The sequence below is a fragment of the Petaurus breviceps genome, unplaced genomic scaffold (assembly GCF_028583685.1).
Source record: "Petaurus breviceps papuanus isolate PSGF00001 unplaced genomic scaffold, PetGlider_PUasm1.0 229, whole genome shotgun sequence".
Lineage (NCBI taxonomy): Eukaryota > Metazoa > Chordata > Mammalia > Diprotodontia > Petauridae > Petaurus > Petaurus breviceps.
Window position 1 is genome coordinate 121,103 of NW_027185903.1, and position 288,358 is coordinate 409,460.

The 288,358-nt window shown below is 37.4% G+C and overlaps 4 protein-coding genes, 1 long non-coding RNA gene, 1 other non-coding gene and 3 pseudogenes across 20 annotated transcripts in view; 3 read left to right on the forward strand and 6 right to left on the reverse strand.

Moving 5' to 3' along the window:
• LOC138167323 (zinc finger protein 286A-like) overlaps positions 1 to 17,953 on the reverse strand; it is a 29,133-nt gene extending 11,180 nt beyond the window's left edge. Inside the window, exons 1-3 of one of the 5 annotated variants that reach the window (XM_069096021.1) lie at positions 17,714 to 17,953; positions 8,305 to 8,846; positions 7,314 to 7,399 (exon numbers count right to left, since the gene is read on the reverse strand). In XM_069096021.1, coding sequence (XP_068952122.1) covers positions 7,314 to 7,399; positions 8,305 to 8,759 — 541 coding nt within the window. In that variant the 5' untranslated portion in view covers positions 8,760 to 8,846; positions 17,714 to 17,953. The other 4 variants (XM_069096019.1, XM_069096016.1, XM_069096018.1 and 1 more) reach the window with 4 other exon arrangements.
• Positions 17,954 to 18,100: 147 nt separating this feature from the next.
• Positions 18,101 to 46,959, forward strand: LOC138167324 (zinc finger protein 286A-like; annotated as a pseudogene).
• LOC138167326 (lysosomal enzyme trafficking factor-like) lies at positions 24,945 to 31,797 on the reverse strand (annotated as a pseudogene).
• A 7,738-nt stretch (positions 46,960 to 54,697) lies between the features above and the next one.
• Positions 54,698 to 61,180, reverse strand: RPS15A (ribosomal protein S15a). 2 transcript variants are annotated; one of them, XM_069096028.1, is made up of 5 exons: positions 61,026 to 61,180; positions 58,535 to 58,672; positions 57,886 to 57,965; positions 56,023 to 56,108; positions 54,698 to 54,835 (listed from the first exon to the last, which is right to left on the reverse strand). In XM_069096028.1, exons 2-5 carry the CDS (start codon positions 58,665 to 58,667, stop codon positions 54,742 to 54,744), a joined length of 393 nt encoding a protein of 130 aa, XP_068952129.1. In that variant the 5' UTR covers positions 58,668 to 58,672; positions 61,026 to 61,180; the 3' UTR covers positions 54,698 to 54,741. The 2 variants fall into 2 exon arrangements, with proteins under 2 accessions (XP_068952129.1, XP_068952130.1); XM_069096029.1 differs by lacking the exon at positions 61,026 to 61,180 and adding an exon at positions 60,370 to 60,592.
• Positions 61,181 to 72,903: 11,723 nt separating this feature from the next.
• On the reverse strand, positions 72,904 to 101,856 carry ARL6IP1 (ARL6 interacting reticulophagy regulator 1). Of its 7 annotated transcripts, none has more exons than XR_011169865.1 (8): positions 101,685 to 101,856; positions 99,178 to 99,311; positions 98,627 to 98,746; positions 94,705 to 94,822; positions 93,745 to 93,829; positions 81,592 to 81,661; positions 75,129 to 75,179; positions 72,904 to 73,145 (listed from the first exon to the last, which is right to left on the reverse strand). XR_011169865.1 is itself a non-coding variant. In XM_069096025.1 (7 exons), exons 1-6 carry the CDS (start codon positions 101,718 to 101,720, stop codon positions 75,169 to 75,171), a joined length of 504 nt encoding a protein of 167 aa, XP_068952126.1. In that variant the 5' UTR covers positions 101,721 to 101,856; the 3' UTR covers positions 72,904 to 73,145; positions 75,129 to 75,168. The 7 variants fall into 7 exon arrangements, 5 of the variants coding, with proteins under 5 accessions (XP_068952126.1, XP_068952127.1, XP_068952124.1 ...); XR_011169866.1 differs by having other exon boundaries at positions 72,904 to 73,148; XM_069096025.1 differs by lacking the exon at positions 81,592 to 81,661.
• On the forward strand, positions 77,971 to 78,101 carry LOC138167602 (U6atac minor spliceosomal RNA). Its single transcript, XR_011169930.1, has one exon. It is a non-coding gene; the product is annotated as a U6atac minor spliceosomal RNA (small nuclear RNA).
• Positions 100,009 to 105,555, forward strand: LOC138167328 (uncharacterized). Of its 2 annotated transcripts, XR_011169868.1 has the most exons (4): positions 100,009 to 101,242; positions 102,065 to 102,173; positions 103,142 to 103,319; positions 105,424 to 105,555. It is a non-coding gene; the product is annotated as an uncharacterized lncRNA (long non-coding RNA). The 2 variants fall into 2 exon arrangements; XR_011169867.1 differs by having other exon boundaries at positions 102,065 to 103,319.
• SMG1 (SMG1 nonsense mediated mRNA decay associated PI3K related kinase) lies at positions 104,531 to 233,182 on the reverse strand. 3 transcript variants are annotated; one of them, XM_069096014.1, is made up of 64 exons: positions 232,919 to 233,181; positions 207,233 to 207,290; positions 204,083 to 204,246; positions 203,656 to 203,811; positions 199,831 to 199,967; positions 199,384 to 199,442; positions 197,974 to 198,187; positions 191,587 to 191,712; positions 191,041 to 191,113; positions 189,978 to 190,075; positions 185,902 to 186,075; positions 182,586 to 182,810; positions 182,064 to 182,165; positions 181,115 to 181,384; positions 173,686 to 173,816; positions 173,401 to 173,562; positions 172,607 to 172,725; positions 172,112 to 172,199; positions 171,912 to 172,013; positions 171,324 to 171,464; positions 170,472 to 170,671; positions 169,883 to 170,079; positions 169,561 to 169,725; positions 168,434 to 168,588; positions 162,357 to 162,499; positions 161,967 to 162,168; positions 161,129 to 161,238; positions 157,513 to 157,660; positions 156,807 to 156,966; positions 155,965 to 156,085; positions 154,377 to 154,625; positions 152,528 to 152,812; positions 152,052 to 152,196; positions 151,781 to 151,919; positions 150,569 to 150,799; positions 149,908 to 150,085; positions 145,098 to 145,259; positions 144,545 to 144,762; positions 144,091 to 144,245; positions 143,303 to 143,525; positions 142,145 to 142,391; positions 141,334 to 141,563; positions 139,508 to 139,756; positions 139,044 to 139,182; positions 138,839 to 138,948; positions 138,485 to 138,703; positions 137,559 to 137,749; positions 134,443 to 134,615; positions 134,038 to 134,317; positions 133,356 to 133,628; positions 132,280 to 132,514; positions 129,016 to 129,242; positions 123,248 to 123,398; positions 122,952 to 123,141; positions 122,260 to 122,729; positions 121,637 to 121,774; positions 120,082 to 120,234; positions 117,090 to 117,269; positions 116,492 to 116,719; positions 114,730 to 114,941; positions 114,434 to 114,540; positions 113,899 to 114,078; positions 113,695 to 113,801; positions 104,531 to 108,611 (listed from the first exon to the last, which is right to left on the reverse strand). In XM_069096014.1, exons 2-64 carry the CDS (start codon positions 207,244 to 207,246, stop codon positions 108,534 to 108,536), a joined length of 10,908 nt encoding a protein of 3,635 aa, XP_068952115.1. In that variant the 5' UTR covers positions 207,247 to 207,290; positions 232,919 to 233,181; the 3' UTR covers positions 104,531 to 108,533. The 3 variants fall into 3 exon arrangements, with proteins under 3 accessions (XP_068952115.1, XP_068952114.1, XP_068952113.1); XM_069096013.1 differs by lacking the exon at positions 207,233 to 207,290 and having other exon boundaries at positions 113,899 to 114,075; positions 232,919 to 233,182; XM_069096012.1 differs by lacking the exon at positions 207,233 to 207,290.
• LOC138167320 (heat shock protein HSP 90-beta pseudogene) lies at positions 213,411 to 216,012 on the reverse strand (annotated as a pseudogene).
• Positions 233,183 to 288,358: the final 55,176 nt, after the last annotated feature.

Sequence of the window (288,358 nt, forward strand, 5' to 3'; positions counted from 1 at the left end):
GTTTCAAGACTCTTTTTCTTGAATGAAATAGTTTGGAAATTCTTTTTTCTGGTATGAATCTGTTTATGTTTTAGAAGTTTACTCTGAGCCGTGTGACCTTGGGCAAATCACTTAACCCCAATTGCCTTCCAAAAAGCAAAATAAAAAAAAAAAATAAAAAGAAGTTTACTCTGAATCTTAAAGTCCTTTTGCCAAAAACAACACTGAAAAAGTCTCTTCTGTATGCATTAGCTGATGGATTTTCAAATGGCTTGACTGTCTAAATGACTTATTGCAAAGAGAACATTTAAAAGGTTTCTGGCCAGTATGAATATGTGACTTTCCAGCTTTGAGTGGTATGGAAACATCTTGCTGCACGTATCAAATGCACAGATTTTCTTTCTTCTCTTTGCAGTGCCATACACATGAACTGACTTTTGTTGAAAAAGAACAGTATACCCCATAACTTGGCTTCTATTACTTAGATTCCACAAATCTTTTGACTTGCTTTACATCATTCTGGTAGGTTTCATTGTGGAGCTGCTGATATTTCAAGAAGGTTATTGGATTTTTAAAGTGTCATTCACAAATACTATGTTTAAATGGTAGCTTGTGAGTTAGCTGATGTCTTTCCAGATGAACTAGTTGCCTAAAAATTTTATAACACACATGGCACTCAAATGACACTTTTGAGAAGGGTGAATAAGATAATATCTGGCTAATTTTGAGGGTGTTTCAAAATGTTTGAAGCAAATATTACAAATATATAGCCTCTTCCCAGGTAACTTGTTAGATACCACACATTATCGAACCTTTACTTCAGTGAATTCCACTGAAATTGCTTTCCTAAACTCTACAGGTTTCTGGAGTTGGGACATCAAGGAATTGAGGAAGAGGAGTGGTTAAGGAGAAAATATTGGAAGCAACAACAACAAAAACCAATTTAAATATCACAGAGTCACAATAAGGATTATACAAGACCTAGCAGCTACTACATTGAAGGACCGTAGCAATACTAAATTCCACAGAGCAAAAGAACTGGGGTGATGACCAGGGGTAACTTAGCCAGCAAAGTTCAGTATAATCAGGGTGGCTAGGTGGCACAGTGAATAGAGCACCAGCCCTGGAGTCAGGAGGACCTGAGTTCAAATCCAGCCACAGGCAATTAATATAAAACTAGCCATGTGACCTTGGGCAAGTCACTTAACCCCAATTGCCCTAACTTTCCCCCTCCAAAAACCAAAAAGAAAAATCTTAAAAAAGAAAAGTTCAGTATAATCATGAAAGGGGGGAAAAAAGAACATTTAATGAACTGACTTTCAGGTATTAGTAACAAAAACCCTAGAACTTAAGGGAAAATTCTATATATAACATCCAGGAGAAATATACAGCAAACATTAAAGACCAATTATAAGAGACTCAATGAGGTCAAATTGTTTACTTCTTATATGTGAAAATATTAGCAGTACACTATATGATTGTCATCACTATTTGGGTAGTTTTAAAGAAAAGCTTGGGCTAAGCTGAGTATAATGGGGTGATTATAAAAAAATAAAATGCTTTAGGGAGAGATAAAAAGGATCTCTCATACAAATGAGGCATAAAAGGAAAAACTGATAAGGTAAAAGTTAGTAGGGAAGAGGGCAGGTAGTGCTGGAACTTTACTCTCATCGGGAATGGGTTAAAGAGGGAACAACATATATGTCTTTAGAAGGGTATAAAAGCTTTCTCAACTCAGAAAGCAATAAAAAGGCAAGGGGAGAGGGGTGGGTTGGTAGGTTAAGGAACAGGAGGGCAAGGTAGCAAGTGGAAGTAATGCAGAGGAGTGAGAAGAGACAGCGTACATAAGGTTGAGAAGGATAGTGAAGAAAAAAATAGGAAGGAGGAAAATACATAAATGTAGTTTAGAATGTGGAAGGTATGAATTAATCCACAAAATAGAACTAGAGAGCTGGTCAAAAAAAAAAGAATTCAACAACATATTGCTTTCAGAAAACATTATAAAAATGAGAGATCAAACAGATAAAATAAAGGGCAGTAGAATTTATTATGCAAAAAAAGCAGGGATAGTATTTATGATCTCAAAGTTAAAATTAAAATAGATTTAATCAAAAGAGAAAAACAGAGAAAAGATACTATTTCAGCAATATTACTAAATATTGTTTTAGATAATTTAAAATAACTAATAAAATACCTCAGTATATGCCTGCCAAAATGGACACAAGAACCATGTGAGCATAAATATAAAACATTTTTTATATAAATAAACTGAGATCTAAATAACTAAAGTAATATTTATTGTTCATGGGTAAGTAAAGCCAGTATAATTTTTAAAACCCAATTTTACCTAATTAATCTATTCAATGTTATTCCAATTAAATTACTAAAAAAATATTTTATTGAGTTAGAAAAACCAACAAAATTCAAAAAGCAAAAGGTTAGGAACTTAAAAAAAACAGAAAAAAGATGTAAAGGAAGTTGATTCAGCTGTATCAGATCTTAAACTATATTATAAGGTAAGAGCATTGTTGAAGTATAAAATGGATTTCAATTATTTCAAATAAAAATTTTCTTATATAAATAAAACCTATGTAGCCAAGAATAGAAGGAATGCAGAAACTTGGGGGGAAATTTTCCTAGACAATCTTTCAGAGAGGATGTGATTGGGTTGGAATATTGCTGTGGTATAGGAAATGATGAGCTGGTTGACTTAGAAAAACATGGAAAGACTTGGTTTATGAAGGAAAATGCTATCTACCTTCAGAGGAACAGATGATAGGTAGAAAAAAGTGTATGTATATATATATATATATATCTCCATGTTTAATTGTAGTATTCTTTAGAGTGGGGTAAGAGGGAGAGGAAAAAAATAAAGTAAAAAGTGCATAGAGAGAACAAAAGAAAACAAACAAGGAAGCAAAGAAACCTGGGCAGCTCTGAAAACAACATGTAGTATTTATTATATAGGTTTTCTTGAAATGGAAATTGATTGTTTTATATCGACTCCTCTCTTACAGTCTGCCATGTACAAGGCAATTTTTTTTTCCTTTTCTCATTTTGTATTTAAATTTAAAATAAAATTTGCCAAAATAAAAGACTTTAATGGGAAAGAGATTCATTGTAAATTCTTAAGCTTTAGCAATATAATAAAAATGCCAGCAATATCACTTCTGGGCACATATCTCAAAGAGAGGAATGGCTAAACAAAGTGTGATATATTAATGTAATGGAATATTACTGTACTATAAATAATAATAAACAGAAGAATCAATTAATCAATCAATATATTCAGAGAAACATAAATAGGCTTATGTGAAAAGATACAGCAAAGTGAACAAAATGTGAATAGTCTATATAATAACTACAATCACATAAATGTAAACAGTAAAAGATAGTCAAATAGATTAATAATTGTAAAAACCAATCTTAATTCTGAAAAACGGATACTCTATCAGTAGATAGATAAGGCAGATTTCAGATGTAAATACTGCATATATGTCATCAGATACAATATTGGTTAGTTTTGCTTAATTATTTTTCATTGTTACAAGAAAGGGTTCTAGGGGCGGCTAGGTGGCGCAGTGAGTAAAGCGCTGGCCCGGAGTCAGGAGGACCTGAGTTCGGTTCCGGTCTCAGACACTTAACACCCACACAAAAAAGCTAGCCGTGTAACCTTGGGCAAGTTACTTAACCCCAACTGCCCTCCAAAAGAAAAAAAGAAAAAAGAAAGGGCTCTAGGAGAAAAAGAGTGTTCTGCTGAGGGAAAATGAGTAGGATGAAAACAAAAGACATCACTTTTTAATCACTAACATAGTCCTAGAAATGCTTGCTATAGTAATAGTACAAGAATGAGAAATCAAAGGAACTCAAAAAGAAATCAAAGCACAGGCAAAGAAAAGACAAGAATTATCATTTTTGCAAATTATATGATTTTCTTAGAAATTGTAGAGTCAACCAAAAAATTAAAGCAATAAATTTAGTAAAGCTGTAGGATATAAAATAAATCCACATAAATCATCAGATTCCTGTATAATTATCAATAAAACCCAATGGTATGGAAAGAGAAATTTCATTCAAAATAACTACAGGAGGTATAAAATACTTGATACTATATCTACCAAGATACACCCAGGAATAATAAGAATCCAATTATGAATTAAAATTTGCAGGGATAAAAAAAGACATAAATAATTGGAGAAATGTTAATTGCTCATGGCAGACTGAATCAATATCAGAAAATGACAACACTAAATTAATTATTCGGTAATATTCATATTTCAAAATAATCAATTTATAGGGCTAGAAAAAATAATACCATTCATCTGGAGGTACAAAAGATCAAGAAACGCAAGGGAAGTGATGAGAAAAGTGAGAAGGAAGGAAGATCAGTACCAGACCTCAAGCTATACTACAAAGCAGTAATTATCAAAACAATTTGGTACAAATTTAACATATAGGCTGAAGAGTGGAACAAATTAGGCACATGACATAGAGAAGCACATCAATATAATAGCAGAGTATTAAAAAAAAAGAACTCCAAAGAAGACCATAATTGCTGAGGTAAGGACTCACTACCTGGAAAAAAACTGCTAGGAAAACTGCAAAGCAATTTGGCAGAAACTGGATATAGACCAACATTTCACACAATATACCAAGATAAACTCCAAATAATTCATAACTTAGAAATAAAAGCTGAGCTCATAAGCAAATTTTAAAGGAATAAAGAAGAAATTACCTTTCTGATCTATAGAGGAAGAATGATTGAACAAGTGATAAAGGATCATAGACAATGAAATGGACAAATTAGATTATATAAAGTTTAAAAATTTTAGCACAAATATAATTACAGTTAAAATCAGAAGAAAAACATTTAACTGAAGGAAAATCTGTTAAGTAATCTCAAACTTCACAGAACAAATCCCTTTAATAAAAGGATTTGTACTGTAAAACTTGGACTCAGTCAAAAGGTCATACTCAAGGACCTAGAAGGCCACATGTGACTTCAAGGCCACAGGTTCTCCACCCCTGCACCTAAATAAATCAGAGAGAAAAGAAATGTTCACACAAACAAAGCCAATGCAACCAAGATTAGGAGGGAAGCAGACAACTGGCAAAGAATTTTTACCAGTGTCTCTGATAAAGGCCTAATTTCTAAAATATATAGAGAATTGAGTAAAATTTGTAAGAATACAAGTTATTCCCTAATTGACAAATGGTCAAAGGATATGAACAGGCAGTTTTCAGATGAAGAAATTAAAGCTATATATAATCATATGAAAAAATGTTCTAAATCACTATTGATTAGAGAGATGCAAATCAAAACAACTCTTAGATACCACATCACACCTATTAGATCAGCTAACATGACAAAACAGGAAAATTATAAATGCTGGAGAAGATGTGGGAAAATTGGAACACTAATGCATTGTTGGTGGAGTTGTGAACTGATCTAACCATTCTGGAGAATAATTTGGAACTATGCCCAAAGGGCTATAAAAATGTGCGTACTTTTGACCCAGCAATATCACTTCTAGGGTTGTATCCTAAAGAGAACATACAAATGGAAAAAGGACCCACATGTATAAAAATATTTACAGCAGCTCTTTTTGCAATGGCTAAGAACTGGAAATTGAGGGGACATCCATCATTTGGGGAATGGCTAAACAAGTTGTGGTATATGAATGTAATGGAATATTACTGTGCTATAAGAAATGATGAGCTGGCAGACTTCAGAAAAACCTGGAAAGACTTATATGAACTAAAGCTAAGTGAACTGAGCAGGACAAAGAGAACACTGTAGACAGTGACAGCCACATTGTGCAATGACTAACTTTGATAGACTCAGATCTTCTCATCAATGTCAGGATCTAAGATAACTCCAAAAGACTCATGATGGAAAAAGCTATCTACGGGGCAGCCAGGTAGCACAGCGAGTAAAAGCACCGTCTCCAGTGTCAGGATGACCTGGAAATTGAATCCTGGGCTCAGACACTCAGCACCACACCCAGAAATAACTGGCCGTGTAACCTTGAGCAAGTTACTTAGCCCCGATTGCTTAGGGGCAGCCAGGTGGCTCAGCGAGTAAGAGCACCTGCTACAGTGTTGGGATGACCTGGAGATCGAATCCCGGGCTCAGACACTCAGCACCACACCCAGAAATAACTGGCCGTGTAACCTTGAGCAAGTTACTTAGCCCCGATTGCTTAATAAAAAAAAAAAAGCTATCCACATCGAGAAAAAGAACTATGGAGTCTGAATGTAGATTGAAGCATAGTTTTTGCCCTTTTTTTGTTTTTTCTTTCTTGTGGTTCCTCTTATTGGTTCTAATTCTTCTTTACAACATGACTAATATGAAAATGTTTAATAATAATATATATGTAGAGATTGTATCAGATTGCATGCCATCTTGGCGAAGAGGGAGGGGAAGGAGGTGGAGAAAATTTAAAACTCAAAAGCTTATGAAACTGAATGTTGAAAACTAAAAATAAATTAGTTAATAATTTAAAAAAAGAAAGAAAGGAATGTTCATCACAGCTCTTTTCACAAAAGTGAAAAACTGCAAACTAGGTGGAAATCCACCAGTGAGGTAATGGCTAAACAAATTATAGCATATAAATGTAATAATATTATTTTGCCATAAGAAATGACAAAATGGAGTTTCAGAAGAAATTAGGAAGATGTCCATGATTTGCTATAGAGTGCAGTGAGACAAACGATTTACAAAATAATATTATAGAGAAAAAAAACACTTTGAGAGACTTTAGAATTATAATTAGTGCAATGATAAAACATTAGTACAGAGGACTGAAAATGAATTATGCACCCACCTACTACCAGAGAGGTAAAAAGACTTAAATTTCAGAATCAGACATGGGTATTTGAACATGGCCAATGTGTGAATTTTTTTATGGGATTATGCTTACTTAGAGGATTTTAAAAAATATCCTATTTGGAGCATCACTAATATTTAGAAAATACACTGTTGTACTTTAACAAATAACGAATATGAGGAATCAAAGAAAACTGTCTATACTTTAGGCAGCTAGGTAGTGTAGTTGATAAAAGTACTGGGTCTAGAGCCAGGAAGACCTGAGATCAAATTTTGGCCTCATACAATTTATTTGGGCATGTCACTTAACCTCTATTTATCTCAGTAAAAACAAGGATAATAATTGTGCCTGCTTCCCAGCACTGCTGTGATTATCAGATGAGATAATATTTGTAAGTGCTTAGCACAGTGCCTGACACATAGTAAATGCTATATAAATAATAGCTATTATTACACTGAGAATAAAGATAGTATTTTACAAAAGAGAAAGGACACCCCAACTCACCTGAAATGTGGCTACTGGGAATATAGTAGACTTTTCCTTCTCTATGTTTCCCTCTTGGAGAAGAGTAGGATCTTGAGAACTCAGAGCTAGGAAGAAAAAAGGATGGGAATGAGAACAGACGTAGCCTTTGAAAAATTCAGAGACAATGGCAATATCACTTAGAGCCCTGACTTTGTACCTGTGGTCACAGCAAGTTTCCAGGGACAGAATTTTGTTTAGGAGCCTACACACAGTTGATGTCGTAATTCTGTCTTCAATACGATTTCTTTGTCATAGAGTCCTCTATATTTAATGAGAACTCTGGATTATATAGAAAGTGGGATGAACAAATTTACCAATTTTCATACACAAAATGGCCCTCATAATAAAATGAGTATTTTGGATTGATCAGTCAGAAAATGTAGTCTGTAGGACAGGATGGGAGCTAGGAAACTAGGATCAAAACCAAGCTTACTTACTCTCTAGCTGTATGACACTGAACAAGTCAACTGATCACACTATATGTTAATTTTCTCATATGTAAAACTAGGAATAATTACATCTGCCTTATTTACCTCATAAGGGCCTTATAGGATGAAAATATATTATACAGAAAAATTATTGAGCCCATTGCTCAGTTATTGATTTATGGATGGTTGTCATAGTTCCTTGGAAGGAACTCTTGTGAGAGTTTTATAGGAAGAAAGAATATTTTTGACTGCCTCTTACATCTGTTCCCTCATAAGAACAGCCCATGAAGAATGTTCTCTTATTAAATGACCACATACTTTGCATAAAGTAAAACTATAAGACATGGACTGAGCTGGACGATGTAAGACACAGAAAGAATACTGGTATTTAAAAGGTTTTCATTCACTGTCTCCTTAGAATATATAGAACTTCCTTTCTCATCCCTACCAATTCATAGACTTTCTTTCACCTCTGATGTTTCCTTCCTTCATTATTATTTTTACAAGGAAACTTTTCTCTGGGTTTTCTATTCTTCTCATACCTTGAAGAAACTTTGCTCTTTCCCTCTATACTTCTGTAGGTCTCACCTTCATCATCAAGCATTTGGGTCAAATCTTCCACCAAATTGACCACTTCCTCAATGTTCTGTGGATGCTGTGACTTTACCCAAATCCTGATCTCACTGGGCAAGATGATGAGGAATTGTTCCAGCACCAGCAGCTCCAGGATCTGCTCCTTTGTGTGAATCTCTGGCCTCAGCCACTGGAGGCAGAGTTCCCAGAGCTGGTTCACAGCCTCATGGGGTCCAGCTTTCTCTGGGTATGGAAAACATCTGAAGCTCTGGCGAGAAGCCTCAAGGTTGAATTTCTCTCTTCTTAGAATGGTGTTCTGTCCCTTGGGGGAACCTTTTAGTAAGCTGTCTTGTTCATGTACATCCTGAATACGGGGGACCAGGGGGACGGATGTCATCTTATTAATCTCTACATCTGGTACCATAACACTGGGCTTCAGAGTTGATTTTCCAGACAGAACTCAATTCTCTTCAGATTCAGGCTAGACATCTGCATACATTCATGAGGAGTACTGTGGAAAGAAATATATCATGGATAGCAAGGGGGATCAATAATCAACATGCACTTCCATCTATGTGCTAGGTACTGTAGACAAAATATAATGAATAGAACAATCCCTATTTGCATGCCACTTATATTCTAATGGAGGAAACAAGTACATTATCTAATTATATAGAGAAAAAATATAAAGAGAATACAAAAGTAAGTTAAGTACAAGGTAGGTTTGAGGAGAGCACTAGCAGTTGGAGGGATCAGGAAAGGCTTTATGTAGAAGGCAGTTACTCAACTGCATACTGAAGGAAGATAAGGATTCTTTTTTTTTTTTTAAAGCAATCAAGGTTAAATAACTTGCTCAAGGTTATATGGTCAGTTGATTATTTTTGTGTGGGTGCCGAGTATCTGAGGCTGGAACTGATCCCAGGTCTCCCGACTCTAGGGCCGGTGCTCTTACTCACTGCGCTACCTGGCCACGCCAAGATAAGGATTCTTAAAGTTGAGATGAGAAAGGGGAATAAATTCCAAGCACTGGGGATAGATAATGCAAAGGTACAGGGATGGAAATGAATGAATTAAAAAACATTTATCAAGTGCTTACGAGGTACAAAGCATAGTGCTAAGTGTTAGAAATATAAACAGAAGAGTAAGAGGAGTAAGCTCCTCTCAAGGAGCTTACATTTTAATTGGGGAGATAACACACATGGAAGGTTTTAGCTGTAAGGACCATGGGAAGAGTCCCCTGGTCCTTAAGGTACAGTAGCAAAGCAGATAGTAAATGCCTCTTTTAAATGTCATTTGCACTGATAAAAATCCCATCAGTTTGTAATGTTGAACAATATTGTGCCAAGGATTCTGGTAGTAAGAACTTTCTTTTCTGGGTCTTCAGTAACTGTGGTTTTAGCACCTGCAAGAGCAGTTACTAGGCTGTATCACCATAGAGGTTGCTTCCCAAGATTATAGTTAAGGGCACTGGGCTAGAAACACTACTATTCCCAAGGTTCCTGTTTTCAGGATCCTGGTCTATCTCCAAATCAAGAAAGATTAGGGATATTTCAGATCATGGAAATTGAGTATATTGAAGAAGTAAGAAGTCAGACCAGAAGTTATATTTGGCCGTCTGGGACAACATACTCAGTTTCCATGATCTGCATCTGAGGGGAGATGGTGGTTAAGGTGATGATAGTCAATTGACCTCCTGGCACATGCTGCCTCCTGTCTCTCCCTTGTGGTGCCTTGCTACTTCAGATAGCTGGTTTTCTTTTTTTTTTTTTTTTGTGGGTAGCAGTTGGATGGGTTGGCTGACCCCTCTCTGCAGAAGCTGCCTCTCCAGATGATGGCCATGAGGACTGAGCTGGAAGCAAATTCAATGATCTGGAGGGTGCTGCCACTCCCAGCGCTCCTGTGCCCATTCACATGTGGGTAGCAGTTGCTGGTTCTGCTAATGAGGAAGGCAGGCTTTTCTTCAAAATGATCTGTCATCCCAAAGATGGCTCTGAGGGTGGCCTGGAAGCAGGCCTACTAGCCCGAGGGGGACTGGTCTTCCCAAAACTCTTGTGTTCAGAGTCCTAGGCTATCTCCATTAGTATGAGGGAAGATGGTGGTGCTTTTTTCCACCAGAATGAGGAAAAATGGTGGTTAAAGTGGTGGTGGTTTGACCTGACTGGCACAGGCTGTCTCCTTTCTGTCCCTCAGAGCACCCATTGCTTCAGTCAGGCAGGCCTGTTTGCTTTGTGTTGAGCTAATGGTTGACAACTGGTAGAGATGGTTAGTCCCTTCTCCATAGGAGTTGCCTCTCCAGAAGACAGTCACGAGGGCTGGGCTAGAAGCAGGACTGCTGGTCTGGGAGGTACTTCCTCTTCTAGGGCTCCTGTGCCCATCTACCCAATGGTGGCATCTGGGTATTTCTTCCCTCAATGATGGTTGTGGGTGATGGTTTGGAAGCAGGTCTGGTGGTTTGGAGGACACTGCTATTCCCAGAATTCTTTTTTTTTTCATGTTATAAAGAAGGATTGTATCGGATGGAATGAACAATGGGAAAGAGGAAACAAAACCAAACAAGAAAAAGAAAGAAAGCAGGTAGTTTGCTTCAATCTGCATTCAAACTCTGTTCTTCCTAGTTTTTTCTCTGAATGTAGACATCTCTCTCCATCTTTTGGAGTCTTTTGGAGTTGACTTATAACCCTGCATTGCTGAGAAGAGTCCAGTCTATCAAAGTCCCAAGATTCCTGTATTCAGGAATCTGGAATGTCTCCATAGGGGTCTGTCTGAGGGGAGATGATAGTCAAAGTAATGGTGTTTTGGCTTGGCTGGCACATGCTGCCTCCTGTTTCTGTTTCTGCCTGCTCCTTAGTTCAGCACCTCATCACCTCTCACATAGATTACTGTAGTAATTGTTGCTTTCAATGGGAGATGGATGTCATTCGTGAGGAACAGAGAGAAAGGCAATTTGGTGGATTATACAGAGGGAGAGAAAGTGATGTATAGTGTCATTGGAAATATTGGTTGGGGTCAAGTTATGAAGTTCTTCAAAAGTTAAACAGAGCAGTTTACATTTTATTCTAGATGCAACTGTCACTGGAGTTTATCAAGTGGGAGACTAATATAGTCAGATTTATGCTTAAGGTAATCGCTTTGGCAGCAGTATTAAAAATGACATGGAGCAGGGAGAGACTTGAAGAAGAATCCATTAGGACAGGGGTTCTCAGTCTTTTTTTTTTTTTGTATCACAGATCCTTTTGGCAGTTTGGTGAAGTCTATGGAGCCCAACTCAGAATAATGTTTTAAATGTATAACACATATAGTATTACAAAGGAAACCAATTATACTGAAATTATTATAAATTTTTAAAAAAGTTAATGAACCCCAAGTCAAAACTCCCTGAATTACAGGGATGTTGTAATAATCTAAGGTGCTGCCAAGTGTCACAGGAAAGTAGTTATGACTCGTGGCAGTAGAAATGTCAAGATTCAGCACCCGACTGGATATGTAAGATAAGTTAAACTGACAAGAAGAGACAGACTAAGCCCTGAGGTTGTGAATCTGAGAGACCATAAGAACAGTAGTGCTTTCAAAAGAAGTAAAGAGGGGCCAATAGGTGGCGCAGTGAATAGAACACCGGCCCTGGGGTCAGGAGGACCTGAGTTCAAATCCAGTCTTAGATACTTTACACTTAATAGCCATGTGACCTTGGGCAAGTCACTTAACCCCAATTCCCCTGCCCTCCCTGCTCCAAAAAGAAAAAAAAAAGGAAAAAAAGAAGGAAGTTTGGAAGAGGTAGGGTTTTTTTTTCCCCAAGCTCAAAAAGTCCCAGTGGCTCCCTATGACCTCTTTGACAAAATGCAAATTCCTTAGCTGGGCATATAAGCCCTTCACAATTTGGCCCCACTTGAATCTACCTGCCAAAACAAACCCAGGACCTATATGAACACAATTACAAAACACTTTTCACACAAATAAAGTCAGATCTAACTAACTGGAAAAACATCAACTGCTCGTGGCTGGGTCAAGCCAATATAATAAAAATGATAATTTTACCTAAATTAAATTACATATTTAGTGCCATACCAATCAATCTACCAAAAAATTACTTTATGTAGCTAGAAAAAATAGTAACAAAATTCATTTTGAAGAACAAAAGGACCAAAGTATCAAGGGAATTAATGAAAAGAAACACTAGGGAAGGTGGCCTAGACACACCAGATTTTAATCTGTATCATAAAGCAGCAGTCATCAAAACTACTTGGTACTGGCTGAGGAACAGAGCAGTGGATAAGTGAAATAGATTAGATACACGAGACACAGCAGTCAATAACTATAGTAATCTGCTGTTTGATAAACCCAAAGACCCCAGATTCTGGGATAAGAACTCACTATTTGACAAGAACTGCTGGAAAAACTGGAATATAGTATGGCAGAAACTGGGCATAGACCAACATCTAACACCATACACGTACACCAAAATTAAGTCGAAATGGGTGCATGAACTAGGTATAAAAGCTGATACTGTAAGCAATCTGGGAAAGCAAGGAATAGTTTACCTCTCAGATTTATGGAGAAGGGAAGACTTTATGATCAAACAAGAGTTAGAAAGCATTATAAAATGCAAAATGGATAATTTTGATTACGTTAAATTGAAAAGTTTCTGTACAAATAAAGACAATGTAACCAAGATTAAGAGGGAAGTGTAAAATTGGGAATTTTTAAAACCAGTGTCTCTGATAAAGGCTTCATTTCTAAAATATACAGAGAATTGAGTCAAATCTCTAAGAATACAAGTCATTCCCCAATTGATAAGTGGTCAATGGATATGAACAGGCAGTTTTCAGAGGAAGAAGTTAAAAGATATCTATAAGCATATGAAAAAAATGCTCTAAATCACTATTGATTAGAGAAATGCAAATCAAAACAACTCTGAGGTACCACATCTCACCTGTCAGATTGGCTAAGATAACAAAACAGGAAAATGATAAATGCTGAAGAGGATGTGGAAAAATTGGAACACTAATGCATTGTTGGTGGAGTTATGAACTGATTCAACCATTCTGGAGAACCATCTGGAACTATGCCCAAAGGGCTATAAATAAGTGCATACCCTTTGACCCAGAAGCTATACCACTTCTAGGGTTGTATCCCAAAGATATCATAGAAGTGGGAAGAGGCCCCATATGTACAAAAATATTTATAGCAGCTCTCTTTGTGGTGGACAAGAATAGGAAATCAAGGGGATGCGCATCAATTGGGAAATGGGTGAACAAGTTGTGGTATATGAAAGGAATAGAATACTATTGTGTTGTAAGAAATGAGGAGCAGACAGACTTCATAATAACCTGGAGAGACTTACATAAACTGATGTTGAGTGAGAAGAGTAGAACCAGGAGAAATTTGTACATAATTATAGACACGACGTATATATGACGACTAACTTTGATAGACTGGGCTCCTCTCAGCAATACAAGGTTATACTACAATTCCAAAAGACTCATGATGGAAAGAGATGTCCACATCCAGAGAAAGAACTACAGAGTTTGAATGCAGATTGAAGCAAACTACCTGCTCTCTTTCTTTTTCTTGTTTTGTTTCCTCTTTCCCATTGTTCATTCCATTGGTTATAATCATTCTTTACTACCTGACTAATTTTAATGTGAAGGTATTTGTAGATCCTATATTTGATTGCATGCTGCCATGGGGGGTGGGAAAGAGGGAAGGGAGAAAAATTGAAACTCAAGGGATTGTGGAACTGAATGTTATAAACTAAAAGTAAATAAATAAATTAATATTAAAAAAAAAAAACAATTTGGCCCCACTCTACCTTTCCATACTCATTATATATTACTCCTCTTCACTCACTTCACACTCTAAGACCAATCAGACTACTTGATGTTTCTCACAGGTGACATTCCACTTTCTATCTTCTTGACTTTGCACAGGCTACCCCCATGTCTGGAATGTATTCCCTTACCTCCTAAGCATCCCCACCATCTCTCAAAACTCAACTCAAATGCTACCTCCTACATAAGACCTTTCCTGATTCATTTCTCTGATCCAGATGCTAGTGCCTCCCCCTAGAAATTACCTTGTATTTACTTTGTATATATTTTGTATTTAATGATGCTTATGGCAACTGTAAATTCCCTGAAATCGGAGATTGTTTCATGTTTCAATTTGTTCTAGGTACTTAATAAATGGTAGCTAACTAACTGACTGATATTATATTTCACATTTTCCACTACATTTTGCTTATCTCCACACCCCTTGTGAGGTAAACAATAGGAATCTTATTATATGCATTACACAGTTGAAGAAACTAAAATTCATATAGATTACCTAACTAAAAGTTATATAGTAACAAGTAAGCAGAACCAGGACTGTAACATAGATCTCATGATTCTTAGTCTAGCGTTCTTTACACTATAGGTGTCAAACTCACCCAAGTGCTGGAAGCAGATTAAAATGTAATTGGGTAATGTTTAACAAAATACATAAAAATCTGATACAAAATAGGAATGTTAATTTGTGGCTTTGTTGTTTCTATATAAGTCTGGCACTCCTGCTTTACAATATACTATGATGTCTCTGTGTAAAAATACAACATATAGACAAAACACTAGTCCTGCATCTGACCACACTATCCTAGCTCATTGATGAAAAAAAAAAATACATACATTTTGCTTGGGCTGTAAATTCCAAAAAGACAAAAACTATGCTTGGATATGCCACAGCATATGGCATAGTGCCTTGTGCGAAAACAGGAACTCCAAAAATGTCTTTCAAATAAATGGATTTGGCAAGAGACATGCCACACACCCCCACACACACCCCTCAAAAAGGATGCTTGAATCAACTTGCAAACATCTACTAGAAAATCAAATGAACCAACACACAAAGTTCTGCTCAATAATTGTATACATGATACAGAGCATATGTTTGAAATTGCTTTTAACAATAACTAAAAACCCACTACTGGTGGAGGAGCTTGTTTCTTTTACCAGAAACAAAAAAGTTTTCATGGTTCCTAAGTAAAAAGTTCTTTGAAAAGAATGAAATCACTCTTTTGATGATCATTTTTAGGCCAGTAAATGGTATGGCAATTTTCAAATAGTGTACTGAAATCCAATTCAATTCAGTAAGAGCTTATTTTATGCCCGACAGAATCATCTGGCATGGTTAATAGAAGTGATCTTGCAATCAATCAGGAAAATACAGGTTCAAGTTCAGCTTCTGACACAAACAGGATGGGTGACCATGGGCAAATCTCCCTTAATCTTCCTTGACAGGTCCCCAGGTAACTCTCTAAGACTTTAAATTGCAGAACAGCCTGTACTGGTAGATGGGATTTATCACTGGAAGTTCCCATGACACCTGAGTTCAAATCCTTCAGACACTAGCTTTCTGAATCTGGGCACCTCACCAAATTTCTCTGAGTCTGTTTCTTCATCTATAATATGACCCTATGACCTCTGAGCCCCTTCCAGGTCTAAATCACAGGTCCAGAGCACCCCCATGTCAAGCAGTATAGATACACACAAAACCCAAGGTATATTTGAAACTTAGGAGATATTTAAAAGCGATTTAAGGTATTCTACATATCCCCTAAAGAAACCATTATTTCAGGTTAAATTCTAGACCTTAAGTTTCCAAAGAAACACGCAAGACAAAGCACACACTCTAGCTCTGAGCTAAGCAGGTCTACACTTCCATTAAATTCAACAGTCATAATAAAATCTACCCCCAAATCTGGGTGGGGAGAAAAGTCCCCCACCTTTTCCCTGCCTCTTCTCTTTTATTAGGGGATAGAGTGCTACCCTTTGGGAATCAGGAATACCTGAGCTCAAATCCTGGTTCAGACTAGCTGTGTGAACCTGGGCAAGTCACTTAACTTTTTGCCTCAGCGTCCTTATCTTTGAAATGACGGTCACACTGGGACTGTTATGGGGCCAAATGGGACATGTAAAGTGAAAGCGCCATATTTATCATTATTATCTTCTACCTTCCCTCTTCCTCCACCCCGGTCTCCCAACATGCTGGAGGAACTTCAGCTCCTCCCACGGCTGCAGCTGCTGGGGCCAACGACCCGACGGGCCTGCGGGGAACGAGACGCCTGGCTCCCCCAGACCTCACGTTCGGAATCCCTCCAACTATACCGACAGCAAAGTGTCCGCCACTTCTAAAGGTGCTGCCACAATCACGGAGACTCTGCTGCGCACGCAACATGGAGAGGCCGAGACCACAACCACGGAGACTCACTCAAAACTTCCTTTCCCAAAGTTCCCCGGGGCACACCCTCCCTCAGAATTACGGTTCCCAGAGTGCCTTGGGGCAATCTCCTTGGGACTGCCAAAGTACTACTGAGCAGAAAGCTTGGAAAAATTCCCAAGTTGAATTTTTAGTCGTCTCAGCTCTTACTTCCCACCCTTAACTAGTAATTCTATTTTACCCCGCTAAACCTTAGTTTCTTCATGACGAACTTGAACTAGATGATCTCTAAAGTCCCTTCCTGCTTTAATATGGTAATGAAAGCATTATTATCCCTGTTTTACAAAGGGAAAAAAAACTAAGGCTCAGAGAAGTGGAAACTTGCCAGTGGGTGGCACGGTTAAGTGTGGAAAGTGAGATGTAAATCCATTTCTTTTTTTCCTATTCATTCCCTCATCTATATTTTTATTTTTATATTCATTTTAGAATATTTTTTTTATTTCGCTAAATATTTTCCAATTACACGTAAACTTTTTTTGACAATTTTTTTTGTAAACAGTTTTTGTGTATTGTTGGATTCTGGTTTCTAATTCATTCTGCTGTTGTATATTTTATTTTTAAGTTCATCCCATTCACAGTTATGATTGCTAAATGTGTATCCTTCCATCCTATTCTCTTAAATGTATCCTTTTCTGTTTTATTCTGTTCCCTCTTCAAGTATCTTAGTTCTGACCATCATCTCCCTTAATCTACCCTCCTTTTATCTCATTTCCTTTTTCTTATCCCCTTCTCCTTCTGTTTCCTTGTTGGGTAAGATGAATTCCTGTGCCTGTGTATATATATTATATTCTTGAGAATAAGGTTCAAGAGTAACCGAGTTTCCCACCCCACTACCTCACCTTTTATATAAATTCTTCCTCGTATGGCCCCATTTATGTGGGATAATTTCCTCCATTCTTTCTCTCCCTTACTGCTCTCTCCCAATGCATTCCTTTTCCCCACTGTTTCCTTCTTCTGAGATCATCCCAGTATAATAGAATCACACACAGGCCTTCTGTCTAAATAAGCCTCCCTCTAAGAATCCTAGTGAAGAAAAAATTCTGAAGCCTTACATGTATCCTCTCCCCATATAAATATGCAAATTGTTAAACTTTGTTCAGTACTTTATAATTTTCCCCTCATGTTTACCTTTTTATGCATAAGTCCTGGTCTTGAATATCAGATTTTCTAGAGCTGAGTCTAGTCTTCCCATTAGGCATGCTTTTAAGTCTTCTATTTCACTAAATATCCATTTTTCCCCTTAGGATCTAGTCTAAATTCCTTCATAGCGGTGGCTGCTAAATTCCGTATGATCCTGACTAGACTCAGAAGTGATCCACTTCCGGGAAAGGGCGTGCACGGAGGATTCTGGGAACTGTAGATCCGAGACAGTCTGCACTGCCGGGACCGGGCTACGGAAGCCGGCTTGAGGATAACGCTCTCCATTACCGTAAATGTCGAATCGGAAGCGGCGTGGTTTGCTGTCGGTCTCCCTGTCAAGTCACGGGAACACACACTGCAGGTATTAGTGACCCAGGCGTCAGCACCCTTCCTCTCCCCTTTGTCCTGCGACTCCTGTCTGGGCATTTCCACTTAGCATCCCCCTGAGTGGAGCTCAGTTGTTCCACACTTGTGTGGTCTGGCTTCTTGGTGCCTTGTGGTGGGAGGGTCCCTTAACTCTCGTTTGTCCAGTGAATTGTGAGCGCGGGCCTGGGTTACGGGAGGGCGCCACAGCATTGTAGACGAACTCTGCTCTGAGTATTTTTGTCCTCACCTGATTTCCGTAGCGCCTGTCCCCTCGCTCTGCTCCAGGCTCATACACCTGATTTCCACCCGCCCCGGGACTGTCAGTGACACGCAGACATGGGGGTAACAAGACTTGGGGAAAGGGGGGCGGGGTCGTGGAGGTGCCCAGGCTCGAGCATAACTGCGTGGTCGGTGGGTAGATTTTTTTGGCGGGAGGGTGTCTGTGAATGAGGAAAAAACAAAACTCAGCCTTACTTCCAATAACCTCTTAACTCAGATATTTAAAAAATATTTTGATAACTATTTTAATATATGTCACTTTTGTCATCCTGTGTGTTTTATTTTTATGCATTTAAAAACGTTCTAAAAAGGGGTCCATGACATGCGAAAGGTTATTTAAACCTACTCTTATGGAAATTTCGTATTTCCTTCAATGGAGAATATTTTAAAATGATTATTCTGAGATGGGGTCCACAGCCCCCACCAGACTGGCAGAGGAGTCTGTCACACACACACACACACACACACACACACACACACACACACACACACACACACCCGTCTTTTCTAACTGAAATTTACCATTTTCTATAATTATGAATATTTTTTAAAATTCTGACAAATGTTCCATAGTTTTGATCACATTGCTAAAAGTGTCCATGACACACACCCACTCACAAAAGATCAAGAAGAATCATTGGCTTCCTTAAAGGAGAAATAGTAAGAAGGGGAGGTTGAAAGGATGGAAGAAAGGGGGAGAGTAAAAGGATGAACAGACTAACCCTTGCCATTCTCCCCAGCCCTCACTTGAGAACTTAAGCATACTTATTTTATACTGTCTGGCACATAAAAGCACTCAATAAATGCTTATTATATTAGTTGAGAGCCTCTTCAATACCCTGTTCTCCCATTTTGTCATCTTTATTTTCTAGGAACTCCATTTTTACTTTACAAAAACCACAAGCAGGTGTGATCTCACCTTGATCTCACCATCACCAATAATTTCCACCTCCATGAGCTAGAGCTCTGAAATTTCTCTCAAATCATAATCTTTTATCCTTCAATCTCTACCTCTGCCTTATTTTTTAAACTAATTTTTTTGTCTTCATCCTGACATCTCAAGTTTTTGTCTTCATCCTGACCCTCCCGGCCTCCCTTTCGAATCTCAAAACTCTAATTAACCAGTTCTACTTTATACTGACTCCTGTCTTCTTGTCTTGTTCCTTCACATGCCTCACCAAACACTATTCCTAGGTTACCTCCTGCCATCCACTTACTCTTGGGCTGCTGAACACTACTGCAAAAATTCATATATCTATGCCGAACCTGTGCCCTACACATTTTTGTTATCTGGTGTGAGATGGAATTTTACTGCTGCAAGGTAATTTTTTTGCTTTGTAGTGTAGAATTCCTCATGATATCTGTTCCAGACCTTTTCTCAAGCCACTGAGTTTGGGCAAATAGGTGGTGCAGTGGATAGAGTTCTGAGCCTGTATTCAGATTCATTCTCAGATTCTTACTAGCTGTGTGACCCACTTAACCTCTATTTGCCTCAGTCTCCTCAACTGTAAAGTGGGAATGATAATAATACCTACCTTTCAGGGTTGGATCAAATGAGATAATATTTGTAAAGTGCTTAGCATGGTGCCTGGCATATTGTAGGAAATATATAACTGCTATTACCTTGCTTCTCTTCTCCTAGTACCTCCCTGTACCCCTCAGCAGAGCTCCTACATAGTTCTCTCTTTTTTTTTAATTTTAGTTTTAATTTTTTTAATTTTAAATTGATTTATTTATTTCTACGTAACTCTCCTGACAAAGTTCCTCTTCATACTTTACAGAATAAGTGGAGGCTCTCTTTTGTGTGTTCCTTTCTTTCCCCAATTCTGTTCCTTAAATCCACTCAACATTTTCTCGGTTCTCTCCAGTGTCTGACAAAAATATGCCAACTCCTTTATACTTATGTCTTTATTCCTATATGTTCCCTTCTCTGGGATTTTGTTCCTTAAATCATTTTTTTTGTTTTTTCTCAAATTTTCCATCTCTCTAACTCCTTCTCTATGGCTATAAGTATATGCAAATCTTTTAAAAAGTTTCACTTGACCCCTTCATTCTCTCAATTTTCTCTCATCCCTTTCACAACAAATCTAGAAAAACCTGTGTGTACACCTTGCCTTTATTCCTTTTCCTCCAACTCACTTCTTAGTCCCTTGCGTTCTGGCTTTTCATCCCACTGCTCAAATGAAACAACTCTCGCCAAACTTATCAATGGTCTCTTAATTGCCAAGTCCTGTGACTTTTTCTTAGTGACCTCTCTGTAGTACTTAACACTACTGATGACCCCTTCCTGGATATTCTGTTTGAATATCCGTTTGATCTTTTTGATCTGTTTATCTTTGATCTGTTTGATCCTTTTCAGTCTCCTTTGAAGGATCATAACCTATGTCCCACTCCTTTGCATGAGTGTAGCCCAAATCCTCTACCCTCTTTCTTCTCTCAGTCAGTAAATATTTATTAAGCTCCTACTGATGGGGGCGGGGTGATAGGTGTTACAGGGACTCTGATGACCAGAGTCATAATTCACTGGGAAATAGCCCAAGGGGGAGCTACCTGGAGGTGTGGTTTTAGTCTTGAAACATCACTAAATCAGCTAGAGGTCAGGGCTGACTGAGAAGTGCCTAGTCTGCCACCCATCAGTGTCATGTTTGACAAGATGGATGTTGGGAACCAAGGCTAACGGAGACTCAGTATGTGTATAATTGGCTAAGGAGTTAACTTACAGATAGTGCATTGAAGGATTCATACATGCAGCCAGCCATTATGCTAAGGGGAGATAAATAGTTGATGAATTATTGCTAGGCAGAGTGCTGGCAGGGGGAAGGGGCAGAGTTAATGTTCTGAGGCTGGGGTGGGGGGCAATGTGATTTTACAGACTGATTTTACAAACTGATGTTACAAACATAGACACCCCAAGCACCCCATCACTACTATGTGACAGGCACTATCCTAAGTGTTACCTCTGTCTGTCTCTCACCTTACATCACCTCACCAACTCTCCTGAGTTCAACTGTTATCTCTAAGCAGATGACTCCTAAATCTACACACCTAGTACTGATGCCCTATGGGCATCTCAGACTTATCATGTCTAACGGGAAACATAGTCTTGTTTTCCTTAAACTCATCCCTTTTCCTAATTTCCATATTTTTGTTAAAGGTACCATCAGCCTAGGCATAACAAACCAGGTTTGTCCCTTTGGTATCATCCTCAATTCTTCCCTCTCCCTCTTCCTCCCCTAGCCAAACAATCGCCAAGTTTTGTTGATTCTGTTCCCACAACACCTCTTGCATCCTTCATCTTTCTAATCACAAAGCCACTACCCTAGTTCAGTCCTTCATTACCTTTTGCCCAGACTATTACAATGGCCTTTTAATTAGAACCTCTGTTTCTAATCTCACCCCTCCTCAATCTATTCCTAAAGTTCACGTTAGATTGTGTCACACACCTTTTCAATAAGCTTTGGTGGCTTCCTGCCTCATTTAGGATAAAAGTCAATCTCCTCTGTCACTTATATCCCTTCACAGTTTGGCTCTAACTTGTCTTTCCAGGATGATTTTCCTATACATGATACATTAGAGCCAAACTCACTATGCTGTTTCCTGTATATGATATTACACCTCTTTCCCTTTTTGTTCAGTTTGAACCTCATATCTGAAATGCTCTCCCTCCTTACTTCTGTCTCTTAGAATTCCATCTCTGCCCAATGGCCCTTCCTGACTCCCCTCCCCAGTTTTTAAGGATTTTTAAAAGAAACTTTTGTATCTATGTAATTTTGTATTTACATATCTACATATGTTGTTTCATCCCCACAAGAATGTAACTTCTTAAGAGGACTTACATTTTTGTTCTTGCACCTCTGGGGCCATCTAGGTTCCTTTCACATAGCAAGTGATTAACAAATGATTGTTACATTGGATTGAATTTTGGAATAGAATTTTTTGTAACAACTGGATTTAATGAAAGCAGGTTTTCTGGCTCAATTGCAGCTATTAGACAAGTAGACTTTTTTCTATTTTTCCTTGGTGACTTGAAATAATTGTTTCTCTTGTGGGTACATAAAGTAAATAAATAGCTCCCTTTTCTTCATTGGCCCCCATCCCACCATAGGATTGTTTACTTGGAAATGCCCAACAATCCAGGTATTTTGGTAAAGGAGAATTTATCTTTTCCCCTAATAGTATTTTATTTGATTGTTGACAAGGACATTTTTAGACATATGGATGTATAGTTTGTATTATTATTATTATAAACAAAGAATTTTTCTTTTTATATAGAACTAAGTTGGTTCATTGTAGGCTAGTGCAGTTTGTTATAATTTGGAATCATTGTTATATTCAAATATCTTTCTCAACAATATTAATAAATTAAATATTTATTGAATACCTACAATATTCATGGTATCATACCAAGTACCATGACAGGAAAGAAGAAGATACAATCTCTTGTCTTGTAGAATTTTATAGCCCAGGCAACATACTTATTTTTTAGGTTTGAGTAACATGAATGTGGTGAGAAGCATATCCAGTTTGTGTGTTTCTCTACACGTCTATGTCTTTCTAGGGGCAACAGTGTGTATATTTATTTCAGTATAAAGGTAAAGATATCCATGGAGATATTTATGTTATTCAATTTTCTTCATCTAACTAGATCATATTTATTAGACCATGCTTACGTGGTTGATATAAGGAAACTGTAGAGAACTCTAAAATTAGGTAAACCATAATGCACTGTGTAACTGTATTATTTTGAATACTTGATTCATTGTTACTCCCTACTCAGTTTATAGGTAATTTATACATTGAAAATCTCTTAGCCATCTTTTTAGGAGCTGGAAAATCGATGGTTAGACTGATGTTTCTTGATTGTGATAGTTAACTAAGTTATATTTTTGTCCACAGCATCCCTCAGGAATGTGTGTGGGTATCCAGCGTGGGTCTGAAGGGAACTGGATCCCTACTGGGGATACAGACATCAAGTCCACTGTGATGGTCCCAGATGGAGAGCTGTTGTCCATGAATAAGATAACTATCGCTCTGAGCTCCCAAATCCTGGATGTACATAAACAAGACAGGTTGCTGAGAATAAATTTCCCCAGGGAACAATTTAACATTCTAGAAAGAGAAAGGTTTAATCCAGAAGCTTCTCACCAGACCTTTAGATGTTTTTCATACCCAGAGAGAGCTGGACCTCATGAGGCTGTGAACCAACTTTGGGAACTCTGCCTTCAGTGGCTAAGGCCAGAGATTCACACAAAGGAGCAGATCCTGGAGCTGCTGGTGCTTGAACAATTCCTCACCATCTTGCCCAGTGAGATCGGAATTTGGGTGAAGTCACAACATTTAGAAAACATTGAAGAGATGGTCACCTTGGTGGAAGATTTGACCCAAATGCTTAATGAGGAAGGTAAGTTAATGAAGTATACCATAAGAGAATAAAATCTCTTTAGATTGTGAGAAATAAGAAGAGGCAACTCAGGAACAGGGTTGGAGAATCAGTAGTGAAGGAAGGACACAGTAGGGAGAAAGATCTTTGGACTGGGGGGCATGAGGAAGCAGCTACTACTCAGTTTCAATTCTGGTCTTCTCTTTCATGTTATCCAGCCTAGTCACTTCTTTATAATTTGACTCTATGCAAACAGTTGACCGCAAAATGGAAGTACTTCTTCATGGACTGTTCATTTTGGTGTACTTCCCTTAGTGACGGGGGAAATAATCAAAGTAGTAAGCCTCTTATAAACTTTCAGAGAGATGTCCTCTCAAGGTTTATAACATCCCCATCCATCAACCATTCTTGGTGCTGGGCTTAACAATATTAATTTTTATTTAAAAAAAATTTTAAGGGCTCTGTGAGGTAAGAAAGATTGATGTGGTTATCCCAGTTTTGGAGATGAGAAAATTAAGGTATGATATGCATGGTCAGCTGACTTGCTGTAACGGTTACACAAATAGATTAAGCTTTTGGATTACAGGTTGGTTGTTTTTTTTTTTTTTTTTGCAATTGGGGTTAAGTAACTTGCCCAAGGTTACATGGCCAATTTTTTTTTGTGTTCGGGTGTTAAGTATCTGAGGCCGGAACCTATCCCAAGCCACCCAAAATTACAGGTCTTTTAACTCTTATCCTGTGCTCTTTTATCTAGGCCATATTTCCTCTGTAAGAGAAGATGTAAATTTCCTATGAAGCCTATAAGATACTCAGCAAAATTCATTTCATATTCTATGAGATAGGAAAATAAATATTTCCTTGTGAAATGGGGAAGTAACCATGACAGATACCTAGAATTACACATTCCATGCAATATATAATATTAGAAACAATTTTGAAATCGGTGCATTCAAATCACAATTCTGTCATTGGAAACTTGCTATCACTGAAAAGATATCGTTCAAAGTCTAGAGCCATAGGCTGCATTACCCTTCTCTATGAATTTGTAAAGACCTGGGGGCTGATCCTATTTCCATCTTTTGTCCTCTCTAGCTTTGCATTCTCAGAATTCTGTCTATCTCCAAGATAGGAACACAGAAAGAAGAAAAGTCTGCTCTGTTTCCACCAGCCAGATTTCAGGTGAGTAGAATGTATTCTCCCTTTCAAAAAATGCCACATTTCATTCATTTTTACTAGTGCTTCTGCGTCTAACCAAGCCCTGTCCGGAGTTCTAAGGCTTATTTTATCTTTTCTCGAGAGACTGGGCCCATCCCTAGCTGATGATGGATTCATTGGGAATACACTTCACATCCTGGTGCCTTCTCTATTTAACCTGCTCTTGTCCATTTACGTTTTTATCTCAGTACTATGCTAGTCTTTCTGAGGGATATAAAAGAAATATGAAATACAGTCCTTGATATCACAAAGACTTTACATCCTTTTTAGAATAACAAGGCCAACATTTGGGAAAGTGAGGAGCAATTGAAGTATATGCCAAATATGTGCCAAAATGTGCTATGAAACACAAGACATAAGTAACTGTTAAAGGAAGAAACCTAGCTTGCTAAATTGTAAAAGTAAGGAACAGGTTTAAAAGCACTCACTGGGACTAACATTCTGTAATTTGGGTAACAAAGACTGCAGGGAAAATTAGCTAATTGCTCAGTCATACGCAAAATGGTATTCTTAGAATTATAATCTCACATCATATTCTAACCATGATATGTAAAGAAAAAAGGATTGTCCAGTAACTTCTTAATGGTTATACATCCAACAGATTTTTAAACATGTTTTCTTGATTAGCTAATTGAAGAAATTGTGTTTTAGTCCCTGGGACCACTTTCTCCCTTAAGATTCCTAAGCCATACATGGACTATGGGGATTTTCTTTTTCTCTAAAGCATTTGCTAGATCATACTAGCAACTCTGAACTTCAGACTAATGCCTCAATGCTAGCACTTAAATGCCTTCTGCTAGCAGTTTTTGATCAAAGGATGTTAGAGTTGTAGTCCAACCCTATAATTTTTTTATACAAAATTTAAATTTTATAATCATATTAGGAACTTTTTACATTTAATACTAAGGAAGTGTCCATATCTACTCATTTTTGCCAAAAGGAAAGATTTCTGAATCATTATTTCTTTGCACAATAAAACAAAATCAGGGTCCAGATGTATGTCCTCTAGAAGCTCTAGGTGGAATGACATGATCTTGCTCCCAAAGAAAATCTGAAAAACATCCTTAGTTGAAGTTAGCATGATTGCAGCACTGTATACCATTGTCTTTCTAAAAATTCATTATCATCACATTTCAAAAAAGAAAGACCTAGTCCAACCATAACTTCCTTTGTAAACTTGAGAACCCCAGTCTTGTGATTAAATTTGATACAGTACTTGCAGTTTTATAATTACTTAAGAGAAGTCTTCCTTTTATGTATCAATCAGTTGTAATCTGCTAATCTGATTAGAAGCTTTGATAAAAGTTTGGTGGTGAGTACAAATGATTGCCAAACATATAGGAATGCTACAATACCCCACAGTTTTGGGGTTACATCTCATGCAAGAATAAAGGAAGAAAAACATCTGTAAGTGTGGGATTAGAAAAAATAATTGTCCATAGCCAAAAAAGTCAGAGAAAGTAGTCACGCCTTCAAGGAATGTGTCCATGTGGTTCCTTCTTGTGGCTCTTGGATGTTGCTGAATGTGTTCCAGTGCTAATCTGTTGTAAGTTTCATTGATTTCAAAAACATAGTAAACTGCAGCTGCACTTGCTAACAGATACAGCCCCACTCCAATCCATCCCATTCTCTGGTGGAAGTTCCTCATTCTACATGCTCTTTGCCTCTAGTTGAAAACTGGAATCAAGCCAGCCTCCCAAGGAGCATTTCACCTCTTTTAGTTGTTCAAATATTTTCTTTTTGGCACAGATCTAAGACTTTAAATGTTCTCAGAGCTCCCATCCTTCCTTTTCCCATGGCAAGAGTTACAGTCAATTAGCTCAGAATACTTGGGCGTTTTGGCATTTCAGAGACGACCACAAAAGAACCTAAATCCTCTTCCAAACTGATTTCAAAAGAAAGTAATAGCCCTAGTTTCCCCAAACTTCCCCCAGTTACTACTTTTTGCTCAGACCAAACAAGGCAGGTGAACATCCCTCAGGACTAAGCACCATTCCCTCCCCCACCCGGGCACCCAAGCCACCAGGCACAAGGAGTCTCCTCACTGTCTCCCTCTCTCCTCTGTATTCCTTCTGGAGTCCGGCAGCCAATTCCAGTTAAGGGACAGAGTCACCAGTGCCTCAGAACAGCACCATGCCCAGCGGAGGGAAGGTCGTGGGGAGGCTCCTCAACTCTATCATTTTACAAATGGAGAAAATGAGGCTCAGAGATTTAGATTTGTTGGCAAAAATAACCATTATCTATGCATCTACTGAATATAAGTGCAAATTGCCTGGCTTTTAGTGGGTGACAAAAAACCATCTTCCAAATGCATATAGTTTTAGAAATTCATATAGCGGCCAAAGTGATTTTCCTAAAGCACAAATCTGACCGTATCACCTCACTGCACTTCAGTGGCTCCCTTCTGCCCTCAGAATCAAATATAAAATCCTTTGTTTAGCATTTAAAGCCCTTTACAGCTGGTCCCTTCTTACCTTTCTAGTCTTCTTGCACTTTGCTCCCCCTCCGATTAATTTTTTGATCTAGCCACATTGACTTACTGGCTATTCCTCACACAGGACACTCTTGACTTTGTTTTCATTATTTGTTTTCCATGCTTGTAGTGTTCTTATTGTCACCTCCTGGTTTCCCAGGCTTCCTTCAAGATTCAGTTGAAATCCCACTTTCTAAAGTAAACTTTTCCTATTCCCTCCTGTCGCTAGTGTCTTCCACTGAGGTTATCTTCCATCTATACTGTATATATCTTTTATGTTTTCTCTCCCCTTAGGATGTGAGCTCCTTGATGGCAGGGACCATGTTTTTACTTTCTTTTTATAACTTTTGCTTAGCACAGGGTCTAGCACAGAATGCTTAATAAATCGTTGTAGACTAGACTGATTGATTGACTGAGTGGTTTAATTATATTTGATGTTAATAAATAATCAGCTTTCACTTCTTACTGCTGATATGGGAAATCGGATTCATAAATAAACGCTAATTCTTATTTTTGTCATTGAACTTCTGTCACCAGCCTTTCTCCCCCCCCCCCATTTTTATAGTATTTCTTTTCTTCCAATTACATAAGGACAATTTTTAACCTTCACGTATTATACAATTTTGAGTTCCAAATTTTCTCTCTCCCTTCCTCCTCCCTAAGATGGTAAGCAATTTGATATAGGTTATATATGTATAATTATGTAAAACCTATTTCCCTATTAGTCATGTTGTAAAAGAAGAAACGGTTGGAAAAACAATTATAGCTTGCAAAAGAAAAAAAAAACACACACACAAAAAGAAAGTGAAAATAACATGCCTTGATCTGCATTCAGAGTCTATCAGTTCTTTTTCTGAATGTTCACCAACCTTTTTATTAGAATTGTTAATAAATAGCAAAAATGGACTTTGCCTTAAATAATAAAGTACTCAAAAATGAGGGAGGAGGAGGTACCAAAGTCCTCTACAAATTGAGTAGTATGTCTTTGAAACAGTCTAAGATCAGGGTAGCTAGGTGGCTCAGTGAACAGAGCACCGGCCCTAAGAGTCAGGAGGACCTGAGTTCAAATCCAGCCTCGGACACTTAACACAAAAACTAGCCGTGTGACTTTGGGCAAGTCACTTAACCCCAATTGCCCTCCAAAAAGCAAAAAGAAAATAAAAGAAACAGTCTAAGATCAGCTATATTAATAAAAGATTCCAACAGAGATAATTTTAGCAAAGCTTTTGATCAATTATCTCATTCTCAGGAGAAACTGAAGAGATGAATTTGATGTTAATATACTCAGATGGATTCAGAACTAGTTGTATGACCTCATTTAACATTAATAGTTCATTGTCAGTTTGGCAGGAGTGGAGCACCCCATGAGTCTCTTTTGGGCCCCAGCATGTTGAACATTTTTTATCAATGGTTTATATAATGGCATAGCTGACACACTCATTAAACCTATATGTACTACTAAATTGAGAAGGCAAATACTGGATCTAGATAGATTGCTAGGCTAGAGCACTCGACTGAATCTAATAAATGAAATTCAGTATAAACACGTGTAAAATCTTATTCTTAGGTATAAACAAATCAGCTTCGCAAATATAAGATGGGGAAGGCAAGTAGTTCTGAAAAATATTCAGTGGTTTTAGTGGACTGCAAGTTTAATGTGAGTCAGCTGTATTATGTAGCAGTCAAAAAAAGTAGATGTGTCCATAGACTACATTGAAGCTTCAGGAAATAGGGAAGTAATAATCTTTTGTAACAGGGCTCTCTCAATTGATATGACATACTAAAGTCAGATGCTAAAAACAGAGCACCTCAAAACTGTTACTTGATTATCATAACATGAAGGTTTCACAATCTCAGGTATGTAGGACTGGTATAAATTTGAGGTGCTGCATTCCATGACTTCAACATGTAGCTTATTCTTGTTTCTTTTTCTTTTAACAAACTACTACTGTTTAAAAAGTTTTTTCCATCTAAAAAATGTAATTTTATTAAATTTTATTTCCGTGTTTGCAAAAGAAAACTTTATTAAAAATAAAAGAAGAAAAAAATTTAAAAACTTAACCATGCATGTGATTGATATAACCAGATCATTGTGAAAGTATTCCTCTTAGTAGAAACTCTTTGGTTTTATGTATGGTATGGTCAGTAATTAACATAACCATAAATACTTGAAGGTTCTTTTGAGTTCTTGTGGCTATGATGGCTTTTTTTAATGAAGTTTATGTTTCCATCCTGATCCCAGTTTCCAAAAGGAGATGATATTGGAGATTTATGTGGCAGGATTATCTTGCTCTTTTTTAAAGCTTATTTGTTTAAAAAAGAATCTTTTAAAAGATAGTCCCATTGCCCCCTGCCCTTCTCAGACCTCATCTGACAAGCTCTCCAGCTTAAGAAGGAAGTAGATAATCTGAAGAATGTCCAGAGAAGTGCAACCAGGATGGTAAAGAGCCTTGATTTCTTGTCATGGGATGATTGGTCGGAGGAACTGGAAATATTTTTCCTGGAGAGGAGAAAACACCTGGGCCATGTAATAATTGCTCAAGTATTTGCAAAGAAGGGAATTAAATTTGCTCTGTTTGACTCCAGAGAGGAGAACCAAGAGCAAAGGGGACATATTGAAAAGAGGCAGATTTAGTCTTGAAGTCAGGAAAAACTCCCTAACAATTAGAGCCAACCAAGAATGGAATAGGCTGTGTTGAGAAGTGGTGGGTGTTCTCTCCCTAGAGCACTTCAAACAGAGAATGGAGGACCATTTGTTAGGTATGTTAGAGTGGGATTCCTTTCAAATATAGATTGGTTACTGAGGTTCCTTCCAACTTTGAGATTCCATGATGTGAACAGTAGTAGCATAGGATGTGCAGGCTTGGATGGGTTGGGAATCCTCAAAGCTGGAGTTACAAATTGTTGAAATCACAGAGCTATTTGAATGAAATGCATTGCTATAGTTATTCTGTCATACATACACGCACACATGCACACACGCACATGAGACCTTTCTGTTATTGTCTGTGATAGCTTGCAGATTCCTCCTAACTTCATATGTCATATGAAGAGCCCCAATTTTTGAGTTAAAAGCTCTTAGTTTGAGTCCTTACTCTGATACTTCCTATCTGTCTGATGCTAGATAAGTTATATAGTCTCTCTTAATGTTGGGCTTTCTAAGTATAGGTGTTTTGTAGACAGACAGAAATAGGGAATTGAAGAAAAAGCAAAAATTTGCTATTTGGCATATATATTTAGGAGCTAGCCTCTGTAGCATTGTGTAGTAGAAAGGAGCGCTGAATTTGAGTTGAGGACCTGGGTTCTTCCAGGCTCTGTTATTACCTGTGTAATCCTGGTCAGGTCACTTAACTATTCTGAGACAAAGTTTTTGCAACTATAAAATAAGGGAATGGACTAGATCATTTCTAAGGTTCCTTCCTTTTATTCTGTATCTTTTAAAAATTAAATCAGGGCTTAGTGGTTGATTTTTCTCAGAGGCTTCAGGTAGGTAAGGTAACTCACTTGCATATAGTTGATAGTAAAGGAAGGGTGTGAGTTTGTCCAGTTAGTAAGTTAAGCCAAAGTTCAAAAGCATTTTTTTCTGTCAGGGGTTATTGATACATACTTTAAAAAATTTGATTCCTAGGCTTTTTGAACTGGTAGAGGCTTTATGGGATCATCTAGTCCTACACTTTCATTTTATGGATGAGGAGACAGATATCGAGTCCAGAGAAGTAAAGTAATGCTGGATCACTCAGATAATTAGCAGAACTGAAACCTAGAACCCAGCTTATCTCTCTACCAGTCTCGTGCTCTTTCCATTGTACTCTCCTTTATAGGCCATAAATAAATAACATAGCACCATAGACTATAGTAATTTTTTCTTTGTTTGAAAAGGATATTAGTGAAGGGAGGAAGGTAAGGCAATTCGGGCTAAGTGACTTTCTCAAGGTCACACACACTATAAATATTTATATTTATTGTCAACAAGAATTTGTTGGGTTTTTCTAGCTAGAAGGGAGTGAACTATTAAAAATCAAAGCCAAACTAGAACCAAGATAAGAAGGTAATACTTGGAGATACTGCAGCTCTCAATGATTTATCTGAAGAAACTCTGAAAGATGAATAATAAAGTGAAGATATTGACTTTGTCTTTCACCATTTCTTTTTTTTTTTAGTTTATATTTAGTTTTCAACATTCACTAACATAAGTTTTGAATTTTCTCCCCCTTCCCTCCCTCCTAAAGACATCATGCAATCTGATATAGGCTCTACATATACATTCCTATTAAACATGCCTATTTTCACTTTAGTCATGTTGTATAGAAGAAGTATAATGAATGTGAGAAACCATGAGAAAGAAAAAAAAACAAAGAAAGAAAATAGTCCACTTCGTTCTGCATTCCAACTCCATAGTTCTTTCTCTGAATGTGGATGGGATTTTCCATCATGGGTCCTTTGGAATTGTTTTAGGTCTTTGCATTTCTGAGAAGGGTTAAGTCTATCAAAATCAGTCAACACAGACTGTGGCTGTTACTGTGTACAATGTTCTCCTGGTTCTGCTCAGCATCAGTTCATATAAGTCTTTCCAGGTTTTTCTGAAGTCCGCTGGTTTATCATTTTTTTTTGTTTTTTGCTTTTTGGAGGGAGGAAGGTAAGGCAATTGGGGCTAAGTGACTTGTTCAAGGTCACACAGGTATTTTTTTGTGTGTGTTAAGTGTCTTCAGATTTGAACTCAGGTCCTCCTGACTCCAGGGCCAGTGCTCTATTCACTGCACCACCTAGCCACTCTGGTTCATCATTTCTTATAGCACAGTAGTATTTCATTACATTCATATACTACAACTAGTTCAGCCATTCCCTAATTGATGGGCATCCCCTCAATTTCCAGTTCTTGGCTGCCACAAAAAAAACTGCTATAATTATTTTTGTACATGTGGGTCCTTTTCCCATTTTTATGATCTCTGGGATACAACCCTAGTAGTGGTGTTACTGGGTCAAAGGGGTCTTTCACCATTTCTTGGAGAAGATTTAACTAATGTAATAATTCCCATAATGAGGAGGCCAGAAAGTCTTTCAGCCAGGAAATATTTGATCTCTTTGGCACACAGAGAGATACAGTTGCCAGGAATACTGTTGTGTCTGGGGGTAGTGGGAGAAGTTGGGGCTCTTCTACAATAAAGACACTGGGGAGGCAGCTAGGTGGTGCAGTGAAGAGCACAGGCCCGGAAGTCAGAAGGACCTGAGTTCAAATGTGGCCTCAGACACTTGACACACCAGCCGTGTGACCTTGGGCAAATCACTTAAACCCAATTGTCCTACCTTCCCCCCTCCAAAAAAAGCAAAAAATAAATAAAATAAAGACATTGGGGAATGTGTTATGATCTAGAGAGAGCCAGACTTCCATTGAGGTGATCAGTGCCTGGCACGTTTGTTTTTCAGTTGTTTCAGCCATGTCTGACTCTTCAGGACTCCATTTTGGGGTTTTCTTGGCAGAGTTACTGAAGTGGTCTTTTTTTATAGATGAGGAACTGAGGCAAACAGGGTTAAGTGACCTGCCCAGGTTTACACTGCTAGTAAATATCTGAGACCAGATCCAAATTCAGAAAGATGAGTCTTCCTGACTTCAGGTCCAGCACTTGATTATCTATTGTGTGACCTAGCTGACCCCATCCTAGTGGAACTTAATAAATGTTTATTGATTTATCAGGAAAGAGGCTAGTTTCTGTTATTCTGTAATAGGTATTTTCTGACTTAATCCCTAGACTTTGGAGTGTCTTTATTCAATTTGATAACTATTTTCTTTATGCAATAGGGGAAGCATAGCACATCTCTCAGGTTTTGCTATTTACATGAAATCTTACCTTTTGTAGTGGAAATCCTTAAACATGTTGTATATATTCTCTTTGGAGGATTTATGGAAATATTTGGACAAAAATCGAATGCTGTGTCTGGTTGCAACTTGCTCTTATGTAAGGGATGTATGTATTGATGACATTTTTGCTCTCTGAAGGTTTTTGAAGTGGTCTACACCTGGTACCAGGCAACAAAGAATGGATTTATTTTTTCATTATATTTGGTGGGGTAGAAAAAAGTTGAGGTTCCTCCAGGAGAGGGCATTGGAGAATGTGGTATGTTTGGGGACAACCAAGCTTCCATTGAGATAATATGGAAAGAGATGAGGAAAAAGTTCATGGTTGATGAGAATTCCTCTTAGTAGAGAGGGCACACAGGACAGCAGAAGGGAGCATATAGGAGATTACATATTCATCATTTGTTTCAGGTGAGTTGGATAGAACAAGGATTTAAGTGGAGGCAACTGAAGGATGTATTTGCAGTGGGAATAACCAGAGTTGAGGAGGAATGTGCACAAGATAAAAAATGAGTAGAGATTCATTCTTAAGTTTAGTCATAGAGGAGCCATACTTTCTGATGTGATTCTTATATTTTGGTGGGGTGGGATGGGGATTGTTATTATTTTTGAGTCCATATTGTTCCCTGTTATGTATTAATACTGACAGAAAGGGGAAAATTTGAGGAAAGCATCTTGTTGATGGGGCAGGAATTATGGATAAGAAGTTATTTTAATACATGCATAATATATACTGGTATATACATTATATAGTATATACATTACATAGTATATACGTAGTATATAGTATATACAAAATATACATAATATATTTTTTCATTAGACTGATAATATTGGAGGTATGAATGATTTTATTGGATAATAAATAATCTTTGATATTGGAGGGTTGTACCTATGTTGTATTTAATTGGAAATTAATATTTGGAATGATATTGATGTTAGTGTTAACCGCATCCATTTTAGGGTGAGTTTAATTCGTTCTTTGGGTTTTAGTGAATATCTCATTTGAAATTCACCCTCTCTCCTTAGAAGACAAGTAATAAGGGTGGACTTGAGCAAATTAACAGCACGCTGTATATCCCAAGGGGATCCTTGAATAGCAGCAAGAATTGTGAGACTAATTATTAGAGGTAAGTTCCTGTTGTCTAACAGGATTCAGTGCTTCTGAATAAAATTTTTAAGTTCCATGAAAGCAGGAGGCATATCACATTCTTCTGTTGTACTTCCCACCTCTACCCCAAATTCTGATATAAGTGATGCATATGGTAACTACATCTAGTATGTTACAAATTATATGTTATTATTCTGCTGTTTTATCAATGTCTTATACCCTATTCTTTTCTTCAGTGCTGCCAACCTCACCCTTATGAGTAATGTAGGGAACTAGCTGGTCTTGGGCAAACAGAAATGTGTTTGTGTTTCAGGAATCAGTGACTTTCAAGGATGTTGTTCCAGACTTCACTTGGGAAGAACTGGTGCAGCTGGACCCTGTTGAACAGGACTTATACAGAGATGTGTCGCTGGAGAACTGTAGGAACTTAGTTTTTCTTGGTAAGTTTATCCTTTATGACTTAGAATCACTGATTTTTAAAGTATTTATTTCAAAAGTATTTTAAACAAAGTTTATTTTTTAGCATAGAAGCAAGAGTGATCCTTTTGTATTGTAGAAATGAAGATGGGGCATTTTCTTTCCCCAATTAGTAACCTGGATACTGTTCTTTTCCATTCCTTTGCCCTTTTGTGTCCAGATTTTCTGCCAAGAATACAGTGTAATATTTCCACAGGTGGGAGACTTGTATTCTCCTCAGCCCTGTGGTCCATTCTCCGATATTTTATGGGGATATAATACTGAGTACCCTTGAAGTCCTTTAAATTGTGGCTATTTAGCATATTCCCTTCTCTCTTAATACATAGAGTCTTGGGGGCGGCTAGGTGGCACAGCGAATAAGAGCGTCGGCCCCGGAGTCGGGAGGACCCGGGATCGGTTCTGGCCTCATATACTTAACACCCACACAAAAAAACTGGCTGTGTAACCTTAGGCAAATTACTTAACCCCAAATGCTTTAAAAAAAAACACACATGGAGTCTTGAATTGTATTTTGGAATGATTTTTCTACCACACAAATATCCATTTCACTTTTCTTTTCCATGAACAGGGCTTTCAGCTTCCAAACCAGATGTGATCTTCCGGTTGGAACGGGGGAAGTACCATGGATGCTAGAAAGTGAAGCTTCAAGAGGTACTTGTCTGTTTGGGTAAATGAAAAACTAGCAGATAGGAATTTATTACAAGCAACAGCTCATTTTGTCAGTCAGGGAGAAAACACGTTGGAAATGTTGATCCAAGAAACTTTTAAAAATTTTAGGACCTGTTGACAAGGGCTGAGAGAATCTTAAGATTCCTCATCTAGAAAATGGTGATTATAATAATATTTTTGCTACCTATTTCACAGGGTTGTTTTGAGAAAAGTATATTGGTTGGGGCAGCTAAGTGGCACAGTGAATAGAGCACCAGCCCTGGAGTCAGGAGGACCTGAGTTCAAATCTCGCCTCAAACACTTGACACTTACTAGCTATGTGAGCTTGGGCAAGCCACTTAACCCCAATTACCCTGCCTTCTTCCCTCCAAAAAAAAAAGTATATTGTTAACCTTAAAACAGCTACTGAAATATGAACTATTTCATCATAGGCATTTTTCCCCTCATTTTGATAGTCCACTACCACTGCAACAGCTTCTACCACAGGGGACATTTATGTTTTGAAACTTCTTTCAGATTCAGACATCAGTCCTGAAGCCAAGACCTCATTTGAAAAGTGGAAAATATCTGTGGAAGGATCACCTCAGGGAGCAATAATGGAAAGACCCAGAAAATATAATTCTTGTAACTTCAAACCGACAGAAGCCTTTCATTGTTATGGGAAATTAGTGAGGCAGCAAAGCCACCATGAGCATTTGAAGCAAGAAGCTGTTTGAGAAAATTTCCAGTAATGAGACAGGCTCTGAGAATAATGAATTTGGGAGAAGTTTCAACCTGAGACCAATCCTAAGTATAGAACACACTCCTATAATAAAAAACATCTGTAAATATGATACCTATAGAAAGAACTTCAAAGATAAATTAGGGCTAATTAAGTGTCAAAGAACCTTCACAGGAAAGAAACCTTAATTTTCATTATGACCATCATTCTGGAGAGAATCCCTGTACATGTAATAAATGTAGGAAAACTTTTACCAAGTGGGTAAACATTGCTGAACATCAGAGAAGTCATTCTGAAGAGAGTCCAGTTCATTATAAATGTAATAAAGTTTTTACTAAGAGGTCAGACCTTACTCAACATCAGCAAACTCATTTTAAAAAGAAACCCTTTAAATGTAGTGAATGTGGAAAAGCCTTCAGGCGGATTTCACAACTTAATATTCATTATGCCTGTCATTCTGGAGAGAGACCCTTTACATGTAATTAATGTGGGAAAGCTTTCATAAGGTGGGCAAATCTTACTGACCATCAGAGAATTCATTCTGGAGAGAAACCTTATAAACGTAATGAATGTGGGAAAGGCTTTTTACCAAGCAGTCAAACCTTACTCAGCATCAGCATACTTGCATTGGATTGAAACCATTTAAGTGTAATGAATGTGGAAAAGAATACCACTACCTTTCACAACTTAATCTTCATCAAAGAATTCATTCTGGAGAGAAGCCCTATAAATGTAATGAACATGAAAAAGCCTTTACTAAGTGGGCAAACTTAAATCAGCATCAGAAAATTCACTCTGGAGAGAAACCATACAAATGGAATGAATGTCAAAAAGCCTTTGCCAAACAGGCAAACCTGACTCAACATCATAGAATTCATTCTGGAGAAAAACCCTATAAATGTAATGACTATGGCAAAGCATTCACCCAGAGGGCACATGTTACTGAACATCAAAGAATTCATATTGGAAAGAAACATTATTGAAAATATCAATGAGGGGGCGGCTAGGTGGCATAGTGAATAGAGCACTGGCCCTGGAATCAGGAAGACCTGAGTTCAAATCCTGCCTCAGACACTTAACACAAAAAAAATGCTAGCCCTTGGGGCAGCCAGGTAGCACAACGAGTAAGAGCACCGGCTCCAGTGTCAGGATGACCTGGGGATCAAATCTGGGCTCAGATACTTAGCACCACACCCAGAAATAACTGGCCGTGTAACCTTGAGCAAGTTACTTAACCCCGATTGCTTTAAAAAAAAAAAAACACTAGCCCTGTTACCTTGGGCAAGTCACTTAACCCCAATTGCCCTACCTTCCTCCCTCCAAAAAGCAAAAAGAAAAATCTAAAAAAAGAAAATATCAATGGTCAGAAATGTTTCAATCTGAGAGCATATCTTAGTATAGAAGAAAGTGCAATGAAGAGAAACCTTGTAAATGCAATGACTCGTGATTTTTATTCAAATTTTCATCCTTTTAAGAATCATGGATTAACAAACTCTACAGTTTGCACTGTATTCTTAGTTCTGTTGTTGTAAGGGTTATGGGATTTAAAGATCTTCCATGCCCCATTGGACTTGCTGACGTAGCAGGAAGGGGCGGAGCAAGAGAAAGCGGAAACCAAGCTAGAGTTCCTGCGGTGGCTAGCAGTGACAGCGACAGCAGCAGCAGCAGCAGTGGCGGCGACAGTGGCACCGCGAAGCCCTTTTTGAGTCAGCCAGAATTTCTGCTAAGGACTCCTGCTGAGGACTGCCAGGGGCCGGAGCTGCTGGGAGCACGCTTCCGGGACGCTGGGTGGTTGCTGTGAGTGGGGAGAGGAGGACCTTTGCCTGAGGTAGCCTGTTCTGTTTTAAAGGCTTGAGAATGTGGGTGCTTTCTACTTTATCTACCTGTGCCAATGTCATAACTACTCTGATGGCTTTCACCTTCTGGTTTTGGGACTCAGTCTTTTGGTATCTTAATAGATTTTCTAGCTTATTCCCCCATATGGCAAGCATGATGTATTTTGTGATGGATAATTATATCAGCATATCTGTAATCTCCATAGGCATTGTGAATATGGCATTGCTGATACATTTGGCGACCAGGATGGGATCACAAAATGTCAGGCCTCTATTTGGAAGCAGTGGGGCTTTAGAGGGAGAAATGGCTATTCCAGGATGGGAGGATTTGCCTTATTCCTCTCTAGCCAGAGAATGGGCTAAAAGCACAGGGCCCTGTGAAAACTGGGAACCAAGGCTAAAAGAGGGAGAACCTGGAGATTTGGAAAGATGTTTGAAAGCAATACCCATAGAACCAGGCAAAGAACTGGCAGGAGTGTGCAGGAGAGGCTGGGTGCTGCTAACAAGTTATCGCCTTATGTGTAAAAGTAGGGATAAGCTGCTGAAGGAAAGAGCTCGGATGGCTAGGGAGTCAGCTGGTTTGCCTGAGGATTCTTCTGTGTCACAGCACTCAGAAGACCAAACTGGAGGGACTCATGTGGTCCAGGAGCAAGCTACTGTTCATGTAGCTAAAAGGAAGCAAAAAACTAGCAGAACGAATGTGCATGCAGCTTTTGTACAGGCTGGGCAGAGTTGCCCTGACAGCTTCCAGGAGAATGTGTGTGAGGAGGATGGAGCAAGGTTAGATGAGGAGTCTTCTAATGTAGAAGCACTCCCCATACGAAGAAGAAAACAGGAGAACCACTGAGGCAAAACAGAGTCCAGGGAGATAATTGAGAATTTCACTCAACAGGAGATCACTGATATATTTAGTAGATTTACCCAAAAAATGGGGGAGTCTTTAGTGTCTTGGATAGTAAGAATCACTGATGAAGGCGCCGGAGGAATAACACTGGACAGTGAGGACTGCTTAAAATTCATAAGTATCAGTCAGAATCCTTTTGTACACCAAGCTTTTAGGGATCACCATATGCAAGGAAGTAACAACAAAACTAATCTGCTATCTTTAGCTGCAGAAGGATGCAAAAAGCAATATCCTACTGAATCTATGTGGCCTAGGGGAGACAGACCCTGGTACTCACTTAGAGACTGTATGAGAAAGCTAAAGGAGGAGGTAATGAAAACTGCTATCCTGATTGGAGATGCAAATGCATATTATGATACCCCCCCTAGGAGTTCCTCATAGAAATATCATAGTGAAGACGGCTCCTCTTGCATATAAGCACCTAATTCTGACTCTATTAATTGGAGAAATAGGGCACCCTCTTTCAGAGGTGCTGGATAAGATTTCACAATTAAGCAATTTAGGGGAATGGGAAAAAGACAAATGGCCTCCATAGAGAAGAGTAAACAGCCAGAGGATTCAGAGACAAAATAGACAGACAAGAAGGGAACTATTTACTGGTCTATTAAGAGCAGGGGTGGACTTTAGAAGAATAGATGGTATTCCAACTGAAGAGCTGCATAAGCTGTACCAAGAAAAGGTACTTAGCATTAGAATGAACAGGGAAGCAGGAACCACCCCTGCAGGTATTTCTGAATCTGAATCTTTGTATCCAAGTTTGCCCCACCTTCAGGGGGAATAGGAGATAGGCCAAGCCCCAGCCCAGATAAAAGAAATATGCAGAAGAGATTGCAGACCCCATATTGGTTTAACAATATATTGGAAGAATGGATCAACTACTGTGACTAGGGCACTGATTGATACTGGGGCTGAGGCCACACTTATCTATGGAAACCCTGATAAGTTTAAACATGGAACTCCTATTACCATCACAGGTCTAGGAGGCACTGAAATATCAGCCAGACAAGTTAAAATAACAATGAAAATTGGGCAGTTACCTAAGAAAGAATATACTGTGGTTGTTGTATCCATTCCTGAATACATCATTGGAATAGATGTATTGAGAGGCATGACTCTGAATTTACCTGAAGGGAGATACCAATTTGCTGTGAGGAAGATAGGAATTAATACAGTTTTAGTGGGAAAACTAAAAATGGACCCAATCACTTTACCTGAACCTTCTGAAGTAATTACTTTAAAACAGTATCATGTGCCAGGTGGGCAAAATGAAATTACCACTACTATAAAGGAATATGTTGAAGCAGGAGTGTTAGTCCCTACAACCACAAGATGGAATAATCCTGTCTGGCCAGTAAGAAAATCAGATGGGACATGGAGAATGACTGTGGATTATAGACAGTTGAATAAGGTGAATCCTTCTTTGTATGCTGCTGTTCTAGATACCATCACCTTAATAGAAAGGATCCAGACATATGATGGGACTTGATATGCAGTTATTGACTTGGCAAATGCCTTCTTTACCATCCCAATAGACCCTAAACAATGGGACCACTTTGCTTTCACTTGGCAGGGTAGACAATATACTTTCACCCGCTTGCCACAAGGGTACATACATAGCCCCACTATTTGTCACAGGATTGTGGCTGAACAGTTGGATGAATTAAAGCTACCTGGTATACAGCTTACCCACTACATTGATGATATCATGATACAGGGAAAAGATGCGAAAGAAGTGGAAAGGAGTTTGACCCTTCTAATTGAGCATATGAAAAGTAAAGGGTGGGAAATTAACCCTGCAAAGGTTCAAGGACCAGCTCAAAATGTGAAATTTTGGGGTATACAATGGAACAAGGGGCTATGGGAGATTCTTCCTCAAGCCCGACAAAAGATTCAGGATTTTCCTACCCCTACCAATAAGAAGGAGGCCCAAAAGTTCATAGGATTGTTTGGATACTGAGGCACCACATTCCACATTTGGGACAGATTTTAAAATCTTTATATAGAGTCACACGGAAGAAATATGAATTCGATTGGGGACTTGAGCAGAGTAAAGCTTTTGAAGAAGCCAAGGCTGCCATGCAATTGGACCTAGATTTGTGGCCCATGCAAAATGGTCCAGTGGAATTGCAAGTGACTGTACAAGATGATTATGCAAACTGGAGCTTATGGCAAAAACAACAAAGTCAAAATGTACCTTTGGGATTTTGGTGTAGGAAACTCCCTTCATATAAACTCCAGTATACACCTTTTGAAAAGCAGTTGTTAGCTGCATATTGGGCTTTGGTGGAGACTGAACTGACTCTGGGCCATGAAGTGATATTAAGACCTGGAATCCCAATTATGACCTGGGTAATGAGTACCCCAGCTTCTCACAGAATTGGACATGCCCAAGAGGCTAGTATAATCAAATGGAAGTGGTATATTCAAAATAGAGTGAAAACAGGCAAAAATGGAGTCTCTGCTCTACATGAATCTGTAGCAAACATAGAAATTGAGAGGAATGACACACCCCCTGAGCCAAAGCAACAGTTGGTACAGTCCACTGTAAAATGGAATGAGGGATATGATGTATTACTGAGGAACAAAAGAGACATGCATGGTTTACTGATGGGACAGCAAAATATTTGGGGCAAAAAAGACATTGGAAAGCAGTGGCCTATAACCCATGTACTAGAAGGACTTTGGAAAGTACTGGGATAGGTGCAAGTAGCCAATATGCTGAACTTATGGCAGTATATCAAGCCATCAAAATAGAACAAGGAGGACAGTGTCATATATTCACTGATTCATGGGCGGTAGCTAATGGGTTGGCTACATGGATGCCCATGTGGAAAAATGAAAATTGGGAAATTCATGGCAAACAAGTCTGGGGCAAAGAATTATGGGAAGATATCTGGTACATGTCTTTGGTCACTGACTTGTCAGTTTTTCATGTAGATGCTCACATGGCCCCCACCACACCAGAACGTGAGTACAATGCTCATGCTGATCGACTGGCAAAGATTGCTACTGAACATATTATCCCTACTTTGACAACAACTGATGATCCGGTATTAGCAAAATGGGTCCACCAAACAGCAGGCCATTTGGGGGTCCAGGCCACACACCAGTGGGCACAAGATCGAGGTATTAGTATCTCTTATTCACTGTTAAAACAGATAGCAGAAGAATGTCATATATGTCAATTGGAAAAGGAGCGAACTGTTCCTCGGGTAGTAACTGGAGAGATAGCAAGAGGAAAAGTCCCAGCCGAAATCTGGCAAATAGATTATATTGGTCCACTACCACTGGATAAAGGATGCAGATTTATATGTACTTGTGTTGACACCTATTCAGGTGTACTAGTAGCTTGTCCTTATAAGAATGCAACCCAGAAAAACACTTGTAAAACTCTAGATCTCATAAGTCTATATTATGGAACCCCAATGCAGATTCAAAGTGACAGTGGGTCACATTTCAAAGGCAATGAATTGAAGAAGTATTGTATACTAAACAATATAGAATGGATATATCATATTCCATATTATCCAGAAGCATCTGGGTTAATTGAAAGAATGAATGGATTACTGAAAGAACAGTTGAGGAAGTTAAGTTCCAATAATTCATATCAATATTGGAAGGATAATTTGTTCATGGCTTTGTATAATTTGAATAATAGACCATTGGGAGGAAGTACACCTCTAGCCAGAATGATGACCCCCAATCTGCAAATTAGAAAACAACAAACACATAAGATCCCAAATATTGAGTATTGGACCTTGAGGCCAGATGTCCCAGCACCGTACCCAGGACCACCTGGTTTGGTGGGGTATGATTTACATTGTTTAAAGGACTTTTGGTTGGACAGAAAAGAAATAAGAAAAATCTCCCCTGGGATATGCATAAGAATCCCTAAAAATCACTTTGGACAGATTTTACCCAAATCAGGATTAGCAGCTCAAGGAATACATGTATTGGCTGGAGTAATAGATTCTAATTATCAAGGAGAAATTGTTGTAACATTCCAGAATTTAGGTGAAGGGCCCATACAGATTCACAAAAATGATAGGATAGTTCAAGTGATTATCATTCCTTGTAAAACAATACCACTTGTAAAAACTGACCCTCCTTCCAAAATAACTGTCACAGGAACTGAAGGATTTGGTTCTACTGATAGAATAAAATCAGGAGCTAAAGTATGGGTAAAACGGAAGCCAGATGATGTTCCAAAGGCTGCAGAGATTATAGCACATGGGAGGGATAACACTGTAACTATTGTTTATTCTGGAGAAGATGATTACAAAATTGTACCCTTAACTCATTTATTCTACCATGAGTGAGGCTACAATAGTCTGGTTATTGTCTCTTTGCTTCTTCTTGATTTTTTGTCTGTTCACCTTGTTTGCTAGATTTGTTTCCGCAGGCTTGGTACCCTCCACCTGTAGATCCCTGATAGCTTAAGCTGGATGTCACCCCCTGTCTGCAACTGTGATGTGTCACCCTTGGACCTGGCATCAAGCATATTAAGAACTGACCTCTCAAATGGGACCCCTTAGGACAGGGACAGCTCTACATCTGATTTCAGCAGCAGGTAGCCATGGAAGAAAAGACCTTCACCCCTTACCACAAGATTTTGGGGCCCCATTTGTTCAGGGTGGGGGGAATGATGGGAAGCTTGTGCTCAAGCCCCACCCTAAAATATGGTTTTCTGTGTTTATTGTGTGCTATTCTTGTTATATTGTTGTGAAATTTTGTTGACACCAGTTATTCCTACTGTATTTTTGCCAAGTAAGGGAAATGAAAAATCTTGGGGCCGAATATAAGGGTTATGGGATTTAAAGATCTTCCATGCCCCATTGGACTTGCTGACGTAGCAGGAAGGGGTGGAGCAAGAGAAAGCAGAAACCAAGCTAGAGTTCCTGCGGTGGCTAGCAGTGGCGGCGACAGCAGCAGCAGTGGCAGCGCGAAGCCCTTTTTGAGTCAGCCAGAATTTCTGCTAAGGACTCCTGCTGAGGACTGCCAGGGGCTGGAGCTGTTGGGAGCGCACTTCTGGGACACTGGGTGGTGGCTGTGAGTGGGGAGAGGAGGACCTTTGCCTGAGGTAGCCTGTTCTGTTTTAAAGGCTTGAGAATGTGGGTGCTTTCTACTTTATCTACCTGTGCCAATATCATAACTACTCTGATGGCTTTCACCTTCTGTTTTTGGGACTCAGTCTTTTGGTATCTTAATAGATTTTCTAGCTTATTCCCCCATATGGCAAGCATGATGTATTTTGTGATGGATAATTATATCAGCATATCTGTAATTTCCATAGGCATTGTGAATATGGCATTGCTGATACAGTTGTCTAGGGGCAAGTAAAATGAACTTCATTACAGAACCAAAGAGTTAGCCGCTACTTTAAAGGCTACCCAGTTCTGTCTATGCAGCCAGGGAGCCCTTCTACAGCATCCCTAACAAGTGGGTTTTCCATCTTCTTCATGAAAACCACTAGAGTGAATTCACTGTCTCCCGAGGTAGCCCATTCCACTCTTTGTTAGCCCTCCTTGATTTTTTTATGTCCACCAAGTTTAAACCTGGCACTCTACAGTGTCCACCCATTTCTCTCGGTTCTGCCAGATGAGACTAAGCAAAACAACTCGAATTCCTCATCTATACAATAACCTGTTAGTATTAGAAAGACAGCTGTGTTCCTTCTGTGTCTTAATTTCCCCCGACTTTATGTTCTTCGTATCTTAACCAGTTCTCATCTGGATATTTTTCAATCTTTTCTTTTTTTTGAAGGGGGAAGGCAGAGCAATTGGGATTAAGTGACTTGCCCAAGGTCACACAGCTAGTAACTGTGTCATGTGTCTGAGGCCGGATTTGAACTCAGGTCCTCTTGACTCCAGGGCCTGTGCTCTATTCACTGAGCCCCCTATTCTCCAGTCTTCTTACCTCCTCACTCACCCTCTAGTAGAATGTTTCCTTATACTCTAAAATGTCATCTAAATATGACTTGACCAAGATAAAATATAATGGAACTATTACTTTCCTTGTTCTGAATACTTTGCATCTCTTAATGCAACCCTGAGTAGAACTATGAGTAGCAAGAGCTACCACATTATTTTGATCTAGTGGAATCAGCTCAGTGTAGAATATGTAGAAAGCTTGTAAAGTAGAACACAACAGTGAACAGAAAGACAAGGTGTCCATGTCATGGCCTCTCATTTGTCAGTGAAGAGTTTTGTCTACTTCTTGGCATTGTCTGTTTCAGGGGAAGCTGTCTTTTGAGTGATTTGCAATTTGAATGGTCTAATGGGTAAGCTCTGGAGAGATGGCTTGGCCGCACTGGAAAGTGTGGACCTAGTTATCAATATCTATAATTTTGACAGTAGTGGAAGCAGTTAACAATACCTGATGAAGCCTTTTCCATTTAAGCTCCTTTGTGCAAGTGTTTCTTCTGACAATCCCAGTATCTTGGTTTCAAATAGTAGAGTGGGCCCCTAGGTGGGACCTGAGTTCAGGCAACTGAGAACTGGAACAAAATCTGGAAAACTTCCCACAAAACAGTTACTGTAGAATGCACTGGAGCAGAGTCTGTAGAAACTGGATAAAGCCAAAGCTAGAGCCTCCTTGGTCTGCTTGTAACTATTTCCTAGGGAGACAGTTTGATTCTTAAGAGGTAGATTAGAATATAGTAAGAACAGTTTGGAGCATATTCTACTGGGGAAAAAAGTTGTTCCATAATTTGGCCAGTTAAAATTTCAGTCTAATTAGTCCTTTCCACTTCTCTTGAATTCTGGGGATAGGGAGAATAGGATCAGTGACATATAAGAAGAAAAGGTAATATACACAGTCCTTTATCTGGGGAGTTCACAGATGACGTCTTAGAAGAGATAGGAAATAGATAAAACCAATTTGAAGCTTAACTTACACATTAAAACAAAAAGATAACTAGTTAGTAGCAAAAAAAAAATTGTCAACTGTTTAAGTATAGGAAAAGAATTCACATTTATATTGTGTTTTTAGGTAAATAAAGCCCCTCATATACATTATCTCAAACCTCAGCAATCCTGGAAGGTACTACTGCTATTATCGCCATTTTGTAGTTGAAGAAATTCGCCTTGAACATAATAGGTACTTAATAAGCATTTAATAAGCACCTGCTGTATACTAGCCATGGTACTGGTGTTGGGGATACAGAGACAAAAATGAAAAAGCATTGCCCTCAAGAACTCAGTCTCTGGGGAAAACAACAATTTATAATAATTTATAATTACCACACTTGTAAAAACAACTTTGAAGCTATTAGAACTATGCACGTTTCCAGATGACGATGATGCTATCCGTTACATGCTATCCGTTACAGAGAGGTGTTTAGAATACAAAATAAGGCATATCTTTGCATATAGCAGAATTTGTTTTGCATGCTTGACTATGTATATTTGTTATAAGAATTTTTTTTTCTTTTCCTCCAGTGAATGGAGAGTAGAAAATAGATTTCTATTAATTTTTAAAAATAGAAGAAAATTGGAACTGTGTGGTGCTTCAGGTGTGAAATGTTGCATGTACTTTCAAATGAGGCCATTGTATTAGTTAACTTTTTATTTTGTTACAAAAGATTTTCATGATTGTGGGGAAGTTTGAGAGGGGAAGGTAACTTGTAAATGTTGGAAATGTAAAAATAAAACACATCAATAAAAGCTTTTTAAAAAAGAAAAAAAAAACAAAGATCTTGGAGGAAATTGGGGTGATGGTGAGGTTTAGAGTGCAACTATTCCAGTGGTATGCTAGTAAATACTTGACTAGCACTCTGGAAAAAAAAAATGTATGCATGACACATCTTTAAGTTTAATCAACTTTATTAATATTTTCTCCATGACTTTCTTAAGTCTACACAATCAACAAAACAATAAATCAAGACCTGATTTGTAGGAGGCAGCTAGGTGGTACAGTGAATAAAGCACTGGCCCTGGAGTCAGGAGGACCTGAGTTCAAATTTGGCCTCAAACACTTAACACTAGCCATGTGACCTTGGGCAAGTCACATCACCCCAAATGCCCTGCCTTCCCCCCTCCAAAAAGCAAAAGAAAAAAAAGACCTGGATTTGTAGTGTTTCCAAAGTATAAATGTTGACACTGTTCAAGCTGCCTCCAGCCCAGCTCTGTATTGCTCCCATGAGTGGTTGAAGTTGAGTAGAAAGTGGAGTCATGGTAATTGAGGAATCAAATGAACTTTGGAGGCCTGACTTTTTCAAGGGTCATTAATGTAGATGTTGAATGTAAGTTGCTTACAAATAGGGATTTTAGAAATTCTTTGTATTGGTATCTTTTGCACTTAACAATATGCACATAATGCCCATCGACTGATTAAAGTCACCAAAGACAAGTGGCAGTGGGGGTGGATAAGGCAGTAGACTAGATATAAAAGGCTAATTATATTCAAACTAATACATGACCCCAACAGTTATCTAAATGGGGTGATACAGAGGAATGGAGAACCTCAAATGAAGAGAAGTTGCTGAGTGATAGTGGCAGTGTTTTCATGTGTCCTGAAGAGGTTCTGACTTATGCCCTCCAACATCCTTTCTAGCTTAAAATATATGAGCCTAAAACATGTATGCTTACAAATATTCATCAATTAGAATTTCATTCTATTGCCGCATCCAAGTGAAAGGATCACATCTTTATAGGTTATATTTTTCTTATTATTTTGACATCTGCTTATCCTTTTTTTCTCTTTCCACAAGGTCTGATTTCAGTAAGGAGCAGATTATTCTTTTTCAGACCTGTTAATTAATACCAGGTGCTCATCTAACTTGGAAAAACAAATTTCTAGGCAAAGTGTGTTTGGTGTAGGGAAAACCATTTTTGTAAAGTCTTTGGTTTCAAATCCTTGAGGATTTCACACCCCTCCCCCTAAATTCCAATTCTTACCCAGTGAGGAGCCAATAGTGACATAATAGGTGACAACTGAAGTCAGGTATCCAACTGTGTAAGATGAGAATTGAGCTGTCAGGAAACCTGGGTTCTAAGCCCACCTCAGCAATTAAGCTAGTTGATTGATCTTAGCCAAGTCTCTAACTCAGTTTGCCAAAAGTTGAGGCGACTAACATTACTAGGTCTGGAGTCAGGAAGATCCAAATTCAAATCTAAACCAGGATAAATCACTTAACCTGTTTCCTCATCTGTAAAATAGGGATATCTGCTTCAGAAGTTGTGAGGACCAAAGGAAAAAATGTAACACACTTAGTAAAATACTTGGTACATAGTAAGCATTATCTATATAAATGTTAGCTATTAATGCTAACTTAAAACACAATGCTTGTAAGGCATCATGTCGGTCTGGGCTTCTATTACCCTCAACGATTGTTCTGCTTTCATAAAACTGATTATCTTCATTTTCAGCTCTCTCCCCATGTTTTTCTGTATCCAATGTGCTCCATCAGTCCTGTTACTCACGTGAATCTCTTCCCCTACACCAAAATTTATCTTCCTGTGTACCATATATCTCAGGTGTCACAATTCTGATGACAAGAACTTTATCCATATTAGTACAACATCTAGCACAGCATCTTCTCCAAAGTATTCACTTAATAAATTTGAAGGCCCTTAAGGAAGCCAGATGGTAAAAAAAAGAATCTGACAGGGGCCCTTAACAGTATTCTACCCAAACATTACAACCCTGCCCAAGGAAATTATCGATGAGCCCATTCCTCCCCAAGCCAGGAAGACCATTCTTTTCTTGTACAACATACTATTACAATCCACATGAGTGATCATTTCCTAGGGTCTATCCATATCAGAAATCCTTCAGAAAAGGAACTCTAAGAGGTAAAGAACACACTTATCTCTATGGCAAGAGCTCTATGCAAAAAGAGGGTCCACATCCCTTAACTGCTAAATTATACAATTCTCTACCACAAATTTTTCATAGGAGATATGAAGCTCCAAACACTAGAAGCCAGGCTCCTCTTCTGTGCCTGTAGCCCTTTCAGCCCATGTGGAGAAGGGGATGGATGACAGTCTTAGTGTTCTTTAATAGAGGTGTTGACATTCACTTACTAGTGGGCAAAGGGGCTGAGCCCCATATCCTTACAATCTTTGCTGCAGCTGCTTGACGGGAATTCCCATTTGCCTGGCTATGCTTCCTAAGGACCACTAGATTCATCTCAGATACTCCTATTCCTCTCCCTTTCTGCTAACCCTATAGGAAACTTTTATGTGTGTGTCCCCTATTTGGATGTGAGCTACTGCAGAGTGGATACTGTCTCACTTGGCACCCCATGGGGTTTAAACCTAGCACCCACTTAAATACTTTTCCAAAGCTAAATAGTGCATAAAAATGACTAGGCAATGCCAACTTATCAAAGGTAGCCATATTCAGTTAAAACAAGAGTCAGTGATTAAGATGTGGAATTGAAAGTGACCTTAGTCATTACAACCCAATTCCCTTAGCAGTACCTGGCACAGAGGAAGCAATGTAAAAAAAAAAAATGCTTCTATTTTACAGATGAGGAAATAAAAGGCTGGAGAGGTAAAGTGACTTGCAGTCAGTAGAGCTGGGTTTACAGCACTCATTCTCTAACACCAATGCTATTTCAACAAAAATAAGTTGTCAAGTTTTGTGAAATTTTTTTTCCTGAAAATTCAAATCAGTGAGGTTTGAGACACAATTCCCCATTTCTATTTCCCTAATGCCTCTAAATGAAGAAACCCCAATTATACAAAGAACAGATAATTAAATTCTACCCATCATCCCACTTGATTCATCTTGCGAGGGAAATCTCTCAGCCTTATGTGATGACTTCTTACTCCTTCCCATAAATACACTTAATGAAGAAATATTATTCCACATTTCAGCAGCTCAGGCTGCTGTTCCTGGCCAAACTGATCTTGGCAGGTGCACTCAGTGCTGGGCCAGACACACCACTCCATCTTCAGCAGGTGAAGGCTTAGAACCTTCACTGGAGCATTGCTATCATCATGTGAGGTAAATACAACAGAATACTCCACATTTTATAATGGGGCGGGTCCCAGGAAGGTAACATCACAAGTTTCTAGGCCTATTTTTCTGAATATCCAAAGTAAATGAACCCACAAAGTACCAAATTTCAGGAATAACCCCCTAAAGACTACAGATACTTTGGAATCTTCCAATGTATGTGTGTGTGGGAAGGGGGGCAGGGAAGCAGGACCAGCAAAAAGAAATGCTGAATGAAAAATCTATTGCCAAACATTAAATGTCTTTTCCAGAAATTATTCCTTTCTACAATGCCCCACTCTTAAGATTCATCGTACTATCCCCTATCCCCACCTAGTGGTTGTTATGGCCAAGAGGACAGTCAAAAGTCTTCCCCAAGTTTCACCAAACATCTAAGTAACACTGTATACTGGGTTTGTACCCCAAGAGATAATAAAAAGGACCTTTATGTAAAAAATATTTTTGGCAGCTCTTTTCTGGTAGTAAAGAATTAGTAGTTGAGGAGAAGCCTATCAATTGGGGAATGGCTAAACAAGTTGTGGTATGTGATTATGATGAAACACCTGCACTATAAGAAATGAACAGGATGCTCTCAGAAAAACCTGGAAAGACTTGCATGAACTGATGCAAAGTGAAATGTACTGGGTACAAGTAATAGCAATATTTTTAAGATGTTCAGCTGTAAACGACTTAGCTATTGTCAGGAATACACAATCCAAGACAACTGAAGGATTTATGGAAAATGCTATCTATCCCTAGAGAAAGAACTAAATGGTGCCTGAATAGAAGTTAAAGCATACTTTTTTTTAACTTTATTTTTCTTGAGGTTGTTTTTGTCTGTTTTCTTTCACAACATACTATTATGGATGTTTTACATAACTATACATGTATAACCTTAAAAAAACACTGTAACCAGAAAAAGAAATTAAACATACAAATAACACTGAGATCAGAGTTCAGGTGGATCTACCCAAGGATACTTCTACTTTAGAAAATTATTTTAACTGCTTCCCTGTAAATATAATTAATAGCTGGGCCCTTTGCTACTAACTACTCCTGGACCATGTCCTTATTGGTTCCCTCTCACTTTGAACTTTTATTCAGTGAGGATTTGTCAAACACTATGCCTTAACAGCACACACATTCTCCATCATTTATAATAGCGAACCTAGTTTCTAAGTAAGTTTACCGATCTCTCATTCTACTTCTCAAACTTTTCTCAGCATTATCAATCTTCATTACTTTTAGTTACAGAAGAAATAACTTGTCACAAGTAAATTCAACTACCAGCACCTTTGGATGCTATCTCCTCTAGGACTTGGCTCCAGCATCTCCTGTCTATAATCTCTACTATTCCAATTATTTTTTTCCATCAGCCCAAAAACATGCTCAGATTTCCTAAAACCAAAGAAACCTCCCCTTAGAGAATATAGCTAGTATTCCATCTCCCCAGTATTTCTAAAATGTTCTCTTAAGTTGATGCATACCTCTTTTTTTTTTTAAGCAATTGGGGTTAAGTAACTTGCTCAAGGTTACATAGCCAGGTGTTTCTGGGTGGGTGCTAAGTGTCTGAGCATGGATTTGATCCCCAGGTCGTCCCGACACTTACTCACTGTGCTACCTGGCAGCCCCATGCATACCTCATCTTGAATAACCCATAATCTCATCCCAACTCCTTGCAATCTATTTGCCTTCTCTTCTGCCCGATTAATTGTTGCCTGTGGCCTTCAGCTTGCACTCTACTCCATCATCTCTGAGCACCAGGTGACCATGTCCCACGCTGGCTTCAGGGATCATTCCTAATTCTGAACATCCCAGCAAACTGGTTTCTGAGAATTTAAGGACATTTTCCAAAGCAGGCCACGTGTGCTCCTCTAGGTCCTCAAGTATGGTCCTTTGAAGTCAAAGGGCTGCACTTGAGAACCTCAAGGTCACAGGTGGGAACACACCACTGGTGTGGCAATAGCATTTTCTCCAATGGCTTCAAACACACGACCTCTTCAGATAAAATCTCAAATCTACATCCATGTGCTTTCAGAACATCACTTGTATGTTCCACTAGTACTTCAAATCAGCAGATTTAAAATTAAATGTATCTCTCCAAATCTGCTTGTCCAACCTCATAAAGAGGACATCTGGTACAATGCTGGTCTTATAATTCAAATTTCACTTATGTAACCACAGGCAAGCCACATTTCCACTCATATAAAACAGAGGCAATGTCTACAGAACCTACTGTCTACCTTACAAGTTTGTCCTGAGGCTCAAATAAAACAAAATGTTTTTTTTTTTAAAAGCAATTGAGGTTAAGTAACTTGCTCAAGGTTACACGGCCAGTTATTTCTGGGTGTGATGCTAAGTATCTGAGCCCGGATTTGATCCCCATGTCATCCTGACACTGGAGCAGGTGCTCTTACTTGCTGAGCCACCTTGCTGTCCCTTAAAATAAAATGTTTTACAAACTTTTAGAATGCTATCATTTTTCTTATTGTCTGATACCAATTTGCAACAATAGGTAATCTTGTTCTTTTTCCTTCTCACTCCTTATGGCAAGATTCCTAAGACCGGTCTATCCCATCGTTTCCTATCTACAAACTTATTTTCATAACCACTGTGACAATACAAGCCCTCATTACCAATTTCCTAAGTTAAGTCTTTCATACTAGAACAACCTTCCTTACACATCTGGTTATATCAGTTTACATTGTCTCCTTCCTCAAATTACTTATTTTACTTGGACAAGTTGTATCATCCTTGCCCAACTTAAGCTTCTTAGGAGTATGAACAATTTCATTTTTGTCAAAGCACCTAAATAATGCCTTATATTTCACAAGAATGTAATGAGTTGAATGACTCAATGTAATAAAAAATGGCTCCAAAGTACCTATTATTCCTAAACAATTGGACAAAGCAAAACTTATACCTAAATCCACCCATCATCCCCTAAAACAGTTCAGAGAACTATCTTCTTAGCAATGAATATTCCTATACCGATTCTCACCTTACTTCCCTGTCTCACTCTCCCTTCCTCTATATAAAATCACTGAGAAGTCTTACCTTCAAACTGTCTCTTTTCAACCCATACCCAATCTTCCTGTACAGGCCTCATCTCCCCTCAAATGAACAGTCAATTTTCCTAAGGTATAGGTCTGACCACATCATCGCCCTCCTTGTTCAAAAATCTTTGATGGTTCCTATTGCCTTTAAAATCTCAACTGGTATCAGTGCATGCATACAAAGACTTTGCAATATAACCCTAAGCCTCCTTCCTATTACTCGATTTAACATGCCTTGTATTCCAACCAAACCGAACTAGTTGTTTACATATTTGCTCAGTTCTACACTCCCCCTCCCCCAATAAGTATCCTAACTACTTTTAAGGCTTAGTTTTGGTGTAAAAATCTCCCTGAATTTTATTTGTGCCCTCTCCTACTCCCAACTATGTCCAGGACATATTACAGTGCCTTGTACAACAGATTCTTCAGTCCTGTTTAAATTGAATCTTTTCTGCCTGGTATTCAAGGCTCAACTATTTGGCACTATTCACACCTCTCTAGGTGTCTCTCCAATAATCCCACAACCAAACTGGCTTTCTGTCCCTCTTCCAAAGTCCCTTCCTTCATGCCTTTCCAAAATTTAGAATTTCCACTATTTCAGAGATAAAGGGAACTAAGAGTTCAGTTGTAGAACTGGCCAACAAAATGCCTCCTCTTCTTCACATCAAATGCCCCAAGAACAGGTTTTAATGGCAGTTCAACTCTAGTTAAGTCTTATGTTATACAATGCTACAACCAACCAAGAAATATTTTCTTTTCTCAAGATGAGAAGCCCTTGGTAAGAACATTTCACACCCCTTTGAAACCCTTCACCTGCCAATTTACACAAATCACTCTCCTGTCTAGATGGTTAACAAGCTCTTAAAACCCTAACCTCTTTTCGCTTAAATCCCAAAGCATTTTAAGTCATTACAAACCACAAGTTACATAGCTCCTTACTCTCATCTCATCTTTCAGTATCTTGAAAGTTCATTTTCAACTAAGTGAATGTGAATTTAGTTTTATGAGAAATAAAATCAAGCAGCTTAAAAAAAAGAATTCTCCACTGAAATTTCTATTGGGATCCTTCCTGGGATTTGGGGATAACAAATTCTCAAGGGAAAACATTCCAGGAATATTTAAAACTTAATCATACCTAAAAACCTGGCTAAAAATCAAACAATCCTGAACCAGAAGCAAACTCTACATCGAATCACATGGCAAACTAAAATGCCATGAACCAGAGTCTGCAAAGACAGTTCCTTGGGTGTCTTCCAGTAAAACTTTGAAGGCTTCAAAGCTAAATGGAGGTGAGCTGAATAAGGGAAGACTGCTGCATTACCTGAGACAGACTCGAAAATAGAGTCCTAACTCAACTCATATACCCAAATAGTAGGCAATGGGCTATTATTAAATAGCAATATTAAAACAAAACACAAGGTTGAGGGTCTTCTTTCCATGCCTCAGTGGAGAGGTCTGTTGTACAAGTAAGACTTTTGTTCTGACACTGGTTAGACCAATGCTCAAGCATCTCAACACAAATCCTGTTTTATAATCCAACAGTGAGACAACACTTGACCCAAAAGATCAGAATGAATTTGGTAAACATTCAGCACTTAGCACCATATACCATGAGTACCAAATACATGAGCATCTGTATAATGCCATTAAAACCTTTTTCAAGGTTCAAAACCACTAACTGGAAGCACCACAGTCCATTGGAGCATTTTATTTGTATGTATGTTTTACATCCTTAGAAAAAGAATCCCAGGATTTTTCCTCCTGTATGTTTTCGTCTTGCTTCCTCATGGTCCATGATGCCAGCTGAGGTTGTAAGCACAATAAACCTATTAAAGAGTTAAAAACAAAGAGAAAAGATTTTTCTAGGTATAAGAATAAGCCTTAACAATATGGTCCACTGCAAAGACATTAACACAAACCTCCACCTTAAGCATGGAATTAAACTTGCCTATACTTAGGATTCAGATGCTCTGGTTTGTCTGATCTTTTAAATTTATAAAATTTCCACTGGGCTAATGGCAGCAGAGAACTGTTTCCAAAACCAACTGTGTAATAGCTCAGGGCTGTAAAGTTTAACCTCAGGCATAAAGACCTCAAAGATTAAAAAAAAAAAAATTCCCCTCACCTCCCCACAACAGTTACAGTTACTTTTCTATTGACTGAGAAAATACATGATAAAAAAGCTACTATGAACTCAAAATTTTAAATGAACTGTTACTTTAATCACAACAGTATTTACATTACAAACCCATGAAATAAGTCATTCATACATGTGATTATTAAATCCACAAAAAGATTTATCAGTTCATTTATAAATGGCCAATAGGACACAAATCGAAAAACATGATTCTAGGATTTAAACATTCCCTGCCTATATGTAACAATGTTCATGATATCCTCAAACTAATAAATGCAAAGTACTCTAGTTTCCATGATTTAACAGTTTTTCTAAACTGTTTCACAGAACACTGATGGCTGTTAAACAACAGTTGGGGGAAGTTCAATGAATAAAATTTAATAGCTAATTATTTCCCCCAGAGCAATAATATTTAAGTGTCAAAAATCAATTATGTATACCATTTTTCCAATGAAGAGAGACCTAATTTCCTCTCCTCACTTTAAAACTTCTGACTTCTCATTTTATCCTGGTAGTAATACAGATAATTCCAATTTCCCCTAAACCATAATCTATGGGATTTTTCTATAGTTTTAATTAAAAGTACTCCTTGGTCAAATTAGTTAGGGAAAAAGCCAAGATGCCAACTTTCTGTTCTCAGGGCAGAAAAATGACTGACCTTATATGCATATGTCCTGAGGTATAATTGCAAAAAGCCATTCATTTCATTTTCTTTCATATCCAATACCTTTCAAAGATTCAAAAAGATAGTTTTGACACTATATTATAAAATCATCACCCAGAGTCTAACCAAAGAAAATAAATCTAAAGTAAATGTTTGTGAAAGTACACAATCACTTCAACCACAACTTTATATTGCACAAATTAGATGCTTACCCAAACTGACGGGATGGTAGCAGATTATTCTGCCATTTTTCCAGATCTTTCAATTGAACATCAAATCTGGGGCTGATTACACCACACTGTAAAAAATATTTTTCAAAAAAAATTTTTTAAACAGAACTGCCTTCCAAGTATTTACAATAACCTTTAGATAATGCCTGTTTAAGCATATCAGTTATCAAAGCAACACATCTGATGACTGCTTAATATGCTTAAAATAGTCACTGTGCTAGATGTATTGACCCTGTAAAGCTCCTGGTCCTCTCCAAGAGCTTACAATCTACCTAGAGGAACACAAAGTTAAATAAGCAACAAGACAAAAACAGTAGATGTCACAAAGTACATGATCAGTTGCCAAATAGGTGGAAGGCATTAAAAGTGATAGTTCAGCAGCTGGAATGGTCTGACAAGACCCTTTATGAAAAAGGAACAAAGAGAATCTGAATGGTCAGGAAGGGAAAGGAATGGAATGAGGGTTAGGGAGGAGAAAAGAGCTGAGTAAAAGACAAACTTGAGGGAATTTTGATTTGTGAGCACATGGAGAATGGAGATAATGCTGAAAAAGCAGGTTCAGGTTAGGCAGAGTTAAGGACCTTAAATAGGCATAAAGTTTTCTGCACAAAAGAAATGCATGTGGGAAAACTAAACTACGCAGATCTTGAAGCTGCTCCAACACACTAAAAAGAACACAAATAACTGCCCTTTATGTTTATAAAATTATTTAAACCCCTCCAACAAAATAGCTGGGTTTCTATAAAGATTCACAGCCTAAGTCAATCTTTCAATGTATGTAATTGGCTAATTTCATATTTATTGAAAACCGTCAAGATCCAGCCACCACATAAACCGGTCAGTTTGCAGAGAACATCCTGTGAATGTATATTAAGTGCCTCCTTTTCAGTTTCTCTGGAAATAAAAACCTTTTTCAGACTCATTCTCTCTTTGATAGGTAGGTTGAATACAAAATACCTTTTCCTTTAGAGTAATGGATTAAGGTAATAATGAAACTTAACTCTTGACTAGATATAATTACTTATGGCCTGTGACCTGTGTAAGGAAATTTCTTCCTATGTAACTCGATACCAATCACTGGGAAGAGATCCCCTCAGTCCTTGAGGGTTGTGGATAAAGGAATTTAGTAGCAATTTGGTCTAGAATGTTGCATCAATGAATTGTTCCTGGCAGATTTGTATTTAAAGTATAGAGTTCAATATTAATATTCTAACATATTTTTCTTCTGGAATCTCTGTATGTTCATATATAAACTATGAACTACAACATAAGTCTCAACATCCCTGAGCATCAGTTTCCTAATCTATGAAATGAAGGGGTTGGACTAGATGGCCTCTAAGGCCCCTGCCAGCTCTGTCTCTAGGATGACCAAGGGGAGCAATTAAGATTTACTTGGCTATTAAAGTACTTTAAGATCCTAATTTTTGGGGGCGGCTAGGTGGCAAAGTGAATAGAGCACCGGCCCTGGAGTCAGGAGGACCTGAGTTTAAATCTGACCTCAGACACTTAACAATCACTAGCCATGTGACCTTGGACAAGTCACTTAACCTCAACTGCCCTCTAAAAAGAAAAAAAATCCTAATTTTTTTCAGTCACTATAAATATAGATATTTACAACTAATAATGTTTAGCTGACCAATAAGTTAATGTTTTAAGTGACAACTTTGGTTTTAACAACTGATCTTTTCCAGAATCACATCTCCCAAATCACTAAAATTCAGACCTACTGGTCCATTTTTCACCTTTTTTTAAACCCCTCAAACTCTGATTAAAGATTACAATTATCAATGTATGCAAAAAGTCCACAGAGATCTTAATAGTATATAGCAGTCTATAAACCCCTACCTTGTTTAATCGGCCGGTGAGATTCACAACAATTTTTCCTGCTCTGTGATCATCAATGATCTCAAATTCGCCAATGTAACCTAAATGGTACAAAATAGTCTGTTATGCAATGAACAGAAAGTTTGCAACTTTTGAGTCTTAGGCATACAGATCTCCAGTATTCCAAGCAAAAACATTCTCTATTTTGTAATAAAACTAGTATTTCTAATGTACCCTTTAACAAAACTTACCTGTGGAACTTAGAACACTAAACAAAATACTCAATTCACTAATATACCAATCTTCAAAAGCAGTAATATATAAATGATAAATTAGTTTAATTCCCATGATAAATTAATTTCCACAGTGTGACCAAGGAAAGAGAATAGTCCAACTGCTACCTCATTTTACACTGGAAGAAATTGGAGGCCACAGAACTCCTAAAGTACACAGCAAATGAAAGCTACTCATTCTTATTATATGTAGAAGGCTCATCAGAGTAATTATAAATATAAAAACCACTTCACAATAGTATAAATGCTGCCACTACAAAAATATAACTTTCCTCAAAGTCCAAAGTCTACCACCAAGCATCACAAAGTACTTATCTCTTCCACCTTGTCTCTTAAACTTCTTTAAAACAGAACACAGCAGAAAGAATCCTACTTACCATGCTTCATCATCACAGTTAAGAACCGGACAATTACTTTAGAGCACGGCCTAATGAGAACCTGGCGTTTTCCTCGCTTTTCTGCATTGTTGATGCTTTTGAGAGCATCTGCCAGGACATTCATGCGCACCATGGTGGCTATTAAGGAGAGAAAAGACAGCTCTGTTAGTACTGCCACCATCAGCTGAGCAAGAATGATTTTCAACTATTGTTCCCCACTGGCAAAATCAAGAAGTCAAGGATCCAAACAAGCCTCCAAAGAAGCAAGAGCATAAACATCATTAATAAGGCATAGGAACAAACAATTCAGGTTCAATATTAGGGCCAGGGATTGGACCTGTGGTTTATTTAGTATAAGAAACTTCCAGGTAAGGAAAACTCCTATTAATGCAAGTTCTCTGCAATTTAACAATTTTAAAGGAGTGAATGAGACCAGGGAGGTTAAATTACTTGCCTAGGGTCATACAGCTAATATCAGAAATAGGGCTAAAATCCCAGTATTTTCCCAAAAAAGGCAGGTTTTCCGACCACACTACCTATATTACCTATCATAAAGTCAATTGCTTAAAAGAACATTTTAGACCAGATCTAAACTTAAAAGCCAGAAAAACTCCCTCATTCCCACAGCCTGGGCCCTTTGATAAGGTACTGGGCCACAGACAAAAATTAAAGTCTCTGCCAACAAGAAGCTTACATTCCATAATGGGAAAAAAAACACATACACATGGCAACTAAACACAAAATACACACAAAACAAATACCAAGTAACAGGGGCCTAACAGTTTAAGATAATCAGGCCATAAGTGGCACTTGAGCTCAAGCTCTTTAGTCAAGCATGGGTTCTAAGAGACCTGAGCAAACATATCAATGTTAAAATGTTGAGCAAAGGGCGGCCAGGTGGCTCAGCGAGTAAGAGCACCGGTTCCAGTTTTGGGACGACCTGGAGATCGGAATCCCGGGCTCAGACACTCAGCACCACACCCAGAAATAACTGGACGGGTAACCTTGAGCAAGTTACTTAACCCCAATTGCTTAAAAAAAAAAATGTTGAGCAAAAAAGTAGTTTGACTGGACAATTTGATGGGTGGAGACTAATGTACGCCAACCCTCTAACGTTATGCCCAAAACAAATTAGAGGTGTTTTAAAAGCCAAGAATTTGTAGCTTATCTTACAGGCAATATAAGGCCACAGAGGTTTGTGAAATGAGCTGGGACAAATCTGGCCTCAGACACTTGACACCCTTACTAGCCCTTTTTTACTTTGGGCAAGTTACTTAACTCCAATTGCCCCCTAAACAAAAGAAACAAACAAAAAAGAAAAGAGCTGGGAGCAGAGTGGAGAATGAAAGAGGTACCTGGAGACCAATTAGGAGGCTACGGCAAACGACTTTTTGAACTTTTCCAAGGCAGGCTGGACAAGACTCGAGTCAGGGAATAAGGGCGAAGCAGAAGTTAGAGCCAAAAAGGTTTCCCTGAGACTGCAAACCAGCAACTCGGCACTAGCAGTTTCAGCTCTGCAAACCTTTGTCACCCTCCTTACTCAAAGTCCTCATTACCACTAATACCAAACAAACTCCGGTTTGCCATTGAGAGCTCTCCATGACCCGGCGCGTAGTTTTTTCAGACTTCTCACAAAGTTCGTCCCTCTGTGCGGTCTGGCCGGCTCTGGAGCCCACATACATGCCTAGAATACACTCCTCCTCCCTCATCTCGCCTCCTAAAACCCCGGGCTTTCCTTCTTTCAAACTTCATCCCCAAAGCACTTTGCACAGCAGACTTCTGCCAGTGGCCCCTCCCCCAAAATAAAGCTACCTCGCACCCAAACCAGGGCGTACCTCCTATGGGCCGGTTTGGGCACGTGGGGGCTTCCCCGCTAAAAAGTGCAGCCGGAGCGACAGAGCACTCAGCACCAGGCCCCCTAGGGCGCTTGGGCAAAGGTCGCTGGCTATCGGACTCTCAAGACCCTAGGTGGGAGTTCGCGATTCCCGGCCCCTGGGCCTCCCCGGCCAAGGCTCTCTTCCAGGCCACACTGAGCCCCCGCACTCCTACAACATCACGCCGAAAGACTCGTGCTCGGACACCAAAAGGGCGACGAAAGCGCCCCAGGCACGACCTCGGAGGAGCTCCTCCGCTCCCACGTGCGCTGACGGCTGGCCGGGGCCCAAGTCGAGGGGGCTCATGCCCGCCCAATCGCACGCCCGCTGCCCCGAAGGCCAGAGTCCCGGCTTAGCGCGCCGTCCCGCTCCGTCCCCAGGCCCGTGGAGGGAAGCGGCCGGACCCGCCTGAGCAGAGAAGGGAGGCGGCGGCACCCCCCGCCCCGTTCTCCTGTGTCCCTGGGATCCCCAGCCGTGAACCAAACCGCAGCCAGACTGGGGGCCTCTGACAGGGCAGAGTCTGAGGCGCCGGCAGAGCCCAGGAGCGCGCGTCCTGCCCAAAGGATGTAGCCGATGTCCAGTGGATGCGGACGGAGAACGAATCGAAGCATACTCACCAGCGCTGCAAGATGGCGGAAAGAGGACGGGATGGGTGAGCGCGGAGAGATATGGGAAGCGCGCGAAATCTCGCGACGCTTTAGAGGAGCGCCGAACAGGATGGGGCGTGCCTGCCTGCTCTGGGACTAGAGCAAAACAGCGCCGATGACATCGAACCGAGACCGAGTGGAGGCGGGACTGAGGAGGGCTTCCTGGGGGCGGGGGCTGGGTGGCTCAGTTTTCTATGCACTCTATACTGGCTGAGGCTTTAAAACTCTCCTCAAAGAATTGAAATAGTTAGAAGTTGTCTGCTTGTTTTTCATGATTGATTGCAACGAAAACATTGATAAACAAACTGTGCCCACTTAATGTGCAAGAAAACCACAAACGGCACCGAAAGAAAAGAAATAAGAAAACTCCCATCGAGAGAGAATAAGGACCTTCACCCGTCAATCAGCCTCTCTCCAGGTTACTTAGACACACTCACTAGATCATTCCGGGGTTACTCGTTTTAAAATCGTAGGTGTATTTCGTACAATAAGGACCTTCCAGTTAAATCAGAAAGAACATATGTGTATACATTCAGATTAAAATGTTCCTTTCCTAGTACCCACCCCCATCCCCGCCCCCGAAAGTGCTTTCTTTCTCTCAGAGGTCTATGGCTGGATCGCCCAGTACAGAAAGAGAAGTAATGTAGAATTCTGTAGTGATGTAGGGTAGGACAAGGCTGTAAAGACCTTTAAAATGACAGAGGAGTGTGATAATAAATAAACACACGCACATACACATATATGTATGTGCATATGTATGCACACACACACATACGATTGTTGATTTCTATTAGGATAGAAACTCCTAAAGTCTAGGGGTTGTTATTTGTATCACCAGAGACTGGTATACAGTAGGTGTTCAACAAATGTTTGTTGACTTGATTGATTTACAAAGGGTTGGTTATTTAAAATATAGTAATATGATTTACAAAAAATACTGATTCACAGTCAAATTTTCAGACACACATCCATAACAGCAATTTAAGTATAACTATAAAACGAAAACTAAATAATAGGACTTAAAATGTGCCTCTAAAGTTTGCAAAGCACTTCACATGTTATGTCATTTGATCCCAAGTCCATTACCAGAGAAGTCTAAATTTCTACTTTTTCTTTAATGGTGTGTTTACAGTACCTTATTGTAAAATTTGGGTTAAGTATTTGGTCGTGGGCTCTGTGTCATCTTCAGCTTCCACAAAACTCCCCCAAAATTCCCATTTAATTTCTTATGCCAACCCCATATAGACTGAAACCTCAATGGAGAAAGTTACAATGTCGAAGAAAGAACTGTATTTGTTATATACATATACCCCGTATATGTATACATTTTCTGAAATGTATTCAGTGGAACTAATTAGGCTTTACAAAATTTTAAAAGAGCACTAAAATTAAACTAAGGGAAAAAATACAGAAACACCTGGGTTTCCTGTGTTTTCTCATTTTCAGTTCTTGCTCTACCACTTTCAGAGACCAGAGGCTCTCAATTCCTCAGGGGATCAAATATAATGTCCTCTGGCTGCTAAACCCCTCAGAAACATGATTCCTTCCTGCCTTTTCCAATCTCCCAACTTTTTACTTCCCAAGACATCGTCCATGATCCAGTTAGACAGAACTACTCGCTGTCCTCACAATATGTACTCCATCTCTCATCTCCCTACTTTTGCACTAGCAAAATCCCCATGCCTGGGATATTCTTCCTCCTTACGTCCAATTCCTAGCCTCCCTGGCTTTCTTTAAGACTCTGGTCAAATTTTACTTCCTAAAGGAGGCCTTCCCACCCCCGGGCAGTTGGGGTTAAGCGACTTGCCCAGTCTCTTAAATGTCTGAGGTCAATAAATGTCTGAGGTCACATTTGAACTGTCTTCCTGATTCCAGGCCCAGTACTCTGTTCACTTTACCACCTAGCTGTACCAGGAAGCCTTTTTTAGCACCACCATTGATGGGGTGCTTGGGGTGTCTATGTTTGTAACATCAATTTGTAACATCAGTTTGTAAAATCACATCCCCCCGCCCCAGCCTCAGAGCATTAACTCTGCCCCTTCCCCCTGCCAGCACTCTGCCCAGCAGCAATTCATGAACTGTTTATCTTCCCCTAGTATAATGGCCAGCTGCACCTATGAGTCCTTCAATGCACTATCTGTAAATTAACTCCTTAGCCAATTATACCCATACTGAGTCTCCCTTAGCCTTGGTTCCCAACATCCATCTTGTCAAACATGACACTGATGGGTGGCAGACTAGGCATTTCTCAGTCAGCCCTGACCTCTAGCTGACTTAGTGAAGTTTCAAGCCTAAAACCACACCTCCAGGTAGCCCTGCCTCAGGCTATTTCTCAGTGAATTATGGGCAATATGGCTTCTAAATTGATATTAAAACGGAATGCTCCTTTAAGCACTGACTACTCCTTAACTCCTCCCTAATCCCACCCTTACTCACCTAGTTAGCATAATTGGCATCTGATTTATATTGTAACTCTTTATAAACTATACCTATGACTTCTTTAAGTTTGCAGGTTCCCTAAGAACCCCTGACCTGTAAAGCATAACAATAAACTTTTACAACCCTGACTTCAAAGATTGTTTGGGCCTAGTGAATTCATTCCAGACTGCCGGGCAATCAATGACTCTTGTCATTGATTGGAGCCCCTGTGACATCTATCACCCCCCCCCCCACCATGACCCCAACTCTTTACAAGTACCCTCCCTGTGAGTTTTCATACTAAGACTGGAAAGGTAAGATAGGCCTTGAAATGACAGAGGATATTGTAACAGATCTCAAAGATAATAAGGAGCCACTAAGGCTAGTGAGTAGGGGAATAACATGATCAGACTTGGTCTAGAGATGATCCAGGATGCAATGGGAGACCCTGGCCCCTGTAGGTGTAAGGGTTATGGGATTTAAAGATCTCCCATGCCCCATGGACGTGCTGACATAGCAGAGCAAGAGAAAGTGAAAAGCCGAGCTAACGGTCCTGCGGTTGGCAGTTGGCAGCGGTTGCCTTTTTTTTTTTTTTTTGGAGTTAGGACCCTTGCTGAGGACTGCCAGGGGCCGGAGCTGCTGGGAGCGCGCTTCCAAGACACTGGGTGGTTGCTGTGAGTGGGGAGAGGAGGACCTTTGCCTGAGGTAGCCTGTTCTGTTTTAAAGGCTTGAAAATGTGGGTGCTTTCTACTTTATCTACCTGTGCCAATGTCATAACTACTCTGATGGCTTTCACTTTCTGGTTTTGGGACTCAGTCTTTTGGTATCTTAATAAATTTTCTAGTTTATTTCCCCAAATGGCAAACCTGATGTATTTTGTGATGGATAATTATATCAGCATATTTGTAATCTCTATAGGCATTGTGAATATGGCATTGCTGATACATTAGGCGAAGGACTTTTCAGGTTCTCACTTTGAGTAATACCCATTCAGTGAATAGGCCTCTTTAAGAAGTTAGTCAAGGGATGGCTCTTTAATCAAAAAAAAAAAAAAATCAAACCGAGAAGGGAAAGCCTGCCAGGTTCCTGGCCAAGAATGTTACTACCGTATTTACTGGTATTCATGCTCATTCAGTGCTAGGAAGGCAGGGGCCTATTGTCCAATCTGCCAGCTGCACAGTGAGTTGGGTTTAAGGCTTGATAGGTGGAGCCTCCTATTCTGGATGCAGCGAATAGGCCTGTTCAGCTACAGTACAGAATTGCTTGAAGGATAACAGATAGTAACAACCAAAGCCTGAATATTAAGGGTTTCAAATGCCAGGAGAGTTTGGATTTTATTTTAAAGACAAGGGGCATGGGGTGGCTAGGGGCAGTGAATAGAACTCTGGCCCTGGAGTCAGGAGGACCTGAGTTCAAATCCGACCCCAGAGACTTAACACAAACCTAGCCATGTGACCTTAGGCAAGTCACTTAACCCCAATTGCCCTACCTTCCCCCCTCCAAAAAGAAAAATCTAAAAAAACAAAACAAAACAAAAAAATAGATAAGGGGCAGCCCCTGCAACATCTCAAGCAATACCATTGTCAGAACTTCAGTTTAGGAATACCAATTCAGACAGAGAAGGAGAATGAATTGAAATAGGGAGAGATGGGAGGCAAAGAGATCAATGAGGAATTAATTAATGCCTCTCAAGCCTCCAAAATGTTTTAATTGTTTTATATCTAGTAGATATACTCTATGAATTTGAACAGATCCTTTCAGACTTAGTTAGTTTAGTCCTATTTAGTCACTAATTTTAGAAAACCAATGGAAACCAAGGCTCAATGCATAGGCTAAAAAGAATTCTGTTAACTACAGTATTTTCTGAAACCTTTCTCTTTTCACTACAGTTAAGGGAAGAAGAAAAGGACACAAATTTGCTCCAAGGAAGTTGGAAGTAAAAAACATCAGTTGATTGAGTCATCTCTCAATTATTCAGAAGCTAAAGTGTTCTATGTCTAAGGGCTAGGACAGTTCCACTTCTCATTAACATTGACAGTAGGAGAGGCTAGGGAAAGGACAAACCAATTGATTTTGTTGTTTCTGAGAAAATACAAGCTTTTGTTAATAATCACATCTTTGTAGTCACACAACTGAGACTTTTCTTAAAATAGAAGATCAGGCAAGAGACACCTAGGTGATTCATTGGTTAACTCACTGGATATGGCACCAGGAAGACGGGAGTTCAAATGTGAGCTCAGATACATACTGGTTGGCCTGGGCAAGTCACTTAACTTTTACGTGACTCAATTTCCTTAACTTCAAAAATAAGGACAATGTTATAAGCATCAAATTAGATATTTGTACCTGTAGGCACTTAATGAAAGTTTGTTTCCTTCCTCCTATTCATGCATTAAAATTTGACAAGACTGACAGATTTGAATAGATGACTGTTAAAAAATCAGTCAAGTATTGACATTAAATGAGTATAAAAAAATATCATAGATGTTCTGCATATAGTTCAAGCAAAAGGATTCCTCATTGTTAGAAAGGTTCTCCAAATATTACCAAGTGGAGATGCTTTTATGCTAATTGCTATAGAAAAGGAAATGAGGGGAAAGTCTTTAGTGAATTGGATAGGTCCTTAGTAAGAACTTTGGGGAAGGGGTGGCTACATGGTGCAGTGAATAGAGCACAGGCCCTGGAGTCAGGAGGACCTGAGTTCAAATCCGGTCTTAGACACTTAACACACACACATAAAAAAAAAAAATCTAGCCATGTGACCTTGGGCAAGTCACTTAACCCCAATTGCCTTCCAAAAATAAAAAAAAAAAGAAATTTGGGGAGACAAACATTGCACAGAATGAGAGTGCATGGAGAGGTTGGAACTTACATTGAATTTCACATCACATTGATGAAATATCAAAAGATCTACTGAAGTACCAAAATTCAGATACTTGGTAGTAATAATGAGAACATGCTAATTTATGAATCAAATATTATAGTACTAGAAAGTTTTTTTGGGGGGGAAAGCAAAATGCTATTGTATCCATTTAAGTTGGGTGATCAGATTATCATAGCTTGTTAAGGAAGTTGCTCAGTCTTTACACATAGAAATATCAAAACAATGGCTTTATGTCATATTTCCAAGTATTACTTTTCTTTACTTAGAGCTGATGTAAGTACCACAGAATGGAAATGTGACCTATGACTCTCACAGAGAATGGAAACAACCTTGAATCAATATAATTAGCAAAAGAAGCTCCAGCTATCCTATGGGCCCTCCCTGGCACTATCCCTTCTTTGTTCTGTTTCTATATGATGCCTGACCTGGCCTGGGGTTGGTGCTTTGGCTGGTGCCCCCGGGGATGCCTGGGCTCTTGTGAGAAAACTCCCTTAAACAACCCAGTTAATCTAGTTTACCCTAATAAAACCTATTAATAACCAAGTTGGCATGAGCTCCTCTTTCTTTGGTATCTCAGTATTCTGTAAGAGGGTATGCCACCCTGCAAATGGTATAATTAGGATAGGATAGTCTGCCCTCTTACATCTGGCATAGTCAGCAAGATATCAGAGAAAAAGGCTTGAGGAATGAGGCTTCTGTAGGGCCACTGTCTCAGTTACCAGTCTTTTTTTTTTTTTCTGTGCCCATGTTTGTGTTTCTCTCAGAGTCTATAATTGTGTGCATGAAGCTTAGAAGGAAAAACTGCTGGCAACTCTGTATGTGTGTCTTGTTAACTAATGTGAATCTCTATAAGTTTTCAGAAAGATTATTTTCCTTTCCTTTCACATTTCTGAATTGTGGCCATGTTCTAGAGTGTAGGAGGACAAGTAAGAAAAAAAAACAGGAGAGGGAATCTTTTCCCCTCAGATCTATATTGTGGTTTGAATGTTAAAATAAAGATTAGCACATAATTGGGTTAATATTCTTTATAATTTGTTTAAGGGAATTAAGAGTTTTTCCCACAGGGGCGCCTAGGTGGCACAGTGAATAGAGCACCGGCCCTGGAGTCAGGAAGACCCGAGTTCAAATCTGGCCTCAGACACTTAATATAAAAAACTAGCCATATGACCTTGGGCAAGTCACTTAGCCCCAGCTGCCCTCCAAAAAGCAAATAAAACAAAAAAAAGAGTTTTCCCACCCCCCAGAATGGCATATTTATTGTTTTACAAGAGAAAAAGGTCATCTCATTGATTACATAGAAGTGAGTTTGGGGGTGGTGCCAGTGAAGTTTCAAAGGAAAAAAAATTCAGACCTGTAAATACAGAAACAATTGAAAGGTAATTGAGCTTGACTGGAGTATCTAATTAGAAACTAAGGGAGTCTTACAAACTGAAGTTATATACTGGTCAATTTAAAAACAACTTTTTAGATTGGTGTGTGTGTGTCTTGAAATTAGAAATTTTGGCTGTAAATTATATGACTCCTACCCGTTTTTTAATAGATTATGTTCAATTTGAATTTTAAGAACTGTCTTGCTTCTTCCCTACAAAAAAAGAAACTTATTTAAGGGAACAAGAGGTACAAGCCCCTACCCTCCAGAGAATTCCCAAATGGATGAACTGGAATAGCTTGGGAAAAATCCTGCCAGTCAGGTCTACTACTGAATGATAAGACTTGGTCAGGGCCAGGAAAATTATGGGAAAAAATTGTAATTACCTTGTGAGGAAAAGATACAATGAAAAGACCTTGTAGAATCCCTTTTATCTGTAAACTGAAACCATCTGTTTGGGCAAGATCATCAGCCCTGGGGAAAGAGTTTGTTATGGGTTACAGAGTTCCTAATATGACTAAATAATGACTTACTGAGAATTTACTGGTGTGTTTATAACATAGAAGTGATTTCTAATGATTCATCCTTACACAAAAATAAATCTAAACTTAAGGAGAAGAAGAAAAAACAAAAACAAATGAAGGATGCTAAGTGAAATATCTCATGTGTGTGAATCCTGGTAAACCTTTATTGCTTATTGTAACTCCATGAGAGCAAATATATTTGTCTCTAGCCCTAAGCTGTGATTAGTGAAACTTGCCATTTGAGGTAAAAGTTCTTTTTGTAACTGATTTTTTTTTTAAAGCAATTGGGGTTAAGTAACTTGTTCAAGGTTACATGGCCAGTTATTTCTGGGTGTGGTGCTAAGTATCAGAGCCTGGATTCGATCCCAGGTCATCCTGACTCTGGGGCAGGTGCTCTTACTCACTGAGCCATCTGGCCACCCCTAAGCAATTGGGGTTAAGTAACTTGCTTAAGGTTACAGGGTCAGGTGTTTCTGGGTGGGTGCTAAGTGTCTGAGCCCAGATTCGATCCCAGGTCATCCCAACACTAGGGTCGGCGCTCTAACTCACTGTGCTAGTAACTGATATTTTTTGAGTCTTAAGTTCAGTTACAGTTGTCTGATGGATCATCGATTCAATAATTCATCATTCAAGAGAAATGCCACAAACTACTCACAGGGAATGTGATCCTGAAATGTTACAGGTAGAGAGGAGTCTGTACCTGGGAGAAAACCAAGAGGATAACCTTGGCATAGCCAAAGGTAAGATCCTTTTGGCTTAGTTTCCCCAATTTGTTCCTCTCTTTTAAACAGCAATGTTTCCCACCTGGTTATTCCTGAGTCAGTTGGGAATTAATTACTTAAGTATATCCATGCATCTTATCCAAGTCTCTTGTTACCATTGGAGTAAAGTCAGACTACTGTAAGAAAATGCATTTGTGTAACCATTGACACTAGAGGTGAAAAGCCTCTGATTTCAAAGAGTGTTGTTACCTCTGTTTTCTTATATAGGATTAGATCCTCAATAGCATATGATCTTCCTAAAGGAATGGAATTCATCAGAATGGAAAATTTTGAGAAAGCAACAAGATGAAACAATACTGTATGTCAAATAGAAATTATTCTATCAAGGGCATGTAAAGACTTACATTCTCTTAAATTACAAGTGAACTGTGTGTCTAATTTGATGTTCTCTTTAAAATTCTATTGTTAATAAAATCAGAAATGTAAGGTTTGAGCTTTTCACCACATGAACTAGTTATTGAAGAAGTAAAATTTGAGGGGCTATGCCAATTTCTCTTGAGTAAAAGATTTTAGCAGGAACATATGAGGAGTCTCTACAAGTAACTTGGAACCAGAAAAGCAAATCTACTGAAGAGGTACTCTGAAGACGAAGTATTTAAGTCTTTACATGCCCTTGATAAAAAAATTGGGATATATTAATGCATGTTGGTGGAGTTGTGAACTGATCCATCCATTCTGGAGACCAATTTGGATCTATACCCAAATGGCTATAAAAGAGTATATACCCTTTGATCCAGTAGTACCATTCCCAAATCTATATCCCCAAGAAATTTTTTAAAAGGGAGAAGTGGAAGGACCTATTTGTACAAAAATATTTATAGCAGCTCTTTTTGTGGTGGCAAAGAATTGGAAATTGAGGGGATGCCCATCAATTTGGGAATGGCTGAACAAATTATGGTATATGATTATAATGGAATATTGCTGTGCTATAAGAAATGATGAGCAGGTAAATTTCAGAAAAACCTGGAAAGACTTACATGAACTGATGCAAAGTGAAGTGAATAGAACCAAGAGAACATTGTACACAGTAACAGCAATATTGTATGAAGATCAACTGTGAATGACAACTATTCTCAGCAATACAATGATCCAAGACAATTCCAAAGGACTCATGATGAAAAATACTATCTAGCTCCAGGGAAAGAAGTCTGAATGCAGATAGAAGCAAACATACTATTTTTCACTTTCTATATTTTTTGTGAGGTCTTTTTTTCCCCTTTGGGTCTGTGTCTTCTTTCACAACATGACTAATATGATAATACGTTTTGCATGATTCAACATGTATAAGCCATATCAAATTACTTCTGGTCTCAGAGAGAGGGGAGGTGAGGAAGGGAAAAAATTTGAAACTCAAAATTTTTTTTAAATGAATGCTAAATATTGTCTTTACATGCAATTGGGGGAAAATAAACTATTATTTAAAAAAAAAAAGAAATTCAACTGACCCATATGTAATGGTAATGGTAATTTTAAGATCTTCCTGGCCACTTAATAAGCCTAAGGGAATTTGAAGACCTTTCCTGATTTGAAGATCTTCCCTGCCCCCTAACAGGCCAAATGTAATCACATAGAGCCTGTGGTGGAAGGAGTTTGCTGAAGGGTAGAGCAGAGCCCACAGGAAGCTGGGAGTCAGAGCAGCTAGAAGATAGGAGAGAGAGGATGCACCCAGGGAGACAGCTAGGCTTGTGAGTGTTTGCCCCATGCTGTGACAGTTAGGCTTGTGAGTTTGTGGGAAGGCTAAAGGATGGTGTGCCTCACTGTTGTATTGTGGTATATTAACTTCTGTGTTTTATGATGGATTCGGTTTCTTGGTGTTGGGATTTGGTTTTCTGGTGTCTGAATAAATGTTTTGCTTCTGTCTTATGTATGGAGAAGCTGTTATATTTTGTGATTGAGAACTATGCCGGCATATTTACAGTCACCATCAGTGCTGTGGATATTGTGTTGGCACTACACCATACTGAGTTAAGTACATAAATTCAGTTCTCCTGCTAATTGCCAAATGCCATTGATTCTTGCTTTACCTCCCTAGGGGGTAGATGGAAGAAAATTGTAACAATTGTGGTAATTTTCTTATTGGTCATGTTGTTTCCCAATGTAAATCACTGGTAGGCACCTCTGCTTTCTCCATGTTACTGACACCACTTGTGCACTGCTTAGGACACTTTGTGGAAGGTATTATTGGAGAACCTATATGAGCATGTCACAAGGAGTAGAGCGTAAATGACTAGGCCAGAAAGGGAATGTGACCTATGACTCTCACAGAGAATAGAATTGACTTTGAGTAAATGTAAACAGAAAAAGAAGCTCCAACTATGCCATGGGCCATCCCTGGCACTATACCTTCTTTGTCCTGTTTCTATATAATACCTGACCTGGCCTGGGGTTGGTGCTTTAGATGTTACTTTGTCCTGGTGCCACCCAGGATGACTGGACTGATGAGAAAACCCCTTAAACAACCCAGTCAACCAAGTTAACCCTAATAAAACTTAATAATGACCAAGTTGGTATGAGTTCCTCTTTGGTATCTCAGTATTCTCTCAAAGGGTATACCACCCTATAACTGGAAGAATTAGGACAGGATAGTTTGCCCCCTTACAGATGGTTCACATACAATGTCAACAGACATTTACCAAGCCCTTAATATACGCTAGGAATAGAAATACAAGCAAAAAGAAAGGCAATCCCTACCCTCAAGGAGCTTATATTCTAATGGGGGAAGACAACACATAAAAGGGAGCTGAAAAGTGTGGGTGGTGTGTGATACAATGGGTATGATGATATCCAGAGTGCAGCCTAGAAAGGAATGTTAACAAGATAAATCATAGGCCTGAAAGCAACTTCCAAAATTTCCAGAGGCACATATACTTAGAACATTTTAGATAGAATTATGGAAAAACTCTCCTATTTTTAAGGCATATTCAAAGACATTCCATAGTTTCCTTTGATAACATGTCATGGTCGGGATGATCTATATCAGATTCTCTTCCATTACAACTGCATTTATTCATGCAACTGTATTTATTCATACATTTATTCATGTAACTGTGGAGGTACCCAACAAACCTTTGTCTTGGGTCTAGTTCTCTTCTCTTTATTTGGGCTCAATGACATCACTATGCAATATTACTTCCAGAGCTATAAATTCAGCCTGAGTCTCTCTCCTGAGCTCTATCCTGTACTGTATCACCAACGGCCTATCAAACATGTTAAACTGAACGTCCAGCCAACGTCTCAAACTCAATAAATCCAAAAGAGAACCATTCTTCTCATTCCACCAAATTCACTAAATGTCCATATTTCTGTCAAGTGCACCACCATCTTTCTAGTTTCATAACCTTGGTATTATCTTTTCACTGACTCCCAAAACGACTTTTGTGTTCATTTTGTTCACATTCCTTATATAATTACATATGTGCATGTTATTTCCCGTTGGGACATAAGCTCTTTGAAGGTAAGAACACATACTTTTGTCTTTGTAGCCCTAGCACTTAGCATAGTGCCCGGCACATAGTACAAATTCAATAAATGGCTTGTTCATTCAGTGACAACTCTGTGCAAAGCATTATGATAGGCACTATGAAATGAATGAACGCTTGCTTTGTGTCAAGCATTGGGGATATGAATATAAAAACTGAAACCATCCCTGATCTCGAGGACCCCACACTCTAAATAGGGGAGATAACACATAAAAGAAAGTTCAGCTGTTGAGTGGGTCAAAAAACCTGTTAGTTGGAGAGATGACCAAGGACCAGGTTAGGATGTATAAGCGGGGCACTTGGTAGGGCCTGGGTTCCTCAATCTAACATCCTTTATCTTGGTCTCTTATCAAAAGCTCATTACACCAAAAACCATCACAAATAATAGCAAATGATGAGTAAATCCATTTATTCAAATGTAACCTAAGTCCCCAAACCCTTTGGCATGGGGCTCTCTCCTCACTGGTGGAGAGCAGTGTTCTGCGGGCGCCTGTGTGAGGGATGATACCAAATTGTTGAGAGTAGGAAAAAGGAAGGCTTCAGTTTCTTGTTCCAGCTGAAGTTTTAGTTGTTTCTGGTACTTCTGTATTCCAGCTTCAGGAGAGAAGACGGAAGAGGCCAACCCCATTTGAGGCTGCTGAAGGAAAAGACTCTGGTAATGATGTGGTTTGGGACTGGGGGGAGCCCAAAATGTTAGTGTACAGGGTGGCTTCTGCTTAGAGCGAATTTGTGCACTCAAACCTTCTTCTAGTCAAATGACAAGGTTTATTGTAACGCCAAGAGAAGAAGCAAGCAGGCTTCCTAGTGAAATTGCAATTTAATGGGGGTGAGACTAATGCTCTGAAAGGACAGTGAAAAGATCTGGATGGGATTAAGGAGTGGTAAGTAGTCTGGGGTGGTCCAGGTACAAGAGTGAAAGGAGTATTAAGTGGTCTGGGGTTGAAGAGGTTAGGGGCAGAGATTGGGGTGGGGGGGTAAGAGAGGAGGGTGCTAAAGCAGAGTCATCTAAAATGAATTTGTACACTCAAGCTGCTTTTCAGTCAAGAGACAGTTAAAATAAATGCCCATAGGAGTGAGCAAAGTTCCTTTTTGGGAAACTTTCACCCTAATGTGGGTGAATCTAGAATTTAAGGAGCATGGGAAAAGAATGACATGATACTAATTAGGTAATCTAAGAGTCCAGGTGTCTTTGGGAGCTATGGATGGGAAAATATAGGGCAGACCTGCACAACTCACCAGTAGGTAGATACCCAAATTAAAATGGGCTAAATTTCTTTGGGCTGCAGATAGGTTAAGATTAGAGACAGACTGATGATGGCTGGTTGCCACGGGTCAAATGATAAACAGGGGAGAATGCATGGTGGCAATCCTACATTTTTGAGGGCCCCCAAAATCCTTTGGCCTGCTGCAAGTGGCCCTCGGGCCAAATGTTGTGCAGGCCTGGTGTAGAGAGTATATTAGACATTCAGAGAGTTGTCAGAGGCCCATGGACCTTGGGGATCTGGTGGGAGGAAGAGTCCTTGGGCCTGCCAGGAGAAAAATTCTTGGGCCAGGCACTCCTCTTTCTGCTCTGATGGGAATTACAGAGTCAGGTCTGCAACAAGGGAAAATTTTTTCACAGGACAGGGGTCTACTGAGAAATTGGAAGGCTTCCAGAGATATGATCTTGGGCTGTCTCTCCCCCCCCCCCCCCCAAGCATCCCATCAGAGTGGGCTGGGTACAATAGTGAAAGGAATATTAAGTAGTCTGGGGCCAGGTGCAGCAGGGACAGAACTGTCAAGTAAGCTAATTAAGTGATCTACGTGGGCTGGGGTGGGCCAGTTGTCTTGGGTGGAGGTGCCAGTGATCTGGGCTGCTGAAATGTATGGGGAAATTCAGAGACTGGGTTGCTCTCAAAGGTATGGTCTTTTCCTTTTAGGAGTCCAGGTCCCACCACACCATCATATGACATGAGAGTTGCTGGTAGTCTCCATCATGTCCCTGTCCCCAGCTTGCTATATAAGACTTCAAGGAGCTTCTCTTAGGGTAAGAATTAGATCTCTCTCTTGGTTGAGCTGATTTACACCCCTCACAGATGGAGAACTCCTTCACTCTGTATTATCTGGTATATATTCTTCTAGATATACTAACTCTAAATTCTATTTTGCTTTGATTTGGATAAATGTAGGTGTGTTCATTGTGAAAGTGGTAGTCAGTGGGAAAGGAGTCAAGTCTTGGATATAAGTCTTGGTTGGGATCCTCCTTATCCCCAAAATGAAAGTGATCATAAGTTACATTGAATCTGGAAACCATATCCTCTAGACTAATAATATTTAAAGGAGTAGATAAATAGTCCTAGCCTAATACCTCTTCTTTCTCTAAGGAGAACAGAGTGGCCCCCACTGGCTCCAACCTCTTGCTTTCCCTCTGGGCAGGAAATAAAGACTCCCTTGGAGAAGGGGAGGGGAAGAGGCTAGAGAGGTCTATTTTACCTCCTTTTGAGCCACAAAATGAAATCTCCATGTTACATCTGTGTTTGTGTGTGTGTGTGTGTGAGAACACAGACCTCACCAAACAAGCAAAACAGCAACTAGAAATTAGAGAAGTTATACAGATTAGAATAAACAAAAAACATACCCAAGTGAATGAGCTCTTCTGATGGGAGCAAGATAAGATCTCAGCTCAAACCTAGAGAGAAACACATATCTCAACCAAAGGGGAATTCTTCAAAATCTCTAGCTGGAAATCAAGGATGTGTTGAGTAGCATATCTACAGCTTCCAAAGTACTCCTTGGAGCGGCTAGGTGGCAAAGGGAGTAGAGCCCTGGAGTCAAGAGGACCTGAGTTCAAATCCGACCTCAGGCACTTAATACTTAGCAGCCCTGTGACCTTGGCCAAGTCAGTTAACCCCATTGCCCTGCCTTTCCCCCTCCAAAAAAAAAAAGCAAAAAAAAAAAACCCAAACACCCCCAAATCCCCACAAGCTACCATCCTATGTCCTTGCCCCTTGTACAGCTAATTGGGCACACCCCCTTGGGTCAATTAATTTCTTTAGTTCAGGGTCTTGCACTGCGGCAGTTGCCCCTGTAGACTGGAAGGTAAAGCAAACTTCCCCTCAGTTTACTCTAATCCAGTCATTCTAGAAGGACACCATTAACATCTTGCCGCCCTTGTATCTCTCCTCTTTCTACTTTGGGAATACTACTAATAAGTCAATTAAATCAGAGAATACTAATTAAATCAGTTTTCTTTGGAAATGCTAATCAAATTAACTTTGCCAGTTGGGTCTCATAAAAATTTATTGCCTTGTGTCTCCACTAAGAGTTTCTGTGATTTTAAGCTTTAGGATGTCTAGTCCCAAAGTTCCCTTCCCTGTCTACCACTCATGAACCTACACAGTTCTTCACTCTGAAGTTTCTCTATCAGACCATAACTTCTGTCTTTCTAGTTCTGCCTTGTACCTCATGATTCCTTGACTTATTATCAGTGTTTTGTCATAACCTCCAGTCATTGCACTGACCTCCTTGCTAACTCCTAACTCTCTGGGCCTTCCAAACTTCCCCATTTTTGTGAAGCGTATCAACATTCTTCCATTTACTCTGGAGGTCAAATTTGAACTCAGGTCCTCCTGACTCCAGGGCCAGTGCTCTATTCACTGTGCCTAGCCTACCCAGCAAGTATTATCTTAAAATAAGCTAGGAGCTTTCCCAATAAGATCAGAGGTGAAATAAGGATGCTCATTATCACCACTCTTATTCAGTATTGTATTAGAAAAGCAATAAGAGAAGAAAAAGAAATTGAAGGCTTTAGAATAAGCAACAAGGAAACAAAACTATCACTCCTTGTAGACAATATTATGGTATACTGAGAGAATGCTAGAGATTTAACTAAAAAACTAGTTGAAACAATGAACAACTTCAGAAAAGTTGCAGGATATAAACTTAATCCATATAAAATTCAACAGGAAGAGATAGAAAGAGAATTTCCATTTAAAATAACTGCAGACACTATAAAATACTTGATAGTCTACCAGTCAAGACAAACCCAGGAACTAAATGAACACAATTATAAAGTACTTTTCATACAAATAAAATGAGATCTAAACAATTGGAAAAATATTAATTGTTCATGGGTAGACTGAGCCAATATAGTAAAAATTACAATTCCATTTAAATTAATTTACTTATTCATTGCCATACCAATCAAACTACCAAAAATTATCTTGTAGAGCTAGAAAAAAAGGTCAAGAATACCAAGGAATCAATGAAAAAAAGTGAAGGAAGGTGGCTTAGCTATATCAGAATTCAAACTGTAAAACAAAGTGGTAATCATCAAAACAATCTACTCTGTTAAGAAACAGAATGATAGGGATGGCTAGGTGGTGCAGTGAGTAGAGTGCTGGCCCTGGAGCCAGGAGGACCTGAGTTGGGATCCAGCCTCAGACACTTAACACACATACACACACACACACACACACACACACACACACACACACAAATTAGCCATGTGACCTTGGGCAAGTTACTTCACCCCAATTGCCCTACAAAAAAAAAAAAAAGGAAAAAAAAAGAAACAGTGATAGATCAATGGAATAGATTAGGTACACAACACACAGTAGTAAATGACCATCGTACTCTAGTGTTTGATAAACCCCCAAATCCAAAATTTGGCAAACTGTCGGGAAAACTGGAAAGTAGTTTGCCAAAAACTAGGTATAGCTTAACATTTCACACCATATAAGGTCAAAATGGGTACATGTTTAGACATAAAGGGTGATATCATAAGCAAATTAAGGATACATGGAAAATTTTTACCTCTCAGATTCATGGGTAAGGGAAGAACTTATTACCAAACAAAAGAGAGACAGAGAGAAATAGAGAGTTTTAAGGGATGTATGATGGATAATTTTGATTATATTAAATTAAAAAGGTTTTGCCTAAACAAAACCAATCCAGGCAAGACTAGAAGAGGAAAAATTTTTTACGGCAGATTTCTCCCTTAAAGGCCTCATTTCTCATATATACAGAGAATGGAATCACATTCATAAAAATAAGCACCATTTCCCAATTGATAGTCAAAGGACATAAACAGGTAGTTTTCAGAAGAAATCAAAGCTTTCTATAAATCACTACAGATAGAGACATGCAAACTAAAACAACTCTGAGGTAACCACTGCACACCTATCAGACTGGCTAATATGACAGAAAGGAAAATGATAAATGCTGAAGGGGATGTGGAAAAAGAGGGACACTAATGCACTGTTGGTGGAGTTGTGAACTGATCCAACCATTCTGGAGAACAATTTGGAGCTATGCCTAAACTGCTATAAAACTTTGCATACTCTTTGACCAAGCAGTGCTGTTGCTGTTATTTGTCCTTAGTTCTTGAAGAGCGCTACGACATCAGGAAGGTGATGCCATGACTTGCAAGTGAATTAGATTTAAGTGAGGCAGGTCTGTGCAAAGACACCAGCTTCACTATCTCCACAGCCATGAGAGAAAGTTAGCACTCCCCTTGATCAAGATGGAAGAGGTTCTAGTGATTTTTACAACACATATAGGGTTAAGGCATTGCCACCTACTCTATCAATGAGGAGAACCAGATCAGTGTACACAGTACACACATCGCATACAGGAATACTGTAATGATGATTAATTGTGAAAGACTTGGCTACTCTGATCAATACAATGACTCAAGCCAATTCTCAGACTTATGATGAAAAATTCTGTCTACCTCCAGAGAAATATGTGATGAAGTCTGAATGCAGATTGCAGGATCATTTTTCCCTTTATTTTTCTTGCAACATGGTTAATATGAAAATGTTTTGCATGATTTCATATGTAAAACTGATATCACATTTCTTTTTCTTTTTTTTTTTTTTTGCCTTTTGGAGGGCAATTGAAGTAACTTGCCCAAGGTTACACGGCTAGTTTTTTTCTATGGGTGTTGTGTCTGAGGACAGAACCAAACTCGGGTCCTCCTGACTCCGGGGCCAGCGCTTACTCACTGTGCCACCTAGCCTCCCCCGATATCACATTTCTTGCCTTCACAATGGGTAAGGGCGAAAATTTTGAACTGAAATTAAAAAAAATTAATTCAGAATTTTTTTGGAACAAAATGACCACCCACTTCTGCAAAGGAGTGGGGCCTTCATTTTTATTTTGCGATTGTTCTTCCCATTTACATGGTTGTAGTCATTGTGTAGGTTTTTTTTTTTTTTACTTTTTGGAGGGCAATTGGGGTTAAGTGACTTGTCCAAGGTCATATGGCTAGTTTTTGTGGTAAGTGTCTGAGGCCGGATTTGAACTCAGGTCTTCCTGACTCCAGGACCTATGCTCTATTTACTGGGCCACCTAGCCGCCCCTGTAGTTTTTCTTGATTCTGCTTAATTCACTCTGCATCACTTCATCTAAATCTTCTCTGTATTCATATTATTTCTTACAAAACAGTAGATAGGATAGGTAGGTGGTGCAGTGGGGACGACTTACCTTCCTGAATTCCTGGCTTTCAGACACTTACTAGCTGTGTGACCCCTGGCAAGTCACTTAACCCTGTTTGCCTGAGTTCCCCATCTGTAAAATGAGCTGAAGAAAGAATCAGCAAACCACTTCAGTATATTTGTCAAGAAAACCCCAAATGGGGTCACAAAGAGTTGGACATGATAGAACAATATTCCATTACATTGATGTGACACAATGTTTTGCCATTCCTCTCAATGGATATCTATTATTTTCATTTCTTTACTATTGCAAAAAGTGCTTACATTTTAATATATATTATATATGTATATGCATACACATATGTATATATGTTTGAATATACATACATACACACATATATGGTGGTTTTCTTGCCAATAACCTCTTTGGGCTATATGTCTAGTAATGGAATCTTTGGGTTAAAAAGGGTATGATGAACATTTTAGTCACTTTATATGCATAACCCCAAATTGCTTTCCAAAAATGGTTGCACTGATTCAGAGCTTTACCAAAAATCCGGGAGCATGCCTCTCTTCCTACAACCCCTCCAATATTGTCTACTCTCATCTTCTTCTGTCTTTGCCAGGTCACTGGTTGTGAAGTGAAACCTCAGGGTTGTTTTAATTTTTATTTCTTATATTACTAGTGATTGGAAGCATTTTTTCCTGGTAATTCATAATTCACCATTCTTTTGAGAAGTTTGTTCATATCCTTTGACCACTTTATGTTGAGGAATTGATGTGAAGCAATTTGTCTTGCCATTTTTGAGAGTTGTTCCTACCTACTGGAGAATGATTATCAAGAGACATTTAGGATATTGCCTTTAATTTGCATTTCTCTATTAGTGATTTGTAGCATTATTCTTAGTGCTTGATTTTATTTGACCATTTATCTGGCCATTTATTAGGCAACTGCTTGCTGGTGGTTCAATAGCTTGAATTCAAGACCAGTTCAAATTTGGCCTCAGATACTTAATAGCTATGTGACCCTGGGCAGGTCATTCAAACTGCTTCAGTTTCATCAGTTGGAAAATGGGACCTACCATCATAGGTTTGTTGTGAAGATCAAATGAAATGGTGATGGGGGAAGCACAGTGCCCAACACATAGTAGGCATTATATAAATGCTTATTCTCCTCCTCATCCCCCTTCCCTATCAACTGAGGAATGGCTTATTCTTATAAATTTGAATCAATTCCTTAAATACTAGTCATTGAATAAACATTTATTAAGTGCCGACTGTGCCAGGTACTGTAAGTGCTGGGGATATGAATACAAATAAAAGCACAAACAGTTCACTGCCTGCAAAGAGTTTATAATCTAAAGGGGTAAGTTGGGTGGTGGGGAGAGAATGAACTTGACATAGGGTCTCAGAAATGAGACCTTAATCAGAGAAACTGGCTGTAAATATTTTTCCTCACTTGTTTCCTTTCTAATCTTAGTTGTATTGGTTTTGTTTGTACAAAAACTTAATATATAATCAAAATTGTTTTATCTTTTGTGATCCTCTCCATTCCTTATTTGTTCATGAAGCCTTCCTCTCTCCAGAGATCTGAAAGATGATTTGTTCTTTGCTTCTTTAATTTATGATGTGACTATGTTATCCGTTTGGAGCTTACCTGGATATATTGTGGGAATTGTTGCCTTTGTGTGGATTTCATGCCATTCAGCTTGACCATCCCTTTTCTCCCTGATTTCATCTTCTCCTTATCCACTGGCTCCTTTTCTGCTGCCTTCATTACAGATCTCCCCTATTCTTGAAACTAACTTGCAGTCATTCAAGCTAACTTTTTCACAAACTGAGAAAAAAACCTGATTCTTTTTGCTTCCACCTTATGTAAGTGTATGTCACTCACTACTCAATTTCTTGCAAACTGGTTTCTCTGTGCCCACCAGTTGAAACTGCTTTCTCCAAGGTCACTAATGATAAATTTCTCAGATATCATCCTTTTTGATCTGATACTTCTGACACTTGATTATTCCTTCTTGAATATTTTCCCCTCCATAGGTTTCTGTGACACTGCTTTGTGTCTTGGTTTCTTCTTTTGAAGAATCATCAATCACTGTCTTATCCCATTACTTCTGTATAGCCCAGGACTTTATATTTGGCTCTCTTTCTCTATGTTGTGGATCTCATCAGCTCCCATGGTTTCACTCATCTTTCTATGCAGATGAATAGCCCTCATCTCTTCCTGAGCTCTAGGTCTGTAATCACCAGTCTGCTAGATATCTTCCCCATGAATGTCCCATAAGCACTTATAATCAACTTGTCCAAATAGAATTGAACCCATCCCTTCTAATGTCCCTTTTTCTGCACAGGGTACCACCATCATTCTTCTAATTCAGAGGTTCCCAAATTTATTTGGCTTACTCCTCCCTTAAAAAATTACTCAGCATCCTCTTGGAAGTCTATTTTAACGATGTAAAAGAAAATGTGCTTCATTTAAAAAAATGCATCTTAAATTGAATAATTTATTGAAAATTTGGGTTTTTTCCTGCAGAGAAATCTTATGACACAATATTGTGTCATGTAACTTTTTAACAGTGTACTGGAAACAAGTCATTACATGCACATATTCCTGCCAATGCATGCTGGACTTTCAGACAATGCATGACTGCTCACCTGTCAACACTTGCTTCTTAAGACCTGTTAGTGGACTTGATCATCCATTGGTTATAACCTGTGTGTTTATCTGGAAAATAATGTAATCACTGACTTTTAACTGTTACACAACAGATGAAATAGTTTTTCAAAATTTTCTTCCCTTATTTTTATTCAATGCCCTCCAGTTGCACCTGAGGCTACTACCAGTCCCCTGAATCATTCCAGCGCCACCCCAGGGGTGGTATCATTGGCCACTTTGGGAACTTCTCTGCTCCATTCTCTACAGTTGTCTTGCCTTTTTTTTTTTTTTTTTTTTTGAGGCAATCAGGGTTAAGCGACTTGCCCAGGGTCACCCAGCTAGTATCTGAGGCTAGATTTGATCTCAGGTCCTCCTGACTCAAAGGTCAGTGCTCTATCCACTGTACCACCTAGCTGCTCCCATTCTCTACAGCTGTCAAAGGGTATTCCCAACACTCAAGTTAACCACGGTCAAGATCCCCACTTCACCCTGGCCACCTATAGTTGTCCTGATCCATATCTGGTCAATGAACTCAGATGGCTCAGGGGAAAAAGTGAGGTTGGTAACTTTGCACAGCCCTCCCTCACTTAAATATAACTCACTTGCATGCCATGGCATCACCTCGCTGATGTCATGGTCCTTTTTGAGAACAAAGGACAAACAGCAACCTCTTTGAGTGGAAAAGGAGCTGCCCACTAGGGACCAAACTTCCAGTTGGGTGAGACTTGCTTCTTTTCTTCTCTGCCCAAAGGGAATGCAAATTTTAATCTGAAACTTTATTCTTGCTTTCACCTTTTTCTCTTAAACACCAGCCTTAACCCCAAATCACTCTGGTCTGGGACCAAGCCCTACTTTGTCATTACTTGGGCCCTGACAGGCTCATAATAAATATAAATAACAACTGTTTCTGTTTTCCCCAGAAATTCTGAGGGTCTTCCCTTCCCAGATAGAATTGTCTTTAAAAGAGGTCATTCTTTGCCTCATTTTTATCACTGAATGGACACTGCCTCAAATAGGTCCTCCATTACATCTGAGGCTATGTTCAGTTGTCTTCACCCCTATCTGGTTACTGGACTCAGCTCCAGGGGAGAAAGTGAAGCTGCTGACTTTGCAGAGCCCTCCCTCACTTAAATCCAATTCACTTGCATCACCTCTCTCATACCATGGTCCTCTTCAGGAACAAAGAATAGCAGCAGCAACAAAATACAAACTCCTCAGTTTGGCATTTACAGCCTAGTGCCAGAAATAAGCGCCTACATTCCCAGGCTTATTTCACAATTACTCCCCTTTCACACTTATGTTCCAATCAAATTGACCCACTTGGCCCAAACTAACACTGTTCATTGAGGAACATGTCATGGGGACTACCTTAAAACCCAGAACGCTCTTTGCTCTACAAAGTGGCTTGTATAAGGTCTAAGACAGACCCTTTAAGTAAGTACCTGTAATGTTGTGAATTTGATGTAACTCATCCACACATATGATTTAAATTTGATTATATAATTTTCTTGGTTGAGCTTTAAAAATATGCTAAAATGTAAGTGAAGAGTTTAATTTTTTTATTCTTTCCTATCCCTCTTTATTCTCTCCCCATCTCTTCCTACACAAAACACAGTAGAAGGAATAATACAGGATTAAAACAGCAGAGGTCATCAGTACAACACACAAAACCAGCTATGAAGACAGGCTTATTTACAAGAAGAAATAAATGCAATATTTTCTAGGTGGGCTGTGTATCAGACAACAATCATAAAACTATTCATGCTACATGGGCTCCTTGGCTACAGTAGTATTCTGAAAACAAAGGTTTACTGTTAGAACATAAATTATCACAGCCCAGTTTTATAATTTCAGTGCAATTAAATTCACAAAACTACATCATAGTTAATAAGATTTTAAATATTGTTTCTCAACATTCCTTGACATTGTTCACAGAGGGCAGGGTGTTGGTGGAAAAGAAGTGCTTGCAAACTTATTCAAATTCAAAACTACCTCAATTTCTGGCTATAAAGCTGAATAGAATTTGAATACCTGGCAAATTCAAAACAAAAACAGGGGCAGACTTTCTAGTATACCAATAGCCCTTTTGTTCTCTATGGAATGGTCAAAGGACACAGGCAATCACTTGTTTTTATACTAAACCTATGGTGATAACAGTATCTTTTATCTATTAACCTGAGCCATAGTATAGGTCTGAGAATTTAAAATACTATCTCATGAGACCTACTATTTATTAGAGTAGGGCTTGACTAATTTAAGGCTAAGTTTTACTGTTTGGCTTTAGAGCAAGGAAAGCAACTCTACTCATTGGTTCCCCCCAGAGTAGGGATTTAGATAACTTTAACAGTGGGACTCAGTTTATGAGTTACTATAAGGAAGCTTCTCAACAATTTACTAAAAAGAAGTTACCCTTTCTTAAGTCACAAGAGTAACTGACAACAGTGTGCCAGATTGCTACTTGGCAGAAATTATCCAATTTCTGCACACTGCCAAGGTGTTCCATAGGGTCAAAACATTAACCAATCTATCTTGTCAGTAATTCTGTGGGCATCTCCATGATAATGAATAGGAATGGAAAATTAGTGCTAATTGGTCTCTTTGTCAGAAGTGACAAAATTGGTCATTATATCTATGGAGTAAGATGTGAAATCTACTTTCTATACCCACAGACCACCACTACTTCTCTAGGAAGAAAAATTTATCCTGAGATTTTCCACTCTTAAGATGGACTATATTACTCAAGTTACTATAAACATTCTAAAGGATTAAAGTGAATTACTATACTACTAAACTATTACACTACAAGCTTGTTTTAGTTCCCTAAAAATGCCAGTTGAGTTAACCTTGGGTAATGAAATAAGAGCAAGTCCAGAGGGGGTGATTTCACAGACTAATTATCAGTATTAATCAGTGAAGACACGTTCTGTTGAACTTTATGCAAAGACACTATGCATAGAGCCTTTCAACTGGAAAGTCTCAAATTCTTATCAAGAACCAATCAGAAGTTATATGAGAAAGTACAAATGTGCTTCTGTAACATTTTAGTACACATACTTTGTAGAAACTGCTCCCAAGGACACTATGTCACATTTATGATACTGAGCAATAGAGATGCATCATTCATTTTTCTTCTCCTTTTGTTTGAGAAGCTTGTTTATCTCCCTTTTGGCCATTCCAATGTACTTTGAAATGATTCCATGCTGGTTTAGTCCAGGAAGTAGCAGTAAGAAAGTTACTAAAAGCAAAAAGAAATTAAGTTAAGGAACATGTATCAAATAATGTCCTTCATATTATGGTTATATATACTTGTTTTATCTCCCTCCTAGTAGTTACAAACGTCCTAAAGGAAAAGAACCAAGTTCATATTTTTATCTCTGAAAGTACCTTGCACATAGTAGGTATTAAATAGTAGGTACATTTTTCTTTTAAACTTTTTCCTTTTATTTTTTTTCAAATGCTTTATTAACTTTTGGTTTACATCATTAATTTCTGCAAGATTTTGAGTTACAATTTTTCTCTCCGCTTTTCCCCTACCCACCTCCCCAAAATAGCAGTCCCACAGGATATCCACTCCTCCAATCTGCTCTCTCCCATACCCCTTTCAACTTTTCCAGTAGGGCATGGTGGATCTCTATGCCCCAGTGCCTGTATATCTTATTTCCCAATTACATGTAAAATAGTATTAATATATATCTATATATATATTTTCTTAAACATTTGATTTTAAAACTTTGCATTCTAGATTTACTTCCTTCATCCCGTCACTCACCCTTACTGGGAAGATAAGCAATTCAGTATAGGTTGTACATATGTAGCTATGTAAAACATTACCATAGTAGATATATTGTATAAGACTGACTATATTCCCTCCCTCTTATCCCACCTCCCACTTGTTCTGTTCTCTACTTTGATCCTGTCTTTTCAAAAGTGGCTGCTTCCACCTTCCCTCCCCCTAGCTGGCTCTCCCTTCCATCATCCCCTTCCCCCCTGCTCTCTTGTAGAGTGAGCTACCCTATTTAGTGTGTATTTCATTCCCTCCCTGAGCCAAATTCAATGAGAATAAGGTTGACCCATTCCCTTTTGCCTTCCTGTTCTTCCCCTCCATTGTAACCATTTTCCCTTGCCTCTTCTATATGAGATAGTTTACCCTATTCTGTCTCTCCCCATCTCCTCTCATTATATTCCTCTCTCACCTCTTGATTTCACCTTTTAAGTATCATCCCTTCCTATTAAATTGGTCCTGTGCCCTCTATGTATACCTGTAAACATACATACATACACATTCACATATGTATTCATACGCCTATATACCCTCCAATATAGACATATGTATATGCATACATATATTTCTATTCCCTTCAACTATTTTCATACCGAGAAAAGTTTCATCAGTCATAATTGTTTTTCCATGTAGGAATGTTAATAGTTCAACTTTGATAAGTTCCTTATATTTTCTTTTCCCTGTTTACCTTCTCTTGCTTCTTCTATCTGAATGTCAAATTTTCTATTCAACTCTGGTTTTTGTCAAGAATACTTATAAGTCCTCTATTCCACTGAATGACCATATTTTCCCCTGAAACATGATACTCGGTTTTGCTGGGTAGTTGATTCTTCGTTTTAATCCCAGCTCCTTTGACCTCCAGAATATCATATTCTAAGCCCTTCGATCCCTCAGTGTAGAAGCTGCCAGATCCTGTGTTATCCTGATTATGTTTCCACAATATTCAAATTATTTCTTCCTGGCTGCTTGTAATATTCTCTCCTTGATCTGGTAATTCCGGAATCTGGCTATAATATTCCTAGGAGTTTTCTTTTTGGGATCTTTCTCAGGAGGTGATCGGTGGATTCTTTCAACCTCTCTTTTGCCCTCTGGTTCTAAGACATCAGGGCAGTTTTCCTTGAGGAGTTCTTGGAGGATGATTTCTAGGTTCTTACTTTGGTCATGGCTTTCAGGTAGTCCAATAATTTAAAAATTATCTCTCCTGGATCTATTTTCCAGGTCAGTGATTTTTCCCATGATATTTCACATTGCCTTCTATTCTTTCACTTGTTTGGATCTGTTTAACAGCATCCTGATTTCTCATAAAGTCACTAGCTTCCATTTGCTCCCATCTAATTCTGAAGCAATGATTCTCCTCATTGAGCTTTTGAGATTCTTTTTCCATCTGGCAAATTTGGCTGTTTAAGGCATTCTTCTCCTCATTGGCTTTTTGAGCCTCTTTTGCCATTTGAGTTAGTCTTTTTTTTTTTTTTAAAGCAATCGGGGTAAGTAACTTGCTCAAGGTTACACAGCCAGTTATTTCTGGGTGTGGTGCTAAGTATCTGAGCCCGGATTTGACCCCCAGGTCATCCCGACACTGGAGCCGGTGCTCTTACTTGCTGTGCTACCTGGCCGCCCCTAAGTTAGTCTATTTTTTAAGGTGTTATTTTTCCTCAGTCAGGCTGTTGACTCTCATTTCATAATTTTCTTGCATTGTTCTCATTTCTCTTACCAATTTTTCCTCCACTTCTCTTATCTGCTTCTTAAGGTCCTCTATGGCCTGTAATCAGCTGATATTTTTCTTTGAAGCTTTTGGTGTAGGAGTTCTGACTTCACTGTTTTCCTCCTGTTCCATGCTTTGATCCTTTTTGTCACCAGAATAGGTGTCTAAAGTCCTTTGCCTGTTCATGTCACCACTCAATCACTTGACTGTGGCTTTTTGCCACAGTAGGACTCTGCCACCAGACAGGGGAGCTTCGTCCCAAATGTTGGGGTTTTCTTAGCTGCCAAAGGTATTAGTTGGGTGCCCTCTCTGAAGCCTCCACACTCTCTGGCAAGCTGGTCATATACCCCAGGACCTCCACCTTAGACTGCAATCCAGCTCCAAGCAGGTTAAAGCAAGAGCGATTACCCCTCAGACTTGTAGGCTAGTCTCCCTACACTCTGCAGGCCAGGAGCTGAAGCTGCCATGTGGTGGCTGATGCATGGCAGCCTGCCTCAGAGGCTTCTTGCCCTGGGGGCAAAGGCCGACCACACTCCCGACTACTGGAGCCCAAAGTCCACATTGCACTGACCTCTCACTTTGTCCTTGGCATCTACCGTGTTTCCCCGATAATAAGCCCTCCCCCGAAAATAAGCCCTATTGAGATTGCTACCTGCGCTACATTACGGTACCCTCTGTATGCACCCCCCCCGCCCCATGAAACGCACGCCGCGCTCTCAGTTGCATCCAATCAGAGCTGCAGCAGTGAGCCTGTTCTTCCCCAGTGATTTGCTTATTGAATAAAGGTACATTTTTTGGTTCACATTTACCTGTTTATTAAAATTGCTGTCAATGTTCATTAAAATAAGCCCTCCCCTGAAAATAAGCCCTCTGGTGTTTTTCTATCAAAAAAAAAAAAATTTAATAAGACAGTGTCTTATTATCGGGGAAACATGGTATGTATTGATAATTCTGGGAACCGCCACAGCTGCTAGTGATCTGAAGTCCCTCCAGCCAGCTGCTGGTCAGGCCCGCCCTGGGGCTAAAACCTACAGTTCTTGGAGTGGGGGGTTGGCTCCCAGAGTGCTGTGCTGGCCCATTCCTACCGGCCTTCTGGGCTGTCCTCAGTGGGAGGCTCTCTGTGTCATTTTGTGGGTTCTGTAGCTCCCAAGTTTGTTCAGAGTCCCCTTTTACATGAATTGGGGGAGGTGGAAGCCGGAGCCCCGAGGAAGTGCTGTTTCTACTCCACCCCCTAATTTTTTCCTTTAAAAAACTGATTTTCCTTGAGTAAAACAAATGACCCTTTTAACAAACATAAACAGTCAGTCAAGCAAAACAAATTCCTATACTGGTTGTGTCCAAAAAATATAGGTCTCATTTTGCATGCATCCTGAGTCTGTTACCTATGTCAAAATGCTAACAACTGAGTTGGACTCTAAATGGTTCCACTTTCCACCTATAGTTAACTAATTCAACTTATTGTCCTTTACTCGAGTCCCATTCATCTGCCCTATCAATTCTAACAACTTAACCAAACCCCAAACCCGGACTAACTTCCATCATTTACCTCCTCCACTTCTACTCATGCTGCTGATCAACTGGAAGAAATTACACAACTAATTTGACGAGGTTCACTATGAATTTATACTAATCTCAACTGTGACCTCAAAGCAACAAGACAATCTTTTTCGCTTCTTCCTAAAGGATTCTTTAAGCCACTCCTCACAAAGGCTGTTTAAAGCCATTTTCTTTCCTTAAATTTCCCACACATCATCACCTCCTCTCTAACTCTCATCCAAGGATCTTGCCTCACTTTCCTGGGAAAAAAATGACCTCATTTTAAGCATCTCTTTTCTACATCTCAAAACCCTAATTCACTTCTGTTATATCTGTCTCTGAATAGGGACTCTTCTTAAAGTCAACCTCATCTACATGTATCTTGACCTCACCATTTCCTCATCTTCTCCAGCAGTTTGCCTCCATAAATCACCCTCCTTTACAATGTTCAATTTCTTTATTCCTCCTCTGATCCCTCTGAGCATGCCCAAGTCTCCTCCATCCTGAATAAACCCTCCATAGATCCTACCACTCAAGCTATTATCCTCTCCTGTTACATGAACTCATTGAAAAAGCTGTTTACATTAACTGCCTCCTCCTTATTTACTTCTCTTCTCTTTGCAATCTGACTTCTAACCTCATATGTCAACAGAAACTGTTTTCCCAAAGTTACCAGCATTTGACACTGTTGACCATCCCTTCCTTTTAGATACATTTTCCTCTTCTGAGTTTTTATGGGATTGTCCTCACTTTGTTCTTTTCCTACTTTTCTCACCATACCTTTTTCTGGTTTATCATACATATCACAACTCCTAAATGAGATTCTACAAGGCTCTGTCCTGGGCCCTCTTTGTCCTCTTGCTATAGTCCATCAACTAAGTGAATTCACAAATTCCCATGGCTTTAATACAGCTGACTCTCCCAAACTTCCCTACTTCTGTCAAGAAGTACATCTCCCTTCATATCACTCAGGTTTCCCAGCCTCAGCATCATCTTTCATTCTGCACAGTCACTCACCCTCTATAGCCAATCAGGTGTCAATTCCTGTTTCTATTTCCACACACTCTCTGTCTTTTCACAATCTCTCTCAAACAATCCATTATTTATGCTCACACTACCACTACTTTGGTTCAGGCCCTTATTACCTCTTACCAGAACTTCTGTAACTGACTCCTAATTGGTCTCCCTGCTCCAAGTTTCTCTCCTATCCAAACTAATGTCTATAGAGGTACCAAAGTGACTTTCCTGAATTGTAGGTCTGACTGTGTTACTCCTCTACTAAACTCCATTTTCCAAATACTACCTCCAGGATCAAATATTACAAAATCATCCATTTAAAGCTCTTTACAACCTGACCCCTTTCTACCTTTCCAGTCTTTTTGTGACATTACTCCCCTGCACTTCAGACATTCTGGCCTCTTGCTGTTCTGCATACATGTTGTTCTATCTCCCACTTCCATGCCTTGGAATTGGCTGTCCTCTATGCCTAGAATGATATTCCTCTTCACCTCCATGTCTTAAGAATTCTGTTTTCTGGAGAGAATTCTGGGAAGATAGTGGAGTAGGTCAGAAAATTCCAAGCTCTCAAGATTTTTCCCCACAAAAGAGATAAAATAACACCTTAGAATGAACAAAGTGCAGATAAAAATAGAATAGGGGCACAATAGGGGTTTTCCTGAGACAATTGGAGAAGATCCAAAGAATAATCCCAGGAAGAGGGTTGATCCCTGTGAAGAGTAAACACCTCCAGGCCAGGGCCCTATTAACAACAAGCAGCAAGCCTTGGAATTAGCTGACTTGAGAGGTTGCTTGGCCCCAGTCAGAGGAACTTTTACCCCAGGGATAATGAAGGGAGTTGGGTGTTTGACCCCAGGAAGACTGAGGGAACTTCTGCTGACCAGGAACACCAGACCCAGCTGTGCTGTGGAGAGAGGTTGGGGCAAGAAGAAATCAGCATACATCCATTCAGTGAGTGCAGAAGCAGTGGGGCAGGAATGCCCCTGGCTGTGGGCACTTACAGGAGGCTGGAGGTTAGACTTTGGTTCCAGGACAGAGGGGAGAATGAGATCTGGGGCAAGAGGCACTATCTCCCACAACCAGGGCTAGAGGTGATTACAAAAATTAAGCTATTGCTACAAAAAAATGCACAGGCAAAGGAGGAAGAATTCAAACACAGAAAGTTATTGTGCGAATAGAGATGACTGGGGTTCATTTTTTTTGGCCTTTTGGAGGGTAATTTGGGTTAAGTAACTTGCCCAAGGTTATACAGCTAGTTTTATTGTGTTAAGTGTCTGAGGCCAGAACCGAACTCAGGTTCTCCCGACTCCAGGGACAGCGCTTTACACACTGTGCACTGAGCCACCCTGGGGTTCATTTTCAGAGGAGGATAGTAAAGCAAAGAAATCCTCTTCTCCCTCAAACAGTAATATCAAATGGTCACCTGCCCCAAAAAGAATTCATAGAAGAACTTTAAAAAGACTTTAAAAATCAAATTAGAGATGGAGGGAAAACAAAAACAAAAAACCAATCCAAAAAAAAGCAAGATTAAGAAAAGAAAGTCAACCAATTAGAAAAGTAGATCCAGAATCGTAAGAAAATGACACCTTGAGAATTAGAATTGGGCAAGGTGAAGCCAGTGAAGTTATAAGAGATAAAGAAATAATTAAACAAATTATTTTAAAATAATTAAAAAAATATATCTTCATATTTTAAGAATGAAAAAATAGAAGAGAAAGTGAAACATCTTATAAGAAAAACAACTGATCTGGAGAACAGATCAAGAAGAGGAAACATGAGAATAATCAGACTATCTGAAAGTTATGATCAAAAAAAGAATCATCTTGATACAATTAATACAAGAAATAAAAGAAAATTGTTCTGAAGCATTAGAAGGGGGAAGTAGAAATAGAAAAAAATCTACTGAAAACCACTTGAAAGAGATCCTATGAGGAAAATTCTTAAGAATATTAAATTCTGAAACCCCCAGCTTAAGGATAAAAAACTACAAGTAAAATATTAAAAGCAACAAAAAAATATCAATTTATATAGTACCACAATTAGAATCATACAAGACCTAGCAGTGAAGACACTAAAGGATTGCAGGTCTTGGAACACTATATTGAAAAGCTAAAGAACTGCAGCTCTGGCCAAAAATACCATACCCATGCAAAGTTAAGCATAATCCTGAATGAAAAAAAAAATGGACATTTGATCAACTGTCAGAATTTCAAGACTTTTGTTAAAAAAAAAAAACAATCCACCTTGAACCTAATAGAAGTTTTGACATAGAAAGAGCCAAGAGAAACATAAGGTACATAGTAAATACTGACTACAAGGGATAAAGATAGACCATTTAATTTTTTTGCTTTTTTGGAGGGCAACTGGGGTTAAGTGACTTGCCCAAGGTCACATGGCTAGTAAGTGTGTTAAGTGTCTGAGGCCAGATTTGAACTCATGTCCTCCTGATTCCAGGGCCGGTGCTCTATTCACTGTACCACCTAGCCGCCTGCCCATTTACTCTTTATATATGTAAAATGTATATACTGTGTTTCCCCGATAATAAGACCTATCCTGAAAATAAGCCCTCCCCTTACTGTGTAAGATTCCTCTAAAATAAGCCCTCCCCCGAAAATAAGCCCTATTGAGATTGCTACGGTAGTGAAGGTGATCCCCTGCGCTACACGCTACATTACGGTACCCTCTGTATGCATCGTCCCCCCCCCCACCCCCGTGAAACGCACGCCGCACTCCGAGCTGCATCCAATCAGAGCTGTAGCAGTGAGCGCGTCATCCTGTTCTTCCCCAGTGATTTGCTTATTGAATAAAGGTACATTTTTTGGTTCACATTTACCTGTTTATTAAAATTGCTGTCAATGTTCATTAAAATAAGCCCTCCCCTGAAAATAAGCCCTCTGGTGTTTTTCGGTCCAAAAAAATAATAAGACAGTGTCTTATTATCGGGGAAACATGGTATGTCTAAGATTGTCATTAGTAATTCAGGAGTTCATAAGAAATACTGGGGTAGACCTGAGTATGATATGAAGTAAAACCATTTAGGAATAGCTAAAAAGAGTAATTATTTTATACAAATGAAGTGCCAGAGGAAGAATAGATACAGAAGAATTAGATGGGGGAGGAGGGCTGGTAGTTCTGGTAATCTACTTTCATTGGGGATGGGTTTATATAGCTAGAGGAGCATAAAAGTCTTCTAAATTCAGAAGAAATAAAGTAGTAAGGGTATAGGGAGCGGGGAGAGGACAAGGTAGGGATCTGTAGAAAGGAGAGTGAAGTAATAGGTTAAGGGCAAGGTAGTGGGTACAAGAAAAGTAGAGGAGTCAGGAGGGATAGGAAATAAGAGATACACACAAACATAAAAACAAAGATCAATTTATTAGGGAGAGTCTATATGTAGGTATAGATGTGTGTATATATATGCATATACATATTTACAGATCTATCCACACTTAATTGTGGCGGGGAAAAAATAAAGAGTGAACAGCAGAGAACAAAAAAAAACTTACAAAGAAAAGAAGGACAGCTATCAACATAATGTGTAGTATTTATCATACAGGTTTTCTTGCAATGGAAATTTATTGTGACATACTCTGAATCCTCTTATATTTTGCTACGCACATAATATGCTTTTAGTTTTTCCTATTCTTTATATTTAAGTTCCAATATTTAAGTAAAAAAAAAAAACACTTAATACATCAAAAAAAAAAAAAGGGGGGGGGGCCCAGCTAAGTGACAGAGTGAATATGGCACTGGTCCTGGAGTCAGGAGGACCTGAGTTCAAATCTGACCTCAGACACCTGACACTTACTAGCTGTGTGACCTTGGCAAGTTACTTAACCCCAACTGCCTTGCCTTCCCCCCTGAAAAAAAAATTCCATTTCTTTCCTTCAGAACTCTGCTCCAGTGTTCTGCATGAAACATTCTGATCCCCCTAGTTATTAGTGTCTGTGAGGAAAAAAAAAATCACCTTTGTATTTATTTATATGCAATTATTTATGTGCATATTTTTCTCCCTCCTTGTAGAATATTAGCTCCTTGAGGCCAGGGATTTTTTCATCTGTCTTTGCTATCCCCAGTACAATCGCATATCCCTTTGGTTCAGTCTCTAAAAAGGCTTACCAATAAGGTAGGTGAGGAAAAGATTGTGGACTTGCTGTCCAATCCAAGCAACTGCAGCAAGGGAAATGATCATGGTCATGAAGTACTAAAAAATAAAAATGAAAAAGAATGCCCTGTTTACAGAAGTAGGATACTTAAAACACTTAAGCGCTTTAGGATTTTGTTATTACCACAAAGCAAATACAAATTATCTATGTTTAAATGTTCTATTTTCAATCTTTACTCAGATCTTCTAATGTAAACCAAATCACTGCTGATCCCTTCCACACTGTGACTTATCCCCATCACATTTTCACTATATTGCAGATCAGCCTAAGAAATTAAATGGGAATTTTTGGGGAGTTTCGTGGAAGCTACAGATCACACGCAAAGGCCATTACTCAACACAGAAAATGTTTAGAAAATCAGAAATGCATAAAATATATGTATATTTTATATATATAAAATATAGTATTGTATAGTATCAACCCAAATTTTATAAGATACTATAAACACCCTATAAGAAAAAAGCAAAAAATTCAGACTTCTCTTGTCAAAAATTTTTTACATAAATTTTATAGATTTTCCTGATCTTGGGGGCACTGTGTTCCTAACCCCCATGATGTGGAAAGGACAATTATATTAGTTTGGAAGTTAACCACTGATACCCAAAAGACTCTTCCAATAATTATATTATGTAACAGTGAAGCACTATATGAGGTATTTATTCTAAACACAGTACAGGTATTTTACTTTTCTTTCAGCAAAGAGAAAAAAAAAAGGAACAAAAACATTCTTATCTACAAGAGGAAACATTACTCCAAAAGTAAACAACCACATTCTGATAATGTAACTTTGTCACCTGCATGGCCTAATAAGCATTACTAACAAAAAAACCCCATACCTCACTCTCTACCAATATTATGCTCCTTTGAAGTCAGGTTAGAAGACACACTAGACAAATATGTCAAAAACAAGTACCATTTTAGGTTTTTCTTCCTTCAGCGTGAAGAGGCGTCTCCACCAGCCAACAGTTCTGCGCCGTGTCTTCACTAGATTGCTGCAGATTTCATGGAATCTTTGCTGTTGCTCAGTAGTCCTAGTGAAATAACAACACCCAGCCACCCCACTTTTACTGTGAGCAAATTTCTTTTTTATACAGAACAAGAAGTCATATATGCAATTTTGTCATCTTACATTTTATGACTCTTTCTACTAAAGCAAAATTTGGCAAAGAACTACAACAAAGCAAAATATTTTATCCTATACATGTAGGTCTCATACAATTATGTGGCTCCAGAAACATTATTTGTAAACTTCATTAATTCAAAGAGCCATCTAACTACTGTATGGTCTATAGGGTTTAATATAATTCATTACTATATGAGAAGGTCTTGAAGACTCACAGGCTGCCCATTGAAGAGGGGTATGTGGCTTACCAGCCTCAGTCTAATTTCCCATGGAAGGAAGAAAGGGTCACAAAAGGTTACAAAGTACAAAAAGGTCTATATTCAATGTAATGTCACCTTTAAAATAAACTTACCATCTTTATTTCTGCATTTTAAGCTTTCATGGAACCCTAAAGTTTATTGACATTCCTAAAGCCTAGACCAGACCGTGTTACACATCTACCCCACATCTTCAATGATTCCCTACTGCCTCTTGGATAAAATACAGAACTTCAGTGCCCTCCACAATCTGGCTCCTACTATCTTTTTTCCAACATTCTAGTACTCCCTTTTTCAAGCCATCTATTTTATTTAAACTGGTTTGTTAAGCTGCTTCCTATAAATAACAATCCATCACTCAGAAATGTACTCCTGCCTTACCTATGCCTCACAGAAACCCTAACTTCCTTCAAAGCACTGCTTTGACATGAGGCCTTTGTCTTGTCTCCAACAAATCAAGAATCTCTTATTTTAATCCTGAGTAGGTCATTTAAGATCACCAAGTATACTGTTGTGGATGTTTCCAGTCTGGAGTAGCACAGTACTTTACATATGCCATGTTAAATAAACATTAATTTTGACAACTCTGGATTTTAATACAAAAGTTATTTTTCAGCACCAGTATCATAATGACATATTTACCCACCCAAGTCACATTCATCTTCTACCAAATTTTTACTTAAGACCAAGGTTTTTATTTAGAGAAAAATCTTTATAGATTTAGTAATCAAATTTTAGGAATAAATGGTAGCTATAAAATTTGTCCACTCTAATTTTATTTCATCACTGTTTTTTTTAAAGCAATTGGGGTCAAGTAACTTGCTCAAGGTTACACAGCCAGTTATTTCTGGGTGTGGTGCTAAGTATCTGAGCCCAGATTTGATCCCCAGGTCATCCCTACACTGGGGCTGGCTCTCTTACTCACTGTGCTACCTGGCCGCCCCTTATTTCATCACTTTTATAACAAAATGTAAGTGTATTTCAATGTAGTAAAAATAAGTGCCAAAGGAATACAAAATGGCTTGTATCTTTTTTACCAACAATAAAATACTAAAGTTTATATACACAGACCTTGAGACTGGAGAGGGGGGGAGAAGGGAAGAGAAGACCTTCTACAACATCCTTTTAACTCTACTCACTAGCTTATTAGAGGACATAAAATGAAAAACAGTGGGAAAAAACATTTACCAGAAAACAAATTTAGAATGAAAATACCCTTATTTATAGATTCAATCTGAACAAGTCATTTCACTGCTCAAAAAAAAGTCTGAATTTCTCTGCTGTCTCTAGGACAAAATATAAAGTTTGGCATTTAATGCCCTTCACACTTTGGCTCCAGCTTATCTCTTTCATGCTTATTAAACATCTTTATCATCATTAGTTTATAAAGCACTTTTAAGGTCTGCAAAGTACTTTACAAATTACTCTATTTGATCCTTGAAACAACCCAGTGATTAGTATACCCACTGTACAGATGAGGAAACTTGAGGTCCTAACTCATGTGTCTGAGCCAATTGGCTTGTATTTTTGGGTTATATAAAATAACTTTTTTTCTTTAGGTTATATAATAAAAAAAAAAGTCCGCGTAGTGCATGCTCAGGGACATTTATATAAAACTTCTATGCCAGTCACTCTGGAAAGTAATTTGAAAGTATGCTGAAAAAGTTGAACTGTGCATGCTCTTAGGACCATAGATACCACTGTTAGAGACCAAAGAGACCACTAGAAGAAGAAAAGGACCCATAAATAGAAAAATATTTATAGGAGCTCATTTTGGGGCGGCAAAGAACTAGAAACAATACCCATAACTGCAAGTGGAGACCAGCTGGAGAATGGTTTAACAAATTATAATCTATAAATGTAATGGAATGATTAAGGGGACAATTCAAAAGGATGATCTGTACGAACTGATGCTGAGTGAAGTAAGTAGAACCAAGAGAATAATTTGTACAGAAAACAACAACAATGTAAAGACAAACAACCTTAAAAGCCTGCAATGAACAAGCACGAGGCAAAAGCCCTAAGGGTGCAACACGCTACCACCTCCTGACGGAGAGGCGAGAGATTCAGGTCTATGAGATATCCTTTTTTTCAGACATGGCCAATGCAGGGGCAGGTTTTGCTTTTTCTTGAGGAAAGAAGAAAAAGAGTAAATGTAGTGATAATGGGAATTTGAAGACCTTCCCTTTGAAAATATACTCTGCCCCCTAATAGGCTGAAGGTAATGACATGGACCCTGTGGGGGGAGGGAAGTGGACAGGCTTGTGGGAAGGCTAAAGGAGGCTGTGGCTCTCTGTGCCGTTGTCACTATGATGGAATCAGCTTACTGGTTTTGAGGTTCGGTTTTCTGCTGTCTGAATGTTTTGCTTCTGTCTTCTCTGTGGAGAGTCTGCTATATTCTGTGAGCACCATGCGGGCATATTTATAGTGACCGTGGGTGCTGTGAATATTGCATTGGCACCACAATAGGTACAAAGAAAAAAATGGATTTGTTCACTGAAAATGGAAAAAAAAAATGCTAAGAAGGCCATGTGACCTTGGGCAAGTCACTTAACCCCAATTGCCCTTCAAAAAGTAAAAAAAAAAAAATGCTAAGAAGGAAAATCTGAAACACAAACTGAGTTTATACTGAATCATTATATTGAAAACCTCATCTCATTTTTGGCATGCTAATTAATTTGTTATGGATTTGATTAGAAACTTACATGAAGGTTTTAAAAAAAACTTTTATAGGGAATGAAAGAATAAGACCCAAAGACTTTCAATGGGTATAGCCACATTTTCACTCGTCAAGACTATATATTATTATAGACTATTTTCAATAGACAAAGATAGAAACACAGATCTGGAATATAGCTACCATCTAGCCCAAACTATGAAAAGAAATCCAGAAAAGGAATTGAAGTTACACAGTTATAGTTAGTAACAGAGCTGGTTCTTGAATCCAGGTTCCTTGACCCCTGGTTTGAAGCTCATTCTACTCACTACAGTAGTAGTACAGTAACAACTGCTGTTCTTATCAAGAGCATTTATTTATAAAATTTTATGGTTCAGATTTTTTGGTGAAAAATTAGCATGTTTTTTTTACAATTTGTTTTCAGACATACCTTAAGAAATATATAGTAACTTCACTTCCTACCAGGTTTTAAAAAAAGGAACACATTCACAACAAACAATTTATTTTCAGTGGAGATTACACTTCTTTCAAGGACTAATTCAGTCAGTTTTGAGTAACTCCTTAATATCTTTAATTTAGTTGTATTTCTCAAAAGCAATTCTCTCCACCAGCCAGAAGTGTCTTTCCCTCTATAAGATACTTAACCATTTTTAAGATGAATATTAAACTTTGAATCCTGGACACATAAGCTAGCAATTAAATTAGGTATCCTAATATGACATCCTAATGTAACACCAAACTCCTCCTCCTTGGGTTACTAAAGTATTACTTAACTTACCATTTATTGGAGCCAAATATTCTAGGAGCAAGAATGGGTACAAGGTAGTCAGCCAGACACAAAAACATAACGAAACAGGAAACACCAGAAAGAACAGATGGATCTAAGTAGTAGATCAGTCTATTAAAGAAAAAAGAAAACAAGATTTAAATATCAGATTACTACACAGTTTATCCCATAAAATCAATAAAAGCAACAAAACTATTAAAAGCACTCAATGGAAGCAAAGCACTGACCTAGATGAAGGAATAGATACAAAGTTGTGACAAGGCAAGCATGATTCTAATACTTCAAAGGACTTAAAAAAGTCTAGTAGATGAGTTTAGTTCCAATACTGTTCTAATATACATTACATGATAAATGCAATAGAGCATTATAAAGCAAAGTTTACATAAATAATGAAATTTGAGAAAGCTGACCTAAGAAAATACATTCTTTACAGATTATACATTACAAAGGATTTAGGGCACTGCATCAAATGAGAGGCTTAAATAAAGGTGCAAGGAAATACTAATGGCAAATTTAAAACAGAAACCTCAAAGCTCACTTACAGGAATACCAAAGAAACAACACCCATGACTGCAGGTGGAAACCAGGCTCTTTCCCATCGAAGGATTTTGTCAGCTATTAGCATCACTTCTCCCCATCCTTGTAACTGTTCTTCCAGGCTGGCAGTTTCTGCAGCCTGCATACAAGAAATACTTAAAATAGTCACTACAATATTCTTAATGGTAGTGTTGGCTATCTGAAAGGTAAATTCTTTTATGGTGTTACAATGTTCAAAAGATATCTATTCTCAGCTGAAACTAGTCAATAATTCTAATTTTTAAAAAAGTCACAGGGGTCACCCAAAGGTCAGTGATAGAAAGACCCCCATATATACCAAAATATTTATAGCAGAACTTTTTTGAAGAAGCATAGAGCTGGAAATACATTCTATTTCAATCAGCTGGAACTGACTAAACAAAACAAGCTGTGGCACATCAATGTGATGAAATAATACTGTGCCCAAAGAAATGATGAAAATGATGTAAATGAAGAAAAAACATGAGAAGATTTATGAACTAAAAGTAAAGGAAGTAAAATAGCATCATGTAAACAATGACTACAACAATGTTCAGGAGAAAAACAAGAAGAAAACAATGAAAACTAACAGTTGTGAAATCATAATGACCAAGCTTAGACCCAAAGACAGAAGACACCTGGGGTGTGGTACATTGCATATGATGTCAGACATTTTTGATGTACCGATTAGTTTTGTTTAACTGTTTTTTCTTCTTCGTTGTAAGAGATGACCCTCTAGGGGGAAGATGGGAAAGGGATAAAGTGAGAAATGTAGATGATATGAAGATAAGAGACATCAAAAAATTAATGAAGGCATTAGGTTTAAAGGTTAAATTTTTATTAATTCTTTGTTCAGGTCTCAGTAGTTTCTAAAACAAAAATCACTATTTTAGTAAACCTATAAATTAGTGTAATAAAAGGGATTTACATCTTTCTTGTACTAAGGGGGTTTCTTAACATTTCTTTCAATTTTTTTTCTTTTTTTGGAGGGGCAATTGGGGTTAAGTGACTTGCCCAAGGTCACACGGCCACCTTTGTGTTAAGTGTCTGGGGCTGGATTTGAACTCAGGTCCTCCTGACTCCAGGGCCAGTGCTCTATTCACTGTGCCACCTAGCTGCCCCATTTCTTTCAATTTTCAAATCAACTTTCTTTTAACAAGAAACCATTTTTAACATCACTTGAAATAGAGATATATTGCATTAATATATAAAACAGATGAAGCCTGATTTCATCAAATTGGGATGTTTCATCTCCAACTCAACACAACTTCCCCTTGTAGTTTATGGAAGAACGAGAAACCTATAAAATGAAACTCTTGAATAAGCAAAATATAGCAGAACTAGCATGACTCAAATGAATAAAGCTAAAAATGGCTTGCAGTCTGAAAACTAATGTGAAACCCAGTTGTTTCTAAAAATCACCTAGAATTAATCAGATGAGAAATACTCTAGCATTCCCTTATCTTAAAACATGCAAGTCACTGTACTTTGTGAGATTAATTTTCCTCACCTGCAAAATGCAGGGGTGGAGGGGGGGGGTACATCAGATGCTCTCTGAGCTCCCTTCCAACTCTAAATCTTAAAACTGCTATCTTCCTAGAATTCTACTGCATTACCTCACGAGATTACTATGTCAACCTCAAACGATTTCTATCTCCACATTTTTCAATGAAATAAATTGACCTTCCAGGGCATACAGAGAAAAGAATACCCAGGTTTTCCAAGCAATCTGAGCCTGTCAATGAGTCGCTCTGGAAATGAGTTTTCTCATTTCTAAAAGGGCATTGAAGACCCTTTTCCAGCTCTGAGAGCCCGTGATTGCCTTACACCAAAATCCCAGTCAAATTGCAAGCATTCCAAAAATCAGACGTAATCTATGACCAGTACATTCCAGCCTCCTCCCCGCCCAACCTCCGCTCCCCCAATTTTCTGCAGCAAGAAGCCCTCACTATACATTGGAAAACTGAGGAAATTCAATTTCTGCTCAACCTAGCAGTTTTCCCAGAAAGGGGGCGGGGGCGAAAAGGCCTGACCAAGCTCCAGCGCCGCAGGGTTGGTTTCGATTTACTTCCTCATATTGCTCACATCCTTCCATCAATTTCCCTTCCATCTCTCCTTCCCGACCCCTGCCTTCTTCTAAAGATTAATCCAAGGCCTTCGGGCCGCTCCTCTCCTCTCCCAGCCCCAGCCCCAGCCCCAGCCCCAGCCCCAGCCCCAGCCCCAGCCCCAGCCCCAGCCCCAGCCCCAGCCCCAGCCCCAGCCCCACTCAGGAAGTGAAGAGCGAATGATTAGCCAAACGCCTCAAGGCCCAACCAACCGTACTCAACATTTTTTTTTGGGGGGGGGGGGGGTCGGAAGGAGGATGAAGATCCTCCACTGGCCCACAAGCCTCGACCTGGGGTGACCAGGCTACGAGCCTGACCGCGGCACTTAGCTACCCCAGCAAAAGGAAGGCCAGAAGCCTGTCTCTGCTATGGGCTTCCGGGCCACTCACCAGCAGGTTGCTGCTACGATTGTCCCCCTCAGCCATGGTCACCGTAACAACTCCCAGGATAACCGGCCACGGCCTCCAGATCCCTATATAAAAGATAAGAATACTTCCCAAACAGCCCTCAGCTGGATCCTTAACAAATACGGCTTTGCTTCCCAGGCCTTTTTATAGGCCGGCTCCCTTTCCCGACAGGCCTTGCGAGCCTGTCTTTTTATTGGTGGAATTCAGCAGAAGCTGAGGTATATACCAGCCAACCACGAGCCGGTGCATGTTTTCAAACCGAGGCTTAGAAAAATGTAAAGAAAGTCCTGGGTTGAGGGGCGGGATGACGAACGAGTTGGCCAATCATCTCGTGGATCCGTTCTGTCCTTTCCACTTCACAGGTTCGGAAGCGGTTCAACTGTTACAGGTAGGGAAGGGATTCGAGCGTGCGCGCATGCTTGCGGAGCCAAACGCCGGCGCAGATTTTTCTCTTCCCCATCAGTCGTCTAGGTAAAATGACGAGGCGACCAACCTGCTACGGGCTCTTTTGCCAGCAGAAGGGAGCTTTCCGATTATATTTTATTCCTATTTTGCAAAACGCCACGAATGAAAATAGAGTTGCCGTACGTTAGGGAGAGGAGGGACTGGTGTTTGATTTTTATGTGGCTGGGGCAGCTGAGTGAGGAGGACCTGAGTTCCAATGCGACCTCAGATAACTATCTCCGTGATCCTGGGCAAGTCACTTTACCTTCATTACCTCCAAAAAGTTTTTTATATACACATTTAAGCAAGCTTTTGCGAGCGTTTCCTGTGGTTTGGGTCTGCCTGATAATACACCTGGCGACTGGAGCAACACCTTCTCTCTCCCCCCAAGCATCCTGGGGTCTGGTGCCAAAGACTTGCTATGTGACTGAGCAGGTTGCTTTTACCAGCCTCCAGCAGTTCCAAAGGCCTAATCAGATAAGAGATCTAAAAGCACTTGAGTGTAGTATGGAATTACGCAGACAAGGCCACGTATTTCTCACCTGTGTAGTGCCTTAGAGTTTAAACTATCATGGACATTTGGATTTAGCATTGGGAAATAAAACAGCTAAATCATGAACTTTTGTAGAAGGGAAAGTAAAACTTTCCCAGAAATGTGCAGTTATGTTTTACATCAGATTCCCCCAGAGACTGTACTGTTGCTTTACTTCTGAAAACAAGATTAGTCATATACAGTATAGTGATTGTAGATCATTCCAGGTAGTAGTGTTCAATGTTAAACATTTAAGAGGTCTTTTATTCTGTGAAGGGTAAGGAGAGGAAAAGTTTAGATGACAAATATCTTTTTTTTTGAGGGATAGGAAGAACTCAAGACTGATTGGCAGGTTGTTGGGGAGTACTGAAGTTGAATAGATAAGGTGGAATACTCTCAACTAAAGATAAGCTCCTCAAAAAAAGAATAATTGATGTGAAAATACTTTTTCTCTCTCTCACAGAATGGCAGGAATATATTTTTACTGTGAAAATACTGCCCTAAGGAAGATGCTTTAGGCCAGGTGGTAAATACCTAAGGGAAGACAATACAGAATGAGAGACAGAACTGTTAGGTGCTACATGGAGTATGATCCATATTGTAGAGCCTTCCTGTGCATATTCACAGCCTAAGTTACATAGGTAAGGTTGTCTGAGTTTTCCACTAAGTTTTCCCTACCTGTACTACTGAAGCTTCCTATTAGCATAGTTTTGGGATTTTTTTTTTAAGGGGGGGAAATAACCCTATGGAATTAACAGATTGTTAATAATGTTCAAATTGTAAACAGAAAAAAAAATGGATTAGATCTTTAGTAAATTCTCTAAATGTTTTACTTAAAATATATGCTTCACACTATAGATTCTTTCCCCACACCCTTTTTCGGCTTTTATAGTATTAAACAGATGTGAGGTTGTATTCGTTTTTTACTTTGAAAATTGCCACATCACAATAGGACAAACATACCTACTAGCAGAGTTTGCAAATTAAGCTGATAAGCTATCCACCCAACTTTTGGGTAAATTTATAATAATCTTGTTTTTGGAACTAGTATGGTTGGATTTAAAAAAACAAAACAAAACAACTCTCAAAATGAAGAAATTCAATTGGAGCCATGAAACCACAACTTCCCTATATGATTTTTAAGGTTTTTCAGTTTTGTAACCTACTGAACTTCTTTTGAAGTGGTAATTCCTTTATCCAATTTGATAAGCATGTACCTTGAAACATTTTAAAAATTAGGAAAACTTGGTTGGGGATATCAAACAATTGCACATATTATAGAGCTTTTAGGAAGGTAAAACTTTTATATTTAGTATTAGGGCTAGAAAGTATTTTTAGTAGTCTTTGACCAATAAATTCAGAATTTAACATTAGCCCAGTTGAATTTAAATCTTTATTTCTTGAAAAAGGTATTTTATACAATCTTTGCCATGTTGATGCAATGTATGCACAAAGTTTGCTTGTAATATTTTTTTTTCAAAAGATGCATTATTAACATTTTGAGGAAGCTGGTGTGATACATTCACGAAATTATATCCATTGGGGAGGCAATACGACCTTTGTACAGAATAGCCACTTCCTTTTATACAGTTCTATTAAGAAAAAGGAAGATTCATTTAAAATTATTTGCCCTCACAATAATGGTAAATGGAGAAATTATTCATGTCACATATTCTGATTACCATTACAAGTGGTAGAGAAAGGTGTTTCACACCAGGAAAAAGTAATGACAAGGGGTATAAATTGTTGAGTTGAACAAAACATTTGAGGTTTGAATGTTGTAAAAATATGCTTCTATTTAAATCAGCTTGTTTTTTAAAAAATAAAAACAAAGCATCTTTCCACAACTCTATTTCTGAGCAACATGCAATTCTTTACTATTTACCACTTTTGAAAATACATCTAACAACTGTATTACATTTTTACATTATTAGTACAACAGTTTTTCCTTAATAAACCCACACAATTGAGTATGAAAAACCAATTGATCTACAGTCTGCTTGTTTTACAATCCACCCTTTCAAATGAGAGATTCTCTTGGCCAGGGCCAAGTGTTCTGCACTTTTTGTTAATGAAGTTGAAATGCTGCTATTCCCAATACAGGTATAAGGAGCAGGAAAAGCGCAACAAAACCCACACAACTTCATAATATGGTAAATTTCTTTTCCATCTTCTCTTGAAAAAAAAATTTACCTTATCTAGATAAGCTACCATTTTTTTTTCTAACTAGAAACATCAAAGCATAAACCACATTCTTTCACTGAATGTTAACTATATTCTACCTCTAAACCAAAGGAAAATAAAATATCCTAATTCAATTTTATTTATAATGTGTAAGCCAAGTGAGAAATGGAAGGTCACTGATTTTAATATTCCTCTAATTTCACATAAAAACATTTAAGGGTGATAATAGTAAATAATTTGTCATTTTCTTTTGAATGAGCAGTTCAATTAGGCTTAAAGAAATTGGCTGAATTGTAGTTTACATCCCCAAAGGAGGAAGGATTGCCAAGAGGAGCACAGAAAAGGAACCAGCTCCTTTTGTCAGGGTGCTACTCAAATAAGCAACCTTCAAAAGGAATTACAAAAATGCCGAGGAGAATGGAAGGGGGAAGACTTTTCAGGATTAAAGTACTGCTTATAACTTAAGAAGGGACTTGGATTGCACTTATACTCTAATATTTGGCTGTATTCGCACTGCCCTGATCAGAAATTTTAAATGGCTCTTTCCTTAAAATTTTACAGATTAGACCAACCAAACACCGGAGAAAACCCCTACAACACGGGAAAACCATTTAGAGTGTAACAAGAAGGTGGAGAGATAGGGTTAATTGGAGTGCTAGATGACTTCATTTATCTTAAACTCCAGCCTTAAACAATCTTCAGCATCTGAAACCTAATAAAGAATTTAAGACTTGGGTTGTGATAGTGGATCAGTAGTTCTACCTAAGTTCTCAGTCCCTACACAGAAAGGAAAACTATGCATGAAGACCGTAAGATCAAATCTAGAGACTCTTAATACTGTAATCCAAATAACCTAACCATCAAGAAAGCTGCATAAGAACTGGTCATGAACACAATGGGACAAGCACATTAAATAGACCAGTGAAATTGCTACAGGTATTTCACAAACTAGTATACCTCCAGAGCTTTTTCAGGCAAACATTTCTCAAAACAAAACAGAAAACAAGGATGGCCAGGCAATTCCAATGACTTAGACAACGTTCATAACACTGACGATAATTGAGCCTTGAGAGAAAAGAAAAATAGCTGCTTGGAGGTTGTCAACCAGAATCATTAAAAAAAAATCCAAACCACCTTGTTTTCCATAGCTATTTTGTCTATTTCTAAATATAATTATGATTTCATAGCTGCTTCATCTTTACATTTTTTTATGAACAAGAAACCTACAGCCCTATCTGATCTGCTATACCACCAGTACGTCTTTAACCGATGCATGTCTTGAAGATACTGGTGAATATTCTTAGAGTAATCTAAAATTGCAAGGCCATTTATAATTTAAATTCCATGAGGAAATCAAACTACTATGCAGTAAATGTCAATATACATTTGGAGTTACAATTTAACGTTTCTGAAAACAAAATATTTGTTTTGATGGTATTATCCCAAACATTAAAGGGACCATTTTGTCAAAGGTATGTGGGTAATTTACTAGATGTATACGGGTGCTTTCATAGTAACGTCGTTTCACTGTATTATCTGGGAAAAAGTGCCAAGGCACCTGTGAGGTTTGATACCTCTTGGAATTTTCTGTTAACCTTCCTTACTAAAGAGGAAGCCATTTCTGAATACTACACATAGGGGCTGATTTGGGCTTGTATGCTTAAAAAAAAAACAGGGATGATTTTTCATTCTGATAACATAAAGAAAAAAGCAGCTTCATTTTTGGATACTAGGAGGTACATGTGAGATGAAATAAATTCTCACAGCTTCTAGAAAACAGCAGCATGCAAAATGCATTATGGCATTATTATTCCAGCTTAAGTTGTTTTATTAAAATAAGGTTCACTATAAACAAAGTAAAAAATTGTGATAGGATCTTTTGTTAGGCACAAGGATATTCAAATGCCATCTTTCTTGCAATACATGGCAAGGTGTTAAGAGGGCATCTATAATGAAATGGATTATCTCATGGGAATCAAATCAGAGTAATGAAAAAAATCAGAAAATACAAAAAGCTATTAAGTATATGGAATTAAGTATATGGCAGATGAATTCTGTCCAAAAATTTATCAAGAGTTTGAAAACTGTACTGGAATCAGGTTTTAATCCTGTTTTGCTTTTTTTTAACACGTGATTTGAAAATTCCTATTCTGGCCAGGATTCTGGTTTACTGAATAAGACTTCAGTATTAAAATGCAATGCTAAATTTAAGGAAACCATCATGAATTCACTGTCATGTATTACTGAATAGTAAACTATCGAAGTCATGCTATAAAGTAAAATACTTCACACATAACTTTAATAATTAAACTGAACAAAATGTTGGTTGTTCCTCTTACTAATGTTATATGAAAAAGTCCTAATATACCACATGAACTAAAGAATTTTAATTCTGCAAATTAAAAGTATCAAATGAGGAAACCAAATTAAAAAAAAACATCACTCTACCTCCACCAGAACATCACTTTACTGTTTATCTGTCATCAACAATGTAAAACTCTACTAGATATTCTATCCTGGTTTTTAAAAAGGTAAAAGATTACATTGGATTGGCTACTCTTTTATGAAAGAAACTACAACAATCAAGGTAGAATGAGTTTTGTGGGAAAATTCTGAATGACTCCCCCCTGACACCCCCATATACTTACTCTGCAACAGCAGAGAGAAGTGTACATTAAATCAAATGCCTATTAGGTTAATTACTTTTAAATGCACAGTGACAATTTGGGAAACTGTACATGATAGAATCACAGAAATGACTTAAATAAACCAGAATTACATTTTGTATGTGATCATTCAACCTTTAAGTAATCCTTGAATTTTCAATGTTTTCAGTGCTTTTGGAGAAATTTCCATCTATCAAAAAGAATCTAGGTTAAACAGTACTGAGACTGAAGTACGTGAAATACAAGGATTGAAATAAAAGTTTATTTGAAATATGGCTAATCTACTAGACTAGGCAAAAGGGGAAGAAGTAGGATGGGCAAGGGAGAAGGGGAGGGGTAGGGAAAGGAGGAGCAGGGAAAAGGCAGGGGAAGGGGGAAACCCAGACTTTTTCTTCATTTCAGAAGTTCTTCCATTGCAGTGTATCTGTTATACAGCTCTCTGCTTTCAGTCAGATATTTCTGAAGTTCATATTGTGTAGCCTTTTTTTTTTTTTTTTAAACTTACTGGTCAACCCAACCAGTACTGCTGCCACACAACAAGTGTAACACAAGAATCTGAATGCATCAAATCTTCCTTTGCTGTGATTTCTTCATGGCCCCAGTTTTCTGTTTCTCTTTGAACGGGCTTTGGTATTTCCTGGATTGTACACACAGGGTCAGGTGGAATGGAGTTCCAAATCACTCTGCACTCTGTAGCATTCGGATTTCTTTCTGCAGCTAACCTCCTGACACGTTTGCAGCTGTAGCAGAAAGACAATCGTGGTGTTCAGGCGGTGAACTTTCACCCTTGACCCTGGGGTTGCAGACCATTGTGTTTAGTGTATCCCTGAGTGCAGCTATCTTGCAGGATTCACTTCCTAGTGCACCGAGATTTCCTAGGTTTCCTCAGATTAAGCCCCAGTATGCATCACCACCGACTGTGGTGTGGCTATGGATGCCTGAGGCCGAGTTGATTCTGGTAGATGTCTGACCTCACTTAACCAGACTGATCTGCAGTCTTCCCATTCATACCCAGGCTGTCCAACCTTCATACAGCTGAGCCAAGTTATCTAGATTAGTTGCTTCCTTAATCACATAGTCAACCTGTAAAACAAGCAAAGCAAAAAAAGTTTAAAACTGTAACAATTTTTTAAAAAGGTAAACTGGTTTGGGAATAGAGATGAAAAGTTGATTGTGATTCTCAAATGAGGCAGCAGTTTAGATGACTTAGCTAAAACTTGCAAGAGCAACTAATATATTTAAAAATTATAAGGCAAACTTCTTAGGGAGAGTGAATTTCTAAGAGGAATCCTCACACTATGCAACACAGGCTTACAATCTTGAATATTTGTTGTTAAAGGTGGGCTTTTTGGAGTCAGAACCTAGGTTCTAATCCACAAGTCTGCAATTTACTACCTGTATAGTATTGTTAAGTACCTATTCTGTAGAGCAAGATCTTTGAGGGTCTTCTAATTTTAAACTTATGATCTTATGAATACAAAGCAAATAGGGTAAGGTTCACATATGAACAATGTGGAAAAAGTATAAAAAGTTTTCTTATTATAATGTCTAAACTTAAAAGAAACCCACTTACTCACATTACAACTAGTAGACAGGTATGTAGGTGGAAACATCTTTCTGTTTGACAAGTTGGAGATAAAACAGGCACCTCAATGTCTTAGGCAATGTGTAAAGCACAGTTTAAGACACTGGGAAGCTTATGATAATAGATAGAGATCCCTTGATTCTGAAAACATTCATTACCCTTCAAAGATTTTAAGAATTCTGCCTTTTCGAACCAAGGAACACACCCCCAATTTCTAATTTTTAAGCCTAGACATATAATAAGTATAATATGTAAGTGATAAAGAGTCTTTGTTCAGCATGACTCCCAGTACATTTTCTTTTTTTTTTTAAAGTTTTTTTTTAAAGCATTTATCTTTTTTTTTTTTTTTTTTTTTTTTTTTTTTTTTTTTTAAAAGCAATCGGGGTTAAGTAACTTGCTCAAGGTTACACGGCCAGTTATTTCTGGGTGTGGTGCTGAGTGTCTGAGCCCGGGATTTGATCTCCAGGTCGTCCCAACACTGGAGCCAGTGCTCTTACTCGCTGAGCTACCTGGCCGCCCCCCCAGTACATTTTCAAAAAGCATTTATCAATCATTTACTATCTATCAGGCACTATGTTAAATGCCTATTGATTAAAGGTGCTGTGGATTCAAAGACAGGCTGGGAGTGGGGGTGGGTAGAAGAGGAAGGGAGAGAAGATGATGGACCAGGAAAGGAATTCATAGAAGGTGGGCTTCTAGTTGAGACCTCAGGGAAGCCAGGAGGTGAAGGTGAGGAGAAAGGCACATTCCAGGCATGAGGGACAGCCAGGGAAAGTAGTATGGAGTCAGGAAATGAAGAGTACTGTTTAAGGATCAGCAGGGAGGTAAGTGCTGCTGGATCAGAGTATGTGGAGAAGTAAATTATAAGACAAATGGAAAGGTAGGAATCAGCTCTATTATGAAGGGCTTTAAAAACTAAGGATTGATTTTGTTTGATACTGGAGGTAACGGAGGCTAGTGGAATTTACTGAGTAGCAGAGTGACACAGTTAGATCTGTGTTTTAGGAAGATCACTTTGGCAGATGAGTGAAAGATGGACTATGTTAGGGAAGGGCTTCAGGTAGGAAGATCAATAATGCTAGTGTATTAAGTTGAGGCATAATGCCTCTATTTCAGGGAGGAGAGGGTAAGAATTTCTAGAAATGAATAATGTAAAATTTATCTTTGACATAATGAACACTGTCAATAGTTTCTCCCTTACTCTCCATTAAAAAAAAAATTTTTTTTGGTCTTTTTTTTTGGGGAGGGCAATTGGGGTTAAGTGACTTGCCCACGGTAACACAGCTAGTTTTTGTGGTGTATCTGAAGTGGGATCCGAACCCAGGTCCTCCTGACTCCAAAGCCAGTGCTCCATTCACTGTGCCACCTAGCCGCCCCCTGCATTTTTATTAAAAACTGGAATCCTAACATGCTGTATTTATAATTTTAATAAGCAGAATCCTATAATGCTTTGTGATGAGCATTTCAAGATAACTATTCTTGGACTATGGGTCCTACAAGCAACAAGATGGTTGACTAGACATATTCTCTGATCCCTACAACTCTCAAAAACTGAAACCATGCTTCAAAGATAAAGCAATTTCAGCTGTCTCTATGATCTAGGACAACCAGAATACAAAGGAACGGTTAAAAAAAAAGGACAAAATCATTCCCTAACTGATAAATGGTCAAAAGATATAAACAGGCAGTTTTCAGGGAAAGAAATTAAAGATATCTATAGTCATATGAAAATGTGCTAAAATTACTACTGATTAGAGAAATGCAAATCAAAACAACTCTTAGGACTACATCACACCTGTCAGACTGGCTAACATGACAAAACAGGAAAATGATAAAAACTGGAGAAGATGTGGGAAAACTGGAACATTAATCTATTGTTGGTGGAGCTGTGAACCAATACAACCATTCTGGAGAGCAATTTGGAACTATGACCAAAGGGTTATAAAAATGTGCATATCCTTTGACCCAGCAATATCACTTTTAGAGCTGTATCCCAAAGAGATTATACAAATGAGAAAAGAACCCTCATGTGCAAAAATATTTACAGCAGCTTTTTGTGTGGTGGTAAAGAACTTGAAATTGAGGGGATGTCTATCAGTTGGGGAATGGCTGAACAAGTTGTGGTATATGAATGTAATGGAATACTATTGCATCATAAGAAATGAGGAGCAAGTGGAATTCAGAAAAACCTGTAAAGGCTTATATGAACTGATGCTGAGTGAAAGGAGCAAAACCAGGAGAACACTGTACATAGTTACAGCCACACTGTATGACAACTCACTTTGATAAACTTGGCTCTTCTCAGCAATGCAAGGTTCTAAGACAATTCCAAAAGATTCATGATGGAAAATGCTATCCACATTCAGAGAAAGAATTACAGAGTCTGAATGCCGATCAAAGCATACTATTTGCTCTTTTTTTTCTTGTGTTTCATTCCATTGGTTATAATTATTCTTTGCAATATGACTAATGTGAAAATATGTTTCATGTGAATGTATATGTAGAATTTATTATCAGACTGCATGCCATCTTGGGGAAGGGGAGAAAAATTTGGAACTCAAAAGCTTGTGGAACTGAATGTTGCAAACTAAAAATAAATAAGTTTAAAAAACATTTTTTCTCTGAAGACTGATTTATCCACACCCAATAAATGCTGATATATGTAGAAAAAAAAAAAGACAAAACCCAGGAACTGATAATCACTGACCTTGAGGTCACTTGGTACCCCTCCCCCACTTCTCATGCTAGTGGCAGTGAGGTTGTGCTAGCCAATGAAAGGACATGACATGAGCTTACATCAAAACCCACTCCTACACCCCATTCCCTCCACCCCTTTTCGGTGATGTAGGGATCCTGGCTCTGGAGGTTTGTTTGGAACTCCTGACAACCAGCCTGGCTATAAACCTTCAGAAACAAAAACTCACTGGGGCTGTGATCCAGAAGCAACAACGTTGCAAAGCTCTGAATTACCTGTAGCAGGGAAAGCAGGCTCTGAACTGAGAGTGCTAGGACAAAAAAGTGAGAGAAAGTGAGACAGGTTACGGCTATGCTGGAGGGGCTGGGGTTGGGGGTGCTGTGCAGCACTCCACCAAGTCTGATGGCAAGAGTACACAGCTGGGGGTTAGTTCTGACCACCCAAAAGTCAGGACACAGACCTAATTTGTTACCTTTGAATTGCCCAGTGTGGGAAGAAACCAAGATGCTTTGAGACCCATCCCCTAAGGAAACCACAATGTGGAGTCAGGAAGTGAGTCATAAGGAAAATGGGTTGGGGAAGAGAAGACCAAGTATCAAAGATTTTCAGGATGAAGAAAGTTAAAAGACCTTGAACACAACAGATACATCAACAGGAAAAAAGTAACGAAAGAAGTATGACCTCCAGATCCAGTAAATAAATTCAAAATAACCATGCTTGAGGCAAAGAATTAGAGCTCAAAGGTACTTCAGAGATTATCTCCAACCCCCTCATTTTACAAATGAGGAAAATGAGCCCCCAAATTGAGCTTCATTAAATGACGACTTCAGGTACAGAAATAGTAGCAGAGCCAGAATTCAACCCTAAAGCTTCCCTCCAAATCCAGCACTCTTTTCATTACACTATACTGTTGTCTCCCTACTACCTGGCCAAGGACTTTAAATAATAACTAATCCTTTAAGAATACTGTTCTAGGATCCTACATATAGAGCCGGAAGTAAACCTCAGAGTATCTTGTCCATTCGTTTTATAGATGATTATCCTGAGGCCCCAAGGAGGTGAGATGACTTGCCCTAAGTCACATCATATAGTAAAATAAGAGGCAGAATTAGAATCCAGGTCTGCTGACTGAAAAAAATCACTGTTCTTTCTTTAGCGTCATGCTGCCTCTATGTAAAGGTATGTTCATGATGTTTGAAGAACTGTTGATTTAAGAATAAAAATTAATCTGAGAAAAATAAGTATACAGAATGTCACAAGTTTGTGGCAAGCTGGCATAGCATAATATATAATAATCCTATTCGGCAACCTACTGTGCAACATATAATCACAGGGCCACTGGGTTCAGCTTCTAACCCCACATATTGCTACTTTTAAAAGACCAACAAAGAAAGATTATTGACGAAACACTTCACAGGTATAACAACATGTGATCTGCTAGCGATATGAATTTCTGTGTAGTGGGATTAGGTAGCAAGTGAAATGGATACCACTGCCACAAAGTATCAATCAATTCACTCTAGGTATTCAAGAAAGTCCTCTTAGAAATTAAAAAAAAGGGGGGGGGGAAGGGGGGAAAGAGAGCAACAAAGTCTCCTAAAATAAAGTTACCAACCAACAGCTGAACAGTAGAGATGACAAAGTGGGAAGGTACTCAAAGGAGATGTCCCAATTTTGCCTTTTTCATTGTGTGGCAAGGCAGTTAAACATCATATTAATTTAGAACATTAACCTAAAGTGTCAACTGCTTTTAGACCTTTGATACGAGTTCTGTGACTTAAATAGGTGCTCGATAAATACTTCTTCGACCGGAGACACAAAACTCTATTTTTTTCAGCAATATAATAATTATTAGTTCCACATTTCTGCTTATTTTTAAGAGCTACCTGTTCAGCAACAGACATCCTTCTGTTAGGATCAACATCTCGGCCTTCTAACTTGGCTTTGACCCTCTTCCACACACTCACTGCATATGAGTTTCTTTCTTGCACAGCTAAAAAAAGAAATGAAATTGCAAATATTCAAACCACCATTTTTAAAATATAGAGAATTAAAGTACACCAAAAGACAACTTTATTATAACTAATTACCTTTTCCAGTTTTAGGATCTCTGACTGCCTTTTTAGGACTACAAGCAACACTCTTGCCTGTTCCTGGGACTGTGCTCGGTGGAGTATCTGCTGATGTAGCAAGATTTTTCTGAATTGCCTTTCTTGCATTCTGTGACATAACTTCAGGCTGAGTCTTCTGGCCAGTATTGCTTCGTACTGCTATAAAGATGAGAATTGATACTATTATTTAAATAGAAGGAACACAAATCTTCAGCTGATGTAAACGAAGAAATTTGGCCTCAATGTCCTTCCACTCCTTATTATTAATACAATTTTATTCTAAACTTTAAAAAGTTTATTTGGCATGAATTATTTTTATATTTAATTGACTATTTTGAAAACTGGTTTGGCTGCGTGTTTTGGAAGGATTGCTTTTCCTATAACTAAACAGGAGTATCACATATACCATGCAAACTTGCCACATTATCTAAAAAACATTTATATGAGTTATTAATTTAAAATATCTGATTTCAGCCTTTTCCTCCCCCCTTTTCCACCAACCACAAAGGAATACCTGCAGCAAAAGTTGGCTGATAGGTAGCAGATGATGTTGGACTTGAACATTCATTTGTTGCATCTGTGACTAGGGGTGATGCAAAACTTACTAGATTATTGTAGATGCTGAAAGATAAAAATACACTTTCATAAAATCTATTTTTAGAGCAGAATTATATATGGAAAATTAAAAAATTATTTAGAAGATATTCTGATGCAGTAAAAATGCTTTAATTTGAATTTAAAGAGGACCAGATAAATTATTTAAGGTTTTCTTATAGTTTAACTTTGATCAGTGACTGAGAAACCACTCACCTCTGACTTTGTGTTTTCAGATCTTTCAAGGTGGGAGTTATTTCTTGCAGCATTTCAATATGCTCCTGACTTCGAACTTGACCCATAGCCTGTACTAATGTAAACAACACTGTCTGAATGTTGTCTTGCCATGACTTGTATTCCCCTAAGAACTGCCTGACACTGTTTTCATAAGGAATATCATCACCATCCGCCAGTGCAGCTTCTTCATCCTGGAATAAAAACATTAAGAAATATTTCTATTTTGCTATTAGAGAATCTTTTTCTTATATGTCAATAAAAAGTAATGGATTTCTTAAAGTTTTATTTTTAGGTAAAAAAAAAAAAAGTTAATCTAGGCAGTAACCTTTACAATCCAGGAGGTGACTTGAAAGTTATTTCTTTCAGAGAACAAAAAAAATTTACTTAAAAATACAAAACAAAATGCAATAATTTAGTGATAAAAGCTGCATTCAAGTGCAGCTAGCTAGCACAGGGGAATAAGTATTGGGCCTGGAGTGAGGAAGACTCATCTTGAGTTCAAATCTAGCTTCACATACTTACTAGCTGTGGGATCCTGGGCAAGTCACTTAACCCTGTTTACCTGAGTTTCCTCATTTGTAGAATGAGTTCGATAAAGAAATGGCAAACTAGGGGCAGCTAGGTGGCGCAGTGAATAGATCACCAGTTCTGGAGTCAGGAGGACCTGAGTTCAAATCCAGCCTCAGACACTTAACACAAAAAACTTAGCCGTGTGACCTTGTACAAGTCACTTAACCCCAATTGCCCTCCCAAGAGCAAAAAAAAAACCAACAACAAAGGAAGAAAGAAAGAAAAAGAAATGGCAAACTACCCTAGTATATTTTAGTGTTTTTGCTAAGAAAACCTCAAACTGCGTCATGACCAATCAGACAACTGGACAACAAATACCATTCAATTTCCACTGGCAATCTGACACACTTTTTCTAATATCCTAAATAACATTCTTTTTAAAAAAATTTTCAGTTCCAAACTCTCCCTCTTTCCAGCCCTTCCTCCTCCACCGCTGAGAAGACAAGCAATATGATACCCATTATGTGTATGAAGTCACGCAAAACATATTTCCATGTTGCCCCTTCCCTACCCCATGTCCCACCTAAAAAAAAAAGGCAAGAAAAAAAAACAAAGTGAAAAAAACTTCGATCTGCACTCAACAGTTCATCTGTTCTCTTTCTAAATGTGGATAATGTCCTAAATGAAAAAATAAATGTTTCTAAATTAATCTTCTCCAAATGTTTCCAGTTCTATCTCTGTCATTAGCTGTGTGACCTAGGTTATAAATGGGGAAATCATAACTTTTCTGGGATTTGATTTTCCTCATTTTACTAGAGCAGTGGTCAACAAATTATGGCCCCTGCGCCCAAAGGTCTGGGCCCAAATCCAAAAATCCATTTGAAAAATGCTGGTTATGGGGGGGGGAAGGGGAGGTACCCTTAAGGACAGGTGTTTCTTACACCTGGCAGGCAGTCAATAAACAGGTGATGAATGGAAGAGTTAAACTAGATCATCTTTAAGCTTTCCAACCCCATTAGTGAGCTAGAATCTGTTCCATGGTACTTACTTTCTTAGTATTATAGTATTCTTCCATACCACAAAAGGAGGAAAAAATACTGAGCCTTAAAGTCTTCAAAAATAGTGAATTTAACATTTCATACAAAAAGAAATATTTCTGCAATGAAGTTTATTTAAAATAAGGAACAGGTTTTGTTTTAAAACCCCAAAACTCCAATGTCTTCAGTCTTACCTTGGCCATTGCTTTTAGTAGATGCTTGACATCTCCAAGTTGCCTGTTGTGACCAGTGAGAACTGTCTTAATGTTATCAACCAAATTCTGAATTGTTTCACAGACAGTTTCTATCTGTTGCTCTTTCTCTGTCTGAACTACCCTTTGAGTAGACATGTCCTGACTTAGTTGTTTGTGTGCTGACAAAAGCCACTCAGAGCTGCCAATAGCATGTTCAAGATTAGTACCCTAAAAAAAAAATTCTTTTAAGAATCAATTGAAATAAAAATGTCATTGATCATCATAATTAAAATATAATTTTAACAACTCTCTAATTGCACTATGTTGGTTATACTGTCCAAATGCTACCACAGATTATGACTATGTAATTACACACTAAAAGAGTGCCTAAATTTCAGCACAGTACCTGTTACTTACTGTCAGGCTTTGTAATATTCAAATTTACCACTTGGTGTATCAAAAAAATAAATCTATGTAAAGGAATACATAATTTATAACAGGTCTAATTGGAAACAGTAAAACTTGTGGCTCCAACAATTAGTCAATTAACTTGGGAAAACAGGTTTTATAGAGTTCATTTTGCCTTTCTTAGACTTACCACTCTTTGTAGTAAACGAAGCTCTAACTCAGAAACCGAACTGTTAAACTGTGATGCAAATGAACACATTTGCTGACAGCGTTTGATAAGTTCAAATAATGAAGCATCCAGGTTTAAGGCTTCTGCAGTTCTAGTTCGTAAACTTTCAAAATGAATAATATTACTGCAGAGGAAAGTTACCTATGAAGAAAAAAAAAGGCAATATGACTAAATATAAATAAATTAAGATTCAAAATTAAAGTCTGAATCACCTTGCAAAAAGTTAAGAGTTCAATTTCACCTTTTAAAAGAATCTCACTTCTAAAGGAGAAAGACCACAGAAATATTTAGCTGTGTAGGTAGAAGCTACTGAGAGAAGTATGGGCAACTAGGTGGCACAGTGGCTAGAGAGAGCACCAGGCCTGGAGTTAGGATGACCTAAATTAAAATCTGGTCCTACACACTTACTAGCTGTGGGATTCTGGGCAAGTCACTTAGCCCTGACTGCCTCAGTTTCTTCATCTGTAAAAAGAGCTGGAAAAGAAAATGGCTAACCACTCTAGTATCTTTGCCAAGAAAACCCCAAATGGGGTCATAAAAAGTTGGACACCACTGAAAACAACTGAACAAAACTGAGAAAACGATTCTGGTCAATAACCAGCAGCTCATCTTTAATTTCTTTAAGATTCGCACTAAACAGGAAAATTTAGAATTGGTGATCATTTCAAATAAGCTCAAAGGAGTTAAAAACTTTATGCTGGCAGGTTTTTGTAAAATTTTTAGTGGCTGTAAATAATCTTTTGAAATGAAAGGTCATTTCTTAGAGCAAAAATTCACAAAATCATAGAGTTAGGGGTAGAAAGGGTCCCTAAAGATCATCTAGTCCAGACCCCTTGTTTTATAATTGAGCACACTGAGGCCAGAGAGAGGAAGCACACTGTTTCAAGGTGATCTGAATTCTGATCTTCCAATAGCATAATGTTCTATTTCCATTTTTAATGCTCTAATACTTTTGCCTAGCCTTGTCTTCTTCAATTCATAGTCCACCACTATGACCTTACTGGTTCAAATGCTAGCTGGGGCAGTTTGGTTCATGAAAAATCCCTCTCAGAGGAGACTGGATTTTAAAGCCAATTAGGGAAGAGATAAAGTCTAACAAAGAATACCAAGGGATGGCTAGGTGGCACAATGAATAGAACACCAGCCATGGAGTCAGGAGGACCTGAGTTCAAATCTGACCTCAAGACACTTAATACTTACTGTGTGACTTTAGGCAAATCACTTAACCCCAACTGCCCTGCCCTCCCCTTCTAAAAAGGAAAAGTAAATTAAAAAAAAAAATACACACACACACACACACACACACACACACACACACACATATATCAAGAGGAACATTGAGATAAGAGGTGGATTTGACCTTCCTGATTTAAAATTGTATTATATATAGCCATAACCATCAAAATTACCTGGTACTATTTAAATATAAGAGAGAAAAAGAGAAAGAGAGAAAACAGAAACCATGTTTGAGAGTAAAAATATACACACAATGGAAAACAATAGATTCTAGAAATTGAACCAAAAAAAACTATATGTAATAGAGAACAATTTCACGCACCACTCTTTTTCTATTCTACTTTGTATATGGAAATGCTAATTTTATTTGGTGTTTAAGTTCAAAACAATTTTTTAATAATAAAAATAAATAATAAAATAAAACTTAAAAAAGAAGAAACCTACAAAGATAAGCATTTGATAATCCTACAGTAAATAAAAACTGGGGAAAAGGATTTATTTCAGGTATATTGATGAAATACTGGATTAGATATGGTAGACAAAAATTTAAAATGAATCAAATACCAAAAAAAGAACCTGAAATAAAATGAGAAGGAAATGGAACCTATCTCACCTGTGAGAGATATTTTCATCTACTGAAAAAATTCAAACAAATTATAGTAGGAAATAAGACAGCTTTAATTACATAAAATAAAACATTCTGTACTTGCAAAATATATGAACAAAACCCTTAAGTACTACCCTCACTCATACAACACCGAAAAAGACTGATAAGAAAATGTCAAATTAAAGATGGTAGGGATTTCAGACAAAAATGAACACTTGTTAGAGGTTAATTTTTGATGAACAATTTGGCAAGACACTGCAAGTTATTTTTAAAAATCATAGCCTTTGACTAAGTAATTCTACTACTAGAAATAGACCCTTCATTTATAAAGGAGAAAAAAGTTCTCTGATCAAAGCTGTTTGATAGCAACTTAAATATCTAACAGAGAATGGACAAATTGTGGCATATTCATTTAAGCCTACTAATGAAAGTAAGATTGTTAAATATGAAAAGTATAAGGAAATATGGAATGATCTGTGAAATAAAGCAAAGAAAGCAGACAGTAAACATCTTAAGACATTCTCCATTTTTATCCCGTACATATTTATACACAGGTGTGTGGGTGGGTCTCCTCAGTAAGTTGTAAGGTCCCTGAGAGCAGGGACTGGGGGCTTTGTTTTTCTGGTCTTTCTCTGCATCCTAGAGCTTAGTAGACTGCCTGGCACAAAACCAGTGCTTAATTAATGCTTGATGACTGGGGTGTTGTCATTATAGTATGATACAAATAAAATGGCTCTATTAGAGAAAAAGAATACCCCCAATATTGAAAAATTTTTGCATTTACTTACTAAATATGCATTATATTTGTGATTACTGGCTGTAACATGAGAAATAATTAATTATTTATGTCCCTAACTCTAATAAGAACCTTAGGAGAGGAATGGTTATAATCCACTGACTCAGCAGGATGGGGACTTCAACTTTTAAGTTTTGATGGTGTATTCCTACAACTTAAATGTTTACTACCTCCATGTGCAGATGATTGGGGGAGACAGGAACATAACAGAGACAGGGCAGAATGTGGCAATAACCCAAAATGATTTTTGCACTACATATCAAATATGAAGCTTTACAAATATCACAGTGGAATACAGACAAAATTCAACATACTTGACTTGCTCTTTGGCTTTCTTTAAGTACAAGATTCCTTCTTTCAGCAATTGTTGCTTCGAAATCTTGCAAGACTGGGGCCAATGCAGGATTGGCCCCACCTGCCCATTTCAGACGCTGTTCAATACTTGCTTCAAGTGCTGCTAGTTTCTCCTGGAAATTAATAAAAAAAAAAAGTGGCTTCTTTTAAAAAAAATACCATACAACTATGCAATCCCAATAGTGCCAATACCGGCCACCATACAGAACATACAAAACAAGATTTATCAATAAACATTTATTAAAGGGGGTGGCTAGATGGCACAGTGAATAGAGCACTGGCCCTGGAGTCAGGAGGACCTGAGTTAAAATCTGGCCTCAGACACTTAACATAAAAACTAGCTGTGTGACCTTGGGCAAGTCACTTAACCCCAACTGTCCTCCAAAAAGCAAAAAACAAACAAACAAAGTCTAGATTGGGAGTACCAACCAGTCTGTGAACTCTGATACACTCTCCACAATATTTCTGATAATTGTAGGGTTTTTTAAAGTATTCCTATGTATTTTATTTTATGTATTTAAAAATATTTTTCTGAAAAAGGGTCTATAGACTTTGCCAAACTGCCAAAGGGACACGTGGCACAAAAGAGGTTAAGAACCCCTAGGAAGGTAGTATGAGTATGAGAAACTTACAGGCAAAGATTACTGTAATACATAAGTAACATAACTAGATATATACATAAGAATTATGATTCTGATAGGAAAACAAATGGTAGATTAGAGGAAGGAGGAAAAGAACATAATCAAGCAGACTTGATAAGAGAATCCTGCCAATAGTCTAAGTGGGTGTAATGAGCCCTCATTACCCTAGAATAGTAGTGGCAATGCGAAAAGATGCAAGAGATATTGTAAAGAAAAATCAAAAGGCTATGGTGATTAATTAGATATGAGAAGTAAGGGAGAGGAAGAATAAAAGATAACCTTATATAGCTGCAAACATGTAAAAACTGAGGAAAGATGGTATTACTAAAAGAAACAGAGAAGGAAGCAGTATAGTTATTGCATCAGCTCAGAAGACAGTATTTATTCACTCTTAAATGTAGCATTAAAATTCCTACTTAAAAATATCGAGTTAATCACTCTCAATTTCCTTATCTATAAAACTCAGGAAGAAATAAGTGCCCAAACCTCAAGTAGAATTTAAAAACATACCACACAAAACAAATGCTTAGAACTCAAAGAAAATTTCATTAAAAACAAATTTATTCTATCAATTTCACACTTTGCAATGTACACGAAGTCTTTCGGATCACAAGGATTCCACTTAAAGGTAGCAGTTTATAGATTTCCCCCAAAACATGAAATAAACAATCTGATACTCTCCTATGCTCAAAATTTACATATGAAGATAGTTCAACAATACAATGTAAAAATATAATTATCTGTTATACTTAGTTGGTAAATGGAATATACTTGCTGATATACTTCAACACAGAGCATTTACTCATTTAATCATGGGTGAAATCACTATGCTTAGATAACCTGAAGAAAAAATATGAAGATTGGCACAACATACCTGCACTGCTGCAATTGAAGTTTCAATCTGACTCAGGGTATGGAGTTTCTTTTTCATACTGGTTAAAATAGCAGAACGAGGTGGAGGTGTAACTGACATGGCCTGTGGTCTACTAATAAGGAGATCTTCATGCTGCCACTATTTCAGGGAAGGAAAAAAAGGAATTTAAAATTAACTGGCAATCCTTGTAAAAATTGTTTTAAACAATATTCATGGGGGCATAAGAATGTATGCTATACTGGGTGAAACGATTCAATATATCTTAGATGCACAAATCCCTAAAGATGCTAACTAAGGATAAGGCAAAATCCTTGACAGGTTTTGAGTCTATGAGGCTCAAAACACAGCACTGACAATGTCTGGATGGCTAAACTAAAACTTCAAAACAAGTGAGCCATCTTATTAGCCAAAAGTGAACACTGAAAATATATAACCTATAATAGGACTTAATGAAACAAATTATAAGATTCATAATACTTCCTTTTGAACTGTTAGCTTAAGTTTTGTGCCATTTATTTTGGGAATATAAGTCCAAATTGCCAGAAGGAAAGATGGGCAGAAGGAAATGATAAATTCTTCTGAAGTACTGTTCATGTGAATCTTTAAAATCTAATGTGATTTACCTGAAACATGGCAATATGCAGTTGTACTCTCTGGAGGCTTGTCTTACAAGATGAAATACTGGTTTCCAGCCTTCGAACTAAGTCATGTTTCTTCCAAGCAGTGTCATATGAACTGGCCAGTACTGTTGCCCTGTTCATGACCAGCTGAGAAAACTTTCCAATTTGGATGTTATGTTCCACTGCTTTCTTACACAAATCGTCAACTGAAACTTTGCTTTCAGCACCAAAGTCTTTTGCTTCTACTTGAGCAATTATATCTACACCTAAAGCACTGATGAAACTGCAAAGGGTAAGCCCCAAGGCCTGGTTTGGGAGTCCAATTAATAACTGTCTCACAAAGTCTGCTGTAAATGCCTTTATTGGCTTTGCCATTTGGTCTTCACTAAAACAAGAGTTTCTAAAAAGTGTTTTCACATTGACAATCTGTACAGGTCCATTTACAGTAGTCTGGTCTTCAAGTGAACTTGACCCTAAAAAAGAAAAATATTCCACTCAATTTAAGAAAGTTGGATGTCTAGGAAAAAACAATAAAAAAAAAAAAAAAGATGGCCGGTCAAAAAAAAATTTCACATAACCCCCCCCCCCAAACTAACCCCAAAACCAAATCAAACCCACATAATACCTACAACAGAAAGGGTTTATTTAGGACACAACCAAGTTCAACAATTATTTTACAAACATGAAATATTTACCTGACAATGTTTTTGAAAAAGTACCACAGAGTCTGAAGAATTCTTTAATTGTCTGTAATCGTTTTAAAAAGAAAATTTCTTCTAGGACTTGGCGGTGATTATCGTCATCAAAAAAATTAACTTGCGTACTCCTGGCTTCCCTTATAATGTCAATCTTACGCCAAGCTACAGGTATTTCCATCTTATTTAACTGTCAATTAAAAAAATGTATATATTTCATTCCACTTTCCCTGCACATTCATTCACTCAAATGTTTGTTGCATATATCTTATTCCAAAAATAAACTTAACACTTACCTTTTCAATTAATAAGCCAAAAGCAGTTTCAACTTGGGCAAACATTCCATCAAAAGCAACTAAAAGCATTTGACCAGCTGACATTTTGGGGGTTTCATCAACTGAACCATTTCTTGGTTGAATCAATTCACCATACTGAGCATGAAGAATCCTGATGAAAAGGGAAATTAAAACAGCTCAAGGACCTTTACTGTAATATTCACTCTTGCCAAAGCAGAAACTGATAACATGCCATCAAAGGACTTATTTCACCTACACCTACACCAACAGTTAGAGAAGAAATCATACAATCGGACTATAAGCACACACAGGATAGAATGTAAGCTCCTTAAAAGCAGAGACTGTTTCATCTTTGTGTCTATCTCCTCAATCCCTAGAACAGTTACTGGCACATATTAGGTGCTTACTAAATGGTTCCTCGATAATGAAATTTTAGGATACAAAAAATACGCTTGATTCTGCTATCTCACTAAGTGACTTGGCTGATAAAATAGGAGGGGAGAATGGCTGTTGGCAATGCCAACTGCCTTGAATTTTACAAAAGCAAAGTCTGAAGGGACCTTCAAAGATAACTAGTTCAGCCTGTACCTAAATAAACAGTCTAATTATTAGTCATCTTGCTTTCATGGGAAAACTGTTAGTGAGAAGGAATCTACTTCTTCCAGATTACCTTTTCTGTAGTAAGTATGGCTATTTGTTTCCCAGGTGATTGCTAATTACTGATTAGAAACATCATTTTTTTAGGGGCAGATAGATGACACAGTGAATACAGCACCGGCCCTGGAGTCAGGAGGCCCTGAGTTCCAATCTGACCTCAGATACTAACACTTACTAGCCTTGTGACCTTGGGCAAGCCACTTAACCCCAGTTGCCCTGCCTTCCCCGCCAAAAAAAAAAAAAAAAGAAACATCATTTGTACAGAAAGCAAAGCTAATGAGGTAAATGGTAAATACCATTTTAAAAGAATCCGAATCTATAAAAAGCCTATTTTATGCTCTAAAATTCCTAATTGAGGAGTTGTAAACTGCTGTAATCAATGTATTCCAGAATGATTTACAGAGAGATTTATATTTACTGAGATTTCATGTTCAAGGCACATGAAAAAAACCACCCAAACAATAGCAGTAAATGATACATGTCAGTAAATTGTCAACATTAAAACAAAACAATTTTACCACTTAATATGGTACATGTATATGGGGTTACTTTGGAAGAGTGCTGAGGGGGGAAAAATGAAGGAGAGGGTACCTGTTTAAAAATTAACTATTGCTCTAATCAGTGAATGTTTTTCATACATGCTATTTGGTTGGGGGACATCTGTTGGAGGTCCTGAAGTTCAATTTTACCCTAAATTTACCAGTGTATCCTTGTCCAAGAGACAAGTACCAGATTTAATAAGCATGAATTTGAGGGCACACTTTGCCTTCAAATTTTTTCTTTTTCCAGCTAAAAACTACTGGGAAAAGATGCAATTTATTTTGTTTTTTTGATATTAAGTTGTTAGGGCAGGGAGGCCTAAAGTTTTCTTTAAGATGAGTAGAAAAGAAATAATATTCTTTTGCTCTGGTAATTCAAGCAAGATACAAAGCAATCAATGCTGGCATCAGAGGATTACTATGAATCCTAGAACAGGAACTGTGCAAGAGATCTAGAATCTCAAAAGGAATAATGAAAAAAGCAATATGAATTAAGAAGAAACTATACTACAAAGCAGTAAACTATTTGGTACTGGTTTAAAAAACTGAAAATTAGATCAGTGGAACTGACTGGACAGGAAAAGAATCAGAAGCAAATTCGATAACCAAATGTTTAATAAACTCAAGAACATAAATTACCTGGTGAAAGAAATATCTGTCACAAGAATTGGAAAGCAATCTGGAAGAAATATAGTTAACATCTTATGCCATGTGTGACAGAAAGATAAATAAATATGGATGTGTGACTTGAATATCAAAGGTCAAAACATAAAAAAAAAAAAATGGTATCCAGCACTTTTTAAGGTTTTTTTATTCTTCCTCCCCACTCTCCATCCCCTCATCCACATACATAAGACCCAAGTCTGGGCCAAGATAGCTGCTTGAATGGAAGGGAAGCCTGAAGGACAGACTCCTAGAATTGGCAGGAACACAAATAGCCTACAAGGTTCTGTGTCTGGAGGCAACAAGGGCAGAGAGCTTCCTCAAAAAAGCATTAAGGTGTGTATGAATACATATGTGAGTGTGTGTATATATGTGCACAGGTATACATAGACAGAGGGCACAGGACCAATTGAATAGAAAGGGATGATACTTAAAAGGTGAAATTGAGAGGAGAGGAATATAATGAGAAGAGATGGGGTGAGACAGAATGGGGTAAATTATCTCATATAGAAGAGGCAAGGGAAATCTGTTACAATGGAGGGGAAGAACAGGAAGGCAAAAGGGAATGGGTCAACCTTACTCTCATTGAATTTGGCTTATGGAGGGAATGAGATACACACTAAATAGGGTATATCTCACCCTCCAGGAGAGTAGTGGGGAAGGGGATGAGAAGGGGAATGATGAAGGGAAGGGAAGGTTAAGGGGGAGGGAAGTTAGAAGCACATGCTTTTGAAAAGGGACAGGATCAAAGCAGAGAATAGAACAAGTGGGGGGCGGGATAGGATGGAAGGAAATATAGTCAGTTTTTCACAATATATCCACTATAGAAAAATGTTTTGTATAGTTACATGTGTACAATATTGAATTGCCTATCTTCCCAGTAAGGGTGGGTGACTAGGAAGGAAGGGAAAGAATCTGGAATTCAAAGTTTTAAAATCAGATGCTTAAAAAAAAAAAGGGGGTGGTCAAGTAGCATAGTGAGTAAGAGCACCGGCCCCAGAGTTGGGATGACCTGGTATAGACTCCAGGCTCAGATATAAGTAGCACCCACCCAGAAATAACTGGCCATGTAACCTTGAGCAAGTTACTTAACCCCAACTGCTAAAAAAAAAAATATATATATATACACACACACACACACACAAATATATATATACACACACACACACACACACACACACAAATATACATATATATGTATATATTTTTTTACATGCAACTGGGAAATAAGACATACAGGCACTGGGGCACAGAGATCCACCTTGCCCTACTGGAAAGTTGGAGGGGGAAGGGAATATACAGTGGGATTGCTGTTTTGGGGTGGTAGGTAGGGGAAAGATGGGGAGAAAATTTGTAACTCAAAATCTTGTGGAAATGAATGATGTAAACTAAAAATAAACATACAATTTAATTAAAAAAAAAAAAGCCCCAGGGGGAGAAGGAAGTTCCAGAGTGGAAACTCTGGAGGTGCCAGGCAATGGCAGTGGCCATGTTAAGATCAAGATTCCCTGGAATCAGGCACTCCAAAGTCCCACATACTGAGATGTAAGAGAAGGACTAAAAGATGCAGCACTCTGAAACTTAAAAATCTGGGTGGCTGAACTCCACACCCAAAAAAGCACAGTAAGCGGCAAAGTCTGCTCCTGGCACAAAGCCCTAATTTAGGAACTAAAACTGGAAACATGGGTAAGTCAAAGAAAACATTCACCAGTGTAAAAAATCATGGCAAATCTAGAGGTCCATAAAATTCAGTCCAGGAAGAGATATGAACTCTACAATTGCAGGCAGAGGCTCAAGGGGGGTGAGAGGATGGGGGAGAAGGACTTTATACAATGACTATATGAATACCTAGAAGACATGAAGCAAGATCAAGAAATCATAAATGAAAACTGCATAGATCAATTAGAACTAGAGGGCAAAGTAGAGCAAAGAAAAAAAAAGTTCCAGGAATAAATATCATAGCCCAAATCCAGAATTCACATCAAAAGAAAAAAACAAACACAAACAAAAAAACACTGTAAACATTAAGCACCACAAATACTAAGGGACTAAAATCAGAAAGATATAAGACATGAGTTTCTAGTACAATAAGAGGAGATACTGGAATTATATTCCAAAAGGTAACAGACAGGCATTTACAAAAAAAAAATTCAATTTATCAAGCTGAGTATAATTATACGGGGAAAAAAAAGGGGTGGGGAGTGGGGAGAAGAGGGACTTTTAATAGAATATAGAACTTTCAAGTATTTCAGATGAAAAGACCAGAGTTGAGCAAGAACTCTGAAATACAAACATAAGAGCAATTTGGAAGAGGATGCATGATAATGTTCAATTCAAAAAAGGGAGAAGAAACAAGTGTCCCTTTGGAACTCCAGTATCTTCAAAGGATATTGAGGGAAATAAGAACTGGTTTTGTTTTGAGGATTTTAAGCTTGCTATTCAATTGTTATGACAAAGATTGACCTCAGAGATGAGAAAACTCACCCTCCCCTTCTTTTTTGCAGAGATGGCAGAATTATGGGCATGAAACATTTGCATATGTTGTCAAACTTGAGTGCTGTATTGGGCTTTACACTTGAGAGCATTTAATCCCCGTTCCCACCTTTTTTATTCTTTGTTAATGTGACAATGAATAGCTCCTTAAATAGGGAAATGAGAATGGACATATTTGGAAATGAAAGTGATATATAAAAGATAGAAAAAAAGAGACAATTTACTAGATGGTACTTAATACTTGTTGACTGAGAGTGTGCTTTTCTTCCTTTCTTTCAGTTTTTAACTCTCTAACAAAGCCCAGTTTTATTGGTCACCTGATGGCAGGTATAAAACTTGTAGTCACCATGCCCAGAAATGAATGAGTTAGCCTCTTAGTCTTGAAAATCCCACACCATTCACGGATGTATACACACAATTTTTTATGTCATGTGTATGTGTAATAAAAACATGCTAATGAATACATACATAAAAACCTGTAAATGGTCCTTTTCAAAGATACAGAAATATTCAAGGTCATTAAAAATTAAAACTAGTATATCTGAGTTGAGATGAGAAAAAAATGAATTAATGAGAGCAAGTGATACTTAGCTGTGGCATCTCATTCAAATTTCAAAGTTAAAGCAAATCTCTCATATATTAATTTTTACTTATTCTGATCAATCATACAACAGTTGATCCTGCATTTGGTTTTGTATGTTCTTAAATCTCTATATAAAGGAATACACAATACATTTATTATAAACAGTAGGACTGTTAGAGGAATATAAATTTTTAAGATCTTCCCTGCCCCTAGGTTAAATGCTCCTGGAGCCTGTGGTGGGAGGCTGGCTTTTCAAGAGATACTTTGTGATTTGGCAGTGGGTCAAGAGGGTTGTTACATTCTCTGACCCAGGAGAAGGCTATATAATCCCTGATGTGAGACTTTGTTTCGGGGCTCACTTTGAGAAGTGTTGTGTGACTTGACCAGACAAGACTCTGGCCAGCTGTAGTCCAGCCCCCGGCTTCCCTCTCTGGTAACTGTGATTTGGTATGGATGTAATGGTTGGATAATTGGAGACCTACCTGTCTGCTCGAAATGTTTCTGTCTGTATACTCTGAAGTTCGGGGTGCTGACCTTTTCCCCCTGAACTAGGTAAATGATACGTTTGATTGATTAAAGCAAGATTGTTAACCCATTTTGAGTTGCTTTCCTTTACAAAAGCAGATCTAAGAAACTGTGTTGGCAGCCACCCTGGGGATGCTGGGGTGCTTGCTGCTACAAGGACCTATACATATATATATATATATAAAATTGAAACCTTCCAGCTAACTTCTATACTTACGAATCATTAATGAAAGATAAAAGAAACATTCTTTTTCTATCCTTTTCTCTCAAGCACTCAAGAGAAGGAAGTATTGGAGAGTCTCATTTACCTTGCAACATCTATATAATGAGCATGTGTTTCTTCTTCTAATCCCATCGCTGCATTTCTTAAATAGGCTTGAAGAGACTCAACTAATGTCTGTAAAGGAACTCCATCAGTTGTTTGTTCAATAAGAGCGTCCAGTTCATGAAGCATACTTTCTAATGTATATTCTCCTTTCATTAAACATCTAAGTGCTTCTGGAAATATTATTTGCCGAAAGTTGGAGTTTAATTCCTATGAACATACAACAGACTTCATTTAGTAATACTTCTGCATTATTTCAAGTTACATTCTACTAACTCAGCACTTTCCAAAATGGAGACTAAGACACACATACCAGGGAGTACATAATCAACCAAATGAAGGATAGGAAAATGGGTCGTGGACCACACTCTTCAGAATAGATTATCTCTAACTCAACAATCCTAAAACTCCCCCTTCACTCATTCTAGTTGAACATTCCCCACTCTACACTGACTGTTGGCCTCCCATGGCTGCTGCATGGGCAAAATTCTATCTTCCACTTGGAGCACCCCCACACTCAGACCTTCAGATCATCTGACAGCTCAGGGGGGAGAAAGTAACTAGGAATCTTCCTCTCAATCCCTTTTCATTTTTTTAGGGTGAAAGAGTGAAGAAGCCAGGCTGAGTAGGCACAAAGAGGTTAGGATCTACAATGAAGATCTCATTACATTATGTCTCCTTTCAAACCCACCCCTCTTTATAACTTCCGCTATTCCTAATGAAAATTCCACTAATTTCCCACACCCTCAACTTCCTTGTTATCCTGACTCTACACACAAATAAAATTATCTCTTCCAAGTTGCCAATGATCTCTTAATTGCAAAGTTTCTTTTCTCAGTCTTCATCCTTTTAGATATTTCTTTGGAATGTGAAATTAATGAGCACCCTCTCCTGGATACTCTCTAAAAGCACTGTTAAGTATGTCACCTATTAAAACTCTCTTAGGGGCGGCTAGGTGGCACAGTGAGTAAAGCGCCGGCCCTGGAGTCAGGAGGACTCGAGTTCGGTTCTGGCCTCAGATACTTAACACCCACACAAAAAACTAGCTGTGTGACCTTGGGCAAGTTACTTAACCCCAATTGCCCTCCAAAAGCAAAACCCAAAAAACCAAAAAACAAAAAACCTCTTAAAAACTCACTTAAAAAAAAAAAACTTGGAAAAAGAACCTTTTTAACTTGTTACAAAAAAAAAAACCTGATTAGTTTGCAAAAACTTGGGGTGGCTGGGTGGCACAGTGAGTAGAGTGCCGGCCCTGGAATCAGGAGAACCTGAGTTTGGATCTGGCCTCAGACACTTAACACACACATTCAAAAAAACCTAGCCATGTGACCTTGGGCAAGTTACTTAACCCCAATTGCCCTCCAAAATTAAAAAAAAAAAATTAAATTAGTTAAAAAGTTTGCAAACATTTGATCTGACATCAGGGAAGATAGAAATATAACAGCTGAATTTCAAAAAAAAGTTTTGCATAATGGGTAGATGGGATTGAAAAATGAGTATGATTTAATAAGCCCTGTCAATGATGTACTTCTTACATTTGGAGCTATGTATCTTTGTGAGGTGTCTATTTTAGCACTGACAACCAATAAAATCCAAGTACAGAAATAAACTGAACTTAAAACGAGATCTTTCAATTGCTGGACCCCAAAATGTTAAACTAAGGTTTTTTAAAAATAAAGAAGCATATTCAATTACAATCCTCTTATTAAAACATTAATATTTTCAAAATTTATATCATCTTTATTTCATAATTTTAAAATGTCTGTGTGTAAAATTTGTGAATAAGCAGGTATACACATATTGAGGGGGTATATTAAAAAACTTCTAACTGACTGGGGTGTTATGATGAAACAGGCTCAGGAACCACTATATTAGCTATTCAGAGAATGAAGGAGAAACTAGTTTTTTTTTTAAAGCAATCGGGGTTAAGTAACTTGCTCAAGGTTACACGGCCAGTTATTTCTGGGTGTGGTGCTGAGTATCTGAGCTCGGATTTGATTCAGGTCATCCCGACACTGGAGCCAGTGCTCTTACTCACTGAGCCACCTGGCCACCCCTAAGCAATTGGGGTTAAGTAACTTGCTCAAGGTTACACAGCCAGGTGTTTCTGGGTAGGTGCTAAGTGTCTGAGCCTGGGATTCGATCTCCAGGTTGTCCCAACACTGGAGCCGGTGCTCTTACTCGCTATGCTACCTGGCCGCCCCAGAGAAACTAGTTTTCTACAATAATGCAGCAATAATTACTAATAGGGAAATAACTCATAGTGCTTGGTTTCAAATTTAAGATAAAAAATTTAAAACACTATCCTTCTAAATCCTACTGTCAAAATGCAATGGTTACAAAATTTTTAGTTGAATTTTTATCAAAAATGGATGTCCAAACAGGGATTCTTTCTTTTTTTTTGCCTTTTTGGAGGGCAATTGGGGTTAAGTAACTTGCGCAAGGTTACACGGCTAGTGTTTTTATGTTAAGTGTCTGAGGCCAAATCTGAACTCAGGTCCTCCTGACTCCAGGGCCAGCACTTTACTCACTGTGCCACCTAGCCGCACGCCCTTTTTTCAAACAGGGATTCTTACATTGCTTTTCTGGATGATTTTAATAGATGAAATGAGACAATACATATAAATAGCTTTACAAACTTTAAAGTGACTATATAAACCTGAACTAAGAAATATGTTCAATATTTAAAGTATAAGTTTATATGACTTAAGGTAAAAAAAAATGTCTCTCAATATACACACATACATGGAATTAAAATTTACATGAGAAGACAAAATTTTAACTGATGTATTAAAATCCTCATTCTCACTGTAGTTCAGATAGCCACAGCTATGGTACACTGGAAAAAATACTGAATTTAGATAAGAAAGCTGGGTTCTGGGCTTAGCTCTCATACATTCTTTTATAAGGATAATAATTGTACCTCTTTCCCATAGGTGTGTGTGTGTGTGTGTGTGTGAAAAAGAGAAACATGTTTTATTTTCTAAGGCACTATTATAAACTACAGCTATATTAATGATAAACAATATTACATTAATGATTGTAATAATTATCCCTTATAAAAGGTTCATTTGACAGCATAGTTGAAAAAATTTTTTTTAAAGATGCTGGCTTGCCAATAATATGAATGGCAAATATGCTTTTGTTTAGGAAACGGACCATCTTACAAGAATTCAAAACAAAAAAACCCCATAAATTCATGAAAAGAAAGCAGATGAAGTTGATGTAAAATAAAGACATTTTTCACCTGAAGTGAAGTATATACGCCATTAGCTAAGTGAACTGCCTCAGATGCTTCCATTGGATTAGGAATATCTAAGTCCTGTGGGACCAGATGGCACTGCTTCAATAATTGAACAAGACATGTAACATTTCCACTCATACTACACAGTTCCTCTAAGAACCAGGCTCCATCCCGTGAAGTGAGATCAACAAGTTGTTCTCCAGCACTAGATGCAGCACCTTCCATCATTAGATTACGCCTAAATGAAATATTTATATAATGAGAAAAAATGTACATCGACCTTACAAATTAATTATCAATATTAGATACAAAAATCAGTTATTTGAAGCATTATATGAAGAAACCATATTTAGAATAGACAATCTAATTATTCAAATTCAGTCTGGGGCAGCTTATATAGATATAAAATTTCCACCACCAGTTTTTTGACAAATTATTCCAGATCTAAAAATCCTAAAAAATGTTCAACTTTCAGGAAATCAAAAGGAAACCATTAAAAAGGCAACACAACAGCACAGGTCCTTCTTCAGGCTTCCAATTTAGGATTAATGATCAATGAGTCTCTATAAGGATTTAAGAACTTGTATAAAGGCTCAGAGAGCGCATAAGTCCAGTTATCTACTGCACCACTGTGAAAGAGTGAAAAGCTATGGTAGCCACTGGCTTCACCCTTATAAATTTCCTCCTGGTGATCTAGAATGATTAGCAGAGCCCATATCCACAGCAGTGCAGGTGAAATGGTAGCTAAGATACTGTAGGAGTACTCCCAAGGCATATTCTAATTGCTGCCCACATTAAAACATGAGCTAAGAGTGTTTCAGACCTTTTTCTGGTAATATTACTGAAACTATCAGGCACTACATCGAAATTAGTAGGCACAAAACCAATGTGGTACCAATGTGTCAAGCACTGACATGAGCATCAATTAATTTCTGTTCATAAAGCATAAAAATTATTAAATAACTATATTGTGCAAAAAACATTGTGAATAAAAAGATGAAGAATGAGTTCCTGCTGCTTTGGAGTTTACAATCTAATAGTTAACACAGAGCATGGTCCCATAAACACATCTAACTTACCTTGTAAGCGTGCAAAGGGCAGAAATAATAACACTAGCTAGGCTCAAAGACCCTTCTTCTCCATTTTCATGTAGAAAAACTTTAATACAACGTTCAATTTCTTTCAACTGTTCTTCGCAAACTGGCACAGTAACTGCTTCTTGCTTCAATCTCTCCACTTGTCTGATAAGTCGGCTATTTATATCTGCAGCATAACGCTGGAGAGTCATTTCTGTGGCAGTTATGAATTGGCATACTGTTGGAGGAGGTTGGGGAGCATACTGCATTTCATACCTGTAAAAAAAAAAAATCACAAGACACATTATCTAAATCTGTAGTGTAACTGTATTACTCAAGAAAAGAATTAGGGGAGGCTAGGTGGTGCAGTGAATAAATAGAGCACCGGGCCTGGAGTCAGTAGGACTTGAGTTCAAATCTGGCCTCAGACACTTGACACACTTACTAGCCATGTGACTTTGGGCAAGTCACTTAACCCCAATTGCCCTCTTCCCACCCCCAAAAAAGCAAAGCACTATTCACTATTTTTAGTAAAAAAAAAAATTAAAATACATGAACAATAAAAGCACAAGTGACTTAAAATTTTCCATGTCAACCTCCTATAGTTTTTGATTAACTGATTTTTTTTTTTACTAAGAATATGTACAAAAACACCCAAGAGTTTTTCCTGTTGCCTGTAACTTACTTTCTGTATAATTCCTGACAGCGCTCAATTGTTGTGTTACAGATAAGTTCTTCCATCCAAGTCTTCCACTGTTCAATTCGGTGTTTCTGAAATATTGCTTTTGGGTATTGAAGAGCTACAGTTGCATAGTGATGCAGCTGCTCAAGACATCCTCTTAATACCGAACGCCTCTGCTGCAGAAGAGCACCAACCTCTCCCTCCAGCTGTTCACACTGGCTGATCAAATGAGCCTGCCCAGCATTCTGAAGAAAAGCTGTTGCTGGTACATAGCTTGGAGGACCTATAAAACAAAATGCAAAACATAACGTAATGGTAGTAGCAACTTTTGAAATAGAATAATGCAACCATCAAGGAAAATGTATGGCTGCCATTCAACAATGTCTACATGTTACAATTATAGCATACCAAGGTCCATTTGTGTGCTAATCTCCTGAAGAAGACTTGCAAGTTGTGTTGCTTCTAAATTATTAAATGCAGCCTGGTAATGCGTTATCCACTGTTCAAATTCATTCAATTTCACCTGGATTGCTTCCTGAACAGCTCTTTGCTGAGTCTGCAGTTGTGTATGTTCAGAATACCTGAATTAAAGAAATCAAAGAAAAAATACTTCTCTAAGTTAATGTTAGATAAATAATAGTCAATTGCTGAAAAGATGACATTTAAAAAACTTTGTTATTTGTGCTTAAGTTGCTTTAATCATTTATAATGAGATCAGTGTTAAACACAAGATCAAAAACAAGAGATGGAAGGGATCTGAGATTTTCTAGTATGATGTTCTTCTATTTATAAGAGATTCTCAACTTTTTGGTCTGAAGGCCTTTCTTAAAAATTGAAGAATTATTAGAATGTCTATCAACTTATTGGCATTGTTTTTATACATTTTTGAAAATCTCTTTAATGTCTATCTTAAGAGAAATCAGCTGGATCCTCCAATCTGCTTCTGCATTCAATCTGCTGCAACGTGTTGTTTTAGTAGAAGCAAAGATGATAATGCAGCCTCGAATAGTAGTTATTATCCTTCTTCTCAAAGAGGACCAAAATGACATCACTATGATAGAGTCAGGTTTCAATGTGCCTGACTGTGGCTGCTCAGTCCAGTATGAGCTCAGAATGCTCTACCACAGGCTGGGTACAAATAGTCCATGTGAACTTTTGGGGTGGGTTTTCTAAATCTGTGCATCCTGTACTTCCTTTAAGCTGTCTCAATTCTGCTTTGTTCATAGAGTACAGCACTTTCTCTGATGTGGGCACTCTATGCTGAGCAGTCCAGTGTCTCCCATGTCACACAATCAATTCCAAAGTTCTTGAGAGTGTCCTTGTATTGCTTCTTCTGACCACCATGTGAATGCTTGCCCTGTGTGAGTTCTCCATAAAATAGTCTTTTTGGATCGAGTATATGTTTGACATTCAAACAACATGGCCAGCCCATTGGAGTTGTGCTGTCTGAAGCAGAGTGTGAATACTTGGCAGGTTAGTTCAAGTAAGGACCTCAGAGCTCAGTGTTTGGTACCCTATCTTGCCAGGTGGTCTTCAGAACCTTCCGAAGACAATTCAAATGGAACTGATTCAGTTTCCTGGCATGGCGCTGGCAGACTGTCCAGGTTTCACAGGCATACAACAATGAGGTCAGCATCACAGCTCTGTAGACCTTCAGTCTGGTAGTCAGTCTAATACCTCTTCTCTCCCACACTTTACTTCAGAGCCTCTCAAACACTGAGCTAGCTCTGGCAAAGTACGCATCAACCTCATTATCAATGTGTACATCCGTGGAAAGCACACTACCAAGGTAAGTGAATTTATCCATAACATTTAAAACTTCTCCATTTGTTGTAACCAACAGTTCCAAGTATGCATGGTGTGGTGGTGGCTGAAAGAGCACCTGTGTTTTCTTGGTCTGAATTGTTAGGCCAAAATTAGCACAAACAGCAGAGAACTGATCCATACTTTGTTGCATCTCAGCTTCAGAGTCTGCATTAAGTGCACAATCATCTGCAAACAGAAAATCATGCACCAACACTCCCTCCACTTTGGTCTTGGCTTGTAGCCCTTTACAAGTTGAAGAATTTACCATCAGTGCTGTTAGTCATCATTGAAGGCATCTGACAACATCATTCTAAAATGCATGGGAGCAAGCACGTAGCCGTGTTTCACTCCATTGGTGACTGGGAAGGCATGAGAGCACTGCATATTACCTAGAACCTGGGCAAGCATGCCACCATGAAACTGATGTATAATGTTGATAAACTTCTCCGGGCAACCAAATTTTGACATAATTTTCCATAAGCTTTTTTTTTTTTGGTGGGGGAAGGCAGGGCAATTGGGGTTAAGTGACTTGCCCAAGGACACATGGCTAGTTTTGTGTTAAGTATCTGAGGATGGATTTGAACTCAGGTACTCCTGACTCTAGGGCTGGTGCTCTATTCACTGTGCCACCCAGTCACCCCTCCACAAGCTCTCTCTTTTTTTTTTTTGGAGGGCGATTGGGGTTAAGTAACTTGCCCAAGGTTACATGGCTAGTTTTTTTGTGCGGGTGTTATGTGTCTGAGGCCGGAACCGAACTCGGGTCCTCCTGACTCCAGGCCGGCGTTTTACTCACTGTGCCACCTAGCCGCCCCCCACAAGCTCTTATGACTTCAAAGGCCTTGGTCAGATCTACAAATTTTGTGTACAGACTTCTAATCTGCTCCTGACATTTCTCCAGTAGTTGCTGGGCAACAAATACCATATCAACTGTTCCTCAGCTCCTTCTGAAGTCACAATAGCTTTCAGGTTGGTGATCAACTTCCAGGTGAAGGATCAGCCTATTAAGGAGGACTCTTGTCGAGTCTTGCCAGCAATGACCAAGAGAGTGACCCCCCTCTGATTGTCACAGGACAATCTATTTCCTTTACATTTATAAAGATGGACAATGGAGGTATCCTTGAACTCCTGGGGGATAACCTCCTCTTGCAATATAGATAACCTGGAAAATTTCAGTCAGTTTTTGTATGAGGAATGGATCCCATACCTTGTAAATCTCAGCTGGAATACAATCAGCATCAGGTGCTTTGCCATATGAAAGGAGCCTAATGGCATTCAAAACCCCTTCTTCAATTGAAAAAGGGAGTATTTTAATAGGTGAATAATGTTTTAGTATTATTAAAGTAGTCTTGACTTCATGGACCCCATGAAAGAGTCTCAGGGACCCCCAGTTATCTAGACCAACTTCCTCATTTTATAATTAAGGAAACCATAGGCCACATAAGTCAAGTCATTTGAAGTACCAAGTAGGAGAGTAGGGATTTTAACCCAAGTTCTCTGGCAGTGATTCTAGTACTCTTTCTTCTATATCAAATATGAAAAAAACCCTCATATGTTCATAGATGATGAATTTAGAGCTGAAAGGAACACTTGGGGCTATCTAGCTCAATTCTTTCATTTTACAGATGAGAAAACTGAGGGTTAGAAAAATGATCTTGCCCAAGGTCACATGGGTATTAAAAAGTACACACTTATAAACAAATTCAACAATTCTTTGATACCTGTGCTGTAGAGTGTGAGAAGGATGATCAGCTCCTTCAGTTCCTTCCAGGAATTCAATCTCCTCAAGAAGTTTGCCTTGTAATTTTTCAACATCTGTCAGCTGTTCTTGCAAGTTCAGATATTCTTCTAAACTGCTGTCTAGCTTGGGAAGCACAACCAGCATTTCATCCCTATTCTTAAACCAGTTTACCTATAAAAAAATTATTGTTATTAGGAAGTTTTCTTACAGTTCATTTTCTCAGACAGTTTTAGCATCATTAACTCAATAATACAAAAAGCAAATTATACTATTAGACAGTAGAAGAAAAGTGACACGTAAATAATCAAACAAACGAAGGTAAATACAATGCATGGCCCTTGACAAAAATATTGGGAGTTTTTTTTTTTTTTAAAAGGGACATGATGAAAATTAAGACTTGATTCACTAGCATAGTGCTTTTAGAAGGAAAAGTAATATTTCCTAAGATCGATCCCAAATGAACAAAATTGTGTCTACTGAACCTTTAGAAGAACAGCTATATTTAAGTAGTAGTGGTGGTTCAAGTCACTGACACACTTTTTTTTTTTTATTTTAAGCAATTGGGGTTAAGTAACTTGCTCAAGGTTACACGGCCAGTTATTATTATTTCTAGGTGTGGTGCTGAGTATCTGAGCCCGGATTTGATCCAGGTCATCCTGACATTGGAGCCGGTGCTCTTACTCGCTGAGCCACCTGGCCGCCCCTAAGCAATTGGGGTTAAGTAACTTGCTCAAGGTTACACGGCCAGCTGTTTCTGGGTGGGTGCTAAGTGTCTGAGCCTGGGATTCGATCTCCAGGTCTTCTCAACACTGGAGCCGGTGCTCTTACTCGCTGTGCTACCTGGCCGCCCCCACTGACACACTTTTAACTATTCAAACAGAATACATTATCATGTTTTTATTTCACCTTAATTTCAGCTACTCTGGAAGAGAAAAGGCTTCGTGTAATGTCTCTCTCCATCTCTCTTTTACTTTGTTTGTTTTCAGCTTGCTGGCCACCACCACCATAGACAGCTCCAGCAAATCCTGCTTCTCCCCCAGCTGTCCAGTCCACCAGAGGATCATACACAAATGCTTCCAGTAATGTAAGCAAAGTCTCTCTTCCACGTCGCATGATGTGCAGAACCTGTTAAATAAATAATTTTATATTAGTTTTGTGGTTACTTTCTTTACAAAAAGAAAATCTTGTTTTGCAGGCAAGAATAACAGATACATTTCCTTACTTTGTTAAAGTGCACCCAAAAAAGAGTGAAAAGCATACCTGCTCACAAGAAAGCCTGAAAACTCCTTCTACTCCTGTCACACCCAGGGCTGTTTCAATGTTGTGTGTCATGCGGAAAGGTACCTTTTCAGGAACTCTAAGGCTTTTACCTAAACAACAAGATATTTTTGTTCTTATTTTAGACCTCCCTACTCACTTCAGGTGAAGTCATTTTATAAACATACAAAAATAAATTCTATTTTACCTTTTTCAAAGCAAACATTATAATCTATGTGAACAACTTCTCCTGTAGTCATGTCTATAAGAACATTATCCAGATGTCTATCTCCAAGGCCAATTATGTATCCGACCATAGACATGACTGCGGTAGATCTTGCATAGGACTTAAAAATAAAAAAAAGATTTTATATATCAGTAGAAATTACTTTTCAAACATGAAAATAATGCTTTAAAACCAGTATCAATGCTTTTAAAACTACAACACCTCACTCTCTCATAGATGGTCCATCTACCTAACTAGTTTACTTTTCTTCCTATTTCTAATTCTTTTTGGTGTGCTCCACACCACCTCCCCCCCCAACCCTCTGAGTCTCACTTAAAACTACTTGATGTTTCTTCTTTATAACCCTAGTTAAGTTCTACAATTAGGGCTATAAACATTATGCATTAACTATTAAAGCCCTAAGCTTCAATTTAAACAAACCATACCTGTGTAACTCTCCACCATTCATCAGGGGTAGTACAAGACGACCAGAGCTCCTTAGCCAGAAGATTTGGTGGTGTCGCCTCCATTAGCTCTTCTAACACAGCCTTCATCACGTTAAGAGGCCAATCACGACGAGAGACATCAAGACTAAGCCCAACTGCTTTTAAGGCAGGTCCAATTTTACTGTAATAAAGTTCACTTGGCCGGGGCACTATTCCAGGATTTTGAGGAGTTTGATAAGAATCTTGAGCCTATGAAAAAAACAAACAAACAAAAAAAACCAAACCAACCCCCAAAACCAAAATTGCACTTTTATTTCCAACAGAAGCCTGAACAGCTATTACTGTCAGACAGAACTGATAATCTGTTAGCTTTGCTGAAATGCTTTTTTCTCCTTTCTTTTAAGTCTTTAAGCAAGGGCTCTCTAGGTATGAGATTGGAAATATGATGTAAAAATGAAAAGCATTAATTATTTTTTAAAAAAAGAACTCTAAAACTTTAAAAATATCAGCTAGTATTATCAGTGAGCTTTAACCGACCTTTTACAACACTTTTTAAAACTAAGAACTTGAAGGGGAAACAGAAACGGCTTTTAGAACCAGAAGTTTAAACTAAAGAATTGTTAAAAACAAAAATACAAAACCCCAATTATAAAAATGTTAATAAAACTGTTTGCCTGTCCAAGTCCTCCTAGATTAGTTTTTGATGTGCCAAATAGTTTAACTCATCTTCCTTACGGCCCTATGTCCCCTTTACTTTCAGTTTTAATTCAAAATGAGTGTCAGGATTCTTTCTATTTGCCTCTTTTACTTAAAAAACAAAAAACAAAAATCTTGACCATAATTTCATATTCTTTTCTGTCAAGGTTTTCTGAACAAATCAAACTTGTGAATTTAATTTAATAGAAAACATGGATAGGGATTGGGAACTCCCAAGTGAGGAAGCTCCTTCTACCCATGCAGATTGGATATTCTGTGATTTATAATTCTAGACTGTTGCCTAGAGCAGAGGTGTCAAACACTTGGCTGACCACACTCCCAAGTGCAGTTGAACCAGATTAAAATATAATTAAGAAATATTTAACAAACTAACAATTCAATATATAATATCAAATCTGAAAATTAAGTCAATATGTAGCCTACAGGGATAATGTACAGATTAGTAGTCCCCTTTTCTATTTGAGACTGACACCACTGGCCTTAGAGCACTGAGAGAAAAGTGACTTGCCTAGGTCCACACAGTTAACTATGTGTCAGAGATGGGTTTGAGGGGCGGCTAGGTAGTGCAGTGATTAGGGCACCGGCCCTGGAGTCAGGAGGACCTGAGTTCAAATCCAGCCTCAGACACCTAACACAAAAACTAGCCATGTGACTTTGGACAAGTCACTTAGACCCAACTGCCCTACCTTGCCCCCTCCAAAAAGCAAAAAAAAAGAAATGGGTTTGAAATGAGATCTTCCCGGCAGCATGGAGTGGTGAACACCAATACATAAATATCTTTGTATTCCTTTTTACATTTTTAACATCACATCATCAAAGACTCAATATTACTTATATAGTACCTGGGCTCAATTTTTTTTTTAAGTTTAACCAAAAATCACATTTCCATTAAAAATACCTTTATTCTTTCTAATATATTCTCACATCCTACCAACTGGTATATTCCCAGTACTTAAACATTTGTTAAGTTACTGAACTAGAAAAAAGTATGATCTTAAAAAGAATGTCATTAGCATTTTCATATATCTATATATTACACATTTATATCTATCTGTGTGTATTTCAATAGAAAGATAGATGTAAATATGTAAAACAATAAAAGTACCTACCTTTTGTGCTTGTAAGGCAGCTTCTCGCTGTTGCCATCTTTTATAAAGACCAAACAATGGTGTGGCTCCATCCACCCACTGGATGAGACCTGACCTGGTTCCTAGTGGTGTCACAGAATAATGTCTAGCGTGGAAACGAGGTGTCTCTTGACGATTAATTGTAGCAAACATAGTATTCACTATAGACAAGAATTGCATAATTCTCTCATCTAGGTGCAAATCTTCCAGTCCTACAATTAAAAATAAAACACAGAAAATTCAGATGATCTGGCTAAATAAAAAGGGAGATACTGGGTTGCTCTGGGGAAGCAAATGTTTTCAACAGATAATCCTATGTATCTTTATTAATTCTTAGCAACAGAGACAGAGGCATAGTTATACTAAGAATGGCTTTTTTGGAAAATTCTACTTGCAGCACCAGGAATGAAGTGATGAAAAATAACTAAATTATTAACCATGCTCTAAAATTTCTATTTCTACAACCTTTTAGGGAAAGAACCCAAGTAATGACAGTATCTTAATTTCCTGGGGCCAAAGGGTACAACCCTTACTACTTCCTTCTGACACCAGTCAGTCCTAGCTAATAATGAATGCTCTAAATTTCTAAGGATAAATTATAAGTTATTACAAGTTATATAAAAAGAAACTAATAATAGTAGAACACCACATTTGATGTTTATTTTAAAAGATACATTTTTTTTAGCCAACAGGTTTGAAGCACTAGCTTTAAATGTGAAGGGATTTGTTCTCTATTAAAAAAAAATGCTTATTTTTCAAATGGGGAGGGGGGAGTAAGGATTTAAAATCTTACCTTTGAAAAGGTAAGGGTAGTTCTTCCCATCTGAACCTAGAAAGAGAAGTTTCTTTGGTTTGGTTTTAGTAGGCAAGATTGTGATGGTACCACCAACACTGTGAATTGTTACTGTATCTCTGGCAGACACTTCTCCAGGAAGGGCAATTTCAGTGTTAGTCATGGCAGCCAACCAAGGACTAATTTCTTCAAGACGTAAGATGTAACTAGCACGTTTTTGTGCTCTCTGCTGTAAACTTAGCATCACCTATATTTAAAGTAAAAAAAATCAACAACAAAAATTCCTAAAGTTCAATATATTAGTATAGTGCTTACTTCTTCACATTTATTTTGGTATACAAGCTTCAATTCTAAGAGGAAAAGAAATATTATTAAATGGCATTAAAAAAAACCCTTAATAACTGTAAGGGAAAAAGAAGTAGCCAATGGTAGGGTTCAAAAATCTATTTCACACAATTAATTTGTAATGCTGCTACTTCTGAAAACATATCTGACAAATATATGGGGAAAATGGCAGATAAATATTAAAACATTTTATTTTAATATTTAATCTCTCCTAATTTAGTCATTCTGAATTATTTCCACAATTTATAAAAGTAATTTAAAAGTCCAATCAATATCAGTTTTATTTACTATGCTAATAAAGTGCTATCAGGTTGTTTGCCTTTTTGTTATTATAAACATTAAATACATTCACTAAAAAAAGTAAGTAAATTATACAAAGGATCAAACACTCTCCTCCTTTTGTTTTTTCCTCTGTAACAGAAGAGAAGATGACTAGTATTTGGTAAAAGTCAGAGAATGCTGAGCTTGGGCACTTTACATTTAACAACCAATTTAGAGTGTTACTTGCTCACCACCTTTGGATTATGTCACAATGGACCAGTAAGCAGCAGAGGGCAAACACTTAATAATAATTTATGTTGTAGGTGCTAACATCAAAGGAAACTTTAGTTTTGTCAAAACAAAATAAATAAACCCACAACAATCTATAACGGACAGTCTTACACAGCTTTTGCTAAAAAAGCTCTCTCCTATGGAGAGAGAGCCAAGGAAATTTGGGAAAAAAAAAACAAAACCAAAAAACCCAAAACATCCATCAACTTTAAAGAAAAATTTCTTTTTTGTACTTTCTTGCAGGTAGTCTTACGGCAGTACCTCTTTAAAAGGGATCCAGCTGCTTCCTGGCTTTGCGGGATTTGATGGATTCTTTAATTTTTCCAGGGCATTTTCAATTGCATCACCATAGTTGTCCTGAAACCATTTTTCATGAGGTGTTTCTGCAGGAGCTGCTGTGATGCTCCGTACATGCTCCAAAGCAAATACAATGGGTTTCATCAAAGCAGTGTGCTTCTCACGCATGATAGCTATTTTTTCCTCTCTAATAAAAAAGGAAATTTTATTTTTGCCACTTTGAAGTATGTGATGTAATTATTTACACACACAAAATTTCTAGATTTATGAATCACAAATAGGAGACAACTATAAATAACTAGCAATGAAACTTGTCAATGTAGACTGATGACACCACTGCCTTTCAATTAGTTTATCTTTTTTTTTTGAAGCCTACCTCCCTAGATCTGTCAGCTTCTTCATTCAGAGCTGTCTCCCTGCCTATGATAACTGCCTTCAAATTTATTTTTTGGACTAAACTACCTTGAAAAAACTACATTTCAAATAAAATACTATATGTTAATATGGAAAGATTATATACAAAAATATTTTGTGTATTTATTTAAATAAATTTTATATACACAGAACTTACTATTAAATAACACCTGATGCTATAGAACTACTGAAAAATGAAACTAATACTGTCAAGTGATAAGAGTTCTACTTAAATGTTACCATATAGAAAATAAACTAAATTGCAATATGGAAAGTAGATGTTGAAGCAAAAGTAGAAGAATATCCATTTGTTCTGAAATTTTCCTGATCAATCATACTTGCGTAAGGTGTTGTTGTTCTGAACTCTCTTCACTTCATCCTCTAGTTGCTGAATCCGTCTCAAGACATACATGTGTTGTTGCAGCAGAACTCCTAACCAAAGCTCATCCCAAAGAACGGTGACTCTGCGAAGTTCTGCTACTAGCATTTGGACCTATACAAACATCACAATGTATTTATTTTTAGAGTATGTACAGCATAATTGTTAAAAGTCTGATTTTTATTTTAAATTACACCATTCCAAATTAGTAATTCCACAATATCAAGAAGAATGAACACTATGTAATTTTAAAAATTAATCTTGAAATTCAAATTTCAAATAGTTTAACAAAATATATAGTAAATTATGTATTGTTTTTTCCCTCCAGTATGATTTCCAGAATACTATTAAAGGTATATTTTAGTCCTGAGTAAAATATACTTCAATTTGAAAATAAAAACAAAATCCTTTACCTGTAACACCATTGTTGGGTTTGCAGAAGATAGCTTATCTACAATTTTGCTGTAGCAATCTTGCATCATAGCTTGGTCTTCATTTAAACCATTCTTGGGCTCATCTTTATTACTATCTTGGGACGCTGGGGGACTTCCTCCCTCACAATCAGCACCTAATAATTCTTCACCTTGAATATTGCCCAGTAAGGTAGGAATTGCAGAAGGAAGTTTGTTGCCTAGAATGAAGACAAAACATAGATTATAAAAATATCTCTTCCATGTGCATATAATATTAAATAAAACGGAGAAAAAGAACCATTAAACGAAACCATTAAATACATGATTCAAGCTAACTCATTCCAAGTCAACTTCTTTTCTTCGTATTTATCTAGAATTTAAAAATTAATGTACCACAAACACTAGAATGATCTGTAGCAAAAGTCAAGAAAAGAAAAATAAAAAATGGCATTAAAGATGACTCTAATAAGTCACAGACTACATAACGGAATGTTCACACAACACAAAATTGTTGTAAATTCACTCAAAGGGAAAGTATTCTAATATTCCATACCTGAAGACTGGGATTCAGTACTAAGTGAAATAGTACCCACTATTGCAGGATACAATATGAGGTGAGGGGAGTCTTGAGCTACTCGACAGAGTAGGTTACAAATACTTTGGCGAACATATACTTCAGGGTGGTTTAAACGGGAGAAAAGTTGTGGAATAATACCTTTGGAAAAAGAGGAAGAAAGAAAGTCTGAATAAATCTTTTAAACTGCATTAAATCCGGGTGGCTAGGTGGCGCAGTGAATAGAGCACCGGCCCTGGAGTCAGGAGGACCTGAGTTCAAATCCAGCCTCAGACCCTTAACACTTACTAGCTGTGTGACCTTGGGCAAGTCACTTAACCCCAACTTCCCTGCCTTTCCCCCTCCAAAGAGCAACTCCCCTCCCCCCAAAAAAAACCCCTGCATTAAATCCATACTTTTTTTTTTTTCAGGAAGGGAGGGGAGAGGAAAAAAGAACCTGAAATATCCAACCCATCAGAACTATCTGCAAAACAGTTTTCCGGGAGGTAACATAGTACAAAAAAGAGAAAGCTGAATTTGGAGTCATAGTTCAAATCCCAGCATTGCCACCTGACCTGGGGCAAGTTACTACACCTCCAAATCTGCATCCATAAAATGAAAGCTTTTGACTTAGTAGATATCATGTACTAACCACCCTCCTAGCTCCAGTTCTGTGATCTCCCTTCTTACAGTGAAATGTCCTTAGCAACTGTGAGATTTTAAAAAATCTTATCCCTCAACCTGCCCCCCCCCCCAATCCTAGGTGTAAAGATCCTTCAAAGTCCTCAAAGTCTGGGAAAAAGAGCATATGGGCTTTAATTATTCTCAACTTTATGGGAATTACTTACCCATAACCATAGCTAAATCCTCTCAGTGAATTTACATATTAAGTAGACCAAGAAAAACAACCATTTCATATCATTCAAATATTTTAATCCAGGGGATGCTCATCAGTTTGGGAATAGCTAAACAAGTTGTGGTATGTAAGTGTGATAGAGAACCATTATGCTATTAGATACAGGGGTGACTTCAGAAAAAAAATATTCCAAGACTTGGATAAACTGCCAAGCGAAGTGAGAAGAATCAGAAGATCACTGTACACAGTAACAGTAACGTTGTAATCATGACCAACTGTGAGACACTCGGCCACCTCTGATCCATACAATGATTCAAAACAATTCCAAAGATCTCATGACGAAAAAATGCTATCCACCTCCAGAGAGAGAACTGACAACCTCTGAGTGCAAACTGAAATATAATTTTCTTTTTTTGGCAGTATGGCTAATATGGAAATATGTTTTGCATGATTTCACATATATAATTGATATACTGTTTGCCTTTTCAGTAGGTGGGAGGGAGAGAATCTGGAACTCAACATGTAAAAAGAAAAGAAAGCTAAAAAAAAAAATAGTAAAATTTAAGAAAAAAACATTTTTTAAGGCAAAAAAAGGAGGGAAGCAACTTGGAGGTAAACTCACTCCCCCCAAGATTTTAATCAAATAACTACATAAATTAGTCAGTTCTACACTGAAGCATACAGAAAATTTCACATTAGTGAATACATAATTGGAACAGTGAGTCAATAGGAGACAAGAACAGTTTTTAGAAGTTTTTAACTTCTGAGTAATACTTCTATGACAACTTCTTATTGGACATTTATAAGAATTGTGTCAGGAAAGAGGAAACTTGCTTTTCCCTTTAATGAAGTAGTTGATAAAGCTGCCCTTGGAGTTAGGAAGTATAAGTTCAAGTTCTCCCTGTGACATAAACTTGCTGTGTAACTGAAGACAAGTCACTTAAACTCTCAGTGACCCTCAGGTGCCAAAACTTTTAACTGCTTGCAGTTACTGATCTGCACTGGTAAAGTGGGTTGCCTGTAAGAAAACAGGCAATTTTCTGTACTGATGAAATCACAGGTTTCTATTTAAAAAAAATTTAAAGGGTCAGGTAAGAACTTAATGTAACCTATTTTTTTTAAAAAGGCCTATTTTTCAAATCAAAATCTTAGCCATGAAAAATTGTCACTATGGCAAATATAATTTATTGCAAAACTAAGCCAACATTTCTACAGGAAAAGGTTCAAACCAATGTCTGCCAAACTTCAATAAAAACATTTTGCTCATGTATGTGCTCAAAAATTACCAGTACTATTATACTAACAATTGTGTACATTCTAAAACTGGCAAAAAAGGTAGGAATAAAAAAGATCAAGATAAAAACAAAGTATTTGGTTCTGGATCAATACAGAGCTACTGGATTCTGCTGAGTAGGTGAATGAGATGGTTACGTGAGCACTTTTGGAAAATCGCTGTTACCTGTCCAGTAGATGGATTAGAGAAGGAAGAAACTTGAGGCAGGGAGAATAATTAGGAAACTATTCTAATAATCCAGGCAACAGGTAATAACGTCATAAGAGTGGTGGTTGTGAGAGTGAAGTGAGAAAGGCACTTATTTGAGAGAAGCTGTGGAGGTAGAAATGTAAGATTTAACAACTGACTGAATATGTGAGGTTTGGGAGAGTAAAGGGTCAAAGATGATAGCATCTAAATGTGACCAAGGGTGAGCCAAAGATCCTGCAAAGAGCCTGCAAGGCTCTGTGTCCAGAGGCAGCAAAAGAGCTTCCAAGAAAGCCCCAAGTTGGTCAAAATACCAGGGTGGTATACTGACCTAGGAAGGCAAAAGGAACAACAGTGATAAGGGTGGCACTTTAAGACCAGGATAGCCCAACTATGTGGAGATTCTTAACACTAAAAAGGGCCCTAAAGATCCAGTTCTTTGAACTTGGGGGAAATGGAAAACAGTGCAAGAACACAGATGAACTAGGGTAAAAACAAGCAGGGCTGAACACCACACACCAAAACACAGCAGGGGTGGAGCCTAGTGCCTGCACAAAGTCTGAATTCAACAATCAAAAGTGGAGAAATGAGTAAACTGAAGAAAGACACCAAACATAATAGTGGACTCCCTAAAATCTAAAGTAGGACAAACAGAAATCAATGACTCTACAAAACAGCAAGAAATATTAGAACATAATCAAAAGACCTGATAGGAGAAAATGTAAGATACTGCTTATTAAAAAAAATCAAGGAGAGATAATTTAAGAATCACTGGACTCCTTGAAAACCATGATAAAAAAATAATAAATGAAAACTTCCCAATCTATTAGAACCAGAGGGCAGCACCACCAGAAAGAAACCCCTAAAAAGAAAAATCACAGGAATAAATATAAAAAATAAATCCATAAATCCAGAGCTCTTATATCAAAGAAAAAATACTGCAAGCTTCCAGAAGGAAGCTGTTCAAGAACTAAGGTACCACAGTCAGGATCACATAAGACCTGGCAATTTTAATTATAAACAAGAGATCTTGGAACACAATATTCCAAAAGGCAAGAAATTGAAATCTATAACCAAGAATAATTTGCTTGGTAAGTCAAATATCATTCTACAGGGAAAAAATGGATCTTTAAAGGTATAGAGGAATTTGCAACATTTCTGATGAAAAAAATCAGAGCTGAGCAAGAACTCTGAAATACAAACACAAGAACAATTGAAATGGGTTATATGATGACGTAGTATAGAAGAGACAGGAAGGTTAGCAATAAAAATGCGCCTCCCCTCCAAAAATTAAGAGGGCTTTTGAAGCATTTTTTGAAATATACAGAAGAAAACAAGCATAGAAAAACAGGACAATTCTAAAGTAAAATGTGGAATTTATTCTTTTACAAAGTAAGTAGACTGAAATGAAGATTCATTGTCTCATATACAATCCTTTATGTCCTGCTTGTGTGTGTGGAAATGTTCATTTTTTAAAATTTAGAATTTAAAGTTATATTAAAAAAAGGCCTGTGATACATATGGCAAGCTAACACATCTACCTATCCTATGCAACTCACTCTGTCCAACCCAAATGAAAAGAAGAGAGGTAGAATCTACACCCTCCTGAGGTGTCTGCTCTAGTAATGAAGTATTGTGGTGGGTAAAGGAGTTGTTCTACAGGTTCTACTGTGGGTGTCCTGAGACTAGTTTGGTTATAATTGTCCCAACGGACAGAGAAGGTGGGATTTTTCGACCCTTCAATATGGTTCATCATATACTCAGGCCATGGGACTGCTCTCCACTCTGGAAACCACTGGTTTAGACAACGCAATCTCTGCCAACAGGGAGTTTATAGTCATTGGGGGCTTCACTTTAAATCACTCATGCTTTATCATACCTACTTGTGATTCTGATCAGAGAAGCAGGCCACCTGTATATCTGATTAAAGAATCTGAGTCTGGGGAAGGAGGAAGGTGTTAAAGTGATTTTGCCCATGGCAACACAGCTGGTACCTGTGAAGCAGGATTAGAACATGGGCCTTTCCTGTCTCCAAATAGTACTTTGTTCATTACATCATGTAGTCTGTTAGTAAATAGACATTATTTATAGTATAAAAGATGGTGTAGGATGAGGTGTAATGTAGACTCCCATGTTTAAACATAATTAGGTTTTCACTCTGTTGTTGTCGTTCAGTTATTTTTCATTTTGTCCAACTCTTTGTGACTCCATTTAGGGTTTTCTTGGCAAAGATAATGGAGTAGTTTGTCATTCCCATTTCCAACTCATTTTACAAATGAGGAAACTGAAGCAAGCAGGGTGACTTGCCCAGGGTCACATAGCTAGTAAGTGTCTGAAGTCAGATTTAAACCCAGGAAGATGAGTTTTCCTGACTCCAGCTCCTTCACTCTATCTACTGTACCACCTAGCTGACCTTAGTTTTCCTAAATCCACTGAAAGTATTGGTTTTTACAAAGCTTCATTTCACATGTTACCTCTCCATGGAGCAGTGGGTGTTGTTTCCAAGCCATGTTCCAGATACTGTCTAAGTTCTCCAGCATGCTTAACAAGCAGTCTCAATAACCTTAATGTTGCCATTACAATGACATCATCAGTACTCTGTTCAGACCTATTACTTAAATGCAATCTGGGATCATCTTCATCTAGAGGAATCTAAAAATCAACAAAATGGGAGAGGGGAAAGAGAGAGTTAAAAAGAAAAATTTATACAGCTATCCCTTCCACATGGCGGGGCGGGGGGCGGGGGAGAGGGGGAGGAGTGGTTAGCAGCATAGTGCCCCAGTGATCTGGAAAATCAACACAAAAATTTCTGGCCCTCTCTTAGTAGCAGAGAAGTCTGAATTGTTCCAGTATTAAAAGATAAAATATATCGATATTACAGAAAAATTATATATACATACACACATTATGCATGTCTGAGTTTCTAAAATTTTCCTGTATTGTCTGCTGGCCTTCGTGTCTATAGCCTCTGTAAAACTCCCTCAAAATCCCCATTTAACTTTTTATGCCAACTCGCAATTATTGAAAGTGCTATAGGAAAAGTTGTGATGTGGAAGGGATAACTGAAATACTCTTGCTATACACTAGCAAAGCAACTTTGACAAATTTGTAAAAGGCATTATTTATACTTCATACCTGTCCAGCATTGAGTTTAAGGAAAGTAAAATATGCACTACAGGACAGTTTGTAGAGGCTAAAGATTCTATCTACAACTTTTCGCCACACTTTAATTAGTCCCTCTGTTGCATTTTCATCGAGATCTGAAAGCCATGGGCAGCTTGCCAATAACTGGCGCCAAATGACATCAACCATATCATCTTCTTCATTGTCTTCACTCTCAGTTATCTGAAGTGTTATATCTTCATCCTGAATGAAAATTAGGGGAAAAAAACCTATTTTCAACTCAAAAAGTGAAAATTAAATGTCTTTAAAATATACATGTATATTTATGCAGAGACATAAACAATACACAAAAATATTTTAAGTCAGGAAACCTAGTTTCTGATTCTCTTGTTAATACTTTTGTGCTACATACAATTGGGTAAGGTACATAAATTCTCTGTGCCCCAACTGTTGTAGATACCAAGTGACTACATCATGGGATTGTTATTGTATAGAAATCACTTGATAAACTTTAATGTTTTTTTTATCTTTGAGCAAGTGTTTGTGTGTGTCTGACTGTATGCACATGTGCATTTTTATTTGTGTGAAAGACTGTAATGGGAATTTGAAGATCTTCCCTGCCCCTTAATAGCCCTAGGGGAGAATGTGAAGACCTCCCCTGCTTTGAAAGTAAACTCTGCCCCCTAATAGGCTGAATGGAGTCACATGGAGCCTATGGTGGAAAGAGTTTGCTAGCGAGACAGTGGGAGAGAGAGGATGCTCAGGCAAGGAGATAGAGAGAGATATGTTTCAATAGGTACATGTATACTCTAAAACTAACTTTGTTGTTCAGTCACTTCCAAGTCTCCATGACCCCATTTGGGGTTATACTGGAGTGATTTGCCATTTCTTTCTCCAGTTCATTTTACAGATGAGGAAACTGAGAGAAAGAGGGTTAAGCGACTTGCCCAGGGTCACATGAAACTAACTTAAATTCAACCTTAATGAATATAACCTTGAGCCAACAATACTTTTAGATTTCTCAGATGCTGTGTGCAGCCTCTTAAAACAAGCAGTATCATGTTCTCAGTCAAAATCAAAAGTTCTCAGTCAAAATATCAATTATATAATTCCAAACAGTGTTTTATTAAGAGCAGTATGCAACATGTTTCCTTAAAAGGAAATGATGCAACAATAACACTCCAGTTGTATTAGAAGTGACACTTAAAACTTTTTTTTACTTGCCTGAATTCCAGCTGGCCTGCATACAGCCTGACCAAGAATACCATATATTTTTTCTCTATCTTCATCAGCTATGTTTTCTGGAAGTAGATTCTGTACCTCAGACTTCTCTCTGGGTAGTAGACGGACACCTTCTCCTTGACTGTAAAAATTAATACATCATTATTCCACCTACCCCAAATTTAATAATGATAACACTCAAATCTCTATCTTGGAATATACTTTAACAAATTCAATAAATTTCATTTGAATTAAATATCTGATGTGTACATACCTGGCATTATCAACCACTTTTCTGCCCCATCTGTATGCCCAACTAGCCAGTGCTGCCCAAGATTTGGCAACTTCTGGTGCTTGGACTGAAGAGAGGTGATACAACTGCCCCAATATGAAGTCAGGCTCTCCAACTCCAATATTTACTATCAAGATTGAGAAAAAACAGCAAATGTTAAATATAGTATCTGTCAGATATATTAAAACAATGTGGTTTTGGATAAGTAGAATATAGTAAAGCTCTGTAAAACAAAAGCAGAATGAATTCTACATAGAAGCACTTTAATACAAAAGTTCCTATTTGTTAGCAACACAAAGCAATATAAATCACTAATTACAATCTTAAAATACTTATTTACTAGTATTAGTAGTCACAAGAATTTTTAAAAATCTGAAATCATAACAGTGTAACAGTTAATATTAAAAAAATTAAACTCATTTTAAGCAAAAACTTTAAAAATTAAAAAGGAATGATACCTGTAGATTCACTCTCAATCCGGGGATATTCCTCTTCTATTGCATTGACAGATGGTAGTGCAATCAATGTATGTATGTTTTTAGACAAAGTAGAAAGACCTGTGAAATTCTGTTGCTGTTGGGCTCTGTATACCTGTTTCAATTGCCCTGAAATTTCTTTCCATTCTGCTTGGATCCATTTAGCTAGGGTCAGAATTGATTTAGCTACTGCATATTCAGCTTTGGCAGACTTGCAAAAGGCTATGGCACAAGAACTCAACATTTCCATCGCATGTGTTGACTGACCTGAGTAAGACAACAAACTATAATTTAAAAGAATCCTTTTAAAGTGAATACTCACATCTGTTTTGGGGTGAAAACACTAGATACCAGAATGGTAATGATCACTAGATGACAAAAAGAAGAGAGGGGGAAAGCAGTCAAGTTTTTCAACTTAATTTTACAAACATCACAAATTATTCTACTATTGGTGTAAAACATCACATTCTAAGGTAGACTACTACCATACCACAAATTATGTTCACTAACACAGCCAACGAAGCAGGTTGCTCTTAGAAAATAAGAGTCATGGGGTGGCTAGGTGGCGCAGTGAATAGAGCACTGGCCCTGGAGTCAGGAGGACCTGAATTCAAATCCAACCTCAGACACTTAACACTTACTAGCCGTGTGACCTTGGGCAAGTCACTTAACCCCAATTGCCCTGCCTTCCCCCTCAAAAAGGGCAAAAAACAAAGAAAAGAGTCATTAGGGAAAATATTGCCTATCCTTAAAATTCTTAAGATTTCTTAAAAAATGAAACAGATCCTAATAAAAACATTTTATCTTAGAAAAAAATAGACAAAACACCAACTTGCTTCTTTTCAGCCAATAGTTTTATATTCTGGCTAAAAGCAATCTGAAGCAAGTTTTCCACCTTCAGAATACTACCTTCTTCCTCTATCCCATTCCCCAAAATTATGTGTTAAATTTAAGAACTATAAATATACATTGATAGTAAAATGAAGCAAATAAGGATAAAAAAGGAATCACGCAGTGCTAAGAAGTCAAATCTTTGAGAAAGATCTTTGAAGGGGGCACAAGATTTCAGTATAATTACTAGTCATATGTAAGACTGATTTCTAGTATTTTCACAGGATATTGCATTTCATGGTTCCAGTGACCCACAGTCCTGATAAATTAATTTATAACTTCCTTGTTATAAAGAAACAGTAAAATATGTATGCTCAGTGACAAATCATGGGTCAGAGAAACATTTCTATTCCATATAGTAAAAAAGACTAGAAAAACTAAAAACGTTAACTGAGATAAGATAAATTACCACTACGTTAAATGGATCATCAGAATACAATTTTTACAGGGATAGGGGCTGACCTTATTTCACTGATACAGGAAACTTTCAGAAGAGGAAACTCTTTCTACCAATGCAGTTTGATACCTTCTCTATAACCTACAGTCTCAGAAGGTTGCCTGGAGTAGTGGTGCCAAACCCAAATAGAAATGGATCCCTGGGGTCTACATATTGGCTTAGAAAACTACAAATTAACATTATCCAAGTTGTATTTATTTTGTTAAATATTTACTGTTAAGTAAATATTATATTTTACTCATCAGTTTTCTGTTCTGACCCACAGCACTAAGAGGTTAAAGAACTTGGCCATAGTCACAAAAGCCAGTATGTAGAAGAGGTGGGCTTTGACCTCCACTTCTTGAATCTAAGTCCTGGTCTCAGTCCACTCTATGATGAAGCCAGATTTTAGAGCTCTTACAAGCTCTAGATCAGGCTAAACATTTAACCCAATTTTTTCTATTAGTTTAAAATTAAGTCTATTAATATAAACATTATACTAACCTGCTGTATATAAAAGTTTGGTTTTTTCTATATCAAGCTCAGGTCCCCATTTTTCATCTACCTGGCCTTGTGTTGACAACTTTTTAAAATACTGGACTAAATCTTGGGCAGTAGTGGTTTTTCCCAATTGGACTTCACTACACTGTGCAAGCAATCTTGTGGCCAGTGCTACATTTCCCCGTTTTCTGGCAAATTTTGCTGCTGTTAGACCCAGTTCCATAAGGTGACTTCTAATTGGAACAGTTTGTTCTGGAAATAGAAAAACAAACATTTGTTAATGTTGAACAGTATGACATCCATCCAGGCACAGGGTCAAGTTGCATCCACTTATGTTATGATAACATCTGAGGCTCTGCCAACAAAAACCCTCACATGGAAAAGTATCACACTGGTCTAAACACAGCACACTTTTGCTACTTCCTCTCCTACTCCTTTACTACTCTTCCTCTCCTTTTTGACTTATACAAAAATCTGATTTTTAGAATAGTCATGTTTTAAAAGCATACCCTGGAAATGCACAGAATTTCAGTATAATTTGGTCATATGTGTAAAAGTGTCATCCTTCTTTAACAGGTGGTTAAACAGTTCGTAGCTAAAAAACCAGAAAACAAACAAACCCCTCCCCCCTACCTTTTGAATATAACGGATGGAAATGAAAATAGAAAATGATATTCGCAACACTTATACAGGTTGCATAATGATTTCCTCACACTCTTACAGGGCAGCATTGTTTCACAAGCATTGTTACAGTCCTATGACTTGGCCATGCCAACACAAGTATTAGAGCTGGGATTTAAGTTTTTTGACTCAGTATCCAATACTCTTTCCTTTATAGATTGTGTAAAAGGAAAAAAAACCACAATAAAACTCATTTGTATTTCAAGAAATATGAAAATAAACTTTGCACAATAAACATATGATTACTGGACATACTTATTTTCTAATGTATAGCCAGCCATGTGTTTATTTTTCTTTGAAAGAAATTTCATTTTAGTAATCAATTTGCAGTAGGATCAATATGGCAACTGTTGAATATCTGGTTCAAAGGTAGGCTATGAGACAGAAGGCTGGGAGTGGAGGGAAGGTAAATGAATAGGTAAAATTTTTTATTCTCTTTTTGCTTTTCTTCCTGGGGCCTATTTATTTTCATTCATTGATCTTGAGAGAAAATTGTTCAAGATGGGAATATACACAGAGTGAGAGAAAAAGAATAAGTTTCCAGGGAGTCCATTTGTGTTAAAAGTCCATAGTTATTATCAGTTATCAATGTTTGTAATCTAAACCTAAATTTCTTATATTCTGCCTATATTTGAGTACTCCTAAATGGATACTTCAATGGTTAATTCATTAATATTCAACTATATTGCAATATCAATAAAAAAGTACTGGCTTTTAACTCTGGAAATGGGATTTTCATAACTATTTAAAGGCAAAAATAACTTTAAAAGCACTTTTCTTCACCATAGACAGGTATTATCTATAAACAGTTCTATAAAAATACATGCTGTTCCAAAGAAGTTATTAACAAGGTCTATGAATACTAATTCTGCATTCATTTAAGTATTTATTTTGAAAGTAGTATGCATACCTTTAATTTTTTCAAGTAACTGACTCTGATACACAGTATATCTCAGTGCATGCATCCACGGTCTTACATCATGTTGCTTACATGAACGTAAAGCTTCACTAAAAAGTGGGATTAAACAGTCCTGCAAAAAAAATTACATAAACTAGAATATCATAAAAAGTTGTTAAAAGTTGACTATTTTGGGGTAATGAGCTCAGGTAGTCAGAGAATGACACAACTGACTAAATATAATTAATCCTGGCAGTGATCTCAAATGAATGCTAAGGATCCATTAATAAGGTCAATAAGCAAATTCTCATTATACAAGGAGTTTCAGTCTATTTTTTGGTGTGTTCACTATTACATTTAAGTCTCTTCTCATACTCATCATTCTTGAGTTAACTCAAGCCTGAATGCTTTTAATGTGCATGTGTTTCAAAAAAAAAAATCAGTGTTTTAAATTAAAAGCCCAAAGTCATACTCATTAATTCTGGTCAATGCTGAGAATATAAGCATTTATTTACCTATCATAAAGGACACAAAACAACTATCAAAATCTTTTTAAAAAGGCAATTAAACAAAAAACTGATTTACTTCCCACTTACTCTCCATTTGTGAGCATGGCCAGTTGAAACTTAACAGGGATAACTGATACTGATAATTTCTCAACCAAAATGAAACTAGATACAAAAAAGACAGACTTAATGGGCATAAGATATTAAGTGAAAAATTCAGGCACTATTAATGATATAAAAAGGTGAGAATTATTTCTATTTTCTCTATAAGGAATTGATTAGAAAACTAGTCTAACCATGAATATTACTTCATAAAAGTTTCATAGACTGATACACATAGAAATATACCTCTGTTGAAAGCCTGTTTGACACAGTATTCTCCAGAGCAGATGAACAATATAGTTGGAGAGTGCTTAAAACTGGCAAAGACTGTGAAACAGTTAGAGTAGAGAGTCTCAGGGGTCCAATAGCTATTCGTGATGTTTGCTTCAAATATTTTACAACATTTCTGAAAAAAAAAAGTTTGATATTAATTAACCATAACTTATCAATCTGTGATTCAAAGTTAAATTATTTAAAAGTATGACACAGAAAAAAAGTATGACACTGTACTATATTGATTTCTTAATAAGATGGGACAAACATTTTTCAATCATAAAATGACACTGAAATGGCATAATTTGTGCTTTTTAATTATTTTAACCTTTTGCTCCTTTGAAACCACAATTCATCTGGTCATTAGCATTCCTTTTTTTTTTCTTTTTGCGGGAGGGGCAATTGGGGTTAAGTGACTTGCCCAAGGTCACACGGCTAGTTTTTGTGTTAAGTGTCTGAGGCCGGATTTGAACTCAGGTCCTCCGGACTCCAGGGCTGGTGCTCTATTCACTGCACCACCTAGCCATCCCGATTACCATTCCTATACACGAATTATACATAGACAAAGCAAGGCCAATGTAATTTATAATGAGAATATTCCTAACCCATTTTAGGAGCAACAAAGTCCTACCAACTAAATGATAAATTCAAATATATCTAAAATGTTTCTTAAACTTACTCAGTTATAGATTGCCACTTCTGTTCCTGTTCTATATGATTCACAGCAGTTGCCAAACAAACAGAACTTCTTAACAACTGAACTTCAATGGATTTCTGAAGTTCCCTTGGATCTGGACTTAACATGTTAGGAAGGAGTTTTTTCATATCTATAAAAATGAAATGCATCTCATAAAAAATGGTATTTCCTACTTTTTACATCCTAATGTCAATGGATTTAGACAAGTTAAAAGAATACCCACCACAGCTACTGATAAATGCAATTTTCTTTTGTATCTTAGGAAAATATTATTAATGCTGCTTCATTGTTATTAGAAAATAAAAAATTCTCAGTCCAACAACTGAAATGTATTCTTGAGGACTAAGAAATCAGTCATTGTACTACAATACTATGAATACTTCCCAGAAATACTGACTGAAATTTTTTTATAAGTCAAAGATATGTGCAAATGAAAAAAACTTTATCTGAGGCATATCTAGACTTTGTGCCCAAATACTATGTAAATAGGGATGTCTTGGTCTTACCCACTGTGTATAGTAAAGTGAAACAGATTATACAAAACTGTTTTAAGTTATACTATAAACAAAATAAGAATCCAAGGTTTTAAAAATCTTTTTACAAAGATGTTTCCTTTGAATAAATAAAATGGTAATACTGCATTAAAATTTTTAAACAAAGTTTAAATTTAAAAAATATCACCTCCACCCCTTAAAATTAGACTAATTCTTTCACCAGTAGAAGGAGCTCCAAGTGAGAAACTCTACAAAACAGGCTCTGCAGCTTAGCTCTTTCCATCATTTACACTGGGCAATGCTTTGATCTAATATATTTGCATTTGTTGTCTATAATATCCATATTATCTAAATCTCTACCTCTGTAATGATATCTACATATAAATATCTGTATATCTGTAATACCTATATTATCTAAATCTATCTTGAATGTCAGACTCTTACTAGAGCTATTTTATATAAAGATGTTTTACTGGTCAACCACTTCCCTTTCTATGCCAGCTGCATTAATTTTATTTATGTAAAATTCTTTTAATTTCACATAATCAAAAGTGTTATCCATTCATCTGTACTTTAATTATGAATTTATCCCATAGCCATAGCTATCATGTTTAGGTTATGGATTCATTTTGAGTATTGCAGTATATATTGTAAGATGCTGGCATAAACCTAACCTTTTGCAAGACTGCTTTCCAATGTTCCCAGCGATTCTTGTGTAAAGTTCTTTCCTACATAATAGTTTTCCTAGGTAATGTCTTTGAGATATTTATCTATGCTGGATTGAGCTCAATTATTGCTGATTTTTTCTTGTTAAGCCTGTTCCATAGATCACAGTTTCTACTTTTCAACCATTATCAAGTGGTTTTTATGGTTATTTTATAATGTAGTATGAATTCTTTAAATCCTAATTCTCCTTTATCCTTTCTTTGAAAAACTGTTTCCCCCTTGATAATCTAGATTTTTAAAAATTCTATCTAGCTCTGAATTATGATTAGGATAGCACTAAATCTGAAAATGAATTTTTGTAGCATTACCATTTTTATTCTATTGTTATATCCCAGACACAAGCTCTGGATATCCCCTCAATTAAGTTGCTTGTTCTTTTTGTTTTTTTTTTAAAGGGAACTTTATATCAGTAAGTATGTGTGCTTTGGTGGACTGAGTCCCAGATATAGCATGTACTGTGAATGGGATGTGCCCTTCTATTATTCCTTTCTAGGTTTTGCTATATTACTATAGAGAAATGTTATTTATTTTGTAACCTGTTAATAGCTATTATTTCAAGGAAGGTCATAAGCATTTTATTAAGTACCTACAATGTGCTAGGCACTGTGCTAAGTACTTTACAAATATTATCTCATTTGATCCTCACAACAACTGCAGGAGGTATGTACTATTATTTATTATCCTCATTTTATAGTTGAGGTAACTGAGGTAGAAAGAGTCTAAATGCCTTATCCAGGGTCACACAGCTATTAAGTATATGAGGTCAGATCTGAACTCTCTTCTTCCTTATTCCAGCCCTCTGCGCATTGCTCCAACCTGCCTAATTTTGTGCTGCCATGCTGCAAAGGGCACTGAGTTTTTATTTCATCTGAAAACTGAGAAAAAGCTTTCCTGGCTCCAGACTCAATGCCCTACCCATTGAGCCACCTAGCTAGTTTCAATTAGAATCTATGTTGATTCCAAAGGATTTCTGAAGTAAACCCATTAGACTCTCTTCTACTGCTACTGCTGATAGCATTTCTAGACTTATGTCGGCTAGGAGCAGCCAGGGGCACAGAAGAAAGAGTGCCAGGCTTGGAGTCCAGAAGAACTTAATTCAAAACCTGCTTCACACATTTACTAACTGTGTGATCCTGAGCAAGAGATTTAACCTATGTTTGCTCTCTAGCTGCTATCATCATCATCATCATATAACATGGGAAAGGAGGAATTTTTGCTTTACCTTTTCATTTATTAGGAAAATGTCTAGTACTGTCCTTTATACTAGCTTTTGGTTTTAGTTTTAAAAATCATATCAAAAAAAGGAATGTCCATAAAAATATGAAAGAATGTTTCAAATAATTCATACCAAGAGAAATACAAATCTGCATTAAATACAAAACAACTCTGAGATTTCACCTTTCATCTAGAAAAATGGCAAAGGTAGAGCTAAAAAAAGATTAATGCATTGCCAGTGAATTGTGAATCGGTACAACCATTGTAGAAAGAAATTTGGAATCATGTAGAGAAAGTGACTAGACTGCCTATATCCAGAAATTCCATTGCTAGGTATAAACCTTAAGGAGATAAATGTTAAAGAGAAAAGCCCCATACATACCAAAATATTTATAGTCGCGCTTTTTGTAGTAGCAAAGAACTGGAAACAAAGGAGATTCCTATCAATTGGGGAAAAGCTAAACAAGTTGTGGTACATGAATGTAATGAAGTATCACTAAAATGTAAGAAATGATGATCATGGATTATGGATACAGAGAAGCACAGGAAGACTTATAAAAGCTCATACCAAGTGAAACAAGCAGAACCATGAAAACAATACACAGCAACACCACAATGAAAAGAACAATTGAAACTGAATTGAAACTGAACGCTGTGACATTAAATGGCCAAACTTGGCCTTAAAGAAGAATTATGAGAAATTATATCTCTTTCCCTTCTTTGGAAGGTGGGGAGGTTATGGATGTGGAACACTACAATGTCAGACTTTTTGAAATGCTGGTTAGTTTTATACAACTATTTTAATCCAGTCACTTATTTATTTTTTATTTTATAAAGGTTAGCTTTCTGGAAGGGGATGAGAAAGAGATATACTAGGAAATGTAGGTGATATAAATATCAATAAAAATGTATTTTTAAAAAGTCAGACATTTTACAAAAGTCAACAGTACTTTTAAAAATATAAATCTATATGATATTTAATTTTACAAGTATCTACATTTGACTAAATCCAATTTAAATACAGCAATTGCTTAAAAACTAGTACTGACTCAAATGTTTGGACATATCCAGTTATGGCCTAATTCCTGCATTTATGAACATATAATCACTCAAATAATGAATTTACAGATGTGCAGTCTATAAAAATAATTTTACTTACATACCTATTTTTTCTTTTGATCCTCCAGTAAGCAGGTTAATGTTTTCTCCCGGTAATAATTCTAACTGTTCAGTACATTCAATAAATTCTCCGGACTCAAAGCTGCTTAGTGATCTGTAATTAAATTATTAGCTATTTTCAAAATGTTGTAATGTATCCTTATTCACAATTTGCTGGGGGAGACATTTTTATGAATATGACGACCTTATTCCAATCAAAAGAAAGGATCTAAAAATAGATTATATTTGTAGATAATTACAACAGCCCATCCTTCATATGCATTCCTTCGGTACATCAAACTGATTAACTTATGGACAAATAACAACTCCCAGAAAAGGAACTCTTTTAAACTCCCAGACTGCCATGGACTTACTTCTTTAGTAAGGAAAAGATACCTAGAGTCTCATAAACAAATATTGTAAACAGTTTTCAGAAGTGATTAAAAAGTTGTTTTTTAGGCACAAAACAGCCTGTAAGTTTACTCAAGGAAATGAAATTTACACTCTAAATCTCCTTATTTGTTTTTATGGTTATAATTTCCAAGCTGAATATTATTGATAATGTGTTCTTGTTATTAGTATTTGCTACTGTTACTGTTTTGTTCCCTTGCTCTCCATTCTCCTCTTTACTTCCTTCTCATCTCCTTAACAAAAAAGTACTTAATTAAAACCAAAAATAAAAACAACCATATTTTTGTAATATTCTGTTCAAAGGAATTTGTTAAGATTGTTGAAAATAGCATTATTTACAAAGATGCATTATTTTAAAACAAAATCAGGTTATCACACCCTTTAGGTACTGTGCTAAACTTCATAATTAATTAAAGGAAAAAAAAATCTTACTTTATATAGTTGAAGTCAGCTTTTAAATTGAGGGAAGTACTACTTGTGCTTTTTTTCAAGTCATGGACAGCATTCTGCCATTCTTGTACAGCAGTCCAATCAGCAATTGAGATATAGCACTCACAGGCTTTATTACCCAAGTAATTTATAACCTCAGGGGAAGAATCACTTGGTTTAGCCAGGACAGTTTTTCTAGCTTCACCTATAAATTATATAAATTAGAAAAAAAATTAAGCTCAGGATAATTCTAAAGCTCAGACTAAATATTTCAAAGCATTAATAAAAATAATTTGAAAGTCAAATTTATATATCTCTTCAACAGTCATAGAATAAAATAAATGTTTGAAGCCAAATTTAATCTTATAAATACAATAAACCGATGTAACTTACCATTCAGAGAATGCTTTGGACTGGCATTATTACTATTTGAGTTGGCCAGCTTCAAGACAGATTTATCAAATCCAGTGATGCTGCAATCTACACCAGTCATGGCACATAAGTGCTCTTGGTATTCAATAGTTGCCTTTTCAAACCTTAAATACAAATTTAAACAGTTTTTATGCAGTACCAGTATTCCAGTGAAGAATATCTATAACTATTTATATTATTATCTTCCCAGTAGCTTGCCTATGAGACACTTAATATTTCTGGAATTAAACAAATTCATGATCATAAAATCATAGATTTTAGAACTAGAATGGACTTCAGAGGCCATTAATTCAGCTACTTCAGTCTACAGATGAGGAAACTGAGACCCACGGTCAACTTAATCAAGCTAAATTTTTTGCACAATGATGTTTTTATAAAGCAAGATCTGGTGTTTACTCTCTACATAAAATCAAGTTAATTTTGCTCTCTGCGTATGCCCCCTAGTACCACACAAACATCTTGAAAAAGTGTACATCGGTGGTATCAAACTCAAATAGAAGGAGATCTCTGTGGGTAAACCATTGATTTAGAAAGTCATATACATAAACATTATCTATGTTGTACTACTGTGTTTTTTATTTATTTCTTAAATAGTTAAGCATTTCCCAATCTCATTTTAATCTGCTTTGGGCTGCTTTGCTTTTTGTCTGTGATTTTGACATTGATGATGTATATCATTATTCACAATGGAAACAAAAATAGGTACAAAACAATTCCTACTACTAGGCAAAACTCATGCTGTATTCATAGATGGTAGATCAGTACTCTCACCTTCACATATTGGAAGTGAAAAGAACATTTGAAAATCTAAGACACTCTCACGACACCTATATATAAAATGTAGACTAACCTAAGGTAAAGTCTAATACCAAACTATCCCCGGAATTAAGTGACTTGCCCAAGGTCACATGGCTAGTAAGTGTTAAGTGTCTGAGGCTGGATTTGAATTCAGGTCCTCCTGACTCCAGGGCTGGTGCTCTATGCACTATGTCACCTAGCTGCCCCCAGCTCTCTCTTTAAAAAGGTCCTTCCTGCACTTGCTGTAGTAGCAAAGAACCAGAAACAAAATAGGTGCCCATAAAATGCAAAAAGGGTAAAAACTATAATACGCAAATAATTGATTATTGTGCCAGAAATGGTGAATAAGAAGAATTTGAAGAAATATGGGAAAATATAACTGATAAAGGGTGAAATAAACAGAACCAAGAAAACAATATACACAATGACTATAACAAAATAAAACTGAACATTGTGCAATTCTAATGACTAAGCATATATACTCAAGGAAGAGTTAGGAGGATTAAGGTCAAAGAATCATGCACAAGTTGTCAGGCATGACTGATGGGTTTGGTGTTGACAAATTTTCCCTCTAATTTTTCAAGTTTTATAAGGGACAACTTGGTGGGAAAGTATAAAAAAACTATGTATTTGGAAATGAAGGATCATAGGTTCCAGAGGTAATTAAGCTCAACTCTTCATATTACAAACAAGGAAACAAACACAGAAAATGACTGGGTCCTAAAGTGACAGAACTAATCAGTGTCTGAGGTGAAAACTGAATCTCATTTTCTTGACTCTAATTTAGATCCAGTGCCCTATTTACTACAATCGATACAAATATGACTAAGAAAGTCTATGTTTTTGCTAGTGCCAAAGCAAAAGACCTTTAAAAATCAGGGTAATTTAAACAAGAATGAGAAACGAAACTCCAAAACACAAAATAACCAAGTCTCAGTTCATATCTCAATATCCAAGTTATTACTAGCAGGTAAGAATAAGAAGCAGGGAATGACAAAAAAAAAAATAACATTTCTATCATCTTATAAAAAAAAACAAGAACAAAACATATTTTTACAAGCAGTGGTGCATAGCTCCAAGAAAAAACAAGGTAAGAACATATTTCTGAATATGATAATGATATAGTAATATGAATGTTAAATTTGACAAAACATTATTTTCCACAAGTTGCCATCACATTCCAGGTAAAATAAGTGGTTTTCTCTTATACTTCAGACCCAAAACATGTACATTTTAGAAAGCTTTCTATATTTGAGGGAAAATTATGGATTCTATTCAGATCAATATAGTTGCAAGAAACCATAAGAATAAAAAGATTACAAAAATTTAAAAACACCTAAAATGTCTTAATTTTGTCTTTTGAAACATAGAAAACAACAGATTTTGATTTAGAAGATCCCTTTATTTCTCCTTATAGCATATCCTCTGAACCTAACTAGAGACCTTGCCCATAACAGGCACTGGATAAGTACTTAGTGAAGAAAATGAATGTACTGCCCAGCTCCTTCCTAGGTGTAGCAAAAGTCATCTTGTTTCTTTGACCTTCCCCTTCCTTTTCTGTAAAATGGTTTTATCAATAAAGCCTGAGATCATACACTTCACAGCAGGAGGTAATGGGTGAAAGCCTTTGATCAATTCTGGAGTATAATTCAAGTGCAAGGTATTATTGTATTTGTTATAGATTTCTTTTTTTTTTTTTAATTTTTTTTCAAATGCTTTATTAACTTCTGATTTACATCATTCATTTCCATCAGATTTTGAATTACAAATTTTCTTCCCATTTTCCCCCTACCCACTGCCCCAAAATAGCAGTCCCACAGAATATCCCCTCCTCCAATCTGCTCTCTCCCATATCTTCTCCCATATCCCCTTACACTTTTCCAGTAGGGCATGGTGGATCTCTATGCCCCAGTCCTGTATATCTTATTTCCCAATTACATGTAAAATAGTATTAATAATAGTATATATATATGTATATTTGAATATTTGATTTTGAAACTTTGAATTCCAGATTCATTCCCTTCCTCCCTTGTCGCCCCCCCTTACTGAGAAGATAAGCAGTTCAGTACAGGTTGTACATGTGTAGCTAATGCAAAACAATAACATAGTAGATACATTGTAAAAGACTGACTATATTTCCCTCCCTCCTATCCCACCTCCCACTTGTTCTATTCTCTACTTTGATCCTGTCCCTTTTCAAAAGTGGGTGCTTTCAACTTCCCTACCCCCCAGCCTGCCTTCCCTCTCATCCCCTTCGCCCCTACTCTCCTGTAGGGTGTTACCCTATTTAATGTGTATTTCATTCCGTCCTCAAGCCAAATTCAATGGGAATAAGGTTGACCCATTCCCTTTTGCCTTCCTATTCTTCCCCTCTATTGTAACCATTTTCCATTGCCTCTTCTATATGAGATAGTTTACCCCATTCTGTCTCTCTCCATCTCCTCTCATTATATTCCTCTCTCACCTCTTAATTTCACCACCTGTAAACATATATACACACATTCACATGTATTCATATGCCCATATATCCTCATATATAGACATATATATATATATATATATTTCTATTCCCTTCAACTACTGAGAAAAGTTTCATCAGTTACAATTATCGTTTTTCCATGTAGGAATGTTAATAGTTCAACTTTGATAAGTTCCTGTGATTTCTTTTCCCTGTTTACCTTCTCATGCTTCTCTTGCTTCTTGTATCTGAATGTCAAATTTTCTATTCAACTCTGGTTTTTTCAGCAAGAATGCTTGAAAGTCCTCTATTCCACTGAATGACCATATTTTCCCCTGAAACATGATACTCAGTTTTGCTGGGTAGGTTACTCTTATCCCAGCTCCTTTGACCTCAGGAATATCATATTCCATGCCTTTCAATTCCTCGGCTTAGAAGCTGCCAGTATAGATTTCTTCTTAACCATAGGAAGGAGGATAATTTCTATAACTACTATTTGAGATGTCTTTGAGTTCTTTAACCAAAGAATCATTCTGACAACCTATGCAAGCAGTCTCCTTAAATTTGGGAGTCTCATTAACAGAAGGTGTGTTCACACCTGAACCCTTCTCAGAAAGCTGGATCCATTAGCAGAGACTTCCAGAATCCCAGATTCCTTGAATAGCTGGAAGGCACAGTGGACACTATGCTGGACCAGGGATGGAGGATGGGTGGGTTGGACCAGGAATACCGAAGCACAAATTCTGCTTCTAGCACTGGTGAGACAGATGGGTGACCCCTGGGAAAATCCCATAACCTTTCTGGGATGGTTTCCTCATCTGTAAAATGAAGGTGTTAGAATTGATGGCTTTAAAAAATCCTTTCCAGTTTTAGATCTATAAGGAATCTAAGTAGGACTTTCTTTTCTTTTCTTTTTTTTTTTTTAGTTCTAGCCATAAGCAGGCATTTGTGGGCAGCTAAATAATACAGTGGATAGAGTACCAGGTCTGGAGTCAGAAAGATTTATCTTCCTGAATTCAAATCTGGTCCCAGATACTTCCTAGTCGTGTGACCCTGGGCAAGTCCCTTCATCCGGTTTGCCTCAGTTTCTTTATCTGTAAAATGAGCTGGAGGAGGAAATGGCAAATCATTACAGTATCTCTGCCAAGAAACTCCAAATGGGGTCACGAAGAATTAGACATGACTAAACAACAATTTAGTAAATGCTATTTCCCAAGCACTTGTTAGGTTTTTTAGATATCCTGAGCCCCTCCTCAAAAGGAGCTTACATTCTATTGGGAAGAAACAACATGTACATATTTGTGCATCTGTTTTTACTAGACCAATGATTTCATCAGCATAGGGAGTTCCCAATGAAGATCAACACCTTGTTTAAAACTTTCATTTTACAGGGGTGTTCAGAATACTAAGTTAAGTGACTTGCTCAGGGTCTTTCTGACTCCAAGAACAGCTTGTTAGCCACTCTACTGCATTACCTCTTCCAATATCTATACAAAGTCGTCACACTAAGGACTAAAAGGCCAAGAAAGGTCTCATGTAGAAGGCAGTACTTGAAATGAGCTATGGAATAAAGTGGGTATCCTAAGAGGAAGAGATAAGGGGAAGAGCATTACAGGCAAAAGAGAGAGCCTGGGAAAAGGCACAGAAAAGGGAGATAGCAGATGAATTGTTTTAAGCGAAGGACAGCAAAGCCAGCTTGGCTGAATCATGGTAATTTTCTTTAAGCTTTAATCTGAACACATCACTATTCTCCTTACTCAATAAAATCAGGCAGCTACCTCTTTCCACCAGGATAAAACAGCTTTTACAACCTACTTTTCTAGGCTGACTGGCCATTCCTCCTTGGGTACACTGTAGGATCCAGTCCAATCAGCCTTCTCCTGCTTACCACATGCATCACACTCTGGCCTCTATACTTTTGTACTGGCAGCTCTCCAAATCAGCAACAACTTCCTTCTCACCTCAATCCTAAATTTCTCTCCAAAGCCTCTTGTGATTCTTTTAACTCCTAGTGCTCTCATCCAGTCTTTTATTTACCCTGTGTATTCTTAGATACGAACTCGTTTCTCCACTAAAGTATCTGTGCTGAGTTAGGATTCTTTCATCATGTGATTTGTGTCTCTACTTCCTAACACAAAGAAGGCACCTAAACACTTTTTGATCAATGGATTTACCACAGAAGAAGTGAAGGGTAGCAGAGGGTACCAGTAAAAGTTGAATGGAGTCAGGCTGTGAATGGCTTCAAAAGCCAAGCAGAGAAATTTTGTATTTGATTCTATAGGTATCAGCCCTTTGGAGCAAGACTTAGGAAAATCACTGTGGTGAGAGTGGAGGATGGATTAAAAAGGGATAGCTTTAGGCAGTCTGTCTTCTAATGGCATTAGGGGACATCCAAGCTCCAGTTACTGTCAGACATGCAGAACGGCACTAAAGAAACAATAGTGATTCAAAGGTCTAAGCAATCCTCTCAGAACCCACTCAGAGAAGGAAATGAGAGTTGAGGCACATTTTACCAGAGAAGAACCCAGATGTCAAAACTCAAGACCCTGCTAATTTTGGTCACTAGAATGGAAAAATTCATCCAGTTCTTCCCTCTTTTTTTCTCATATTCATGGAGAATAATCCAAAAATCATACCCTCATAAGCCACATGTACAATTTATGTAAAAGTATAATGTGGCACCATTTTCAGTGTGTCAAAATGAAAATAGGTTGCTTTTAGCTAGATCATAAAGTTTAAATGCAAGTTAACCAAATCATTCATCTTTCTCTCCCTCTCTTACCTTCCTTCTGCCTGTTGTGCCACTGAGTTGATCCAGACAAGATTCTTTCCAACAACTGAAGAAGACCACACAGCTAATCCTTGTATAGCTTCAGGGCAATGGAGCTCACACAGTGCTTCTACCACCATCATAATTGTTACTTCCAATTCATTTCCCTAGAAACAATATTCATAAGAATTAAAGTTTATACTACTATAACACATTAATCAGTTTACTTAAAATAGAACACCCATTTCAAAATAATTCAATATTCATGAAGATACATAATGCATTAAGAAATTTTGTTAAGATTTCAAAATTATATAAAATATGTGTAACTGTTAGTAAGATTCGATATTTTTTAAAGTTGGTTAAATTGAATTGAATTTTAAGGCAATTATAAAAAATTATCAAATGGCTGATTAGATAAGAGACAGAAAAGTTTAGTACATATAACATGGGAAGCTATTTAGGATCTAAAAGCTCTATAAAACAAACAACTGTTGTGAAATTAAAAAGAACAAGCATGATCCTAAGGAAATTTAAGAAGACACTCCCACTCCACTTCTTTGCAGAAGTAGGAGGTACACAGGTACATTGTATATATTTTCAGATTTTTTCAATTGAAAATTGATTGATTTTATTGACTTTTTTTTTCTTCTTCCCCCTTTTAACTTTTTTTTTTCCTTAAAAATACTCTTTGCTATATGGTATAGCCATCTGCAGGGGAGAGAAAGGATACTGGGAGAAACTATGATGATGTAAAAGACAAAAGATGTGAATAAAAAGTTAGTTTAAAAAAGAAATAAATATTATGGATTCTTGGGAATGCTAAGATTATTTTATACTGAACTCATAGAAGTCTTATAGGTAATATGGATTTTGAATATGCTGCTGATAAACTTAAAAACAATACACAATTAAGGGAACATTTAAGGTGCCTTGTTTAAAAAAAACTCTGTAAACATCTTTCAGAAATCTTTTTCTTAAAAATAAGATTTAATATTCACAAGAAGAATGCCTAGCTCTAAAAACTAATGGAAAGGAGTTTTTTGTATTTCACTATAGTAAAACAAATCACATGTATCAAAGAACTAATCCTGGGTATTCAAATAAGAGCCAAGTAATTAATTATAGAAAGTCTTTACCTGAGATATATTATTGGCCTTCATTTCAGTAAGCAAATCGAAGCCATGTCTTACAGTCACAGCAGGCTGACCTGCCAACAGTCCAACTCTCATGATGGAAAGTCTAATCCGAGTTAGCCAGTCTTGACAAGTTTGGCGATTTGTATAGAAAAACGTTCTAATGACCTTCAGAATAAAAAGTAAAAGGCCTAAGTTTATTAAAATTAAAAATTAATTTAAATCTCATACACTCCAAATGAAGTATCTTTTATTTCATATAAATGTTAAGTGATCTATATGCTGCCATATAAATTATCATATATCAATAATCTCAGACACTAACCTTTGGAGGTGAAGTAAGTGCATTAGCACATCCTTCATATGCATTATACATTAGTTTTTCCAGATTTTCTAAGTATTGAAGAAGAAGAACAAGTCTAAGTTGGTTGCTGCTATGTCCTTCATCACTGTCTGCAGTTGTCCATTGGCTAACATCTTGATCAGGATTTAATGTGTGGGCCGCAAGACTTCTAATGATTCCTATAAGCATTTGACAACATTCCAAATAAATAAATTTAATTTTTATTATAAGAACAAATGTCACAGAAATCCAAAAATAGTGACATCAAGCAAGTAGTGAATACTACATGTACAGCATTATAATGAATCCTTCATTACAAAATTAGAACATTTAAACAGATATACTCAGAATAATTTCTCACTGTTTCAGGCTGACATTTAATCTATTAAAGCACACAATATAATTTCTTTTAAATTGTCTGGTAATTTGATTACAACTATACCTATACTTTAATAACAAAGTATTATATTTATCTTTATTTCATTATCTATAACAATAATTTTGTAATACGGCAAAAAAGCACTAGTATAATAAAATTATATTTAAAAAATTCATAAACTTTTAAAATCACCTTCAATTGTCTGGAATGTATCTTGTGCTCTCCCTAGGGGGGTTCTTAACTTAGAAAGAACAGTGAACTGGGCTGCTTCCCAAATAGCCCACTGCCAAAGAACAGCATCTGTCTTTAGAAGGTTTCGTGGAATAGTTGATTGGTCACGCTTATCTAACCTCTGGCAACTGTAGAACAATCTCTCTAACCAATTGTCCTTCCTGAAAAATAGAGTTTTTATGCTTAATTCAATATACATTTAACACCTGCTATTCATATATTATGCCAGCCTCTGTGCAAAGAAACTAGGGGTATAATGAAAACAGTCCCTACCCTAAAGACCTTTCATTTATTGGATGCTTAAATTATTACAGTAAATGACTCCTATCTTCCACCATTCTTTTTTTTTTTTTTGGCTTTTTGGAGCAGGGGAAGGTAGAGCAATTGGGGCTAAGTGACTTGCCCAATGTCATATGGCTAGTTTTTTGTGTTAAGTGTCTGAGGCTGGACATGAACTCAGATCCTCATTACTCCAGGGCTGGTGCTCTATTCACTGCTCCACCTAGCCGCCCCCTTCTACCATTCTTACCTCACCAGAACAGAACTTCTAAAACACTAGGGTTAGAACAATTAAGCACTTTTCTAGGAAGTAACACCTTTCTAGCACTGTTTTTAGATAAATGCATTCTTAGGTCTCTGGTTATACTACATCTGAATAGTTCCTCTGGTTGCTACTGATTAATGCAAGTATAAAAGAATGCAATTTTGTTCCCCTACTATATATTCCCTCTTTAAAACTGGGGTTGGGGTAAAAATAGTTAAGTATAGTGTACAGTCCTTTTCCCAGGTTTGTCAGTAAATAAAATTTCTTACCCAGTTCTATGAGAATTCCCATACAAAATAAAACTAATGACATCAGAGAAATCTTGTGGATGGAACGTATTACTTGGGGCTTTGCTCATGTGACTTCTTATAGCTAAAGAAATTTCTTGTATTTCTGTGTGGTTGCTATTGCTGTAGGAGAAAAAAATGTGCTACATTAAATAACAGTTAATTAATAATCTTAATTTATTTCTAAATTTCAAAGAATAAATGAAAAAAATGCTTCAAAAATATAAAACTTAAAAAAAGATCTAAGATAAGATCGAAAATTCTAAATGGATGCTAAAATTAATCTTACATTTAACAAACCCTATGTGAAAATTTTTATTTGCAGAACTATTCAATAGTTCATAAAATCTTCTACAGATGATAATTTTTCTAACTGGATCAACTATCTTTCTCATCACTGAGCAGACTAAGCAAAGTGCTCAATACGTAACACAGAACTATATTCAGAGGATTTCCACCCTTTTCTATAAAACTGTAAGATGCTGAAGTGAAAATATCGTGGGAATTTTCAATGGAGTTTATTTTATGGCCTCAAAAAATGCTCTTACATTTATTTCAAAATCTTTTTACCTCAGGACGACATCCAAAGGAATAGATTTCAACAGCTTTCCAAAGGCTTGTCGAATACGAGTTCCACTGTGGACTAGCTGGACACGACATACATCAACACACCTACATTTTTTAAAAGGAAAATATGAAATTGCCACTTGTGCAATTTTGTAGTGGTGGGAATAAGGGAGCAAAATTATGTATTTTTAAAAAATACATACCTTTGTAAAAGGTCATCAGGCAAGGAAGATGATAGGGCATGTAGGCTACTACATGCTTGAAGACAGATATTCACATCTTCAAGAAGGGCTATAATAATATAAAAAGGATACTTTATAGACAATTTTAAGACTATTTTATATCACATTTTCTGGATTCTTTGGTGAAAGACCAATCTAGTATAATTCAGAAGACTACTGTATATGTAAGTCACTGCTTTAATGGAAAACAGACTTTTAAAAGACAAACATATTAAGTTAAACCAACTTAAATGTTTCTTAAGGGATTATCTACAAAAATATTTTAGTGAAAAAACCTAAGGAACAGGAGCACTATGAATAAACAAAATTTAAATGTAATTTAAAAATCTTTATATGCAAGAATCTCCAAGTGAGAGAATAAAAGATAAAAATACAGATGTGTTCAGTTATCTTTACTGATTTCTATTGTCAGGGATGCTCAATTCTGTGAAGTTTGAGTAGAAGTAAAAATCTTACTGTTTGCTAGAAGTCCTTTGCAAAACTTATGGAAAGATGGAAGTGAGAATAAAGGTGCATATGTTTCAGACTTTTTCATTAGAACAGCAACTTCCAAAGCCCAAGTCATTAGCAGTTTCCTAAAACAAATTTATACATAGCAAATATAAAAACAAATGTACACACACACAATTATTTCTACATTAGATTTATTGCTAAAAAGTGACTTTCATTGTTTCAAATATTTCAACTATTTGTAAAGTGATGTTCATCAGAAAAGAAATAATTTTGCCTTAATGGTTAAAAATTTCTTAGAAAGTCTCAAAAAATTAGGGTTGGATTTTAGCCAAAGATAACTAAAGTCTCCATGTACATATGTTCTCGAATCAGATTCTTCACAGAATTCTTTTGAAAGGGATCAATAACAACAAATGCTTCAAATTAAGGGAAGGGAATAAGCATTTATTATGTGCTGGGCCCCTGTGGTAAGTGCTTTACCAATATTATCTCATTTAAATCCTTCCAACAATCCTGAAAGTTAGGTGCTATAATTAACCTCCCCACCTCCACCCCATTTTACAGTTGAGGAAACTGAGGCAGATGTTAATGCCTAGAGTCACAGTGTCTGAAGCCACATTTGGATGTAGGTCTTCCTGATTCTTGGTCAAGCACACTATCCACTGTATGAAGCTAACCTGAATATACCCAATATTTGAAAAATGTGAGCTACTCTAATGTATTATTTGAATTCTAAGATGGTAGTCAAAGAATAAATTCACTAACAAAGCCATAACATAAATATTTTGCCAAGTTACCTGGTATCTTGATTAAGGTTATCTTTCTTTAGTAATATTCCCAAGAGGTTTAGTATGATTGAGAAATGCTTCTTTGTGGCTGTTGTTACAGTACTAATTACTGCTCCATCAAATAATGATGGTGACGAAGAGCTAAGACTACTAGATATAAAGTGATCATGCCTGAGAAAAATACAAAAGTTTGAATTACTTAAAAAAAATCTTTATGAAGTTAGTAATAACCATATCACATCAGCATCAATTTTTAAAAATCTGGTAAATTTATTTTCAAAGCGATAGTCTTACCTGGTACAATGGGAATACAAGGTGTAGAGAACTGCATACTGAATAGCAGGGAAATGGACAGCTAGGTCACCATGCACAATCATTAGATTCTTACTCAGTAGTGCAAAGACCGTTGGAGATAGCGCCCACATCTAAGCAAACACACACAAAAAATATACTGGGTTGCTATTGTCTGAGTAAATCCTTAGAAACCATTTATGTACAAATGAAAACATATTGATAACACTAAAAATAAATACATTTACCAAGTTAAACATGTAATTCAGAAATCCCAAGGAATAGAGGGATCTACCCTTTTATGTTCTATAAATGGCACTATACTCTTAACTATAAGTGGTAAGGTATGTGGCTGTATTATTTCTCTGTATTTCTTTTTTATCAGCATATTATTTACTCAATTGTATGCCTTAGTTATTTTTTTTAAAGCTATTCCATATACCACATTTCTTTATAATTTCTATATTGAGATAGCCTCAATGGTTAAGATTTTGAAGTCTCTTAGGTCACAGGTGACAAATACGTGGCTTGCAGTGCCACTGGAACCAAATTAAAAGTAACTGGGAAATGTTAAAATAAAAATACAATAAAATAGTTAGAATCACATTTTAAACTAAAGTCAATAAAAAGCCCACAGGGATCTTAATGTAAAGATTAGTGGTCACTGTTTCTATATCAGTTTGACACCACTAGTCCAAACTAAGAGAATCCTGCTGTCAAACAGAACAAAAGAGACAGTGTAGTATGGTGGCAGGCACATTAGCTTAGAAGACATAGGCCCAGATTCTAGTTCTGATGCTTACTATCTGTGTGACCTTTGGCTAGTAATTTAACTTACTTGGGCCTCAGTTTCTTTTTCTCTAAAATGAGGGGTATGGAATAAATGACCTTAAGGTGATCCTTTCTAGGCTAGATCTATGATTCTATGACCCTATGGAATGGTGGTAAAGAAGTAAACAGGATAATTTGGTCATGAATATAATAGGAAGGAGTCAAACACAAGCACTCAAGTCCCAGTCCAAATCATTGCTACTTCTTTTCTCAAACAGAAACTCTCATAACTAAGGCATTGCTAAGGTTTACAACACCAAGGCAAGATGTGTGTCTTTAGAAAAAAAGATATAAGAAACATAAAACCCACGAGGATTTACACCTTCTAACTCTACTTTTTAATAATACATTGTTTAGGGGTATAATTAAAACTTTATAAAGAAATGTCTTGAACTTCTTTGATACTTCAATGAATTCATTATCTCTGCCACCAAGGAGAAGCTACATATAGGTTGCTGAACCCAGATCTACAACTAGCTGACCCACTAGTGTTCTCTGCCATCCACCATTCCTCCTGAGATTTCTCATTTCTCTCCTTATTCTATGCTAATTAATAACCAGTTATTTAGGAGAAAACTATCCAGAGATACCTCATCATCCTCAAACCCACCCCACTCTAAGCCGGGGCACCTCCTCCACTGTTGCCCATTTAAAATTCTCTTTCCACAGTACACAAACTCTTCTTCAAAACAAGATGTCTTCCTCATATTACTTTTATCTCTTAGCTCTCACAATGATACTGAACTCCCCCGCTAAAGACCTTGCATCCTTGCTATTCTTTTCATCACTGGATGGACCTTCTCTCATACCTATAAAACAACTGTCCTGGAGGAGTTGGAAAACTCACTTCCAGGTTCCCCCATTATGTTCTTTACTTAGCAGCCTTTTCTCCTTTTAAGTTTGCTTAATCAAAATTTTCTACCCCAATACAAATGATGTTGGCTGCAGTACACCAAACCCCAGGTTAGTCTCCCTCCTTTCTAAAGGAACATAGCAACGGGCTCATCATTGTCTTCTCCTCCCAAACTCTTAACTCATACTAGGGGATTTTAATATCCACAAAGATGATTCCTCTAACTCCATAAATTCCCAATTCCTCAGTCTTTTTAAACTTCAAGACCCACTGCTTCGTTATACTTGAACACAGACTAGATCTCATCAAAACCCACAAGTAATTACCCATTCCTTACCCACTTTCTTAATTAGAAATTCTGCCCTTATCTGACCATAAGTTCCTATCATTCCACCTCTTCCCAACTCATTTTTCTCCCTCAAGACCTCTAATCCCTCCAAACATTGGTACTTTTAGAAGTTTCCCTTTCCTCCCTCTTCAATCTCAAGCCAATAGTTAGTCATTTCAATCTTCATTGTTTTTTGCTCTCTAATCCTCATTCCTTGCTGTTTCAGTCATCTCTTTAAAAAAAGGTCAACCCTGGATTACTCTTATCTTTTCCTCCTTACATACTAATGAACACAAAAGAGGAAATCTCACAACCTGAGTTACCAATTCATATTATCTAACCTCCACTGGGTTCTCATTGCAACAAAAGAGTCCCTTGATTCCACTCTGTGATCATATCTCATTCCCCACAGAAGCTACTCTAAAATTTCTCTTATCTCTTCAAGCCTCCTACACCTTTCATTATTTCGAAGCGAGGAGTTCCCTTGGTACTTCATGAGAAAATTGAGGCCATTATGGGGTGGCTGGGTGGCGCAGTGAATAGAGCACTAGCCCTTGAGTCAGGAGGACCTGAATTCAAATCCGGCCTCAGATACTTAACACAAAAAACTAGCGGTGTGACACTGGGCAAGTCAGCCCCAATTGCCCTACCTTCCCCTGCTCCAAAAAGTCACACATAAAAAAAAAAAAAAAAAGAAAATCAAGGCAATTAAGTTCACTCTTCTTCCATTCTCTTCACAACAAAACTCCTTGACAGCATTTTCTTCCACTCATTCCTCTTTTCCTTCAGTCTTAGTCCTTTTGGTTGCTAAGGACAACCCATATTTATGTATACTGGATCCCATCTCTTCATGCCTTCCCTCTAGAAGCCTTCCCTCAATGTTCCTCCTTGTCCCCCAAAATATTTTATCTCTTCTTATCTATTCTTTTCCTACCCTACTGCTTTCAAATGTTGTCCCCCCATGTTTAGAAAACCTTTAAAAGTCACCACCATCCTTCTCATCTCCCAGGCTGGTAACCACAGCACTATCTTTGACTCTTTCTTCACCCTAACCTTTCACATCCAATCTTGCCTTTTCTACCTCCACACTATCTCTTGCATCAATCCCTTTCTCTCCACTCAAACAGCATTTTAGTTCAGGCTCTCATCAAATTTCACCTAGATTATCACAACAGCTTCCTAGCAGTTCTCCCTGCCTCATGTCTCTTACCACAAATGCCAATGTGATTTTCTGAAAGTACAGATCTAATTATGTATCTCTCTTTCGTCAACTCCAATGTCTTCCTACTGCCCCTAATAAAAACTAAATTCCTCTGCTTGGCTTTTAAAGTACTAAAAAAGCTAAGAATGATTTTTTTTTTTGCTTTTTGGAGGGGGGAAGGCAGGGTAATTGGGGTTAAGTGACTTGCCCAAGGCCACACGGCTAATAAGTATTAAGTGTCTGAGACCGAATTTGAAATCAGATCCTCCTGACTCCAGCGCCGGTGCTCTTTTCACTGTGCCATCTTGCCGCCCCTCACTAAGAATGATTTTTAAAGCATAAATAAAATATGCATGATTACAAAGGAAACCAATTATATCAAAATATATACAGTTACCAAAATATTTAAGTTTAAACACTACAGATTAAAAACTCCTTTCCTATACATAATTCCCTCCATTACTTTGTATTTATTTTAATAAACTAATATACATGTACACGTCTACCCTGTCAGAATATGAACTTCTTGTATCCCCAGAACTAGCACAGGGCTTGGGAAATAATAAATGCTTGTTGACTGACTAATATAGGACCAGCTTATATCTTTTTTTTCCTCTAGAGCTTTTCGTAATGACACATTTTCTGGGTGGTATCTTTTATATTTTTAGCACACAGGTCATTAGAGGCTATCTACCATACATTATTCCACTGCCTCTGGGGTCTCCTACAAAGTTGATTCGTTAGAAAGAGCAAGTGAGAAATGATTTTGTTATATACTATTGCCAAGAGAAAAGGGATGGGCTTTTAGTTTTAGGGGGATTTTTAAAGGCACTATATAATTTCTCAAAGGCAATCTAGCCTACCCTCTTTTTAAACTCTGGGCCCAGGTCAGGTCATTGTCTAGTAACTTGCTATCCAAAATACATGTACTGATGGACTAATTCAATGGAAGTTCATCCAAAAGGACAACTGACATTTTTCATTAACAAAAGGTATCTATTACATGGACTGTAGAATCTAACAAAAGAGTAGGTATATACCTTAATTACAGTGCTCACAATTAGCACATCCTCAAACAAGAATATCTGATGGTCCTCACTATCAAGTTATTAGGATTACCTCTTCTTTTTGGCCACTGTACTAATTTCTTCCATGATAGTTGCACACAGATTTCCCTGGTTTTCACTTTCCTTGATATTATCTGAAGACTGCTGAACATTTTTAGAGGAGTACTCTATTAAATTCAAAAGTTTCTGTATAAGCAATAAAACAGTGGAACTTTGTATTCTTTGCACCTTCCACAAACTCTGTGATTGTGATCATGTATTATACTTCAAAAACATTATTTGTTAAAGTTTGCCTGTTGCCTTCCCATATTTGTACTACTCTTGATGTGCGTACAGATAGATGCATAAATTTTTACAAAGACAAATATTACTGATATTTGGGTCAGTAATATTCTCTTAAGTCTTTTTTAGTCATAATAATGTCAGGAATCTGCAATTGTGAAGTGTCTTTACTACTTTGAGTTATTTTGAGAATACCTCAATGCACTCAAAACTGTGTCACTTGTAAGGTTCAGATTTTTCCCATGTATCCTTGGTTTGCAATTGCTATCTTCATTTTATTTCCATTTTTACTTCCTCATATACAAGGAATAGAGACTGAAACATTAGGGTCCAATATAATGGTACTTTGGTGATCAATGAAGATAGTTTGGAAGCAACTGCTTGGTCCTTTTGCCTTCTCACTGTAGTAGAGCTTTATATTGGTAAAACTTCCACAGGAAATCATGATAGTCCAGTTCAATGTTTGTTTCTTTTTTCCATTCCCATTTTTCAAGATTAATAATTTGCTTGAACAGGTGAGGTGGGATCTAGTATAATGATACATTGTATAATCTCATCTTTATATTTTTTTCTAATCTGGTGTTAGCACAAGGGTCAAAAATCAACAAATTCATGGTCTGAGTGCATATAAACAATTCATTCAGAAAATCCTATGTACTAAACCAAGTTCTATATCATTAATATAAGCTAATTTCATATTTTGAGATGGTGTTCAGTGTTCCCCTTTTCTAGTACTTCAGAATAACTTCCATGAATAAAGTATTCACAATACAGAGATATCAAGCCCTTGGTCTTTACTTTCTCTTAAAGAGAAGAGAATAAGCATTTATAAAGGGCCTACCATGTCTCAGGTACAATTTACTTAAATAAAACCTAAACACCTAAAAGTGTTTTATAAATGTTATCCCGTTTGATTCTCACAACAAACCTGGGAGGCAAATGCTGTTACTATGCTCATTTTTAGCTGCAGAAAAGTAAGTGAATGCAGTTAGTATTTGAGGTTGTATTTGAAATCAGGTTTTCCTGACTCCAGGTACAGCAATCTATCCAGTACACTACCCAACTGCCTTTAAAATAATACACCTGGGGTCACACAAGTACTCAATCAATAATCAGTAAACATTTATTAAGTGACTACTATGGCACTTTGCTAAGCACTGGGAATACAAAAAGAGGCAAAAGACAAGTCTATGCCCTCAAGGAGCTTACAATTTATTAAATATTAAGTGGCAAGTTAGGTTTAGAATATAGGTCTTCAAATTGCAAATCCAGTCCTTCCATTATACTGTGCAGTCTAGCTCACAAGTGTACTGAAGTCATTGACTTTAATTGAAGGCTCTTACTGAGATAGCAGAAGAAGTCTTTTTTGGTGTTTTTGATTTTCTGCAACGGAAGTTGGCATAGAAGCTATTTTCACAAACCTCCATTTAAATATTGGTACTCTTAAATCTTGAGATTTTTGGCCAGTGACCAACAAATTTGCATGTTATTGGAAGCATATAGCTTTATTAGCTTTATATAGCTCATATTATATTTTTATTAGCTTTATATAGCTCATATTATAATTATTCTCACCACATATTAAACTAGAAGGCATAAAGAACTAAACAGAAGGAAGACTTACAAGTATTTCTAAAGATGCAAATAAAGGAAGGGGTGGAGTTGGTTTCACCATGAGTCCAAAGGCAGCAAGAAGTAACACCTCACTTTGCAAATGTTCATTTTAAGTATAGGCAAAAAAATCTACCATAAACTATCAACATCTAAAAAACTTAAGTTTTCCTAAAAGGATATAATTTTTCCTACCAGTGAAAGAATAGATACCTGACTACTGATGGAAGAAAATAAAAACATTAAAAAAAGACTTCATACTTAAACTGTTTTAAAGTTTAAAAAATAAAAAAATTTAAGAACATATTTAGATATTCAGTGAGGATGAATCAGAGATAAGAAATTAACTTCCTGAATAAGTGGAATATTTGGAAGACATTCATCTAAAATATATGCCATGTTAAAAAAAATAAATAGAAATAGAAAAATCGAAAAGACATTTTCCATTGTTTTGTTGTTCAGTTGCTTCAATCATGTTCAACTCTCCATGACCACATTTGGGTTTTTTTTTGGCAGAGATACTAGGGTAGTTTGCCATTTCCTTCTCTAGTTCATTTTACAGATGAGGAAACTAACAGGGTTAAGTGATTTGCCCAGGGTCACACAGCTAGTAAGTATCTGCGGCAAAATTTGAAGTTGGGAAGGTGAGTCTTCCTAACTTCAGGCCTGTCATTCTATCTATTGTACCATGTAGCTGCCTCCCAAATTTGCTGCTGTTCAGTTGAGTCTGATTCTTCGTGATCCCATGGACCATCACAGGCCAATACTGTTCATGGGATTTTCTTGGCAAAGATACTGGAGTGGTTTGGCTTTCCTTCTCCAGTGTATGCCTTAGCATACAGAGGCTAAGTGACTTGGCCAAGGTCATACAGCTAGTGTGTGAGGCTGGATTTGAACTCAGGTCTTCTTGATTCCAGGCCCACTGCACTATCCACTGAGTCACCTAGCTGTCTCTGACATTTTTTTAAAGAGCAAACTGAAATACCCCTATAATATCCATAACAATGGCAAATGTTGTCTTATTTTGTGCATACTCATTTAACTGCCATTAAAAATATATTTCTAATAAAAGCGAGATAGATGTACTACTCAGCAACAATTAGAAAGTATATTTATGCCAATCTGACTCTTTGAAAGGTACATTTAGACTTCCCCTGAATAGTAACTTTGGAGTCACAATGATGTGACTCTAGCCACACATAGCTGATATTTTAGAAATAAGTAGGAAGGATGAACCAAAAAAAGTACTAAAGACTTACCCCAATCAGTGAGTTTTTGGCATTTCCAATTGTGGTTAATGCACTGAGGTCAAATATAACTACAAATTTTGCATTGTCTACATTGAATACATGGTTCTTAAAAGCATCATGTTGGATTTCAGAACAGGCTTCAGGAAGTTGTAGGTTATGCAGGAGATTGTTCAGTGCACAGGTCATTTCTCCCAAAATTAACCTGTAGGCAGTCTCCAAAACAGGAATATTCTTCAGGCTGAGTACAGCTTGATATACCGCATGAGCTACAGCAACAACCTTGAAAATTTAAGAAAACATCTCAAAAAAAAGGGTAATTTTTCTATTTCAGCTCATTTCTGACATTTCCAAGCTCCAAGTGTTCAGTATATGCTTTGAAAGCTGTCAAGGATCATATAAATGTAAGGTATTAAATAATTAATTTGAAGAATTACAATAAATTTTCTAAAAACACTGTAAGTAAAGCAAATTTCTAAAGAAAAATGCTTGTAAGGAGCATTTCCTATGTTTATTTTTGTAGGGTTTTTTGTTTTATTTGGGTATATTAAGAAGTTAGAAAACTAAAAATTGATTTCTTAGAAAAACAAGTCCTATTCACAAATTTCATTTTACGACTATAAAACTACAAATCTCAAATGCATGTATAGAGCCCAACAAAAAGTTTTAACAACTGGCTTAAATCTTTGATGATGATGAAATGATAGACATTTAAAATTTTAAGTTAAATTTTTAAAAGTTTGCCTGCCACACGAAAATCTAGTTTCCTTCAATCTATACCAGTGTTGTTCTATAATAGTCAACAAATATTTATTCAAAGAATTCTTTCAGTCCTAAAATTCAGAGAACAAGTATTAATCAGATCATTTAACAGGCATTTATGTCCTCTATGATATAAGGTAAAAATGTTTACAGATCCCCCTTTCCTTACCAATCAGCTCCGTATGTACTTATTACTCACCTCTTTTTCTTTATGATAACGCAGAAGTAGTAGCTTAGATGCTGGTATAAACAGTTTTTCCACGAATGATGATGGTAATTTTGTATTTATCTGTTCGACAATCTAAAAGCATAAGATAACAATGTTTGTCTCATCTATATTTTTAAAATCCCAAATTTCATGAACTAAATTTAAAACTTTGCATGCCATTTTAATCTAAAATAACCTTAAAAAAGATTAACCTACTGAACTCTGTAAACAAAAACTTTGGAGATTGATTTGTAAGGAAAGCTTTGATACTGTAAATAACTTTAAAATATTTGAGAACTTCTAGCAATAAAATGAAGGAAAATACTGTGTTGGAAAAAGCGCATTATACTATGAAAATACATGAAAAATTCCCTTAATATAAAGAATGCCTAAAAGTAAATTTTGAACTAATGCCCTTTGGGAGTTTCCAACCTACCATTTTTAATTCAAAGGGCCAAATAAACCATAAATCAATAAATTAAAAGGCAACAAAAACTAGAATGAAGTACTTACCAATGTGAGCAAATTCAAGACTGAGATGATATAATCTGTACCACAAGTCTGGCAATTTTCCAGCTGATCTAATCCATATGTGATGACCATGTCACAATGTATAGTCATGCTAGGGTCTAGGCTACCAAGCAAAACACCAACACACTCATTGGCAGCTGTCAAAACTGCTTCAGAAAAAAATACTTGGTTCGCTGCTGTAACACATCTCATTACTCTGTAGAGTACCTACAAATGGGGAGAAATAATTAGCTTTTAAAAAAATTATGTGTTGTTATTTTAAAAAATCATTTTTTTTTAGGATGACAGGATCAGCGATCTAGAAGTAGAAAGAACTTCCAACCCAATCATCATATAGTCAGGAAACTGAGGTCTCCCAAGTGACTTGTCAAAGTCAGTGTCAGATTGCCAAAATAGTGTCAGATCCAGATCCTCTGACTCTAAAGTCAGTGTTTTTCCCACTGTCCTTGTCTGAATTTATTTACAAATGATAAGATAACAGTATAAATAATGGTGTTCAATAAGCTAACACACTAAAATGGTCTTAAGTCAGAAAATTCTAGATTTAACTTAAGAATTGGATTTCATTGTAATACATATTTATTGTTGTAAATAAAGTTAATAAAAATAAGATTTTTTTGGAGAGGGGAAGGCAGGGCAATTGGGATTAAGTGACTTGCCCAAGGTCACATGGCTAGTAAGTGTTAAGTGTCTGAAAGTGGATTTGAACTCAGGTCCTCCTGACTCCAGGGCTGGTGCTCTATTCATTGTGCCACCTAGCTGTCCCAAAAAAGAGATTTTTAAAAAAGGATGACTACCTAAGCATGATGAATATCAAAATAACAATGACTGCTCTTGCAGTAATGCTCTGTTTTCTGTTTCAAACTGTGGACTGTTAACACAAACGATGAGAACAGTGTGGAAGCACAATAACCTAGCACAGATTTACTCTGTGTCCAATACAAGTGAACTTTTAACAAACTTTACTTTTCTTTGGCTGAGAAGATTTGAGTCAAATTCATTCGGCAGGACCTGGCATGTTGGTATTCTGGGGTCTCCAGAGCAACCCTAACCCTCTTTCTGGTAACCTCTTCATTTTTATGGTGGGGAAACTCTGTGGGACCTGGGTGAAAGAGGAATGTGTGGAAGTGTAGCAGCAGCTGCTTTTGGAGCTCTGGACCCACGGGGGATCCAGCAGCTGACACAAAACCCCAGAAGTCTGGTACAGTATACCCACCCCCACCAGAAGCCTTGACAGGGAGTTAGAAAGTCAAGTGTTTGACTGGGAAGATGAATTAACAGCATAAAAAAAAAGTCAGACTATTGAATCTTACTTTGGTGACAATGAAGATCAAAACATACAACCAGAAGAAGACAACACAGTCAAAACTCCTACATCAAAAGTCTCCAAGAAAAATATGAATTGGTCACAGGTCAGGGAAGAGCTCAAAAAAGATTTTGAAAACCAAGTTAGAGAAGTAGAGGAAAAATTGGGAAGAGAAATGAGAGTGATGCAAGAAAGCCATGAAAAACCAGTCAACAGCTTGTTAAAGGAGACCTCCCAAAAATACTGAAGAAAATAACACCCTAAAAACCAGACTAACCCTAATGGCAAAAGAGGTCCAAAAAGCCAACAAGGAGAAGAATGCCTTAAAAAGTAGAATTGGCCAAATGGAAAAGGAGGTCCAAAAGCTCACTGAAGAAAATAAACTGCGGACTGTCACCTTTCAAAAGTTAAGAAAAAATTTTGACCAATACTAAGTAATAGGTGCCAGGATGAGTATATTTTATAACATTTTAAATAACTTTTCAAGTAGGATAATTTTTACTTATATGCTAAATTTCCAATGAATACAAGTCACGGAAAAGAATGTAGACTAATGCTGGAATATAATAATCTATAACAAAATTATTATTATTTTTTGGAGGGAGGTTGGGCAATTGGGTTTAGTGACTTGCCCAAGGTCACATGGCTAGCATGTCAAGTGTCTGAGGCCAGATTTGAACTCAGGTCCTCCTGACTCCAAGGACGGTGCTCTATTCACTGCACCACCTAGCTGCCCCAACAAAATTCTTTAACCACTGGTCATCATAAGAAAGCAATTAAAAAAAGCCTAAATAGGAATAAAAATGCTTTTTACTAAAAGTCTAAATTAAAATCTGTGAGAGTTACATAACTGCAAATTTGTTAATCAGATTGTTTACTTTGTTTTAGTGAACTGTTCAGCTGCCCACATATCTGCTTTTGTTGTTGTTCATCCTTCCTTTTTGAGGAGTATCAACGACATCATGGGGTTTGTGAATTGGATTTAAGTGAGGCAGAGCTGCACAAAGCTGTCACCTTCTCTTCCAGTCATCGTGGCAAGTCCAGTGGCAAGACAGAAACCAAAATGATGGGCAATGGTCCATGATGCCATGGATGACCTTGGTGCCCTCAATGTCTGACCAAGCTCTACACTCTACAATGCCTGCTTCCATCACCTTCATGGCTGCTGGAACAAACTGTTCTTATCTACCCATTCCAACAGGGGAAGTCTTCATCTGCTTGGGGAAGTCATCCCTTAACTCACAGGCTGGTTTGAGGCCTGTCCAATATCGTCAATTTGATTTAGCCCATCTACTGAGATGGTTTTATGGTGGTGCGGCTTCTGCGTATGCCACAGTTTCTTGGAGCTTTTAAAGAATAATCACAGTTCTAACAAAGACTAGAGCAATGACACAAGAATATGAAACATAGAGGTTTGGTTTACACATCAATGTGCTCATCTCATTTATCTGACTAAGAACACTACCTAACCCATTCTTGTCATTAAATAAAGATGATCTATACAGAAAGATCTGATTTATCTAGCATCATAGCTGTTAGCATCATTAAAATAGCTGTTTCTGTCCTAAAGATTTATATCCTTTTAACCATTTATAATACAACTCATTCTAAAATTTCCTGCCTTTCTAAACAGAGGATATAATCTTAACTTTGTTATTATTAACATGTAATTATACTATGCCCTCAAAGTGATACTCTCAATGGCGCTGAGATAAGAGCTGTTTTGTCTCTATAATATAAAAATGGGCTCTAACTTGCTATACTTAATAGGTTCTTCTATATTTTTATAGTTTTTATGTCTGTCCCTTGGTTGTCAGCATATCTACCTCTAGAAGCAATCCTTTCCTCCTTCTAATCATTTGACTATGAAACTGAGAAAACAGACAATAAAGTTTTTTATAAGAGTTAAAATTAAAAGTTACTAGGGCTTAAAGAACTGAGAGGTTCTCTTTTTTAATGATACATAAAGGGTACTTCATAAAAAAAACTTACATCTGTAACATATGCTTCAGTAATTGGAGGTCCTCTGATTGGGCTGAAGCGCTCCCCAATACTTCTTACCACAGTACTGAATACCCGAAGAAGTGCTGCTAATTTTGGTAATGATACTGATGGAGGAGGAATATCTTCATCTACTGACTCACCAGAGGCTACATGGCTGAGGTCCTACATGGGATACAGAACATTCATTTATGAAGACATATAAGTAAACAAGTTCCATTTAGGAAAAAACAGATTAAAAAAATTCTAGTCTCAAAAGCAAATATTTGGTACAGACAACAACAAAAAAAATGGAATAGAGGAATGGATCTCTTCTTTCATATTAATGTTAATTAAATCCAGCTGATAAAGGAAATAATTTCTACTCTAGCAATGCAGTAGAAGGATCACTGTATTTGGAACGAAGAACATTTCTTTGAATCTAAGTTCTACCACTTACTCACTTAGCAACTTTAGCCAAGAAACTTCAATTCTCTATGCCTCAGTTTCCTTATCTACAAAATGTTAAGACAGAATAGTTACATATAAGGTCTCTTATAATTCAAAAGGTTTCTGATTTACTTATTCAACAAATACTTTCTGTTACTTCCTATACACCATTTTGCTGAATAAATTCCTGTCCTTAAGGAATCTACAAATGGGGATAGAGAGAACACTCAAAAATTAGGTAATATATTAAGTTAAATTACAATATAACACAAGAAATTTTATACCACCCTGTACTGGGTAAGTGATATGGATAATAGATACTATAAATTTGAAGCAGAAAATTTTTCACTAGATTAAAGTAATCTGGAAAGGGAACACAAAAGTAAGTTTTAAAGAAAATTGAAGGCTTTTAATCTTGGGAAATAATGTTGAGGAGACTACATTCAGATGCGAGAAATGTCTTCAGTAAAGGCTATGAGGTTAGAATGTGTATGTTTTTTATAGAACTGCAAACAGACCAACCTACTGTGAGCTGAAAGTTATGTTAGAGGTATAGTGGGAAATGAGATGAAAATAAAAACTGGTTATGGTAACTTTGTGAAAAATCTTGACTTCCAAGGTAAAAAGTAAATTTTATCCTGTGGGTACTTAAATCCCTGTTACATACTAGGCAATATGCTACACAATGAGGACATAAGTATAAAAAATTTAACTATCCCTACCTGAAAAAAGCTGACATTCTAAGGAGAAAGACAAATACAAAGATGGAGATGTACAGTATAATAAAATGCAAATATAAACAAAGTTGTTAAATACCAGGTGGTCTAAAAAGGAGGGTACTAGCAGTTGTGGGAGGAGGTGGAGGAAGAAAGGTTTCAGGCAAATGATACTTGATGTTAATGTTAATATTAAATGATGCTTGCATGCTGAAGAGAAGGTCTCCATCAGGAAGAGGCAATGAGAATTAATTCTAGGCAGGGGAGATTGTCAGTCTAAAGTCATGGAAACTGGTATCATGAAGATAGTATGTTATGTAAGAAGCTGAGGGGGTAAATATGGCTGGATCACAGAATGTGGAAGGGAGATTATATAGATAATTTGGGTCCAGTTTTTTAGTACTTTAAAAGCTAAGCAGAGGAATTTGATTTACACTAGGGACAGTAGGAAGTCATTGGAGTTGACTGAGTAGGAGAGGCACATGATTAGATCTGTACTTCAAGAAAATCACATTGGCATTTGTAGGGAAGAGCACGAGGCAGGGAAAACTACTACGAAGTTGTTGTGATAATCTAGGTGAGATTTGATGAGAGCCTGAACTAAAATAAAATGGTGGAGTGGAAAGAAAGGGATTGACACAAGAGATGCTGTGGAGGTAGAAAAGGCAAGACTGGATGTGAAAGGTAGAGGAGAAAGAAGAGTCAAGGATACTGCTATGGTTACCAGCCCGGGAGATGGGAAAGGATGGTGGTGACTTCAACAGAAATATGGAAGAGGGGATGGTGGGATAGGAGGGGGGATAGAAATCTGGGAAATGACAACAATGAATTCAGTTTTGGACATACTGAGTTCAATGTGCTTCCATAATATCCAGTTTGAAATGACTGATAAGCAATTGGTGATGTGGGGCTAGATACATAGATCTATGAGTCATCTGCATAGAGGTGACTGATAAATCCAAGGGAGCCGATGAGTTTACCAAAGGAGAGAGTGTAGGGGGAGGAGAAAAGAGAAGAGAACCTCAGACACAACACTGCAGTACACCCACATTTAGGGGACATGATACAGATGATGAGCCAGCAATGGAGATTGAGAAGTGATCATACTGAAAGGTATCCAAGGGGAGATGTCATGAAAACCCAGAGGAGAAAACATTTAGGAGGAAGAGAGTAGTCAGCTATGTCAAATACAGCAGGTGGGAGGGAGAATAATTATGCCTGGAAAATGACCATTAAGATTTGGCAATTAGGGGCAGCTCAGTGGCACAGTGAATAGAGCACTGGCCCTGAAGTCAGGAGGACCTGAGTTCAAATGCAGCCTCAGACATTTGATACACTTACTAGCTATGTAACCTTGGGCAAGTCACTTAATCCCAATTGCCTTGCCTTCCCCCTCAAAAAAAAAAAAAAAAAGATTTGGCAATTGAGAGAGGCACAAAGCCAAGATGGCAGAAAGAAGGCAGGAAGTTGTCTGAGTTCTCTCCAGTTTCCCTCGGAAACAAGAAATGAAGCCTCAAAATGGATTTTGGAGTGAAAGACAGAGTGAAACAATTTTCCAGCTTAAGATAACTTAGAAGGACACAGGAAAGGTCTGTCTCACTTGGGTAAAAGGAGAGCACAGCCCAGTGCAGAGCTCAGCAGGCCAGCTATGAGGCTTCTAGCCCTGGTGCATTAATTAAATTGCCAGTACCAGAACCCCGGCACAACAGGGCCACCCCAGCACAGTGTGCAAGCTGCCAATACCTGAGCTCTTGCGTGAAAAGCCAGTAACCAGGACCCTGGCTCCCAGTGCAAGAAGCTTGGGACAGTAACCCCTATGCAGAGTTCAACTTCAAAAAATGAGCAAAACAACCAAAAGAACCCTGACCATGGAAAGTGACAGGGAAAATAAAAAAACAAACTCAGAAGAGGACAACAATGTCAACATGTTTATAGGTAAAGCCTCAAAGGGGAATGTGAACTGGCCTCAAGCTCAAAGTGTCCTCTCAGAAGAGTTTAAAAAGGTTATTAAAAATCAAGGAAGAGAGGTAGGAGAAACATTGGGAAAAGAAATGAGTTATGCAGGAGAATTATGAAAAAAGTCAACAGCTTGGAAAAGGAAGTACAAAAATTCACTGAAATAAACAGCTCCTTAAAAAACAGAATTGGTCAAATGGAAAAAAAAACCCACTGAAGAAAGCAAATCCTTAAAAAGTAGAACTGGCTAAATGGCAAAGAAAATACAAAACTAACTGAAGAAAATAATTCCTTAAAAATTAGAACTGGGAAAGTAGAAGCTGACTCTATGAGACATCAAGAATCAGTAAACAAAATCAAAAGAATAAAAATATAGAAGAAAATGTAAAGTACCTCATTGGAAAAACTTCTGACCTAGAAAACAGACACAGGAAAGATGACAAAGTGATCAAAAATGAGCCTGGATAGCATCTTTCAAGAAAGTATCAATGAAAACTGTCCTGATATCCTAGAACCAGAGGGTAAAATAATCCCTGAAAGGATTCATGGATCATCTCCTGAAAGAATTCCCAATGTGAAAACTCCAAGGAATATCTGTAGTCAAATTTCAGAACTATGCAACAGACCTCTAGAGAAACCTGAATGAGGAGAGAAAGGAATATACCTTTTCCCCCAGCAGTACACAAAAAAATGACCATGTATTAGGGCATAAAAACGTCACAATCAAATGCAGAAAGATACAAATATGCATCTGTTTTAGATCATGATGCAATAAAATTACATATAATAAAGAGCTTTAGTCTATCTTTAGATAGACTAAAAATTGGAAACTAAAACAGCAAATCACAGAGACAATCAGTGATATCATCAAAGAGAATGACAAAACTTATGGGATACAGCTTTATTTCTTAATTTTTAAAAAATTTCTGCTGAAATAAAAAAAAAATTTCCTGTTCACATGCTTACCTCAGCATAAGCCTCCATATCCTCCAGAAACTGACCAAGAAGAGTGGTAGAAAATGCAAGATCGGCTACCCAAAATGGCTCTAGACTCTGTAACCATCCTAGGGAAAGTATAAGACGACAAAGAGTGACGAGAGTGATCAAAGAAAATATATTTTACTTGATTTTGACCAACCCTACTTTTTAAATGGACCACCCCATCAAAAGTATTTAATTTCATTTTAGATTAAAGTAAAACATAAATCATTTAAAATACCATATTATATGGCAGAAAAGTATACATAAAATCAAACTTCCAAAATTTAACATGTAAATTTTTTTTTTGTAAATATAGTATTACTTCAAAATGAACAAATTCATTGTATCTATTACTTTGGTCCCTGTTTTAGTTCTGCCACTAATCTGACAAGTGAACTTAGAAAAATGTCTCAAAGAAAATAAAACTGAAATTGACTATAAACTGAGACTTAATTCAGCTATCTACTTATTTTACAGGTTTCTTTGAAGAATCAAATAAAGTAAGAAGTGAAAATGCTAAATAAAGACAGAGGCTTAGTGAATGTAAATAAAATCAACAAATAGTATTTACCCACTAATGTAATCAAAATCAACAAATAGTATTTACTCACCAATGTAATCAAGTTTTGAATGTTCATGGGTTTTTTTTTTAAGCACTTGCCTATTCTTTAATCTATTCTAATTTCTTGATAGAAGTATTCTTGGTAACCAACTAATTACAACTGACTGGGTTCTTCCTCCAACTTCTGAAATTTATTAAGTTACCAATTGTCATCTACTTCAAAGGAGTATCACTATTGATGTTAAGTCAAAAAATGAGATCATTACAGAAAAAAAACCTTAAGAATTGATGTTACTTTCCTTTGAAAAAGTTACTGATTCCCTATAATGATCTCAATATTCCTACAAAATAGATAGAATACTATTATTTATATTCAAGAAAATCAAGTACTTCCATAGAGCACATATTTAATATTTAATCTTTGTAGACTAAATCTAATCTTTATAGACTAAAAAAACTCTAAAATTTGTAGACTAAAATACTTACCAGACACCTGCTGAGTCAGAGAAGGCTTCTGAGTATGATCTATGTGCCATCCAACTAATATATCAACCGTATCCTTGAGGGAGAGAAAAGGGTTTTAATCAATCTCATGTTTCTGTGGACTTATTTTTTCCCCTATTTTCAACATACTTCAAAGCAAAAGACCATCTATTGCACCTACTCTTTCTTGCCATTACAAAAAACTATAAAGAACCAAGAGGGAAAATTGTTTTTTACAATCTATCAGTGAGACAATTTGGGGTGATAGGAAAGCAAAGCAAACTGGACTTGCAATTTCCTATATGTAGGGAATTCCCTAATATAAAAATCCTCTCCTGCAATGTTGATCTGCCACAAGAAGGTAAATGATTTTACTGAGATCACACAATTAGCACACATCAGAGGCAGTATTTTAATTCAGGTTGTCTTGACTCTAAGTCCAGATCTATATGCTCTGTCACACTACCTATCAATGAGGTGACGTCTTTTGAAAGAACAATCCACAGACCACTCATGGCCCTTTGAGAAAAGAAGAACCCACAAACTCACCCTAAAATTTGTGCTGAAAATATGAGGGTAACATCGAGCCACTAAAAGTATGCACTTCACACATTTGCAGAGTAATTCTGGTGTATCCACATTTTCTAGAATGGACTGTAGGCTAGTCATTACAAGCTTAAAAATAAAAAAAACAACAAAGTATAAGTTCCTAACATAACAGAAAGAAAAAGATTAGAAATGGTATTTAACTAGTTAACTGTGTAACAAAATTAGTCACTATACATAGACCAGATTCCATGACGGTCCTCTTAAATGAACTATATTCTGAAAATACCTTTCCCCTAAAGGATTAAAATGAAAGAAAAAAGAATCCAACATAATCTTTGGAATCCATCAGTAATATCCTAATATAGTACCTTGACTACTGTGGCTTAGGAAGATGTACTAAATAAAGAAAAGCCCATATTTGACAATACATTGTACACAATACATTTTTACTCAATGACATTTTACACAATGACTACTTATTAGTCAAACATATCTGAGGGACATAAGCAGTTTCCTTTAAGTTTAAAAACACATCATAGTCCTCCCCCCCCCATATCTGTCATATTTTGCTTTAAGTGATTCAGAGTATTTAAGAACTTACAGAAGGTTAAAAAAACTGCCCCATAATCACCACTTCATTTCAGAAGAATTTAGCAATAGTTCAACACCTTGGCCTTAAAAATAATCCATAATTCTTTTTCCAAAAGTCATTCAGGAAAAAGTTCATTTAAAATATTTGTATATAGAAATAAAACAAAACTATCATACATTCACTGCTCTAATTACTTCGTATCACTTGATTATTCTAGGTACCGTGTTTCCCCGATAATAAGACCTATCCCGAAAATAAGCCCTCCCCTTACTGTATAAGATTCCTCTAAAATAAGCCCTATTGAGATTGCTACTGTAGTGAAGGTGATCCCCTGCCCTTGGGTGAAACGCACGCGGCGCTCCGAGCTGCATCCAATCAGAGCTGCAGCAGTGAGCGCGTCATCCTGTTCTTCCCCAGTGATTTGCTTATCGAATAAAGGTACATTTTTTTGTTCACATTTACCTGTTTATTAAAATTGCTGTCAATGTTCATTAAAATAAGCCCTCCCCTGAAAATAAGCCCTCTGGTGTTTTTCTGTCCAAAAAAATTAATAAGACAGTGTCTTATTATCGGGGAAACACGGTATTTTATTCCAACTACCTAAAAAAAAGGGTATGCCATCCCTCATTAAATGATATAATGTTCAACTTTCACATACCCTGATGAATTTCCCATTCCAAGTAAGTCAACAAAATTTAAACATAAGTACAAGGCAGTGTGCTAAATGTGAGTAATACAAAAAAGGAGATGAAATAGACACTCCTCTCAAGAAGCTTACAATCTAAATAGAGGTAGGGGAGAAGAATTATACATACAACTAAGAAACAAGAGAGTGTGACAAACATAAAGGGAAAGTTCAGGTTAAGTTCTATAACAACTTTAGGGAAAGACTGGAGGATGGGGAGGAAGAGGACAACTGGAGAAGAGAGAATGGCAAGAGTAGATTTGTGGATAAGGTGGCACTCAAGGTAGATTCTGAAAGAAAAAACAACTGGACTAGGGTAGGGAGATTAACTCCACACATAGAAGACAGGATGAAAAAAGACATAGGATTTGAAAAGTAATAGTTTGGCTTGATAGTACCCAAAAGGAACTAGGATCTCCAAAAGGAGGTAAGAATGGAAAATTAGAAAAAGAACCATATTATATCATGGGATTTGAATGCCAAGATCAAAAGTTATCACAGAATCTTGGAGTTGGAAGGGACTACAGAGGCCATCTAATGTAACCCATACCTGAACTCTGGAACAATCTGACAAATAATTTGTCTAACATTTGTTAATGTTAAATGCCCCAGGCAGGCCATTATAAAAATAGATAGCTCTGACAGGAAGTTCTTTCATTACACTAAGACTAAATTCGCTTCTCTGTAACCTCCACCCAATGCCACTGGCTCTGTCCTTTAGGACCAGGTAGAACCAGTCTATTCTTTCTTCCTCCTGAGATCTCCTCAAGTATTTAAGACATTTACCACATCCTCTATCAGTCTTCTCTCCACTAGGTTAAATAATGGCATACTTTCAAGATGCCTCACTATTCTGACTGACTTCTTCTGGACATTATCCAGATTAATACCCTCAAGTGTCAGCAAGAGAGAGCCTATGACTCTTACTTAGGACAGGAGTAACATCACTAAGATTCCTCTGTAAGTTTTATGAAAGGAGCTTTTTATGAAAGCTCCTCTGGAGAGGAGTTATAGCCCCTCCACAGCAAGACACCATGTAGAAAGCTATTATTATGTCCAGGTACAAGATAATAAAGCCTGAATTAGAGTGGTTGAGAATTAGGATGGAAGAGAAATTCTCAATGCAGAACTCAGCAGGTTTGGTAAGTGACTGGCTACAGAAGATGAGAGAAAGATGAGACAAAGAGTTGATAAATGCCTAACATAAGATGCAAAAAATTTGAAAATGTTTAACTGTTTACTTATATAAATGAAAATGTCATCTGTATTCTTAAAACTGACATCATTATTAAGGTAGTTAAAAAAAAAAGGTTGGGACTGAGTTGTTGGGGTGATCCTTTTTGTGTTTTGGAGAGGGGAAGGCAAGGTAACTGGGGTTAAGTGACTTGCCCAAGGTCACAGCTAGTAAGTGTGTGAAGTCTCTGAGGCTGGATTTGAACTCAGGTCCTCCTGACTCCAGGACTGGTGCTCTATTCATTGTGCCACCTAGCTGCCACTAGAGTGATTCTAAAAAACAAAATTGGGTAGAAAAATGGTAAAAGAGCAATTATATTATAAAAATGGGGCATGAAAGGAAGAATACAGAGAAAGCAGGTTGGGGTAGAGGGCTGGTAATGAGGGAATCTTACTTTCATCTGGATTGAAGAGGTGTAGAAGCCTTCTAAACATGCAGAGAGTGAGAAAACTGGGGTACAGGATTGGGGATAGACTTTTGGAGGGGTGGGTGGGATGAAGAGGGATTGTAGGGGGGAGAAGATAATGTAACAGGGATAAGGTAAAAAGAGAGGCTGAGAAAGAAAAAAGTGAGTAAAAGTAAGATCGAGGGAAATTTACAAATGTAATTAAAAGTTTGAATGGGATGTTTACAGCAGTTCTCCTTGTGGTGGCAAAGAACTCAAAGTTGCAGGGATACCCATCAACTGGGGAATGACTGAACAGGATGTGGTAAATGGTTGTGATAGACGACTACTGTGCTATAAAAAATGATGAACTATAAAAAACTAGTAAGGCATAGAAAGACTTACATGAAATAGTGAAGAACAAAATGAGCAGAACCAAAAGACCAGTGTATACAGTGACAACAACACTGTATTAAAATGACTCTGAGTGAATAAGTCATTTTGAATATTATAAATATGCAAATTAAATGATATATGAAGATAGATGCTCTCTGTATCCAGAGAAAGAACTGATAAATACATGTACAGCACAATTTTACACACACACACACACACACACACACACACACACACCCTTCCTTTGTGTATGATGGTAGCCATCTCTAGGGTGAGGAGGGGAGGGGAGGAAAGAAAAAAAGACAACTTTGTTATATGTTTAGAAGGAATACCAAGTTGTACATGGTGGATATGTAGTTTCATGTGTATCTTTTTTTTTATTGTACTATGTTATGTAAATGCTTGTTTCATTCCATTAATTAAAATTAAAAGAAAATGTTTACTGTCACCTATTTCTAAAGCAGTACTTATCACTTGGACAAGGCTGAACTGATAAATGTAAGATGAACAAATTTTAAGAGACTAGCAACAATAAAAGACTCAATTAATGACTGCAATAATTAACTTTCTGACTTCAAAACAGACATTTCCATCTGCAGTCCATATACTCCCTCAAAAACTTTCATATCAAGTTTAATAGTAAAAATTCCTTGGTTTAACGTTGGCAATTTACTAATGTTATCTATCACTGTTTTGAGGGTGATTTTTTTTCATGTTGGTGTCTTGAATATAAAGAAGCACTCTTTAACTTTATAGTGAATTTAAGTTGTAAAGTTGTATAATATAAACATATGTATATATTAACATATATTCATATATATTAATATGTTGACTATAAGTTGTATAAAAATGAAAGCTAAACTGCTGAATAGTTTGTACTTATTCCAAAAAATGTCAGAGGAGCCCAAATTTTCTCATGGCCTGAAAGACATATGAGACTAATAATTACAGCATTAGACTAGTTCCCCAGTCAGGAACCTTGGAGTTAAATAAGATTTCACTGGTACTTAAAAAAAAATCCAACTATAAATTACTTAACTTCATTATTCTTACTATGGATGTCCTGCTTCACATCTTTCTATTCCAGTTGTAAAGAACACCTAAGAAACCAAAAACTAACTTAAACTGGAAAATGAGCCACATGTGAACAAACTGGAGATATTTCGCCTGGAGTATACTGAAAAGGGAGGGGTTTGGTGGTCCACATGAGAGTTAACAGAAAGAATACATTTTGGCTCAATTTAAAAGGTTTTATTGTCATTGTTGTTGCTTGCTGTTCAGTTGTTTCAGTAGAGTCCAACTCTTTGTGACCCCATTTGGGGTTTTCCTGGCAAAGATACTGGAGTAGTTTGCCATTTCCTTTTTCAGCTCATTTTACAGATGAGGGAACTGGGGCAAAAAGTGATTTGCCAGGGTTACACAGCTAGTAAGTGTCTAAGGTCATATTTGAACTCTGGAAGATTAAGTCTTCCTGACTCTAGGCCTGGTACTCCATCCACTATACCACCTAGCTGCCCTTAAATTTAAGAGGAAACTTCCTAACAATCAGGACTTTTCCAAAAGTATAACGGATTGCCCAAGAGAGTCTTCAAAGAAGGGACCACTTTTTGAAGATAGTCTACAAAAACATTCCTCTTCTGGTACCAGTCAGACTATATGACTACAGGTTTTATACTCCATGATTCTGAGAATTATTTTCAAGTAATCAAGAGGTAGTGGAAAGATCTTCAAGAAAATGCTAACTATCAGTGATGCTGTAGAGAGGATTTCTTTTCATACATAGGATGGACTAGATAGGCTGAGGTCTATTCCAACTCTTGAGATTCTATGATTTCACAGTTATATGAACCTTGACGAAGACTATCACAGCACAGTTTTGCAATACAGAAGCCAGGTGAAAGGGGCTGAGGTGTGGCAAGGAAATGAGGAAGGTAAGAGTAGATTTACTCCTTCTAAAAGCTTGGCAATGAAGGAGAAAAGTCATAAGATGACAGTTTGAAAGTGCAACAGACACATCTTTTAACAAAAGGCAAGATAGGAGCATAAAGGACACAGCAAAGAAAAGACTGAAGGTATATGAAATATGGAATGGATGCAAGTTCCTGAAAAATGTGATATTTGGAAGGCGTAAAGTCCTAGAGGAGTTGGGAAGGCATGGGATAGAAAGTATAGGTAGAGATGTTATCTTTGACAAAGAGAAAATCAATCTTTCTCTAGACTGAAGAGAAGGAAGAGTTTGAGTAAAAACATTGATTTCTAAGAGAAAACCTGAGAAAGTTACAGAATGAACCTTTTTAAGAGCCGGAAGGAATCTCAGAGGTCACCTAGTCCAACCTGTGCCAGAACAAGAACCCCTTTATAATCTAACAATTAATCTTTCAATTAATTTCAAATTAATTTTCAATTAGTTTCAATCTAACAATTAGTCTTTTCTTGAAGACATAAAATAAGGGAGAACCTCCTAAGGTATCATATTCCAATATGAATAGCTCCAATTGTTAGGTCATTTTGCCTTTTGGGTCAGATGGCCTCAAGAAGTTGGGGGCTTAAGAAAATAAGCAGTTTTCAGTCATTGTGGAGAGTGTGACACAAGCATAAGATATTAATTTTAGAATTGCCATATGGTAACGACAGCCTAGTTGAAATGTTTATTTGGCTCCTCAGGAATGAGAGGATGAAAGGTAGGAAGGAGTTACCCTAAGCTGAGGTTAAGAGCTAGCAATATGAAGCAGTTCAAGTGTGGATAATAAAATATTATGGAAATGGGTGACCACAAATTGAACAAGAAAGGAAATGAGATCAGAGCAAGGTCTTAAACAATGGCATAGGAGTCAAATTCAAAAACAAAAAGCAAGAGAAAAACAAAAGTACTGATTCCATATAAATGTTGCTTTCAATACCAAGTATGATAGCTGATATATTTAAGTGACACATTATTGAACACTATTCTAAATTTTTTTTCATCTTTCCTTCCAAATATGTGTTTAAGTACAATTTTCATTCAAGTACCATTCATTTAATAAGTATTTATTCTACCTAACATATAATGCATTGATATAGAAAGATAATTTTTAAAATTTACTTTTCAGTCTTACCTGCATTACAGATGAAAAAGCCTTCTTTTCTCCTACAGTCTCTAGTGCTTTGTAGGTGGCACATAAGTAAAGAAGTTTAACTTCATCTTTTGCAGATGAGCTAAATTTACTAAAAATCCATTTGAAGATTTTCTCAGCCTCATAGCTTAGGGAAGCACAAAGAAGGCCAAGAGAGTAAGCTCCCTCCTGTCTCAATTCTTGAAGTAATTTGCTACTGTAATGATACCAAAAGAAAAAGTTAGCTTCCATTTTGAAAAGTAATGACATTTTACAAACTGAATGGTCTTTGGAAAAAGAAAATTTTAAACAAAAGCAATCAAAGGGTTGAAATCTAATCAATTTTAAAGGCAGTCATACTATATTTCCTCTACGACAAAGCACTGAATATTTCACTTTCCTCTATTTTTTGAAACTGACAAAGAATAAAATTAATGCTAGTCTTAGACTGACTTCAAGCTTCAAATTCCATCTTCAAATAGAAATGAGCTATAAAAGTCATCTAAACCAGAAAGCCTGCCAAATATATACAGATTTCCATGTGTATATATCTATAGCTATGTGGCAGAACATGCTAGAAAACAAAATTACACAAAATGTTAAACAATAAGTGAAAAAGTGGCTAAACAGTAAAGTTTAATTGAAGGGTAAGAGCACTGATTTAATGAACTTGCTATTAATGAAGTAAGAGGAGCATAAAAAGCATTGGACTGTAGTCAGGAGACCAAAATTTTAGTCCCACCTCTACCACTAACTTGATGTGTCACTTCACCATTCTGGGTCTCAGTTTGTTCATCTGTTAAAGGAGGTAAACTGTATTAGATTACCCTCTAAAGGTCCCTTGGAGCTCTAACATTCTATTATTATTATGATCTCATGAGCTAGAGTATAAAGCAAAAATCCATTACGGGTCATTCTATAAGGAAAAAATTTAAGGGCAGAGGTTTTAAGAGTTAGTGGTCCACTGTGACTGTCTGACACTTTTTGTTAAAAAATCTGTTGAATTGCTGGAGCTACGGGTGCACCAATAGGTAAATGATGATGAATCACAATGATGAATGCTCTCACCACTTTTGGAGAAACCGGGTAAATTGACATCTAGCTTAAGGAAGGAGGATTAAATTAAAAGAACCTAGCAACATTATCACTCTGAGTAAATTTTCTGAATTTTTTCCCTGAGTATATACCTAGTAGGGATATCACTGACCTGATGGCTTCTTTCACTCTAGGTTAAGAGTTATAAATTAAGAAACACCTAGTTCTTGCCCTCCCCTCAATTTTTCAATGAAAATATCACATACTAGTATTTGCTCTAAACAATCTATTTTAACAAGTATTTATTTATGTAACATGTAAAAGTAATAGAGATAACATTGTTTCGATTAAAGTAACTTCCATTTTATTCCACCTTACCTCTCATTAAGCACATCATGTATAGCTGCCAAGATATTATCTAGCTGCTTAACTAGTACCTGAAAAAGGAATAAAATACAGAAAAATTTCATATTTCTATTACTTCGAGAGCTCTTGAGTAGCATCTGTTGAAATTGACCCAAGAAAATGCATTAAAAAAAGAAAATACATACAATTAAAATAATTCACCTTTGTATAGACTTATCCACCCTATCATAGACACTATATATATATACACACATATGTTCCTGCCCCAGTACTAGCATTGCATAGTCAAAGTGCTGCATCAAACAGATCAAATGAATCAGAAATTATCACTGATATTTCCAAGAGGAAATTCCTTCTTCTATCCTCTCCACCTACTCCCACTTTAAAAAAAAAAGATTTAATTATACAAATAAAGATCTTATTTCCATATCTTGCTGAAAAAGAAATGAACAGACTGACCAGCTTATTTTCTGGTTGCTGAATGAATTCTTTCAATTGCTTTACAGTAGCCAGTCTTCGGTCTCTGTCATCTTCCCGGGTAATCCTCCGAAGAAGATTTGACAGTCGAGACTCATCAGAGTAAGACAATGATCGCTCTATAAATATAAAATTGCATTTTCCATAAGATGATATAGCAACATCAACTTTAGCCCAACATGTTATTTCAAATGACAAAGAAAAGAAGTTGTGAGCCCACAATTCCTTTTAGAAAACCTTTCTAAGAGAAAGGTTTGTTAAGTTTTTGTCAGTTTTTTCCTAAACTATCCAATCTTTCAACAGACAGATGAAACAAGTACCAGGGATAATGGGCAAAGCTTAATATTCTGGTAGCTAAGGGGATGTTTCTTTATATATTTCTCATCTCAGTACAATTATTGTTCGATACTGGGAGCACTATTTTCACCAATAATTGTTATCCCTTAGCCAAATAACTCCCGAATCCCTGTTTTTCTACCTATTTTTAATAACCATTAAAAAATGAATCATGTTAATAGCTGAAAGAAAAATGGAGAAAACCTCAAACCATATTCCTTCATTTTTTAAAGATAATATTTAGCACACACACTGATAATATAACAATGCACTTAAAAACATACACACTGATATTTTATACCAGAGACCCACTTCAGTTCCTCCAGCAAAATAAAGAATTCAATTTTATCTATAGTAAAACATAATTAGGCAATAGATGCTATTTAGTAATATGGAGAAATTAGAAGATTTAATTTCTCTCTAGGGCCTAAATAGAAAGGCTGATAGAGATGACTTAAATCCCTGATGCCTCTTAGGGAAGAACTTTCCTTATTTAAAAAATGAACTTAAAATTCCCTTTTGGATCTAAAATTCTATGGTTCTAAGTTTACCCCCCCAAAACAAAAAACATCTTGTGATTTCAAATCAAAGGGAAAATAAAATCAGCTTAGTTACATTACACTAGACCAGGGATTCTCAAAGGCTGTAAATGTAGCAGATTTTGCTTTTTGGAGGGCAACTGGGGTTAAGTGACTTGCCCAAGGTCACACAGCTAGGGGTGCGTGTCTGTGTCTGTGTGTGTGTGTGTGTGTGTGTGTGTGTGTGTGTGTGTGTGTGTGTGTGTGTGAAATGTCTGAGGTCAGATCCGAACCCAGGTCCTCCTGACTCCAGGGCCGGTGCTCTAATCACTGCACCTCCTAGCTACCCCATTGTAGTGGATTTCTATAAGTTTTAAAATGTATGGAAGTAAACTATCATTCTTAAAGTTGTGAGGTGGCACAAGTCTCTCAGTTCTCTCCAGAATTCCTTGTGGTAAATAAAATGCTGTGATCAAAAAAAGTTTGGGTAATAGATCAATATGCCATTTTAACAAAACTGAAAAGAAACATTATTTACACGAACAAAAAAGTTAGCATATTCCAGAAGAATAAACTACATGTTGTAAAAAATCTGGACTTTATATTCAGTTCTGTGACTGTTAAGAGATTGAGAAGGAGTCTGTAAACTCCAGTTTGCCTGCTATAAGCTTAAGATAAAATAGTGCATTGTAAATTCATCCATTAAACAAACATGGCAAGCAATAAAGTTTACTTCAGAAGTACAGGATGAGTCTCAACTGAAGAGAAAATAAGATTGAATTTCTGAACTTTATCACATAAGTAACAGGGAGCCCACTACTCCCCTAAATAAACTCTCTACTGCAGTCAAACTCTATTCCATTCCCAGGAAGAACTGGGTTCAAACCCCATGTCTGAAGCCTTATAGGCAAGAAAACTTCTCTGAGCCTTAAGGTTCTTCATCTATAAAATGGGAATATTAACTACTCTACCTTCCTTGTAGATTTGACAACAAGAAAACAATAAAACACTCTACTAACTTTTAAGAGTACTATATAAATTGATAATAATGGCAATGTTAGTAATGATAAGAATAATGATGAAAGTAATAATTATAATAATTCCTAACTCTAAGATCTTACTCCTACTACCTGGAATGCCCTTATTTCTCTCCACCTATCCAAATTCCACTTTCCTTCAAGATCCAACTCAAATTTTGCCTTCCTCTATGACTTGTAGACTATTCCAGCCCATAGTAATTTCTTCCTCTCCTGATATGACTTTGATAATTTCACAAATGGTGCTTGACCTTAATTAGTATGAAGATTTTTTTTAAATAAAAAAAAAATACCATGAATATCACCATATTATAGGCACAGAATGACAGTCTTGTATTTTATTAGTCAAAACATCATCTATACAACAAGAAATAGTAACAGACTTACAATACAATGTATTCAGTCAATAGAAAACACCTATTGTACTGAGTCATTTAAGGAAATGGCTGCTTTGCAGATTTCAGGGATTAGAAATTTGACTGAAATCAACTTAATCAATTAGCTTCAGACTTTGATCTAATTTCATTTCCTACTTGTTTTGATATTTGAATTTCAATGCAGTAAGTGTGGAAAACTCACCTTCACAAAAATAAGACAATCATCTAGTACTTTGTAACTATATAAAATAATCCTATTTAACTGAAAATGGCCCTATGGTCCATAGATCACCAGGTACTTTTTAAGTGAAAATTAGTTTTTAAAGAAATGCTACATGAACATTCAATTCAATTAAGTTAAATAGTGATAAAACTGATGATGCTTTGTTCATGTGTATTTACATTTTCCCTTTCACTAATTCTAGACCCCCTCTTTTCCTAGGAGTCCAGTAAGGAGGACTCATCCACACCAGAGCTATCAAATTCAACAGAAACTGTCAACTAAACTTTATCTGCAGATCCCTGTAGTTGCATATTGACTTAGAAAAACACATGCTAACATTATCTATGTCCTATTGAATTTTTATTTCACTGACTATTTCCCAATTACATTGGTTCAGCCACACTTGGTTTGCTGCCTGTGTTTGACACCTCTCTCTGGTCCACACCATTCTTTCAGCAATTAATTATAAATTACCTCATAACATGGCTTATATACAGGTTTTTAAAATTTTTTACATATTTGTTAAACCATATATCCCTGAGTTAAGAAAAAAAAATACTTTAGAACAGGAATTAAGTCTATATTGCTTCGTAAAGTTTTTTAAAATTTGATTTGACAATACTCAAAAGATTATTTAAAAAACATTCACATTTTCTAAACTTAATATGTTAATAATATTACAAGTACTCCCTCTCAAATAATGTTATTACTCTTGTTAAAAACTAATTGTTGTCATGTTTGTCCTTTGTTCTCGAAGAGGACCATGACATCAGGGAATGATGACATGACTAGCAGTTGACTTGGATTGGAGTAAGGGAGGGCTGTGCAAGGTCACCAACCCCACTTTCTCCTCCAGAGCCATGTGGGTCCATTGGCCTGCTAATTGGAGATGGTCCAGGATGTAATGGGAGACCTTGGACCTTTTAGGCTAAGGTCTTTTCAGGTTCTCACTCTGAGTGAGGTAATAATGCCCATTCAGTGAAGAGGCCTTTTAAAGAAGTGAGTCAAGGCCCCTTTAATCAAAATTAAAAAAAAAAAATCTAATTGGGAGATGAAGACTCTCAGGGTTGCTGGCCAAAAGAGAAACAGTTACTATTTACTATTTTATTTATTTTTTTGGTGAATAGTGAATAATAAAACACTAATTATTTTAAGGCAGAAATGACTTTAGTAGTTGTATACTAATGCATAAGGAAAATGTCACTGTCACTTTTCATGTTTTTTACTCTTTTGACTATATGACAAATCAGTAACTAAAAGAAGGAAAATAGTTCTGCACACCATATTTTTATTTTCCAAGTGTTCAGGACTCTTACCCTGTGATTTCCTCATGTCTTTTGTGGCTAAAGCACGATTTCCATGCTGAATACTGGTGAAATCAGGGTTGGTCACATTGTTAACTCTCAGCTCTTGCCCCAACGACTTCCGACCATAAGTATTTTCCCCAGATCCTCCATTGACATTGTAGCCACCTATAAGTAGTGAATATACGTTTACTTCATCAAGTAACTCAATGTGAACTCACAATACTCCTTTCTAACCATAGTTAAGAAATGTATATACCGGGGTGGCCAGGTGTCTCAGTGAGTAAGAGCGCCAGCCCCAGAGTCGGGATGACCTGGGATTGAATCCGGGTTCTGATACTTAGCACCACACCCAGAAATAACTGGCCGTGTAACCTTGAGCAAGCTACTTAACCCCAATTGCTAAAAAAAAAAAAAAAAAAAAAAGAAATGTATATACCTTTTTCGTCATTCTGTATGTCAGTATGGACTCTGATATCATCGTGCCTTTGACGAGACACCACAGCTGAATTTGAAGGTTGTAGTCCATACGAGGCAGAACTGCCCCGATCTCTGGATGAAGAATATTTTAAATTATCTGGGTCAGCTGATGCACTATCAGTTCTGTTAAGAAAACACACACATACATAAACGTACACAGTTAAAAAAGTTTCGTCTAGTAATGTAACAGCCAAGCAGACTTAATAATTAAAAAGGTTTAAGGTTAAGATCTCCAGGTTAAGATTTGAATCCTCTAAGTGCCAACTGTGTTATTATTAGTAGTAGGCACTCAAAGTTAGCTCTTAATAAAAATGTCACTCACTTGATCTCTATTTGAGATATTGCACCATCTATTTTAAAAATCCACTAGAAATTTGAATGTGACTCCCAGAAGTCTTTTGACCTGTCTTTTTATATATGGAATGATTTATTATTTTTCCCAATTAGAAAATATTGGGAAGAACTAAAAGAAATATTCTGAATCTTCCAAATCATAAATTTAGAAACTGGCAACAAAGAAGCCACAAGAGGAAGGTGCTATCATCACTTTAATTCCTAAAGAACTATAATACCTTCAGGGAAAGGTATTTCCAAGTTACTTGAATTCATGTCACATCAATTAAACTACATAAGAGTTAAGTTGAAAGGTCATATGCTATAAAATAAGAGAGAATGCATAGAACACTAGCATTTGGGAAAAGTAGTTCACAAAGCAAATGTGTAAAATTCTATAGTATATTTATATAGTATAATACTCAAATGATATATAGAGAAAATCAAGAAAAAAAGGTTTTAGTAAGGAAAAAATTAAATTATAGTTGCTACCTTTGAGTCAAGAATCTTTTTTAATTCTTAACCTTATTAAAAACCTTTTTAGAAGTGAAATTGACACTCAGACCCTAGTAAACAACTGTAATTAAAACAGCTTAAATATAATAGTCAATGTAAAAAAATCAGATAGTTTAAGAATATAACTCAATGTGTTTATATATATGCATAACACAAATATAACATAACTACTAATAACCTCAAACTTTCTTTTCTAAAGGTATAAAAAGAAAAATCTGAATTTTGTTTACTTGCTACTGCTAAAATATCTTCTTCAAATCATTATGACTAAATTTGTTATTGGGAGGAATGAAAATTCTACTTCAACTTATTCTTTAGCCTTAAGGGGAAATCTATCTATCTATATATTTACATATATTATTCATTTTAATTACCCTTCAAGAAGGGGGGAAAATACTAAACCTGAAATCTGGACAAATTCTATCATCATATTCCACTTTGTTCCTAAAAGGCTATTATTTTATCCCTATGAAATGTTAAACATCTTAAATATGATGTCTGCCAACAGGTTCAGTCAAACTTTGATGATAAAAAATTGGCCGAGTCTAATCAGGACTAAAAGCCCCTCACATAAATCAAAAGCCCAATAATCTAAAATTCATTAACCATAATGACTAAGATATAAGCAAGACTGTACTCTAAACTTTCACAAACTTTTTTCTTCCTCTTTCAGATATTGGATAATTGGATAATTGTCAATAAGCTTCAAATATAAATCATAATACCTCCAAATTGTCACAGAAAAATAAGAGTTAAGAAACTGCCTTTACTTGACTTCTAACAATTGACACTGTGAGGTTAATTTGCCAAATATGTCATAAAGCAATGCTAATTTAAATACTTCTGTTATGTCATTATAATACTTCTCTTAAGTCACTAAATGGAACATGAGGGCACTGAAAAACTTACCATAAAAACTTACAGTATGACTGAAAATAACATTTTATTTGAAACTGTACTCATAGTAATAAACCATGTTCCACCAATCATTCCTTTCTGAATGGGTATAAAATTAGGTAACTCAGCTAATAAAATATTTGTTGAATATTTAAGTGCCTTCAAGGAAACTTAATTTGAAGATGTTTTCATTTCCTGGTGCTTAATTACTTTTATAAGTTAAGAACATATTTTTATTGACAAGAAGGTATTGTGGAAAGAGCACTAGGCTAGGAGCAATGAGATTTCATTATAGTTCAGGTTTAGCATGACTGATAACCACAAATATGAGCTTGGGCAAGTCAGCTACCCCTGGGCTGCTTTAGTTTACTCATCTATAAAACTCAGCAGGTTGCAGCAAATTATGTTTAAAGTCTATAACTTTACAACTATGTATAACTTATATACTGAAATATTTCTCATGTACTATGGAAGTATGTTCACAAAGGGAAATCTCAAAACCACCTAAAGAATCAACTCAAACTCAGTTAAAGTATAAACACATACACACATTTTTATATGTACACATAAATTAATCAATATTCATGCAACTAATTTTGTCATCCATTTTAATTTTTTGCTCACTTTTAACCCTATTTCTGATAGGAATTTTGGATCATTGGTCAGTTATTAGAACTATAAGAAAAACAAAGAAATACTTTACTACAAGTTCCTAGCTACTTAAGAAATGTAAGCTTAATAATTCCATATGCAATGAATATTGAGAATTTCAGAATGAGGGCCTTCAGAAATACAACATTAAAAAAAATACTGCTCACAAGATTAAAGATAAGGACTTGGGTTATTAGTGTACTCTAGTCTACCAAAGAGAAAAAAATGGTGATCTAATTACCGAGTTAGCATTTATACAAAACTCTTTTAAGAGTTTTTCTTCTAATATCTAAACTGCCCCCTTTTTTATTTTAGGGAAAATTAACTGGATTAGCTATGCTACCAAGAAAAGCTTCCCCAATCAAAGGGAAACAAAAAAAAATAATTAGGTGATAATAAGGTGATCACCAGGCCTAAACAGAATATACAGCTGCAGACTCAAAGCGATAGTGCCAAAGTGTTAATGAGAGTCCAAAAGACAGAACAAGCTAAAATCTGCTAGAATGAGCATCCCTCATTTCATTGGGAAAAGAAAGTCAGTTGGTAGAGGCCACTGAGCCTAGAAGGGATCCAGAAATATGTCAGGTCCTTTAATTACTTTAAAAACAGTATGGAGGGGAGTTAGAAAGGTTTGAGTGTCCCCCTAAAAAATCAAACAAATTAAAGCTTGATGTACATGCCACAGTGAGAGGTAAGTTTCTAAATCTCATACCTCAAAAATCGCATACTGTAAAATATGGAGCCTTTGTGATGTTTTGCATCAAGTCAATCTGTAAGACAGTAGTTACAATATTAGTGAAGATAGTGGGTTAAAAACATTTGTTGCTCAAAAAATTAATGTACATATGCAGCAAATAAGGCTTTGGGATTAATTGGTTTTGGCTTAATATTAAACCTGTGGGGACTAACATGCTGTGAAGCAGAAACAACAGAAAACACCAAAAAACCTGATTATATAAAAATTAAGAAAACATAAAAGTCAACTATAACATACATTAAATGGAAATACAGTAATACCTCATTTTAGATAGACAATATATAAATGAGACTAGATAAAGCTGGAATGTGATTAATTTTTAATAACCTAAAACCTTAGACCCAAGGATGTTTTAGGCAATATCTAATAACGGTGCTATTATATAGTTTAGCTGTTAAATTATCATAAATGCTAAAGGACAAAGGGAGCAAGTAAATAAGTCCCATGAAGGACTGTTCTTCATTTCTATTAATACATCTCCCATCATCTAGCACAGTGCTTTATTTGGAATATGAACTTAATACATTCTTGTTGAAATGAGTGTAACTAATTTCTCGAAGTTAATGAGTGGAAAGACAGGAGATTTTTCCAGAGAATAAATTCCTATGCTTTAGAATAAAGAGAGAGAACTAGAGATCAAAGATTTAGTAATGTCCCAAAAGAGCTCTGCAGCATTCTCAAAATACTTAATGCTGCCAATGGGACATGAGGTTAATTACTAGCTCAATGAAAGTTTTTAGTTTAGCCTTTAGGAGAGATTTTCCCCCCATGAGAACACATTTCTTTCTTTTTTTTTTTTTTTTTGGCTTTTTGGAGGGGAGAAGGTAGGGCAATTGGGGTTAAGTGAGTTGCCCAAGGTCACACTGCTAGTTTTGTGTTAAGTGTCTGAGGCCACATTTAGGGCCAGTGCTCTATTCACTTTGCCACCTAGCCACCCCTAACACATTTCTTAAATGGACATCAACCGGAAAATAAAATTTTCTTTACAAAGAATTCTTATTGGAATACAGATATTAATCTACAAATGAAGAACTTAAATAGTCTGTTAAAAAGGGAGGTTCAGAATATATAAAAATATAAAAGGGCTTCTGGTGTAATTTAACTCTTTAGTTAATGGAAAATAACAAAATTCAATTCAGTGTAACAAAACTCAAACTCCACCATGCTAAGAACTCAAATCTAAGTTTAGATCAGTCCTGTAACACAAAAAATACTAAAAGAAAGGCAGCATGGTATAGTGGATAGAGAGCCCTACTACTTGGCAAATAAGAGGAGTTTCAAAATGCTTGTTCAAAGAACTACATATGGTATAACAACAACAAGCTGGACTTAAATAATCAGGAAGATCTGAATTCAACTCCCACCTTTACCACTTACAAACTCTGTGACCCTTAGAGGCAAATAATTTAAGCCTTTTTATCCTTATTTTCCCTGTTTATAAGACAGGGATAATAAAAGTAGTTACCTCACAAGAGGCAGGGGAGGAGATTACATGCATAAGGCACTTACGTGAACTACATAAATGCCAGCTATTATTATCATATTGTTATTAGAATATGCCATATAAATGTCAGCTATTATTATTAGAATGAATGATTAAATACTACTGTACAACTTGATAAAAGCTTTTCTGTAATCCTTTTTCCACACCCTCATAATGACAATAGGTTTCCAGATCCATCCATGCTTTTTTAGAAATAACACATTTGTAAGATACCCAGACCTCTGGCTGCACAATTAAGAACTCTGGTTAAAGTCAATCAAACAAACATTTATAAGTACATACTATGAGCCACGTACTGAATAAGGCTCTGGGGATATAAAGACAAAAGGGAAACCATGAAGTTTTACAATCTGGCCAGTGCATATATGATGGACATTTTTAGGTATATAAAAAATAGATGCAATGGCAGGGTAGGAGGCGGGGAAAGAGGAGGGGAGTACCAGCAGCTGGAGGGAACAGAAAGGTTTCATGTTGAAAATGGAATTTGAGCTTTGCCTTAATGGAAATCAAGGCATCTGAGAGGCAGAGGTGAGCATGTGATTAAATGGTGTGGCACAGTGGATCAAGCAGAGAATGATTTGGAAGTCCTGAGTTCAAAGCCCACCTCTGACAATTAGTTGTGTGACCACCACAAGTCCCTTAACCTCTCTGTGAGTCGTTTCAGTAATAAAAAAATAAATAATAAAAAAAAATAATAAAAAAAAAGTCAATGCCTGAGGGTACCTTTTCTCTGAGCCTCCTCTCTTTCATGAATCAGCCACACAAATACAAATTCTGAGAATTAGAAGGGATTTCAATGACCATTTAGGGCAAATTATACACAAAAGGAATCCCCATTATAACTATTCCACAAATTGTCATCCAGCCTCTGCTAACAAGCCTTCAAGGAGGGCGAAACTATTTCCTTGGCATCAAGCCTAAATTCTCCTCTTTGCAACTTTTACCTGGTTCAGTCCTCTAAGGACAAGTACAGATCTAATCACTCCTTCATGCAACAGTCCAGTTCCTTCTGGACATTATCTGACTTAATATCCTTCTTAAACTGTAGAGTCTAGAATAGAAACAAAACTTAAAGTCTGAAGAGGTAAGAGTACAATAGAATTATTATCTTTTTTTCTGGAAGTTATACCCCTCTTAATGCAACCCAATTTGGAACTATGCCCAGAAAATTACCAAACATTTCATATCCTCTGACCCAATTACTACTACAATTACCAACTACTACTACAATGACTACAACTAGGCCTACACCCCAAAGTAATCAAGGAAAAAGGAAAAGGATACACATACACACACACACACACAATATTTATAGCAGTTCTTTTCAAGATAGCCAAAAATTGGAAACAAAGGAGATGGTTCTACTGGACAATGGCTAAACAAAATATGACTGTAATGAATTATTTTTGTGCCCAAAGAAATTATGAGATAGAAAATTTCAGAGGAAACTGGAATCATTAGAAACTGACACAGAGTAAAGTGAGTATTAATGAGAACAATTTAGACAATTAGACAATATAGTAGAAAAAACACCTCTGGAAGACTAGAATCCTGATCAACACAATGATGTACCACAAGTTCAAAGAATGAAGATGAAACACTCTCCATTTCCCTCCTAACGGAGAGGTGAAACTATAATGCATAAACAAACATAATTTTTTTGACATGCCAATGTGTGAATTTGTTTTGACAGACTATGTAGGTATTGAGGGGTTGGGAATTTTTTGTGTGTATTTTTAAAATTTGCTCAATCAGATATCTTTTGTTGGATCCTAAGGTGGGGATTAGAAAATCTAGAGAGGTCCCACTGAGGACGGAGGGAAGAAGGAAGACAAAGACAGAGGCAGACAGACACTAGATATAGATTATAAAGGGTTTTAAGTGCCAAGGTAAGGAATTTTTACTTTACTCTAGAAGCAATAGGAACCCACTGAAAGTATCTGAGTGAGAGATTGACATTGTCAGGCTAGTTTGTTAGGAAACTTCTTTTGGCAGCTGTGTAAAGGGTAGATTATCTGAGGGAGAAGAGACTAGAAACTAAGAGTCCAAATAGGAAGATGTTGCAATGGTACAGATGATCATGACAAGGATCTGAAGTAGGATGCTGGCCATATGAGTGGCAAAAAAGATATGTGAGATGTTGCAGATAACTAAAATCTTAGAAGGACAAGACATAGCAACTATATTTATTATAATCGCTATGGTTTTTTTAAAAAGGGAGGGGAGAGAAAATAAAAGTCTACCTACCAAAATAAAATAACTGCATTAGCTTTTTTCCCCCTGCAATATCCTTCAGTGAGTTTCCAACTGCTCTGAATTCCTAAATATTCATAGTTTTGTGCCACACAGTTTACTAGTTAATTACAGGCTATTTTGTATTGTTCAGTTTTTTATCATGTGTGTTAAAGTGCCTCTGACATTAGATTTTATGCTCCTTGACAAGAGATGTTAAACTTCTGTATCTTCCCATAACATCTAATACTGTCTTTGTACCTCCTGCACTAACATAGGGCCTGGCACATAGTTGGGGCTTAATGCTAATTGACTAGAAGCTCTGAGACATGGATGTGCAATAAAAACTGCATGAGTTACAATTATTAAAAACAAAATCATAAAAGATAACTCAATGAGTAATTTAATTAAAACCTAAAAATGTAACAGCCAAAATTTTGCACGGTATCTTAGATTCAGCTTCCATTACATAATTCTGCACATATTCTTGTGAACATAGGGAAGAAAACCTAAAACATAGACTACACACTCACTAGTATGTCGAACTCATACTGACTTTTAATTAACTTTAATGCCAATTTATTTAAAGTTTATTTAAAGTAAAGCAGGTCAAGATAGGTGAATAATATTAAGCTATTAAAAGGAAATGATTTTTGCTACATAAAATTCAAGTTTTTGCATAAACAAAATCAATTAAGACAGAATTATAAGAGAAGTATTAAAATATTTGCATCAAACACTGCCAATAAAAGTCTGCTAAGGAATCAACACAAATATATACTACCAAGAGCTATTTTCTGATGGTATGAACAAGGTGTTAAAAAGAAATGCAACCAGTCAATAAACATTTATTAAGCACCTGCTATGTGCCACGTACTGTGCGAAACACTGGGAATACAAAAAGAGGCAAACAACAGTTCCTATCCTCAAGGAGCTCAAAATCTAATGGGGGAGACAAGCAAATAAATATATATGAATAAGCTATACACAGGTTAAATAGGAAATAATTAAAACAAGGAAAGCATTAGAATTAAGGGGGATTGGGAAAAACTTTCTGTAAAAGATGAGATTTTAGTTGGAACTTAAAGGAAGCCAGGGAAGCCAGGAGGCAGAGGAGAGCATTCCAGGCATGGGGGACAGCCAGAGAAAATACCAGGAGCATTTGGAAAGATGGAGTATTTTGTTTCTGAAATAGTAGGAAGGCCAGTGTCACCGAATAAGGTTTAAGAGGACAGGAAAGGAAAATGGTAGCATAGTTTATGAGGGGCTCTGATCATCAAATGGAGGATTTTTGTTTTTGATACTGGAAGGGACAGGGAGTTTATTGAATAGGGGTAATGCATGGTCAGACCTGAGCTTTAGGAAAATCACTTTGGTGACTGAATGGCTGGTGGATTACAGAAGAAACTGGAGGCAAGCAGACTCACCAAGCAGGGTATTGCAGTAAGTAGTTCAAGTGTGAGTTGATAGGAGTCTACACCAAGGGGTAGTGGTGAGAAAAAAAGAGAAAATGGGGCACATTTGAGAGATGTTGCAAAGGTGAACTGACAGGCCTTGAGGGGTACAAGACAGTGAGGAGTAGAGTATGACACCTAGGTTGTCTGAGCCTCAGGGACTGGGAGGATGATGTTGTCCTCTACAGTAATAGGGAAAGGGGGAAGAGCGGAGAAGGAAAGGAAAATAATTAGTTTAGTTTTGGACACAGTAAGTTTAAGATGTTTACTGGATCTCCAGTTCTAGATGTCTAAAAGGAACTGGAGATGCAAGGTTAGAGGTTAGCAAAAAGGTTAGGGTAGAAAAGGAAGATCAGAGAATCAATAGCATAGAGATGGTAATTAAATCCAAAGGAACTGACCAGATGACCAAGTTAAATAGTACTGAGGCAAAAAAAGACCCAGTACAGAATCCAGTGCATCACCTACAGTTAGAGAGAATGACCTAGATGAGGATCCAGCAAAGAAGACTGGGAAGGAACCATCTGATAAAGCTGAAAAACCAGGAATAAATGGTATCCCAAAAGTCTAGAGAGATGGGTATCAAGAAGAGAGTGAACAACAGTGTCAAAGGATGCAGACAGGTCAAGAACGAGGACCAAGAAAAGTCTACTGGATTTGGCAATGAAGAAATTATTGGTAATTTTGTTTTTTGAGTGTTTTTTTGGAGGGGGGAAGGCAGGGTAATTGGGGTTAAGTGACTTGCCCAAGGTCACACAGCTAGAAAGTATTAAGTGTCTGAGGCCGGATTTTAACTCAGGACCTCCTCACTCCCGGGCCGGTGCTCTATTCACTGTGCTACCTAACTGTCCCCAATTATTGGTAATTTTGGAAAGAGAAGTTTCTGTGAGGTTAGAAGCCCAATTGTGAGAAGTGAGTGAGAGGAAAGAAAAGCAGAAGCAACTGTTGCAGATGGCAAACTATTTTTTTTTTCCGTGTAAAAACTGCATTCTCTTTTATTCTGCATACTTTAATTTCAGAACAAAATAAACATTAACAGCCCACAATACACAACATCCTACTCCCCAAGATCAGGAGAGGTGGAACAGGGACCCTGGTAAGCCCTGCCCTAATACACTGGAAAACAGGAGGGAAAAAAAAAAACCACTAGACATTGGCAGATGGGAGCCAGGCAAGGACAGGGCCTCTAACTGCTGCTGTTGGAAAAGACAGGGAACTATACAGAAGGTGGGGGTCTGATGCAGAGCTTCCTCTAGTCCACCTCCTCCATTCAGGATGCATCTTCATCTCCTTCAAGGGGAGGGATTTCATCAGGAACAGCAGCACTGGGTTCTTCTGCTGTCACCTCATCCTCATCAATGCCAAGACCTAGCTTAATCATGCGGTAAATTCGATTTGAGTGAGTCTGGGGATCTTCAAGGGAGAAACCCGAAGACAGCAGAGCTGTCTCAAAAAGCAGCACTACCAGGTCTTTCACAGCCTTATCGTTCTTGTCAGCCTCAGCCTTCTGCCTGAGGGTCTCCACAATGGGGTGATCTGGGTTTATTTCCAGGTGCTTCTTGGCCATCATGTAACCCATTGTGGAGTTCTCTCTCAATGCCTGGGCCTTCATGATGCGTTCCATGTTGGCTGTCCAGCCATATGTGCTAGTCACAATGCAACAGGGTGAAGACACCAGCCGATTGGAGATTGTCACTTTCTCAACCTTCTTATCCAGAATTTCCTTCATTAGCTTGCACAAGTTCTCAAACTTTGCCTTGCTCTCCTCCATTTTTTTCTTCTCTTCTTCATCCTCTGGAAGTTCTAACCCTTCCTTAGTAACGGAGACAAGGGTCTTCCCATCAAATTCCTTTAGCTGCTGCACACAGTGCTCATCAATGGGTTCTGTCATGTATACCACTTCAAAACCACGTTTCCGCACCCGTTCCACAAAAGCAGAGTTGGCCACTTGTTCTTTGCTCTCACCAGTGATATAGTAGATGCATTTCTGGGTTTCCTTCATTCTAGATACATATTCAGACAAGGAAGTCATCTCATCTCCTGACTGAGATGTGTGATAACGTAACAGTTCAGATAGACGGCGCCTGTTGGTTGAGTCCTCATGGATTCCAAGCTTCGGATTTTTCGAAAAGGCCTCATAGAACTTTTTGTAGTTTTCTTTGTCTTCTGCCAGTTCAGAGAAGAGCTCTAGACACTTCTTGACAATGTTCTTACGTATGACCTTCAAGATATTACTCTGCTGCAGCATCTCTCTGGAAATGTTGAGGGGCAGATCCTCAGAATCTACCACACCTCGGATAAAATTAAGATACTCAGGAATTAGCTCATCACAACTGTCCATGATGAACACACGCCGTACATACAGCTTAATGCTGTTCTTCTTCTTCTTGTTTTCAAAGAGATCAAAAGGAGCCCGGCGGGGGATGAAGAGCAGAGCTCTGAATTCCAGCTGACCTTCCACAGAGAAATGCTTTACTGCCAAATGATCTTCCCAATCATTGGTGAGGCTCTTATAAAACTCGCCATATTCCTCTTGGCTGATGTCATCAGGGTTATGTGTCCAGATGGGTTTAGTCTTGTTCAGCTCTTCCTGATCAATGTATTTCTCCTTGATCTTCTTGGTTTTCTTCTTCTTGTCCTTGCCTTCATCTTCTTCATCAGATCCTACATCTTCAATCTTGGGTTTCTCCTCATCTTTGGCTGGTTCTTCCTCTTCTTTCTCTTTGTCTTCCTCTGTCTCATCATCACTGATTTCCTTCTCTCGTTCTTTCTCCAGATAAAGTGTGATGGGATAGCCAATGAATTGAGAGTGCTTCTTCACAACCTCCTTGACCCTCCTCTCTTCCAGATACTCTGTCTGGTCTTCTTTCAGATGTAAGATCACCTTGGTGCCCCTACCAGTAGGCTCACCATGGTCAGCACGGACTGTGAAAGAGCCACCAGCAGAAGACTCCCAGGCATACTGTTCATCATCATTGTGCTTGGTGATGACAACTACTTTCTCTGCCACCAAGTAAGCAGAATAGAAACCCACACCAAACTGACCAATCATGGAGATGTCTGCTCCAGCCTGCAAAGCCTCCATGAAAGCCTTGGTGCCAGACTTGGCAATGGTCCCCAAGTTATTGATCAAATCAGCTTTTGTCATGCCAATGCCAGTATCCACCAAAGTCAGAGTACGCTCCTGAGGGTTGGGGATGATGTCAATCTTTAGCTCTTTACCACTGTCCAATTTGGAAGGATCTGTCAAACTCTCATAAAGGATCTTGTCCAGGGCATCAGAGGCATTGGAAATGATCTCTCGAAGGAAGATTTCCTTATTAGAATAGAAGGTGTTAATGATCAAGGACATAAGCTGGGCAATCTCTGCCTGGAAGGCAAAGGTCTCCACCTCCTCCTCTCCATGCTGTACTTCCTCAGGCATCTTGAGTGGTTGCGGATAAGAAGGCCGGTTGAGGGAAGTGCGGAGTCCAGCGGCACCGAAGACAGGGTACCGTGAGGAGCTTGGCACAAGAGAGGATGGCAAACTATTAATGACCAAACAAAAATATGTTCCAACTAGCCTTTGCCTGCAAGGGACACATATCAAGTTTCTTCACTAACTCTTAGATTTTACCTCATACCATTCAAATTAGCAAAAGTGTTACAAAAAGGAGGAATAGTTCATAGAGGAGGAATTATAAGAAGTTAGGCACACTAATGCACTTTTGGGGGAATTTTGAAGTAGTGCAATCATTTTGTATATCAATTTGGAATTACACAAGAAAAGTGATTAACCTGTTCACATCCTTTGACCCAGAAATCCTTCTGAATGGTATATAATATACCCCAAGGAGATCAAAGAAAGAAATAAAATATTCAGAGTAATTTTTTAAGGTGGTAACAAGAAATTTTGGAAATGGTTGGGGAGAAAAGCATGGAGTATGAATGAAATGGAATGTTATGATTGTAGAGTAAGAAATAAGTAGGATGTGGGGGCAGCTAGGTGGTGCAGTGAATACAGTACCAGCCCTGGAGTCAGGAGGACCTGAGTTCAAATCTAATCACAGACACTTGACACTTACTAGCTTTGTGTAGCAAGTCACTTAACCCCAATTGCCTGGCCTTCCTCCCTCCAAAAAAAAAAAAAAAAGAAAAGAAAAAAGAGAAAGAAATAAGTAGGAGGAACTCAGAGAAACATGGGAAGATTTATATAAACTAATGTAGAATGAAATAAAACCCCCCCAAAAAATACAGAATAAAGACAACAAGATAAATTGGAAAATTGCTAAATGAAAAGTAGTGTTCTGAGTAACTGAAAAATCAATGGAAATCTGATATAGAACACATCATAAAATTTATTTCCTTACAAGGGCCATAATACTTTGTTAGATTTTGTTAATGAATCAAATGTTTCTGCCTAATTATTTTTTCTTTGTAATGGTGGGGGGAGGGGGTCAATGAAGAGGCAGAGTTTAAATGACTGATGTTAACTAGCATCAATAATTTTTTAAAAGTAAATAAATATGTTCTATTTTTCACTCTTACCATATTTAGCAATTTTAAATAAAAAATTGAACATTTTAAAATAATCTGTTACATTTCAAAAGTAATCTGTTTTCCAATGTAACCAGAGATTTTTAGTATCTCACCTTCAGTAGACAGGCATAAAATTAAGCTAGACCTGAAAGAAAATTAATCTAGCCACACTGCACAAAGAAACAAAATGTTACACCTACCACCTCCCCTCTCCCCCTTTCAAGAGTAACAGATAAACTGTTACCTATGTTTATAAATCCTGACCTTTTGACACAATTAAAATTTTGCTCAGAATTAATAACTGAAAAATAGTCACATTAATGAGTAATATCTTCCTCCCACCCAAGCTTCCCATATAGATCTTGGTAGCAAATTTTATGCAGCAAAGTAGCATGGGATCTGTATTTGCCCCTGTTTACATTTTAAATAATGACTTGGATATAGCATATTATCCAATGCTTATAATGCTTATAAAATCTATTAAATACACAAAGACTAAAAGGATAGCTGAAACTATCAATGAAAGTCAGGATCCAAAAAGATCTTGATGGAATATTGGTGTGAATTCAATAAGAAATGTAAAACTTTAGCATTAGCACTAAAGTTTCAAAAATCAACTTTACAAATTTAAGAGGATAACAGTTCTCCTGAAAAATATCTGGGGTTTCAATGGACTGCACATTGAGGACAGTCACAGAATTTCAGAATCAGATTTGCACTTTATGAATATCAAAAATTGACAACTGGGGGTAGACGGATTGGAAGGGAGAGACTAGAAGCAGGAAGAGCAATTAAGAAGCAATGATAAAAACAGAAAACAAAAAATAAAACAGGCAAGGGGCTACATGAGAGTCTAAATTAGGATGGTGGTCATGTGAGTGAAGAAAAAGGTAGAAGGGAACAGATGCATTACACATTATATCAAGGAAGAATCAGCAAGATTGGGCACCTGATTTGATATGAGGGAATGATTATGAGACTACAAATTTGACTGTAAGCATAGTCCTTGATAGAAATATGGGATTAGAAAGAAGGGAAAGTTTGAGAGAAAAGTTGAATTCTATTCTGGGCATGTTAAGTTTAGGATGCTTACAGAACACCCATTCAGTTAAAGATGTCCAATAGGAAGTTGTTGACATGGGAGTGGCATTCAGGGGAGATGGGAATGATGGATAAACCCAAGAGAGCTAGTGAGATTACAAAAAGGGTTCAGGAAAAAGCCTTGGGCTATACCCTACATAGGTGATGGAGCAATAATGACGTTCCCACAAAGGACACTGAGAAAAGGACAACCAGGTAGGAAGAGAATTAGGAGAGAACAGTATGTCTATGAAGAAAGGATGGTCAATTAATCAACACGTACTTACTATATGCCAGGTATTGTTAGAAGCAAGAGTGTGATATGTTGCTGAAAGGTTCAGAAAGATAAGAACTTAGAAAAGGCTCTAAGTCACTTCCTTCAAGTAGGTCAAGTGTGACCTCCTCTTAGAAGCCTTCCCTTCACCCCAAGTGAAAATGATTTCTGTGAACTCTAACTTCTCAGAGTACTGGTTCTGGACCTTTGTTTGGCATTTGCTTATCACTTTGCTTTATCGGTTATTTGCATATATAGCAATTCACCCTTTAGACAGGTAATCATGTAAAGTGCTTCCTTAGTATTATTCACCAGATTACGTATCTTGGGAGGAAAGGAATCTCAGTTTTCAAAGGTCTTCTATTACAACCTCCTCATTTTACACAAGGAAACTGAAGTCCAGGGAGGATAAGTGATTTGTCCAGTGTCAAACAGGGAGCAGCAAGAGACAGAATTTGAAACCAGGTCATTAGACTCCAGAACCAGTGCTCTTTCCATGGAGCCATACTATTTGCTTGAGAAAGAATACTAAAGTCTGAAGGCAGAACACAGCAGTTTAACAGGGAAGAAAATGAAGATAAGTCTAAGTTTTTTCCAGGTTAGTTTTGGGGGAAAGGAGGGGAAGGACGTGTGGGCATGTTTGTAAAGGGTAGGGAAGGAGTACGCAGAGAAGGACAACCTAAAATTTATAAGGGGTAAAGTGAAGAGTTAATCAAAAAAAGCAAGTTCCCAAGAGGGCAGAAAGGGATGGGATCAAAGGCATAAAGAGAATAGTTGGTATTTTCAAGGCTGATGCCTAATATCTTTCTTCATAGTGTAAATTTTGAGAATAGTAACTGATATTTATAAAATCTGGTGGATAATATATTAACCCAAGACATAAAAAAAAAAATATATATATATATATATGCCCTTATAGATTTTGAATATTACTCACTCAAATGGTCACTTCTGGAACCTATGGAAAATAAAAAATTTTCCTTGGTTATTTTTAACACAGACAAGCTCAACAAGTCTTGAAAGAGACACTGATTTAGCTCCTATTACAATTTCTTATCTCTCATCCTCCCACCCCCTTTCTCAGCAGGTCCTGGAAACATTCTAGAAGCATCCTATCCAGCCTGGGAAATGTCCAAGGCTGAAACCTCCCAGGTTGAATAAGGAGGACAAATTCTGAAATGTTCCAAAGAAACTGACCTCCAGACTTTCAGGAAAATCTGCAAATGTCGAGCTGAGGGAAATATCACTAAAAGCAATTAAATGCTAAAGAAATTCTAAATAAAAGTCTTCTTTAAAAAGCATACACCATGACTAGGAAAAGGTATGCTATTCAGTATTAAGAATAATATTTTAGGATCTGTTGAGTTTTCTGCTTCTATTTTATACCTTTCTACAAAAATCATTTAATAGCACTGTAGAAAATGTATATATTTTTTCTAAATAGGAAAATACATTTGCCAAATAACTCACAGTTTGTCATATTTCTGAGATGTTTTAATAGTTGAAAGTACATGAAAAGGTAAACCCTACAAGTCAACTGATGACAAAGGCAGTATACAATATCCGATACAAATCCTACACATATATAAAGAAAAATGAGTCAAATTTATGAAAATATGCAATCTAGAATAGCAATGTTATATATTGTCAGCAAATGACCAAACCACTAAAAATCTTAAACCTAGCCAAAGATTATTGGCACTAAAAGCATAATATTCTAGCAATATTAATACATATACATTCTATAATTTATACATCTTAGCAGCTATGCTGAAGGAAATATGCAAAAAATGTTTACTTTCATATTCTATAATGGTGGAGCAAATATAATCCATAACCAAAAATAAAATACAGTAAAATCTATCTATCATTCCCCTCAGAGAAATGTTTTTTTTTTGACAGGTGACCTTTAAATAAGTTTTTCCTGGCAAGAAAATTCAGCCTTCTTGGCAAGTAATTTTTTTTTTTAAAGGAACTATTGCCTATAAAATTACCTGGAAAACAAAACAAAAAAAGAAAACAAAGTCTACTACTCTAGAGAAGATAATCAATAGGAGGAAACTATTCAGACAGTGTTTTAACATTGGTTAGAGCTTTATTACTTTAGTCTAATTATAGGTTTAAAAATTAAGAGGACCATTGTCTGATATAGCCTGATAAAGCCATGCTAGCAGACCAACCTCATTTCTTTTGACAGGTTAACCAAGTTTATAATTTTTTTTTGCTCAAGAAAAGTGATGGTCTGATTTCTGGCAATACTATCAGTGTATTATAGTACAATGTACTATAATAAACAAAAAGGTACTGAGCAATTTGATCAGATCTAATGTTAAAGAGATCTATGGTACATAACATATAGAAACAAATAGAAGAATGCTATGGATATAGTCTACCTAGATTTTGGCAAACTTTTGATAAAGTATCTCTTAGTATGTTTGTTAAGAAGATGCAAAGCTGGTCCCTGTGAAGAGTAAACACCTCCACACTAGGTTCCAATTCAACAGCAAGCAGTTAGCCTCTCAACAAGCAGCAAGCCCTAGGGACTAGGTGGTTTGACAGACTGGCTCTGTCCCAGTCACTAGAACTTTTATAACTGGGACAGTGAGGGAGCTGGGCATGCCACACCCAGCTATGCTTCGAAGAGCAGCCTACTTGGTGAGTGCAGAAGCAGTGGGGCAGAAAGTCCCTGGCTATGGGCACTTAAAGGAGGCAGGAGGTTTGGCTCTGGTTTCAGACTAGAGAGAAAAACTGAAGATCTTGGGGCAAGAGGCACCATTTCCCATACCCCAGGGCTAGAGGTAACTATAAATAATTAAGCTATTACCACAAAAAGTGCACAGGCAAAGGAGAAAGAATCCAACCATAGAAACATATTATGGGAATAGAGATGATCAGGATTCATCTTCAGAGGAGGATACTGAAGTCTTTATAGAAATCACCAAAGAGTAATGTCAAATGGACACCTGAACAAAAAGAATTCATAGAAGTTCTTAAAAAAAAAAAAGATTTCAAAAATCAAATGACAGAGATGGAGGAAAAACCAAAAAAGAAAATTTCAAGAATAATGCAAGAAAAACAAGAAGGGTATAAAAGGTAAGTCAACCAACTAGAAAAGGAGATCCAGAATCTTAAGGAAGAAAATGACACCTTGAAAATCATAATTGGGCAAAGTGAAGCCAGTAAAATTATAAGAGATCAAGACATGATTAAACAAAATATAAATAATGAAGAAATAGAAGAGAAAGTGAAACATCTTACAAGAAAAACAACAGATTTGGAGAATAGATCAAGAGAAAATATTGTCCTGAAGCACTAGAACAAGGGGGTAAAGTAGAAATAAAAAAAATCCATCCATCACCACTTAAAAGAGATCCTATGAGGAAAACTCATAGGAATATCATAGCCAAATTCTGAAAACCCCAGCTCAAGGTAAAAATATTAAAAGGATCAAGATTAAAACAATTTGTGATGGTGCCACAATCAGAAATACACAAGACCTAGCAGCAGAGACATTAAAGGACCGCAGGTCTTGGAACACAATATACTGAAGAGCAAAAGAACTGGGGCTCTGGCCAAAAATATCATTCCCTGCAAAGTTAAATATTATCTTGAATGAAAAAAGAAATGGATATTTCATAAACTCACCATTTAGGAACAGCTTAAAAGAGAAATTATCTGAGGTGCAAAAGGAAGAATTGATACAGAGGAATTAGATGGGGGAGGAAGGCTGGTAGTTCTGGTAACCTACTTTCATCAGGAATGGGTTTAAGAAGGAACAATACATACATATTTAGAAGAGTTTAACAGTCTTCTAAATTCAGAAGAAATAAAACAGCAGGGACATAGGGAGGGGGGGAGAGGACAAGGGAGGCATCTTTAGAGGGAAGGGTGAGGGAATAGGTAAAATAGGGGGATAGAAGGGTGTTTAGATTTAGGGAAATGGGAGGATAAGGGAGGGATCCTTGGAGGGTGGAATAGACAAGTTATAGGAGGGCAAGGTATTGGGTAGAAGTAAAGTAGAGGAGGCAGGAGGGATAGGAAACAAGAGATATAATCATACATAAAAAACAAAGATTAGGAGTAGAATAGGTTTGGGAAAGTATATGTCTATATATGTATATATCTATAGCTATAGAGAAACATATCTAAACTTTATTGTAGCCTTCTAGGGAGAGGGGAAAAAAGAACAAAGTAAAAAAGTATACAGCAGAGAACAAAAGAAAACTCACAAAGAAGCAAAAAAAAAAAAGATGGAAAGCTATAGACTACATTATAATACAAAATTCAGAGAATTTAGAACTTGGTTCGATGGTTGGACTCAAAATTGAGTGGCTGTTAATGGTAAGGATATTCAGTGTCAATGTGGGGGTCAACAGGGGAGTACCTCAGGATTTTATGCTTAGCATTTTGCTATTTAACCCTTTTATCAATGACTTGGATAAAGTAATGATGATAAGCTCATCAAATGTCCAGATGATACAAAGTTCAGGGAGAGACTTAACAAGATAATAGAATCAGGAAACTAATAAGATCTTGACTGGCAAAGAACACTGGGAAGAATTTAATAAAATGAAATTCAAATAGGGACAAAGTCTTATACCTGGATACCCTGCCTAAAAATCAACTTCAAAAGAATAAGGCAAGGATAGATAGCAGTTGTTCTAAAAAACAAAACTCTGGAAGTTTTTGTGGACTAAATGCTCCACAGTAGCTTCCTTGGGTCAATAATATGATGTCATATCCAAAACAGCTAAAGTGATCTTAGGCTGCATTAGAAAAGGCACAGCTTCTAGGAACAAAGAAGTAATAATCCCACCATACTCCATTCTCATCTGGAGTACTATATTCAATTCTGGGTACCAAGGTTAAGAAGGGCACTGATGAAGGGCCTCAGTTCACAATTCTGTGATCAATTCAAATATGCTTATTTTATAACAAGGTCCATATAATTGTTCATCTTACACTATTAGTAATAACATACCAAGTTATGAACTGAATATATTAATACAAGCAGGTCTTATAAAATTTCTTTAAAGTTATTATTTAAATTAATTTGTATAGTGCTTTAAGGTTTGTAAAATGCTTTTCACATATTATGTAATTTGATTTTGAGAACAATCCTTTTAGATAGGTTCTATGAAGTAAAGTGACTAGCCCAGCAAATCAGGAGTAGGACTTGAGCTCAGGTATTTCAGATTCCAATAAAAAAGGCTAAGAATCTCTTGCTCTAAAAAAAATCTCACGTTTATTTCATTTCCATGTTTACATATGCAAAGAAAGATACAAATTTTATTAATTTATAATTGCTTCATTAATATTAACCTGACTATATAAATAATATTGTTTGAATTTATACTGTAATGGTGATAACATTTTTACCCAGGAAGAAGGTATCAACTTTATTCAATTGAGGAAACCCTCTTATTCTATAAAGAAAGCAAGGATAAGACAAAGGGATCAACTCGTGTATATTTAGATGTAATCTACTTTTACATATAAATTAAAGATCTCAATTTACTATTTAGAAAATCAGCGAGACTCAATCCTAATAACAAGGTGTTTTGCTGAATTTTGTTTGCCAGAGGAACTAAGATGAGACTCTGGAAACTAAAATTTATTAAAAAAAAAAAAAAGTAAGTATGCAAAACCTTGGGACTAGGGTATAATGACTTAAGAAGATGAACATTAAGAAGTCGACCATTTCGGGAAATTAAGATATAAAAAAATGGGATGGCACCTAGAAGGAAATATTTTATATTTTATGCCAATGAAATGGTAGGTTCATTATTTATTCATAACACACATGTGATTTTAAGATCTTGGGATACTATGCAAAAGTTAAACTTCTAAAAGGAAAATTCCTGATAAAATCATCAAAATTTCTTTCTTGACAATAGTTTTTTTTAATCAAATGCTTTATTAACTTCTAGTTTACATCATTCATTTCTGCAAGATTGAGTTACAAATTTTCTCCCCATTTTCCCCCTACCCACTACCCCAAAATATCCCCTCCTCCAATCTGCTCTCTCCCATACCCCCCTCCAACTTTTCCAGTAGGGCACGGTGGATCTCTATGTCCCCGTGCCTGTATGTCTTATTTCCCAGTTATATGTAAAATAATATTAATAATAGTATATATGTGTATATGTACATATATATTTGATTTTAAAACTTTGAATTCCAGATTCATTCCCTTCCTCCCTTGTCACCCACCCTTACTGGGAAGATAAGCAATTCAGTATAGGATGTACATGTGTAGCTATGCAAAACATTTCCATAGTGGATATATTGCAAAAGACTGACTATATTTCCCTCCCTCCTATCCCACCTCCCACTTGTTCTATTCTCTACTTTGATCCTGTCCCTTTTCAAAAGTGGGTGCTTCCAGCTTCCCTCCTCCCAGCCTGCCCTCCCTTCCATCATCCCCCCTCTCATCCCCTTCCCCCCTACTCTCCTGTAGGATGAGATACCCTATTTAGTGTGTATGTCATTCCCTCCTGAGCCAAATTCAATGAGAATAAGGTTGACCCATTTTCTTTGGCCTCCCTGTTCTTCCCCTCCATCGTAAACATTTTCCCTTGCCTCTTCTATATGGGATAGTTTACCCCATTCTGTATCTCCCCATCTCCTCTCATTATATTCCTCTTACCTCTTAATTTCACCTTTTAAGTATGATCCCTTCCTATTAAATTGGTCCTGTGCCCTCTATCTATGTACACCTGTACACATATATATACATTCACATTTGTATTCATAGCCCATATATCTTCCTATATAGATATATATGTATGCATGTGTATACACACACACACACACACACACACACACACACACACACACACACTTCTATTCCCTTCAACTATTCTCACAGTGACAAAAGTTTCCTAAGTTACAATTATTATTTTTCCATGTAGGAATGTAAACAGTTCAACTTTGATAAGTTCCTTATGATTTCTTTTCCCTGTTTATCTTCTCATGCTTCTCTTGCTTCTTGTATCTGAATGTCAAATTTTCTATTCAACTCTGGTTTTTTCATCAAGAATGCTTGAAAGCCCTCTATTCCACTGAATGACCATATTTTCCCCTGAAACATGATACTCAGTTTTGCTTGGTAGGTGATTCTTGGTTTTAATCCCAGCTCCTTTGACCTCTGGAATATCATATTCCAAGCCCTTCAATCCCTCAGTGTAGAAGCTGCCAGATCCTGTGTTATCCTGAATATTGAATATCTACAATATTCAAATTATTTCCTCCTGGCTGCTTGTAATATTTTCTCCGTGATCTGGGAATTCTGGAACCTGACTATAATATTCCTAGGAGTTTTCTTTTTGGGATCTTTTTCAGGATCAGGAGGTGATTGGTAGACTTTTTCAACCTCTATTTTGCTTTCTGGTTCTAAAACATCAGGGCAATTTTCCTTGAGAATTTCTTGAAAGATGATTTCTAGGTTCTTTTTTTGATCATGGCTTTCAGGTAGTCCAAGAATTTTAAAATGATCTCTCCTGGATCTATTTTCCAGGTCAGTGGTTTTCCCAATAAGATATTTCACATTGCCTTCTATTCTTTCACTTGTTTGGATCTGTTTAACAGCATCCTGATTTCTCATAAAGTCATTAGCTTCTATTTGCTCCAATCTAATTCTGAAGGAATGATTCTCCTCAGTGAGCTTTTGAGATTCTTTTTCCATCTGGCAAATTTGGCTTTTTAAGGCATTCTTCTCCTCAATGCCTTTTTGAGCCTCTTTTGCCATTTGAGTTAGTCTATTTTTTAAGACGTTATTTTCTTCAGTCAGGTTGTTGACTCTCATTTCATAATTTTCTTGCATCGTTCTCATTTTTCTTCCCAATTTTTCCTCCACTTCTCTTATTTGATTTTCAAAATTCTTCTTAAGGTCTTCTATGGCCTGTAACCAGTTCGTATTTTTCTTAGAAGCTTTTGGTGCAGGAGTTCTGACTTCACTGTCTACCTCCTGTTCCGTGGGACAAAAAAAGTCCCAAAAACAGGAGTGTAAAGTTGGGTTGTTTTGTTTGCTTTGCATCATTTGCCTGCTCATGTTGCCACTCAATTAAGTGACTTTTGGACTTTTTGCCACAGTAAGACTCTACTACCAGACAGGGGAGCTTCATACCAAACACTGGGGTTTTCTCAGATGCTGAAGGTTGGGTGCCCTCTCTGAAGCCTCCACACACTCTGGCAAGCTGGTCACATACCCCAGGACCTCCACCCTAGACTGCAATCCAGATCCAAGCAGGTTAAAGCAAGAGCGATGACTCCTCAGACTGGTTGCTTGGCCCCCTACAATCTGCAGGCCAGGAGCTGAAGCTGCCAAGTGTCTGCTGATGCATGGCTGCTGTGCCTCAGTGGCTTCTCAACCCAGGGGCAGAGGCTGACCACACTCCCAACTATTGGACCCCAAAGTCCACACTGCACTGACCTCTCACTGTGTGCTTAGCATCTATGCGTTGATAATTCTGGAAACTGCCACAACTGCTGGTGATCTGAAGTCCCTCCAACCAGTGGGTGGTCAGGCCCTCCTGAGGCTAAAACCTCAGGCTAGGGTTGTTCTCAGTGGGAGGTTAGCTTCTCTGTTTCATTTTGTGGGTTCTGTATCTCCAAAGTTTCTTCAGGCACCTTTTATGTGAGTTGGAGTAGGTGGCAGCCAGAGCCCCGAGGAAGTCCTGTTTCTACTCCACCATCTTGACTCCGCCCCACTCTTGACAATATAGTTGAAAAGGAAGCAATAAAATATTTTTGAGGCTATCTTCATTTGGGGAAAATTAAGTTTAGCCAAGATCACCATCAGCTGGGTAGATCTTCCCCACCCCAAGTCTTTCAACATCAATCTCTAAGATAGAATTTCCCCAAATAATATGGCCACAAAGCTATTATACTGATGAAATTTATAAATTCTAATGGCAAGGAGATGGGCATCCTATAATAGCTCTAAGAAAAACAAGAAAAATGGAAAAATTTAGGGGCAAAAGAGATAGAGAATATTAAGTCCATTTTCATACTGAACATTGGTTTATAATTAATACTTTTATATAAAATTCTACATTGCATATTTTAGAGGAAAAAACTCATTTATATAAAATTTCAGTATGTAACAGCAATTTACAATGTATCATCATTGGTAAAATGAAGGGGCAACTCTAGGGTCCTTTCCAGTTTTACATTTCTGCTCCTATGACTACTTTTCAACAATCAACTGTTTCTATAGCTCTTAGGGGATATTCATAGCCCCCAAGTTTCTCTTAAAACACTTTTAACTACAGTAACACTGTCTTATAAAAACCTGCTCCTTTCTACTATGAACAGAAACAAACTAGCAGAACCCCTTTAGTACTAGTATGAACATCAAACTCATTTCACTCTAAATCAACAAATGGGGTTAGGTTTCAGAAAGCAAGAACTTAAGGGGGAAAAGCAGTTATGATCCTAACAGTCAAAAATTTTTTTTCCATGGGGTTTTCAATCTAACTCAACATGAATTAGCAATGTAGTGTTATATGGAGGGGGGGGGGAGGAGGAAAGGAGGATAGAATCCTGGCACTACATTGCATGGACAGGAATGTTGCATTAGGAACCAATTAGTCAAAAAGTATGCATTTACTATGTGCCAGCCCTGTGCCAAGTGCTGGGGTTAAAAGGAAAGGTAATTTCCCTGCTCTTAAGGAGCTCACATTCTAATGAGGGAAACAACATGCAAAAAAGTGCACACACAAGATAGATACAGTATAAATGGAAGGTAATCTCAGAGGGAACCAAGAAGTGAAATAAAACAGTGGTCAGGAACAAACCAACTGACAAAGAACCACTTTACAAAACTTTTGTAAAGCATGTTCTGCTGATCCTGATGACTTAGAACAAGTCACTTCACTTCCTAACCAGGTAACCTCATTCTTCAAGAGTAAAATGACAGACTAAATCCTATGAGGTTCTATCAATTTTGAGTGATGCATTGAGCATGCTTGAAACTAATCACCACGAATAAATTGAAAAATCAGTTAGATGATGTTCAAAAGGGGCAACTGAAGAGGAATTCAACTTAAAAGGAGAAAAACTGTACTAAGATAATATTAGCTAGAATTAATATAGGGCTTTACAATTCACAAAACAGTCATCTCATTTGATCCTTACAACAATCCTGTCAGGTAGATTATCCCTATTTTATAGATTAATTAATTGAGACTCATAGAGATGAAGTAACTCTCCAGGGTCACCCAGATACTAAGTGTCTGGAGGGAAGATTTGAACTCTGGTTTTCTTAATTCTAGGGCCAATATTCTATCCACTGTTCCACATTACATGGGACGGAACATGACTTGCTTTGTAAACATTAAGATTCAGGGGTCAGCAAAGATCCCTAAATTAGCAATGCTATGCCATGGGCAAAAAAGAAAACATAATACTAGGCTGAATAGTATGTGAGAACTATATGAGTGACGTTTCTCCTTAACTCAGTATTAGGATGTTTTAAGAGAATCCTAACAGAAGCATTAACACAATTATGAAAAACCTACAAACTATCTAAATGAAAGCAAGGAAAAAAATTCAAGACTTATGAAGTAGCTTTTAAAGAAAAGTCAGAACGTTCATCTAATATAGAAAGAAACTGGGGATGAGCCAACAGTCTACAACTCTATCAAAGTATATCACATAAAAATGACAGTGATTTGTGTTGCCACTGATGTGATCACAAAAAAAAAAAACCTAACTGGTATTGGAGGGATTTATTTTTAATTAGAAAGGAATTCTTTAAATTAAGAGTCTTGCGAGACACTAATATATAAAAAGAATTTGTGGGTTTACCTTCTCTGAGGATTAATATCCTTATCCAAGAGAGTTTTTATATTCCATACAATATATTTATAATACTGAGGTATATGCAATAAATAGCTGCTAATCCCAACCTAGATAAAAACTGCAAATGGAATAATCTCCTCTAAAATGATCATGCACCTCATTGTCAAAAAATGTAGGAATGACTTTTCCTCTGTTCATTGTTTCCAATTTATTTGTATACAGTTTGTTTGTACATGGTTGTTTGTATATCGTCTCCCCTATTAGACTGTGAGCTCCTAGAGGCATGGCTTGTCTTTGGCCTTTGTTTCTGACATACCATAGGCACTTAATAAATGTTTACTGACTATGAATTGAAAGCTCCAACAGGTTAAGTGCTGGCACAACTAGATTCCTTTAAAACAAAAATTAGCAGGTCTCCAGATTTAAAAGTGAAATATTTCTTTTAAACAAATGATGAAAGTGTTCAAGTCTGTGCCTCCAAATAAAAACCAATGAAATTCGAACTCAACAGTTTTAACATAAACTGACTTCAAATACAATTTAAAAACATTTCAATTTAACAAACATCTATTAAAGATCTCAGGTAAGGCACAGTGGATAAAAAGACAAAAGGAAGTAAACAAAATAATCATTTGCCCTCAAAGAGCTTTTATTTTTGCCTTGAAGAATAAAATCAAGTTACATAAAGTAATTTTAAGAGTGTCAGAGTCTAATAACTGGGGGTTATCAGAAATGGCCTTTAGGAGATGTCACTTGATCATCAGATTTCTACCCTAACTGGTAGAGAATTTGTATAGGCTTTCTCCCAGAGCAGAGGTGTGCAAAGGGAAGGGGAAGGAAGGGGGTAAGGCTGAAAGAGGGGGTGGGGGAGGGAGAGAGTTTGAACCCTGATGTCAGATAATCATTTTGATGTGACTTGTTCACTATCTCTACCAATTGGGCCAGGTATATTACCTTGATAAAAGGATACTACTACTGGTCCTAGCATCAAGACAATGAGAAGGTCTAATTCTGGTATCCAAATTAAGTTCTGGGAAAGCTAATCCTGACCCCAGAATTCTAATATAAACACCAACACTAATTCAGACTGAACCTGAAAACCATTTAACTTATGGGGACAACCCTTCTTAAAAGTTTATTAGAATTTCTATGAATAAGAACAAAGAAAATAAAGCAAGGCCATGCTTGATGATAACGTGCTTCCCATGGAGATTAGTTTACAATGCAGCATGACAGTAGGTCTGCTCAGCCACAAGGAACATTTCCTGTCAATATGGATGAAGTACCTCATGTCCATGAACTGACTTCATAGTACCGCACCACAGACTAACTGGCAAACAGGAACCGATCAGAATTACTTTTTCAAAAGCCTGAGCCAAGGAAAGTGCAACAGGATGTTACTACCAGAAAAGAAATCAGAAGAAAAGACAAAGGACAGAAAAATCAAATTCATCCTGAGGTTCACAAGAGCAACAAGGAATCTTGCACCCAAAGAAGCTTCACAGGCATAAATAGTAAGCTTCATTTAAACTGGAATGAAGTTCAAATTCCATTCAGCTAACCAGATTCTGCCATTACTTCTGAAAAAGATTTGCTGTCTCACAATAACTGTTTTAAATAGCACATGAACACTCACAAAGGTACTTGTGTTTTATTTTTAAAGAACACCTTGGCAACCCTGTAAGTAAAAAAAAAACTAGTTTGAACTGTATAGATATCTACAAAGGTATTAAGGGTAAATCAATTTATGTTCTGCTTCCTGACAGTATAACAGTTTATGTGATACTGTAGAATGTCAAGATTATCTAGACATAAAAGAGCATGTTTCTGTATCTTAAAGAAAAACTTACATTAAGGTTAAATTTTACATTCAGAAAAATAAAGCACTATCTGCCAAAGATGCCACATGAACACTGATGTGCTACGTCAAATTTCATAACTATATAAAATGATATTGCTTCATACCTGCCAGAATTAATCATGTGACTTCAACATGTGGCTGCAACTCCTAGGCTCCTCCATTTACTTAGAGCTCCAAACTATGGATCTATTTTCTTTTAAAAAAGCTCTAGGACCACTTGTTAAAAAAATACTTTGATGGCTAAAACGAGGCTGAGCTCCCCTATGGTACATGGTACATTCAAATAGCAAGAGACTTCCAAATTAAGGTCCATCTACTGCCCAACTTAAAAATACAGTTAAAAAAAATTCAAATAGCCACCATTTTAATGAGATCTAAAACCAAAAGAAAAAAGTCAATGCCAATTACTTTAAATATCTGAAGACTTCTATGGCAATCATCTAACAAACCAAAGGATTTAAGATAGACCTATGGATTTCAAATGAGTAATTATTAAAAATGTATAAATATCCTTCATATCTCAGTCCTTTAAAAACTGTTTTTAATAGTTATTAAGTAAAATCTTAGGCAAATGTGAATTATGAAATAGGAAAAAATGTACTGCTATATTATCCCAAAGATAATTTCAAGGTGGTGTTTTTAAAAAATCTTTTAGCAAAAACTTAACTTACATTTTATTAAGTTTCCAAACAATACTAAAATTAAATGCAGCCTTTTTCCAAGCTGAAAAACATCTACATGGTATGTATACACTTACATTTGTTTTTGCCAGTTCCTGGAAAACCATGCTAGTTTGTTTTCCTTTAGTGTATTAACATGCAGCACATAAAAAAATCCACTAAATTCCCTATCTAGACAACTTTGGTACATATAGATTTACCTTAGTGACCCCGAGTCCCTCCCTCTATGCTTGGTCTTAAACTGCAATCATTCCACTATCTATTAGAAAAACTTCTTTAGGCCTTCAAAATTGTAGGACTGTTAGATGCCAAAAAGTTACTCACAACTGCCTATGATTCAAATGACATAGGGACCACACTTATGGCTTAAACGTTTTCTTCTAAAATACACTGGCTACACCCTAACGTCTTAAGGTGACAAGACAGTCTCACTTGCACCAGCATAGGGAAAGATTCCTTCAATTTTAAGCCTCCCTGGGTCAGGTCCTCCAGGTGTGCAGGCAGGCGAGGTGGGCCTTCACTCAGAACCAACTGCCCCAGCAGCAGGAGCCCTCGCAGGTCAGAGAGCAGGGGGACTTTAAAGGACCCCCGAGCACCCAGCCCTGGGGGAAAAAGGGGGGGGGGGGATCCAAGCCCGGCTCCAGAGAGATCCGATTCAGGCCTCTGGAGGATGATTTCTGGGACCCACTTTGTCAAAGGAAATCCTAACCCCATTTCCCAGATAAAGGTACCTGGTTCACAAGGTCTTCTCACCCCCGGGGGCAGGGACCTGGCGGTGCCCCCAGATGTCATCCTCCCCCAGCCCCAATGACTCAGGCGTTCCTCCCTCACCCCCAACTTCCAGCCCCATCACCCGCATCTGACTCTGCCCACCCTCTGCCTGGGGCCCAAGGCCCAGCGCCCAGGGCCGCGCCTTCCTCTCGGGCCCGGGCTCAGCCCGTCACCTCCGAGCCCCAGGCAGAGGAGGCTGCGCTTAGGCCTCACCTCCCTCTGGCCTGCTCTGGGCCCGGACGGCCCTGGAGGGGCCCCCGGAGGCTGTAGAAGCCGCGCCCCGACCCCTGAGGAGGAAGGGAGCGGGGTGGAGTGGCCTAGGCCGCGCCTTCCAGCCCCGAGGCTGCCCGGCTCCTGCTGCCCGCCGCCGGCAGGGACCCGGGGAGGGAGCGAGCCCGGCCGCCTGTAGGCCTCAGACCCGGGGCCCGGTGGGAAGAGGCGAGCCCGGGCTAGCCACCCACCTGGGTTGCCAGTCATTCCAGCTCCGTGGATACTTGGTGCCGCCGCCGCCGCTGCTCAGCCGAGACCCCGGGGCTCTGCGGCTCATTACCTTCCCCGACACGACATGGCCAAGCGCCGCCGCCCGAATCTAGAGTCTCTCGAAGCAGCCGCCCACCCGGCAGCCGACCCAGCGCCCCGGCCTCAGCACGGAGAGGGCGAGGGGAAGCAGCAGGAGCAGGAGGCGGAGGCCGAGGGCGAGAGAGGGGGGGAGCAGGGCGGCCGTTCCGGGTTCCGCTGGAGCCCGCAGCGTAGGAGGCAGGCTCTGGGCGAGGAGGCGGAGGCGGAGGCGGTGTCTTCCAGAGCCTTGCGCGCTGAGGACTGGGGGAAGGAGGAGAGGAAGGAGGAGAAAAAAGAGGAGGCGGCTCACACAGCGCGACCCACAGCCACAGCTTCCCCGCCTCCCGCGCCGCTCGGGCTCCGCCCGCCGCCCCGCCGCACGGCATGCTGGGAGGGCGGCGCTGGCGCCGGGGCTGTGGAGAGGGGAGGGGAGTAGAGCTGGGCGGAGGGAGGAGCCCGACGTGCGCGGCCTCCCTCGTGAATGGGGGACCGAGGGGTGCTGGGGTCGCAGCCGCAGATCTCGGGGTTCCCACGCTCCCATCTCCTGCCCCCCACCTCGGGTTCCTGCTGCGCCCGCCCCAGCTCTGGGCAATCCCTGCCCCCTCACCCCACCCCGCTATACCCGCCCGCAGGGAATCATGGGAGAGGGGATTCCCTTCCCCCCCCTCCCCTTCCACCTCCATCTCCCCCGCCCCCCACTCACACACTCTGCACTAGCATACCTGAGCTTATCGTAGGCTAAGCTGCACCAAGAGGGGATAGCCAGTCACACGTGCAGTCCCTCCCTTGTCCTCTAAAGCAAATCCCAGACACTGAGAGGATGAAGGGGGCTGCTGTTACCTCCTTTAGTGCCTCTGTTCGGGACCATTGAGATGCTCTCACTGGAGCCAATCATCTGCCCCGACTGGAAGCGAGGGAAGCAGGGTATTACTGTTTAAAAAAGAGTGAAGAGCTACCTTCCCTTACCACCCACCTAGTACCCTTCATCTGCCCCACCCACCTCCTGTGACCCCGATAGATAGGAGAACCGCTTCGCTCATTCTCTGCCATTTAATGAAGGCTCAGGCATCCCCTCAGTTCTTTTCGAGTTTGTCAGACCTAATTCTAGTGTTTTTGTGAACCGTATGCTCAAAATGTTGTGTTCCTCCCATTTCCACCAGAGAATCTTAGATCTGAATTTTAGCTCTTCCACTTATCTCAGTGACCTTGAGCAAGACACTTAACTTTTCTGGGCTTCGGTTTCCTCATTAGTAAAATAAGGAGGTCGGACAAAATGATCTCTTAAAAGTTCCTGGCAGCTTTAAATCTTATGACTGCAGACGGGGATCGTGTTTCATTCCCTTTGTAAAGCTCCCATCTTCCTCTGACAACAATGGTAGTGTTGCTAGATCCTGCAACTATTCCTTTAATCTTAAATCCCTGGAGATGGCAATATCCCTTTTTATTACTTGCATCTATGGGACACTCAGATTTTGTTTACTTTTGTGAATAAATGTCATGTTTCATGATGCATTTATTAATTTTGACTACCCAAACTCCTATATGTGGTCATCAGAATATCACCGCAGTGACTAGATTCAGCTGGCTCTGGAGATTTGGAATCCCAAGTCAAAATCCCAGGATTACTTTATCCTTTTTAGTTATAAAACAGAGAAGAAAGAATTGGCAGCAGCAATGTCTAGCTGTCCTAATGTAGCATATTCTCCATTTCCTTTTGCACTTTCTGCATGTAGACCAGAATATGATGAGTAATTAGCCCTCAAATAAGCCCCAGTCAGAGACCGAGAACTGAAAGGGACCATCTATCTACTTCAACCCAATCAGTGTCGAAGCATCCTAATCATGGAGCCATACATGGAGCTAGAAGAGGTCTTCAAGCCATCTGATTTTACGCATGAAGAAATTGAGGTCCAGGAAGGGTTATATGATTTGCCTAAGGTCACATGTATAAGCAAGTGTCAAAGGTAAGATCTGAAGCCAACTCCCTCTGACTCTAGAACCAGCACTTTCCACTATAGAGGTTAAGTGATTTGTCCGAGGTTATACATTAAGTGGCAGTATTCAGCAAGAAATTTCATTTAGGAATTTTGGAGGGTATTGCCTACCTACAAAGTTGTGGTATTTTATGAAGTTTCTTTTCGGGTCTTTTCAAACACTGTAAATAGTCATAGTTGAATTTGCAGAGCTTTTGAGCAGGATGAGTCCGTAGATCTCTTAGAAAAGGGACAAACAACATCGAATATTGTCAGTATTCTTCGAAGACCTACTATAGGTACACGTCAATGTGAGGAAACTTTCTTCATTCCATCCTGCTTTTGTCTTTATTTATTGTGGATAGAAACAAATTCTCCAGTCTTTTCCTTGTTTGAATCTGAAATTTTATCCCAGATTTACTTTATTAGCAATCCATAACTGGGAAATGTTGTTGTTTTTTAAGAAAATTAGATTTCCTTGTAAAAATCCTACATCAAGTGAGAGTGATTTTAAAACACCCCTCTAAGGGGGTAGAAAGGTGGTGGATAGCTGGCGAAGTGAATAGAGCACGGACCCTGAAGTCTGAAGGACCTGAGTTCAAATATGACCTCAGACACTTAACACTGACTAGCCATGTGACCTTGGGCAAGTCACTTAACCCCAATTGCCCTGCCTTCCCCCTCCAAAAACCAAAAAACACCCAAAACAAACAAAGCAAAAAAAAACATACCCCTAATATAAATTTCACGTGTCTTTGAGGTATTCTAACAGATATGAAAGCTGCCAATCTTTCCCAGCAAGGAAACTCCTTGGGCAGTCCAGACTCCTTCAATAAAGGTTATTTTTATAGCAAATTTCAAAATCTTTTAAAGAGGAATTTGGCCCAGAAATTTTTGTGACACATTTTAAATCTCCGTTTAGGATGCCACAGATTGAGTCTTAGTAGGGATTTCTATGAAATAGGGTACATGGTGTGTTGCCAGAGAAACATGACCAGAGAAACCACAGAAAAGAAAAGCACAAAAAACTTAATTTTTAGCTTGTCATTTCTTACAATGAAGGTAGAAGCTGGAGGGGGGAAATAAAAGGAGAAAGAAAGATTTGTTTTTTTTTTTAATTTATTACTTATTTTTAAGACTTAAAAAAAACTGAGTTCCAAATTCTCTCCCTCCCAACTCTTCCCTGCCCTCTAAGAATGCAAGAAATATGATATCAATTATACATGTACAATTATGAAAATATTTCCATATTTCAAAATAAAAAGCAAAAAAATAAACTAAAGAGAAAACTACTTCAATTTGCACTTAGGGTTCAGTTCTTTCTCTGGAGGTTAGATAGCATTTTTCATCATGAGTCCTTTGGAATTATTTTGAATTACTCTACCGATCAGAGTAGCTAAAGCTTTCATAGTTGATAATCATTATAACATTATTGTTATTGTGTATAATGATCTACTACTGCTCACTTTGTTCTGTATCAGTTCATATAGGTCTTTCCTTGTTTTTCCAAAACTTTCCCCTCATTATTTCTTTTTTTTATAATTTATGTTAGTTTTCAATGTTCACTTTTATAAGATTTTGAGTTCTAGATTTTCCACCTGACTTCACTCCCCCCTCCTAAAGATGGCAGGCAATGTGATATAGGCTATACACATACAATCATATTAAACATATTTCCATGTTAGTCATGTTGCAAAAGAAGAATCAGAAGAAAATGGAAAAACTACAAGAAAGAAAAAAAAGAGAAAACAGTGTGCTTCAATCTGCATCCAGGCTCGATAGTTCTTTCTCTGGATATAGATAGCATTTTCCATCATGATTCTTTTGGAATTGTCTTAGATCATTGCATTGCTGAGAAGAGTTTAACCTACCAAAGCTGGTTATCAAATAGTGTTGCTGCTACTGTAATGTTCCCCTGATTCTGCTCACTTCATTCAGCATCAGAGTTCATGTAAATCCAGGTTTTTCTGAAATCCTGCTGCTCATCATTTCTTATGGAACAATACTATTCCATTACATTCATATACCACAACTTGTTCAGCCATTCCCCAATTGATGAGCATCCTCTCAATTTCCAGTTCTTTGCCACCACAAAAAGAGCTACTATAAATATTTTTGTACATGTGGGTCCTTTTGCCATTTTAATGATCTCTTTGGGATACAGCTCTAGAAGTGGTATTGCTGGGTCACAGGGTATGCACAGTTTTTTAGCCCTTTGGGCATAGTTACAAATTGCTTTCCAGAATGGTTGGATCAGTTCACAACTCCACTAACAATGCATTAGTGTTCCAATTTTCTCACATCTTTTCCAACATTTATCATTTCCCTGTTTTTTCATGTTAGCCAATCTGATAGGTATGATGTGGTGCCTCAGAGTTGTTTTAATTTGCATTGCTCTAATCAATAGTGATTTAGAGCACTTTTTTCATTTGACTATGGATAACTTTAATTTCTTTTTCTGAAAACTGCCTGTTCATACCCTTTGACCATTTATCAATTGGGAAATGACTTGTATTCTTATAAATTTGATTCGGTTCTCTATATATTTTAGAAATGAGTTCTATATCAGAGACATTGGCTGTAAAAATTGTTTCCCAGCTTTCTGCTTCCCTTCTAGTCTTGGTTCCATTGGCTGTATTGGTGTAAAACCTTTTCAATTTAATGTAAACAAAATTATTCATTTTGCATTTTATAATGTTCTCTATCTCTTGTTTGGTCATAAATTCTTCTGTTCTCCATAGATCTGACAGGTATCCCTCATTATTTATTATATCACAATCGTACTCCGTTACACTCACATACCATAACTTGTTTGACCATTCTCCAATTAATTGATGGACATCCCCTCAATTTCCATTCCTTTGTTACCACCTAAAGAACTATTATAAATATTTTTGTATATTGAAGTCCTTTTCCCTATCCTTTTATCTTTTTTTGGGATACAGACTGATTTATTAGTAGTATTGCTCTGTCAAAGTTTTATAAACCTTTGGGCATAGTTCCAAATTATTTTCTAAAATGGTTGGACCAATTCACAACTCCATTAACAGCTCATTTGTGTACTTATTTCCCCTCATCTCTTCCAACATTTGTAATTTCTGATAGGTGTGAGGAGGAATCTCAAAGTTGTTTTAATGTTTTAATTTGCCTTTTTCTAATCAATAGTAATTTAGAGCATTTTTCATATAACTATAGATAGCTTTGATTTCTTCTTCTGAAAATTGCTTGTTCATGTCCTTTGACAATTTATCAATTGGAGAATGGCTCTTATTTTTATAAATTTGACTCAGTTCCCTATGTATTTGAGAAAAGAGGGCTTTACCAGAGAAACTTGTTATAAAATTTATTTTGATATTACTTCACTATCTATGGCATGGTTTCTTAAACTTTTTCCATCCCAGACCCCTTTTTGGTTTTGGCAGCTTTTGTTGGCATTGTATGTCCTCAGGGCATGTGCAGTGCAAAGTGTGCAAGCTTTGTGTTCAGAACCAAGGTTACAGTTAAGTTGCATGATGCAATACCTGCAAGAGCTGCCAGAAACACCTCAGTTTCATTACACGTTTGATTTTGAATTAATTTTTGGTCATTGCATGTTCAGAAACCTTTTACTGTTGCCAATTTTTTCAAGACCACATATGGAGTTGCAACCCACAGTTTAAGATGCACTGATCTATGTACTTTTTTTTAGCAAAATGTAGTTTTCCTATTATCTCTTTTACCTAATTAAGGTCTATTTTTGCTTTTGCTTTGTCTAAGATTATGATTGCTAATACTGTCTTTTTTTTTTAAACTTCAGCTGAAGCATAATAGATTCTGCTCGATATCCTTACTTTAACTCTGTGTGTGTCTTCCTGCTTCAAATGTGTCTTTTGAAGACAGCACATTATGGGTAGCCACCCAGCTAAATTCTCCCAACATTTTCCTCCAAACAATTTCAAAATTACACCTCAAATCGAATTTTGGAGTGACCAAGCCAACAAAAAGTTAGTGTGAGATATTTTTCTAGCCTAAGAAAACTTAAGAGGTAGGCAGAAGAGATCTATAACACCAAATATAGGTCTGTTGGGAATCTGTTCTTTCTGGCTGCTTGAAGAATTTTCTCTTTGACCTGGGAGCTCTGGAATCTGTCTATAATATTCCTGGGAGTTTTCATTGTAGGACCTCTTTCATGAGGTGATTGATGACTTCTTTTGATTTTTATTTTATCTTTTGGATCTAATATATTGAGATAGATTTCCTTTATATTTTCTTGAAATATGATATCTAGACTCTTTTTTGGATTTTGGCTTTCAGGTAGTACAATAATTCTTAAATTATTTCTCCCAAATCTATTTTCTAAGTCAGTTGGTTTTCCAATGAGATATTTCACATTTTATTCTACTTTTGATTTTGTTTTATTCTTTCTTGATGTCTCATGGAACCATTAGTTTCCACTTGTCTAATTCTAATTTTTTTTTTTGCTTTTTGGAGGGCAATTGGGATTAAGTGACTTGCCCAAGGTCACATGGCTAGTTTTTGTGTTAAGTGTCTGAGGCTGGATCCGAGCCCAGGTCCTCCCGACTCCAGGGCTGGTGCTCTATTCATTGCTCCACTTAGCCACTCCCTGATTCTAATTTTTAAGGAATTATTTTCTTCTGTAAGATTTTGTATCACTTTTTTCAATTTAATCTATTCTGCTTTTTAAGGAATGCTTTTCTTCAGTAGATTTCTGAGGCTCTTTTTTTTTTTTTTTTACCTTTGGGCCAATTCTGTTTTTTTTTTAGGAGTTATTTTCTTCAGTATTTTTGTGCCTTTTTTTTTTTTTACCAAGCTGTTAAATTTCTTTTCATAATTTTCTTGCATTTTTATCATTTCTTTTCCCAATTTTTCCTATACCACCCTATTTCTTCAAGTCTTCAAGGAATTCTTGTTGGGCTTATGTCCAATTAGCATTTTTCTCTGAGGTTTTGGTTGTAGGTGTTTTCACATTGTTGTCCTCTTCTGAGTTTGTGTCTTGGTCTTCCCTATTATTGTAGTAATTTTCAAGGCTCAAATTTCTTTCTTGTTGTTTGCTCATTTTTCCAGTCTATTTCTTAACTGAACTTTATGTTAAAGCTGGGCTCTGCTCACTTGAGGTAGAGGGGCACCACCCCAAGCTTTAGACTTTTTCATGTTTCTGTTTTCAGAGCTAGTTCTGGAGTTCTACAGGTTTTTAGTATTTCCAAGGTGGTATTTCATAAAAAATGCTTGAAAGTCCTCTATTCCACTGAATGACCATATTTTCCCTTGAAACATGATATTCAGTTTTGCTGGGTAGGTGATTCTTGGTTTTAATCCCAGCTCCTTTGCCCTCCAGAATATCATATTCCAAGCCCTTCAATCCCTCAGTGTAGAAGCTGCCAGATCCTCTGTTATCCTGATTGTGTTTCCACAACATTCAAATTGTTTCTTCCTGGCTTCTTGTAATATTCTCTCCTTGATCTGGGAATTTTGGAACCTGACTATAATATTCCTAGGAGTCTTCTTTTTGGTATCTTTTTCAGGAGGTGATTGGAGGATTCTTTCAACCTCTATTTTGCCCTCTGGTTCTAAGACATCAGGGCAGTTTTCCTTGAGAATTTCTTGGAGGATGATTCTAGGTTCTTTCTTTGGTCATGGCTTTCAGGTAGTCCAATAATTTTTAAATTATCTCTCCTGGATCTATTTTCCAGGTCAATGGGTTTTCCCATGAGATATTTCACATTGCCTTCTATTCTTTCATTTGTTTTGATCTATTTAACAGCATCTTGATTTCTTATGAAGTCATTAGCTTCCATTTGCTCTAATCTAATTCTGAAGGAATGATTCTCCTCATTGAGCTTTTGAGATTCTTTTACCATCTGGCAAATTTGGCTTTTTAAGGCATTCTTCTCCTCAATGTCTTTTTGAGCCTCTTTTGCCATTTGAATTAGTCTATTTTTAAGGTGTTATTTTCCTCAGTCAGGATGTTGACTCTCATTTTGCAATTTTCTTGCATTGTTCTCATTTCTCTTCCCAATTTTTTCTCCACTTCTCTTATCTGCTTCTTAAGGTCTTCTGTGGCCTGTAACCAGCTTATATTTTCCTTTGAAGCTTTTGGTGCAGGAGTTCTGGCTTTGTTGTCTTCCTGCCATTCCATGCTTTGATCCTTTTTGTCCCCCAAATAGGAGTCTAATGTTGGATTCTTCTGTTTGCTTTGCTTCCTTTGCCTGGTCATTTTGCCACTCAATTACTTGACTTTTGGGCTTTTTGCCACAGTAGGACTCTGCTACCAGACAGTGGAGCTTCGTACCAAATGCTGGGATTTTCTCAACTGCCAGAGGTATTAGTTGGGTACCCTCTCTGAAGCCTCCACATGCTCTGGCAAGCTGGTCACACACCCCAGGACCTCCACCCTAGACTGCAATCCAGATCCAAGCAGGTTAAAGCAAGAGTGATTACCCCTCAGACTGGTCGCTTGGTCCCCCTACAGTCTGTAGGCCAGGAGCTGAAGCTGCCATGTGGCAGAGGCTTCTCGCCCTGGGGGCAAAAGCTGATGCACTCCCACCTACTGGGTCCCAAAGTCCACACTGCACTGACTTCTCACTTTGTCCTTAGCATTATGTGTTCATAATTCTGGATTGCCACAGCTGCTGGTGATCTGGAGTCTCTCCAGCCAGCTGCTGGTCAGGCCCGCCCTGGGGCTAAAACCTCTGGGGTACAGCTGGGCTCTGCTCCCAAAGCTCTGCACTGGCCGATTCCTGCCACCCTGCCAGGCTGTCCTCAGTGGGAGGTTAGCTTCTCTGTGTCATTTTGTGGGTTCTGTAGCTCCAAAGTTTGTTCAGAGTCCCCTTTTACATGGATTGGAGATGGTGAGAGCCAGCCTGGAGGTCCTGTTAAAAAAAGAAAGAAAATGTCAGCAAAATCAATCAATATGTTGAAAAATCCTATGTCCTATATAGTCTTCTACACTGTGGACTTTTGCCTCTGCAAAGGAACAGAAGAGAGTGTGTTTTCATATCTCTTCTTTGGAGCTAAGCCTGTTCTTTATGATTTTATAACATTTTGTTTAAATTGTTGGTCTTTCTATCACTGTGCATATGAAGAACCATATGAAGCAAAACCAGGAAAATATTTTATGTCTTCCTGGTTTGGCTTATTTCACTTACTTACAATTCTTTGCTACCACAAAAAGTACTGCAATAATTATTTCAGTGTATATGGGACTTTTTTTTAATCATTGCCCTCTTTGGCACAATGATATATTCCTAATGTAGGGATCTCAAGGTCAAAGAGCATAGACATTTTAGTCACTTTCTTAGCATAATTCCAAATTGCTTTCCCTACTGGTTTCACCTTTTTACAACTTCATTAACACTATATTAGTATGCCCTTTCAACATTTATTATTCCCAACTTTTGCCATATTTACCAATTTCTGTGTGTATGTAGTGAAATCTCAGGTTTGCTTTGCTTTCCACATTTCTATTAGTGATTTGTAGTATTCATTGGTTAATTTGTTAGTAGTTTACAATTCTTATTTTTGAGAACTATTTGTTCATATTCTTTGACCAGTCATTCCATCGCTAATATTAAGTTTGAATCACTCACACTATCTGCCTTCTCCATTTTTATTCCTGAGTCACTATTAACTGCTGGAGGAGGTCACAAAACTTGTGGACTGAGAAAATTTATGTCCTCTGACCTCAGTTGGACTCTCACCACTCCGATCTTTTTGTTTACTTCTGACTGAGTCTCTATTATATTTCCTGTAACTGATATTCTAAACCATCTATTCACTTTTTAATCCTCTAACTCTACCTATCCTGCTTCCCTCTTAGTAGATGATTTTGCTTCTTACTTCACTGAGAAGATGGAATCTATTTGTTCTGAGTTCCTTCATTGATCTTCCTCTCCATTATCAACAAACCTTTTCATTTTCACTCATCCTCTCCTTCTTTGCTCTAGTCTCGGGGTGAGACAGTCCTTCTTCTTGCCCCCATAACCTCTTGATGTGTTCCTCCTCAACTCCTTTGGTAGCTTGACAATTGTTCTTTCTCTTTCTTCTCTTTAATTATTCACTTCACCCCCCCAAGCTATCATCCTATATCATTCTTCTCTTTTACAATTAAATTCCTAGAAAGAGTAATTTACACTTGCTAGTAGGTTCACTCATCAGCTTTTTCTCCTCAAGCATCTCAAGATGCAAGAATTTCATTTTGGATGCCAGCACCCTACTGAAACACTCCCTATTTCCTATCTTCCCTATTACCATAGTGGCCAATACTGTCCTCCAAACTCATCAGGCTCTCAACTTAGAGTCATCTTGGATTCCTCATTCTCTCACCTCTGGTATCATTTTAATTTTACCTTTGTAATGTCTCTCAAATATGCCCCCTTCTCTCCTCTGACACTGCCACTACTCTGGTACAGGCCCTTATCAACTCCACCTGAACTATTGCAATAACCTGCTGGACTATTATAGCCTGCTTCAAGACTCTCCCCATTCCAATTCATCCTCCTTTTAGCCATTAAAGTGATTTTCCTAAAGTTCAGGTCCGATCATGTCACTCACCCACACCTCCTTTCCCCAACTCAATAAACTCCAATGTTCACTTATTTTGCCTCCAGGATCAAACACAAAATTATTTGTCTGGCATTTAAAACTCTTCATAACTTGGCCACCTCCTACCTTTCCAGTCGTCTCATACCTTATTCTCCTCCACCTAATCCTTTGATCCTGGGACATTGGTTTCCTTGTTGTTCCTTGAACAAGATACTTCCCCTCTCAGCTCTGGGCTTTTTCTTTGATTGTCCCCCATGCCTGGAATACTCTCTTTCCTCATTTCCATTTACTGGCTTCCCTGGCTTCCTTTAAATACCAACTAAAATCCCATCTTCTACAGGAAGCCTTTCTTAAACCCCTCTTAATTCTAATGATTCCCCTCTCAATTATTTTTTTATTTATCCTGTGTATAACTTGTTTGCACATCTTTGTTTGCTTGTTATTCTCCCTCCTAGAGCTAAGTCTATCTCAGTTGATCTTCGCACAATGTTGTTGTTACTGTGTACAATGTTTTCTTGGTTCTGTTCATTCCACTCAGCATCAAATCATGTAAATCTTTCCAGGTTTTTCTGAAATCTGCCTGCTCATCATTTTTTATAGCACAATAGTATTCCATGACATTCAAACACCACAACTTGCTCAGTCATTATCCAGTTGATGGGCATCCTCTCAATTTGCAATTTTTCACTACCACAAAAAGAACTGCTATAAATATTTTTGTACATGTGGGTCCTATTCCCTTTTTTATAATCTCTTTGGATATAGACCTAGAAATGGTATTACTGAATCAAAGGGTATGCACTGTTTGATTTCCCTTTCAGCAGAGTTCCAAATTGCTCTCTAGAATGGTTGGATCAATTCACAACTCCACCAACAATACATTAGTGTCCTGATTTCCCATATCCTATCCAACATTTATCATTTTCCTTTTCTGTCATATTAGCCTAACTAACAGGTGTGGTGGTTCCTCAGAGTTGTTTTAATTTTCATTTCTTTAATCAATAGTGATTTAGAGCATTTTAAAATATGATTATAGATAGCTTTAATTTCTTCCTCTGAAAACTGACTGTTCCTATTCCTTGACCATTTACCAGTTGGGGAATGATTTGTATTCTTATAAATTTGACTCAGTTCTCTTTATATTTCAGAAATTAGGCCTTTATCAGAAATGCTTGTTATGAAAATTGTTTCCTATCTTTCTTATTTCCTTCTAATTTTTGTTGTGTTAGTTTTGTTTGTATAAAACCTTTTTAATTTAATGTAATCAAAATTATCCATTCTACATTTCATAATGTTCTCTCTCTCTTGTTTGGTCACAAATTCTTCCCTGCTCCATAGGTCTGGCAGGTAAACTATTCCTTGTTCTCCTAATTTGTTTATGGTATCACCCTTTATGGCGAAATCATGTACCCATTTTGACCGTATCTTGGTGTAGGGCATGAGAATATAGGTCTACGCCTAGTTTCTGCCATACTATTTTCCAGTTTTCCTGGCAGTTTTTGTCAGATACTGAGTTCTTATCCCAGAAGCTGGAGTTTTGGGGTTTATCAGACATTTACTATTTTGTCTTCTCCATCTAATCTATTCTACTGATCCACCACTCGTTTCTTAGCCAGTATCACATAGTTTTGATGATTGCTACTTCATAATATAGTTTTATATCTGGTACAGCTAGACCACCTTCCTTTGAATTTTTTTTTCAGTAATTCCCTTGATATTCTTGACCTTTTGTTCTCCCAGATGAATCTTGATATTATTTTTCAAGCTCTATAAAATAATTTTTGGTTGTTTGATTGGTAGGGCACTGAATAATTAAATTAATTTAGGTAGAATTGCCATTTTTATTATATTAGCTCAGTCTACCCATGAGCAATTGATATTTTCCTAATTGTTTAGATCTGACTTTATTTGTGTGAAAAGTGTTTTGTAATTGTGTTCATATTGTTCCTGGGTTTATCTTGGCAGATAGACTCCCAAATATTTTATATTGTCTACAGTTATTTAGAATGGAATTCCTTTTTCTGTCTCTTCTTGCTGAGTTTTGTTGGTAATAAATAGAAATGCTGATGATTTATGTGGGTTTATTTTATATCCTGCAACACTGCTAAAGTTGTTAATTGCTTCAACTAGTTTTTTGGTGGATTCTCTAGGATTCTCTAAGTATACCATCATATCATCTGCAAAGAAAAATGATTTTGTTTCCTCATTGTCTATTCTAAGTCCTTCAATTTATTTTTCCTCTCTTATTGCTAAAGCTAATATTTCTAGTAGAGTATTGAATAATAATGGTGATAATGGACATACTTGTTTCACCCCCAATTTTATTGGGAAGGTTTCTAGCTTATCTCCATTACAGATAATGCTTGCTGATGGTTTTAGATAGATACTGCTTATCATTTGAAGGAAAACTCCATTTATTCCTATACTCTCCAGTGTTTTTTAATAGGACCGGGTGCTATATTTTGTAAAAATCTTTTCTGCATCTATTGAGATAATCATATGATTTCTATTAGTTTTCTTATTGATGTGGCTAATTATGCTAATTTTCCCAATATTGAACTAGTCCTGCATTCCTTATATAAATCCCACCTGGTCATAATGTATTATCCTAGTGATAAATTGTTATAATATCTTCGCTAGTATTTTATTTAAAAATTTTCCATCAATATTCATTAGGGAAATTGGTCTATAATTTTCTTTCTCTGTTTTGGCTTTTCCTGCTTTATGTATCAGTACCATATTTGTTCATAAAAGGAATTTTATGGAGCTCCTTCACCTATTTTTCTAAATAGTTTAAATAGTATTGCAAGTAACTATTCTTTAAATGTTTTGGTTGAATTCACTTGTAAATCCATCTGCCCTGGAGATTTTTTTCTAAGGGATTTTATTGATGGCTTGTTCAATTTCTTTTTCTAAACTAGGGCTAAGCATTTTATTTCCTCTTCTGTTAATCTGGACAATTTATATTTTTGTAAAATATTAATCCATTTCACTTAGATTATCATATTTATTGGCATACATCAGTTGGGCAAAATAGATCCAAATTATTGTTTTGATTTCCTCTTCATTGACTGGTTAATTCACCCTTTTAATTTTTAATGTTGGTTTTCTTTTTTTTCTTTTTAACCAAAGCTCTTTCTATTTTATTCATTTTTTCATAAAACCAGCTCTTGGTTTTATTAGCTCAATAGTTTTCTTAATTTCAATCTTATTAATTTCTCCTTTGATCTTTAGAATTTCTAATTTGGTATTTAATTGGGTATTTTTAATTTGTTCTTTTTCTAATTTTCTTAATTGCATGTCTGATTCATTGATCTGCTTTTTTTTTCTATTTTATTCATGTAAGCATTGAGAGATATAAAACTTCCTCTTAGAATTGCTTTCACTGCATCTCATTATTATTAGACTATAAAGTACTTGAGGGTAATGATCATGCTTTGTATGTATCTTCCCTAGCCCAGTTCTCTTCATATAGCCTTTACATTTGGAAGAGAACTTAAGAGTTCATAGGATCATGGATGGAGAGCAGGAATAAATTTTAGAAGTCATCTCATTCAACACCTTCATTCTACGGATGAGGAAACTAAAACCCAGAAAGGATAATTAATTTATCCAAGGTCACAGGTAATAAATAGCAAATATGGGACATGAACCTAGGCCCTTTGGCTCTAAACCCAGGACTTTCCCTCCCTATGTTACTCAACCTCTCCACTATATCTCTTCCTTTAGGGAAGGACTCATCATTTTATAGGTCACTCAACTGCAGATGGCATAGTTAGTATTTGAACCCAAGGTTTAATATATGTTTACTATTATTGCTGCCACCATCAGTTCCCACTAATTGTTACCAAACAGAAAATAAGGTACAGAACTGATCATTTTCTTTTTTTTTTTTTTAAAGCAATTGGGGTTAAATAACTTGCTCAAGGTTACACGGCCAGTTATTATTTCTGGGTGTGGTGCTGAGTATCTGAGCCCGGATTTGATCCAGGTCATCCCGACACTGGAGCCGGTGCTCTTACTCGCTGAGCCACCTGGCCGCCCCTAAGCAATTGGGGTTAAGTAACTTGCTCAAGGTTACACGGCCAGGTGTTTCTGGGTGGGTGCTAAGTGTCTGAGCCTGGGATTCGATCTCCAGGTCTTCTCAACACTGGAGCCGGTGCTCTTACTCGCTGTGCTACCTGGCCTCCCCGGAACTGATCATTTTCCCTGGCAGGAAGAAGTAGAAAGATGTCTGAGACATAGAATGTTGTCTGCCTGGTAGCTTACCATGATAGTAGTAGGCCCATTTTAGAAGGCAATGAGTCATAGAAAGAGAATCACAGAATTCAAGAGCTGAAAGCGAGACATTAATGATAATAATGACTTATGTTTATATGACACTTAAAGATTCACAATATGTTACATGAAAATTAAGATTCATAAGATCTCAGAGAGGCAGAAGTGATCTTATAATGATCCCTTCTCTCCACTCACATGCCTACCACACTTATTTAGATTTTCGTCACCTCTCACCTGGACTACTATAATAGATTGATCTTCCAGTGACTCCTCACTTCAATTCTTCCTCCATGATGTTGTGAAAAGAATCCTCCTAAGACACAAATAGGACCATGTAACTAACCTGCTAAAAGTTTTCAGATTTTCCTTATTGCATTTTATTGCTATTCAATTGTTTTCAATCATGTCTGACTCTATGTGACCCCATTTGGGATTTTATTGAGAAAGATACTAGAGTGGTTTGCCATTTCTTTCTCCAGATCATTTTACAGATGAGGAAACTGAGGCAAACAGGATTAAGTTACCTGCACAGCTAGTTAGATAGCTAGAAAGTGTCTGAGGTGAGATTTGAATTCAAGTCTTCCTGACTTTAGGTCTGGCACTCTATCCATTGTACCACCTATCTTATTGCCTTTATGATAAACTAAAAGTTTAGCCTGGCATTTATGGCCCTCCACAACATGAAGCCTTTTTTCCTTTCCAGCCTTAATTCATTCTATTTCCCTGTGTATACACTACATTTCAGTCTACCAGCTGTTTCTCAAACTCAACACTCCATCTCCCACCTTTATGCATTTATGTGAGCCATCTGCCATGGTTACAATGCAGTCTCTCATTATCTCTGCCTTTTAGAATCTTTGTCTTCCTTCAAGTCATGGCTCACCTCTACAAAGCCTTCCTTGTTTCCTCTAGCTATTATTGTTTTCTCTTCTAAATTTACTTTGATTTATAGTCAGGAGTGTGCTGGTAAATGTTCAATAATGGGCGCTCTAGAAAAAAAAAAGTATGCCAGACACACTTTTAAGTTTCATCTGCATTGTTAACATATTCTCCATCCTTTTCTTAATCTAGACAATGAACAAAATAATAAACCAGGATCTGATTTGTGTTGTTGTTCGACTCCTGAGGTATAAATGCTCACATTGAAAATTTAACAATAAACTCTGTTGAGCCTTTTAAAGCTGATTAATGCACACTCCTGATTGTACTAATTTGCCTATGAGTTATATGCTCCCTGGTAGACTACAGGGGATACTCTTTTGAATCACAGAATCATATAATTTGAAATTGGAAGGGGCCTCAGTGGCCACCTAGTCCAACACATAAACCAAAGGAATCCCCACTATAATGTATCTGAGAAATGACCATTCAGCCTCTGTTTGAAGACCTCTAAGGGTCAGGGAACTCAATCCCTCTCAAGGAAGCCCATTCTGCTTTTGGACAGTTCTCAGTGTTACAAGTCTGATCCCTCTTATGTAAGATAGATAGCCCTGCAGAATACTAAGTTTTTCCCACTTACCACATTCAGACTTTCCGATTACCATTATCATTCAGCAACCTCTCCCCCTCTGAGGTTCATTTAATCCATTTTTAATCACCAATTAAGATTCTTGCAACTGTTATCTATTCGATTTCCAGTATATTCTCTTTCCTTTCCCAATGAGTTGAGTGCCAGGACCTTAAGGTTTATGAAATGTTCAGGGAGGACTAAATCTTTCAGTGTGAGGGCTTGCTGAGCCCTTTTCAGGACTGCTCATCTACCTTTGGCATCTACCTAATTTGCTGAACTCTTATATGTGCCTCCAAGAAGCTGTAGGAGGCATAGTGGTCACATCTTGGTAAACCATCTTGGCAGATATGCTAAACCATGTTGAAGGTAATTGACAGACCTCAAACCTATCTGTGAGCTAGGGGGATGTCTACCTCAAGCATGTGATGACTTCCCTGGCAGAATAGAAGAATGAGAACAATTTGTTCCAATGACCACAAAGATACCTGAAGCAGGCACTATATAGTGCTTAGACTTTGGTCAGACACTGAAGGCAGTGAGGTCATCCACTGCATCCTGTGCCATCATCAGTCTTCTTGACTTTATTTTTGCCACTGGACTTTGATGATTCTTAAAGAGAGAGTGAGGCTACAACTTTGTGCAGCTCTACCTCACTTAAATTCAATTCATTTACAAGTTAAGACTTCACCAAGTGATGTCATTGTCCCCGTTTGAAAACAAAGGATAAAAACAACAGTCTGGAACTCAATCTTTCTCTGCATCCCAACTCCTGCCTTGATGCCAGGGAACTTCAACATAAATATTGATACTCCCTCAAATACCCCAACTTCCTTGTTCTTCAATATACTAAATTCCTATGATCTACTCTTCCTTTCCAACTCAGATTTATTTATTCAAGAAGAGTTTTGTTTTGGAGCTGGTTTACTAAGTGGAACTAAAGAATGATGATTGATGTGCAAGGGAGATTGGCATAGTGGATCGGGTACTGGACTTGGATTTATGAAGAACTGAGTTCTTGTCTCAGATACTTTCTAGCAGTGTGTAATTCACTTAACCTTGTTTGTACCTCAGGGTACAAACTTCTTTAAAATGTGAGGGTTGGACTAGATGAGTTCTAGGTTTCCTTCTAGCCATAAATCTATGTCAATCTGGAAGAAAAACTCTAGTAGGGAGTGATAAGACTGTCCTGGACCTAGTTAACATTTTTGTCAGTGACTTGGATGAAGGCTTATTAAAAGTGGAAAACATGGTTAAGACTTGAATGACAGAATTGCGATTCAGTGTAATCTCAGGCCAGAATAGATGAGTTGTAATTAAGATGAAATTCAATAGGGTTTAATGTAAGTTTTACACTTAGATTATAGGTTGGAAAAGATGTTGTTAGAAAGTCATTTGTGTGAAAAAAAAAATGAAGTCTAGGAATCCTAGGGGACTATAAAGTTAGTAGGAATTAGCAGCATGATGTTTCAGACAAAACAGCTAATTAGATCCTAGGTTACATTCACAGAAAAGTGCCCAAAACGAAGGAGATGATGTACTATTTTATGCTGCTCTCCTTAGACCACATTTGGAGAACTGTATCCAATGCTTAGCATTGCATTTTATATCTTATTTTATTTTATTTTTTGCTTTTTGGAGGAGGGAAGGCAGGGCAATTGGGATTAAGTGACTTGCCCAAGGTCACACAGTTAGTAAGTGTCAAGTGTCTGAGTCTGGATTTGAACTCAGGTCCTCCTGACTCCAGGGCCAGTGCTCTATTCACTGAACCACCTAGCCACCCCTGCATTTTATTTCTAAAATAATTTTATTGATTTTTTTTAATAACGCCTACATTTATCAATGTGTCCCACCCTCCTCTCCCAGTTATCCCTTATATAATGGAATAAGGGGGGAAATGTTCAATAAAATAAACCAAAAATATTGAAAAAGTCTGATACTATATGCAATGGTCTATATCTGTAGGTTTTATCTCTAGAAAAAGGGGAGTGGTACTTTCTCATATCTCTTCTCCTAGGCTAGGTTTGGTGATCATAATTTCACAGCATTCAGTTTCAATTTTACTGTTATCATTGTTCTTTCCATTTACATTGTATTTTCTGTATATATATTTTTTGCTGATTCTGTTTATTTCATTAATTTCTCACTTTATATGTCTTTTCCTGTTTCTCTGTATTCATCATATTCATTATTTCTTTTTTATTATTAAATTTATTTTTAATTTACGGAATAAAACAAGCATTTTCATAACATAGTACAATAAAAATGATTGAACACAAAACAGCAAATCTATTATGCACAATTTGCTATTCCTTTCAAATATGCAGCAAAATCATCATGTAAATTTCTTCTTTTTCTCCTCCTCCACCCTAGAGATGGCTACCATTAGACACAAATAGGCATATATGTAAAATTATTCTATACATACTTCTATTTATCAGTTCTTTCTCTGGATGCAGATAGCATCTTTCTTTGTATGTCCTTTATGGTTAATTTGGGTAATTTAATAGTCAAAATAGTTCATTTGTTTAGCTGTTCTTAAAACAATATTGCTGTAACTGTATACAATGTTCTCTTGGTTCTGCTCATTTTGTTCTTCATTACTTTGTATAAATCTTTCCGTGTTTTTCTAAAATCATTGAGCACATTTCTTGTAGCACAGTAGTATTCCATTGCAATCATATAATAATTAAAAGTGTAATATTATAAATGTAACTCACATTTCTTACAGTACAATAATATTCCATTACATTAATGTACTACAGTTTATTTAACTATTCTCTAATATGTGGGTATCTACTTTGTTTCTAATTTTTTTCTACTACAAAAAGTGCTACTGTATATATTTTAGTGTGTACATATGGAGTCTTTTGTTTTATCATTGTGGAACATGTGGTCTAAGTAAGGAGACATTCCAGAGGATTCTTCACAGTGAACTCTCTGAGTTAAAGGTATTTTTAGAGATATAGTAGTCTCTATTTTTTTAAAAAAAAAGCAATTGGGGTTAAGTAAGTTGCTCAAGGTTACACGGCCAGTTATTTTGTGTGGGTGCCAAGTATCTGAGGCCAGAACCAATCCTGGGTCTCTCGACACCGGGGCCACCACTCTTACTCACTGAGCCACCTGGCCGCCCCTGTTTTAGTCTCTTTCTTAGAAGAATTCCAAATGGTTTTCTAGAATGGTTGGACAAATTCACAGCTTCACGAATAGCACATTAATATGTTGCTGGAGACAGGGAATATGAGGAAGACTTTTTATAGTTTGTACAGTTGGAATGACATGACAAAGGTATTCTCTATTGGTTTTAGGTATAATGGTAATCATTATCTGAATCTGACCAAGAGAACTGTCAGGGAGCAAAGGACAGCACCAGAAGAACTCCCTTTCTCTCTTATCCTTACAAGTCCACATGACTCATCCAGGGATGGCCTGAACAAAAGGAACCATACTAATTATTATTATTATTTTTAAAGCAATCGGGGTTAAGTAACTTGCTCAAGGTTACACGGCCAGTTATTTCTGGGTGTGGTGCTGAGTATCTGAGCCCAGATTTGATCCCCAGGTCATCCTGACACTGGAGCCGGTGCTCTTACTTGCTGAGCCACCTGGCCACCCCTAAGCAATTGGGGTTAAATAACTTGCTCAAGGTTACACGGCCAGGTGTTTCTGGGTGGGTGCTAAGTGTCTGAGCCCTGGATTCGATCTCCAGGTCTTCTCAACACTGGAGCCGGTGCTCTTACTCGCTGTGCTACCTGGCCGCCCCTGGAACTATACTAATTAAATAAATTCAAGCCTCAGTCCAGTGATGCCTGAAGAGTCTCCTATAGATAACCATTGAGTAGGGTCTTTATAGGGCTTCTCTCCTACTGTTTGATTGTGAGTTTGTCTCTATTCAATAAAAGCTCTTTTTGCTACCATATTACATTTTGCTCTGTCCCAGTAGGAATTCACAACTGGAACCTAGGCCTTCTGAAGGTAAAAACCTTATTTTAGAAGGCAAACTGAGAAGCTGAGCATGTGCAAAACAGGGCAACTTAGATGATGAGAGGACTGGTTAAATGAGTTAGAATGTTTAGCCTAGACAAGACTTTAAAGGATATATAGGGGATAGGGAATATGGCACTTATATTCTAAATCCATTTTACAAGCATTTTATTAAATGCCTTCTATCTATGGAATACTGTCCTAGGCATGAAGGAATATACAAAGTTGAGATAATACATGGTCCTTAAAGTCTAACAAAAAGTTTATATGAAAGGAGAATTAAACTTTTTCTATTTGCTCCTAGAGGGTAGAACTAGAACCAATGATTGGTAGTTATAAGAAGGACAATTTAAACTCTCTCTCTCTCTCTCTCTCTCTGTGGGTCTCTTTTTCTGTCTCTGAACCAATAGGTTGGGCTGTTCTGGGAAATAGTGAATTTACTGTCACTGGAGGTCTTCAAAACAGAGGCTGAAAATTCAAACTTTGGGCAGGAGTTGGACTAGATTGAAGTTAATTTGAAAAAAAAATTTCAAATGCCTATGAGGTATAAGATGCTGGGGTTACAAAGATAAAAAGAAACAGATCTTGCCCTCAAAGAACTTAAAGAGAATACAGCTTCTAGAGAGGCAAATAAATACAAAGATGAAAAAGTGAAACAAAATAATTTCAATCAGGATACAATATTAACAACTGGGAAGTTCAGAAGGCTGCATGCAGGAGATGGCATCCAAGCTGTTCTTTCAGTGAAGTGAAGGATTCTAAGAGGTCTAAGTAAGGAAGGAGAGCATTTCAGACATGGGGGACCACCTGTATAAATTCACAGAAATGGGAGATGGGAACAGAAAAATTTGACTGGAAGAGAGGTTACATTAAAAGAAGGAATCAGAAATAGACCTAGAAAGGTAGGTGGGAGCCTGACTGTGGAGGGCTCTAAGTGCCAGGTAGAATATTTTGTATTTTATCCTAGAGGCAACAGGGAGCTACTGGGAAATTTTTGAGTAGAAGAGTGACTAGGGTCTTGCATTAGTAGTATGGATCATTAGTATAATATAGGAATTAGGAAATTTGTACAACACTTTAACCAGAAAGACAGGGTGAACAAAAGAACTTCTCTAAGTTCTGGCTATAATGGCTTAATTGTTTGTACTCAGCTAGCTGTATTACCAACATCTGCACAGCTATAATATGCTTGTTACAATTCTGATATCTGATGCTGTTTCGTTTAGGCTAATATTATAGGAAATAAAATGGGCAGCTAGGTGGCACAACAGATAGAATATTGGTCCTGGAGTCAGGAAGACCTGTGTTCAAATATGGCCTTGACACTTGCTGTGTGACCTTGGGCAAGTCATTTAATCCTGTTTGCCCTATTTCTTCATCTGTAAAATGAGTAATAGAAGAAATCGGCAAATCACTCCAGTATTTTTGCCAAGAAAACCCCAGATGAGGACATGAAGAGTCAAACATGACTGAAGAATAACAAACAGGAAATACATGCATGGATAGAGTCAGCTAGCTCTATTCCATTATCTTTCCTTTCACAATAATAGTAATAACAATAATAACTCACATTTACATAGAACTTTATGGTTTGCAAAGTGTTTTCCTCACAACTCTTGGAGGCAAGTACAAATGTTATGCTTATTATTACCATTAAACAGATGAGGAAATTGAAGTCCAGTGAGGTTGTGAGGGGATAGAACCAGGCCTAGAAGTCAGGTTTTCCAACCCTAAGTTCCACGATGATTAATTGTTTATTACAGGATTTGCTTCATGTAAGGCATTTTGAGAGAACATTAGAGGTTACCACTTCTCTGGCCCCAGACATCCAGATCAGCAGTGAATACGATAAATAGACCTGTCCCCTGAGTAAGCAGCAGACCAATAAAAGATGTAGAAATAGTTCTCAGGTCACCCTCAAACAAGCTTCCCAAATTGCTCATTTGGTGTAATACAAATAGTCATTTTAATTGGATATTGTCATAAGATCAATGTTTCATGCTATGAAAATAATCTGGGTGGCTTTACCTGGGCTTTTACAAGCAGCAGGAGACCATTATCCAGTGACAACCTCCTATCCTACTAATATTATGGCCTCAATGCACAAATAAAATCAAGGAGAATGTATGTGCCAATGTTGATGGTTACCTTGGATTACCAGGAAAAGGCAGTATTTAAATATCTTTTCAGAAACCCTTCAAGAATGGTTAGTGTTCCCAGGTTTCCAATATTAATTCTTTGGATTATTTTGCTTTGTTTGCTTCCTGTATAGTATTTATTTGTCATAGAAATATTTGAAACCTGGGGAAAAGTTTAGTTTATAAGACAAAATTTCCATTGCCATTCAGAAAAGTGTCTTTGCAATAAAGGAATGGGACATCATAGAAAGGTGGTAAGAAAAACTAAACTGGGGAGTAAGGACATCTGACTGGGAGAGAGGGCTGGATTTAGAGTCAGGATGCCTATGTTTGAGCCCTGGCTCTGCTTACTATCTTTGTGATAGTAAAGGGAAGTGGGGAGGTTACTTAATCTCTCTGGGCCTCAGTTTACTCTCATCTGTAAAATGGGAGTGGGAGATGTGTGGACTAGTTGCCTTAAAGGTCCCTTCCAGCACTATAATGTAAGATCTTACTTCTGGTTTGGCCACTAGTGACTTCTATAAACTTTGTCTTCATATCTTTTGTTCTGTTTTCTCATTGGAAAAGATTTCAAAGATATTTTAGTTCAATCCTTGCCTGATGCTACAAGTCCTTTTTTAAAAAATAGTATTTTTCCTAATTACATGTAAAGACAAATTTTAAAATTCATTTGCCATTTTCTGAGGAATCTCATTGTTAAGAAGCTTAGGAGATAACTTCCAGGATGCCTTCCTACTGTAATATCTATGATTCTGCAAGCGGCTTTAGGCATGATTTATATAAGCCTAGTTCAACTTTTGAAATTATTCAGCCATTCATTATTCACTTAAATGTTAAACGAAAAATTTAACAATTCAGTTAAACAAATTTAAGTGAAAAAGCTCAATTTATGAACCCACTGTACAATCCTGGTCCTTAAGATTATACAGTTATCACTTCCACATCATAACTTTCCCCATCAAGGTTTCTATATATCGCAAGTCAGTATAAGAAATTAAGTGGGAATTTGTGAAAGTTTTGAAGAAGCTGCAAATGAACTATGAAGGCCAGCAGATGACACAGAGCCTATGACCAAATATTTAACCCACATTTTACAACAAGGTGCTGTAAACACCCCATAAAAGAAAAAGAAAAAATCAGACATCTTCTCTGGTATGAAAGGAGGGTAAAAAAATTTTTATTTGAATTTTTCAGATCATGGGGGCTCCCCTAATCCCTGTGATATGGAAGGGATAATTGTATTCTATTGATAGATATGACAAAGGGCATGGTGTAATAGAAGAATTTGGAGTCAAAGGACCTGTTTTTCAAATCCTAGCCTTGTCAATTATCATCTGACATCTGATATTTTGTACCTCTCTCTGCCTCAGTTTTAAAATCTGTAACATAAAGGGTTTGGGCTAATCTTATTTCCTATGACATAAGTATAATACAAGACAGGGTATGATAGAAACAAATGAAAGACACAAAGCAGGTAAAGAACATTTTCTGCTGGGGAGGTCAGGGGAGGTCGAACAGAAACCTAGAAGGCAGGGATGAGTGGAGAACATATTCTAGATAGGGAAGAGCTCTTGTGAATAGATGAAGGCAACATAATAAAAAAGGATGTGCAGAGAATAATGTAAAATAAACCCGAAAAGGTAGGTTGAAACCAGATTGTGCAGGGTCTTAATGACAGGCTAATAAGTCTATGTTTTTTCCTAGCAGGAGTAGGAGCTACTAAAGGCTTTTGTGCAAGGGAATGACAAGGCCCAACATGTTCAGACCTCAACATTAGGAAGATTATTTGAGCAGATATGTGAAGGACAGATTAGAAAAAGGAGAACTGGAAGCAGGGAGATGAGCTAGGAAGCCATGACAATAGTCCAAATGAAAAGTGATGAGGACCCGAAATGGAGGGGTAGAAGTGTGAGGAAAGATATAGATGTGAGAGATTTTATAGAAGCAGAAGCGAGAGCAATGGGGAATGGATTGCCTATGGAGAGTAGGAGAAGGGGAAGGTGGAAAGCCAACTCTGAGGTTTGAGCTTGTGAAGACATCAACAGAAAGAGGTGACCTGGAAAGAAGGGGGGGGGAGGGGAAGATGATGAGTTCAGTTTTGGACATACTGAGTTTGAGATACCAATGGGATATCCAAGGGAAGACGTCTAGCAGAGTTCAAGGGAGAAACAAGGGCTGAATATATAAGTTTGAGGCATATACACAGAGATGACCATTGAACCCATATAAGTGGATAAAATCTCTAGGGAAGAAAATATAGAGAAAAGAAAATATATAATAGAGCCTTTGGGATTACCTTACTTTGGGGGCCAGGGGTAGGATAATGAATATCTGGTTCAGGCAATGAAGGTGGGAAGGGACATGACGGGTTCAGGGAAATCTAGTTTCTAGTGAGCACCAGAAGATGGAAAGCTTTCCCATATGGTCCATATTTGGACCTCCAGAGACCATGCCTCACTCTCTGAGGGAGTTGATCCACTTGTCTTAGATTTCAACCCTTAGGCAGAGCTGTTCCAATTAGTGGGTAAGTACAAAATTACCTAATCCACTCTATTTGCCAGTCTTAGATCATGCCTCCTCACATTCCATCCAGGAAACCCTGTCCCATCATATCACTTCTCCCCTCTTTGCTTCCACATCTTGTTTTGAGAACTGTAATCAAATCAATTGATAGGTTGATTAGAGAAAGCATTTATTAAATGCTTACCATGCACCAGGTGCTGAGGTTTCCAACCAACAAACAAGATAGTCTCTACCCTTAAGGATATTACATTCTAATGTGAGAAGACTATAGAAAACAGGGAGCTAGAAAAAATAGGGGAGGAGAGGAGGGAAAACTGAAAAGGAGAGAAGTCCAGAGAATCCAGTTAGTAATGGGGACATTCCTGAAATAGTGGTCTGAGCAGGAGGTCATCAGTCAGGAAAATACCTAAAGGAGGTGTTTTCTCCAAAATGGGAAGGAAGTTGGCAAAAGGATGAAGTCCAGAGTTCAGCTGGGTAGAGTATGAAGACCGACTGCCCTATATTTCCATTCACAATCCCATAACAGTCCAGATCAAAACTTCTTTCCTTAGCTACTGATATCCTGTATGTTTTGGCTTTTTCTACTATAAAGGGAGACCCTTTAGGAAGAGTAGCATCTCTTTTTTTTTAATTAAAAATTTTTTTAAAGTTTTTTTTTTTTTGCTTTTTGGTAGGGCAATTGGGGTTAAGTGACTTGCCCAAGGTCACATGGCTAGTTTTTGTGTTAAGTGTCTGAAGCTGAATTTGAACTCAAGTCCTCCTGACTCCAGGGCCAGTGCTCTATTAACTGCACCACCTAGCTGCCCCCTAGTATCTCATTTCTAAGATGCTGGCACATTGGATGGAAGATTGTTCGTGAGTCTTGAGTTTGAGTCCTACTTCTGACACTATCTGTTTCAACAATTGTTTTTTTCCCCGGTTTCAATTCTTTAAGCTTTAGTATGAAATAATATAATAAAAGTCATTTTGCAAACCCTAAAGGTCTATATAAATGCTAGCTACTACTATTGCAGGGTGTAGAGTGTATTTGGAGAAGACTAGTATCTCTGGCGCAAGGACTGCTGAGCCTTTTTCAGATGTTTCACATCTTTAGGGTCCACTTGATCCACCCATCTCTCACCTGTGGCTCCAAGGAGATGTAGCATGAACAATGGCCACATCCTAATAAACCATTTAGGCAGATGGGCTAAATCAGGTTGAGGGTAACCAAAAGGTCTCAAAGCTTTCAGTGAATTCGGGGGGTTGTCTACCCCAAGCATGTGAAGACTTCCCCCAGCTGATGAAAACAATATGTTCCAATGGCTATGAAGACAGCTGAAGTAAGCACTATGGAGCATTTAGAGTTTTGTCAAACATCGAAGACACCAAGGTCATCCACTGCATCCTGGGCCATTGCCAGTCATCTCAACTTTGTCTTGCCACTGGATTTTAATGACTCTGGAAGACAGAGTGAGACCAATGAATTCACACAACTCTGCCTCACTTAAATACAATTAATTCATGAATCAAGAGATCACCCACATGATTTTACCATTTTTACCTGTCTCTAAGTCCTGTGGTTATAGGCAAGTGATGAAGTAGCAAATGTGGTTACAGTGGGAGCTGTAGTCACAACCCTGCACACAGACAGTCCAAAGGGTAATCTTCTCATTGGACTGAAGCAACACTGAGATTCAGCACCCATTCCTCTGGGTGTCTGAACAGCCTTTTTTAAGGACCACAGTGCTCACCTCCTGGCATGAGGAAGGGGCTAGAAAAGGTACTCTAAAAATTGTCTGCTTCACCTAAACCTGGCCTGCTTACTGCTGCGGGTGGGGTTCTCACTCTGTATCAAAACATAAAAAATTACAAAAATTTTGCAAAAATTATTCCATTTACTATCATTATGTAGAATGTACACACACTTATGGATAACACAAAATCCAGTAGACCTGAAAGATGAATAGCTCTTGTTGTGAGAGAACTCAGCAGGTATTACATACAAATAGAAGCTCTGAGTAAAACAAGGCTGGCAAATGAAGGCCAGTTTACCGAAGTGGGAGCTGGATACATGTCTTTCTGGAATGGTTGCAGTGAAGGGGAGTGCAATGAAGCTGGTGTATGTTTTGCAATCAAAACTAATCTCGTCAACAAACAAAAAAGGAGTGAACTATAGGCTCATGACAATGTGATTGCCACTTGCAGGAAAGTGCCATGCCACCTTCAACTGTGCCTATATTCCCACCATAATGAACCTTGATGAGGTCAAAGAAAAACTTTATGAAGATCTGGAGACCCTCATCATCAGTGTGCTGAATGAGAACACGTTTATAATTTTGGGTGACTTTAATGCTAGAGTAGACACAGAGTACCAGACATGGCAGGGAGTCCTTGAGAGGAATGGAGTCAGAAACAGCAACAGCAATGGTCACATACTACTGAAGATTTGTGTATCTCATGATCTTCTCATCACCAACTCTGTCTTTTATTTACCTAATAATAATAATAAAACTTCACAGATGTACCCTCATAGCAAACTGAAATTTAGTAGACTAAATCATTATAAGAAAAAAAGAAAGACAAGATGTGAGAGTGATGAAGGTAATGTGTGGTGCAGAGTGCCAGACTGATCATAGACTTAGTCTCTATAAACTAAATATTCACATTCAACAAAACTGGTGGCCCTAAGACAAGATGCTTACCTGAAGACACATTAGAGGTCTTCCTTAAGCTGGAACAGTTTGTTGCTCATTTATAGGGAAAGCTGAGCCAACACATGGTTGGCAACAATGGACCAGAAAAGGAGAGGACAACTTTCAGAGATCTGGTGTGCAGCACTGCATTTACTCATCTGGGCCAGAACACTCATAAACATCAAAACTGGTTTGACAAAAATGATGGGAAAATTTAGAAACCACTAAATAAACTCACCAGCAGGAAAGTTCATCCATCTTTAAGAAGACAGAGTTTAATTTCATCAAAAGTAAAGTGCAAGAGGAGCTTAAAAGATGTAGGATTCTTGGCTTAGTAAGAAGGCAGATGAAATTCAGTTTTATGTTGATAGTAACAATCCAAAGTGCTTTTATGTTGCTTTGAAGGCTATTTATGGGCCAAAAACCAATGGTGCATCACAACTAATCAGTGCTCAGTGATAAGGGCATGATCCTGTAGAAATGGGTTGAACACTTCCATAGTGTTCCATTATCAATCAGTGTTGAAGCCATTGACCTCAGGTTGAAGTCAAGCTCTCTCTAGCCAAACTTCCAATTGAAGAAGAGGTTTTGAGTGCCATTAAACTCCTCTTTCGTGGCAAAGCACTTGATACTGATTCTATTCTAGCTGAAATTTACAACGGGGTGTCCATTGCTCATACAAAAGCTGACTGAAATTTTCCAGGTTATATAGCAAGAGGAGGTTATCCCCCAGAAGTTCAAGGATGCCTCCATTGTCCATCTCTATAAAGGTAAAGGAAATAAGATTGTCCTGGGGCAATCACAGGGGGTTTCTCTCTTAGTCATTGCAGGAAAGATTTTTGCCAGAGTCATCCTTAATAGGCTGATCCTTCACCTGGAAGATGGTCATCTATTTGAGAGGCAGTGTGGCTTCAGAGGAGACCAAGGAACAGTCCATATAGTGTTTGCTGCCTGACAACTCCAGGAAAAATGCCAGGAGCAGAAGAGAGTTCTATACACAGTGTTTGTCATTCTGACCACAGTTGTGAGGGCTTGTGGAAAATCACTGGAGAAGTTCATCAGTATTATACATCAGTTTCATGACAGCATGCTTGCCTGGGTTCTGGATAATAGATGATGCTCTTGTGCTTTCCCAGTTACTGATAGAGTGAAGCAGGGCTGTGTGCTTGGTCCTATGCTCTTCAATATAATGTTTCTGGCAATGTTGTCACATGCCTTCAATGAGGATGAAAACAGCACCAGGTACCCTACTGCTGATAAATTATTTAACCTGAAAAGGCTACTAGCCAAGACTGAAGTGGAGGGAGAGTTGATACATGATTTTTTGTTTGTAGATGATTGTACACTCAATGTAGCCTTTAAGGCTGAGATGCAACAAAGTGTAGATCAGTTCTCTGCTGCTTGTGCTAATTTTGGCCTAACCAATAACACAAAGAAAACAGAGGTTCTCCACCAGCCAGCACCACACTATCCATACATAGGACCATTGGTTAGAGTAAATGAAGAAATATTGAATGCTATGGATATGTTCATTTACTCTGGCCATCCACATTCATTTACTTTCCAGGACAATCCACATAGATGATGTGTTAATGCATGCATTGCCAGAACTAGCTCGGTGTTTGGGAGGCTCCAAAGGAAAGTGTGAGACAAAAAAGGTTTTAGACTGCCTACCAGACTGAAGGTCTGCAGAGTCATTGTGCTGACCTCATTGTTGTATGTCTATGAAACCTGGTGTACTAGCAACATTCCAGGAACTGAATCACTTCCATTTGAATTGTCTTAGAAAGATTCTTAAGATCATTTGGCAAGATAAAGTGCTGGACATAGAGATCCTTTCTTGAGCTAAACTGTCAAGCATTCAAACTCTCTTGCAGAGAGTGCAACTCCAATGGGCTGGCCATGTTGTCCAAATGCCAAATGTACATTTGCCTAAAAGACTGTTTTATGGAGAACTCACACAAGGCAAGTGGTCTATTGTGGTTCAGAAGAAACAATATAAGGACATTCTCAAAGTCTCTCTGAAGACCTTTGGAATCAATTGTGAGACATGGGAGACACTGGCAAAGGACTGCCTAGCATTGGCATGCCCACATCAAAGAAGACGCTGTGCTCTAGGAATGAGACAGAATTGTACTAGCTCCAAAGACATGTGAGATGCATAAATTTAGAGACATCTCTGCTCCAAGTGTTCTTGGGGACTCTACATGCCCCAGTTGTGGCAGAGCCTTTGGAGCTCTTATTGGTCTGGTCAGCAGACGTCAGAAACGCTGGACCTCGACTCCAACATAGTAACGTCACTTTGGTCCTCTTCAAGAGTGAAGGACAGCAACTAACCAGTTATTATTGTATTTGAATACTCAGTGTCCAGCACAAGTTCTAGTGCATAGACAGTGTTTCATAACTGTTTCTCATTCAGGAAGAAAACAAGTATTTATTAAGTACCTACTATATCCCAGGAACTATACTAAGTATTAACAAATGATCATCTCATTTGATCCTTACAACAATTCTAGGAGGTGAGTGCTATTATTGACCCCATTTTACGGTTGAGAAACTGAGGCAGACAGCAGTTAAATGTCTTGCCCAAGGTCACACAACTAGTTAGTGGCTAAGGCCAGATTTGATCTCAGGCCTTCATGACTCTTGGCCCAGTGTTTTGTTTACTCTGTCATGTAGTTAACCTCTCTACATTCACCAGCTGGAGGATGAGCCCAGGTCCTGGACTGGCTTTTCAGAATGCATGAACCTAGAGGGGATTGCTTGGGCAATACTGAGTCAAGGTGAAATGTAAAATCACAGAGATAAAGGCATTTAATGTAGGAATTTGCTAGGCATAGTGCAGAGATTTCCAACTAGGGAGAAGGTTAGTGTCTTTTTTTTTTTGCTTTTTGGGGGGCAGTTGGGGTTAAGTGACTTGCTCAAGGTCACATGGCTAGTTTTTGTGTTAAGTGTCTGAGGCAAGATTTCAACTCAGGTCCTCCTGACTGCAGGGCCAGTGCTCTATTCACTGCACCACCTAGCCGCCCCAGGGTAGTGTCTTTTAACAGTCTTGCCATAATGGTCTCTAGTTTGGTTGATCTTAAAGTTACAGAAAATTATAATAGTGGGAAGCTAGTAGAGTAACAATGTTGTTATTGTTGAGTTGTTTCAGTCGTGTCTGACTCTTCATGATGCCATTTAGGGTTTTCTTGGCTAAGATACTGGAGTGACTTGCCTTTTCCTTCTCCAGCTCATTTTGCAGATGAGGAAACTGAAGCAAACAGTATTAAGTGACTTGCCCAGAGTCACACAGATAGTAAGCATCTGAGGTCAAATTTAAACTCAGGCAGAAGAGTCTTCCTGACTCCAGGTCCGGCTCTCTATATACACGGTGCTACCAAGCTACCCCATATGTTTTCCCAGAATCTGCAAAGAACGGGTTGAGACTTTGGACCTAGTTAGTTTCTTTAAAAAAAATTTTTTTTGTTTTGCCTTTTTTTTTTGGAGGGCAATTGGGGTTAAGTGACTTGCCCAAGGTCACACAGCTAGTTTTTGTTGGGGGGGGGTGTTGTATCTGAGGCCGGATTTGAACTCAGGTCCTCCTGACTCTAGGGCCAGTGCTCTATTCACTGTGCCACCTTGCCTCCCCTAGTTAGTTTCTTAATGCAGATGTTCTCACCCCTATGTGGGAGAACTCCCAATTGAATCCAATCATGTAGTGATTTTTAAAAAAACATTTACAGATGAGAATGAACACAAGCAAAAACTCTGGTGTTTCTGACTGTAGAATATGACATTCTTCTTGTCTGAGTTTATTTCCAAGAAATCAGAAATACATGGTTTATTCCCATTGGTGATGCTCAGGTTCAATACATCCCTTCCAGGTTTTTCTCAGCGTGGTTACCAAGGAGATCCATTTCAAACATATATCTTCTATGGGTGCCAATTCCTCACATATTTTCCCATTACCATGTTAATTATCAGTCACTTACATTCTAACTCCTAAAGGGATCATGAATGAATGATAAACCTTTATTAAGCCTTTAGTAAGTGCCAAGCTACTTTTAATATACACAATTGAGAAAGTTTACCCTCAAAAAGCTTACATTCTAATGAGGGAGCTGGCACAAATAGAGGAATTATACAGTCAAGGGGAAGAATTATGATGTGAGAAGTTACAATTGTAAGTGAATAGTAGCTAGATGGTACAGGGGATAGAGGGCTGGGCCTGAAATCAGGAAGACTTCCTGGGTTTGAATTTTGTCTCAGACATTTACCAGCTGTGTGACTCTGGGCAAGTCATTTAACCCTGTTTGCCCCAGTTTCCTCATCTGTAAAATGAGCTGGAGAAGGAAATGGCAAACCACTCCAAACTCTTTACCAAGAAAACCCCAAATGGAGTCATATATGACTGAAAACAACTAAACAGAAAGAATAATAGTGTCAGTTGAAACAATGACAACGTTGATTTGATTTTGGTTAGCAGAGAAGGAGTTAGAAGGTTAGGACCCAGAACATATATAGCTGTGGGAAATAGCCTGGGTGAAGATGAGTCTGTGTGGTGGGGGGAGGGATGACCCAGTCAAAAGGCATAGCTCCTCCAGGCCCTGTATGACATATGTTTTTAAAAAGCTCACCCCCACAAGCTGAGAGGCCTGTTGCTTCTTTTTTTTTTTAATGTGCACAGCACCTGCACCAACTGCCACTCTGCTCAATTATCTCTCAGTTCTGAAGCTTGCTTATGTTGTCTGCATTTTCTAGCAAAAGGCCACGGCATATGCTACCTTTGATTAAATATTCTGTTGCTTAGATTTTTTTTTAATATGTCAGCAAGATTAAAGCCAATTAGGAGGAATGGGGTCTTCCAAAACCCTTTCAAAAGGGTTTATCCTGTGTCTCTTTTCTTATCAAAATAGAAGTATACCTCAACAACAAATGGGCATTATCTATACCCCAGATTTTCAGTTTCCTCATCTATAAAATGGAGATAATAATAATTAAACCACCTATTTCACATGGTAGTTGTGAAGCAATGACTTTGTTCAACTTAAAATTCTGAATAAACATTGCTAATTTTGAAAATTATGTCTTCAGGCTAATTACAGATGCAACTTCAATATTAGTAACAATGATAATTTTATTCAAAAGTCATTTATTTGTACATGGTCCTGTGCTAAGTGACATCAAGTGTAGATTATAAAAGACATGGCCCCTATCTTTGTAGGGCTTATGTTCTAATTGTAGAGGATGGCAGATTTGGAGCCAGGAAAATCTGGATTTGAATTCTGTCTCAGAAATGTTAGCTATGTAATCTTGGGCAAGATATTTAATATTTCTGGGCTTCAGTTTCCTCATATCTGTAAAATGAAAGTATTAGAGTCAATGACCTCTTCTTGTTTCCTAGCTTTAAATCTACAATTGAATGATAATAATAGTGACTGATATAGCACTTTGAAATTTGTTTTTTTCGATTTGAGAAAATATTTTATTTTTTCTAATTACATGAAATTAAAAAAACATTTTTCTTATAAATTTTCAGTTCCAATTCTCTCTTCCTCCCCTTCCTGTTCTCCATCATTGGGAAGGCAAGCAATTTGATGTCGATTATACATGTGCAATCATGTAAAACATATTTCCATGTTTAGTCATGTTGTGAAAGAAAACACAGACCAAAAGAAAACTCCAAGAAAAAATTAAAAAGTAAAAAAAATGCTTCAATCTACATTCAATCTTCATCGGTTTTTTCTTTGGAAGTGGGTAGCATTTTTTATCAAGAGTCCTTTGGAATTGCCTTAGATCATTGTATTGCTAAAAATAGTTGTCATTCAAATTGATCATCATATAATATTGCTGTTAGTAACAGCAATGTGTACAATGTTCTGTTGGTTCTGTTCACTTCACTTTGCATCAGTTCATATAAGTCTTTCCAATTTTTCTGAAAACTCATCATTTCTTGTAGAACCAGAATATTCCATCACAATTATATACCACAACTTGTTCAGTCACTCCCCAATTGATGAGCATCCTCTTTATTTCCAATTCTTTGCTAAAAGAACTGTTATGAATATTTTTGTACATATAGATCCTTTTCCTTTATTTTAATCTTTGGGATAAAGACCTAGAAGTATTATTGCTTTGAAATTTGTAAATATACTCTGCATAATTTATCTCATTTAAGCTTCCCAACAACCCTGTGAAGGAGATGTTACAGGTATCATCATCCCAATTTTATAGATAAGGAAACTGATACCCAAAATGGTTAAGTGACTTGACCCTAGTCATACAGTTAGTATGTAACTGAACTGAGTTCTTCTGACTTTCCTCCTCCCTCCACTACTTAACACTGCCTCTGGTACTAAGCAGAACATTAAACAGTATGGCAAAAACAAGTCACAAGGCAGTGTGTGACTAAGTGACAAAGGATTGTGACAGACAAAAGCATTACAAGGAATTCAGGAGGAATGTGATAGTAATATGGCAGCATGGATTTTAATTCTCGTTCTTACCTAGTAACTGTGTGTGACCCAAGCCAAGTTCACTTCATCCCTCTCTAGGCTTCAGTTTTCTAATCCATACAATGGGAAAGATTACATGTATATTAATTGCTTCACAGGGCTTTTACTAAGGATCAAAATAAAAGAAAGTTCTGGGTAATGCTAAAGAGCTATAGAAATCTGAGCTGCTATATTCAATGACAGTAATGGTGGTGGTGATGATATCTGGCTCTAACCCTTATCCTTATTTACCAAGTCCTAGTATACTGAGATAGTGCACTAACTTCAGAGGACGGTATTGCATAAATTGCTGACAAATAGTTGCAAGTCTAACTAGGGCCTACTGATGGTTGGAGGTTAGCCTTCTCAAAGGTTCAAGAGTCAAAAACCTTAGATGAGGTGATATGTTGGGAGTGTGTACTTCCATACCTCTAAATTGCAAAGGTCTTTCAGCCCTAAGTTATGTTGGGTTGACTAACTAGAGAAAATTTTAGATTTCCCATGATGAGAAAGCCCTACTGGGCCTCCTAGGGAGGCCTTTGGCAGGCTGGTAACTACCCTGATGATCTCACAACTTTCTTGTGACTGCCCAAGATTTTTCCCATCTTGATGTGGGATTCAGTCCACTTTGCATCTGCTGCTCTGCCTGGTTTTAACTTCATAGTCCCTTCCAGGATAAGCTCATCACTTCTAAATTCCCCAATCATGCTGCTAACTCAAGCCCTGAGTGATATCACCTCCCTCAACCTCCTCTTCCCTCTGATTAGAGGGTAGAGTACTAAACTCCTCCCAATGCCTTTCTTTATAGAGGACAGAAACTGGACTTTCTTTTTACTGCATTTTGCATCTGCTGCTCACCCTGGTTTCAACTCCACAGAAAAAATAATGTCCCCATGCTGGATACGATTTATCTTCCTATCATTTGTCACTTAAGTGGTGAACAAGCTGGCATCAGGAATGCCACAAGGGAGAGTAGCTATACACACCCTCAGTGGAAGAAATCTCATAGAATCTGATGCTGGCAAAACTATAAAGTAGGCTGAAATGTGTCTCCAGTGCCCTATAATTTTATAGATTGTAAAATGTTAGAGCTTGAAGGGACCTTGCAGACTGCAATATCTTCAATTTGCAAAGGACCTCAGACAACTTACACCAACCTCTATGTAAAACAGGAATCCTTCCTGAAGTATACTTGATAAAGTCCTTCATCTTCTGTTTAAATGCCTCCCCTGACAAGGTACTTTTTTTTTCCTCTTCTCCCTTTCCATCCAGAATACCTCATTCCATTTTTAACCTACTCTAATTGGAAGTTTTTCCTTCTGTTAAACTGTAGTCTGCTTTCCCTATACCTTCTATTCACTGTTCTGAGTTCTGCTCTCTGAGGCCAAGCAGAATAAATTTCCTTCTTCTTTTACATAATAGCCCTTCAAATTTTTGAAGACAAGGCATCATGTTCCTCCTAATACTAATGTCTTCTCTGGGCTAAATTTCCTTGCTGGTTACAACATGCTACTATATGCTCTGCCTTTTCATTCACAGTACTGGTTGTTGTAAGGGGCAAATAAGAGACTTTTCAGAATTTGGGCAGTGGGGAATGAGGAAAGACAAAGGAAGGAGAAATATAATATGAACCAATGAAATAAACTTTCATCATTGAAATAGAGAGCTGATGGACTCAGAGCAGTGATGGAAGCATATTTTTTTCTTTCTCCTTTCCTTTTTCCTTTTCTTCCTTCATCCATTCCCTTCTCTTTTCCTCTCTATCCATCTCTGTCTCTCTCTCCTCTCTTTTTTTCCTTTCTTTCTTTACATGGCTAATGTGGGAATTTGTTTTGCATGATTATACACATTTGTAGTGGACTTTGTTTTTCTTACCTTTACAATGAGTTCATGACAGGAAGTGGGGAAGGAGAGAATTTGGAACCGAAAACAAAATAAAATTCAAAAGTAATATAGTACACAAGAAAAATGAAACCCAAAAGATCCTCAAATTTCTAGGTTCAAAGGACATGATCAAAGAGGCTGTATGGCATGGTGGGTAAAGAGCCATCCATGGAGCCAAGAAGACCTGGGTTTATTTTAGACCTATATCTGATGTATATTGGCTGTGTGATCTAGGTCAAATCATTTAACTTTTCTGGATCCTGGGTAACTCTGTAAGAGTATAAGTTGCAGAAATGGGATTGTTCTTTCAGCTCCTTTTTTATATATTGTCTTCTCCCATTAGAATGTAAGTTTCTTAAGGGGTTGGATTATCTTCCTTCCTTCCTTCCTTCCTTTCTTTTCTCTGACCTTATTACATTACATACACATAGTAAGTGCTTTTTGACTTGATTATCTTTAAGGACATGATCATTCACAAAATGTGGAACATGGATATTTAGTTCCTTTTTTTTTTTTTGGATTGACATATGCCTTGGATCTGAATTGCCTTAAATTATGACCATCTAGTACAACCCTTACATTTTACAGATGACTAACCAGAAGCCCAGAGAGATTATGATTTGTTTTGGGTCACTCAGCAATTGTTAAGACTAGAAACCACATCTTTTGCCTTGTAGTCCAGTACGCTATCTAGCATAAAACTAACTCTCCTAGAGAAAAAATCCCCCAAAGCAAAAAAATATTATTTTATGTGGGAATTATTTCTGAATGGCTTCAGAAGTTCCAGACAGACAAAGGGCCATTGGTCAATATGTCTTTCTGAACAACACTGGAATTATCCCTGAAAGTCCCATGTCACTTAATCACTTTGAAAATAAGACAAGAAGTAAAGTGTAAAAATTTCCAACACTGAATAACTGCATATACATAGACACATTTTGATTCTTATTAATATATTAAAGTTGCCAAGAAAATTCAACCTGCCATTTAAATAAAAAACATTGTCTATCTAATTCTTAGCAACTGCCACTGAACTTTTAGCATTTTATTCCACTAAAATCTACCAAAATGGCATGCCACAGTTTTGATGGCATTCACTGCCAGCTCTAATGCATTTACCTTAGCTGAAGAAGAATGAAAAAGTGACAATTAGGTTCTCTTTTTCTTGCCCCCACCCCATCCTCAACATATTCCTCTAGTCAGGCTTATAGAAGGACCTTTTTTTAAAGGAGCAGCAAAATATAATGGAATGATTACAACTAATATTTATGTGGTATTTTAAGGTTTGCAAAGCACTTTAATCTCATTTGATCCCCATAATAATTCTGTTCGTTGATAAAGAAACTGAGTCTGAAAGAGGTTAAAGCATTTGCCCAGGATCATAGATGAAGAATCAGCAAAGGTGACTGAAGAGTGATAATATAGTTGAAGAAGAGAACCAGGAAAAAGCAGATAACCTAGAGAGGAGAGAGTATCCAAGAGAAGGTGATCACTCAGTGGTGTCAATGCCATGGAGAGATCAAAAAGGATGAGTGAGATCTGAGAAAAAATCAGTTAGGTTGGACAATTAATTGATAGATCATTGGTAATTTTAGAGAGGACAGCTTCAGCTGAAAGATGAGGTCAGAAATCAGATTGTACAGGGACTAGAAGTGAGAGAAGAGGAAGTGGAGGTACCTACTATAGACATCTTTCTCAAGGAGTTTAGCCCAGTTGGAGAGGAGGGATACTAGACAATAGCTAGTAGGAATGGTTTGATCCAAGGAGGTGTTTTGTTTTTTTTTTAAAGATAAGGGAAAGTAAGAGCACCAGCCCTAGTGTCTGGATAACCTGGGGATTGAATCCAGGCTCAGATACTTAGCACCACACCCAGAAATAACTGGCCATGTAACCTTGAGCAAGTTACTTAACCCCGATTGCTTAAAAATAAAAAAAATAAAGATAAGGGAAGATGCCAGTAGATAGAGATTAAAGATAAGAGAGTAGGGATGGTAGTGGGGACAATCTACTAGAAGAAACAGGAGGGGGAGGGATCAAAGGACACACAAAGAGTCACCTCTTCATCCAAGATTAGAGTAAAGGAGAAACTAGTTCAGAAAGACATCTGAATGATATAGAATGAGAAGGAAGGGAATAAAAGGAGATCTTAATGAATGGCCTCATTTTGAAGGGATGAAATATAAGGTGAGGTCCTCAGCTAAAATAATTGAATGTGGTAGAAGGTTGAGGAAGATAAAAAAAAGTTTGGGACAATTTCTCTGTTAAGTAGTATAGTGAATTCATTAGATATGTGTAAAAAGATTTGCTTGCTATTGTTTGATAAACCCCCAGACCCTGGTTTTTGGGATAAGAACTCACTGTTTGACAAAAACTGCTGGGAAAACTGGAATATAGTATGGCAGAAACTGGACATAGACCATTATCTAACACCATATACCAAAATCAAGTCTAAATGGGTTCATGATCTAGGTATAAAGGTTGATACTGTAAGCAGTCTGCTAAAACAAGGAATAGTTTACCTATCAGACTTGTGGAGAGGGAATGACTTTATGACGAAACAGGAATTAGAGAACATTATAAAATGTAAAATGGATAATTTTGACTACATGAAATTGAAAAGTTTCTGTACAAATAAAGCCAATGTAACCAAGATTAAGAGGGAGGTGGGAAATTGGGAAAGAATCTTTACAACCTATGTCTCTGACAAAGGACTCATCTCTAAAATATACAGAGAACTGAGTCAAATTTATAAGAATACAAGTCATTCCCCAATTGATAAATGGTCAAAGGATATGAACAGGCAGTTTTCAGAGAAAGAAATTAAAGCTATCTATAAGCACATGAAGAAATACTCTAATTCACTATTGATTAGAGAAATGCAAATCAAAACAACTCTGAGGTACCACATCTCACCAGTTAGATTGGCTAAGATGACAAAACAGGAAAATGACAAATGCTGGAGAGGATGTGGGCAAACTGGAACACTAATGCATTGTTGGTGGAGTTGTGAACTGATCCAGCCTTTCTGGAGAGCAATCTGGAATTATGCCCAAAGGGCTATAAATACTTTCATACCCTTTGATCCAGCAATACCTCTCCTAGGGTTATATCTCAAAGAGATCATAGAAATGGGAGAAAGACCCATATGTACAAAAATGTTTATAGCAGCTCTTTTTGTTGTGGCAAAGAATTGGAAATTAAGGGGGTGCCCATCAATTGGGGAATGGCTGAACAAGTTGTGGTATATGCATGTTATGGAATACTATTGCACTATAAGAAACGGGGAGCAGGCGGTCTTCATATTTACCTGGAGAGGCTTAAAAGAACTGATGCTGAGTGAGAAGAGTAGAACCAGGAGGAATTTGTACACAATTACAGACACAACGTATGTGTGATGACCAACTTTGATAGACTGGACTCTTCTCAACAATGCAGGGATATAAGTCAATCCCAAAAGACGCATGATGGAGAGAAAAACGTGCATCCAGAGAAAGAACTAGAAAGAACTAAATTTATATCCAGGTGGAAGCAAAATACCTGATCTTTTTCGTTCTCTTATTTGATTTTATGTCCTCTTTACCATTTTTCATTCCAGCTGGTACAATCCATCCTTATAACCTGACCATTGTATAATGTGAAAGTATTTACAGATCCTATACTTGATAATAAGCCGCCATTGGGGGGGGAGGGGAGGGAGGGGGACAAAATGTGAAATTCAAGGAATTGGGGAATTGAATCCTGTAAACTAAAAGGAAACAAACAAATTAATAAATTAAAGTTTAATAAAAAAAAAGATTTGCTTGCTGCTGTGAAGATCCAGTTGACTGTAGTGGACTCCAACAGTAAAGTTTCACTATTTTCTCCAGCTTAGTTCAGCAGTATGTGAATAATAGCAAAAGAGGTGGATCATATGGGTAATCAAGGGTTAGGGTTTGGCAAGTTATGATCAGAAAAAGAAAGAGAAGGCAAGGGATTTGAAAATAGAAGATAGTGTAGAGGGTAGAAGGAATAGAAGTCTCAGTGCAGGTGAAGAAAAAGATTTGGGGTCATAAGACATAAGGAAAGATAGAATGAGAAAAGATTTTGATGAAGGAGAATTTCATATTTAATGAACATGTAAATGAAACAGTTTTGTGCATCTGAAAACAATGAGTAAAAGAGAAAAAGTATAGGAGTAAGCATAGTTCAGTTGAACATTTTTTTTGTCTATTTGGGGACTTAACAATTGATTCCCAGTCTTCTTTTAAAATCACAAATCTTTGTGATTTTGCCTTAATTACATTGCATTAATTCAACCATGTATCACTTTCCAAAGAGCTATGCCATATAAACAAAGAATTTTTTAAAAGAATAAAAGAAAAATGGAAAAAAAAGAAAAATGAGAAAAACATCAATACAATCTGAAAAAAATCTGGAAAAATATGCAAAGTTCCACGTCCATAGACCTCAATTCTACTAGGTGATGGTGGATGCATCTTCTCATATGTTTTCTTTGGGGTCATGCTTATTCTTTCTGAATTTACAGCATTCACTTTTGATTGCTTTGTAGTTGTTAAGGGTGGTAGTCATTTACATGATGGTAGTCATTGTTTATATTGTTCCTTATCTCTACTTCATGATGCATCATTTCATGTAAGTCTTTACAGATCAGATTTGATAGATGATGGCATTCTTAAATCTGACTGGGTATCAGTGGTGCTTATTTGTTCTGATTGTGCATTTACTATGTCATAAGATTATAGATTTAGAGTTGGAAGGTATCTTAAAGGTCATCTAGTCCAGTGCTTCTTTGTTTTTGTTTTTGTCCTTTTGGAGGGGGGAAGGTAGGGCAATTGGGGTTAAGTGGCTTGCCCAAGGTCACATAGCTAGTGTTAATTGTCTGAGGCCTCATTTGAACTCAGGTCCTCCTGACTCCAGGGCTGGTGTTCTATTCACAGGTCACCTAGCTGAACCCAGTCCAGGGCTTCTTAAACTGTGAGTTGGTACCCCTTATGGGGTTGTATAACTAAATGTAGGGCTTGTGAAAAATTTAGCAATAGTAAAAGGTTTCTGAACATGAAACAACCAAAAATTAATTCAAAATCAAACACATAACGAATCTGAGGTGTTTCTGGCAGCATTTGCCTGTGTTGCATCGACCAACTTCACTGCAGCCTTGGTTCTGAACACACTAGTTTGTACTGCACGTGCCATCACACCATGCAATGCCAATAAATGTTGCCAGAAACACCTCAACTCAGATTCGAGACTATTGTAGGTTATGAATTGCTGTATTTTTACTGTACATACAGTTTTCTGCTCTTGCAGAAACATAATAATTTAGAGACTATGAAGACTTTTAATATTTTCCTACTGTCATTCTTCAACATGTAAGTACCAAATTAGTATGATTGTATTGTGTTAGCATGTTTGATTTTTAAAAATTGTGTTGTGTTAGAATGTATTATGTTAGAATGTTTGATTTTTAAAAATTGCTGCTATCTCCTTCTTTTACAGAAACATAAGGGTTTAATTACAGCAAGTAAAAACAAAAGCCCCTTAATAATATTTCTCTACATATCACTGCTGTATGTATATGAAAGTGTGAACATCAATTTTTAAAATTAAACACAAACAAATGTAATTTCATGAACTAAAGCTAGTATTTATTTGAAAAATTATTAGCAATATTTATTTATATTTTAGGACAAAAATATTTTTTGGTTATGGATAAGTGGCTAAATTTAGACAGAAGAGGTAAAAAATACTTATGCAAATGCAGCAAAGTCTTTGCTACAAGGTTATAGTACACCTAAATGGTTAAGAAAAAGAAAATATGTTGAATCATTTTTGCAATATGGATTTATTTCTAATAATGACGATGGTGTGGAAAAACCTCTTTGCTTAATTTGTAATGAAAATTTGACTGCGGAGAGCAAGAAACCAGCCAAACCAAAATGACATCTTAATACCAAGCATGCAACGTAGTGCAATAAACCAAAGGGATATTTTGAACAACTTTTAAAATCTTCAAATGAAGAAAAACAATGTTTTGAGAAATTTGTTGCTTACAAAACTTCTCATTTAATTGCAAAAACTAAAAGCCCTATTCTATAGCAGATATGATGTTTCCTGCTGCCATTAAAACTTCAGAAATAGTTCATGGGAAAAAGTATGGGAATGAAATTAGCAAAATTATTTTATCAAATGATACTATTTCCAAAAGAATTTCTGAAATTAGTGATGACCAGTTACAGCAGCTTATTACCAGCTAGCCCAAAGTTTGCAATTCAGTTAAATGAAACAACTGATATTTCTAACATGTCACAGTTACTTTCTGTAAGATGTTCATGAAGGAAGCATACATGAAGAATTATTGTTTTGTTGCCCTTTGGAAGGGCACACAAGAGGGGAAGATATAAAAACTTAACACTGATGAATTTTTCACAAATGAAGGTTTATAATGGAAAAATTGCATCAGAGTCTGTACAGATGGTGCTGAAGCGATGATGGGTAAGTATATTGATTTGTAGCAAAAGTTCAAGCTGGGGGCAGTGAACATATCACTTTTACTTGCTTCGTAATGCATTGAGAGGCACTTGTAGCCAAAAAATATCACCAGAGTCAGATGTTGTGCTTCATAATACTATCAAAATCATTAACTTCATTAAAAGCCATGCCTTTTACAGTTGTTTACTTTCAAATCTTTGGAAAGACAATGACTGCAATTACAAAAGCTTATTACTACTAAAACATCTTATTACTACTACAGAGATAAGGTGACTCTTCAAGTGGGCACAGTTTAAACAAACTACTGAAATTGAATGATGAAGTTGTCATATTTTTGACTCAGCAGAAATCTGATTTTGTTAATTATTTTCATAATGACTTATGGCTTTCAAAATTGTGTTATTTGTCAGATAGTTTAAAAAAACTCAATGATTTTAAGCATTGTTGCTTCAAGGAAAATTTGTAACGTATTTATGTTAAAGGATAAAATTGAAAGTTTTACTAAAAAAGTTAACATATGGAAGAATAGGGTAGAAAATGTTATTTTAGAAATATTTACAGCTACAGATTATTTTCTAATTGAAAATAACCTTTCCAAAGATTCAATTTCAAAAGCTTTAATTGATCATTTGAAGTGCCTGGCTACACAGTTTTAGAAGTACTACCCTTCAATTTTGATTCTAAAAAACTAAGTTGGGTTCATAAACCATACTCAATTGAAATAAAAAACGTCAGTCATCCGCCATTAAAAGTTCAAGAAGAATTTGCCAAGTTATCAGGTGACACATGTTTAAAACTTGAGTTTCCTAGAAAATTGTTAAATAAATTTTGGCTTGGTATTGGGATAGAATTTCCAACAATTTCTGAAATGATCCTAAACATACTCCTGCCATTTTGTACTACATATTTATGCAAAGCAGCGTTCTCAGCATTGGTGATTATAAAATAAAAATATTGATCAACTCTGAAAAACATTGCAGATGTTCTACATCCTGCACTATGAATATTCCACCAAGATTTAATTCTTTATGTAAAAATAAATAAGCACATTCATCTTATTAGCATGCAAATTTTTAAATAAATGGTAAAATTATATGTATACAAAAGAATTGTTTAAAATAAATTTCTTTGTGATTTATTATGAACACATGTTTAATTTGTATATCTATTTTATATACCTGTATACCTGGGGTCATGTAAAAATTTCTTGGGTAAAAGGGGGTTGAGAGTGGAAAAGGTTTGAGAAACCCTGATCTAGCACAAGGTTTTTTAAAAAAAAATAATTTTTTTGTCTTTATTAATTTGTTTGCTTACTTTTAGTTTACAAGTTCCACAATCCCTTGAGTTTCAAATTTTCTCCCCCTTCTTCTCTTCCTTCCCCCCACCCCCCAAGGCAGCATGCAATCAAGTATAGGATCTGCAAATACTTTCACAATAGACATTAGTCAGGTTATAAAAAAGGATTCTAATCAATGGAAATAATAATGGGAAAGAGGAAACAAAACCAAACAAGAAAAATAAAAAGAGCAGGTAGTTTGCTTCAGCCTGCATTCAAACTCTGTTCTTTCTAGTTTTTTCTCTGAATGTAGACATCTCTTTCCATCATAAGTCTTTTGGAGTTGTCTTAGAAGCCTGCATTGCTGGGAAGAGTCCAGTCTATCAAAGTTGGTCTTCATACACACAATGTGCCTGTAATTGTGTACAAATTTCTCCTGGTTCTGCTCTTCTCACTCAGCATCAGTTTGTATAAGTCTCTCCAGGTAAATATGAAGTCTGTTTGCTCCTCATTTCTTATAGCATGATAGTATTCCATTACATTCATATGCCACAACTTGTTTAGCCATTCCCCAATTGATGAGCATCCCCTTAATTTCCAATTCTTTGCCAACATAAAAAGAGCTGCTATAAATATTTTTGTACATATGGGTCTTCCTCCCACTTCTATCATCTCTTTGGGATATAACCATAGAAGTAGTATTACTGGGTCAGAGGGTATGCACTTATTTATAGCCCTTTGGTCATAGTTCCAGATTGCTCTCCAGAATGGTTGAATCAGTTCACAACTCCACCAACAATGTATTAGTGTTCCACTTTTTCCACATCCTCTCCAGCATTTGCCATTTTCCTGTTTTGTCATCTTAGCCAATCTGACTGGTGAGATGTGGTACCTCAGAGTTGTTTTGATTTGCATTTCTCTAATCAATAATTATTTAGAGCATTTTTTCATATGCTTATATATATCTTTAATTTCTTCTTCTGAAAACTGCCTATTCATATCCTTTGACCATTTTTCAATTGGGGAATGACTTGTATTCTTATAGATTTGACTCAGATCTCTGTATATTTTAGAAATGAGGCAACCTCTTCATTTAATAGACAAGAAAATTGAGGCCCAAGGAGGTTGTGACTTACCCAAATTTACAAAGCTAGTAATCATTAGAGGAAGTGATTTGATCTAAGGTACTCTTGACTCTAGACCCAGTTCTTTTTCCATTGAACCACATTGCCTATCTGGACATGCTGTAGGAGATCAAGTGAAATATAAAGAAAGAAGCAGTAAACTTCTTTAAGCACATTCCTATGCACATTATTTGAACTTTACCTATTTCCAGCATAGCTCTCTCAGTCATCAAAACAACTCTTCTGGAGGGAAGGCTAGCCATCCTCACCAAATGCCAACCAGCTATTGCTCAAGAGGCAGGCTAGCTAGTGTGATTGATGTGATTTTATTAGTGGAAATGATGCTAAAGAAGAGATATTACCATCCATTTTGTTGTGGCACTTTAAGGACTATGGGACCTTTTATCTGACTTGCAGTTAAAATTTTCCATATACAGATGTTATCTCTAGCATTAGGATGTGGATTCCTTGAAAGTAGTTACTTTGCTGTCTGTAATCCCAGTTTAGTACAGTGCTTTGCATATAGTAAGTACTTAATAAATGTTTCATTCATTCATTCACCCTAGTAGTTGCATGTTATTCAAGTAAATAAAACAACAGTCTGTGTTTGTGTGTGTGTGTGTGTGTGTGTGTGGGTGTGTGTGTGTGTGTGTGAGATTTAGATTCTTTATCCCTTTATGGAAGGGAGGCCTCTGTAACATGCAGTAATGGAGATTTCACAAGATTTCACAGTTATAAACTTTGAAATCATTGTCAACACAAGGTGGGTATGGAGAGCTAAAGCAGTGGCCTCCATAAACAAAATTACTCTCACATTTTGAAAGTTTTACAAGAGATTATGAAAACAATTCACCTTGCTCATACTTAAATGAAAAACAGGAACCTTGCCATGAACTTTCATCTTTGCCCTTCATAGGATGAATTCTGTTCTATGAATGGCGATAAAAGTGAAGAAGGCTCTTTAAGCTCCATCTATCACTTATGTAACTCTTTGACAACAGCAAGAAGTGGCCCAAAATATTTTTAATTTTCCATGTTATTTTTAATGGAAGCATCGAAATGTGCATAATAATTGTAGCTATTATTTTCTATAGCACTTTAAGGTCTATAAAAAGTTTAATATACTATCTTTTTTAATCTTCACAATAACCCTGGGAGTTAGGTATTATTACTATCCTTATTTTACAGATAAAGAAACTGAGGCTGAGGGAAATTAAATGGCTTGCCCGAGGTCTTCCTGAATCCAAGTTCAGTGCCATATCTAATATGACACCTAGCTACACCTAGCTACCCTCAGTGAAAGATTTCCTCCTCCCCCACCAAATAATTTCATATTCAGGAAACCTTGCTGCCTAAGTATAGAGAACATGTTAATTCCCCCAGTTAAAAAGAGGAAAATTTCCACTTGTGGTGATGACATATTTGAGTCCTTATGTTACTTTGATAAAAAGAGGAGAGAAGGTAATTTCATTTACCAGCATTGACCAGTGACTGGAATGGGCGACTTGTATAATCTGGATTGCAATGGGAAAACTGCTGAGTTGTGGGCAGGATGAAATTAGAATCATTTCCAATACATCTGGATGCTAGAGTTGCATTACTTTGGGGTCATGACAGAGCTGTTCCTAAGGAAATACTGTGAATATCCAACAGAGTAACTTGCAAAACTAAAGGAATCAGTTTTGACTCCAGGTCTTTTACAAATCTCCTCAGTGCTTTGAAGTCTTAACTGTTATAATCTATTTATATGAAGGAGCCTTTTCAAAACTAGCACATGTAAAAAGCCCAACTAACAAGTACAATCTCCCATTGAAATCTTAACTCACTCATGATTTTGTACATTGAACAAGGATTGACTTCCTCAGTTGATTACAATGATACAGTTGAGGAATTTAAGTTCATAACTCTTGGTGAACCATGTCTCATGCCCTGAAGATGAAGAAACTTTCAACTGTTTTGGTCAATTTCTGTTAGCTTATTACCTGGTAAATAATAACAATCTTTGTATTATTGCTGATTACGAACACAGAAAAATTGTCTCATTTTAAAATTAAAGTTTAGTTGTTAATTTTTTTGAAAAAGTGTAACTAAGTTTTAGTTCATATAAGTCTTTCCATGTTTTTTCTGAAATCATCCTACTTGTAATTTCTTATAGCACGATAACATCCCATCATAATCATATACCACAGTTTGTTTAGGCATTCCTCAACTGATGGGCATTTCCAATTCTTAACCACCACAAAAAAGTTGCTATAAATAGTTTTGTACAGTTAGGTGCTTAAAAAACAAACAAAAACCAAATAGGTCCTTTTCCCCTTTTTTTGATGTCTTTGGGATATAGACATATTAGTGGTATTCCTGGATCAAAGGGAATGCACAATTTGATTGCCCTTGGGGCATAGTTCCAAATTGCTCTCTAGAATGGTTAGATCAGTTCACAGCTGCACCAACACTGTATTAGTGTTCCAGTTTTCCCACATACCTTCCAACATCCATCATTTTCCTTTTTTGTCATGTCAGCCAATCTGATAGGTGTGAGGTGGTACCTCAGATTTGTTTTAATTTGCATTGCTCTAATCCATAGTGACTTAGAGCATTTTTTTCATAATACTATAGATAGCTTTGATTTTTTTTTGTCTGAAAATTGCTCCTTATCTTTTTTGATAAATAAAAATCATGTTCTATATGATCTAATAAATGTTCACCTGTAAAAAAAAAAAGATTCCTTTCCAGGGCCAGATGGATTCACAGGTGAATTCTACCAAACATTTAAAGAACAATGAATCCCAATACTATATAAACTATTTGGAAAAATTAGAAAAAAGAAGAGTCTTACCAAATTCCTTTTATGACACAAATATGGTGTTGACACCTAAACCAGGAACAGACAAAACAGAAAAAGAAAACTATAGAACAATTTCCCTAATAAATATTGATTCAAAAATTTAAATAAACTGCTAACAAGGAGATTATAGAAATATGTCATAAGGATCATAAACCATGACCAGGTGGGATTTATACTAGGAATGCAGAACTAGTTTGATATTATGAAAACTATTAGCATAACTGACCATATCAATAATGAAATCAATGGAAATCATATAATTATCTGAATAGATGCAGAAAAAGTCTGAAAAAAAATGTAACACCTATTCCTATTGAAAACACTAGAGAACATAGGAATAAATGGAGTTTTCCTTAAAATGATAAGTACTATCTATCTAAAACCAAGAATAAGGATTGGGGTTAAGCTAGAAGCTTTCCTATTAAGATCAGGGGTGAAGCAAGGATGCCTATTATCATCACTATTATTCAATATTATACTAGAAATGTTAGCTATAGCCATAAGAGAAGAAAAAGAAATGAAAGGAATTAGAATAGGCAACGAGGAAACAAAACTATTACTCTTTTGTAGATGATATAATGGTATACTTAGAGAATTCTAAAAATCAACTAAAAAAACTAGATGAAATAATTAACTTTAGCAAAGTTGCAGAATATAACCCCCCCTACATAAATCATCAGCATTTCTATATATTACTAACAAAGTCCAGCAGCAAGAGATAGAAAGAAAAATTTCTTTTAAAATAACTGTAGACTATATAAAGTACTTGGGAGTCTACCTGCAAAGACAAACTCAGGGACTATGTGAACACAGTTGTAAGACATTTTACACAAATAAAGTCAGTTCTAAATAATTGGAAAAATTTCAAGTCAATGTGGTAAAAATGATAATTCTACTTAAATTAAGCCAATCAAATTACCAAAATTTTATTTTAGAGAGCTAGAAAAATTATAACAAAATTCATCTGGAAAAACAAAAGGTCAAGAATATCAAGGGAATTAATGAGAAAATGTGAAGGAAGGTGGCCTAGCGGTATCCTATCTCAAACTGTATTATGATATGGTAATCATTAAAACTATCTGGTACTGGCTAAGAAATAGAATGATGGATCAGTGGAACTGATTAGGAACACAAGATATGGTAGTAAATGACTGTAATAATCTAGTGTTTGATAAACCCAAAGACCCCAGATTTAGGGACAAGAATTCATTATTTGACAAAAACTGTTGGTAAAACTGGAAACCAGTATTGCAGAAACTAGGTGTAGACCAACATTTCATACCATTTACCAAGATAAGGTCAAAATAAGTACATGATTTAGACATAGAGGGGGATGCCAAAAGCAAATTAGGGGAACATGGACATTTATCTGTCAGATCTATAGATAAGGAAAGAATTTGGGACCAAATGAGAAAGAGAGCATTATAAAATGTAAAACAGACAATTTTGATTATATTAAAATAGAAAGGTTTTGCTCAAATAAAACCATTGAAACCAAAATTGGAAAGAAAGTAGAAAACTGTGGGAAAAAACCTTATATCAAGTATCTCTGATAAAGGTTTAATTTCTTTGGTGAGCAGGCAAACTTCAGAAAAACCTGGAAAGACTTACATGAAATGTTGCTGAGTGAACTCAGCAGAACCAGGAGAACACTGTATATAGTACTAGAAACATTGTGTGATGACCAACTTTGTTAAACTTAATTCTTCTGAGCAATGCAATAATCTAAAACAATTCCAAAAGACTCATGATGAAAAAAGTTATCCACATCCAGAAAAAGAACTATGGAGTATGAATGCAGATCAAAGCATACTATTTTCTCTTTCTTTTGTTGTTTTTTGGTTTTCTTTCTCTCATAGTTTATCCTTTTTTTTCTGATTCTTATTTCACAACATGACTAATGTAGAAGTATGTTTAGTATGAGTTCCTTCCTTCCTTCCTTCCTTCCTTCCTTCTTTCCTTCCTTCCTTCCTTCCTTTCTTTCTTTCTTTCTTTCTTTCTTTCTTTCTTTCTTTCTTTCTTTCTTTCTTTCTTTCTTTCTTTCTTTCTTTCTTTCTTTCTTTCTCTCTTTCTTTATTCCTCCCTTCTTTCCTCCCTCCCTTCTTCCCTTCTTCCCTCCCTTCCTTTCTCTCTGTCTCTTCCTTTTCTTTTTTGGTTTGAGCTTTCTTCCACAAAAATGACCAATATGGAAATGATGGGACCTGGAGCCCTAAAGGAAAAGACCATATCTCTGGAAGCAACCTAGTCACATAGAGGCCTGACCCTATAATTTCTCTGCTAAAGGCTATCAGTACAGGGTGCTGGCCCAAGGACTCTGTCTCTAGTGCCTGGATAATGCCTTGGGTAAGCCTTTGTGCAAACAGAACTATTTTGTCCCTTTAACAAAGTCATCTCTGTTGACTTCCTGAATTTCTACATCTATTCCTGAAGCCCTAACCACTGGGACCTCTGCCCAAGGTACCTGGTCCACCCCAGACTACTTGTATATACTGACCCCTCCTTAACCCCACTCAGATCACCTAATTAGCATACTTGGACTTTTTTCACTGTACCTTTTCTATCTAACCTTTAGCATCACCCCCATTAAGTTGCAAGTTCCCTAAGGAACTTTGCCTATCTTATTGGGGTTATGGTAAACTTTGCCACTTGACTGGAAGACAGTTTGAGTGTGTGAATTCATTCCAGGAGACACCACCTTGTATCCTGACATTTTAGGGATCTTAGCACCCCTAAACCAGTCAGAAACATATTTTATTTGAATATATTTTACATTTTTGCACATGTAGAACTTATAGCAGATCCCTTACCAAATCACAGAAGGGGGAGGGGAGAAAGGGAGAGAATTTAGAACTCAAAATTTAAAAAAAGATTGTTAAAAACCGTTTTTATATCTAATTGGAGGAAAAATAAAATATTATTTTTAAAAAATTCCCTGTATATACAACGTAATGAAGTGTGGCAGGCACATAATTATGGATGTCAGTAGATTTCTACATTAACATTGAGTGTTTCCTGGTAGAACTGACTCAGATATTCAAATGGATTAATCAGTGAATTAATAAGAATGTATTCAATGTTTATTATGTACCAGGCACTGTGCTAAGAGGGGAGAAGGGAGGAGGGGGTGATGTACAAAGAAAAAAACAGAGCTTCAACAAAGGAGTCAAGCAAAAAGCCTCAGTCCTTTAAGGGCAAATTCAAAGTGCTTAGATTCCAATCTCCACCAGTTAGGCCCTCATATATTTTTGGCCTCTTTTTCCTCTAGTATTCAATCTAAAAATGGTATAAAGATAGAAATGTAGAGGCAACTGAAAAAGAACTGCCAATGAAGCTAATTGCACTACAAGTTACTGTGGAATTGAGGTTAGGCAAAGCTGCTGAAAAGGCAAAGTCTTGAGAAAGACAGAATGTGAGGTGAGGAGGAGGGCAAGCCCTAGAGGAAGAGCTTGTAGGATCACTTGTAGGTCACTGTAGGACCACTTGTCTCCTAAGACTTATCTCTGCTTAGAATTAAAACATAGCTTTAGGATCCTGTTAAGTCACTGAATTGTAGTGCCAATGCAATAGTCACAGCGCCAACAGTCACAATAAATATACCTGCATAGTGCTTGATCATAAAATATAACAAGCTCTCCATATAAAAGACAGAAGTAAAACATTTATTCAGACACCAGAAAACTGAATCCCCAAACCAGTAAGCTGATTCCATCATAGTAGCAAACAAGTCAATAAGCCACAATGACACAGATAGCCACACCATCCTTCAGCCTTCCCACAAACCAACCAACTTTTACTCACAAGTCTATCTGACTCCCTTGGAGGCATAATCTCTTTCCAAGTGTCTAGCTCTGACTCCCAGCTTCCTGTGGGCTCGGCTCCACCCTTCAGCAAACTTCTCCCACCACAGGCTCCATGTGACTATATTCAGCCCTTTAGGGGGCAGAGTATATTTTCAAAGCAGGGAAGGTCTTCAAATTCTCTTAGGCTTATTAACAGGCAGGGAAGATCTTCAAATTCCCATTCTCATTACATGAACCTAGCCAGATCTCATAAACAAAATCTAATGTTCTTTGGACTGTGAGGAGGAGAGCTATCAAACAAGTTCACAGAAAATAAGGTTTTCTTTTTTCTCCAATATTATAAATGTTTCTATTGTATCACAGGAATGTGCTGGGAAGTGTTTAACAACTGCTCTCCAAAATAAATAAATAAAGGAATGAATGAACAAATAAATAAATGTATACATAACAAACTTTTAAGCTTAATTTGAAATACTAATATTTTTCACCATCACTTTCTTGTCTAGATGATCAACAAAACAATAACTCAAGCCTTCATTTTTAGCATTTGCTGATTTCTAAGGTGCAAATGTAAATACTCACATGGAAAATGTAACAATTGGCTTTTCCACTGTAAAAGCTAGCTCCAGAATAGTACTGATTGCATTGTTACAATAAAATACATCACCTAGTAACAATTGTGTTCCGTTAAATATAAAATATGTTGGGAAAGGGGAGGCTAGGTGGTGCAGTGAACAGAGGACTGTTCTGGGAGTCAGAAGGACCTGAGTTCAAATCTGGCCTCAGACACTTAACACGCACACACACACACAAACTACCGTGTTTCCCCGATAATAAGACCTATCCCGAAAATAAGCCCTCCCCTTACTGTGTAAGATTCCTCTAAAATAAGCCCTCCCCCGAAAATAAGCCCTATTGAGATTGCTACTGTAGTGAAGGTGATCCCCTGCACTACACGCTACATTACGGTACCCTCTGTATGCACCGTCCCCCCCCGGGTGAAACGCACGCAGCGCTCCGAGCTGCATCCAATCAGAGCTGCAGCAGTGAGCGCGTCATCCTGTTCTTCCCCAGTGATTTGCTTATTGAATAAAGGTACATTTTTTTGTTCACATTTACCTGTTTATTAAAATTGCTGTCAAAGTTCATTAAAATAAGCCCTCCCCTGAAAATAAGCCCTCTGGTGTTTTTCTGTACAAAAAAATTAATAAGACAGTGTCTTATTATTGGGGAAACACGGTAGCTGTGTGACCTTGGGCAAGTTATTTAACCCCAATTGCCCTCCAAAAAGCAAAAAAAAAATGTTGGGAAATAAGGTTTAAAAGTAAGGAATGAGAGAGGTCAAAGACTTGTATACATGCAAAAGTCGCATACATAGCACTGATCAGCACTCTAGAGCAGAAAGGGACCCCAGAGACTTTTGAGTTCAAAATCCTTACTTTATAACTGAGGAAACTGAAATCTGCTGAATGACTTGTCCAGGGTTACTTACACCAGTAGTAAGCTTTAGAGGGGTATTTGAACGCAGGTCCTCTGAATCTAGAGTCAGCGCTCTTTACAATCTACCATAGAGTATTCCTGATGATTAGAATACACTCTCTCCTCACCACTGCCTCTTTAGAATTCTTGTTTTCTTTCAAATTTCAGTTCAAGTACCTTTGCCTACTTGAAGCTTTTCCTGCTCCACATAGCTATTAGTTTCTCTCCCTGACTTTATATATTTATTTTGCATATATTTTATAAGCACAAAATGTATTTTATACATATTAACCCCCAGGGTGTTCTCCTTTCCTCAATGAGGTCAGTACCTAACTCACATTCTTTCTCTCCTCCCCAACTCTTGCTCTCATGAACTAGGGGTCTTCAATACATGTATTGATAATTGCCTCAAATACACTCATTTCCCAATTCCTAATCTTTTTTTTTTTTTTTTAAAGCAATTGGGGTTAAGTAACTTGCTCAAGGTTACATGGCCAGTTATTTCTGGGTGCGGTGCTAAGTATCATGCCCAGGTCATCCCAACTCTGTGGCTGATTCTTTTACTGGCTGTGCTACCTGGCCGCCCCTCAATTCCTTATCTTACTCACTTCCCATGACCCGCTCTACCACCAGTGTTATACAAAGAAATTGTATTACACTTGATCTTGCCATAACCTACAAGTGTTCCACTTTTATGTTCATAATGTCTGACAATCCCTTGTTTGATTTGTTATTCCCCCTCTCCCTCTGCTTTACAACACCAAGTGCTGTTCTTCATCCTCATTGGGACCTTCAGTCCCTCCACTGAGTTCTCTCCCAGGTCAACCCTTTGCTGGCTATATTCTCTTCTCTTCCTCATCATGACTCCTTGGTAAACAAATTCAGCTGCTGAACAAGTTCAACACTGTCCTCTCAATTACCTTGCCCCTTTATCTTATCTCTTTACCTTTCCTTTCCAAACCCTAGTCTTGGATTACCCCCACCATCTGCTTCCTTGGTGCTTCCTCATATACTGCTGAACAATGTTAGAGAAAATTCTAAAATTGTGGTGACTGGGCCCTCTACAAGTTTATGCTATATAATATTAACTCAGCCCTTACTTCTTCAAGGCTATCCTTTTATACCTCCCCAATGAATTCTCTATTCTATCACAGCAGCTTTTCCAAACCTTTTCATCCTCCTCAAACTTCCCACAGCTTCTCCTCCCCCCACCCACTCAGCTGAGAACTCTGCTTCATATTTCACAAAAAAAAGAAGCCATTCACTGAGAGCTCTGTCTTCTCCCCTATTCCTCTTCTCACATCACTCAAACTCTTTCTGCCACTAACTCCTCTTTCACTCCTGTCTCACATAATGAGGTGTCTATTTACCTTGCCAAGACAAACCCCTCTATATGCACAAGTGATTCCGTTCCATCCCATCTTCTCCAGCATATTGTTGCCCTACTTTTTTCCTAATCTTCAATTGGTCTCTGTCTACTGGCAGCTTTCCTACCGCCTACAATCATACCCATGTTTCCCTTATCCTCAAAAAACCTTCTCTTGATCCATCCATCACTTCTAGCTATTGTCCTGTTTCTTTCTTCTCCATTGTGGTTAACTCCTCGAAAAGGTTGTCTAGAAGAGATGCTTCTACTTCTTCTCACTCTCTTCTTAACTCTCTACAGTCTGGCTTCTGACTTCATCATTCAGAAGCCTTCATCCGTCAAAACCACTCTCTCCAAAGTTACTTAATGGTCTTCTAATCGCCAAATCTAGTGGCCATTTGACTCATTTGACCTTTCTGCAACCTCTGAAACTGTCAATCACCTTCTTTATGTTCTCTTTTCTCTTGGTGTTCATGACATTGTTCTCCTCCTAACTGTCTGACTACTCTTTCTGTCTCTTGCTGGGTTTTTATACAGATCACATCTGCTAACCATGGGGGTCCCAAAAGACTCTATCCTGGGTCCTCTTTTCTTCTCCTTCTAGGCTTAATTCAGTTGGTGACCTCATTGAATTCCATAGTTTTAAGTATCATCTCTCTCCAGATAATTCTCAGATCTACTTCTCCAGCCCCATGCTCTCTCCTGATCTCATGTCTCATGTCTCCAACTGCCTATCAGACATTTCAAACTAGACATCATGAGCTCAACATATTAAAAATTGAACTCATTATCTTCCACCCTCCCCAAATCTTCTGTTCTTTCTAACTTTTCTCAGTATAATTTAAAGATCCCCCTGTATTGGCTTGGTTTTCTGATTGATTGTGTTAAAACCCAGAGCTTGTGAATCCCACTTGTGGGATGGACTTGTTGATGTAAAAAGAGAGGGCTGAACTGGGAGGAGCTGGTGACTTGAATTTAGAGAGAC

Excerpts from the sequence above, each read along its gene's own strand:
- RPS15A (XM_069096028.1), bottom strand. The coding sequence starts at position 58,667 with ATGGTGCGCATGAATGTCCTGGCAGATGCTCTCAAAAGCATCAACAAT. Across the intron at positions 57,966-58,534 it reads AACTGTGATGATGAAGCATG|GTTACATTGGCGAATTTGAG; the intron begins GTAAGTAGGATT and ends TGTACCATTTAG. Across the intron at positions 56,109-57,885 it reads TCACCGGCCGATTAAACAAG|TGTGGTGTAATCAGCCCCAG; the intron begins GTAGGGGTTTAT and ends TATTTTTTACAG.
- SMG1 (XM_069096012.1), bottom strand. The coding sequence starts at position 233,004 with ATGAGCCGCAGAGCCCCGGGGTCTCGGCTGAGCAGCGGCGGCGGCGGC. Across the intron at positions 162,169-162,356 it reads TCCAAAGCATTCTCTGAATG|GTGAAGCTAGAAAAACTGTC; the intron begins GTAAGTTACATC and ends TATAATTTATAG. Across the intron at positions 144,246-144,544 it reads ACCCAACAATGGTGTTACAG|GTCCAAATGCTAGTAGCAGA; the intron begins GTAAAGGATTTT and ends ATGTTTGTATAG.
- ARL6IP1 (XM_069096022.1), bottom strand. The coding sequence starts at position 101,720 with ATGGCTGAGGGGGACAATCGTAGCAGCAACCTGCTG. Across the intron at positions 98,747-99,177 it reads GTTGTTTCTTTGGTATTCCT|ACTGATCTACTACTTAGATC; the intron begins GTAAGTGAGCTT and ends TTTCTTTAATAG. Across the intron at positions 94,823-98,626 it reads ATATTTGGCTCCAATAAATG|GACTACTGAGCAACAGCAAA; the intron begins GTAAGTTAAGTA and ends TTATTTCACTAG.